Source organism: Sorex fumeus, unplaced genomic scaffold, assembly GCF_029834395.1.
Source record: "Sorex fumeus unplaced genomic scaffold, SorFum_2.1 ptg000073l, whole genome shotgun sequence".
In the NCBI taxonomy this organism is placed as follows: domain Eukaryota; kingdom Metazoa; phylum Chordata; class Mammalia; order Eulipotyphla; family Soricidae; genus Sorex; species Sorex fumeus.
The window spans coordinates 1,527,682-1,816,039 of NW_026606130.1; the positions used below are offsets into that span (position 1 = coordinate 1,527,682).

The window sequence follows — 288,358 nt, forward strand, 5'->3', positions numbered from 1 at the left end:
GAAAGCATTCTATCTATTGTACTATGGTTTTGGTCCTGTAGTCAGTACTTTGGTCCCCTATACAATACTAACTCTTGGAATTCAGTAGTCACTTATAAAAGAAGGGGATTCAGACTGCAAAAGAACAGAAAGCTCAATATCCAACACCCTTGCAACTATCAACTTCAAAACAAGACCATTATTCTAAGACAAGGAAGAGAAATTATTTATTCAATTACATAGAAATAAATATCAAGCACTAAACATAATCAGGAGACAAAGAAATCCATCCTAAGTTATTAAAAGGACAGAACCCTTGAATAATTTCTAATGGAACAGAACAAATTTTAAGACGTCAAAGCAATTCGTTGTAATGTTGTTCATATTAGAACAAAATGATAAATTCAACAAGGAAAGAGAAACCGAATAACAGAAAGATCAAAGCATAGTACAGAGATATAAGAATGAAAAATTTGAAACTAAAACACAATAAAGGAACTCAATAGAAGGGAAAAAATGAAGCTGAAAACTAAAAATATAAGTTACAAAATAGGGCCTTGCAAAACATGCCAAAAGACGAGCAAAAAATTGATAAAGTAAAGATAACATAAGAATTTTATAACTTTCTCATGTGGGATATAGAAGGAGAGAAAAGAGGGGTTGGGTAAGACCCTTATTAAAGAAATAATAGTGGAGGGTGATTGGAGGGAATTTAGGGACGCTGGTGCTGGGTAATGTACGCTGGTGGAGGGATGGGTGTTGGAATACTGTATGACTGAAATCTAATCGTGAACTGATTTGTAAGGGTCTATTTCACAGTGATTCAACTAAAAAGTTTTTAAAAACCTAAGAAAAAGGGAAAAAATGAAAGAATTAATAGTAGAGAAATTCTCCCAAACTGGGAAAGCAAATAGATATTCATACCCACAAATCTCATAGTGTTCTCACCTACCCTGAGAACAACAACAACAAAATAAAAACAAACACACACCAAAACACATTATAGTTAAAATGTTAAAAATCAAACATAAAGAGAGAACCTTGGAGCAATTAGAGAAGATCAAAGATGTTCTTGATAAGTGAATTCTCAGACTATCCATGTACTTCTCAGCAGAAACTCTATAGGTCAAAAGGGAATGACAAGGTATACTGAGACCTGAATGAAAAATGATTTACACTCAAGACTATTGAGATAACCAAAGAAGTTATCTTTCATAGTTGAAATACTAGCAAAGAGTTTTACAAATAAGTTAAAGGAGTTAGTCTCCACTAAACCAAATTTTCAAGGAAACTTGCATGGAACTCTGTAAAATAAAAAGAAACTTCACCTAGGAGCAGCAAGACATAGTAAGAAGTACTGGGTGAGAGCAGTGATGAATAGTCTAAGAATGAGCTTGAGATTCACTTGCTTTCAATTAAAAATAAACTATAAACATAGAACCATATTTGTAAAATTAAAGGTAAAATTAAAGGTAATCTAAGAACAAGAAGTAATATTAAGAAACAAACAAAAGAAAAATAGAAAAACATCACACTATCATTAACTATCAAAGAAGTCACTATTGGGACTAGAGAGTTAGTGTAGTGGTTAAGAACTGACCTTCCGTACCTCATGGTGTTTCACTAATAAAAAAAAAAAAGAACTGACCTTCCATGTGGATGACCTGATTTCAATCTCTTATCCCCCATATGGTCCCCTGAGCCCACCAGAAGTGATTCCTGAGTGCAGAGCAGGATTAAGCCCTGAATACAGCTAGGTGTTTCTCAGAAACAAAACCAAACAAAAATTAATTAAATATCTCTCATACCAAAATGGCAATTAGAAATTTTTTTGTTGTGTCCAGGAAACTGATTTGAAGTCCAAAGGTAAAAAGATTCAAAAGATCAAGTCATGAAATTTACATACAAGTAGTACTACATGGAAAGTATCATGTTAAGCGAAATGACTCAGAAAGAGAGGGATAGACATAGAAAGATTGCATTCATCTAGGGAACATAAAGTAACAAAATAGGAGACTACCAAGAATAGCCGAGATAAGTACCAGGAGGTTCATTCCACGGCTTGGAGGCCAGCCGCACATGCTAGAGGAAAAGGCAGCTCAGATAGAGAAGGAAGCACCAAGAAAAGGGTGTTGGGATGATCCGCCCAGGATGGCAGATTCATGCTGAAAGTAGACTATAGACCAAACATGATTGCCACTCAATGCCTCTTTTGAAAACCACAACACCCAAAAGGAGAAAAACAACGAAGGGTAATGCCCTGCTACAGAGGCAGGGTGGGATGGGGAGGATGGGTGGTGGGAGGGATACTGGGACCTGTGGTGGTGGGAAATGGGCACTGGTGGAGGAATGTATTTGATCATTGTATATTGGAAACCCAAGAACAAAATGTGTAAGTCTACAACTGTACCTCATGGTGTCTCACTAATAAAAATTAAAAAAAAAGATTCAAAGTAAAATGCTTTGAACAATATTAAAAGAAAAATTATATGAGAAGGGTTTATATGAGAAGGGCTGGAGTGATCTCACAGCTGGTTTGCCTTGCACCCTGCTGACCCAGGTTTGATTCCTCTGTCCCTCTCAGAGAACCCAGCAAGCTACCAAGAGTATCCCGCCCGCGTGACAGAGCCTGGCAAGCTCCCTGTGGCATATTCTATATGTCAAAAACAGTAACAGCAAGTCTCACAGTGGAGATGTTACTGGTGCCTGCTCGAGCAAATAGATGAACAATGGGACAACAGTGTGACTTATATGAGAAAAAAATTTTGAAGTTGAAAAAAAGTAATGAGACAGGGATAATTATTTTATAGTGATCAAAATATTGATCCACCAAAAAGACAATAATCATTAATATATGCAACAAATGAAGAGCATCAAATATATCAAGAAATTATTAAGTACTAAAAATAATGATATTCACACAAAATAATGGTAGCGGGATACTTCAAGACAGTTCTACTCAACAGAAAACTAAACTACATAAAATCAACAAGAAACAACATTAAATAAAGAATTAGAACACTGGACTAAGGGTTTCCAGAAACAAAATTTTGAGTGCATCTTCTTCTCAAGCACATATGGAACATTCACAAGAATGGGACATAGATTGGGACACAAAAGAAGTTCAGTAGTTTCACAAAATTTGCAATTTTCCAAGTATCTTTTCTGGTCACAGTTGCAGAAAGCTAGAAACAAACTATCAAATGGAAAAGTCCTAAAATATAAGGAAACTAAACATGCTACTGAAACCTTAACGGGTAAAAAAAGGAAATCAGAAGATTAAAAATTAAGAGAATAAGTGGACAAAGACATGACCTATCAGAATGTAAGATATGCTGCAAAAAGAATCTTAAAAGGAAATTCTTATCAATACAAACCTATATCATTAAACAGAGAGAATAAAACAATTTAACAAATTAATTTTACAATAAATGAAATTGGTAGAAGCAAATGAAGACAAAGTCAAATAGAAGGGAAAATACAGCAAAATAAATATATTAGAAAATTTTTACACTTAAATGAATAAAAACAATAGTTTACTCTTCAAAATCATAAAATCGTAAAACTTTTAACACTGCTCCCTACAGAAAGAACATTGAAATAAATAAAATCAATTTACCTATTATGAGATATGCCAAAAATCATAGGATCGTCAAACAATTATATATAATTTATATAGGCACACATATAGATGCAGACTATATGCCACTAAATTGTAAAATCTTAGAAGCAATAAGCAAATTCTTGAGATCATACAATTTTAGGTTGATTATGCAATCATGCAACAGATCTACTTACAAGCAAGAAAACTGAAACACCAAACAAAAATAGTCAACAACACTGAAAGGCAGAACCTGATGTTTTTATAACAACTTTTCAAAACCTTAAAAACTATATAATACCTATTCCTCTTATACTATTACACATATTGAAGAAGAGGAAATGCTTATAAAAATATATGAGGCCAACATTTTTGTATGAATACAAAAAGCAAGGACCGAAGAGATAGATAGTATAACAGTTAGGGCACTTGCCTTGCATATAAGAGACCAAAATTTGGTTCCCACCATCCCATATGATCTCCCGAGCACTGACAGGAGTAATTCCTGAGTGCAGAGCCAGGAGTAACACCTGATCATCTCTGAATGTGATTCTCCAATAAACAGAAACAAAAAGCAAAGGATTAAAAAGAAACAAAAGAGCAATATCAGTAACTAAATGCAATGATACTCAACCAAATCTTAATACTATTTGAGGTAATAAGATTACAATAATGTTAATATTTATGGTTCACAAAAAAAAATCACAAATCATCCTGTTATTCGTCGATTGCCTCGAGCAGGCCCCAGTAATATCTCCTTCATCCTAGCCCTGAGATTATATTCAAGGCTCTTTAGGAGAATGAGACCCATCATTCATCATTGTTATTGGTATTTGGCATATTGGATACACCACGGGGAGTTTGCCAGACTCTGCCATATGGGCAGGCTACATTCGGTAGCCTGCCAGTTTGTCCAAAGTAGGAATGAGATGTTATAATAAGATGTTGTGCGACCGCGAATGCAGCCGCGCGGTTCCAGGAGCTGATTTTTATAGTCTCTGAGTCTTGGCCGCTGATGGGATTACACGGCGCCAGGGGGCCAGTTGGTGGGTGTGACCCCCGCCTACTGGAATTTGGAGGATCTCGGTGGAGGATGCTCGGACCCAATCTGAGTAGGCTTGGAGATCTCGGCCCTGGAACCCGTGTGGCTTTGTCCCTCTGCCAGTACCTTCAAGTGTGTGGAGAGTGGTCTTAGCATGGTGGTGGCTGGTCCTGGAGGTCTTCGGCTGCCGGAGCCCTGGTCGGGGCAGGGAGGAAAGCTCAATCCGCTCCCCTCCAACCGGCCCCGGCGAGGAGAGCCAGGTGCGGGGGCAGGAGACTGCACTGTTCTCTTCCGGGAGCTGGTTTTTTATGGTTATAGTATAAAATCACTCTCAAAGAGCCTGGCAAGCTACCGAGAGAATCCTACCCGCAAGGCAGAGCCTGGCAGGCTGTCTGTGGCATATTCAATACGCCAAAAACAGTAAATACAATGGGTCTCATTCCACTGATCCTGAAAGTGCCAGGAATACGGAAGCATCAAGAAGGATGAGAAAGTAGAGGCTGATAAAATCTCAAGAACGAACTAGGCTGCCAAACTAAGGATTAAAATGACTATCTGTACTTTCAATGCACATATGCTGGCATCGGATGCATCCATCGAGGACCTGATGGTGCAAACGTGAAAGATGGAGTACAAAATCATTGGTCTGACCCAGACGAGAAGGCAACAACCACATGACGCAATATTCAACACTGGAGAAGAACTGTTTCTTGGAACATGCGAAAAAAGAGACATTGGTGGTATCAGTGTCCTTGTCAACACTAACTTGGTCATGAGCATTGATTCATTTGGATGCCTTAACAACCCGAATTGAACAATTACACTTGAATAGATGTGGCTCACTGCCGGGAATTTCTATCTTTGTTGCCTACTCACCAACATCCAATTATGATGACGAAGAAATTGAGATGTGCAACATGAAGCTGGAGAAGTCCTATAAAGAAAACCACACCTTCTACAAGATTATTGTCAGTGATTTTAATGCCAAGATAGGACCGAGAAGATCAGCCAAAGAACTCCACATTAGGAACCATGGCCTAGAATAGAACAAACAGGGTGAGACATTGTCTGAGTTCATCATGTCGACCAAGACCATCCAGGAAAACTCACAATTCCAGAAGGCCAAATCTAAACTTTGGACATGGGAGTCTCCCAGTGGACGGTTCCACAACAAAATTGACCACATCATATTCAATGGACGGTATTGCCACACCTATGTCGCTATTGTTCCAAAATTCCAAACAGAATGGAACCACCGTATCCTTCATAGAAAGTTCTACTTCATGGAGCAGGGAGAAAGGGCTGCAAAGTTTAAGAAGAGAACTCACAGAATGACCACCAACTGGGAGCTCTTTGGTACTATTGCTGCAACATGGGAAGATGCCGTTGTTGACAACATTGATGAGGAATATGATCCACTGGTTCAGCACCTCCATGATAGTGCAAGGAACAGCAAGAGAGAGATAGCCACAAAAAGACGCCTGTCTTCAAAAACTCTTGAGCTATTCGCCAACATGGTTTGGCGCATGCCTCAGGCAACCACAAGGGAACGTAGGAGCTTGCAAAACACTGCAGAAGAGCGATAAAGGAAGACCTCAAAGAGAGAAGAGCAGAAGTGCTGGCAGATGCAGCAAAAGCTGGGAAAAGCATTTGCAATGCCTGACTGTTCTTCGCCAACTAGAAGACCAAGATGACTGCTCTCCAACATCCTGATGGATCTATCACATCTTCCAGAAGGGCAATGGAGAAGATTATCCATGACTTCCACTCGGATCTCTTCGATAGCCACATCCACCTGCCCACATGCCAAATTCCACAGGATGGATATGTCATTCCCAAGGTTCTCCCTTCCGAAATCCGACAGGCCATTTCATTGGTAAAGAAGCGAACAGCACCCGGCCCAGACAAGGTCAGACCCGAACACCTGAAGAACCCGCTGTGAGTACTCATGAATACACTGGCTCGGCTCTTCACACGCTACCTGTCTGAATGCAAGGTTCCGTCCCAATGGAAAACCAGCAGCACTGTTCTACTGTACAAGAAGGGAAACATCCACGACATTGGCAACTATTGTCTGATCTGCCTGTTGCTATTGTCTACAAGCTGTTCACTCGAGTCGTCCTGAATAGGATTGGCAGAACACTAGATGAAGGACAAACATGCGAGCAAGCGGGGTTCCGCAATGGATTCAGCCTGATCAACCATATCCACACAGTAACCAAGCTCACTGTGGTTTCTCGGGAGTTGAAGATGCCACTCTGTCTAACTTTCATTGATATAAAGAAGGCCTTTGATTCTGTTGAGAATGAAGCAGTCATCAAAGCCCTAGCCAAACAGGGCAATCAAACTCAAAACATCAGGATACTCCATGAGCTGTATTACAGATTCACTGCCAGGATCTCACCATTCTACAAGGAAGTGATCATTGATGTCAAGAGAGGGGTTCAACACAGTGATACCATTTCATCGAAACTCTTCAGTGTCACCCTCGAGAACGTCATGCGATGACTGGAATAAGAATGCATGGGAGTGAAGATAGACAGTCGGCAACTACACCACCTTCGCTTCATTGATGGCATCGTTCTAATACCACCAAATATTAACCAAGCGGCACAAATGCTGGCTGACTTCGACCGTGAGTGTGGAAAGGTCACACTACAGCTGAGTCTCACAAAGACAATTTTTATGAGAAACGGTCTCGTTCCTGATGTTCCATTAACTTTCAATTAAACAAACATCTCAGAATGCTACAGTTATGTGTACCTAGGTCAAGAAGTCAGCATGACGAATAACCTGGCACCTGAGTTGCGCAGGAAGAAGAGAGTGGATTGGAACCCTTCAAGAGCATTGAAGAAATAGCTAAGTGGAAGAAGAACCTCTGGCTCCGGGCACATCTCCTCGATTCCACCGTTCTTGCTGGATTAACATACGTTTCAGAGATCTGGGCCCTATAAAAACAGGATGAGAATGCTATTCGGGTCACCCAAAGTGGAATTGAAAGATCTATGCTTTTGCTAAAAGTAGTCTATAGACCAAACATGATTGCCACTCAATGCCTCTCTGGCAAAACACAGTACCCAAAAGAAGAGAGAGAGAATTAGGGGGAATGCCCTGCCACAGCGGCAGTGTGGGACGGGGGGGATGGGGGGGAGGGATGCTAGGACCCGTGGTGGGGGAGGATGGGCACTGGTGGAGGGATGGGTACTTGATCATTGTATAACTGAAACCCAAGCACAAAAATTTATAAGTCTATAAATGTACCTCATGGTGTTTCACTAATAAAAAATGATTATATAAAAAAAATTAAAAAAAAGAAAGATCTATGCTTGGAGTATCACGCTTCACTCAAGTGAGACAAGGAATCCAGAGTTCCGACCTCCATCAATGATCGAGAATCAGGGATGCTGTCTCGTTTGTCACGGCATCGAAAATCAGATGGGTTGAACACACAATGCGATTTGGAGACAACTGCTGGACTAGAGTCATTACTGATTGGATTCCACAGGACGTCAAAAGATCATGTGGCCACCCACCTACAAGATGGTCAGATTTGTTTGTCAAGACCCTGAACAATCAGTTTGAGGTTCTTCTTTTTCCTGGTGCGAGCAGACAACATTGGGCTACATTAGCGTGCAACAGGGATGAACAGAGAGGTTAATGGCGCCCATTCGAGCAAATAGATGAATAACGAGACGTCAAGTGATCAAGTGATAGAAATGTAGACAGTAACGCAAAGACTAGAAGATACCAGGAAACTGGTTGTATTCTTAAAAACTAAACAAGATTGATAAGTCCTTAGCTAGAATCACGAAAGGGTGGATCTTTCATGCAGCTCAATTAATCAATTAATGTGATACACCATATCAACAAAGGGAAGATAAAATTCAGCTTATCATATAATCAGATGAAGAAAATTTTGGCAAATGCAACACTCACTGTGATTTTATTTTAGTTTTTTCTTTTCTATATTACTTTCTTTTTATTGCATTACCACGATATAAACAAAGTTGTTCATGATTGGGTTTTAATCATGCAATGTTCCAATGTTCCGAAAAGAATTCAGCACCATTGACCATATCCACATGATAAACAAGCTCATTGAGGTTTCTTGGGAGTTCAAGATGCTGCTTTGTCTAACATTCATTGATTTAAAGAAGGCCTTTGATTCTTTTGAGATGGAAGCAGTCATCAAAGCCCTAGCTAATCAGGGCGTTCAATCTCAATACATCAGGATCCTCCATGAGCTGTATTATGGATTCACTATCAGGATCTCACCATTCTACAAAGAAGTGATCATCCATGTCAAGAGAGGGGTTTGGCAGGGTGATACTATTTCACCGAAACTCTTCAGTGCCATCCTCGAGAACATCATGAGACGACTGGAATGGGAAAGAATGGGAGTGAAGATAGATGGTCAGCAACTACACCACCTCTGCTTTGATGATGACATCGTTCTAATAACACCAAACATCAGCCAAGGGGCACAAATGCTGACCGACTTCGACCATGAGTGTGGAAATGTTGGATTACAGCTGAATCTCTCAAAGACAATGTTCATGAGAAACACTCTTGTTCCTGATGTTCCATTCACTCTCAACGGAATGACTATCTCCGAATGCAACAGTTATGTATACCTAGGTTGAGAAGTCAACATGACGAATGACCTGGCACCTGTTGCGTATGGAGTAAGAGAGCAGCTTGGAACGCCTTCAAGAGCGTCGAAGAAATAACTAAGAGGACAAAGAACCTCCAGCTTCGAGCACATCTCTTCGATTCCACTGTTCTTCCTGCATTAACATATGCCTCAGAGACCTGGGCCCTACGCAAACAAGATGAGAATGCTATTTGTGTCTCTTCAAAGAGGAATTGAAAGAGCTATGTTTGGAGTATCATGCTTCACTCAAATGAGAGATAGAATCCGGAGTTCCAATCTCCATCAATGCTCAAGAATCAGTGACGCTGTCTCGTTTGCCAAGGCATCGAAAATAAGATGGGCTGGACATGTAATGAGATTTAGAGACAACCGCTGCACTAGAGCCATTACTGACTGGATTCCACGGGACGTCAAAAAATGGCATGGACGCCTACCTATGAGATGGTCAGACTTCTTCGTCAAGACCCTGAACGATTGGTTTGAAGCTCTTCATGTTCCTAGAATGAACAGATGCCATTGGGCTATGCTAGCATGCAACAGGGATGAATGGAGACGTTACTGGCACCCGCTCGAGCAAATCGATGAGTAATGGGATATCAAGTGATCAAGTGATCCATGTTCCTACAACCATCCCCTCACCAGTGTGCATTTCCCACCATCAATGTTCCAGTTTACCTTCTGCCACCATGAGCTAACCTGTCTCTATGGCACTTTCTGTCTTTTTTTTCTCACTGTCTTTCTCTCTTTTCTTAGGCATTCTGGTTTTCAATACAGATACTGAAAGGTTATGATATATATCACTGTACATCCTTTGAACACTCACTTCTTGTGCAGAGTGAAAATTTCTTACTATGTTATAGTAAGAAATTTCCTGTCTTAACTGCAACCTTCTCCTGCTCCCACTTGTGGCAAGCTTCCAACCATAGACTGGTCCTCCTGATCCTCGTTTCTACTGTCTTTGTTTACTAATCTCATACTTTGTATTTCTTTTATATCCCGCAAATGTGTGCAATCATGTTCTGTCCTGTGCTCTTCATTCGACTTATTTCACTAAGCATGATGTCCATCCATGTATAAACAAATTTCATAACTTCATTTTTACTAACATCTGTATAATATTCTATTGTGTAGATTTACCATACTTTCTTTATCTAGTTATTTGTTCTTGGGCACTTGGGTTGTTTTCAGATTCTGGCTATTGTGAATAGTGCTACACATAAAAGAAATATTTTACAAATATGACACAGCCATTCTACTGCTTGGTACATATCCTAAGTATGTTAAATAATGCTTAATGGTGTGTATAATCTATGTCTATTGCAGCACAATTATAATAGACAAATTTAGAACAACACAATGTTAAATGACAGATGAGTAGACAAAGAAACTGTGGTATACATACACAATGGAATGCCACTCAACTATGGAAAAAAGATGAAACAATCATTTTGTTATGACATGGAGTTAGAAAGGACTATGCTAAAGAAAAATGTCAGAGGGAGAGGAAAAATGCCAGAGTATGTCTTGTATGTAGTATATGGTAAAACAAAGCAATGGAGTTGACAGTACTAATGATAACAATCCTTGGGACTTTTGACTACAGAACTGAATTTACCAAGTGGTGGGGTAAGGAGGTTAACTGTGAGAGAAAGAAGAGGTCAACCGAGTAATATAAGGACAGCACTGTAGGGTCTTTGGCACTTTGTACTGGTGGTCATATCACTTGATCACTTAAACAATTGACATCCCGTTACTCATAGATTTGCTTGAATGGGCTCCAGCAAGGTCTCCATTTGTCCCTGTCGTGTGCTAGTGTAGCTCAAGGGCGTCTGCTCGCTCGTGGAACACGAAGAGCCTCAAACCAATCGTTCAGGGTCTTGATGGATGAACACATCTGATCATCTGGTAGGTGGGCGGCCACGTGATCTTTTGAAGTCCCATGGAATCCAGTCAGTAATGGCTCTAGTCCAGAGGTCGTCTCCAAATCTCATTACGTGCCCAGCCCATCTGATTTTCGATGCCATGACAAATGAGACAGCATCCCTGATTCTCGATCATTGACGGAGGTCAGAACTCCAGATTCCTTCTCTCACTGAGTGAAGCGTGATACTCCAAACATTGCACTTTCGATTCTTCATGGGTGACCCGAATAGCATTCTCATTCTCTTTTTGTATGTCTCTGAGGTGTATCTTAACAGATCTCAGAGGCAAATGTTAATAGGTATATTAATAGGTCTGAGGCGTATGTTAATGCAGGAAGAATGGTGGAATCAAAGAGATGTGCCCGGAGCCAGAGGTTCTTCTTCCACTTAGCTATTTCTTCGATGCTCTTGAAAGTGTACCAAGCCGCTCTCTTCTTTCTGCGCAACTCAGGTGCCAGGTAATTCGTCATGTTGAATTCGCGACCTAGGTACACATAACTGTAGCATTCTGAGATGTTTGTTTAATTGAAAGTTAATGGAACATCAGGAACGGGACCGTTTCTCATAAAAATTGTCTTTGTGAGACTCAGCTGTAGTGTGACCTTTCCACACTCACGGTCGAAGTCAGCCAGCATTTGTGCCGCTTGGTTAATATTTGGTGGTATTAGAACGATGCCATCAATGAAGCGAAGGTGGTGTAGTTGCCGACTGTCTATCTTCACTCCCATGCATTCTTATTCCAGTCATCGCATGACGTTCTCGAGGGTGACACTGAAGAGTTTCGATGAAATGGTATCACTGTGTTGAACCCCTCTCTTGACATCAATGATCACTTCCTTGTAGAATGGTGAGATCCTGGCAGTGAATCTGTAATACAGCTCATGGAGAATCCTGATGTTTTGAGTTTGATTGCCCTGTTTGGCTAGGGCTTTGATGACTGCTTCATTCTCAACAGAATCAAAGGCCTTCTTTATATCAATGAAAGTTAGACAGAGTGGCATCTTCAACTCCCGAGAAACCACAGTGAGCTTGGTTACTGTGTGGATATGGTTGATCAGGCTGAATCCATTGCGGAACCCCGCTTGCTCGCATGTTTGTCCTTCATCTAGTGTTCTGCCAATCCTATTCAGGACGACTCGAGTGAACAGCTTGTAGACAATAGCAACAGGCAGATCAGACAATAGTTGCCAATGTCGTGGATGTTTCCCTTCTTGTACAGTAGAACAGTGCTGCTGGTTTTCCATTGGGACGGAACCTTGCATTCAGACAGGTAGCGTGTGAAGAGCCGAGCCAGTGTATTCATGAGTACTCACAGCGGGTTCTTCAGGTGTTCGGGTCTGACCTTGTCTGGGCCGGGTGCTGTTCGCTTCTTTACCAATGAAATGGCCTGTCGGATTTCGGAAGGGAGAACCTTGGGAATGACATATCCATCCTGTGGAATTTGGCATGTGGGCAGGTGGATGTGGCTATCGAAGAGATCCGAGTGGAAGTCATGGATAATCTTCTCCATTGCCCTTCTGGAAGATGTGATAGATCCATCAGGATGTTGGAGAGCAGTCATCTTGGTCTTCTAGTTGGCGAAGAACAGTCAGGCATTGCAAATGCTTTTCCCAGCTTTTGCTGCATCTGCCAGCACTTCTGCTCTTCTCTCTTTGAGGTCTTCCTTTATCGCTCTTCTGCAGTGTTTTGCAAGCTCCTACGTTCCCTTGTGGTTGCCTGAGGCATGCGCCAAACCATGTTGGCGAATAGCTCAAGAGTTTTTGAAGACAGGCGTCTTTTTGTGGCTATCTCTCTCTTGCTGTTCCTTGCACTATCATGGAGGTGCTGAACCAGTGGATCATATTCCTCATCAATGTTGTCAACAACGGCATCTTCCCATGTTGCAGCAATAGTGCCAAAGAGCTCCCAGTTGGTGGTCGTAGAATTTTGCATGAAGGAGATGGTGGTTCTATCCCATTTGGAATTTTGGGACAACAGCAACATAGGTGTGGCAAAACTGTCGATTGAATATGATGTGGTCCATTTTGTTGTGGAACCGTCCACTGGGAGACTCCCATGTCCATTGTTTAGATTCGGCTTTCTGGAATTGTGAGTTTCCCTGGATGGTCTTGGTCGACATGATGAATTCAGACAATGTCTCACCCTGTTTGTTCCATTCTAGGCCATGGGTCCTGATGTGGTGTTCTTCGGCTGATCTTCTCAGTCCTATCTTGGCATTAAAATCACCGACAGTGATCTTGTGGAAGGTGTGATCTTCATTATAGAACTACTCCAGCTCCATGTAGCACTTCTCAATTTCTTCTTCAACATAATTGAATGTTGGTGCATAGGCAACGAAGATAGAAACTCCCGGCAGTGAGTCACACCTTTTCAAGTGTAATCATCTGATACGGGTTGTTAGGCAATCGAATGAATCAATGCTCATGGTCAAGTTCATGCTGACAAAGACACCATCACCACCGACGCCTCTTTTTTCACATGTTCTGAGGAACAGTTCTTCTCCAGTGTCGAAAATGGGTGATGTTTTTGATGCCTTCTCGTCTTGGTCAGATCTCTCCCCTTATATTTCTATATGACTGATTTATGCTCCTAAATTTATTATTTCATTCTATTTACTCTAGAATTCTGCTTTGTTATTCTTCTGTTTTCTCCAGCTTTGAGGTTAAGTTCCTAATTTGAGATTTTTCTTATTTTCTAATGGAAGACTATAGTGCTATGAACTTCCCTATTAATGCTGTTTTCTGGGTTCATAGATTCTTGTAGTTCATGTTTTTACTCTCATTTTTCTTTGCATTTTAATTTTATTAAATCACCATTAATTACAGTTTTTCATAGTTGGGTTTTTGACTTACAGTGTTCCATCATCAATCCTTCCTTCCTCCAGTGTTAATTTCCCTCACTAGTGTTTCCAGATTCCCTCTCCTACCCACCCACCCCAGCACTAGCCTGCCATCTTGACAGGCATTTTTTAACTTTGGTTATTAAAAGTTTTTCTCATTTTTGAGGAATGTTTTTACTTCCCCGTTGTCTTCCTTTTTGACCTAAAGGGTTTTAAATTATTTGCTTTTCAATTTCATAGCATCTTTTTTGGGAGGGTCACACCTGGTGGTGCACAGGGGTTATTCCTGGTTTTGCACTCAGGAATTATTCCTGGCGGTGCTCATTGGACCATATGGGATGCTGGGAATCGAACCCAGATCGCCCACATCAAGGAAAATGCCCTATCCTCTATGCTATCACTCCAGCCCTCCAAAGCATTAGAGTCTTTCCTGTAAGTTTTTATATAGTTACTTTATATCTTCATGACATTATGGTCTGAAGACTTACCTGACATAGTTTTTATTTTTATGATTTAATGGACACTCAGGTTGTGCCTTGAAATGTTATCTGTTCTGGTTAATGTTCCATGTCCCCTAATAAAGTGTCTATATTAGACTTTTGAGGGTAAAGGCTTTGTCCAGCCTATTATCCCAATTCTTCTAATTCCTCATTTAGCGTTCCTAATATTTCATTGATAATCTCTCTGGTTCACTTGTCCAATAAAGAGAGTTATTGTTAGGGCTGGAGCGATAGCACAGCGGTAGGGCGTTTGCCTTGCACGCAGCCAACATGGCCGACACGAGTTCGATTCCTCTGCCCCTCTCGGAGAGCCCGGCAAGCTACCGAGAGTATCTCGCCCGCATGGCAGAGCCTGGCAAGCTCCCCGTGACGTATTCAATATGCCAGACACAGTAACAACAAAGTCTCCAATGGAGACGTTACTGGGCCCGCTCGAGCAAATCGACGAACAACGGGAGGGCCTTTACCTTTACCTTACTATTGCTTTCGTGTGTACACATATTCTCAGATCTATTAACAGTTGCGTTATAGTTTGCTGTCACTTTTGTGCATTGATGTTGATAAGAGTTAAATCTTATTGACCTATTGATCTTGTTACCAATATGCAATGTCCATCCTTATCTCTTATTACCTTCTTTCGTTTTAATGCTATTTGTTTTGATAAAGTATGGCCAACCTGCCTTTTTTCTGTCTACTATTAGCCTGTTTGATTGTTTTCTGATCTTTTATTCTAAGTCTGAGTTAATCATAAGAATTCAAGTGCACTTGGAAGCAGCTGAAGGTTGGAATTTGTTTCCTCATTCATACAGCCTTTCAGTAGAAGAGTTTAATCCATTGACATTTATGAAAATTTTGTATATGAAGATATTTGTTACTATTATTTAGTGAAGATTTTTGGTGTTTTTGCTACTTGACCTTAGCTTTCTTTAGCTTTTACTTAGTTTTTCTAGTGAAATTTTGATTCTAATCCCTTATGTTATGATCTGCTTCCATTTTTTTATTCTTTACTTTGTGTTTTTGCCTTGAAGTCACTGTGCAACTTACATCTGAAATTCTAACTTTATTTCTGTATTCAAATGTATATTTATAGCTCAGTGTGTGAGTCCCCTTATATAGTCTGCATAGTCCTCTCTTTTATGACTTTTATGAATCTTACAGCTTCTGAACGGAGTTCTCTTTTTTTTTGTACAAAAGACCATTCAGTGTTTTTTGAGATCTGGCTTAGAGGCAATAAATGACCTCGGCTGTTTGTTTATCTGAACTGTTTTTTATCACTCCCTCAAATCTGAGTGATAACCTTGAAGGGTAGATGATTCATATTTAGAGATTTTCTATTTAAATGTATTATTCTACTTTATTTTTCCATGTCAAATTTCATTTGGAAAATTTTATGTGAATATTAAATAGGGTTACTTTATAAGTCTTCTTTGATACTCTATGGAGTCTAATCTTTGGTTCTTGCCATTTTTAGTTAGTATGTCTTGGTGTTCTTCTGTTTGGGTTTATTTTGTTTGGCACCCTTTGGGTCTCCTTGATCAATGCATCAGTCTTCCTTCTCAGATTAAAAGAGTTCTTATCTATTACTGCTTATACCAACATTTCTTCTTCCTTCTCTCTTTCCCTTCTGGAATTACTATGATATTGAGATTGTTCTACTGGTGTTGTCAACAAAGCTCTTAAATTCTCTTTATTTAAATTTTTTTCTGTTACCACTTGTTTGAGCTTGGAGCCTGGAGTCCAAGATCACAAAGTTCCTTTTTTATCCAGGATCTCACCATTCTACAAGGAAATGATCTTCGACGTAAAGAGAGGGGTTCAGCAGGGTGATACAATTTCACCATAACTTTTTCTTCAGACTCGAGAACGTCATACAATGGCTGCAATAAGAAGAAATGGGAGTGAAGATATACGGTCGGCAACTATGTCACCTCCGCTTTGCTGATAACATCGTTCTAATAACACTTATACATCTAATAACATCATTCTAATATCACATCGTTCTAATTACCCACGTGGCACAAATGCTGACTGAGATTCGACCGTGAGTGTGGAAAGGTCAGACTGCAGTTGAATCTCACCAAGACAATGTTCATGAAAAACGAACTAGTCCCTGATATTCCATTTGCTCTCAATGGAACGAACATCTCTGAATGCAGCAGCTATGTGTACCTGGGTCTAGAACTCAATAAAAGGACCGACTCAGCGCCAGAACTGCGTAGGAGGAAGAGAGCGGCTTGGAACACCTTCAAGAGCATTAAAGAAGTTGTTAAGAGTTGTTAACAGCTTCCCTGAGTCTCTTCCTCTTCACCCCCAATGCTGTGCCGGTCTTCTTCCCCTTCCAAGTCAGTTAATCCTCTAGTATTCAAACCCAGGACTTGGCTTTCTCCATGCAAGCACCCCAGACATCCTCTAGGATCCTCGGACAACAGCATCCCTGAGTCTCTTCCTCTTCGTCCCCAATGCTGTGCTGGTCTTCGTCCCCTCCCAGCTAGTACCCCCCCCCCCATGAGGTACCTGTGGGGCTGTGGCCTTTTCAGAAGGGGGTGTGGCTTCTGTAGAAGTAGGAGTGGCCTAATTTTAGGGGGTCCAGCGCTCACCCTGTAGAAAGTAATTTAGTCATACCAAGAAATGTAATGTAAGATCTCAGTCCCCATACTTCCACACCAACATGAACGCAAATCCCTAACATGTGGGGAGGACAAAGAAAAGAGTCCAGAAGCCTCAATAGGTGCTACTCACCTAAAGGACCTCTCTGAGAAAGAATTCAGATATGAAGTAATGAAGATATTCAATGAACTCAATGGAACAGTCAGACAGATATTCAGTAACATGAGAGAAACAATCGAGAAATTACAGGAAGAATGAGAGCAGAAATTGGAAAACTTCGCACAGAAATGTCACGAATATTGGGGTATAGTGCCGCCAGCAGGTTAATCCGTACCTGTGAGGAGAGTGCATCAGCAGTCTGATGGTACCTTCAGACTTCCAGATACCCCAAAATTGCTGCTGTGCCTTTGGCCAGACCCCAAAAACTTGGGGCAAAGTTTAGCAAGAAAGTAAACGGTCAACAGTTAGGTATGTGGGAGACACACCCACAAACCATCTCTGGCTCAGCTATATAATTGGAGGCATGACATCTCTGGTTCTTGATCGAACTACTTAATGGCCATGATCACAGAGACTCAGAAACAAATCTCGAAACCCAAAGGCTTTTGGCAGAAATGCATCCAGTCCCTGCAGTAGGTTACCGGCACTGAGCCAACCCAGGTGGGAATAGGTTTTGTGCCTTGGCCTGTTCCCACAGGCGGTGGCCGCCATCCTCCAGAGGCCACTGGACAGTCAGGTTTGGGCCTGCAGTGACAAGACACATGGGACCTCACGGGATGGGGGTGGAGCCGGCCCTTTCCTCCCCGTCCCAACAAGACCCCGAGTCGCTGCCCACGAACGGCCTCTCTGGCTCCTGATCAAGCTGCTTAACAGCCATGCTTAACAACCATGATCCCAGAAATTCAGAAACAAATCTCAAAACCCAGCGGCTTTTTGCAGAAATGCGTCTGGACCATGCAGTGTGTTACTGTCGTCGGACCACACCCCGGGGGAAAGGGTGCTGCCCTCCGTCTGCTCCCCCTTGGTGGCTTGGTGGCCGCCATCCTCTAGAGGCCATTGGACAGTCAGGTTTGGGCCTGCAGTGACGAGACACATGGGGCCTCACAGGATGGGGGGTGGAGCTGGCCCTTTCCTCCCCTCCCACGAGACCACAAGTCGCTGCTCATGAACAGCCTCTCAGGCTCCTGATTAAGCCATTTAATGTCCATGATCCCAGAGACTAAGAAACAAATCTCGGAACCCAGTGCTTTTGGCAGAAATGTGTCCGATCACTGCAGTAGGTTACTGGCGCTGGGCCACCCAAGTGAAAATAAGTTTCATGCCTTGGCCTATTCCCCCTGGTGGCCCAGTGGCCACCATCCTCCAGAGGCCACTGAACAATTCGGTTTGGGTCCACAGTGACGAGACATGCGGGGTCTCACGGGATGGGGTTAGATCCGGCCCTTCTCTCCCCATCACGAGACCTCGAGTCGCCGCCCATGAACAGCCTCTCTGGCTCCTGATCAAGCTGCTTAATGGCCATGATCCAAGAGATTCAGAAAGAAATCTCAGAACTCAGTGGCTTTTGGCAGAAATGCATCTGGACCCTGCAATAGGTTACTGTCCCCGGGCAACCCCAGATGGGAAAGGGTGCTGTCCCTCCACCTGCTCCCCGTGGCTGCCATCCTCCAGAGGCCACTAGACATTCAGGTTTGGGCCCTCAGTGACAAGAGACATGGGGCTTCACTGGATGGGGGTGGAATCAGCCTTTTCCTCCCCGTCCCAAGGAGACCCCGAGTCGCCACCCATGAACGGCCTTTCTGGCTCCTGATCAAGCTGCTTAACGGCCATGATCCCAGAGACTCTGGAACAAATCTCAGAACTCAACTGGTTTTGGCAGAAATCTCTCCAGATTTAAGTGTTAAAATTCGGAATTTCAAAATTGGGTGGCCACTGCTGCACCCACGCGACATCATATGTTATTCATAAACAGTAATAGAAAACAAATTATCTACTGTTGCCTTTTCAGCAGATCTGAGTGTTGGGGTAAAATCCCAAATAATAATGGTGGGTCTGGTGTCAAAATATTGAATGTAATCAAAGTAGAGATAGAGTAATGTGGAAATCATCTGCCCCACAGGAAGGGGGAGGGTGTGGGATGGGAGTATACTGGGTTTTTTGGTGGTGGCGAATGGACATTGGTGAAGGTATGGGTGTTTCATTGTATGACCGAGATTTAAACTCAAAAGCTTTGTAACTGCTCTCACAATGATTCAATAAATAAAATTATAAAAAAAAAAGTAAGGTGGAGTTCATGCCCAATTCAATTAGCTAATCAGTGGCTGAATAAATTGCAATAGTCCTATATATATAAAAGAAAGAAAGAGAGCTATTCTTGGTGTATCACGCTTCACTCAAGTGAGGAGAAGGAGTCCGGAGTTCCGATATCCGTCGATGATCGAAGATCAGGGACGCTGCCTCATTTGCCAAGGTGTTGAAAATCAGATGAGCCAGACACGTAATGAGATTTAGAGACGACCACTGGACTAGAGCTGTTACTGACTGGATTCCACAGGATGTCAAAGGATGTGTGGCCGCCCACCTACAAGATGGTCAGACTTCTTTGTCAAAACCCTAAACAAATGGTTTGAGGGTCTTTGTGTTCCTGGAGTGAGCAGATGCCATTTGCTACAATAGCACACGACAGGGATGAATGGAGACCTTATTGGTGCCCGCTCGAGAAATTGATGATCAACGGGATGAGAAGTGATACAGGTGATACCTTTTTTAAATTGATTTTGTATATAAAGGTCTGCATAGGCATTGATTTGGTTTTAAGCTTGTTCCATATTGCTTCTGAAAACTGCTATTTTACTAGCTCCTCGATTACTGCTTGAATGTGGTCTCTAATTTTGGGATCTGTCTACTGGTGCTCAGGGATCCTTGGCCTTCTCCCAGAGCTTCTTCCACCAACTAGTGGTTTAATACTCTCTGAGCAAGTAGTGTTGCTGGATGCCTGTAGTGCTGGGGATTACCTGTGCTACCAGGTGGTATCTGAGGGCCTCCAACATTACACTCAGTAGTGTTCGAGTCATCCAGAATTTCATACAGCAATGATCACTAAACCATGCGCATCAAACACTGATAAGCCACATGTAAGGCAAATATCTTAACTTCTGTACTATCTCTCTGACCCCAAGGTCTCTTGTCAATTTGATCAAACTTTCTTCAAACAAGCTGATTCTCTTCAATGATTTACTCAGACCCTTCAATTTCAAGATGATTGATGCTTTGAAATCCTCTTCAGGAAGTTTAGAACAACTTCAAATAGTTGAGGACTTTTCCATAACTGATGCCATCACATTTTCCCCTCATTGTGCCAGTGCTACATGGGAGGTAAGGGTGAAGCTTCAAGTAGCATTTGGCCCAATCTTTTATCTGGTGCTCCCATTCACAAGATCAGACTGGTGCTGTGACTTTCCTCATTTCTGACAGCAAAAGATGCCCTTTCATCAGTTTCTAAGTACCCAGGCAGTAATGGCCAGATACTTAAGATATAGCATATTTGTGGTCAACGTTTATTCAAACTTGAGGCTAGACCTCAGATCACAGATTCTCCACAATGCTTGAGTGATCATATTGGGAAGGCCTGATTGGCTGCTTGGGTCAATCTATCTCTCCAGCTCTGCAGACTGCTATGAGTTTGAATACATGCCAACATTTGTCTGTGCTTCTAACTTCCTTCTCTTTTCAGGTGACCTGTAAACCAGTAGCAGCTGTTTTTCACAGGGGCTCTCTCACTCACTCATTCATGCCCACCTGCTTTCTCAGTCTGTGGAGGAGTTTGTGATCTGCTCTCCCCTAGGGTACCAATTTTCTGTGCACTCGTAGGTGCTTACCTAGTTCTAGCTCACCTGGAAAGCATTTGCTGATTTCTCATTCTAAATGTTTATATAGGGCCTACTTGCCCTACTGCTGGGAAAAGATGAGAGGTGCTTTAGCTGCTTTAGTTATAAAACTTCTGGATGTCATGGTGTGCTTTCTTCCAGGGAAATGCTGCCCCATTCCCTCTGTGCTTTCCAGCTCCCCAGTGGCTCAAGGGAGATGCAAATGCTAGCCTTAGAGTTGTTGTGGGACTTTTTTATTCTTGCCTTACTAACTTGGGAAACATTCTTGTCTAGTTTTTTCTTTCCTCTCTCTCTTTCCCCTTGCTTTTGCTCCCTCCCTCTGGACAGGGGTTGGGGTGGTGAAGGGTGCTTACAGCTGCTCCAATAGTATGCCTCCAGATGCTGTATCACTACTTTTCCAGGTGGAGTGGCTCCTGCACAGAGTCACTGGTCTATCTGATTTTCCATTCCAGTGAAGATCAATCTTATTGTAGGTACTGTGATTTGCAGTACCGTTAATGATACCATTTCATGCATGCAATGTTCCAACACCACATCCTCCACCTGATTTAATTTAATTTTTTTTGCTTTTTAGGTCACACCTGGCAATGCTCAGGGGTTACTCCTGGCTCTGCACTCAGAATTACTCCTGGCGGTGCTCAGGGGACCATATGGGATGCTGGGAATCGAACCCGGGTCAGCTGCATGCAAGGCAAATGCCCTACATGCTGCACTGTTGCACCAGCCCCCCACATCCTCCACCTAATGTCAGCTTGCACCATGGTCTTCATGTCCCTCATGCATACCAACCCTGTGCCATCTCCCTGCCATAGTAAGTTCAATTCTATAGACTAGTGGTCAGATCTGATGTCTCTAGCCATTTGTTATTTCCTTATTATGCTTCTTTACATTCCAACATATGAGAGCGTAATCTGTCTCTCTTTCTGGATGACTTCATTCAGTTCTGGATGACCTCCCAGGTCCATCAATATAGTGGCAAATCACATGGCTTCATAGTGTATATATACTGTACTTTATCCAATAATCTGTTTTTTCGAAATTTGAGTTGTTCCAACTTTGGGGTTTTATGAATAGGGCTTTAATTGACATAGCATCACAAATGTCTTTTCTGAATAGAGATTTGGGGTCCTTATGACAGATGTTGTGTTATATCCCAGTCACGGTCACGGTCACGGTCTTCCCGTTGTTCATTGATTTGCTCGAGCGGGCCCAGTAACGTCTCCATCATGAGATTTGTCATTACTGTGTTTGGCATATCGAATACGTCACGGGTAGCTTGCCAGGCTCTGCCGTGCAGGCGAGATACTTTCGGTAGCTTGCCAGGCTCTCTGAGAGGGGCGGAGAAATCGAACTCGGGTCGGCCACGTTGGCCGCTTGGAAGGCAAACGCCTTTCGGCAGTGCTATCGCTCTAAATCATGTGAAAATTCACTTCTTAGTTTTTGAGAAGTGTCCATATTGTTTTACAAACAGATTAAACCAGATGACATTACCACAGGCAGAGCAGAATGTTTCCTTTTCCCCCACATAAATGCTAACATTGGTTGTTTTTGTTCTTGGGGTTTGCCAGTCTCACTATTGTGAGGTAATTTTTCATTGTTGTTTTCATTTGTATTTCCCTGATGATAAATGGTGCAGATAGTGATAAAATTTTTCATATACCTATTGGCCATTTATCCATCTGTATATCTTTTTAGTTTCGGTTTTTAAGCCACACTGTGCCATGCTCATAGCTTATTCCTGAATCTGCACTCAGGACTCACTCCTGACTGGCTCATGGGAAACAATATGGGATTCCAGGGATCAAACTCGGGTTGTTCAAGTGCAAAGCAAGCACCTTACCCACTGTACTAGCACTCTAGCCACCTTGATATGTCTTCTTATGAGAAATTTTTGTTCATCAATTATCCCAATTTTTAATGGGTTTGAATTTTTTTCTTGCTAAGTTTTTAAGTTATGTGTGTGTGGTGTATGTTTGTGTGCGTGTGTGTGTGTGTGTGTGTGTCTTGGACACTTTGTCAGATGAGTGGTTGGCAAATATTTTCTCCCAGCCTATGGAGTGTCTTTTTATTTTGGATATCTCTTATTTTGTGGTGCAGAGGCTTCTTAATTTGATGTCATATAATTTGTTTATCTTTGTTTCCTTGTTCTTGGCCAATGACACTGAATCATTAAAAATGCTTCTATATTCAATGTCATGAAGGGTTCTGCCTATGTTTTCCTTAATAAAATTTATTAAATCAGGTCTAATATACAGGTATTTAATCCATTTTTAATTTATTATTGTGCATAGTGTGAGATAGGGGTCAGATTTTTATACATATTTTTATATGTGATACTGCTTGTTGGTCTAAATTACTAAATTAATTGGTCTAAATTGCCTGCTAAATTACTGTAAAGATATATTATAACTTTTGGGTTTTCTAAGCATGTCATCTGCAAATAGTAATAATTTGACTTCCTTGCCCAATTGTTATGGCAAGGATTTTCAAAATTATATTGAATAATAGTGGTGAGAGTGGACAACATTGTCTTGTATCTGATCTTAGACGGAAGGCTTTTGGTTTTTTATTGTTGAGAATGACGTTAATTGTAAGTTCACTGTAATGGTTTTAATTATATTGAGTAAAGTTTATTCTATCCTCATTAAAGCGACAATTGGGTTTTTTAAATTTATTTTGGGGTCACACCTGGCAATGCTCAGGATTAACTCTTGGATCTGCACTCTGGGATCACTCTTGGCAATGCTTGGGGGACCCAGGGGATTGAACCCAAGTCAGCTACGTGCAAGAAAAGTGCCTTCCCCTTTGTGCTAGCACAGGAAGAAACAAACACCAGGACCTCTAACCTGTAGGGAAAGATAGGTAGTCAAGCGGTTTCTCCCTCCATCCAAAGATTCAACAGTCCCACTGCCCAGTAAAGGTCTGAGAGGAGGGGCAAGCCCTCGGAGTTGGGTGATCTATGTTTTGTCTTCTGGCACTACCATCACTATTCAGTATAGTATTAGAAACCTAAAAAGCACAAATAAGCAGGTAAATGAAATAAATAGAACTTCCAGCAAAATGGAAGAATGGACATGAACAAAAGTTCTCACTAAATTACAAAGAAAAATAAATTGCATATCACAGCAGAGACCCACTCGGTCTGCTTTTTCTGAGATAAAGTACATCTATATATTTGAAGAACATGATCACAGAGCTAAACAAAATCAGAGCAGCAGTATTGATTAGTAAATATAATCTTAAGCAGCATGGTGCACACCAACCACCATTATTTCAAAAAGATTTGACCCAGAAGAAGAGAGGGCCAGACTCTACATAATGGGTCATCCTTCAGACAGAGGTGAGAGTCTGTGCTGCTTTCAGAAAATAAACTCTGGGTCAAAATAAAACAAAGCAAAAAAAAACTGAGTCCTGGTGTTTTAGTAAGACAATATACCCGCATGAATTGAGTCCCCTTTCTGCTACATAGCAAGGTAGTACAGACATCAAGGCATGGTACAGATACAAGCATGTTATGAATAGCTTTAGTTGGAATATGAGTCAGAAGTGTCTAATCGGGAAGCATGCAGTTTTCATTCTAAGCTGTTCTGAAGTTACAGGGCACTGGCAAAAAGTGATTGATCAACTGAGGTTTCTAGTTTCTTCGTTACTATCAACTTACTGCTCAGACACATAGTCATAGAAACAAAGGAGGATTCTACCACTAAAGTCACAACACAGTTTGCATGAAAACAAAAGAATCAAAGCCAGATGCATAATCAAAAAAATTTTACTGGCAACTGTTGCTAAACTGTGATGGAAATTCTGAAATAAAATGACATGCCTCCATGTCTCCATAGGACAAACATAAAGGCACACTGAATTGGAGGAGGTAATATACAAAGATTTGGGGAGAGTCATTATGACAAAATAAAATAAAGTCAGAGTATTTCAATGGACAAATAAAAACATTTTTAAGGACACAAAATAGCCATAAGAGCACTATAAGTTCTCACCGAAGAGACTGAAGATATTAAAGGGTTATAAACAGCAATGAATAGCATATTGAATGAAATTCAATCTAGCATGAAAAGTATAACAATCTCTAACAGAGGAAAAATATCCAGATTCCAAGATTAAACAGAGATTTAACGATTGAAATAAAAATTTAAAAAGATTTAGGAAAAATGAAAATAGTTTCTATGAGAAATATCAGACCCTATTAAAAGAGTAAATATAAGCAATCATATTCCAGAAAGTGGAGAGAGGTAAGGGAGCAGAGATTTATAACCGCAAAGTTAGAGAAGAGGCAGTAGCTGCTAATTCTTACATCTGATAAGAGTAGATTTAAAGTATAAAAAGTAATTAAGATATATATGGATCAAGGGGTTAACTAATCAAGAAGATGTAATTATCAAATTACCTATCCACCAGACATTGCAGCACCAACCTACACACAAAAATAATTAAAAGACTTAAAAATGACTTTAAAGGATACATTAATAGGAATACAATTTGTAGGAGATCTCAACATAATACAGCAATGGATAGAACACCCAAAGAAAAAAATTAACAAGAAAATAATGGCATTAAATCAAGTGAAAGAATGGATTTAACATATTAAGAAACTTCTTATCCCAAAAGAAATGAATCTACATTCTTACCAAGTGCCTATAGAACGTTCATAAGGATAGACAGTATGTTGGGACACAAAACAAGTAGCAATAAATATGTGAACATAAAAAATTATATAAGCATCTTTTCTGAACATAATTGTTTAAAATGAGAAATCAATTACCAAAAGAAACCAGTAAAAAAGCTAAACAAATGTAGACCAAACAACAGGTTTCCAAATAACTATTTGGGTCAAGGAAGAAATCAGAATCAGAATAAAAATTACTCAGAGACCTATCACTAGGAGTTTCACAATTATGGTGCCCCAATTTTTAAAAATTACTTGGATTAAAAAAAAGAAAAAGAGAGACAACTCTTAGATTTATGGATTATTACAAAGCAGTATTAACATGGAAGTTCACTGCTGTACAGGCCCACCCAAGTAGAGAAGAAAAGTCTCAAGTAAACTAAATTTATACACAAAGGAACAAAGTACAAGGAGGAACAAAATGAAAATTCATCAGAAAAGAGGAAATAATATCAATTAAGGCAGAAGTAAGTGAAATGAGACAAAAAAATATAATGAAAAGATCAGTGAAACTAAGAAGTGACTCTTTGTAAAGTTTAAATAGATTCTTACAAAAGGCCCTTACATGGGGCACGAGCCATAGCTGGCAAGGTGCTTGCTTGCCTTGCACGTGGCTGATTTGGTTTCAATCCTCGGCACCCTGTATGGTTCCTGGAGTACTGCCAGGAGTGATCCCTGAGTGCAGAGCCAGAACTAACACTTGAGTACCACTGGATGTGGCCCCCCAATCAAAACCAAACAAAAAAATGAAATGAGACAACCCTAATAAAAAGAACCAAAAAATGAAAGAGGAAGTTACAATTATTACTGAATATAAAGCAATGGATAATAAGCAATAACCAGGAGTATCTGTATGCAAACAAATTGAACTGCTTAAAATAATGCACAAAGTTTTGAAATCATATGACCTTTCAAGAGTGAACCAGGAAGAAATAGAGCTAAGAGTCGGGGATGTGAACCAATGGAAGTGTGCCAATCTTTCAGTCATGAGTTTACAAATTGATCCTGGAACCATTCTACATACTGTGATCTAGGCCATTGTAACCCTGATGCCACAATAAACTGTCAGTGAGAGCTCCTTTTTCACCACATGCTAACACTGATAATTTCCCATCTTTTTGTTATATGCCATCTAAACTGGTGTGAGACAACATCTCATAGTCATTTTGATTTCATTTCCCTAATAAGTGATGACACATTTAAAAAATATGCCTATTGGTCGTCCATACATTGTTTTCAGTAAAGAGTCTATTAATCTCCTCACCCAATTTTTGATAAAGTTGTCTTCTGTTGGTGAGACTGTGATTTATCTATTTTGGATAGTAGACCTTTAACTGATTTATTGTAGTTTTGTTTTGTTTTGTTTTTGGCCACATTCAGTGGTGCTCAGGGCTTACTCCTAGCTCTGTGCTTAGGAGTTAGTCCTGGCAGGATCAGGGAACAATTTAGGTAGCCCTGGATCGAACTTGAATTGGAGCATGCAAGGTAAGTGCCTTACCTCTGTACTATCATTTTGGGCCCTGTTTGATGTATTGTGTGCAATTACTTTATCCCATTTGGTTGGGTTTGTTTTAGTTTTGATTGTTTCTTTTGCCATGAAAAACTCTTTGATTTTATGTACTCTCGTTTGTTTATCTTAATTTATATTATCTTTGCCAATGGAATCCACAAAGTATTTCATGGATCCTGACCGAATCTTGAGGTATTTATCCCACTTCTGTGTATTAATGTGAATTGACTTTTGTGTATGGTGGGAGATATGGTTCAATTTATTTACATACTTTTTTGTTTTATATGTAGTTACCCAGTTTTTCCAACCATCTGATGAGGAAACTTTCCTCATTCCACTTTATACTATCAGTCTCCTTATCATAGATGTCACTGTCACTGTCACTGTCCTCCTCTTGTTCATCGATTTGCTCTAGTGGACCCAGTAACATCTCCATTGTGACAATTGTTACTGTGTTTGGCATATCGAATATCTCTTGGGTAGCTTGCCAGGCTTTGCCGTGCGGGCGAGATACTCTCAGTAGCTTGCCGGGCTCTCCGAGAGGGGCTGAGGAATCGAACTCGGGTCAGCCATGTGGCCGCTTGCAAGGCAAACGCCCTACCCACTGTGCTATCGCTCCAGCCCATCATAGATGAAATGTCCATAGATTTGAGGATTTTATGTTCTTGGGAGCACTATTTTATTTCATCGGTCTGAGAGCCTATTATTGGAATATCATATCGTTTGATTGCAATAGCAATATAGTTTAAAGTTAGGAAATCTGATACCTCCCACTTTCTTTTTCTCAGAATGGCTATGGTTATTATGAGAGTTTTATGATCCCATACAAATTTTAGATGAGGTTTTTATCTAAGTCTTCAAAGAATGTCATTGGAATGTTGATGGAAATTCTATATGAATCTGCTTTGAGTAGAAATATCATTTGACAATATTAGTTGTTTCAATTCATGACCATGGGTTAATTTTTAATTTCCTGGTGTTTTCTTATAATTCTTTAAATGGTGATTTATAGTTTTCAATTTATAGATGTATAGTGATTATAGTATAATTCTTTCATCTATTTTATTGATGCCTAGTATTTTGATATTATGGGACAACAGCTTAAATGGAATAGTATTTAAATTTATTATCTATTTCATTATTTTCATATACAAATGTGACTATATTTTGGGTATTGATATTTTAGCCTTTTACTTTTTTTTTGCTATTTGGGCCACACCCGGCGATACACAGGGGTCACTACTGGCTCATGCACTCAGGAATTACTCCTGGCAGTGCTCAGGGGACCACATGGGATGGTGGGATTCGAACCAGGTTCAGCCACATGCAAAGCAAACGCCCTGCCCACTGTGCTATTGTTCCAGTTCCATTAGCCTTTTACTTTTGATATATTGGTTTATTGTTTCTAAAAGATTTTAGTGGTGTTTTTAGTGTCTTCTATGTATATTATTGTCACTTGATCACTTGATAACTTGACAAAATGTTACTCATCGATTTACTTGAGTGGGCACCAGAAATGTTTCCATTTATACCTGTCACGTGCTAGTGTAGCCCAATGGCATATGCTCATTCTAGGAACACAAAGTGCCTCAAACTGATTGTTCAGGGTCTTGACGAAGAAGACTGATCATCTTGTAGGTGGGTGGCCACACGATCTATTGACGTCCCGTGGATCCAGTTGGTAATGGCTATATTCCAGCGGTCATCTCCAAATCTCATTATGTGTCTGGCCCATCTGATTTTTGACACCTTGGCAAACCAGACAGTGTCCCTGATTCTTGACTGTCGACCGATGGAGGTCAGAACTCCGGAGTCTTTCTCTCATTTGAGTGAAGCATGATACTAAAAGCATAGCTCTTTCAATTCCTCTTTGGGAGACCCGAATAGCATTCTCATCCTGTTTTCATAGGGCCCAGGTCTCTGAGGCATATGTTAATGCAGGAAGAACAGTGGAATCAAAGAGATGTGCCCAGAGCCGGAGGTCCCTGGTTTTCTTAGCTATTTCTTCGATGCTCTTGAAGGCATTACAAGCCACTCTCTTCCTTCTGCACAACTCAGGTGCCAGGTCATTCATGATGTTGACTTCTTGACCTAGGTACACAAAACTGTAGCATTTGGAGATGATCATTCCATTGAGAGCTAATGGAGCGTCAGGAATGAGACCATTTCTCATAAACATTGTCTTTGTGAGATTCAGCTGTAGTCTGATCTTTCCACACTCATGGTCGAAGTCGGCCAGCATTTGTGTTGCTTGGATAATTTTTGGTGTTATTAGAACGATGCCATCAGTGAAGCGAAGATGGTGTAGTTGTGACTGTCTATCTTCACTCCCATTTCTTCGCATTCCAGTCATCACATGATGTTCTCAAGAATGGCACTGAAGAGTTTTGATGAAATGGTATTACTCTTCCGAACTTCTCTCCTGACATGATGATCACCCTGTTTGGCTAGGGCTTCGATGACTGTTTCAGTCTCAACAGAATCAAAGGCCTAATTTAAATCAATGAATGTTAGACAGAACAGCATCTTGAACTCCCGAGAAACCACAATGAGCTTGGTTACCGTGTGGATATGGTCGATCGTGCTGAATCCTTTGTGGAACCCAGCTTGCTCGCATGGTTGTCCTTCATCTAGCATTCTGCCAAACCTATTAAGGATGACTCGAGTGAACAGCTTAGAGATGACAGACAACAAGCAGATTGGGCGATAGTTGCCAATGTCGTGGATGTCTCCCTTCTTGTACAGTAGTACAGTCCTGCTGGTTTTCCATTGGGACGGAGCCTTGCATTTAGACAAGAAGCGTGTGAAGAGCCGAGCCAGTGTACTGATGAGTACTGATGGCAGGTTCTTCAGGTGTTTGGGTCTGACCTTGTCTGGGCCGGGTAATGTTTGCTTATTTACGGACAAAATAGTGTGTCGGATTTCTAAAGGGAGAACATTGAGAACGACATATCCATCCTGTGGAATTTGGTATGTGGGCAGGTGGACGTGGCTATCGAAGAGTTCTGAGTAGAAGTCATGGATAATCTTCTCCATTGCCCTTCTGGAAGATGTGAAAGATCCATCAGGACATTGGAGGGCAGTCATCTTGGTTTTGTAGTTGGCGAAGAACAGTCGGGCATTGCAAATGCTTTTCCCAGCTTCTGCTGCATCTGCCAGCACTGCTGTTCTCTCTTTAAGGGCTTCCTTTATGGCTTCTCTGCACTGCTTTGTGAGCTCGGACGTTCACTTGTGGTTGCCTGAGGCTTGCGCCAAGCCACGTTGGCGAATAAGTTCAAGAGTTTTCGAAGACAGGTGTCTTTTTGTGGTTATCTCTCTCTCGACTTTCCTCGCACAATCAAGGAGGTGCTGAACCAGTTGGTCGTATTCCTCGTCAATGTTGTCAACGACGGCATCTTCCCATGTTGCAGCAATAGTGCCAAAGAGCTCCCAGTTGGTGGTTGTTCTGGGAGTTCCCTTCTTAAACTTTGCAGCCCTTTCTCCCTGCTCCGTGAAGTAGAATTCTGCATAAAGGAGATGGTGGTCCGATCACATTCGGAATTTTGGGACAACAGTGACCTGTGTCAGGCAAAACCGTCGATTGAATATGATGTGGTCAATTTCATTGTGGAACCATCCACCGGGAGACTCCCATGTTCAATGTTTAGATTTGGCCTTCTGGAATTGTGACTTACCATGGATGGTCTTGATCGATATGATGAACTCAGACAGTCTCTCATCCTTTTCGTTCCATTCAAGGCCATGGGTCCCGATGTGGCTGATCTTCTCGGTCCTATCTTGGCATTAAAATCACTGACAATGATCTTGTAGTAGGTGTGGTCTTCTTTATAGAACTTCTCCAGCTTCATGTAGAACTTCTCAATTTCTCCTTCATCATAATTGGATGTTGGTGCATAGACAATGAAGATAGAAACTGCCAGCGGTGAGCCACATCTATTCAAGTGTAATCGTCCGTTTCGGGTTGTTAGGCATTCAAATGAATGCTCATGGCCTAGTTTGTGTTGACAAGGACAGTGTCACCACGGATGCCTCCTTTGTTACATGTTCTGAGGAACAGTTCTTCTTCAGTGTAGAAATGGCGTTATGTGATTGATGCTTTCTGGTCTCGGTCAGACCAGTGATGTCGTACTTGATCTTTCAGACTTGTACCATCAGGTCCTCGATAGATGCATCTGATGCCAGCATACGTGCATTGAAAGTACAGACAGTATATTATTGTGTCATCTGAAAATAGTGATAGTTTAACTTCTTCCTTTCCAATTTGGATCTTCTGATTTTATTTTCTCACCGAATTTTTATTGCAAGAACTTACAAGACTATAATGAATAACAGTGGGAAAAGGAATCCTTGTCTTGTGCATGATCTCAAACGGAAGGCTTTCAGTTTTTCAACATTATGATTTTAACTATGGATATGTTGTAAATGACTGTTATTATATTGAGAAACATTCCTTTCCTTATTTTTTGAGGATTTTTATGATGAATAAACTTTTTTTCAAAAGTGCTCTTTGCACCAACTGATATAGTTTCATACTTTTAATTTTCTTTTGTTTACATGTCATATAAACTCAGTGTATACTGAAACCATACTTTCCTCCATAAAAATGAATCCTACTTGTTCATGGTGTATTCAGTTAGCTCAAGAATTGTTAAGGATCTTCATCTAATCTTTGATAAGGGAGCAAAAAATGTGAAGTGGAGCAAGGAAAGCCTCTTTAGCAAATTGTGCTGGCAAAACTGAACAGCAACATGGAAAAAATGGCCTCATATCTCTATCTAACACCATGTCCAAAAGTAATATCAAAATGGATTAAAGACCTCAACATCAGACCAGAACCCATAAGGTATGTTAAACACAAGGTTGGCAAAACCCTCCACGAAATTGAAGCTAAGACTATCTTCAAAGATGACACGCCTCTGGCCAAGAAAGTGAAAACAGAGATAAACAAATGGGACTATCTTAAATTAAGAAGCTTCTGCACCTTAAAGGAAACAGTGACCCAAATACTAAGACAGTCTACAGAATGGGAAAGGATATTCACCCAATGTTGATCCAGTAAAGGGTTGATATCAAGGATATACAAAGTACTGCTTGAACTCCACAAGAAGAAAACATCCAACCCCATCAAAAATGGGGTGAGGCGTTCAATCAGTAACTTTTATATCCTTGATATCAAACCCTTGTCGGATGTGTATTTGGCGAATATCCTTTCCCATTCTGTAAACTGTCTTTGTATTTTGGTCACTCTTTCTTTTGAGGTGCAGAAGCTTCTTAGTTTAAGACAGTCCCATTTGTCCATCTCTGTTTTCACTTGCTTGGCCAGTGGCGTGACATCTTTGAAGTTACCATTAGCTTCAATATCATGGAGGGTTTTGCCAACTTTGTCTTCAATGAACTTTATGGATTCCGGTCTCATGTTGAGGTCATAAATCCATTTTGATCTTACTTTTGTGCATGGCATTAGGCAGAGATCTGTGCCCACTTTTTTTGCATGTAGCCGTCCAGTTTTGCCAGCACAATTTATTAAAGAGGCTTTCCCTGCTCCATTTCACTTTTCTTGCCCCCTTATTGAAGATTAGATGATCATATGTTTGGGAGGAGATGTCAGTATATTCAACTCTGTTCCACTGGTCTACAACTCTGCCTTTGTTCCAGTACCATGCTGTTTTAAGTATCAGTGCTTTGTAGTAGAGCTTGAAGTTAGGCAGGTTGATTCCTCCCATTTTCTTTTTCCCAAGAATTGCTTTAGCTATTCGTGGAAGAAGAAAGCACCCAACCCCATCAAAAAATGGGGCGAGGAAATGAACAGAAACTTTCGCAAAGAAGAAATCCGAATGGCAAAAAGGCACATGAGAAAATGCTCTACATCACTAATCATCAGAGAGATGCAGATCAAAACAACAATGATATATCATTTCACACCTCAGAGACTGGCCCACATCCACAAGAACAAAAGCAACCGGTGCTGGCGTGGATGTGGTGAGAAAGGGACCCTCCTTCACTGCTGGTGGGAATGCCGACTGGTCCAACCCTTTTGGAAAACAGTATGGACGAGTCTCAAAAAATTAGAATTTGATCTCCCATTTGACCCAGCAATACCACTCCTGGGAATATATCCCAGAGAGGCAAAAAAGTATAGTCGAAGTGACACCTGCAATTGTTTTTTCATTGCAGCACTCTTTACAATAGCCAGAATCTGGAAAAAACCTGAGTGCCCGAGAACAGATGACTGGTTAAAGAAACTTTGGTACATTTACACAATGGAGTACTATGTAGCTGTTAGAAAAGATGACGTCATGAAATTTACACACAAGTGGTACTACATGGAAAGTATCATGTTAAGCAAAATGAGTCAGAAAGAGCGGGATAGACACAGAAAGATTGCATTCATCTGGGGAACATAAAGCAACAAAATGGGAGACTAACACCCAGGAGTGGCTGAGATTAGTACCAGGAATTTTGCTCCATGACTTGGAGGCCAGCCACACTTGCTAGGGGGAAAGGAAGCTCAGATAGAGAAGAGAGCACCAAATAAAGCATGTTGTGAGGATCCTCCCAGGGTGGGAGAAGCATGCTGAAAGTAGACTATAGACCAAACATGATTGCCACTCAATGCCTCTCTTTCAAAACACAGGACCCAAAAGAAGAGAGAGAGAACAAAAGGGAATGCCCTGCCACAGAGGCAGGGTGGGATGTGGGGGATAGGGGGCAGGAGGGATGCTGGGACCCATGGTGGTGGAGGATGGGTGCTGGTGGAGGGATGGGTACTTGTGCCTTGTATAACTGAAACCCAAGCACAAAAATTTGTAAATCTATAACTGTACCTCATGGTGTTTCACTAATAAATTTTTTTTTTAAAAATGGGGTGAGGAAATGAACAGAGACTTTTTCAAAGAATAAATCTAAATGGTGAAAAGGTACATGAGAAAATGTTCTACATCACTAATCATCAGGGAGATGCAGATCAAAACAACAATGAGATACGATCTCACACCACAGAGACTGGACCACATACAAAAGAGCAAAAGCAACCGGTGTTGGCGCGGATATGGCGAGAAAGGGACCCTTTTCCCCTGCTGGTGGGAATGCCGACTGGTTTAGCCCTTTTGGAAAACAGTATGGACGATTCTCAAATAATTAGAAATTGAGCTCCCATTTGACAAAGCAATACCACTCCTAGGAATATATGCCGAAGAGGAAAAAAGTATAGTCGAAGTGACATCTGCACTTCTATGTTCAGTGCTGCACTGTTCACAATAGCCAAAATTTGGAAAAAACCCGAGCCCAAGAACAGATGACTGGTTAAAGAAACGTTTGTACATCTACACAATGGAGTACTATGTAGCTGTTAGAAAAGATGAAGTGGTGAAATTTACATACAAGTGGGTCTACATGGAAAGTATCATGCTAAGTGACATGAGCCAGAAAGTGATGGATAGACATAGAAAGACTGCACTCATCTGGGGAATATAAAGTAACAGAATGGGTGTTGAATACCCAAGGATAGTTGAGATAAGTACCAGGATGTCTGCTCTAGGGCTTGGAAGCCAGCAGCACATGCTGGGGGAAAAGGCAGCTTAGATAGAGAAGGGAATACCAAGTAAAAGATGTTTGGAGGACTCGCTCGGGATGAGAGATGCATGTTGAAAGTAGACTACAGACCGAACACAATGGCCACTCAATACCTCTACTGCAAACTACAACACCCGAAAGGAATGAGTGAGCAAAAGGGAATTCCCTGCCACAGAGGTGGGGTGGGGTGGCAGGATGGGGTGCGGGTGTGGGAGGGCTACTGGGATAATTGGTGGTGGAGAATGGGCACTGGTGGAGGGATGGGTACTCGACCATTGTACAACTGAAACCCAAGCACAAATGTGTGTAAGTCTACAACTCTACCTCATGGTGTTTCACTAATAAATAATAATAATAATAAGGGGTTACAATTAAAAATAATCGAATTGTTAGGGATCTTTGCATCAATGTTTGTGAGTTATACTCATCATTAATTTTTATTTTATGTAGGAGTACTGCTATTTTTTCAGCCACTGATTAGCTGGTGGAATTGGGCATGAACTCCATCTTACTTTTTTCCCCCATAATTTTATTTGTTTATTATTTTTTTCTTATATTTATTTATTGAATCACTGTGGGAAAAGTTACTAAGCATTCAGGTTTAAGTCTCAGTCACAAAATGATCAAACACCTCTCCCTTCACCAGTACTCATTTTTCACCACCAAGAACCCCAATATACCCCCCACCCCTTCCAATGCCTGTGAGACTGATGATTTCCACTTAACTATTCTCTACATTGATTACAGTCATTATTTCGACAAAAGATGCACCATTATTGTTCAGAATGCCCCCCTCAACAATCAGAATTGCTGAAAAGGCATTGTGAAACACTTTGTTTTCTATATCTGGTTATGAGAATTATATAATCTCGCATGGCTGCAATAGAGGCCTCGCGATTTTGGATTTCTGCAAAGAGCCAGATAATTACAAGATTGGTTTTTGTGCATCTGGTGTTATGGCTGTGCTGGAGAGCTGCTCGTGGGGGGGCTACTCATGACCTCGGTAGGGCACAAAGGACGAGCCGGTACCACCCCATGTCCCATGAGACTGCAGTTGCCCCGTCACTGCCAGCTCATACCTGGCTTTCCAAAAAGCTCTGAGGCGGCGGCCACCTTGCTGCTGGGGTGGGGGGGGAAGGTGGAAGGGAGCAACACCCTTTCCCTCCTGGGGAGGCATAGAGCCATAGTTTAACGCATGGTCCAACACTTTTCTGCCGCAAGCTGCCGGGCTCTGGATTAAGTCCTTTTGCCTCTGGATCCATGTCCGTGCCGCTAGTGGCAGGCAACTCGTGACCTCGATAGGGCGTGAAGGACGAGCCGGTACCACACCCCTTCCTATGAGATTGCAGTTGCCCTGTCACCGCCGGCTCATACCTGGCTTTCCAAGAAACTCTGAAGCGGTGGCCACCTTGTATGCGGTCCAGATGCATTTCTGCCAAAAGCCGCTGGGTTTCGAGGCTTGTTTCTGAGTCTCTGGTATCATGGACATTAATTAGCTTGCTCAGGAGCCAGAGAGGCTGTTTGTAGGTGGTGACTCGGGGTCTCGCTAGGATTGGGAGGAAATGGCTGGTTCCACCCCCATCTGATGAGTCCCTGCATGTCTCATCACTGCAGGCCCAAACCTGACTGTCCAGTGGCCTCTGGAGGATGGTGGTCACCGGGCTGCCAAGGGGAACAGGCCAAGGCATGAAACCTATTCCCACCTGGAGTGGCCCAGCGCCAGTAACCTACTGCAGGAACAGGATGCATTTCTGCCAAAAGCCTTTGGATTCTGAGATTCGTTTCTGAGTCTCTGGGATCATGGCCGTTAAGCAGTTCGATCAGGAACCAGAGAGGCCATGCCTCCAATTATATAGGTGAGCCAGAGGTGGTTTGTGGTTGTGTCTCCCACGTACCTAACTTTTGGCCGTTTACTTTCTTGGTAAAGTTTGCCCAAGTTTCTGGGGTCTGGCCAAAGGCACAGCAGCAATTTTTGGGTATCTGAAAGCCTGATGGTGCCATCAGGCTACTGATGCACTTGCCTCACAGGTACAAATTGAATTGTGGCAGCACCATTAATTTTGTTAGGCTTTGTGTTTTTTACTTCACGTTGTCCCACAAAATTTTATTCCCTGTTTTTAAAAACTTCCATTTTGTTTTTTGAAGTTCCTATTTTTAATTTTTTTGCCTCAACAGAACCAATATTAGTTTATATGTACTATGCTGCTTCATCATGCACACAAGCAGAGTGTGCTACACCATGCCCACTACCAGACTGCCTGTGTTCCTTCATCTTATCCCAGCATCTCCTCATCCAACCTCTTCACAAGGTACCCTTAGTCATCTTTCTATTGACTGTATCTTTGGTTCTTCAGGAATTCTCTGGTTTCTTGTTTTGTTTCCTTTGATTCTTCTGGCCCTCCTGGAGAGCCCAGCAAGCTACCGAGAGTATCTCACCTGCACAGCAAAGCCTGGCAAGCTACCCATGAAGTATTAAATATGCCAAACACGGTAACAACAAGTCTCAAAATGGAGACGTTACTGGGCCCACTCGAGCAAATCGATGAACAACAGGAGGACAGTGGACAGTGGATACTCAGACAATGAAAGTTTAGTGCTATTTAGTTTTCTACTATTAGTGTATTGTATCTCCTCATGACTATTAGTAGCTGTTCTACAGACAGTCTCTTATTGCCTTTGACTTGAGGATTCAAATACACGATTGACATTTACAGAAATTATTGACATAAAAGAATTTATTGGCATTCATTTAGCTTTGAGGATTTTGATGGTTTTTCATTTTTTTATTTATGTTCCTAATTTTTCTTATCTTCTCCACTTATACTTATATATGGGTCTTTTGTGTAATGATCAGATTCCATTTCCTTATTCTTGTTTTATCTTCTTAGTAATTTTGTTTTGAGATCACCATATAATTTACCTCTGACATTCCTTCTTATGTACCTTTTTAAATTCAAACCAAATAAATCACAAGTTCATTCCTGAGTTACTTGTATTTTAACCCCTTTTATGCTTTTTATGTATCCTTTTATTTTTATTTGGGATTTTCTTGCCTATTTAGATCATTTAGTTTTCTTGTCTTATAGAAGGTCATTAAGTACTTCTTTCAGAGTCAGTATCAAAGCAATAAATGTTTTTAGCAATTGCTAGTGTGAAAATTTTATTTTTAATTAATTAATATTTGTGGAGGGCCTTCCAAGCAGTGCTCAGGAGATCCACAGGTCCCTTCCAGGGATTTTCAGCCAAACGGGCCTGAGGTCCAATATGAGGGCAGGAGGATGCTGTGCTTCTTGGGCCTGAAAGTACTGAAGATTATCCAGCTTATCTTGAAGTGCTTAGAAGCCTTCTGGCCACACTCTACATTGCTCAGCTGACTTTGTATTGCCAGGGATTGAATGAAGGTTAGCTGCATGCAGGGCATGGGGTCATAATCCATATACTATGTCTTTGACCAAAGAAAATCTTTTTTGTCAGTCTTTAAAATCTGGCAGGTTAAAGATTCTTGGTTGCAGGTTTTTTTTTTAATTCAGTAGTTTGGATATGTTATATCATTCCATTCTGGATATATAATTTCATTTGAGAAATGTGATTTGACTCTTATGAGGCTTCCTTTATATGTCTTTCTCTTGTGAGCCACTTATACTCCTCTGTGCTTACCCATACCCTTTGTTGCCACCTGCAATCTTACATTGGAACTCCTCCCTTGGGGAATGACAAGGTGAGTGATTTTATTACTGGAACTCAGGCAAGACTATGAATTCTATCAGTCCTTTTGTAGATTTGCCACAGGGGAGTGCTGGATACCCCAACCTCATCATTTGCCATCTGATCCACCCAATTCTGATTTTGATATTATTTTGGTTTGGGGCTCTGGGATAATTATCAAATCCATCCCTTTCCTTCCTCTTGGCCCCAACCTCCAGTTAAAAAACCCTAAGCTTACTTGATAATGCCTTACCTGTGTAACAAGATTCAATGACAATATTTAAACCTAAAAGAAATTATTGGTAGAATATAAGGTTTCTATACAGTGGTGATCTCTAAGAACAGAATAGATGCTGAATAAATATTAAGTAATATATATATAATATAATAATACAACACAAACTTAGTCACGAGCATTGATTCATTTGAATGCCTAACAACCCGAATCGGACGATTACACTTGAATAAATGTGGCTCACTACCGGCAGTTTCTATCTTTGTTGTCTATGCACCAACATCCAGTTATGGTGAAAGAGAAACTGAGAAATTCTACATGGAGCTGGAGAAATTCTATAAAGAAGATCACACCTTCTACAAGATCATTGTCGGTGATTTTAATGCCAAGATAGGACCAAGAAGATCAGTCGATGAACTCCACATCGGAACCCATGGCCTGGAATGGAACGAACAGGGTGACAGACTGTCTGAGTTCATCATGTCAACCAAAACCTTCCATGGTAACTCACAATTCCAAAAGGCTGAATCTAAACGTTGGACATGGGAGTCTCCCGATGGACGGTTCCACAATGAAATAGACCACATCATATTCAATCGGCGGTTTTGCCTAACCGATGTTGCTGTTCTCCCAAAATTCCAAACGGGATCAGACCACCATCTTCTTCGTGCAAAATTCTACCTCACAGAGCGGGGAGAAAGGGCTGCAAAGTTCAAAAAGAGAACTCCCAGAACGACCACCAACTGGGAACTCTTTGGTACTATTGCGGCAACATGGGAAGATGCCATTGTTGACAACATTGACGAGGAATACGATCGACTGGTTCAGCACCTCCATGAATGTGCGAGGAACGCCAAGAGAGAGATAGCCACAAAAAGTCGCCTATCTTCGAAAACTCTTGAGCTAATTCGCCAGCGTGGTTTGGCGCATGCCTCAGGCAACCGCAAGCTAACGTCCGAGCTTGCAAAGCAGTGCAGAGATGCGATCAAGGAAGACCTCAAAGAGAGAAGAGCAGAAGTACTGGTAGATGCGGCAGAAGCCGGGAAAAGTATTCGTAACGCCCGCCTGTCCTTCGCCAACTATAAGACCAAGATGACTGCCCTCCGACGTCCTGATGGATCCATCACATCCTCCAGAACGGCAATGGAGAAGATTATCCATGACTTCTACTCAAATCTCTTCGATAGCCATGTCCACTTGCCGACATACCAAATTCCACAGGATGGGTATGTCGTTCCCAACGTTCTCCCTTCCGAAATCCGACACGCCATTTCGTTAGTAAAGAAGCAAACAGCACCCGGCCCAGACAAGGTCAGACCTGAACACCTGAAGAACCTGCCGTCAGTACTCATCAATACACTGGCTCGGCTCTTCACTCGCTACCTGTCTGAATGCAAGGTTCCATCTCAATGGAAAACCAGCAGGACCGTACTACTGTTCAAGAAGGGAGACATCCATGACATTGGCAACTATCGCCCGATCTGCCTATTGTCTGTCATCTACAAGTTGTTCACTCGAGTCATCCTGAATAGGATTGGCAGAACACTAGATGAAGGACAACCATGTGAGCAAGCAGGGTTCCGCAAAGGATTCAGCACCATCGACCATATCCACACGATAACCAAACTCATTGAGGTTTCTCGGGAGTTCAAGATGCCGCTCTGCTTAACGTTCATTGATTTAAAGAAGGCCTTTGATTCTGTTGAGACGGAAGCGGTCATTGAAGCCCTAGCCAATCAGGGCATTCAAGCCCAATACATCAGGATCCTCCGTGAGCTGTATTGCGGATTCACTACCAGGATCTCACCATTCTACAAAGAAGTGATCGTTGATGTCAAGAGAGGAGTGCGGCAGGGTGATACCATTTCACCAAAACTCTTCAGTGCCACCCTCGAGAACATCATGCGACGACTGGAATGGGAAGGAATGGGAGTGAAGATAGATGGTCGGCAACTACACCACCTCCGCTTTGCTGATGACATTGTTTTAATAACACCAAACATCAGCCAAGCGGCACAAATGCTGGCCGACTTTGACCGTGAGTGTGGAAAGGTAGGACTACAGCTGAATCTTACGAAGACAATGTTTATGAGAAACAGCCTTGTTCCTGACGCCCCATTCGCTCTCAATGGAACGACCATCTCCGAATGCAACAGCTATGTGTACCTAGGTCGAGAGGTCAACATGACAAATGACCTGGCACCCGAGCTGCGCAGGAGGAAGAGAGCGGCTTGGAACGCCTTCAAGAACGTCGAAGAAATAGCTAAGAGGACAAAGAACCTCCGGCTCCGGGCACATCTCTTTGATTCCACTGTTCTTCCTGCATTAACATATGCCTCAGAGACCTGGGCCCTACGCAAACAAGATGAGAACGCCATTCAGGTCTCCCAAAGAAGAATAGAAAGAGCTATGCTTGGAATATCACGTTTCACTCAAATGAGAGAACGAATCCGGAGTTCTGACATCCGTCGACGATCAAGGATCAGGGACGCTGTCTCATTTGCCAAGGTGTCGAAAATCAGATGGGCTGGTCACGTAATGAGATTTAAAGACGACCGTTGGACTAGAGCTGTTACTGATTGGATTCCACGGGATGTCAAAAGACCACGTGGCCGCCCACCTACCAGATGGTCAGACTTCTTTGTCAAGGTCATGAACGATCGGTTTGAGGCCCTCCATGTTCCCGGAGCGAAGAGATGCCATTGGGCTACACTAGCACGCGACAGGGAAAAATGGAGACGTTACTGGCGCCCACTCGAGCAAATCGACGACTAACGGGAAGTTAAGTGATTAAGTGATTTATTTTTTTATAGTTAAATAATTTTTTATTTTTTTCTTTCTTTTTTTATTAATGAAACACCATGAGGTACAGTTATAGACTTACAAATTCTGTGCTTGGGTTTCAGTCACACAATGATCAAGTACCCATCCCTCCACCAGTGCCCATCCTCCACCACCACGGGTCCTAGCATCCCCCTCACCCTTCATCCCCGCCCCCCCATCCCACCCTGCCTCTGTGGCAGGGTATTCCCCCTTGTTCTCTCTCTCTTCTTTTGGGTACTGTGTTTTGTAAGAGGGGCATTGAGTGGCAATCATGTTTGGTCTATAGACTACTTTTAGCATGCTTCTCCCACCCTGGGAGGGTCCTCACAACACCCTTTATTTGGTGCTCTCTTCTCTAAGAAAGACCTTATTTTAAACCTGTTCTTTTACATGGGCTCTTCTACAAACTCTTCAATGATATAGAAACACTGAGGGGGTGTGTTTTCGTCCGGATTCTGATATCCGATATATTTATTGTTTAAATAATTCTTCTCCAGTGTATTCTTCTCTGGAAAACTAGAGTTTAAATATAAATCTCATAATAATGAAAAACCAAATACAAGGGTCAAGTGTATTATTTTACATAGTGCTCTACACAAGGAGTTCATATTTGCCTATTTTGTGTGAAATATTTGAGAATGCAGTAATGCATATAAATTTGCTACCACAACACTGTCTCAATGGTTTCAGACAACATTTTCACTTGGAAATCCATTTTCAAAGATAACATATTTCAGCGCTATTTAGCTTAATAATGATAGTGACAAAAAATAAATGTATCTTTAAACATGAACTGCTGGGGGCTGGAGAGATAGCGCAGCGGGTAAGGCGTCTGCCTTGCATGCGGCAGACCCAGGTTCTATTCCCAGCATCCCATATGGTTCCCCGAGCACCGCCAGGAGTAATTCCTGAGTGAATGAGCCAGGAGTAACCCCTGTGCATTGCCTGGTGTGACCCAAAAAGCAAAAAATAAAAATAAAAAAATAAACATGAACTGCTCAGCCTATTCACTTGACCATCCCTTAGCCAATCCAGTTGTTTTGCAATATTTAGGTGTGCTGCAGAAAACAGAGGGGAAAGGTAAGAGGCAAATTATCAGGGAGAATGTGTGTGTATGTGTGTGTAAAAATGTCTCAAAAGTAACAGCTCAAAGGAAAAATACCCCAAAGTTTACACTGAAGAAAACAAAGAGTCAGATAACACCTCTTACAAAAGGGAGAATCTGAACCTTACAGATGAAGAGCCCCCTTAGGGAAACTAATATCAGTTGTCTAATCTGTCCCAAACATAAGTGCACAAGAGAGAGGATTTAATACTATGTATAGGGGGGCTGGAGCGATAGCACAGTGGGTAGGGTGTTTTCTTTGCACAGCAGCAAATCCGGGTTGGATTCCCAGCATCCCATATGGTTCCCCAAGCACTGCCAGGAGTAATTCCTGAGTGCAGAGCCAGGAGTAACCCCTGTGCATCGCCGGTTGTGACCCCCCCATCCAAAAAAATTTTTAAAAAAAGATTACCTATAGGGGAGTCTGAGAGGTAGTACAACGGGCAGGGTGCTTACCTTGCATACAGTCTACTGGGGTTGACTCCCAGCACCACAATCGGTGCCCCTGATGCACTGCTTGGAGGGATCCCTGAGCATGGAGCTAGGCAGGAGTACACCCTATGCATCGCTGGGCTGGGCTCCCAAAACAAAAACAATAAATAAAAATAAAATGTATAAGGAAAATGCAAAATGAATGGTGGCACTGAGTTGGAGGTGCAAGGGAATAGTGGAGGATGGATAACATAGATTATTTGAGGCATACTTATATTGAAACATTAGTTGCCTATTCACATTTATCTGAAATAGAAATTTACTAGGGATCTTTATTTTATCTGGCAAATCGAGGAAAAGCGGGGAAGGCAATGTGACTCGCTATTCCGGACTGTATAAGAAAAACACCTTGTTAGAAGAACAAAACCAGTAGGGTAAAGCATCCAATTACCACCGAGAGGCTTTTCCTCGGGCCTCAGGTCCAGAGGAACTGAGGGGGAGGGGAAGCATTAAGGTAGCCCTGTTTGGTCCGCCCACATCCCACAATCCTCTGCTCTAGGTTCCTCTTCCCTCGGTCAAAATGGCGCTGCTCGCGATACCTTCGTGGCGCTGGGCAGCCGCGGCGGCTGCTTTCGAAAAGCAGCGGCACAGTGCAATTCTGATGAGGCCAGTCGTTTCGGTCTGTGGCCCGGGGGCTCAGTGGATGTCACGTCAGCTCCGAGTGTTCGGAACCGCTCGAGTATCCCAGGTAAAAAGCCCTTCACTCGGACGAGCGGGGCAGAGGACTAGGGGACTTAAGGGGAAAGGTTGCCTTTATGACCTCAGGGCCGATAGAACGTCAAGAAGAATGGTTGTCAAAGAGAAATTGGAGACGCAGTAGTTAAAGGAAATTCGGACAGTATTTTTAAGCAGAGGCGAAGAAAACCTTTGGACTGTGGCAAATGGGAACATAATCGGCGGTGCTGTGTAGCTGTGTAGAGGACATCTGGAGCTCGGTTGACCCTCACAGAATTTACCATTTTTTCCCTCTGAGGGAAAATGATGGCGAGACATCATTCCCAGACTGTACCTTTCTAAATTCAGGGAAGATTTGGACTGCTGTACCAAGTTAGTAATGGAATTTGGGACCAGTTTGCCAACGTTTTAGATTTTATTCCATCGCAGTAGCATTTAGAGAGGCACAGTACCTAAGAACGAGCGGCAAAGTGAATTGGCGCCAGTCAGGTCCCTTCCTGACAGTTTTTTGATAGGCCCACATTGTAATTATCTTTCTCCCAGCACATAAACCATTCTAACTTCACTTGTAAACACAGTTGTCCTTTAATTAGAATATAGCGCTCTGAGTACAGTGGTCCCTTTGGAATCCAAACGTTATGTAACTTTAATGACTATAGCTGTGGTTGTAGTTCCCCCGTAATATTTATTTTTCCTGAATCTGATAGTTTTTGTTGAACGCAATTTAGTCAGAAAGACATGATGGGAGAGAGAGAGGAATACATCTTCCAAAGAGAACAAGGGCTTCTTCAGAGTGGAAAAAGAAGAGATACATGTGTAAGAGAGAACATCGACTTCAGAGAATAAGGCTTGCCTCTTACCCATTATCTCAAGAACAGTTCAAAAAACATTTGTACTTGGTGTACATCACTATATTGTTATTTTCTATATACTGGCAAAAAAGCTTAATTACCACCACCACTTGTTCATTAGTATCATTAAAGTATTGTCAACACTTTATGGCAAACCTTCTAAATATTTCTTCCACAGAAAGTTTCTGTATACATAGCACTGTGCAGGCTAATGGGGTAACAGGTGAAAAAACTATGCCTTCAAGGATTATTTTAGAAGATTGGAGTTAAGCATTACAGTAATGAAAGCAAAAAACTAAAAACAAGTAGGTTAAATAAAAAAATTAACAATGATGGCTGTAGTCATCCAAAGCAAATATGGATATAGTTAGGGTCTCATTCTGGTGACAGAACTGCGAGAACATTCCTGGGAGTCCACGTTCCTAGGAAATTACCAGGAGGCATGTCTAATATTGAAGGAATTAGATGCATTCTTTCATTCAGTAATTATTGAGTACATTGAAAGCAGTGAACAAAAACAACAGATCCTCTCATTTAAGAGCTTGCAATTTTGTAGGGGAAATAGATGATACAATAGGTGAGACAATCATAATACAGTTGCTAAGTTCTAGGAAAATGTGCTTAAGGGACATCAAATTTAATGTGAGCTAAGTGATCTGAGTCAAGACCTGGAAATGTAGAAGTTAGTTCCACAAAGGGGAAATAGCATGTGTAAGGTCCACAGGTAAGAGAGAGGATGGGCTTTATGTAGAACTGCATGTAATATAGACTAGTAAACTGTTCAGTATAGAACATGGTTTAGAGAAGCATTCTGTTTTATAACATTTGTAAGCATTTTATACTTGAAAGGGGAACACATGATCTCTTGGGTACCAAGAGATTTCGGTGCCCAGAATCTTGTTTTGTAGTTCTCTATTAAGCCAGATGAAGTTAAGATAGAATTTGTTGGACTTGGTTAGACTGGAAGAATGCAGAGGAAAGAAGTCCAAGGGATTTTAGAAGAGATGAATAAATGGCAATAAAAATACAGCTTTTATCTCTTCAGAATCCTGTCCCCACAATGTCCTCTCTCGATGCTGTGTATCCTACTATTTCTGAAATGTGAAAAAAAAAGTGGAAAAGATGTTACCTTTGTTTTGTACCTCTTGAAAGACATGAAACTTTTGCTGCATTATTTAAAAACGAATTTAAGGCGCCAGTAAGATTGCTCAAGTGGCAGAACACATGAGTCCCTGAGTTCCATCCTATGCACCAAATGCCCCGCACCCCCCCACCCCCACCATTGTGTAGGACCCTCATGGTCCCTGAACACCACCTTCCAAGGAATGTTACTGCCTGCCTGGACACCAAGCTGTCAGCTCTTGAAAGTAGGGCAAGCATGAATTGGAGTGTTTGGTTATACATATATACATAGATATATATACATATATATACATATATAGTATGTATTAGCAGGGAGATGCAGGAATCATTGTGGACTTTTAAATTAGAAACTGATAAAACAAGCCTTCAAATTAATTAGTGGCTTGTAACTTAGATTACTAAATGAATATTGAATGCATACCCTTAGGATAGTCTGTATATAGCATAATATTTTAGAGCTGAAAGGAACCTTTGTAGTGTTATGAAATCATGTTAGTGACTTAGATGACTTTTTTAATTGAACTTTAGTAGACTAGATTTACAAATGTTAGTTTTTATAGGGAAGTGTTTTATAGATTTATATATTTTATGTTTTATATTTTGGTATATGTCTGGTACATAATGTATGTATATGGTACATGTATGTATATATATACATAAACATAGAATCCCACATTTGTGTGGTTGCTGGGATGCATTTTAAAATGTACTTTTGAGGTGATAGGGGAGTTGTACTATATTTGGTTGTGCTTATGTGGTTATTCCTGGCAATGTAAGCGTTACCTGTTATACTATCTCTCTAGCACCTATAAATGAACTTTTATATAGGATTATACGTTGTAGTTTCATATGGTAGCCACAGCTTTTCAAGATAAAATTATATTTCCTCATTTTGTCACATTTTAAGGGCTAAAATATGTGGAACATTTCTACTATTGCAGAAAGTTCTGTTTGTTGAACTATACTGCTTTAGAAAATATTATATCCAGCTTTATTGATTTTGCAGTTGAGGAAAATGGTTTCCATTATAGTTAAGTGAGAGCCCCTTAAAGCTACTCAGTCACTTATTTATTAGTTTTAATTTTTGTTTCGAAGAGATACTCAGGGGCTACTCTCAGCTCTGCTTGGGGAATCACTCCCCTCAGTGCTTACGGGACCTTGAGGTGCTCGGGCTTGAACCTGGGCCTTCTGTATAAAGTCCTCAGCCCCATGAGCTCTCTCTCATCTATTTACCTTTTTTTGTGACAGGTACTTATATAATAGTAAATAAAACTGGCATTTTTTACATAGTACATGTTTGTTGTGTTATAGTGATACTTATCTAATTACTTGAGTACTATCAATGGGAGTAAACACTTTAAAATATATTATTCTTAAAATTTATTTAATATAACATTTAAACATTTATGTCGTATACTATTGAGTTTGTACCAATTGGTTAATATTAAAAGGACTTAACAAATTTCAAATGATAGAATTTTGGGTTTAATATTTAAACATTAGAAACCGCTGCATAATACAGTTTATCTGTAGTGCCACTTATATAAATTTAGGGAGTACTTGATTCCATTTTTGTTTATTTTGGGGCTACACTGATGGTTCTTAGTGATTGCTCAGGGACCACTCCTGGCAGTGCTCAAGAGACCATATGTGGTAGAAGGATCTAACTGGGATCAGCCAAATGGAGTGGAAGTGCCATAAACATATAATTTCTCAGACCCAGTCCTCGATTCTTCAAGTATAGCTGTGCCCTACCCATACCTTTTGTGATGTCGTTAGAAAATATGTTGCATTTCCATTTGCTAAAGGCTCAACATATTATTTTATGCAGTTTCTTCTGTATTTTACTTTTTATTTTTGGCCTATACCTGCAGGTGCTCAGGGTTTACTTCTGGCTCTGTGCTGAGGAATCATTCCTGGTAGATGGGTCGGCCACTTGGAAGGCCAGCACCTTACCTGCTATATTATCTCTCTGGCCTCATGCAATTTCTTTTCTTTTTTAAAAAAATTTTTATTAGTGAAACACCATGAGGTACAGTTATAGACTTAAAAATTTTTGTGCTTGGATTTCAATTACACAATGCTCAAATACCCATCCCTCCACCAGTGCCCATTTTCCCCCACCACGGGTCCCAGTATCCCTCCCCCCCCCCCCCCCAATCCCACCCTGCCTCTGTGGCATGCAATTAATTTTTTTAATGAAATAGATTGTTGGTTGTTTTTTTTATATGAAGTTACAAATATATATTGTATATATGTGTGTGTGTGTGTATATATATATATATACACACATACTATCTATTTCCATTTGTCTGTTTTGCTTGTTTGTCTGAGCTTTTGACTTTATACTCAAGAACAATTTGCCAAGTCCAGTATCATGTTTTTCCTTTATTATCATATAGAGATTAAGTTTTTGTATTTTCGGTTAGATCTTTAGTTCATTTTTAATTAATTCTGTGTAAGTAATAGTCTAGCCTAAAGAACTAAAAATCTTACCTTACCTATAATTTTGAGAAACTGTTCTCTTCCAAATCTTGGGACTGTTAAAAGATGATTTTATATAGCAAGGCTTGTATTAATGGACTCTGCTCTTTTCTATTTATATGTATAATGTTATGCCAGTCCCTTACTATTTTTTCTTTAATAACAGAATTTTTAAATTTTTTTCCATTGATAACAGAATTTTTTGTGGCTTTTCAGTAAGCCTCTTACAGGGGAATAAAGCAGAGCTCTGCAGTATGCACATATATTTTTCTTTTTTCTTCATGATTGATTGTTGTGGCTCTTGGTGTCCATCAGGTTTCCATGTGAATTTTAGAATTTTCTTTTTTCTATTTCTACAAAATTGTCATTGAAATTTGAATTGGAATTGCGTTGAATCCTTAGATTGCTATAGGGAATATGGATCTTTGATAATATTAAGTCATTTAATCCATAAATTTGAAATATATTTCCATTTTTGATCTTATTTTATAATTTTCATAGTAGTAGTATTTTACTTCCTCAGTATAAGTATTCCTAATTACTTACTATTTTTGATACTATTATACATGGAATTATTTTTGTAATGTTTATTTTTAGTTTATAGAAATTATTATGTTGGTTTTATATCCTGTAACTTATTGAAACTATTTATTTTTTGAAAACTTTGTTCAAAAAAACCTTTAGGATTTTCTCTACTAAATACTATGTCATATAGGAAGAGATAATTTCACTTCTTCCCTGTACACTTTGGATGCCTTTTAATGTCTTTTCTCCCTAATTATTGCAGGTAGCATATTAAAGAGAAATTTTAAAACTGGAATCCTTGTTTTGTTCTTAACCTTAGAGAAAATCTTTCAGTTTCTCTTATGTATTCTGCTAGCTCTGAATATATGAATTTTATTATATTGAACTTCCCCTTTTCCTAGATTTTTCAGTTTTTATTATAAAAAGTTCAGTTTTGTCAATTTTTTTATTAGTTGATATGTTTATGTGAAATTTTTCCTTTTTGCCATTAGTGTGGAATGTTATATTGATTTTTTACATTTTCAACCAAACTTTCATACTAAGAGTTATTCTTTTCTTGTTTGTTTTTGGGCCACATCTGGCAGTGCTCAGGACTTCCTTACCCACGGATCACCCCTGGAGGTGTTTGGAGGACCATTTGAGGTCCCTGGGATTGAATATAGGTTGGATACAAGCCAGAAAAGTGCCCTACCTGCTGTACTACCACTCCAGCCCCTTTCCCCTTTCTTTTAATTTTGATCACTTTATTTTTGGCTTTTGGGCCTCACCCAGCAATGTTCAAGACTTACTTCTGGCTCTGTACTCAGGGATCCCTCCTGACAGGATAAGGGGACCATATTGGGTACTTGATTGAATCTGGGTTGGCCATGTGCAATGCAAAGGACTTAGCTGCTATACCATCGCTCTCTTAGTCACTTTTTTGTCTTTGGATCTAGTATGTCTCTTGGGGAATAGCAAGTAGTTGCTGTTTATTTAATCTGTTTAATGAATTCTTACCTTTGATTGGGGTGTTTATTTTGTAATTATTTCTGATTAGGAAAGAATTTTGCTTTCATTATTTTCATTATGTTTACTTTTGTCCCTCATATCTCACATTTTCCAGGTTTAGTTATTTTGGTATGACATTATGATATTCTTCTCATTTTGTGCATGTGATTTTTTTTTGTTTTGGAGTCATACCCAGCAGTACTCAGGGCTTACTCTTGACTCTGTGCTCAGGGATCACTCCTGGAAGGGGATGGGGGGCTCGGGACAGAATAAAGTGCTGAGGATCAAACCAAAGTTGGCAAGCACCTTACCTATTGTACTATCTCTCTGGCTCCTTATTTTGTGTATAAATTTTTCAGAATTATAATTAAGGTAAGGTAAAGGTAAAGGCCCTCCCGTTGATCGTCGATTTGCTCGAGCGGGCCCAGTAACGTCTCCATTGGAGACTTTGTTGTTACTGTGTCTGGCATATCGAATACTCTCGGTAGCTTGCCGGGCTCTCCGGGAGGGGCGGAGGAATCGAACTCGGGTCGGCCATGTTGGCCGCTTGTAAGGCAAACGCCCTACCCGCTGTGCTATCGCTCCAGCCCAGAATTATAATTAACATTATAAATTTATAACAGTATAAACAGAATTTAAGTTTTGTTTAAGCATGCAAAAGCAGTCCTGCTATATATGTGCCACCTCTTCTGTTTATTATATTGTTTCTATGTGATTTATCTTTATGCATTGTGTGGCTCTTAAAATAGATTTATAAGTATTTTTATACTCCTGTATTTTTATCATGTGGGAAATAAAAGGTGAAGTTACAGTTCAAAATACAGTAGTGTTAACTGCTGTTTATACTTGTTAACTTTATTGGAGATTTTTATTCATATTTCTTTGAGTTACAGTCTGTTGGTCATTCACATCAGTTTTCCATAGCATTTTAAAAAGCAGGTCTGCTAGCTACAAACTGTCTGATAATGTTGATTTTGATAGTTTCTGCTTGCTTTTTTCACTGGTTCTATGGAGAGATGGGTATTTCAAAAGTTCTTCTCTACCCCATATTTTAGTTTTAATAACCAATTAATTTTATTCATTCTTCTTCTAACCTATTTACTTTTTGATGTTTAAAGTCACCTAAATTAGATATGTGTCATGTCAGTGATTATTAATCCCGGGCTGGAGCGATAGCACAGCAGGTAGTGCGTTTGCCTTGCACGCGGCTGATCCGGGTTCAATTCCTCCTCCCCTCTCGGAGAGCCCGGCAAGCTACTGAGAGTATCTCACCCGCACAGCAAAGCCTGGCAAGCTACCCATGATGTATTTGATATGTCAGACACAGTAACAAGTCTCACAGTTTGTTGTGAGACGTTACTAGTGCCCTCTTGAGCAAATCGATGAACAACGGGAGGATAGTGCTACCCAGACAGTGCTTACATTAACTTTTATGTAATGATAATTTAAGCTGAAAAGATATAGCAAGTAATAACTTTTTATAGAGAAAGTGCAACTTAAAATGTGATTTAAAAGCAATAGGACATAAGGTCTTATAACATTTAATTTCATTATATGGGCAGAAAATGTGTACTATTATGTGATAATAGTTGTTTTGTTATACATTCACTTTAAATTTTGATATTTTGACATTTGAAATTGCAGAGGGTTTCTTGTAATATTTCACTTAAAAACAAAATTTCAGTAATGACAGATTTCAATAAGAGTCATACTTGAAGGCCTAATATATTCAATCTAAATTTTATTTAAGCAAATTTTTTGGGGTGACATTTTAAATAGCTTGTTCGTATTGCCAGTAAAGGCAGTGATTTTTTAAGAGGATGATATGATTACAAATGAGTAATTCATATATATTAGTGTCCAAACAGGCTTTCTAGGCCATTTATTCTATTTCACTAATCTTACAAATGAGAAACTAAAGAATCATGTGCTTGATAGGATGAAGAGAAAATGAATGAAACAAAACCAAGATATCCCAACTTCTAGTTGGGTGTTCTATCATATCATCTTAAAATTGTTTAATTCAGTTCACTTAAGCAAAGTTATTATGTATATTAATCCTAGCTCAACTAACCACCCACCACCCCAAGGACTACTGAGATGGAAATTCAGCAATAAAGTTGTCATTCTGGGTTTTTTTTTCTTATTTTGCCATTTGGGGGCCACACCTGACTATGGTCAGGGATCTCTTCTGGGGGGACTTGGAAGACAATATGGGGTGCTAGAGATGAAACTAGGGTCCACTGTATTGCATGGTAAGCCCTTTACCTGCTGTACTCTTGCTCCAGCCCACAATGGTTATGCTTTTAATGTTTTAATACTATGGTAGAAAAAAAGTGACAAACATTTCTTTCTTTTTATGCTTTGCTTTTATGGTATGCTTTATTTGCTTATGCATTTTACTTTTACCGTTATTATTATGCTATACTTTATTTGCTCATATATGTACTGTTACCAGCTAGCCTTATCCTTTCATATGCTTTTGGTTTACTCTTAAGCATACTTCTGTCGCAGCATGAGGCTTATGTCTTAGTTTTATTTATTTGAAAGCTTTTTTGGTTATTTCTCTTAGCACTCTAATATGAGATCTTTACCTTTATTTATTTATTTTGCTCTTTGGGTCACACCCAGTGATGCTCAGGACTTACTCCTGGCTCTGCACTCAAGAATTACTCCTGGCGGTGCTTGGGGGACCATATGGGATGCCAGGAATTGAACCCAGGTTGGCCGCCTGCAAGGCAAGTGCCTTACATGCTGTGCTATCACTCCGGCCAGGAGTAACCTCTGAGCATTGCCATGTGTGACCCAAAAAGTCAAAATAAATAGTCTTTTACTTAACTGTTGTTACTATTAATACTTTATTCTTACCTTGCTCTTTCAAACTCATGTACTCCTATATCACTTTCTCTCTCTGCTTTCTCTACTCTGGAGAAGACTGTTCTCTCTTGAACACATATTCCTTTCTTTCTCTCCCCTCACATCTAAGTAATTTGTTCAGTAAAAACTATTTTATTTCATTTAAAACAACAACACAAGAGCAAATCAAAATACCCTTTGTTCTTGGGGCTGGAGTGATCATATAGAGGGTTGCATGAGGCCAACGTGGGTTTGATTCGTGGCACCCTGTATACTTCTCTGAACTCTATAAGGATTGAATTCTGAACTCAGAGCCATAAGTGAGCCATGAGAATCGCTGGGTGTGGCCTCCCCCAAATTAAAAAAACAAGGAAACCTTTGTTCTTGATTTTAACTTTTCTGGCTATTAAAACTTAATATTGCTACTTGTTTTAAAGTACTTATTCTCTCACATATTTTTATGTCCAGAATACAGGTATTTTGATTCTGTCTCCTATTTTGCCCTCTCTGTATCCATTGCTGCTGGCATCTGCAACTCATATATGCATATATTAATATGTATTTATATAAATATATTTACTCACAGTAAACAATGCTGCAGGCACTTCAGACCCAGTAATTTTGATGGGCCTAACACAAGTTGAGCTCCTCTGCCATTTGTTTAGGGAGCTACAAGACTGATCAAAATATACAACCCCAATTCTTTTTTAGCAAATTCCATAATTTCTCCCTTTGGTAGAGAAAAAACGTATCAGAAATGAGAGCTGTCAACATGACACACGCCATAACCATGCTGCTGGACCTGCGCCAGGCTTTTTCAATCAGAGATCCCCAGAGGGGTGTGGGTGAGACCCCCTCCCCGTCCCAAGGGACCCATCCCCGGCAGCCGAAAACCTCCAGAACCCAATGCTGTCATGCTCACAGCCGCTCTCCACAGGCTTCGGGTGAGCCTCACCCATGGATGAACTTTTTCCTGAACCGCGTGGCTGCGCATTACTTCATGGGACACACCCTACCCATAGTCCAAGAGTACCGCACCAAATTTGATGGGATTCAAAGTAGGAGGCAACCAAACTTAGAGGGAAATATTATATTATTTCGGTTCTGCTTTGGGGCAGGGATTGGCTTCGGGGTGGAAACACCTGAAATTTGGTGGTATGAAGGTGTAATGGTGGTGGGATTGGTGTTTGAGTATTAAATGTAGTCAAATATTGTGAACTACTTTCACTGTCACTGTCCTCCCATTGTTCATTGATTTGCTCAAGTGGGCCCAGTAACGTCTCCATTTTTTTGAGACTTGTTGTTACTGTGTTTGGCCTATTGAGTATGTCACGGGTAGCGTGAACTACTTTATAAAATAAAAAACAAGAAAAAATAATTTTCTCATCAATAAAATAAGTGCAAAAATAAGGGAAAAAAAGAAATGAGAGCTGTCATCTAAAGTATGGGAGTATGGGAGATTATAGGTAAAAGAAAGTATAAATATTTTTCTGCTCTTTGTTGAAATTTAACATCAACATCATTATCACTGCTTTTTGAAAATTAAATACCAGAGTTCTAAAAATGTTTCTTTGAATTTTGATTGCTTAATCATTGCTTTTCTGGAGGTACAAACTTTTTAAGTTCTTTTCCACTTTTGTGATAATCAATCACCCTTCACTTTTAACATTACAGTTATACTTAAGTTTTAAAAAATGAGTTTTTATAAACTTAAGTTTAACAGACAACACAAACTTTCAAAGTTTTTGATCAGGAAGATGGCTGTTAATAAACTCCTTAAAGTTATTGACATTATTCATCTTGTCAGTGTCAATAATGATAGAAATGTACATCTCTATTCCCCTGCTTGAGCAAGACAAGTTCTCTGAGCTTTAGTATTTGGTTTGCAAAGTAGGAATAATAATAGTAACTAGTAACTAATAATAGTAACTAATTGTGGCAATAATAATAATAATAATAATAATAATAATAGTAAGAATAAAATGAAATAGGTCCGGAGTGATAGTACAGCAGGTAGGGCATTTGCCTTTAATGTGACCGACTCGGGTTCAATCCCTGGCATCATATATGGACCCCGAGCCTACCAGGAGTGACCCCTGAACACAGTGCCAAGAGTAAGCCCTGAGCACTGTCAGGCGTTGCCCAAAAACCAAAAAAAAAAAAACCCACAAAACCAATCTAATGTTTGATAGAAGGGAAGCCAAATAATGAGTGTCTAATGAATCATAATTTCTATTGTTCTTAGTAAAAATATTAATGTAGTTGTTTCTCTTTCATTGCATAATACAGACAGGCCTTTGCAAACCAATATCAAAATGAAATTATGGAAAGTGGACATAACAGTAACTATCCTGGCCTTCAGTGAATCTGTTTTTTTATTGGATTAGGAGACTAAGATCTCCAGGGATGAACTAAAAGGTTTTTTTTTGTTTTGTTTTTTTTTTTCTTTTTTGGTGACTGACAGTGAGAGGTACTCAAAAATATATCTTATCTTTGCATTGTTCTTGCTGTGGTATTTGTGCATTTGTTTTTCCGATTTAGATTAAAAAGTCTTAAATACTCAGTTGGGTGATGTTACAGCCATTAGGGCACGTACTATTGAACGAACCTGGGTTCAGTCCTGGGTACTATATTGTACTCTCTGACCTCCAGCATTGCCAGTGTTCCTTGGATACCCCAGGTGACCCATGCATCCCTAATACTGCAAGGCACTGCACTGGACTGTCCTGTGGGCAGGCCCAGGATTGCCTCTGGGAGCCGGACCTCCTGAGCATTACTTACTTGGAACACCTTTTCCTCCAAAATCAGTGTTGGACAATGCATTTAAAATTCTGTTTTATTTCAGATTTTTTCGTCACACCTAGTGGTGCTTAGGGTTTTTTGTGGCTGATCACTCAGGAATCACTCTTGGCAGTGCTCAGGGGAGCACACAAGGTGCCAGGGAACAAATCTGGGTCTGCTGTATGCCAGGCAAGCCCCCTGTCTGCTGTACTATCTCTCTGGCCCCTTAAAATGTTTACTGTGTACAGTGTCTAAACCCTTCATGTTAGCCTGCCGTTTATTCCTTCAGCCAGCATTTATTGAATATCTAGCACAAGGAAGAAACTTTTTTATCCTCCAGTTTTCAGCTAGGATATATAATTATATTTAAGAAGTCAGTTTACTATTATCTCTCTATCCCCTTTCACCTTTCTTGCTTTCCCCTTCTCAGCTTTTTAGTTAATTTTAGATATTTGGGGAGAAAACCAAGTTTAAATCACATTTACTTCAGATTTACATTATTCTAAAATAGCAAGTTTCTCTCAAAAATGCATTGAGAGTTTACTTGAAATGTTTTAGGATTTATGAAGATTTATATTATTACAGTGTTTTCAAGGGCTGGAGCGATAACACAGCAGGTAGGGCATTTGCCTTGCATGTGGCCCACCTGGGTTCGATTCCTCTGTCCCTCTCCAAGAGCCTGGCAAGCTACCTAGAGTATCCCACCTGCATGGCAGAGCCTGGCAAGCTCCCCATGACATATTCGATATGCCAAAAATAGTCACACCAAGTCTCACAATGGAGACGTTACTGGTGCCCACTCTAGCAAATTGATGAACAGCGGGAGGACTGTGCTACAGTGTTTTCAAACAACCATTTGATACTTTATTGGGGGCAGGGGCACCTCCACCCATGCTCAGGGTTTAATACTGGATCTGTGCTCAAGAATTACTCCTGGTAGTACTTGGAGGAACATATGGGATGCTGGGGATTGAACCTGTACTTTGTGCATGGAAAGCACCCCACCAGCTGTACTCTCTTTCCAGTCCTTATACTTTAAAGTGATAACCTCATGGTTAGTTGCAAACTTAGATTTTTGTTCCCAAAGCTTAAGACGATATATATTTATGAACTCCAAAATCCATATTGTGACAGTTTATATATTATTAACCTTTTTGGTTAATTTTGCAAGTGTCATAAACATTGGATGTAGCTTGTTGAAGTTCACTATTGTAGAAGAAAGAATAAACTGATATCTAAGGAAATTATTTAATAGAATTTTTTAGTGAAGATTAAGTTTTTACATTAAAGGAAGAATGCTGTTAAAATAAGGGGGGTGGAGAGATAGTATTGTCGGTATTGATAGTATGGTGGTATGGATAGCATGGAAGCATGGTCTTATATGTGGCCCACCCAGGTTCTATCCCCGGCATCCCATGTATTCCCCAGAGCCCCACTAGGAGTGATCATTGATCACAGAGCCTGGAGTAGGCTCTGAGCACTCCTGGAATTGTTTTCAGCCCTAGCTTTCTTGCTTTCGTACTGGGTTTCAATGACATAATTCTGTGCTAGATTGATGGTTTTAGTGCTTGGTATTAATTTTATAAATATTCATCGAAAGTCTACATAACAGGAATACATTGTGCCAATACAACTGTCTGTTAAAAATGATTTTAAATAATAGTGCTGTGAATAGTGTTGATCTCAATGAGATTATCTGAAGCCACAAATTAAAAAAATAATACTTTCAATTTTTCCCACCAGAATTTTTTTTTTTGCTTTTTGGGTCATACCCAGTGATGCTCAGGGGTTACTCCTGGCTCTGCACACTCAGGAACTACTTCTGGTGGTGCTTGGGGGGACTATATGGGATGCCGGGGATTGAACCCCGGGTCGGCCTTATGCAAGGCAAGCACCCGACCTGCTGTACTATTACTCTAGCCTTCCAGAATTTCTTTTTTCTTTGGTGAAAGAAACATGATCCTCCAGGATAAATATTTTAACTTTGATAAATGAACTATCACATTGTTGTTTTTCAGTGTGCTGTATTTCTTTGGTATTTGTGTACATTAGCCATATCTATTATCTTACAGTTAATGTATGGTTTATTGCTATGTATGTCTTTTGGAAACTAGATTTTGCAAAAAATAAATTATAGGTAGGAGAGATAGTCGAGTGGAGAGGGCATTTGCCTTGCATGCGCCTGATCTGGGTTTGATTCCTGATGGATGATGCGCCTGACCTGGGTTTGATGCCCTGCCATAAGGGCATAGCTGCCACATAGCTGTCTTAGTGCCCAGCACCCTATATTTTCCCTTGTGCCCAGCCATGAGTGATCTCTGTGTGAAGAACCAGGAGTCAGCCACTGGGTATAGCCCCCAGTCTCCCCCCCCACAATTTATTTGGGTGTGTTTTTATTTTTGTTGTTTTTTTCTCTTTTGTTTGCTTCTGTTGTGTTTATTTGGTTGTGATGCTGACACATTCAGTTGTATTGTTCTCCAGCGGTGTCACTCCTGGCTGCAGATGTAGCACATTCAAAGTTGTGATGTTTGCCAGGGTTGCACACTTTAATTGCAGTACTTACACATACCTGACTGTAGTAGGTCTGAGACCACACACTGTTGTGGCACTGGGGAATCCAAATAGTAGAGCTGCCAAAACCATCCGTGGCTTGAGTGGGTGCACTGGATTTTGAACTTGTGGCCTCACACTTGTAAGTCAGGTGCACTTTCCTCTCAGTTAAGACTTTTAAATAGTCAGTGACAGCAGTCTTTTTATTTTATTCCAGTGAAGCCATGGAATTTCATAATTCAAAGGGAGCTCAGTCAAACCCTTTAAATTTCTAAATTATCGCATAATTGTCTTTTTCTTTTTTGCCTACCTTCACTTTTAAGTGAAAGGTTCAAGGTTTTAGAAGCAGAGGTAAAATTTGTATACTACAAATGCATTGTGCTTCACATTGTGCTTCATATTATGCTTGACATTAGCATAAGAGTTGTGTTTTGGGATTTGACCCCATGCGCAAGGGAAAATAAAAGTAAATCACTGGGACTGCATTAAGCTGGAAGATTTGGTGGGGGTCGGGGGGTGTTGGGCCACTCCAGCTCTGTGTTTAGATATCACACATGGTGTTGACCAGGGGACCATATGAAGTGCCAAGGAGTTAACTGGGGTCCTCTGTGTGCAAGGCAAGTGCCTTACCCCTGTAATGTCTTTCTACCAGTAGGGCATTTGCTTTGTGCGCAACCGGCCCAGCCAAGCCAGGTTTGATTCCTCTGCCCCTCTCGGAGAGCCCAGCAAGCTACCGAGAGTATCTCGCCCACACGGCAAAGCCTGGCAAGCTACCTGTGACATATTCGATATGCCAAACACAGTAATAGAAGTCTCACAATGGAGACGTTACTGGGCCCACTCGAGCAAATCGATGAACAATGGGAGGACAGTGCTACAGTGCTACATTAAAATGAAAAACTTTTTACAGTGAAAGAAAAATACAAACAGAATAAAAAGCCTGCCTAATGTATGGGAGAAGATATTTGCACATCATATATCTGCAAACTTCAAGGTATATAAATAACTTACACAGCTTAATTAAAAACCAAATCAACCCAATTAAAAATCTGGCAGATTTGAAAAGATGCTTCTCAAAAGATGACATACAGATGGTTGATAGGTATATAAAAAACTTTCATCATAGTTGATCACCAGTGAAATGCAGATTAAGACCATAATGAGATAGCACCTCAGATATATGAGAATTGCTTCGATGAAAAGCTGCAATAAAAGCTAGTATTGGACAGATAGTGGTAAAAAGGGAACTCTAATGCATTGTCTTGCATTGTCTGTGGGAGAGAATGTAAAATGGTACAACCACTTTAGAAAATGCTGTGGAGGTTACTTAAGCTGCCATATGGTCCAGAAATCTCACTTTTGGTTGCCTTTATCCAAATAATATGAAAATATGAACCAAAAAATCATATTTATTCCAGTCCAGTATTTATTGCAATAATTCAGATATTGAAGTATTCATCAGTAGATGATTGAATAAGGAAACATACTTTTATACAATAAGGAAATGTACTTTTATGCCATTCAGCTATAAAAAAGATGAAAATTTGTCACTTGCAACAAAATGGAAGTGGCTTGAGGGAATTACACAAAGCAAAAATTAGTTAGAAGGGAAAAAGACAAGTTTTGGATGAGTTGACCTATGTGTGAAAAGTAAGGATATAAAATTGATGAGCAGACAAAAATAGACAAACTGTTGGACACAGATAATAGAATTAAATTTTCATGAAGGAGGGGGTGGGGATAAGATTGGAGTGTGTAAAAATGCAAGGAGCCTAGGAAAAAGATGGGAAAAATTCGGGAGAACATCTGGTGTTTTCTACTTTTTTTAAAAAATAAGGCAGCAAACCTATTGACTCATCATACCTTTCTGAACTCATCCAATCTTGGTCACCTCCTTATAGACCCTAGCTCTAAATACTGTCATACTACGCATTAGGGATCAGTGCAGTGTTTTGTGGGGGAGTTCACAGTAAAAAATGCCCCACCCTCCAATTCAGCTTGGAAATATCTGTAAATCTGTTGTTTAGAACTCACAACATTTTCTCCAGAGGTGTTATTCAAATAGTGGTTGAACTTTGCCTCTTAAGGAGTTAGCCCACAATGTGATTGATATTTTCTCTTTTTCAATGAGAGTTGTTTTATATAATTAGTGCTGATTCTTTCAGGGGAACATGGATGGCATGACATTTAAAAGAGGATCACTGTCACTGTCACTGTCATCCCATTGTTCATCGATTTACTTGAGTGGGTGCCAGTAACGTCTCCATTCATCCCAGCCGTGAGATTTTAGCAGCTTCTCCTTACTTGTCTTTCCCAACGATTGGAGGCTCTTTCAGGGTCAAGTAAATGAGACCTGTTATTGTTACTATTTTTGGCATATTGAATATGCTGTGGGTAGTTTGCCAGGCTATGCCGTATGGGCGGGATTCTCTCAGTAGCTTGCCGAGCTCTCCGAGAGGCACATATATGTGTATGTGTGCATATATATAATATATATATACATATATATATTTCCCTCTGATTTGTTGCCTACTGTCTGAACCCCATTAAATACGGTGTGGTAATTATGGAAAATGGGCAGGGAGTGTCTTATGATATGTCTTGGCCGTATGGTCCAGGAATATGTTAACTTATGTGTGAGGCTCGGCCTGAGCATGTGGTGGTTGGATAGTGGAGGTCGGCTGCCAGGGCTGGGTCCCTTGGAGCGGGGAGGACTCTCACCCATCCCCCCTCTGGGGGCACCCTAAGTGAAAACAGCTTGGTGTGGAGTTTGGTGACATGGTTATGGGGGCCTCATTTTATGCTCCCTTCTGGGAGAAGCAGCCGTGAATTCTGAAGGGTGGCCGATGAGGAGATTATCTGGCGCTGGCAGGGGTTGCTTATGGGTGTGACCCATGAAAGAGGATACTGGGGACTATTTTTCATCTGTCATTTCTTTGGCAGATTTTTAAGTGCGCATTTATTGTTTTCTCAACTTGTATGCCTGAAATAGTTAATAATTTTAACAATGCTCTTTTAGTACTAGTTGAGTTTGAATATGAACATTAAATATTTTTATCTTGAATTCTGATATGTAAGGGGAAATGATTTTATTAGAGAAGGACAAAGAAATTGCTGAACATTCAGAATGGGTTCTGTAGATACTATTAAGGATTTAGATATGAGAAAAAAAGTTTTCATTTTGACTCATTTCAGAATGTATGATTGTGCTCTTAATTACAGTGAATCACCAGTATTCATCTTTTACCTACTTGCCATATATAATATAGTTTTGAGAGTGAGGAGAGAGGGTAAATAGTTATTTACTTGAAATAACAGCAGCTTTTGAAGGGAAAGATTGAATTTTGTATGTGTTTATAAACATGGGTAGCGTCTTGCTTGGTATGCATTTACTTGAATTGGGCATTTATGGGTACCATAGAAATGAGCAGTAAAGCTTGTATGAGACACAGATATGGGAAAGGCAGAGAGGAAAATAGTTGTTATGCAGCAGAAAGACATCATTAACTGTGGATGGATCAGAGTGAGGTTTGAGTGTACATGGATTGGTATAGGATCTTGAGTTCAGCAGAAAGTGTACAAGTTATTGGTAGTTTTGAATTTCTTTTGTTTTTTGGACCACACTCAGTAGTACTTAGTGCTAACCCTTGCTCACAGGGTCACTCCTCTGTTCAGGGGGCCAGTGTGCAATGCCAGGGATTATACTAGGGTTGACCATGTGCAGAACAAATAATGTAAGCACTGTACTATCTCCCTGGCTCCTGTTTTTGAAATTTTTATAATTCATAGAATGGCTTATGTGTTTATAAAGATGTATGGGCAGAAATCAGCTGCTTTTATGTTTTAGTAAACAGCTAAATTTATTTTCTCAATTTGTTTAGCGACGTTCTGTATGGAGATTTTCTTGTTTATTGGGTGTTTGCTATTTGTAGTGTATAGAAACTAACTTTTATATATTCAATAGTCCATTTTTTCTACAGCTCACAGCTTCCATTAGGAGAGGCAAGAAATTTTCAAACTTAAATCAAATTTCTCCTCAGGAAAAGTGTACTTTAGAAGGATGTATATCCATCTCATGGATGTCTACCTGGTATTCAGGCATTAACTCGGGAAGGTCTTTACTCTTTCTTTTTTAGGGTTATACTTGGTGATTCTTAGGGACCCTTGGGAATGCTCCCCATAATGCTAGGAAAGTGGCACCAGGGCAGTACCAGTGATACTAGGGGTGGGGACTTGAGGCACTGGGATTAAAAATGGGGGCCTCACACATGCTAAGCATGTGTTCTACCACATGAGCTATGTCCTGGCCCTATGTTATTTTATTTGTACTTTTGTAACATCATCAAGACAAAAATATTGACTCAAGAAATCTTTCATTGGAGTCTATCAGGAGTATTTGTCAAAACTGATATTGTTAATAATATCTAAATTTAACATTCTGATAAAAAGTGAAAAGGAAACAGATCCTAAGTATCATGTAGTAGAACAGTGATGGAATTAAGTATATTAAATGTTAAATATATTTTCTTAAAGAAGTATTTTGAAAATAAGGACAAAGAAACCTATAGAGAGAGATACAAAAATATAATTTGACATTTTTAATGAGTAGTATACTTTATGCTTTATGACAGGTTTATCATTTTAGACATATTAAAAGTTTTACTATCTTTAACATTGTTTATGATTTTATGTATATATAAGAATAATAAAAGAAATCTTTGAATATTGTGTGATCTTAAATTTCTGTGCTCTTTTTTTTCTTCATCAGCTCCCAGAGACATTAAGATATGCCACATGGCAGAGAATAGGGAATGGCAATTCAAGACAGCTATTAGATGCTGCAAGGGTAAGATTAAGTGGACATTTCTTTGTATTTATCTGGGTAAAACATGCAACTCATAGAATTTCCAATTTGTATTAAATATTTTTTATTTTCCAAATAATTTCCTTTTTGTTTTTTTTCTAAATACTTGCAAGATGACTATGAAGATATGTTCCTGCTACTGGAAATGGAAAAAGAAATCTTGATATGTTTCTACTTGCGGAGAAATTTTTCTGAATCACTTGAATTCAATGCCTACTAGAGTAACATTTTCAGAAAGGTTTTATAAATAAATGACAGCTTGTTGACACTTAAATTTACCCAGGTAATTTGTAACTGATATATTGAATAATATGGTTTTTTTAAGTGAGAAGTTTTTTTTTTACTTTAGAAGTTAATTTGGCAAAATACTTAAGAACTCTAATACTATCAGAACCCCTGAATTAAGTGATGTTGAGTTTACCTGTTGATAAGGGTTATTTTTGCAATATATGTGAAATTCTCAGTGGTTTAAAAAGAGACAGGTAAGTTTCCAAAATACAAAAGAACTGAAACTAAGAATACTGCTTAAATCTTGAATGTTTTCTTTACATCTTTCTGGTTAACCATTGTCTGTCATAAAGGTACAAAGCATTCTGGCTAGAGAAGTTAGATTTTTCATTATTATTAAGTCAAAATTTTAAGCTAAAATGGAGACTGTGCTCAATGTGCTCATGGTTTATGATGAGATTAAATTCTTTTATATATTGCTTTTTGAATGTCACATTTTATGTATTGTTGACCAGAACTTTTGCTGTAATTTGTTGCTCAGTCTTTTACAAGGAAAAGCTGTTATACAGATAATATTGCACTAAAATTTACCTTTTGCTTTTTTCCCCAAAAAGTTCTCTAAGACTGTTAATCCAGAATTAGTAATCCATTTATGGCAATTACATTTTGTGTCTAAAAGGGCACTTGTGTTTTTTGTAATTGTATTTTCATAGCTTGGCTCACAAATGATGCTGTTATGATTCAGTATTAATATATAATTGTGTCTGTTCATCATTGTGACTATTTATTATGATTAAGAATATGAAGAAGCATTATTACATCTATTTACTTTATTATGTTTTTTTCAGCTGAAGTAGCATATGTAAGCTTTAGATGTATAGCATTGTAAATCAATAGCTAAATATATAGTGTTTGCCACCAAAAGTGTAGTTTCCATTGTTCACCATACAGTTGACGCCTTTTACCTGACTTCCCACATCCTGCCCTCTTCTTTTCTAATTTCTACCGTTTTGTTCTTAAAACTTAAGACTTACAGTATTGTTCATTTTTGTTTATGATGCTGGAGATCAGACCCAAAGCTTCACATGTCAATGCTCTACTGCTGAGTTATATCCCTAGCTTTTCCTGTTTCTTTATCTTCTATGTATGAGTGAAATCTTGGTGTGTTTGTTGTTCCCCATCTGGCTTTCACTTAGTATTCTGTAGGTTTATGCATGCTGTAAATGAAAGAATGCCATTTTTTTTAATTAGAAAGATTTTTATTTAATTGAGGTAAAATGGTCACAATGGTGTTAATATTTGTACTTTTATGTACAACTTAACTATACCTCCATCCCCCACCTACACCCAAGTGTCAGAGATCCTCCACCACTTCTAGTCTGTCTCTTCTTTTCTCACGTTCAAACCTCTCCTCCCACTGTTCAGTGAACTCAGTTTTGTTGTCAAAGTCCAAGGGTTTGTTTTCATTAAGCAGTGTCTGTTCCCTTGCTTTGTTTATAAACTAAATGTGAATTAGATCATCTAGTATTTGTCTTTCTCCCTCTCGTTTACTTTTGCTTAACATGAGACTCTTCTAGTTCTATCCAAGTACTAGCAAAGGCAATATTTCATCGTGGAGCTGAGTAGTATTCCAGTGTATGTGTATATATCACAATTTCTTTATCCACATACCTAATGTAGGACATTTAAGTTGTTTCCAGATCTTAATTATTGGAAATAGTGTTTCAAACAACCTAGCTGTGCATCTATCATTTTGAGCTAGTTTTTGTGTTCTTGGATAGAATTCAGGAAATGGAATTGCTGTGTCATTATGGATGTTCTATTTTTAATTCTTGGAGAAATCTCCATACTATAGTTCATTGAGGCTGAACCATATAACTATTCCACTAATAGTGAATGAAGGTTCCTTTTTTACTGTATTCTCCCAAACATTGGTGGTTTCTGAACTTTTTTGATAGTACCCATTCTCATTAGTAGTAGATAACATCTCATTGTTTTGATTTGCTTTTACCTAGTTATAAGTGATGAAGAACACTTTTTTTATATGCCTGCTGGTCATCCAGTTCTTGGGAGTGTCTGTTTCCTCTCCTGACTTTTTGATGTTTTTGTTACTGGGGCTACACCCTGCTGTGCTGAGGTCTAACTCTTGACTTTGAGCTCAGGGACCACTCCTAGAAGGGCTTGTGGTGCTGGGGATGAAACCTAGGTCAAATATGTACAAGGAAAGTGCCCTATCCACTGTACTATTGCTCCGGCCCCTCCCCTTACTTTTTGTTAGGGTGTTTTATTGTTGTTGAGCTTTGTGACTCCTTTATATGTCTTGGCTCCTGATCAGATGTGTAGTGTGCAAATACTGTCTCTATTTAGTAGGGTGTCATATTTTAGCCATAGTTTCTTTTTTTTTTTGCTTTTGGGGTCACACCCAGCGATGCAAAGGGGTTACTCCTCACTCTGCACTCAGGAATTATTCCTGGAGGTTCTTGGGGGACCATATGGGATGCCAGGGATTGACCCCGGGTCATCTGTGTGTAAGGCAAATGCCCTACCTGCTGTACTATCACTCTGGACCCCATAACTTATTTTTTGGAGCAAAAACTTTTTACTTTGATGTAATCTCATTAATTTATTTTTGCTTTTGTTTTCCTAGCCAGTGGTATCAACTCATTGAGGACACCTCTGAGTTAGATCTCCCAGAGAGTATTGCTTATGTTTTCCCCATTGTATTTTTATTTCCACAATGAACTATTTTACCTAATATGAAACTTTAACCCACTTTGGTTGACTTTTGTGCATGGTGTAAGATAGGCATTCACTTTTGTATTTTTATGTGGCTATCAAGTTTTCTCAGCACCATTTATATAAGAGGCTTTCTGTGTTCTTCTTCATGCACCATTTCCTATGTCATGTATTAACTGTACATATAGCTGAGGTTTTACCTCTAGGGGTTTCAGTTTTATTCCTTTGGTGTTAAAATCTACTTTTATTCTAGTGCCACAGTCTTTTGATTACTGTAGCTTACAGGTATGAAGTCAGGATCTTCAGTGCCTCCCATCTTGTTTTCTCAAAATTGCTTTGACTATTAAATCTGCTATTAGTATTTTGATAGAGATTACATTGAATGTGTATAATGCTTTGAGTAGGATGATCATTTTGACAGTGTTAATTCTTTTAATTCATGATGGTGGAAAATTTTTCTATTTCATTTTTTTGTTCTCTTTTTCTTATAGAATGACTTAGTTTCTCCATCCTCTGTCAATTCCTAGATACTTGGTTTTTTGGATGCTATTTTGTTTTACTTTTTTAGTGAAGCAAGATAGTTTTTATTGAATGAAACTTGCTTAGAAAGATGTGACAGGAGAGAAAGAGTTGTAATACATGGTCATTCAAGAAAGAAAATGTGCTTGAAGAGCAAGCCTAGATATTATTTTAAATGGGGTCATTCTTTTGATTTCTTTTTCCTCCAGTTCATTTTTTGCATATAGAAATGTAACAGATTTTTGTTCATGTTAATTTAATGTTAATTTAACTAGTTTTTTGTGTTGAAAGTTTCGGTTTAGAGTCTTTAGGATTTTCTATGTATATTATCATATGATCAGCAAATAATGATAGCTTGGTTTCTTTTCCAACATCTTAAAAGAGTTTCGTTTGGGGTGTGAGAAATAATACAGCAGGTAAATAACTTGCCTTGTATGTAGCAGATCCGGATTTGACCCCCAGCATCTCATTTGGTCCCTCAAGTCTTTGCACCAGGAGTGATTCCTGAGTGCAGAGCTAGGAGTAACCCCTGAGCACTGCAGGGTGTGCCCCCCTAACCTACCCCCTACTACTCCCCTCAAAAAAAGTGTTTGGGTTTCTTCACATCCTTAGCAATACAATCCTTGTTTATCTTTTTGATAATGGGTATTCTAAAAATGAGTGATGATATTTCATGGCTGTTTTGATTTGCATACCCATAATAATAAGAGATGATGAACATACTTTTATATGCTTATTGGCTATATCTTCTTAGGAAAAGTGCTCAGATTCATTATTGTATTGATTTTGGATTGTTTTTGAGTAGTGTGAGTACTTTATATAGTTTGGTTATTAACTCGGTTGAATGTATGCTTTTATTCAAATGCCATGGTATTTTGATTTCTATTAGAGTTTTATATAATAGAGTTTGAAGTCAGGAATACAGTACTTCCATTTTTTCCTTGGGACCTTTTTAACTATTTGAGAATTCTTTTGTTATTCTATTTAAATATTATGATTTTTGTTGTATTTCTGAGAATACTATTGGTAACTTAATGAGGGTTGCATTCAGGCTGCGTTTTTTTAAATTTTTTAAAAATTTTTATTAGTGAGACACCATGAGGTACAGTTATAGACTTACAAATTTTGTGCTTGGGCAATTATACAGTGATCAAATACCCATCCCTCCACCAGTGCCCATTTCTCACCACCACGGATCCCAGTATCCCCCCACCCCCATCCCACCCTGCCTCTGTGGCAGGTCATTCTCTTTTGTTCTCTCTCTTCTTTTGGGTGTTATGGTTTGCAAAAGAGGCATTGAGTGGCAATCATGTTTGGTCTGTAGTCTACTTTCAGCATGCTTCTCCCATCCTGGGAGGATCCTCCCAACACCCTTTATTTGGTGCTCCCTTTCCTATCTGGGCTGCCTTTTCCCCCAGCATGTGTGGCTTGCCTCCAAGCCATGAAGCAAAATTCCTGGTACTAATCTTCGCCATTCTTGGGAGTTAGTCTCCTATTTTGTTACTTTATGTTCCCCAGAAGAATGCGATCTTTCTATGTCTATCCCTCTCTTTCTGACTTATTTCACTTAGCATGATACTTTCCATGTAGTACCACTTGTATGTAAATTTCATGACTTCATCTTTTCTAACAGCTACATAGTTCTCCATTGTGTAAATGTACCAAAGTTTCTTTAACCGGTCATCAGTTCTGGGGCACTCAGGTTTTTTCCAGATTCTGGCTATTATAAAGAGTTCAAGCTGAGTATTTTAAGAATGTTAATTTTTCTGATTTATTTTCTAATGCCAATTGGATTGGCACTTTCGACCTTTGTCTAGCAGAGAATCAGACAAACAATATATGAGACAAACACTTAAGGAGATACATAGAGGCAGTTGAAGCTGTAGGTCTCCTGGGCAGTCTTTTATTCAGTACTATATTGGTCCCCCACCTCCAATGGGCTCCCAGTAGTTGAGACGTTGTTTAAGTTGAAAGAGACGTTAAGGGCAGCTAGTAAGCACAGCAACATTCTGTAGGTACATGAATAGCAGAGGCTGGGTATTTTATATAGCTTTCAGAAGGTTCAATTAAAATAGAGAATTAAGTTCTTCAATCCCCATCTAGTAGGGATGGTTGCAGAGAATAAGACCAACACACAAGGACTATCCAAGGTTTGGGGCCACCCTAGGAGCCATCAGTGAATTCATAGGCTGGCCATTTATTCAATACAGTATTGCTGTGCCCCGTCATTCTCAGCATGTGAGCCATTGTTTAAGTTGACACAAAGTTTTAGGAATGTTTATAAGTATAGGGAAATTCAGTGGGTACATTTAAAGTGGAGGCAGGGAACTTTCACATAGCTAATCTGCTGGTACCTTTAAATCTGAAGTTGTTATGACAATCTTCTGTTTTTTCATGTATTGTCCATTGAGTCTAAAAGATCCTAAACTGTTTTATTATATCCTTTCCTGGGCACACATTTGCTTGCCATCTATTCTATTTCCTAGGCACATGTTTGTGTTTGCTTGCCCTCATCTATTCTCTTCTTTCTTAGTTACTTTTGCTTGCCCTATTATTCTCTAACACCTAAACTGTTTTGCCTAGTGGATTATCTTGACCTTGGTGAAGTTTTCAACTGTTAATCTCTTTCACCCACCTTTCTTTCTCCTTTCTTTCTTTATCTCTATTCCTCTCCTTCTGGAATTTTTATAATTCAGATATTGTTCCTTTTGCTATTGTCCATTAAATCTTAAGTTTTCATCACTTAATTTGTGAAGCAAGGTAGTTTTTATTGAAACTTATTTAGAAAGAAGTGAGGGAAAGGAGTACATGTACAAGAGAAAACACAGACTTCTCTAGAGTGGAAATTAATAAGCGAAGAAATACAGAGACAAGCGAGATATGTGTTTAAGGAAGAACATGGTCTGGAAGAGCAAGACATTTTCATCACTTTTTAAAATATCTCTTTTTGTCCATGTTCTCTCTTGAACAGGAATCAGTCTCTTTCTCTCTCTTGCTCCCTTACAAATCTCTAGATTTCTTTCCATAAAAAGTTATTTTTGCTTCACTAAGAAAATTACTGCCCCGCCCCGGTCTGGAAACCCACAGAAACCCAGGTTCTCTCATGAACATATCTCTTCTCTCATTTTTAAAAATTTCTTTAAAAAAAATTTCTTTCAATAAAAACTATTATGCTTCACTAAAGATCTCTTTTCTTGCCTTTTTATCGGGGTGGGGGCATACATAGTGGAAGGGAATCATATACAGTGCTGGGGATCAAACTGGGGTTGACCATATGCAAGGCTTAACTATCTACTATCTACTATCTCTCTGGCTCATGTTTCTTCTTTGTTGGCAATGTCTTGTACTTGGTCTTCAAGGTCATTGATTCAATTTTTTTACTTACATTTGCTACTGAGACTTGCTACTGCATTCTTTAAATCTTTCATTTCTTGGAACCACATCCAGTGGTGTTCAGGGCCTATTTCTGGATTATATCAGGGATATATATCAGGCTGGAGCGATAGCACAACGGGTAGGACGTCTGCCTTGCATGCAGCCAACATGGCCGACCCGAGTTCGATTCCTTCGCCCCTCTCGGAGAGCCCGGCAAGCTACCGAGAGTATTTGATATACCAGACACAGTAACAACAAAGTCTCCAATGGAGACGTTACTGGGCCCGCTCGAGCAAATCGATGATCAACGGGGGGGCCTTTACTTTACTTTTACTTTATATATCAGGGATATATATATCCTGATAGTGCTCGGGGAATCAAAACCTGGTGCCAGAGACTGAGCCTGGGTCTCTCCAGCCTCTTTATATCTTTGATTTCTATTTGAATGAATTCATTTCGTCCCCCACCAGTCATTCTTTGAATTTATTGAATCTCTTTTCCAGGACTTACTCATTTCATTGAACATCGAGGGAATTGGTATTTTCAAGTTATCCTTGGGCAGTGCTCAAATTCTGATATAATTTATTACCTACCTGGTCTTCTTCCCATCTGTTGAAACAGCTGAATTCCTTTTTTTTAATTACTGTTGGTGCTTTTGGCACCCATCCTCATCGGTCCTGAGGAGAAACTCTGACCTGGACATGGACAGCTTATGGAGGGGTAGGCAAATGATCGGGGGTGGGGGTGGGACTTAGGCTGAATGGGAAAAGTTGGGACAAGGGTCTCTGCCCAGGAGCAAGGTGGGCTGAAACTTAAGTACTTCGGCAGCTTCTGGTTGATTAGGTGAGCAAATTGGAGGGATTTTTCTGATTTTCTTTTCAATTTTCTAGATTTCTTTTAGAGTCTTGCTGGAGTTTTGTCTTGTTTTAATCTTTCCAAAAAACCAGCTCATGCTTTGATTGATCTTTCTGTATTGTCTGTTGGTATGTGTTTTCCCTCGCTGGGACCCCTTGGAGGGAGCGGGTCGAGCTTTCCTCCCCGCCCCGACCGGGGCTCCGGCAGCCGAAGACCTCCAGGACCAGCCACCACCATGCTGAGACCACTCTCCGCAAACATGAAGGTACTGGCAGAGGGACAAAGCCACGCGGGTTCCGGGGCCGAGACCTCCAAGCCTACTCGAATTGGAGTCGAGCATCTTCCACCCAGATCCTCCAAATTCCAGTAGGCGGGGGTCACACCCACCACTTGGCCCCCTGCCGCCGTGTAATCCCATCAGCGGCCAAGACTCAGAGACTATAAAATCCAGATCCCGGAACCGCGCGGCCGCGTTTGCGGCCGCGCGACATCTTATCAAAACTTTTCTTTATGACATCTTATTATCTCATTCCTACTTTGGACAAACTGCAGGCTATCGAATGTAGCCTGCCCACAGGGCAGAGTCTGGCAAACTCCCCGTGGCGTACCAAATATGCCAAATACCAGTAACAATGATGGGTCTCATTCTCCTAAAGAGCCGTGAATATAATCTCAGGGCTAGGATGAAAGAGACGTTACTGGGGCCTGCTCGAGGCAATCGACGATTAACAGGATGATGAAATGAAATGAAATGAAATGTGTTTTACTTAGTTTTGCTCTAGTTTTTATTATTTTCTCCTGACAATTTTGGTTTTATTTTTTCTTTGCTAGTTCTTTAGAAGCTGAGAACACTCCTCTTTAGAAAATGTTCCCTTTACAGAATGTTCCAGGGGAGATTAAGGGCATTAAATGTTCCAGAGGGTTCCAAGGGGTTAGGCAGTTAAGACATGCAAATGGAAAGAGCATTTTGGCCTTACTATGAATTTTCAGATGTCTTTGCTGTAACACTATTTACTTAAGTGTCATTGTTTTGGCATTGAATTTTATTTCAAAGAGAGAAAAAAAATCCCTATATTTTCCTGGTGGTATGAAATCACTCAAAATGGAGTACTTATGTAGTTTTAAAATATTTTATGTTTATCTGAAGACAAAGCATATTCCTTCTATGTACTGTGTGTTAATCCACACAGTATTGAGCTGCCACAGTGAAACTGTAGAGAAAATATATTAAAATTATTAGATTGCACCAAAGTAAGTATTTTACTTCATTCTCTTCTTGTTACAGGGTTTTTGGGCCCAACCTGGCTCTGCTTATGGGCTCCTCTGAACTCAATGTTTGGGGATTATTCCCGGTAGTGACTTAGGGACCATCTAGTGCTTAGAATCAAACTAGGGCTTCACAAAAGCAAGAAATATCTGCTACCACTGAACAACTTGCCCTACCGTTCAGTAGTGTACAATAATAAGGAATTTGAGTGATTTTTCTTCACACTTACGTATGTGTACTCATAAAATTTCCTGTTCCATTGCATTACAAAGACCATACACATTCCTCCCGCCTACAACCTTGCCTTTACCCTCTGGTAACCACCATGACTATCACTGAGATTAGCAGTAAGTTTTGTTTTTTTTTGATAATTTGTTCTTTTGTTTAGTTACACACATACTGCATATGAATAAGTTGCTCTCGTAATACTTTTTACCTTCCTAATTATAGCACTTAACCATAAGCACCTTAAGTTCCATCCATTTTTCCCCCAAAAGTATAATTTTATAGTTTTAAATGCCAAAGCAATATTCTCTTGTATAGTATTCCACATATTCTTTATCCAGTAATTTGTTTATGGACATTCAGGTTGATTACATGGTTCGGTTATTGTGAAGATTGCTGTCATGATTGTTGAGGTGCAAATATTCTACAGATACATTCCTAGGAATTGTATCACTGCATCATATGAAATTCACATTGATATATTTTGCTGTTGTTGTGGTACCTAGCATCATAGCAGTGCTCAGGGATCACACTCCTTAGGACCCAAAGACCTCACATAGAGGTGGTTTACAGTTAAATGCATTCGGGGTTCTCAAGTTTGGGGGTTGCACTCTGTACTGCTCAGGAGATTAAACCAGGTGCCTCTCAGGGATTGTACCCACTGGCATCAGTGGTGGCAGGGATTGAAGCAGGGCATGTGTTTTACTCTGAGCCACATTTCAGCCCCTTCATTGGCAGTTTATTTAAGGTTTCTATCCTGTAAATATTCTTACCAACAATGTACCAAATCTTTTTCTCCACATTTTCATCAACATTTGTTTTCAGACTGTATGAATGACCATTCTCACTGACCTTAGGAGATAATTTCCTTGTGGGTTTGATTTCTATTTCCCTAATGAGCACCTATTTTTCTTTCTCTAAGAATTGTTTTAGTTTGGGGATCTTTCATGATTCTATACAGACTCTAGAGTTACTGTACAGTTTCCCCGAATATCTTTGATATTTTGAAATAGAATCTATTGTTTGCTTTAGGTAAGATAGCCATTTTAATGTTTATTCTTCCAGTTCATGACATGTCTCTTTTTCTATTGTATTTCATTGTGTCTTTTGTTTCCTTGGTATTGTCTTAAAATTTCCAGGGTCTAGATTCTTCACCTCCTTGGTTGATTCCTTTAGAGAATTTTTTGGATGAAATTATAATTAATTGTTCCATATAGAACTGCATCAGATTTGTGTGTTTGATTTGCTAGCCTTCTACTTTACTGAATTCATTTTTTTCCTGGTACCTTTTTTCTATATATATTTTTATACCCTTTGTGGATAATGGTAGTTTTACTTCTTTTCCAATGTGGATTCCTTTTATGTCTTTTTCTTTTTTTAAATTTTTTTATAGTTTTATTTATTGAATCACCGTGAGAGCAGTTACAAAGCTTTCGGGTCTAAGTCTCGGTCATACAATGAAACACCCATACCTTCACCAGTGCCCATTCTCCACCACCTAAAACCCCAGTATACCCCCATCGCACACCCTCCCCCTACCTGTGGGGCAGATGATTTCCACATTACTCTCTCTCTATTTTGATCACATTCAATATTTCGACACCAGACCTACCATTATTATTTGAGATTTTACCCCAACACTCAGATCTGCTGAAAAGGCAACAGTAGATAATTTGTGTTCTATTGCTGGTTATGAATAACATATGATGTTGCGTGGCTGCAGTAGGGCCATGTGATTTTGAAATTCTGAAATTTTAACACTTAAATCTGGAGGGATTTCTGCCAAAAGCCACTGGGTTTCGAGATTTGCTCCTGAGTCTCTGGGATCATGGCCATTGAGCAGCTTGATCAGGAGCCAGAGAGGCCGTTTGTGGGCGATGACTTGGGGTCTCGTTGGGACGGGGAGACCAGGATCGGCTCCACCCCTATCCTGTGAGGCCCAACAAGTTTCGTCACTGCGGGCCCAGACCTGACTGTCCAATGGCCTCTGGAGGATGACAGCCACTGAGCCGCCAAGGGGGAGCAGGCGGAGGGACAACACCCTTTCCCCCCTGGGGTGGTCCGGTGACAGTAACCTACTGCGGGGTCCGAACGCATTTCTGCCAAAAGCCGCTGGGTTTCGAGATTTGTTTCTGAGTCTCTGGGATCATGGCCGTTAAGCAGCTTGATCAGGAGCCAGAGAGGCCGTTAGTGGGCAATGACTTGGGGTCTCGTTGGGGTGGGGAGGACAAGCCCGGATCCACCCCCATCCCGTGAGGCCCAAAATGTCTTGTCACTGCGGGCCCAGACCTGAGTGTCCAATAGCCTCTGGAGGATGAGGGCCACTGAGCAGCCAAGGGGGAGCAGGAGGAGGGACAACACCCTTTCCCTGCTGGGGTGGCACGGCGACAGTAACCTACTGCAAGGTCCGGACACATTTCTGCCAAAAGCCTCTGGGTTTCGAGATTTGTTTCTGAGTCTCTGGGATCAAGGCCATTAAGCAGCTTGATCAGGAGCCAGAAAGGCTGTTCATGGGAGATGACTTGGGGTCTCATTGGGGTGGGGAGGACAGGACCGGCTCCAATCCCATCCTGTGAGGCCCAAAATGTCTCGTCACTGGGGGCCCAAACCTGACTGTCCAGTGGCCTCTGAAGGATGGCAACCACTGGGCCGCTGGGGGGAACAGGCCAAGGCACAAAACCTATTCCCACCTGGGTTGGCCCAGCACCCGTAACCTACTGCAGGGACCGGACGCAATTCTGCCAAAAGCCGCTGGGTTTCATGATTTGTTTCTGAGTCTCTGGGATCATGGCCATTAAGCAGTTCAATCAGGAACCAGAGAGGCCATGCCTCCAATTATATAGCTGAGCTGGAGGTGGTTTGTTGGTGTGTTTCCCACATACCTAACTTTTGGCCGTTTACTTTCTTGGTAAACTTTGCCCTTAGTTTTTGGGTTCTGGCCAAGGGCACAGCAGCAATTTTGGGGTATCTGGAAGTCTGAAGGTGCCATCAGGCTGCTGATGCACTCACTTCACAGGTACAGATTGACCTGCTGGTGGCAACATACCCCCTATGTCTTTTTCTTGCCTTATTACTCTGACTAAAACTTCCAAAAACTATATTGAGTAACAATGTTGAAATGGATATACTTTTCTTTAAGTCTTTAGAGTGAAGTTTTTTAGTTTTTTATAAAATATCCAGTATCCATTGCTATGATCCATAGCTATGATTTTTGTCTTTGTGTTGATGTTGTGTGTCATATTAATTACTTTGCATATGTTGAAACATACTTTAAAATTCTTGTAAGTATCCAATTTGGTCTTGATGAATAATTCTCTCTCTTTGTCTTTCATAGCATTTTATTTTTGAAAGTAAAGTGATCTCTGTCCTAAATAATCCAGGTAGTTTGTCAAACTTCTTCATGAACCTTTGGGAGTGGTGTGAATTTTTTTTAAATCGTTCAGACAATAATTTATTTTATATTGCTTATTACAACTAGGTGGCTAATAGAATTATTTAAAAATACTTAAGTAAAAGAAAATTTTTGAAAATTTGTTATCTCACCATGGGATCATGTCTGAAGGATTATTAAGCTGTTGGTAGTTGAGTCTTGTTATTGTTTTTGTTTACTGAGGTTAGTTGACTTCTGTGTTACTTTCCCATGTAATTTGGTATGCTCCTACTGGGATGTCAGTATTATATATGTCAGCTCCAGAAACTCCAGGATCTGTACAACTAGGCTAATGAGTTTATATAGCAGTGGCTGGTGGCATATGGGGGGCCTGCCTGTCCCCATTGGAGAAGAACCCAGAGTCCTCCCCCTAAAACCAGTGTACCTACAGTTATCAGTTTGGACCATTGACATGATGGGAGCTGTGAGTTGATGTGGCTGCCATGGCAGTCTGAGGACTTGACCTGCCCACTTCTTGAGGATGCTTCAGGGTTGGGAGATGTTTGTACCCACGAATTTTGGTAGCTTGGCTTGCATCTCCTCAGAGATTTAGTTGTGGATCTATAAAGCTGGGACAGTGAATGAATTTATATGTCGGCTATGGTATGTCAATGAATAATTCTTTTAATGTATATTGGATTTATTTGCCTAGATGTGAGGTTTTTCTATGCATCGTCATCAAATATATCAGTCTGGTTTTCTTTTTATGCAGGTTTTTGTGGTTTGTAAATCAGTGTTATAATAAACTTGTGAATATGTTTGGGAATGTTCAACCATCTTTAACTTTTTGGAAGCACTTGAACAAGGTGATTATTATTCTTTGAGAATTTTGTGGAATTTACTAGGGAAGATTTGTCAGAGGCTTTTGATCTTAGGGAAACTTTAAGTGTTGTTTCAATTTCTGTACTTGTGATCTTGTGATTTTTCTCTTCAGGCTTACTATTTCTTTCTAATTCTGACTTGGAAGGTTGTATTATTTCCAGAAATTTTCCATTTCTTCCTGATTATTCAATTTGTATGTAAGTGTTCATAGTCATTTGTTTTATATTTCTGCAATCTTAGTATCTTAATCACATTCATTTATGACATTGTCCAAGGATGCCCAGGCCTTGTTGTGCTGGGGACCACCAGTGTCATGTCATGCAGCAGTTCTGGGGTCCACCAGTTGGTGCTTAGGTGCCTCAGGGCTATATTCAGAGATGCTTGGGGAGCTATGTCAGGGATGAAACTGGGAATGAAGTGCATGCTTAACCCTTGTACTGTCTCCCTGGACCCAGAGTGTTCTTTTTTCTAATTAGTGAGTCTAGTGAGAGGGATTATAAGTTTTAGTTGTCTTTTCAGAGCAGTAACTTTCGGTTTTATTGATGTTTTATAAAATTTCTTGGCTTCTGTTTTATTTCCTTTTTTAATTTTTTTTTATTTTATATTAGTTCACAATCACTTGATCACTTGACATTCAGTTACTCATGGATTTTCTCGAGCCGGTGCCAGTAATGTCTCCATTTGTCCTTGTCACGTGCTAGTGTACCCCAGTGGAGTCTGCTCGTTCTAGGAACACGAACAGCCTCAAACTGATTGTTCAAAGTCTTGATGAAGAAGTTTGACCATCTCACAGGTGGGCGGCCACAGGATCTTTTGACGTCCCATGGAATCCAGTCGGTAATGGCTCTAGTCCAGTGGTTGTCTCCAAATCTAATTATGTGTCCAGTCCATCTGATTTTTGACACCTTGGCAAATGAGAGAGCGTCCCTTATTCTTGATTGTCGATAGAGGTTGGAACTCCAGATTCTTTCACTCATTTGAGTGAAGTGTGATACTCCAAGCATAGCTCTTTCGATTCCTCTTTCGAAGACATGAATAGCGTTCTCATCCTGTTTTCATAGAGGCCAGGACTCTGAGGCATATGTTAATGCAGGAAGGACAGTGGAATTGAAGAGATGTGCCTGGAGCTGGGGGTTCTTCATCCTCTTAGCTATTTCTTTGACCCTCTTGAAGGCATTGCAAGATGCTCTCTTCCTTCTGCGCAACTCAGGTCCAGGTGATTTATCATGTTGACTTCTCAACTTAGGTACGCATAACTGTTGCATTCAGAGATGTTCTTCCCGTTGAGAGTGAATGGAACGTCAGGAATGAGACCGTTTCTCATAAACATTGTCTTTGTGAGATTCAGCTGTAGTCCGACCTTTCCACACTCATGGTTGAAGTCGGCCAGCATTTGTGCCGCTTGGCTGATGTTTGGTGTTATTAGAACGATATCATCAGCAAAGCGGAAGTGGTATAGTTGCTGACTGTCTATCATCACTCCCATTTCTTCCCATTCCAGTCATCGCATGACGTTCTTGAGGGTGGCACTGAGAGTTTCGATGAAATGGTATCACCCTGCCAAACCCCTCTCTTGACGTCAATGATCACCTCCCTGTAGAATGGTGAGATCCTGGTAGGGAATCCATAATACAGCTCACGGAAGATCCTGATGTATTGAGTTCGAACGCCCTGTTTGGCTAGGGCTTTGATGACTGCTTCAGTCTCAACAGAATCAAAGGCCTTCTTTAAATCAATGAACATTAGAGACAGAGCGGCATCTTGAACTCCCGAGAAACCTTAATGAGCTTGGTTACCATGTGGTTATGGTTGACTGTGCTAAATCCTTTTCAGAAACCAACTTGCTCGCATGGTTGTCCTTCATCTAGTGTTCTGCCAATCCTTCTCAGGATGACTCAAGTGAACAGCTTGTAGAGGACAGACAACAGGAAGATTGGACGATAGTTGCCAGTGTCATGGATGTCTCCCTTCTTGTACAGTAGTACAGTCCTGCTGGTTTTCCATTGGGATGGAACCTTGACCTCAGACAGGTAGAGTGTGAAGAGCCGAGCCAGTGTATTGATGAGTACTGATGGCAGGTTCTTCAGGTGTTCGGGTCTGACCTTGTCTGGGCCAGGTGCTGTTCCTTCTTAACCAATGAAATGGCATGTTGGATTTTGGAAGGGAGAACATTGGGTACGAATATCGATCCAGCAGAATTTGTTATGTGGGCAGGTGGATGTGGTTATCGAAGAAATCCAAGTAGAAGTCATGGATAATCTTTTCCATTGCCCTTCTGGAAGATGTGATAGATCCATCGGGATGTCGGAGGGCAGTCATTTTGGTCTTGTAGTTGGCTAAGGACAGGCGGGCATTGCAAATGCTTTTCGCAGCTTCTGCCTCATCTGCCAGCACTGCTGTTCTTCTCTCTTTGAGGGCTTCCTTTGTCGCTTCTCTGCACTGCTTAGTGAGCTCGGATGTTTGCTTGTGTTGCCTGAGGCTTGGAGAATGAACTTGAGGGTTTTCGAAGACAGGCAACTTTTTGTGGCTGTCTCTTGGTGTTCTTCGCACTATCATGGAGGTGCTGAACCAGTTGATCATATTCCTTGTCAATGTTGCCAATGACGGCATCTTCCCACGTTGCCCAAATAGTGCCAAAGAGCTCCCAATTGGTGGTCATTCTGGGAGTTCTCTTCTTAAACTTTGCAGCCCTTTCTTTCTGCTCTGTGAAGTAGAATTTTGCACAAAGGAGATGGTGGTCTGTTCCCGTTTGGAATTTTGGCACAACAGCGACATAGGTCAGGCAAAACCGTCGATTGAACATGATGTGGTCAATTCCGTTGTGGAACCATCCACCAGGAGACTCCCATGTCCAACGTTTAGATTCGGCCTTCTGGAACTTTGAGTTACCATGGATGGTCTTGCTCAAAATGATGAACTCAGTCTCTCACCCTGTTTGTTCCATTCCAGTCCATGGGTCCCGATGTGGAGTTCTTCGGCTGATCTTCTCGGTCCTATCTTGGCATTAAAATCTCCCACAATGATTTTGTAGAAGGTGTGGTCTTCTTTATAGAATGTCTCCAGCTCCATGTAGAACTTCTCAATTTCTCCTTCATCATAATTGGATGTTGGTGCATAGACAACGAAGATAGAAACTGCCGGCAGTGAGCCACATCTATTCAGGTTTAATCGTCCGATTCGGGTTGTTAGGCATTCGAATGAATCAATGCTCATGGCCAAGTTCGTGTTGACAAGGACACCGACACCACTGACGCCTCTTTTGTTGCATGTTCCGAGGAACAGTTCTTCTCCAGTGTCGAAAACAGTGTGATGTGATTGATGCCTTCTTGTCTCAGTCAGACCAATGATGTCGTACTTGATCTTTTGCGCTTGCACCATCAGATCCTCGATAGATGCATCTGATGCCAGTGTATGTGCATTGAAAGTATAGACAGTCATTTTTGTCCTTCTTCATTTTGGCAGCCTATTTCGGCACTGATATTTTATCAGGCTCTTCTTCCTCATCCTTCTGAACACTGCCGTATTGGTGGCTCTTTTAGGGTTAGGCAAATAAGACCCATTGTATGTACTGTTTTTGGCATATTGAATACACCATGGATAGCTTCTCAGGCTCTGCTGTGCGGGCGGGACACGGTAGCTTGCTAGGCTCTCCAAGAGGGATAGAGATTTTTAGGGCGGCCTCTAATCATCCTTGTAGGTGTTCCCATGGTTCAAACGATATTTGAACCCCATCAAATATGGTATGGTAATCTTGTATTAAGTGTTTAATGATGTGTCACATGGCTGCAAAGCAGCCTTTCAGTCCGGAATGCGTCCTGGAGCTTGGTGGCAGCTGGGTAGTTTGTAGTTCACAATATTTGATTGCATTTAATATTCAAAAACCAATCCCACCACCATTGCACCTTCCCACCACCAAATTTGGGATTTTTCCATCCCAAGCCCCTATCCCTGTCCCAAAACACAACCGAAAGAATTTACTTTGTATTGTCTGTTATGAAGAACTGCTGAACATGCTTACAAAAAAGTGTTCACTGAATATATTCACTAAGTCTCTTATAAATTTATTTTGTTCCATTATTTTCTTAGTAATTTTTGTGTGGTTGTTTTCACTTGGGGCACCCAGAGGGGGCCGGGTAAGAACCCTCAACACCCCAAGGAACCCAGCCCAGGCAGCTGACCTCTACAACCCAACAAACTGCCACGCTCGAGACATTCCCCACATGCTCGGGCCAAGGCTCCCGCATAAGTGAACATATTCCTTGACTGAAGCATCATAAGAGACTCCCTACCCATCCTCCATGATTATCACACCATATTTGATAGGGTTCAGGCAGTAGGAGACAAATCAGAGGGAAATGTATATATATGTATATATACATATTTTCAGATATATACCAAAGCTCACATCACCCAAACTTTAACAACATGTTAGTGATATCCTGTAGAATGTCTTAATGGCTCCTGCCAAAATAGAACAATCTTGACACTGTTTCCTATGTGAACACTTTTTTGTAAGCATGTTCAGCAGTTCTTCATAACAGACAATACAAAATATGTTCTTTCAGTTGTGTTTTGGGACAGGGATTGGGGTTGGGATGGAACATCCCGAATTTGGTGGTCAGAGGGTGTAATGGTGGTGGGATTGGTGTTTGAATATTAAATGTAATCAAATATTGTGAACCTAACTTATACAAAATTAATAAAACTTTTTGTGTGTGGATTTCCAGAAGGGGGGGTGGAGAGAGAGGAGAGAGAGAAAGAGAGAGAGATGAAAGCACCTGCCAGGACTGAAGCAGTAGTACAGCAGGTAGGGCGTTTGCTTTGCATGCAGCTGACCCGGGTTCAATTCCCAGCATCCCATATGTCCCCCCGGAGTAATTCCAAAATGCAGAGCCAGGAGTAAGCCCTGAGTATCACCGGGTGTGACCCCCCCCCACAAAAAAAGAAAAGCACCTGCCATTGAGGCAGGTGGGGGGGTTGATAGGGGAGGGAAACTGGGGACATTGGTGCTGCTAAATGTACACTGGTGGAGGGATGGGTGTTGGAATACTCTATGACTGAAATCCAATCATAAACAGTTTTGTAAGGGTATATCACAGTGATTCAATAAAAAAAAGTTAAAAAAATAAAAAATATTTTTGTGTGTGATTGTAAGTGGTGTTTTACATAAAATGGATCCCTTGACATATGTTAGTAATTTTTTATGTTCCCATATTAGGTGCATATACATTGATGACTGTTATAACTTCTTTTGTGGTGGCCCCTTGACCATTAACAAATAATAATTTTGGAGGAATGGAGAGATGATACAGAAGATAAGGCATTTGTCTTGCACATGGCCAACCTGGTATATCCTTGGCACCCCATGTGGTCTCTTGAGCCTTGCCAGAAATAATCCCAGAGTATAGAGCCAGGAATAAGGATCCACGAGCACTGCCAGCTGTGGCTTATAAATAACAATAAAAAGTTATTTTTGTTTCATCATCAGTTTTTTTAGTTGAATGTATTTTTTATCAAATAGGACAGTGGCAGTTCCTGGTCTTTACTCTGTGTAGAAATACCTTTCTCTCCAGCATTTCATCCTCAGCCTATTTTGTCATCTTAACTGATGTGAAACTTTTGTTTGCATAGTATGTATGAGGCTGGAGCGATAGAACAGCGGGTAGGGCGTTCGCCTTACAAGCGGCCAATATGGCCGACCCGAGTTCATTTCCTCCGCCCCTCTCGGAGAGCCCGGCAAGCTACTGAGAGTATTCTATATGCCAGACACAGTAACAACAAAGTCTCCAATGGAGACGTTACTGGGTCCGCTTGAGCAAATCGACGATCAACGGGAGGGCCTTTACCTTTACCTTTACCTTAGTATGTATGAATTCTCTTCATATTAATCTAACCTCTCTGTGTCTTTATATTGATGATACAAGACTTCACATTTAGTGTTATTATTGATATATAGGCTTACTATCACTGTGTCTTGTTTTCTGGTATTTTTATAATTCTGTTGTATTCCTCTCATTTGTTCTCTCTGCCTTTTCCTGTGAATTATTTTTCCTGGTGATTCCATTTATTAATTTTCCTTTCAAATGCCTGCATATTTTTTTGTGGTTATTGTAAGGGTTACTTACTACATGTAAAAATATTTTGTGTGTTTCTGTTGACTTGTCATTATTTTTTAGTGCACTAGTCCCCGCTCACCTTCTCAATTCTTTTTATTGATTTTTATTGAATTTAAATGTTTTTAAAAATTGAATAGCTGTGAGATAGACCATTACAAGACTGTTCATGATTGTGTTTTAGTCATATAATGATCCAACATCCATCAGCCCACCAGTGTACATTTCCCACCAGCAATGTCCCCTGTTTCCCTCCCACCATCCCCCAACCTAGTCCCCCCCCAAGCCTCCCTCTCTGGCTGGCATTTTCTTCTCTCTCCTTTTCTGCAATACACATACTAAGAGGTCTTTCTTTGTTCAGGGCATTAAGTATTTTTATGTGATGTGATTGCCGAGGCGTCTGAAAGTACAGGAACTTGGGGGGAGGTAGTGCATCCTGACCCCAGAAAAGCCTGCAGACTTTAGTCATAAAACCCACATGCCTTAATTTCAGCAGATTATATCTCTGCGAGGTTTCTCCCGAGACTGTGGAGTCTGGCTGGGAACATGACAACAATTTTGGATTGTGGATGCAAGCGGCTGCTGTGGGCTCCATTTGGGTGAGCACCAGGCAAACTCGCCTCTGTCTGATTTACCTCAGTCTGTTCAGCCTTGCGTGGTTGTGGGATTAACTGCTGCTTTTGATCTTTTTCGAGATTTATTTATGGGTCTCTGAAGCAAGGCTTGTAAAAGACCTTACATAGTGAAGCTGGAGTTGGTTCCTGGGGAGGGGGTGACTGCCTGTGTTTCCAGGAGTATGGGGAAGTATGGGGAGAATGGGGAAGTAGCACATCCTGACCCTGAGAATGCCTGGAGATTTTAGTCATAAAATATGCGTACCCAAATTTTCAGCAGATTATATCTTGCTAATGCATTCACATGCTGTCACTCCAGACACGAGTTCCATTCCTTTACGCCTCTCAGAGAGCTCGGCAAGCTACTGAGAGTATCTCGCCTGCATGACAAAGCCTGGAAGCTACCCGTGACATCTTTGACATGCCAAACATAGTAACAAGTGTCACAATGGAGACGTTACTGGGCCTGCTCAAGCAAATCGATAAACAATGGGAGAACAGTGACAGTGACAATGCATTCATGGCCGCGTAACTTTTTATTGTCTAGTTCTCGCTCTCAGAGAACTCAGCAGGCTACCGAGAGTATCCTGCTCTCACAGGAGAGTCTTGACAAGCTCCCCATGGCGTATTCGATATGCCAAAACCCAGTAACAATGATGGGTCTCATTCCCCTGACCCTGAAAGTGCCTCCAAAGTGGCACTTGCTAAAATCTCAGGACTAGGACGAATGGGGGTGTTACTGGTGCCTGCTCGAGGAAATCTGTGAACAATGGAATGACAGTGATACAGTGAATGTCTGTCCTGAGATGGTAGAGTTCTGCCAGGGACATGGCAGCGATTTTGGATTGTGGGGGTAAGTGACTGCCAGGGACTCTGCTTGGGTAGGCACCAGATTGAACCATCTCCCCCCGATTTACCCTGGTCTGTTCTGCCTTAAAGCGGGTCCCAGATTTACTGCAGCTTTTGATCTCTTTCAAGATTTATTTATGGGTATCTGAAGCAAAGCTAGTATAAGAACGTACATAGCGGCGCTGGAGTTGGTTCGTGGGGATGACTGCTGGTACTTTCAGGAGTCTAGGGAAGATGGGGGAGGAGGGGGAGGTAGCCCATCCTAAGTCCGGGAAAGCCTGGAGATTTGTCAAAAAACCCGCCTAAGCAAATTATCAACAAATTAGTATCTTGGTGAGGTCTGTCCTGATATGGTGGAGTCTGGCCAGGGGCATGGAGGCTAATTTGGATTATGGAGCAAGGGGCTGTTGATGCTCTGCTTGGGAGGACACCAGGCTGACCTGCCCCCCTCTGATTTTCTCTGTTCTTTTCAGTCTTGCACAGGTCCGAGATTAACTGTGGTTTTTGGTCTCTTTCAAGATTTATTTATGAGTCTGAAGCAAGGCCAATAAATGAGCTTGTATAGGTGAGCTGGAGGTGGTTTGTGGGCATGGCTCCTACATACCTAACTTTTGGCTGTTCAGTTTCTTGGGAAACTTGATCCCGAATTGTTGGAGTCCAATCAGAGGCACAGTGGCAATTATGGATTATCAGGAAGCCTGAAGGCACCATCAGCTACTGAGACTTTTTGTTACTTCACTGCTGAGTTCTCTGAGAGCGAGAACTAGACAATAAGAAGTTGCGCGGCCATGAATGCATGGCCTGTTGTTCATCGATTTCCTCGAGCAGGCACCAGTAACATCTCTTTCATCCTAGCCCTAAGATTTTAGAAAGTACCACATTTGAGGCTTTTACAGGGTCAGGAGAATGAGACCCATTGTTACTGTTTTGGGCATATTGAGTATGCCACGGGGAGTTTGCCAGACTCTGCCGTGTGGACAGGATACTTTCGGTAACCTGCCAGGTTCTCCAGAGTAAGAAGTAGATAATAAGATGTCGTGTGGCCATGAATGCGGCCGCGTCCTTCCGGGAGCTGGGTTTTATAGTCTCTGGGTCTTGGCCATTGATGGGATTACACGGTGCCGGGAGGCAGTTGTTGTTATTTGTTATAGTTAAATTCTTCCCTTTAATATTTTATTAATTTTAATTTTGATATCATATTTCTGTTTAACTCTGGGATTCTTTGTCTAAAAAGTCTTTATTTTTCCATCATACTTGAATAATAATTTTTAAGGCAGTTTCTATCATATTGTAGCGTAAATATGTCATTCTATTCTCATCTAGCATGGAGAGTTACTACTGAGATGTCTGATGAAAGTTTGATAGGGATTCCTTTTTCTTTTTGTTTGTACTTTTCCCTACCTGTATATTTTCCTAAGGGCAGCGATGTTCTATCTTTCTTGCTGCTTGCATTTGGTGGTCTCCGCTTCCCAAACCCCCGTGAGGCCAATGGTGATAGGTAGGCAAAGGAAGGAGCGAGGGCCAGGCTGGTCTGTATCAGTTTATTCCTATCTCCTCTGATTCCCTTCTTGCTTCTCTCTCTCCCAAGCCCCCTTCATTCTCCTTCTTGATTCCCCCTCATTCTCCTTCTGGACTCCCAGCCCACTCTTACAGCCTTGTTTATATAGCAATTATGCAGGGTGGCGAAACAAAGGTAGGGTTGAACGTTAACAAATCAACAAAGAGAGGTAAGGCCACTCCTCCAGGAGATTAACTCAAGAACACAATCTCATCTAAGGAGATTACTCCAGATTACTAGGAGATCTGCTCAAGGCAGGATTTCAGGGTGTATTGCTTTCTGCTTTCCTCAACTAGTAAATAGCTGTAGTAAATTTACTTCTAATATTTCTAGCAGTGTCATTTTGTATGAGCACAGTAAGAGATATATCAAACTTAAAGTTTGGTTCTTCCTGAGGACATCTCACTATATATTCCAGACCACAGTCCTCAGGCCAGGTTAGTCTTCCTAACCCCAGCAGGGTCCTAATCTCGTTGTTACTTTTGGATCTGACAGCATTTGTCAATTATTATACCCTCAACTTAGAGTAGAGAGTATTGTGGCGCTTTGGCCTGGCCCATTTTGATGCCAGGGTAGCTCACAGCTTGCCCTGGGTCCATTTAGTTCCTTGTCGGGACCCTGCTTTTGGGGTACTAGGAACTAAGGGCAACTGAGTCGAGAAAGCAGAAACCCAGGAGTAAATATTATTTGAGTCAATCAACTCCCAAGTTACAAAAGCATGTTAACTGTCTTCCTGTGTCCATACAGAAAGGACATTGCTTTAAGGTAAACTTTGTAAAAGACATAACTTACAATACAAGTTCAGTGTCCTTAGAAGGATATGATCTTAGAAATTAACAGAATCAGATTAGGGGATAAAGGTGATTAACTGGTTGGGGAGGAGAGCACAAGAGAAGAGTTTACAGATAAACACAGAGGAATGGGAGCACTGTGATGGGTGTAACCTGATAAACCTAAGCTCCCCATGACAAGGGAGAAAGGACAAACCAATATTATCCTGTACCTACTAAATTTCATTAAAATAAAAGAAAAAAGTCAATTTTTATCATTGACTTTTTTCTTTTATTTAGTCATCATGAAATTACAGAGTTATTTATGATTAGAATTGGGTTAAGAAATACAATATTTCAACACCAATCCCTTCAACAATGTCCAGTTCTCTCACCAGTGCCCCCACCTTTTTCCTCCACCCACCAGTTGGCCTCTACAGAGGCATATTTTTAGTAAGATTCTGCATCTTGGTTTACAGTATTGTTACTGATAGGGTTTCACATACAATACTTTGCCACCTTTCAGTACCACCTCCCTCTCCTGATTGAACACTTGCCTCCACGGTAGTCATTGCCTCCTCCCTGTCTTATCTCCTGTGGGTGGGTGGGGGATCATGACTTGCTTCCTGCTGAAGACTAGTTCTCATAGTTTTTGTTTCCATAGTCTTTGGGCATTTGTTATTCCACTATTGTTTATTTATATCCTTTATATGAGAGAATTCTGTGTTGTTCTCTCTCCTTCTGACTGACTTCAGTCAGCAGGTAGCAGAAGTGGACTCTCCACATTCATCCATATAGCCAAAAATTGCTTGATAGTATCTTCTCTTATTGCTGAGCTATTCCCTTGTGTATATGTACTTTAGTTTCTTTATCCATTCATCTATTCTTGGACACTGGGTTGTTTACAGATTTTAGCAATTGTATATTGTGCTGCAAGGAATATAGGGGTGTAAATGTCTTTTCTCCATTTTGCTTTTGGGCTTTTGGGGTATATTTCAAGAAGTGAAATTGCTGGGTCAAATCAAAGCTCAGTTGCTAGTTTTTTTTAGGAATGTCCATATTTTCCAGAAAGACTGGACCAGTAAACATTCTCACCAGAAATGGATGGGAATTCTTTTACACCACATCCACATCAACACTGTTTTTCCTTTCTTTTTTGATATGTGGTAGTCTCTATGGTATGAGGTGATATCTTATTGCTATTTTGATTTTTATCTCCCTGAATATTAGTGATATAGAGCATCTTTTCCTGTGCCTTTTGGCCATTTGTATTTCTTTGAGGAAGTTTCTGTTCTCCCAATTTTTTTATGGGGTTGAATGTTTTTTTCTTGTAAAGTTCTACCAGTGTCCTATATATCTTTGATATTATCAGATGAGTGGTAGCAAAGAATTTCTCCCAGTCTGTGGACTGTCTTTGTATTCTGTCCTTTGTTTCCTTTGACATGTAGAAGCTTCCTAATTTAATGTAGTCCAATTTGTTTATCTTTACATCCACTTTCATGGTCAGTGACATTTCATCCTTAAATATGTCTTTAGTCTCAATGGCAAGGAGAGTTTTGCCTACATTGTCCTCTATGTGTCTTATAGAGTCAGGTATACACACAGTGTTAAATACATTTTGGTTTAACTTTTGTTCATGGCATTAAAAAGAGGTCTTAGTTCATTATTTTGGTTGATTATTTAGTTCATTATTTAGTTTATCATGTAGCTGACCAGTTTTCTCAAGGCCATTTGTTGAAAAACTTTCCTTGCTCCACTTCACAATTTTTGCTTCTTTATCGAAGATTAAAAGGTAAAGGCCCTCCCGTTGATCGTCGATTTGCTCGAGCGGGCCCAGTAACGTCTCCATTGGAGACTTTGTTGTTACTGTGTTTGGCATATCGAATACTCTCGGTAGCTTGCCGGGCTCTCCGAGAGGGGCGGAGGAATCGAACTCGGGTCGGCCATGTTGGCCGCTTGTAAGGCGAACGCCCTACCCGCTGTGCTATCGCTCCAGCCCTAATAGTACACAGATTAACAGATCATATACTTGAGGGTCTGTGTCTGGCATTTTAACTCTATTCCATTGATCTGTGGGTCTGTATTTATTCTAGTACCATGCTGTTTTAAATTGTTTTTGCTATATGGTGTTGTTGTTGTTGTTGTTGTTGGTGGTGGTGGTGGTGGTGGTGTGTTATTGTTCCATATGGATTTCAGGAATTTTTGGTCTGTTTCTTTGAAAAATGTCATGGGTATTTTTATAGGGACTACCTTGAAACTGTATAATGTTTTGGGAAGTATTGCTCTTTTGATGATGTTAATCTTCTCACTCCAAGAGCACGGGATGTGTTTCCATTTCTTTCTTTCCTCTTTTATTTATTGAAGTAGTGTTTTGAGGTTTTATTTGTATAAGTTTTTCAGCTCTTTATTTAAGCTGATTCTTAAGTACTTGATTTTCTGAGGCAGGGTTTTGAATGGGATTGTTTTTTAAATATATCTTTGTTCAATTTTATTATTTGATTATAGGAAAGCCATAGACGTTTGTGTGTTAATTTTGTAGCTTTCTACCTCACTATACAAGTCTATTATTTCTAGGAGTTTCTTTTTGTAGTCTTTAGGATTTTCTAAAATAATTTTTATGTTGTTCCTGTTGAATTCATACCAAAGTTTTCTTATTGTCTGTTCAATTGTTTTAAGGCTCCCCCCCCCCCCCCATCTTCTTCTGTTTTCTGGAGGTTTTCTGCACCTCATCTTGGAGCTCACTGATTCTGTCATCAGTAGTTGTTACTCTGCTGGTGAAGCCTTCCAGTGAGTTTTTTAGTTTTTCACTTCTGTCACTTCTGGTTGTCATTTTCTCATTTCTACTCTCATATCTTGTATTTTATTGGGTGACTGTTTTATTGTTTCTTTGAGCTTGTTAAACATACTATACATTTCCACTCTGAAGTCTTTTGTTTTGGTTTTTATTTTTTTGGTTACACTGGCAATGCTCAGGGGTTACTCCTGACTCTGAACTCAGAAATCACTCCTGGCGGTGCTTGGGGGACCACATGGGATGCTGGGAATCGAACCCGGGTCAGCCACGTGCAAGGCAAACGCCCTACTTGCTGTGCTATCGCTCCAGTGCCCAGAAGTCCTTTTTAGAGAGATTATGTAGGGGTTATAACTGAATCTTCTGGATTACAATCTGTGCCAACTGCCTGCATTGGGTTTTTGCAATACCATGGTTTCTTTTGTAGTCTGTATCTGAGTCTTTCTACTTCACTCTTAGCACTTCCCTCCTCCAACTGCAATCGTGGTCTCTGGGGGTAATTCTGTGTGAGATGGCTCCAGGTTCCATGCATCAGCTCAGGGTTGGTCTGTGGTGGTGGTGGTAGTTTCTTCCCTCCTTCCCTTTTCTCCAGAACCACTGCAGAAAAGCCTATTATTGACTTTTGATCATTTAACACTCATATGATCCACTTATTTTAGCTTTAAAAATGTGGGTGTTCCTTCAGAATCACTTTTGCTCATGCAGGTCTTATTTTATATTTTATATTTAATTCTCTGTGCTTAGCTGAGGTTATCAAATCTTTCAAATTTCCTTATGATGGCTCTTCTCTCGGGCTGGAGTGATAGCACAGTGGGTATGGCGTCTGCCTTGCACGCAGCCAACATGCCGACCCGAATTCGATTCCTCCGCCCCTCTAGGAGAGCCCAGCAAGCTACCTAGAGTATCTTGCATGCACGGCAAAGCCTGGCAAGCTCCCCGTGATGTATCCGTTATGCTAAACACACTAACAACAAAGTCTCACACTGGAGATGTTACTGGGCCTGCTTGAGAAAATCGATGAACAACGGGAGGACAATGACAGTGACAGTGGCTCTTCTCTATTCTTTGTCATCTCCTCCAATTCTGTGACTTAAGTTTGCCTTCTAGAGGCTTGTTATTTTCTCTAAGGATTTCCATCTCTTTTTGGAACTTAATATGGAAATTTTCTGCTTTCATGCCTGGGTTTTACATTACTGTTTTTCCTGCAGATGGTGTTGTGGCTTTGTCATTGGAATTCTCTTTTCTGCCATGATTGGAAGGAAGAAGCTGATGGTGATGTAGAGATTATAAATCTCTATTTACACAGAAACAATAGTGCCAAGGAAAGAGAAAAAAGGAGGGGTGGATTTAATAAAAGAAGGCCTGGAAGTAACAGAGAAGCAAGGGCAAGGGGCCTTGGTCTACTCTGTGGAGAAGTGGTGTGTTATCAGTATATAGTTAAGCCACTAGACCCAACATGACTGAACCCATGGAATTCAAACTTTAGTAATTATACTTAAAAATGTATCTGTTCAGTTGGGGGTGGAAAGGAGCCTAGGGTCATTGGTGGAGGGATGGGGTCATGATGTGGTGAGATTGGAAGTGGTTACATTGGAAATGCCTGAAACTGTATTGTAAACATCTTTGTAAATCATGGTGTCGAAATAAAAATTAATAAAAGATAAAACCTCCACCTCTCATAGTTTTCCAGTTGGGAATAGGAGGCAAAGAGCCCAGAGTGATACCTTCTATCTCCATACCCACTTCTGTTAAAGTTTTATTAAAATACTTTGCCTCTGGATTCAGTGGTTGTGCCTCTTAAAGGTAGATGTGGAGTTAAAGGTCCAGCTACTCTTAGCCTCAATCCCTGGGACTCAATTAATTAGTTTTCTCCCTTCCAGAGTTCACTCTCTGCAGCAGTAATTCTTTCATTTCTTTCTGAAAGTGATGCAGAACACCCGTCACCCCATCCCTCAAGCCTCAGGTCTGCCAGTAAAAAGGCAACAGGTGTGGATTCCATTGCTTATGAATCTCTTCACTGACTGATTCTGCCCCTAAGATTCTTTTCTGCAGTGCAGTCACATACCTTAAGATAGATTGTGTCTCAGGGAAACTAATCTGTGAGAGAATGAACCTTTTTCTGTGATATGTAGTAGAATTCTGGTTATATTTTGGTGGGGTGCTTTTTTTGTTTGTGTCTGTGCCATTTCTGTGGAAACTTGGATTTTTAAAATGCCTTCACTCCCTTTGACGAAGAAATCCTTGTGCACTAGTGCTCCTTTTTGATATCCTGGACTTTCTTCTCTGGCTTAGTTGAGATTCTCTAACTTTAAATTTTATATTATGTTGGCTCTCTTAATGCTTTGTTTACACATTCCTCAAAGTGCTATATCTTTATTTTCACCCTCTGGTGACTACTTTTCTTTCCCTCCCTCACATTTCTGTTATTTCTGATTATAGTTTTCTCCTTTTGGCTTTTATACTTTCTTGTGCTTTGCTGACTACTTGTGCCGCACCATTGTTACTTTGAACTCATTAAAAATCCTCATTATGGTGTCCTTAAAGTCATTCTCTGAGGGTTTTCATAGCGGATTGGACATAGTTGAGTCTTGGTGTTCTTTTTTTTAGGAGTTCTGCTATTTATTCAGCCATTGATTAAGCTGATTGAATTGGGCATGAACTCCACATTACTTTTTAAAATTTCTTTTAATTGAATATCTGTGAGACCATTACAAAACTGTTCATAACTGGGTTTCAGTCATACAGTGATGTAGCACCCAAACCTCCACCAGTATATATTTCCCACCATCAATGTCCCCTATTTCCCTCCCACCATCCTCCAATCCCCTCCCAGCCTCCCTTTATGGGAGACACTTTCCTTTTTATTCTCTCCCTCCTCCTTTTGTGCATTATGGTTTGCAATACAGACTAAGAGGTTATAGTGTTTGTTCAGGGCATTTGGTATTTTTATTGGGATGGTAAGTAAGGCTGGAGTAGCTTTTCAATTGGGTGGCCGCTTTGGGGTGTGGATGTGACTGCTGAGGCTTCTGGAAGTACAGGGAAGTGGAGGGAAGTAGCCCATCATGACCCCGAGAAAACCTGGAGATTTCAGTCACAAAACCCGCATACCAGAATTTTCAACACATTTTATCGTGTTGAGGTCCGTCCTGAGACTGGAGTCAGGTGGGGATATGGCGGCAATTTTAGATTGTGGAAACAATCAGCTGCCAGGGGCTCTGCTTGGGCGGGCATCAGGCTGACCTGTCCCCCTCCAATTTACCCCAATCTGTTTAGCCATGCGCTGGTCTGAGATTAATTGTGGCTTTTGATCTCTTTTGAGATTTATTTATGGGTCTCTGAAATAAGACCAATAAATGAGCTTATATTGCTGAGCCAGAGGTGGTTTGTGGGTGTGGCTCCAACATTCCTAACTTTTGGCTATTTAATTTCTTGATAAACTTGGCCCCAAGTTGTTGGGATTCGGCCAAAGGCACAGTGGTAATTTGGGGGTATCAGAAAGCCTGAAGGCAACATTAGGCTGCTGATACTCTTGCCCCGCAGGCACAAGTTGCTGTTGGCACCATACCTGTGGTATTTGTATTTTTTTTTTGTCCTCATTGAACTTGTGAGCTTCTGTCCATCTTCCCCAAAGAGTTTGCAGTGTTATTGCTGTGCTGAGGCATTAGGCTAGGAGGTGCTCTTTTCTTTCCCTTTCTGTCTTCACCCAGTGACAGGAAGTGCAATTGTGTGTGGTGTGAACTTTGCTGTGTAGACCTTTAGGAGATGGTGGTGAGCTCATTGGTATGATGGAGGAAGGCCATGGAAGCTGGACTGAGCTTTAAGGGAAGGTAATATGCCTCAGGTTCTGAAAAGGGCCTTCAGGTGCCAGCAGTTGGTTTAATCTCACCTAATGGGTATGTATGTGAGCAATGCATAGACATTCACCTAATGGGCTTAATCACCCCATTCAGTGGGGGAAGCAAGCAAAGGATTTACTTTTTATATTCTTGGAGGACTTCCATTTGTTCCATCAATAATGGTAACCTATTGAGTTTTTCTGCTTACACATCTGGGTTAGCTTGTTTTCCTGAAGTTTATTGGAGTTTATTGTTGGAGTTCTTTTTAAGAAATATGAAGTTATATTTACAAGTTCATTTTTTACCAACCCCTTTGTTGTGATGACTTGGGGTCATGCACACTTGGCATAGTGCTCACTTGGGATCACACACTTGATTGCAGTATTTGAATATACTTTTTATTTACAGCACTCATCTGCAGTTGTACACTTTTATTGTAGGGGACCAGAGATTGCCTCTGTGAGTATATGTGTGTGTACATATTTGTGTTGCTAGGGATGATCCATGGCATTGCTGCCAGGATCACACGCAGCATATGGGCTAGGACCAGTGATTTGGCTCTCATGCCTGGGAGGCTGACATTGTACAACTGAGCTATCCCTAGGCCTCCAGAAATCTCCCTCATTTCTATGGGATGGAATCAGATGGGTGGATGGCCACTGAAGAGATTGGAAGCAGCAGTTTACCACAGTGATACTTATGCACAGGTTGGTGGGGGTGTCTCCAGAGGGAGACTCAATGATATTCCTTTGTGCATAACCCCAAGCCAAAAGTGTGGATTACAATTCTTCACCTCTGGACAGTGACCTGATCTCTGCATTTCTTGAAGGGTGTTGGGGAGGGAGACTCAGCAGATTCAGCTGTTGCTAGCTTAAAATACCACAATTGTGTGTTTTATATTTGTTTCTTTTGTCCTAGAGCACGAATTCTGCCAATAGCATACTCTTTCACTGTTGTTCAAAAGGTTTCTGTTCTTTTGGCGGATGGAATAGACACCCATATTTGCTTAGGGCTTACCCCAGGCTCTATGCTGACGTTCCTGACAGTGCTTGTATATATACTCTCCAGGAGCAGCATGATTTAGTTGTGACACACACACATTATGGTTGTAGTGTTCACGGGGGTTCATGCACTGCTCACAAGCATGTGTGTGGCACTTACTGGCCATTTTGCTCACAAGTCTTTTAGTTGTGATGCTCACCAGGGGGTTTACCCCTTTATTGTGGTTTTCACACACACACCTGACACCTGAAAATATCTTGTGACTTGATCACAGAGAGTCAAGATGCCAGGCTCAAACAGCATTGCTGCCAGGATCACGCTCATTGCATGTGGGAGCACCAGGGAATAAACTTTCTAACCATATGCTTACAAGGCAGGAATTTAAGCTTCTGAACTATTTTTCCAGGCCCTTCATCTGTGACTTTTACTTGGTGAGTTCAGATCATTTACATTAAAATGATTGTTACTATTGGTTTACTACTGCCATCTTTTTTGAGCTGTTCTGTATCTCTAGTGTCTATTTTTAGTTGTGTTTCTAATATCTCATTATTTTTTTTTCTTTCTGGGTCACACCTGGCAATACACAGGAATTACTCCTGGCTCGTGCACTCAGGAATTACTCCTGGCGGTTCTCGGGGGACCATATGGGGTGCTGAGAATCGAACTTGGGTCAAATGTGTGGAAGGCAAACGCCCTACTCACTGTGCTATTGCTTCAGCACCATGATATCGTATTTTGATGGGCTTCTGTGATGTTCTTATTTGTTTTCCCTTTGTACTGTTTCTGTTCCATATTTTAATTTTGTAATTACCTTGGGAGTTGTATAGAATGACCCACGTCTTATATAATTCTTTATTTTTATTTTTTATTGAATCACTGTGAGATACAGTTACAAAGCTTTCATGTTTGAGTTTCTGTCATACAATGATCGAACACCCATCCCTCCACCAGTGCACATTTTCCGCTACCAATGTCCCCAGTATCCTCCCCTGGCCTTTATGGCAGACAATTTCCCTCATACTCTCTCTATTTTCGGACATTATGGTTTGCAATACAGATACTGAGAGGTCATCATGTTTGGTCCTTTGTTTTCTTTCAACACACATCTCCCATCCCCAATGATCCCTCTAATCATCATTGACTTAGTGATCCCTTTTCTGTCCAAGCTGTTTTCTCCCCCAGCTCATGAGGCAGGCTTCCAACCATAGAGCAGTCTTCCTAACCCTTGTCTCTACTGTCCTTGGGTGTCAGTCTCATATTATGTTATTTTACATTCCACAAATGAGTGCAGTCATTCCATGTCTTTCCCTCTCTTTCTGACTCATTTCACCTAGCATGATACTCTCCATGACCATCCACTTATCAAAAAGAACAAGAACAACCATTGCCGGAGCGGATGTGGGGAGAAAGGGACTCTCTTTCATTGTTGGTGGGAATGCCTTTTTGGAAAACAATATGGGCATTTCTTAAAAAACTAGAAATTGAGCTTCCATATGACTCTGCAGTACCACTTCTGGAAATACATCCCTAAGTCCAAAAATATCAGTAGAAATGACATCTGTACCTGTATGTTCATTGCAGAACTGTTCATAATAACCAGAAACTGGAACAACCCGAGTGCCCAAAGACAGACTGGTTAAAGAAACCTTGATTCATCTACACAATGGAATACTATGCAGGTGTTAGGAAAGATAAAGCCATGAAATATAATTTTTTATCTGCTGATTTTTCCTCATCTTCATTTGTATATCCAGATTCTGTACATTCATTTGTTCCTTTAATTACGTTTGCCAAAAATGATCCCTTTTTACATTTATAAGCAAATTAAAGTATCAGTAATTTCAGTTTTTTTCTTATTAACCTTTGTTGTATAATTAATACTTTTTTAGCTTACTTATATACTGTTTATCTTTTTTGTTTTCTTTTTACATTTATTGTGACTTTTGTTTTCACTTTGGGCTGGAGCAATAGCAAAGCAGGTAGGGCATTTGCCTTGCACGCAGCCAACATGGCCGACCAGAGTTTGATTCCTCCGCCCCTCTCGGAAAGCCCGGCAAGCTACCGAGAGTATCTTGCCCACATGGCAAAGCCTGGCAAGCTCCGCGTGATGTATCCGTTATGCCAAACACAGTAACAACAAAGTCTCACAATGGAGATGTTATTGGGCCCACTTGATGAACAACAGGAGGACAGTGACAAGTGATATTTGTTTTCACTTTAGGTAGGAAAAGCTATTGTTAGTGTTTCTGGTATAGGAAGTCTTACAAAGGAATCAGGGAACTGCTTCAACATTTTTGTTTTATTTTTGTTTTTTGGGCCATACCCAGCAGTGCTCAGGGATGACTCCAGGAATCACTCTTGGCAGTGCTCATTGACCATATGGAATGCCGGGTATTGAAACCAGGTTGCCTGCATGCAAGGCAAATGTCACACCCACTATACCATCACTTTCCCCCACCCCCACTTCAACTTTTTTTGTTGGGGAAAGTCTTTATTTCTTCTTAATGTATGAAGGTTGTCTTCAGCTGATAATTTCTATCTTTGAATATTTTGGATATGTAAATCCTCTTTCTCCTGGATTATAAGAATTTCTGTTGAGAAGTTTAATGATGACCTAAAGGTTATAGGCATTTTCACCTTGGCAGTCTTTAATGTTCTTTTTAGTTTCATTGATTTTTGACAGTTTTAGTATTTTATGTCTTGGTGCAGGTCTGTGCACTAGATTCATTGCATGTTCTTCTAGCTTCTTGAACATGTATATTAAGTTTCTGTCCTAGGTTTGTAAAATTCATAGCTATCATCTCTTTGAATAAGATCTTTGCTCCCTTTCCAACATACTTATGTTATCTTTACTAAAGGAATCAGTTCTCATAGTGCTGCTGCTGCTGCTGGTGCTTCCTTTTCTTCCTCTTCTACCACCACCACGTCCTCCTCCTCCTCCTCCCGCCCTCCCCCCCTCCTCCTCCTCCATCCACCACCACCTCCACCTCCTCCTCATTTCTTCTTTGTGGTCTTCATTGTCTTCTTAGTCTTCTTTGTCATCTTCTTTGTCTTCTCTGTCTGCCTCCTCTACTTCCCCTCCCCCTCCTTCCCTTCTTCCGTGTCCCTCCCTCTCCTCCCTTCCTCCCTTTCTCCTTTTCTTCCCACTCCTCTCCCCTCCTTCTCCTCCTCTCCTTCTATCTTTTACCTCTTCCTTCTCCTCTTCTCACTCTTCTCCTCCTCCTTCTTCTCCTTCCCTTCTCCTTCTTCTCCTCCTCCCCCTCCCTCTCCTTCCCCTTCTCCCCTTCCTTCCTGCCTCTCTGCCTCCTTTTCTTCTCCCCCTTCTCTTCCCTCCTCCCTTCCCTCATCCTTCTCTTTCTTCTCCTATTCCTTCTCCTTCTCTTCCTCCTCCTGCTGCTCCTCCTCCTCCTTTGAGTTCGCCTTCTCCTCCTCTTCTTCCGCCTCCTCCCTTCCTATTCCATTCTCTGTCCTCCTCTTCCCCCTATCGCTCCCTTCTTCATCCCCCCTCCTTCCTTCCTTCTTCCTTATTTTTTTTGCTTTTGGGGTAGACCCAACAGTGATCAAGGGCTCTTATCAGCTTAGTCCTCAATGGTTACTCCTGGCAGTGCTCAGGAGACAATGAGATCAAACCCAGGACTCCTGCATGGAAAGCTTACACTTAATTTGTTAACTATCTCTCCAGTCCTGTTTCTTCATAGTCTACATCTTATTTTCTCTCTACCCCACCTGAATCACTTAGGTGTTTGGAAGCTCTCTACCCTGTTCACTTTGTTATAATCTATTTCTAGTTCATTTATTTCATGTGCTGAATACATGCTAGATCTCTGCTAGTTTGTAGCATCAATGAAGTATCTTGGTACAGTACTCCTTCCAGTTAAATTTCTTTCTGAATTCAATTAGATTTCTGAGTTTTCTTGTACCTTTTAAGGTTTCTTCATGAGAATTCTTTTGTGTTCTCCATTATATTGCATTTTTCTCTGTCTTTAAGGTTGATGTCTGGAGAATTCCTTTTTAATGCCGTTTCTTAGGACTTCATATTGTTATTAAGTATATGTCTTTTTGTTTTTGAAGTAGACACCTTTTTGCTTTGGTTTTGTCAGCCTTTGCTTTTAACTTTAATTTAGTAGCTTAAGGGACTATGCTTCAGTCTTCCACTACCCCTTGATTGGCACTAAGCCTGTTATGGCTATTGTTGTTTGCATCACCATGTGGAACTCTGGGTTATTAAACATAATCTCTAAATTGTTGAGTATAGTCACTGGATTGAGCATAGTCACTAGTTTGTTGAGCATTGGGTCACTGTGGATGGAGGTGGTGAAGGGTATGTAGAAGTATTTTCTTTAATGAAATCTAGCTGGGTGGAGGGTACATAGAAGTTTATATATATATGTGTGTGTGTGTATATATATATATATATAAATTTTATTTATTGAATCACCGTGAGAGCAGTTACAAAGCTTTCGGGTTTAAGTCTCGGTCATACAGTGAAACACCCATACCTTCACCAGTCCCCATTCTCTACCACCAAAAACCCCAATATACCCCCATCCCACACCCTCCCCCTACCTGTAGGGCAGATGATTTCAAAACCTCTCTCTCCACTTTGATTACATTCAATACTTTGACACAAGATCCACCATTATTATTTGGGATTTTACCCCAACACTCAGATCTGCTGAAAAGGCAATAGTAGGCAATTTGTTTTCTATTTCTGGTTATGAATAACATATGATGTCGTGCGGCTGTAGTAGTGGCTATGCGATTTTGAAATTCTGAAATTTTAACAATTAAATCTGGAGGGATTTCTGCAAAAACCTGCTGGGTTTCAAGATTTGTTCCTGAGTCTCTGGGATCATGGACATTAAACAGCTTGATCAGAAGCCAGAGAGGCCTCTTTGGGACGGGGAGGAAAGGGCCGGCTCTACCCCCGTCCCATGAGGCCCCACATATCTTGTCACTGCGGGCCCAAACCTGACTGTCCAGTGACCTCTGGAAGATGGTGGCCACCGGGTCGCCAGGGGGAACAAGCAAAGGCACGAAACCTATTCCTACTTGGGGTGGCCCAACACTGGTAACCTACTGCAGGGACTGGATGCATTTCTGCAAAAAGCCGCTGGGTCCCAAGATTTGTTTCTGAGTCTCTTGGAACATGGCCATTAAGATGCTTGATCAGGAGCCAGAGAGGCCATTTGTGGGCAGCGATTCTGGATCTCGTTGGGACTGGGAGGAAAGGGCCGGCTCCTCCCCCATCTCGTGAAGCCACATGTGTCTCATCACTGCGGGCCCAAACCTGACTGTCCAATGGCCTCTGGCTGATGGCAGCCATAGAGCCTCCAAGGGGGAGCAAGCAGAGGGACAGCACCCTTTCCCCCCTGGCGTGGCACGGCGACAGTAACCTAATGCGGCGTCCAGATGCATTTCTGCCAAAAGCCACTGGGTTTCAAGATTTTTTTCTGAGTCTCTGGGATCATGGCTGTTACACAGTTCGATGAGGAACCAGAGAGGCCATGCCTCCAATATAGCTGAGCCGGAGGTGGTTTGTGGGTGTATCTCCCACATACCTAACTTTTGGCCGTTTATTTTCTTTGTAAACCTTGCCCCATGTTTTTGGGGTCTGGCCAAAGGCACAGCAGTAATTTTGGGGTATCTGGAAGTCTGAAGGCGCCATCAGGCTGCTGATACACTCGCCTCATAGGTACAGATTGACCTGTTGGCGGCACCATACCCCCTGAAGTTCTTCTTTTTATGAACTTGTCTCATCTCTCGTGCCTCTGCTTCCTACCTTCTTTGGGGTCCTGGGCCTATGACTTGGTTGTCAGAATTCCCTGGAGCATTGGTGTCAGTGAAGGCAGGATGGGAAGAAGATAAACCTCCCGTTTCCGTGCTATCCTTCATACCAGGTTTCTGACATCCTTGGGATTGACTTGGGCCATGGGTGTGACCTCTGTTGTCTCTGTCCTGTCTGCTACTCTCAGAAACTTTGGATCTAGCTGTCAAGTTGATAATTTCTGCTTCTTCCTGCCCCTCCCATAGCCCTGATTTACCCGCCTTGGGATAGAAATGTGACTGCCTCCAGTGTCCTGGAATGACAAACAGTCACTCTGGCTAATAAAGTTGATCAGTTAGGGCCAGAATGTTAGAACAGTGGGTAGAACATTGCATTGCATGTACCCAACCTGGTTTTTCTCCACAGGACACCATATGGTATCCCCAGCCATACCAGGAGTGATCCCTAAGCACAGGGCGAGGAGTAAGCCCTAAGCACCGCTCATTGTGCCCCCCATCAAAAACAAGTAAAGAAATAAAGTTGATCAGTGGGATAAAGAGGAGGAATTGCCACTCAGTGCCTCTCTTGCAAAACACAGTACCCAAAAGAAGAGAGAGAGAACAAGGGGGAATACCCTGCCACAGAGGCAGGATGGGACGGGGGGATGGGGGTTGGGGGGATGCTGGGACCCATGGTGATGGATGACGGGCACTGGTGGAGGGATGGGCACTTGATCATTGTATAACTGAAACCCAAGCATAAAATTTGTAAGTCTATAACTGTACCTCATGGTGTTTCACTAATAAAAAAAGAAAAAAATATCAAAAAAAAGAGGAGGAATTAAGAAATAGCTTACATCTTCATGATATTGAAGTCACTGTCCTCAAGCCTATATTTTAAGCTTAATCTTTGCTGTCTTGTTATGTTTTCTTGATGGTTTAATTTTTCTTTCTTTTCTATTTTTTGAGTTTTGGGTCATACCCAGTGATGCTCAGAGGTTATTTATGGCTCTGAACTCAGGAGTTACTCCTGCTGGTGCTTGGGGTACCATATGGGATGCTGGGAATTGAACCTGGATCAGCCTCGTGCAAGGAAAAGCCCTACCCACATACTATCCCTCCGGCTCCAATGGTTTAATTTTTCAAGAAAATTATGAGTACGCTTTTTTCAGTATACTCATAGTATACTGATATATACTGGTATACTATAATATATCATATACTATATATTACATAATATATAGTATAATACACTATATACTATATAATATTATATACTATATAACATATCGTATATGATATATACTACTTTTATTAGCTTATCAGTAATCTTAACACCCTTAAAAGCATCATAGTGTCAGGGTATCTTATACTTACAGGGATGTTTGGGAGATATGAGGATACATCTGTCTAATAAGCTAGTTCAGCAACCATTTGAAATTTATATTGGCCATATTTAAGATGCTGGAGTACATGCCATGGGATGTGTGTGTGTGTGTGTGTGTGTGTGTGTGTGTGCGCGTGTGTGTGTAAAATTGTTCCTAATCTTTAGAAATTCACCATATAATAGGAAAGATAAAAACTGTAGAAATTGTAGCATAAGATAGACTGTAGAAACACAGTTGTTTCTAAGTATATATATGTAGGCTGGAATTATAAGAAAAAGGATCATTTATATAGAATTATATTAAATTGTAAAGTAAACATACTTACACACGGATAGAAACTGAGATATAATATGTTACTTTTGATTGCTTATAGTAGAGTAACATTAACAGTTCTGTAGTTAATAGATATAGGAAGAAAGCTGCTAAACCATGTAAAAGTTTATAAAAATAAATCTTAATTTCAAAACATGTTTTAGAGAAGTAACTTGATGAATATTTATTATGTCTCATTATTTGTATTTATTGATCTGTAAAGTAATTGGGAAGGTCTTTTACTTTTTTGCTCTGCAGGGCTTAAAGCTGTGACTCTGAACTTATTGGGGTTATTCATTGGAGTAATATTTGAAATTCTATAATAGCTAAAGAACTGCTTGCTTTCATTTTCAACTAGGTTCTTCAGGCATGGCCACTGATAGAGAAGAGGACATGTTGGCATGGTCATGCTGGAGGTGGACTCCACACAGATCCAAAAGAAGGGGTAAGAGCCAATAACATGAAACTGGAAATTCTTGTTGATGTTTGTGCTTACATACAAAAATATATTGGCATATAGATAAGAGACAGATATTCAGGATTATTATATTTCAAAATATTTCAGTTTACTCCTATGTCTGCAGGTTTTCTAATATAAGACCATATGACTTGACCATAGCTTCAGAGATGAGATTTTTCTCAATTGGAAATTATTAGCATCAAATTTTTGTTTTTTTAACATTAAATATCACTGGTTAAAGTCATTGTATAATCTAGCCTTATAACTAATTAGTAAATGAGATTTAATGTAATTTTTGTGTCTTTTGAAGTTAAAACAATATGGACAGTCCTTCAGAAACAAGAAATTTAGCTTCCATATGACCCCACAATACCATTTCTGTGAATATATCTCGAGGATGCAAAAAAGAACAGTAGGAATGACATCTGTACCTATATGTTCACTGCAGTACTGTTCACAATAGCCAAAATCTGGAAATAACCCAAGTACCCTAGAACAGAGATGACTGTTTGGTACATCTACACAATGGAATACTATGCAGCTGTTAGGAGAAATGAAGTCATGAAATTTGCTTATAAGTGGATAGACATGCAGAGTATCAGTCTAAGTCAAATGAGTCAGAAAGAGAAGGACAGATATAGAAGGGCTGCACTCATTTGTGGAATATAAAACAATATAACATTAGGCTGATACCTAAGGATAGTAGATACATGGGACAGGAAGATTGCTCCATAACTGGAAGCCTGCCTCATGAGCAAAGAGGGGAGAAGGCAGCTGGAATAGAGAAGGGATTACTAAGAAAATGATAGCTTGAGGAACTGCTCAGGATGGGAGATGTGTGCTGAAAGTAGATAATGGACCAAACATGATAACCTCTCAGTATCTGCATTGCAAACCTTAATGCCCAAAAGTATAGAGAGAGTATGGGGAATCATGTTTGCCATGGAGGCAGGGGGAGGGTGGGAGAGGGGGGTATACCTGGTGGGGAATGTGAACTGGTAGAGGGATGGGTGTTTGAACATTGTGTGATTGTAACCCAAACATGAAAGCTTGTAACTATCTCACAGTGATTCAATAAAATTTTTTAAAAATGTCCCCTAGCTTTAAGGTAAATCATCAACATATTATATTTGTTTATTCATATTTTTATCACCGTTATTATCACACAGCCAAGCAAGACAGTGGGGCCACTGAAAATGACATGACTTACTTGTACTATACTTTTTCTAAGATAAGAAAATGATTTTGGTATACTGCGATTCATTTCTTTATCTGACCATCTTTCTCTGGCTTTGCTTTGACTCAAACTTGGTATGTGGTATCTCTGGGTAGAAGAGATATTTTCAGGATTAGTGGTTAAGTGAACAAATTTATTACGACACATTTTCTAAATTATAGGGAGAAATACTGTTTATCTTATTGTTAGATGACGGTTGGTAAGAGCATATTTCCAGTATTTCTCTCTGTATTTCGTTGATAAACTTTGTAGCTCCTTCCTTTCACAAAAATAAAAACTTACCACAATTTTATGTTATAACTTATTTTTGTATACCACTGTTCTTCATGACTGTCTTTCAAAAGAGCAAAATAAGATAAAACACACATAAAAACATTAATGTAAAAACAATATAGTGATATTTATTCATCCATGAAATTGTCTGGTATATGTGCCTGCTTTCATGATTATCTGTCACCAGGAGTTCTTAAGTAATGTTGGTAAATGCTGTTCCAAACACAACTAAAAATATGTTCACTAGTAAAGAGAAAGCAGTCATTTCTCTGAGGACCAAACTTCAAAATAGTTTCTTTATTCTCCAGAAAAATAAAAACAATACAAAAATAATTATACTTTATGTGTAAAGTACACTTTCCATATATTTGTTTACCTCTTTATCCTTCTTATCCTGCTATCTTTATGCTAGTGAGGTAAAATGAACCATAGAATAATGGAGCTTGAACTCTACACCAAAAGAAAAAAAATATGGTGTTGTAGTTAAAAAAGCTAATAAACTCTGGAGCCAGACTGCCTGGATTTAATTATTGTCTCTATCACTTTTTGGTAGAATGACCTTTAGCAAGTTATTTAATATCTGATTACATCACTTTTCTCATCTGTAGAAAGAATGGTTATCATGCCAAAGGGGATTCAAATGAGTTGCACCATGTGAAATTCTTAAATAGTGCATGACGCATAATAAGTTTTCAGTGGATATTAGCTGCTGTTTTTATAATGTCTTGTTTTTATAATATCAGTCAGTATATATTTATTTAAACAGTGCATATTGAATGGATGTTTTTCGCCAGTTCTCTGCCAAGTACTATGGATGACAGTTATGAGCTTTATAGTTTAGATGTTCTAACATCTAAATCAAGGACACAAATAATTCAGAACTTAATTTAAGGATAATTTCCCAAACTTTGATGTTTTGGGTGTATGTATTAGAAACACATCATTGATTGAATGCTTTAAAAATTGATAATGGAGCAGTCAGATAGTTTTGGTATAAATCTTGATGAAATTAGAAGTGAATAACAGTTTTGAGTATTAAAAATGGATGATTAGGAAAATCATAGTATGAGTCTGCAGTTATGATAAAATCAGTGGATACACACCAGTGCTCAAGAATGCCTGTATGATATGGAGAAATTGGTTTATTAAATATTTTTAAAATTTTTTTTGTGGTTTTGGATGTTACTCAGGTCTTACTCCTGGCTCTGTGTTCACTGCTTGATTACTCCTTGTCAACTCAGAGGACCATATAGGGTACCAGGGATGGAACCTAGGTCAACACGTGACATGTGCCTCCCTGCCTCCTGTATTATTGCTCCAGCCCCTGGACAGACTGTTTAAAAGTTCTGTTTTCATCTGTCATTAAGTGATCCTTTTTTGGTTTGTTTTTTGAGCCACACCCAGCTGTGCTCATGGCTTACTCCTGCCCTTGAGTTCAGGGATTAATCCTAGTGGTGCTTGGGAGACCATATGGGGTTATCAGGGATTGAACTGGGTTAGACACATGCAAGGCAAGTGCCTTAGTTATTTATTATCTCACTGGCCTCCTATCACGTGATCTTATAATCTTTATTAGATTTATCAAATTAAAGGATAGAGATTTTACTGACTGGCCAATACCGGTCAGTCAGATTGATATTTTTTTCTCAATTATAAGTGATTAAATTGATGGTTAGATATGTCTGTCTCATGTGTAGCATAAACCATTTTTTCTTTGTGCCTTTTCTCTGGTTAGTAAGCTATTCCATTGTGTTTTCAGAGTAATAGAACTTAGAAAATAAACATTGAAGTATAGAAAAAATAACAATAATTGTAAATGTCTTGCAGACAATTACTATATCTTTTTTCTCCCATTCACTAATTCACTATACTTTTATCTCCAATATCTGGGAAATGTTTTCCAAGTTACCTTTTGGATTTTTCTGTTAGACATTTAAGATGTCTTTTGAACCAACTTATCAAGCTGATGTTCTTTCTAACAGTTTTGACTTAGGGATCAAAACTATTTCTTTTTTTGAAGTTAATCGTCTTGGATTAAAGAGAAAATTCTCTGAATCCTTTTTCATTCCTGGAATTGTGGGCATTTCCACATTTTCTGTCAGAATATTTTTAGAAAGACAACATTTAGTTCGTGGTCCATATTTATACAAAACATATAACAGTCTATTTTTTTTGTTTTTTCACTTTGCCCCCAAAGAGTTTCTATACCAATCCCCTATTCTCTGTGTTAGAACTTTTCTGTCTGTAAGAATTTAGGATTTCCTGTAAAACAGAATTTTAGATAAATTCATCAGAGAATAAAATGTGATTTGGGAGTCAGAGAGATAGTACATGACTTAACTACTTTCGTATGGTTAAGTTTACATGTAGTTGACCTCATTTCAATCCCTGGCACCACCACATATGGTCCTCAGAGACCACCAAGAGCGATTTCTGAGCACAGAGTCAGGAGTAAGTCCTGAACACCTTCAGGTTTTGCCTGGACCACATTCCCGCTTTCCCTCACCTCTGCAAATAAAGAAAAGGTGATTTATCATTATCATAATAATATTTTCTTCTTTTGTTACACTTCAGTTCTTACTCTTTCTTATCAAAGCCCAATGGGCTTCCTTCCCTTGAAAGGAATCATCTTCTAGAAAAAATGTCTCAATTTTGTGCTTAACAACCCTTTTTGTTTGATAGGTATAAAGTTATTACCAACCTAACAAATAAATCATGTATTCAATTTATTAATGTATTTAATTACTGAAAAATTTTACAAGCAAACTGTTCTCCATGTACTTTTTAAAAATTTTTTTTTAATTTTTAAATTTTTATTAGTGAAACACAATGAGGTACAGTTGTGCACTTACAAATTTTTGTGCTTGGGTTTCAATTATACAATGATCAAATACCCATCCCTCCACCAGTGCCCATTTTCCACCACCACGGGTCCCAGTATCACTCCCACCCCCCATCCTCCCCATCCCACCCTGCCTCTGTGGCAGGGCATTCCCTTTTGTTCTCTTTCTCCTTTGGGGTGTACTTTTAACTATTTCCTTGTGCTTATCTACACAATTATCAGCTATAGGTTTTGACTTACAGATATTTGTGGCAGTGAGGAACTGCTTCTCTAAGATCACGGTATTGCAGGCTTCCAACCGTTGACTTGGCCCCTGCTATCCTTGGCCTTGGGTATTAGTCTCATACTGATTTCTTTTATATCCCACCAATGAATGTAGTCATTCTGTATTTGTCTCTGTCCTTCTGACTCATTCACTCAGCATGAATGTCCATCCATTTATAAGCAGATTTCATGACTTGCCACAAGTGACTTTGGACAGGAACTGAGTGTTGAAAGTAGGCAAAGGGATATACCTACTGTATCTGTATTGAAAACCATAATACCCAAGCCAGGGGTGAGAGGGGAAGAGGAGAGAAGGAAGGAGGGAGAGGGAGAGAAAGAGAGAGAGAGCCTAGCATTGGGGTGGGAGGGAAACTGGGGACATTGGTGGTGGGAAGTGTACACTGGTAAAGGAATAGGTGTTGGAACATTATATGACTGAAACCCAATCATAAACAAATTTTAACTGTGCATCTTAATGATTCAATTAAATAATGTTTTTAAAAGTAAAATATATATCAAGAAAAGATCGCAGTGTCAAATTGAACACTGCTACATAAAGTATTGCAGTTTGTGACTTTCTACTTACACCTTCTAAGTTAGGTGATTTAAATTTTGTTTTTGACCTACTGTGCTTTGATTTTACTGTTTCAGTTCCCAGAGTGCAGGTAGGTATTTCTCTCACCAGTTGTTTCTTATCTACCCAGCTCATAAAGCTGATAAGGCTATATATTAGTGCCAAATAAGTTAATTTTTAAGAATCTGCCTAATGCTGTGATGACTTAAGTAAATATTACATGTATCACTTTGCTGTTAAAAATGTGTCTTTGTGCATTAAAGATAATTTATTACTTAGTATATCTTTGTAATTAACTGTTATATTTAATAATGGGGCTGGAGCGATAGCACAGTGGTAGGGGATTTGCCTTGCATGCAGCCAACATGGCCGACCCAAGTTCGATTCCTCCGCCCCTCTTGGAGATCCTGGCAAGCTAACCGAGAGTATCTTGCCTGCACGGCAGAGCCTGACAAGCTACCTGTGATGTATTCGATATGCCAAACACAATAACAACAAAGTCTCCAATGGAGACGTTACTGGGCCCGTTCGAGCAAATCGACGAACAACGGGAGGACAGTGACAGATTTAATAATTAAATTTATAAATTTAATTAATCGATATAATATAATTAAACATCTAGTATGGTGGTCCTCCCGTTATTCATCGATTTGCTCGAGCGGGCCCAGTAATGTCTCTATCGTGAGACTTGTTACTGTGTTTGGCATATTGAATATGTCACGGGTAGCTTGCCAGGCTTTGCCGTGTGGACGAGATACTCTTGGTAGCTTGCCAGGCTCTCCTAGAGGGAGGAATCGAACCCGGCTTGGCTGGGCTGGCTGCGCGCAAGGCAAATGTCCTACCGCTGTGCTTTCACTCCAGTCCCAAACATCTAGTATAAAAATAAATATTTATTGAACTTTGTTTCTGGTCTTAGTTAAGTTTCTCTCTCTGGCATCTGCTGTTTTCTTTTGTTTCATCTTCTTTTTATTACCTTTCATCTTCTTTGACAGCTCTCTGATATTTCAAAACTTTTTCTGCCAAACTTAATTTCAAGGGGGAGGTGGAGAGGGCACTTTTTTAACAGTTGAAGATCTTAGTAAGTCAACTTGAATTCCTTCTGTTGTGATCTTTGGGTTTTGTTTCCAAATCTGTTTTCCTTTAATTATGGCTAGCTGACTCCCTTTACATGTAACCAAAAGAATTAAGACTGTTCTAAAAATCTACTTTAGTGCAAGTTTTTAGTATTCATAAGGCTTCAAATGTCAGTTCTCTGTCTTAAGTTTAGACTATTTAGCTACAGGAAGAACACCATATTGTTAATATTGGAGGAAAGTAGTTTCATTCCTTCTTTTACAGTCATTTTATAATTAAAAATTTTTACTAAGGTTACCATGATTTACAAAGTCATTCATAGTTGAGTTTTAGGTATATAAGTTCCTTTCAAAGATACATACTACATAGTTTAGTAGAGCTTTTCTTTTATCATGATATCGTCATCACAGCTATTTTTTAAAAGTAACTTTTAAAAGGCAAAGCACCGTGGGTAGGGCGTTTGCGGTGCATGTGACCTACCTGGGTTTGATTCCTCTGTCCCTCGTGGAGAGCCTGGCAAGCTACCGAAAGTATCCCACCTGCATGGCAGAGCCTGGCAAGCTCCCCATGGCACATTCGTTATGCCAAAAATAGTAACAAGTCTCACAATGGAAACATTACTGGTGCTTGCTCGAGCAAATAGATGAACAATGGGACGATAGTGTATAGTGCTAACTTTTAAAATTTATTTGCTGTAAAAATAGTACAGGTTATAGAACTTTAAATTTTCTCTATATAAGTAATTTTCTTAAAGCAAACTATCATTATTCAACCTTTAGCTCCTTAAGGAATTTGATCCTTGAGAAAACTTCCCTTACTTAAATCATTATACTTTAAATGGGTATATATGCTGCTTGTATTGCTTAGTATGAAAAGGATAATTTGATGTAAAGATTCTGTCTGATTTAGTCTCAAGATTGTAATCATCTCTTTTTAGCTTTAGACAATCTTTTTTTTTTATTGGGATTGCCATTAGGTATGTTTATAAAACTAAAAAACATGGTTTATAAAACTAAACATACCATCTTTCAAAACCATCACAGTTAATTTTCTTCTAAATGTAGTATATTATTTTTTAGGATCTGTAGTAAGGCCTCCAATTCTATTCTGGTGCAGTAAGATTAACAGTAAAAAAAAGTTAATTTTTTTACTGGTTTACAATTTTATGGAATTTGTGTTGTTTAGCTTCATACCTCTAGATGAGTGTAATTATCATCACTCCTATCAGCACTGCAATTCTAGTGCCATCCAACCATTAAAAATGATCCTGTTTTTTATTCTTCCCCTACCTTAGCCCCTTCCTATGGTAAGCATTATAGTTTTCATGAAGACCAGCAATTTGTTTTGTTGTTTCTTGACAGTTCTTTTGTTTTAGTACACAAGTTAATGACACTATCTCTTGTCTTTCATGTCCTTCCAACATAGCTTAATCACCTCAATTTAAATTTTTTAAACCTACCTACCTATTGAAATGCTCTTTAATTTGTTCTTCACTTTTTGGAAACTACAGTTTTCAAACTATAATTTTTCCAAATTATAACTGAAGTCATGTATTTTATAGTTTAATGGACTCATGGATGATTTCACAACTTCAGAACTCATTTTGTTAAATGAAGTGGTAACATTTTATGCATTATTAAGCCAAGTAGAATAATTTCCTTCCTCTTAGCCATAACTTCTATATGTGTTCATATTGAAAAAATTTTATAGTGTGTTGTAGAAGATTTGAGAGGAGTGTTTCTAAAGATAAAAGAAGTGGTCCTTTAGAAAAGTATATTCCGATCAAGAAAATCCAGACAAAATTGGTGAAATGGGAAAGTGATTAAAACATTCCAGTTTGTGTTATGATGCATTAAATTATGTTCATTTAGTAAAAGGTCAGTTGGAAAAGTGAATTTTAAAATAATAACATTATTCCCCCTTTAAAAAATGCCTTATACTTATGTACATGTACACAGACATGTCCTTTTAAAAGATGTCTTGAGTATATGTGTTTATAATACAAAGTATTAAAAACCATATTTTTATCTTTTTTACTTTTGCCATATTTTGTATTTAAAGTGGTTTAGAAAGGAAGTCCTGTTTTTCAGTACAATGCAGATAGTTTTATTTAATAAACTTTTTAAAAGAAATTAGAAAAGTAATTTACTGAACCTTGTGGACAGAATAGCCATAATATAAAACTATCTTGTATTATGTTGAACTAAATTTCTTATATGTTTACAGTTTTCCACATTACTGCTTACAAATATACTTAAAATTGTGTGTCTTTTACCCCTCAAATGCATTATTTTTTTCTTTTATATGTGAACTACACAAGATAAAAGCAAATAAAAAGAAGAGTATAAAATTCATCAATGAGGGGCTGGAGCGATAGTACAGTGGTTAGGGCATCTGCCTCGCACGTCTCTGGCCCATCTATCCATTTTTATGCATGTGTAAACCTTTACCTGTAACATGTATTTGATGAAAAATAAGCTTTTTACTCTTCTTTTTTCACTTACCATTTCTTTCCCTTCCTCCCTCTATCCTCTCTTCTCTTTTACTCTCTCCTTATTGTGTGTGTATTTTTGAATGGCTATATTATATGTATTGCTGGAATTTGTTTGGTCAGTTTCCTATCATTGTTTATTTAGGATGTTTCTGTTTTCTATTAGAATATCATGGGAAGAGACATCTTTATTTAAAAAAAAAATTGGATAGATAGTGCCACATCTGTGCTCAGGAATCACTCCTGGCCATGCTCAGGGAACCAGGTTACTAACAGGGAGCTAACCAGGGTTGATTATGTGTAAGGCAAGCTCTTTCCTCCAGTGCTATCTCTGGCCTGAGAATACACATTTTTGTAGATAAATTTTCATTGAATAGTGAATATAAGCTTTGTACTCTTGGTAAATTTATGTTATCCACTATATAGATTATAATAAAGAGCTCACAACAAAAATTTGCTTACTCATCATGGAATTTAAATTCAGGGAGAGATGTTAATCAAATAATTAAACTGCTTTATATATTTATATGTATATAGTTTATGAGTGAAATGGATACTATGAAAGAAAACAATATTGTTCTGTGAAACAGTATAGTCAAAGATCCTTACTGGATATAACACCTCACTGAGAAAGTACTACTTGAATTGGCAATTAACTAATTAGAACTGATTGAAGGGCCATTGGTATCTCAGAGGCAGAGTGTTTCAGACACAGTGAATGGTATTGTGTAAAGGTTCTGTGGCAGGAGGTATTATGAAATATTTGAGAAAGTTAAAGAATATGTGTATAGTAAAAGCAGCTAATAAGAAGCAGCGGTATAATAAATTGCCAGAGAGATCTAGGCAGGTCAAGCAGAGTCTCATAAGACACATTAGGATTTTTGGTCTTTATTTAAGAGTAATGGAATGCTGTGGAAAAGTTTTAAGTTGAGAGTAAGAACTAATTGCAGGATAAACCAGGTGGACACAAAGCAGCATAGATGGAGTGAAATCAGTTGGGGGGCTTTTCATTGGCTGACATATAGAAATGAAAAAATGATAAAATTATTCTTAGAGTATATTCTTAATTATTGTTTTAAAAACTCCCCAAAGTGAAATTCTTTACCCAAAGAGCCAGTATTTTATTTTGTTTTGTTTTTATTTTACATATATTTTTTGCTTCCCAAGCAGTGCTCAGGGGACCAGGGATCATTACCAGCGATTCTTGGTCAACTGGACTGGTAGTTCAATGCATATACTTGAGGGTGCTGGAGATTACCAGGGTCACTCTGGCAATACTTTGGGGACCATGTGCCAGGGATTGAACCAGGGTCAATTGCATAAGAGGCATGTGCCTTCAGCCCTGTACCTCTGGTCCCCAAAAGGTAGATGTTAAAAGCTTATGGTAGATAGCAGATGGCTTCTTAGAAAGATTTTTTTCAGTGTTCTCTACCAAGAACAGTGTTTTGTAGTGCCCATTTCTATACTGTTTTACCAACAATGAGCACTTCTTTCTCCCCTTCTAACAGCTTATCCAGAAATTAAGTAAATACTTAAGGTTTAAAATTTGTTATTTTAGCAACTTTATTATATATGTATTGATCTTATTTTGACTTTAGAAAGTATGATTTTCTTTCTTTTATTTTTCCACTGAAAACTAAAACTGAATTAGAGGTTTAATGGAAATGTTGCCTTGGGAACATGAGGGAAAATGTAAGATTGATTTAGATAAGACTAAGCAAGCGTGGCTGGAAAATTGGATTTTTATTAAAAATTTTAAGAATTCAACCCCTGTTCTATGTAATGAAACATAAAACTTTTATTTTCCTAAATACTTTATTGAAACTTTGTTCTGTCATAAGTTTGATCTTAGGACTCTAAACTACTTTAAAATCTTTTAGATTTATTTAATAAAGAATTCAAAAGTATATAAATATTTTGGCCACCAATATGGAAATATGGAACTATGTCTGAAATATTTTTGTTTTTATAGATAATAGCTGAGAAATAAACATAAAATGTATTTTAGTTCTGCTGAATAACATTTTGGTAGTATAAGGTTGGCTGTTGCTGAAAGTAATGAATTAAGAGAAATAATTAGTTTTTGAAAAGCTATTGAAATAGTTAATTTTTACCTAAATATTAGATTTAGAATAAAAGTTATATTTATAATTTTTCATCATTTTGCTATTTTTGTGATTCTAAATATTGAACATAGTTATATTTAAAATGCATATTACTCACTGCTGTTTTTTCTTTCTCTCAATAGTTAAAAGATGTTGATACTCGGAAAATCATAAAAGCAATGCTTTCTTACGTATGGCCCAAAGACAGGCCAGATCTGCGTGCTAGAGTTGCCATTTCCCTGGGATTTTTGGGTAGTGCAAAGGTAAGAATAGGAAAATTATGAATTGTTTGTTGCTATAAGTTAAACATGATCTGATGTTTCCTGGTAATGAAACTTAGGGCTAACTAATATAAGCTTCCACTATGTGGGAAGTATTGTCGACTTTTTGAACCCTTACTTTATATATATAATTCTTTTAAGAAAAATGTTATTGACCTAACATTGATTTATTGCCTTTAGACTTCAGTTATGCAGTATTATGATTCAATATCTGAATGTGGCAACATAACACTTCTTTGTAGTCAGCAAAAATCACATGGTAATAATGCCTGATTTGTCTGTGTATCAGACTTTTATCAGCCTCAGCTTAATGGAATTGTTTCCTGAAATCAGAGTAAAATACAAAACCATTAGTTGTAACAACTCACAAAGAACTTTATAAAAAGTTTCAAAGCCATGTTGGCTTTTTTTTTCTTTTTGGGTCATACCCAGTGATGCTCAGGTGTTACTCCTGGCTCTGAGCTCAGGAATTACTCCTGGCGGTTCTTGGGGAACCATGTGGGATTGAACCCGTGTCGGCCTCATGCAAGGCAAACACCCTACCTGTACTATTGCTCCTGCCCCTGTTGGCTTTTATTTAATACATGTTTCTAGTGTGGGTACCATTTAACCATTTAGTATGGGGTATCTATATCTTAGCAGCCTCCTCAACTTGTCACTATACCTGAATCCATTTTAATAATGCAGAGTTGTAATAACTACTTTGAGTTTGCAAGATCCTCTATTTTCAATTTATTTAAATCCTTAAAGTCAGTAAAGTGTTATATATCTTTAGGTACAGTATATAGTCATAGTACATTTTTAATCTCTGGAGTAAGAAAACAGTTTTCTGTACCTTACTAATCTAATAAACTCAGGCAGATTTCTTAGTCCCAGCCTCAGTTTCCCAATTTGCAAAATAGAGTTGTTACAAGGCTGAAGCAAATCAACTATAAAAAGATTAGAGCATTGCCTGACAGTAAAATATGTTTGTTAAAATGAATTAAAATTTCCATTAAAGAATAGTTTTAAATGTATGCTAACGTGTAAATGAGGTTTGACTATAATTTGTTTGAGACTCTTACCTATTAGGGTTAATATATTGTCTTGGAACCCATGTCTTATAGTTTATTCTTATATCATGTATGTTCTCTTTATTCCTATTAAAAATGTATTGAGGACTTGTTATACAGAGTAATGTCCTTGGCTCTGCAGAGCACTCAAATTTAAATAAATCATATTTTTCTCTCAAATTAGATTGGATAAGGCAAATTTTATTTTACTGCCACACTACAAAATAGGTCATGAATGAATTTTTTAAATTTTGAGTTAAGAGTTGTAGCATTTTAAAGACAAGTGTCACAATGGTCGGCAGTCAGGCAAAGTTTCACAGAAAATGTGATGTCTGCAATGGACAGAGATTGATGGGTGGAAATTTAACAGCCTAACAGGACCAAAAACGTAGGAAATGTGTAATATATAAGGAGAAGGGAGTAATCTTGTATGCTTTACTATCTCTATGGCCCTGAAATGTCCATTTTTTTTAACTTGGATAGTTGCTGCACAATATGTAATTTATTAACATTTTATAAATAGGACTTTTTATGGTTGTTTGGGGGTCACATCTGACGATGCTCAGTACTTCTGGCACTTCACTCAAGAATTAACTCCTGGCAGTTAATTGGGAGACCATATGGGATGCCGGGGATTGAACCCGGGCCAGCCATGTGCAAGGCGAGTACCCTATCCACTGTACTATTGCTCCAGTACCAGGATTTTTTTTTTAAACAATGATAGACCAAAGTGGTGAGAAACTGAGAGAGAAGATGGTGGTGGCACAGTTGCAGGTGCGAGAGCTGGCAGAATAGTAGCAGCTCTCAGCACTCTGAAAAGCAGGGCTGATGGGATCATAAAATTTCTGTGAGAATGACTCTAGGTGCTCTTTGAATATTTTCTCTCAGAAAGAGTGGCTTTTCTTGTTATCTATATTGCAAAACCATGTTGTCCAAAAGTAGAGAGAGAGTTTGGGGGACATCCCAGCCTTCCCCCATAGAGGCTGGGATGGTGGGGGGGGGGGATACTGGGGACATTGGTGGTGGAGAATGTTCAATGGTGGAGGGATGTTTGATATTGTTTGACTAAAACTCAAACATGAAAGTTTTGTAACTGTATCTCACAGTGATTCTCTAAAAACAGTGCCTTTATGTGGAACCAAACTGGTGCCTGCAGCAGAGCACTGGCCAGAGTGGGACTCGTGAAGATAGTAGCGGCACTCGTGCAGACTCCAAAACTGATGGACCTGCTGCAGCTCTTAGCCCTACAGGAAGTTGGCCATCATGGTGGCAGAAGTTTAGTGTGAATATGAACAGGGCTCTTCAGCTCCAACTTGGCAGTACTGCGGAGTGTGGGTCCTGAAGTTCAGGGGGCAACCTGGTTCCCACCATGGGAGGCCAACTCAAGCAACTCACCACTGACAAGGCATTGTCGCCACCATTTCTTCCCCAGACCACCCAATACTGCTAGTGCTACCATAGGATATTATAGAGGAAATCCTCCTTGAGTGCCAACCCTGGAGAATGAGGATGGGGGCATGTGCCCCTAGGCAGGTTCTGCAGGATTGCTGGCTATGGCCCACCCAGAGTGCCCAAGCTATGAATGGTAGCAACCCTGGCCTTGGTTGTGGTCCCTCCCAGCATGACTCCTTCTTCGACTGGTGTCAAAGGACACCTCACCACCAGCAGATCAACCTGAACCCAGGTGGGGGGGTTGGTGGGCGAGGCATAAGCAACTTTATGGTACCCTCGGCCTTCCTGATACCACTAAATCGCTGCTTTGCTTCTGGCCAGACTCCCAACAACTCAGGACCAAGTTTTCCAAGAAATTTAACTGCCAAAAGTTACGTATGTGGGAACCACTCCTATAGACACCCTCCGGCTCAGCTATATAAGCTCATTTATCAGATTTGCTCCACTGTATCTCACAGTGATTCAATAAAAAGAGTGGCTTTAAGTGGAACCAAACTGGTGTCTGCAGCAGAGCATTGTCCATAGTGGGACTTGTGAAGATAGCAGCGGCGCCCATGCAGGCTTCAAAGCTAATGGAGGTGCTGTACCTCTCAGCCCTATAGGAAGCTGGCCATCATGGTGGCAGAAGTTTAGTGTGAATGAACAGGGCTAGAGTTAATCTTGGACCTGTACAAGGCTGAACAGATTAGAGTAGATTGGAGGGGGGCAGATTTGCTTGGTGCCTGCCCAAGCAGAGCCCCGCGAGGCAGCTTGCTCCCACAATCCAAATTGCCACCATGTCCTTGGCCAGACTACATCATCTTGGGATGGACCTCACCAAGATAATTAATGTGCTGAAAATTTGGGTATGTAGGTTTTGTAACTGAAATCTCCAGGTTTTCTTGGAGTTGGGATATGCTACCTTCCTCCACTTCCCTATACTCCTGGAAACACCCACAGTCACCCCATGAACCAACTCTAGCACCACCATATAAGCTCTTCTATTGATGTTGCTTCAGAGACCCATAAATAAATCTTGAAAGAGATCAAAAGCTACAGTTAATCTCGGAACTGTGCAAGGCTGAACAGATCAGGGTAGGTAGGAAAGGGGTGGGTTTGCCTGGTGCCCACCCAAACAGAGCCCTGGCAGCTACTTGCTTCGACAATACAAAGTCACCACCCTGTCCCTGGCCAGACTCCACCATCTTGGGATGGACCTCACCAAGATTAATCTCCTGTAAATTTGTGTATGTGGGTTTTGTGCCTGAAATCTCCAGGCTTTCTCCAGGTCAGAATGGGCTTCCTCTCCCACCAACCTGTACTTCCAGAAACCTCAGTAGTCAGGCCCACACTCCAAAGATTCCATCCAGTTTTTAAAAAGCTACTCCAGATGTACTTTCCTGATAAAAATACTGAACACCTAGAACAAAAACGATAATCTCTTAGCACCTGTATTGCAAATCATAATGCACAAAAGGAGAGAAAGAAAGACAAAGGTGACTGCTATAGAGGCAGGTGGGGAGAGGGGGGTTAGAGGCATGGTAGGAGGGAAACTGGGGAAATTGGTTTTGGGAAATGTGCACTAGTGGAGGGATGGGTATTGGAGTGATAGCACAGCGGTAGGGCATTTGCCTTGCACGCAGCCAACATGGCCGACCCGAGTTCGATTCCTCCACCCCTCTCGGAGAGCCCGGCAAGCTACCGAGAGTATCTCGCCCACACGGCAGAGCCTGGCAAGCCACCTGTGATGTATTCGATATGCCAAACACAGTAACAACAAAATCTCCAATGGAGACTTTACTGGGCCCGCTCGAGCAAATCGCTGAACAACGGGAGGGCCTTTACCTTTACCTTTACCTTTTATTCTATGCATTAATTTGGCAAATATTTACATACAAGTTACAAAATGAATGTAATGGTTTGGATGAGAAATGGTAGCAGTTTGTACTGGATTGATAAGAGAAGTGGTAATATAGAGGGACAGGATGCTAGCAGTCTTATAAACATGAGGTAGGGAGGTAGCCTTAATGAGATTTAGCAAGAAAAGTGAGGTACTAGAAATAAAAGAGGGAAATAGTATTCAAAGCTGATGCCAAGAGGAAAAAAACATATACCTTTGAAGAATTGGGTGGTAAGTAAGAAAGGAATTTGGGAAGTATAAAATTTGTTTTGGGGCAAGTTGAGTTCAGTGTGTTAGTGGAACATCAAGATAAGAGATTCTGCTGGGAGTACAAAATATAAGACAAGGTCTCTAAGAGCCCAGGTTTAGCGATATTAGTAAGTGATAGTTGAAGCAAGAAAACTTAGCAAGTTTACCAATGAAAAGGAGAGAAATAAGAGACCAACTGCAGATACAACCTTTGAATAATTGTGTTCCTGTTGGAAACTGAGACAGACAGTAACAGAAATAGGGGAGAAGTAATTGAAGAGGTAGTCTTATTACCTCTCAAGTCATAAATATGTAATTATTACAAAATAAGCTAGCTACATTCCTTTTATTTTTCTCTCCTTTCTCATGTAATAATTTTGTTGAACACTCCCACAATGAAGTGGATCTTTTTCCTGAAAGAGTACTTAAATTGAGATGCTGAGCAATGGACCATAACTTATGCTTTTTTCTATTTGAATAAGTTTTAAGAAAATGCAGTATTGCAAATCTAACTTTGATAACTAAAGATGATTTTTAAAGAAAAATTAGGCATTTAAGGATCGTGATTTACAAAGCTGTTAATAGCAGGGGTTGGAGCGATAGCACAGTGGTAGGGCATTTGCCTTGCACGCAGCCAGCCCGGCCGAGCCGGGTTCGATTCCTCCGCCCCTCTCAGAGAGCCTGGCAAGCTACCGAGAGTATTTTGCCCGCACGGCAAAGCCTGGCAAACTACCTGTGATGTATTCGATATGCCAAATACAGTAACAATAAGTCTCAGAATGGAGACGTTACTGGGCCAGCTCGAGCAAATTGATGAACAACAGGACAGTGACAGTGACAGTTAATAGCAGAGTTTCTGGCATACAGTAGACTATCTCCAGTCCCATCATCAATGTCATAACCCTCCACCAGTGTCTTGTCTTCCTCAAAGAAGTTTCTAGGTTTCTTTCAAGCCTATTTCCTAGCAGACACGTTTTTTTGTAGTTTGTTTCTCATGTTTACAATAGTGTTAGCTCTAGTGGTTTTGATGTATACAGATATCTAACCTCTGTACCACAGGTTCATTACCACTTATCTGTCATTATACGTTTTGGTTGTTTGCAAATTCTAGCTATCGTGGTGCTGCAGTGAACACTGATATACCAGGAGTAGTACACCACATTTGATGGAGTATAATTTAGAAGGCAACTGATCTTGATCCAAATATGTGTGTGTGCATGCATGCATGTATATATTAGCACACAAGACTCAATTTGTAACAACATGTTAGTGATCTGTTATTTAGGGCCTTAATGAGTCCAAGGTGAGATAAAATTTCCATGCACTTTTCTCTAAGAAAACCCTTTTGGATCAGTGTTAGTTGATTATTCATAACAAGCAATACAAAATAAATTATTTATCATCTGCCTTTGGGGCAGGCTTGGGTGGTGGTGGGAAAATTCGAAGTAATGGTTGTGGGGAGGTGTAATGGTGGTGTAAAGGATTGGTGTTGAAATATTGAATGTAATAATTTATTGGGAATTACTTTATAAAAATGCTTGAGCGGGCCCAGTAACGTCTCCATTGGAGACTTTGTTGTTACTGTGTCTGGCATATCGAATACTCTCGGTAGCTTGCCGGGCTCTCCGAGAGGGGCGGAGGAATCGAACTCGGGTCGGCCATGTTGGCCGCTTGTAAGGCGAACGCCCTACCGCTGTGCATGGATTTTACTTATTTTAGGCTGGAGCGATAGCACAGCGGGTAGGGCGTTCGCCTTACAAGCGGCCAACATGGCCGACCCGAGTTCGATTCCTCCGCCCCTCTCGGAGAGCCCGGCAAGCTACCGAGAGTATTCGATATGCCAGACACAGTAACAACAAAGTCTCCAATGGAGACGTTACTGGGCCCGCTCAAGCAAATCGACGATCAACGGGAGGGCCTTTACCTTTACCTTTACTTTATAAAAATAACATTTAAAAAACCGAAAAAATATTTTAAAATTAAAGAGCCATGCTATTCATAGTTCATTTTTAAACATATATTTCAACATTAATGCCACCACCAGTGTAAACTTTCTTCCACCAGTGTTCCCATGCTTCACCCCCCCCCCCCCACTCCCCCACCACTACTCCCAGCTGAGCCCTGTGCCTGCCACCTTGATAGACACATTACAGAGTTCCATGGTTGCAGCTTAGAGCTCTTATTTTCAGTTTTATTGAATGTGTGTTTTGGATTCACACTTGTACTGCTCTTCCATATTACTAGTGTAACCAAAGTCCTGACCCCTGCTCCCCATTATCTCCCTTTCTCCTCTTCCTTCACTACTTGATTTCTTTCCTTCTTTGTCCTACCCAAGCTCTGAGGTCAAGGATGTTCTAGGCATCCCCCCTTTACTACATGACATTTTCTCATCTAGTTATTCCATGTACCAGACAATTGAGATTGTCTTAGGTTTGTCCTTTAAAGAAAATCAATCTTTCCTTCTTTCCTTCTTTCCTTCTTTCCTTCTTTCCTTCTTTCCTTCTTTCCTTCCTTCCTTCCTTCCTTCCTTCCTTCCTTCCTTCCTTCCTTCCTTCCTTTTTCTTTCTTCCTTTCTTCCTTTCTTTCCTTTTTTCTCTCTCTTGCTTGCTTGCTTCTTTCTTGCTTGTTTTCTTTCTTTCCTTTCTTTCTGACAAGATCTAACATTTATTCATGACTACTACCGCTCCAGCATTGGAATCAGATTTTTCCAGAGTCTGTTTTTTATACGCAGCCTTTTAGTAATTCTTACGGGATTGGTTTAGTTTTCTCAAATGCTTCCAGCTCTTTTTCTTGTCTGAAAAGATTCTTATCCTTTCCTCAAGACTTAATGATAGAATTTCAGGATAGTGGATTATATAGTTATATATATAGACTATATAGTCTTGAATTTTTAAAAATCAGTATGTTGAATATGTCATTCCACTCTCTCCAGGCTTTTAAGATATATGGAAGTTCTGTTGTGATTTTTATGTTGTTTCCCTTGTATTTGAGTGATTTTTCTCTTTTGCAGCTTTATGTAGTCTCTTATTTTGATTTTAACATTTTGACTACTATGTATTTTGGCATTATTTTATCTGATTCTATTTTGTTTGGTGCTCTTTGGTCCTCTTAAATCTGTGCAGGTGCCTTTCTCTAGAAATCAGGAAAGTTTTCAGTTATTATTTTTTCCATCAGCCATTCTTCCCTTTCTCTTTTTTCTCTTCTTCTAGTATTTCTATTACTTATAGATTATTTCTCTTGCTGTTATCTTCCATGGGTTTTGCGTCCTCTTACAGTCATTTACTTCTCTTTTCTTTTGTCATTTCATTATCAGTGATCACTAGTATTTTGTCTTCAGTATCACTGATACAGTTCTCTTCATGTTGAATTATTTTGCTGTAGCTTTCTGTTGTATTTTATTACCCCTTCAGTTCCATTTCTAATGACTCTTTGATACCCTGAATCAGTCCATCTCTGAGTTGGTTGAATTTTTCTTCCAGTGATTGCTTGATTTCTGTGGCCATTGCATGGAACATTAAGTTCCTCATTGAGACTTTATTTGTGCTCAAGGATTTGCAGGCACTTGTGTCCCTGTCTACAAGAGCAGATGAGCTCCTTTGTTTCCCTATTGTTCTTAAAGATTTATAGTTGCTGTGATTTAAGCTTGTATTTGAATTTATTTTTAAGGTTAATATTAGTCCATCAAATACACATATCTGGGGCCCAAGTGATCAAATGGCTAGAAAACATGCCTGAAATAAGACAAGACCTCATGGTTGATCCAACAACAGGTGGCGCCATAGGTTCTACTGTGCATAACCCAGTGGTTTCCCCAAGCAAGTACCAGGCCAAAGCATTGAATTGTCCTGCTTGCACGAGTCAGGCTGTCAAGGTGGTACCAATGAGCATAGTTTGGGTGCTCCTTTCCCAAAGTATGAATTTCTGTTGCTTAGTCAATATTGTGTCATAAAAATTCATATGTAAGCTAATTTTCTTAAGGGCTGAAATAATGTTGAAAGTCTAATAGTTGATTATTTTTCAAAGACTGAATAATACCCATAGAATCAAAAGTTCTGTAGTAACCTCTTGTAAGTGAATTACAAGTAGACAGAAATGAATATGTAAAAAGTAGCCCTCAGAAAGCATGGTTGATACCTTTGATACCAGATCAAAGAGAAGTCGCAAGATGTGTTGAGTGTTTTCTCCTTCGAGGCCATATAGAAAAACAGCTTTCTCTTTACTAGCAGGTATTAATCCATAGTATAACTTCACGATGTACAATGTAGTGGTTGTGTTTCTGTCACGTTATTTCCTACTTCTATAATTGTCATAGTTTAAAAGTGATTCCTCTCAAATCTTTAAACGTGGTCATTGTTTATTTTAGGTGATAGTATTTACAGGACTCATTTACAGTTCCTATACAAAAGTGGATTGCTATCCCGATCATCCTTGACTTTTGTTTTTTCCTCAACCTAATCGTATGCTTTGACACATTAACATGTTCGACCAATCTAGGCTCCTTTAAGCCTTAATCTTCCCTATGTTATCTACATACCTATGTGAAATTTAGGGTACTATTCAGGGACCCTCTCAGCTCTACGTGTCAGTCTGCTTTTCTAGCAGCGTGCATTGTTTTCATAATGAATCCTGAGGCATTCGTGATAGACAAAGTAGAAAGAGAAATGTCAAGAGAAAGAAGAAAAAGCATGTAGTGATAGATTTATACCTAACATTTAGGACCATAGCTTCCATCTGCTTGCATATTTCCCTTTTGATGCTTTGATGCTCTTTTGATTTTGGTGTTCTTAAGGTTTGGTCTCAAGCAGAGTTTAAAGATAAACTGTAATATGTAGAGATGCCTTTACCTAGAATAGGTCAAGTGAGTGGGTTGTGTTTTGGTGTTTCTTTTTTCTGGATTGTAGCAATTCTTTTTTAAAATGTTGAAATTCTGTATGAAATATATTTTAGGGATTCTGCTACCAAAATAGAGACAGCTATGACATAGTCAGAGAAAATGCTGTTTGCCTTCATTCCTTAAATTACTAAGACCTATATGTAATGTCTTTCTTTTTATACACACATCATAGAATCAGATTATCATTAATCTTCTAAGAATATGTTAAATTCAGCCTTTCTTTGAGAATATTATGTCAGATTTTAATGAAAATAAAAAACATAATTTAGTAAATTATCTGATGGTATAGTGTTTATTTAAACATTATTAAAAGTTGGCTTGTATTCTCTAGCCATCAACATCTTGGGAACCAATTAGTTCACGTTGAAATAGGGGTTACAATAAGTTAAAGTATAAAGTGCAAAATGATAGTTTCAATAATCCATTAAAATAAAAAAAAACTATATTAAAATTATCATTTCAGGAGAATATGGTTTATTAAAATACAGCAAATCTCCAATTATATACCTGTTAGATAAAAAGTTAGGGATATAATGTATATATAGCAATCTATTTGAGCTGCTATAACAAAATACCATAAAGGGAATGATTCATAGACAGCTGTATTTTCATTGTGACTTCATTTTGTAAGTCGACAAGAAAAATATCTGGAGATGCTTTCATAAGGGTGCTAATTTCATTCATAAGGGCTGTTCCTTATAACTTAATCACGTCCTAAGTCACCACCTCCAAATAATCATCACATTGGGAAATAGAATTCACAGTGGGATGGGTGGAAAGGACACACATTCAGAGTATAGCTCTATGTACTAAGTGGACATTTGTGGGGTGGCTGTTAAGCACAAGGTTCTGTGACGGGCAGCTCAGAATACAAAAATAAATCAAATGCGGCTCTTGCCCCCTCTCTTAGTTGGAGTATGCTGAGGAAAAAATACAGATAGTGATTATATATATATATATATATATATATCAGATCTAAAAAAATTCCATTTATTCCATTTATATATATATACAAACATCCACATGATGGGCCAAAATCGCATTACCGGGGTTAAGGTGCATGTCTTGCATGCTGTCTTCCCTGGCTTGCTCCCTGGACCACATATCATCCACCTCAGATACTGTCAGTAGTGCTCTTGGAGCACAGTATCAGGAACACAGCTCACTCCTGAGCACAGCTGGGTTTGGCCCATAAAACAAAATTTAAAAACATACCAAAAATCATACAAATGATGCTCTGTGTGTGTTCCAACAATTAGGTGTTTAGCAAATGCTTCCTGGGTGAGCTAGAGTTCTGTTGTAGCTACTGCCTCAATGTTTGTAGCTTCAAAAGAATTGTGTACTTTGTACTTAACTCTGATTCTTTAAAATTATTTGAAAACCTTTTTAAGAAATGAAGCAGTGCTACCTTAAGCCTTTAATTATGTAGAGAAGTATAATTTATGCTCTAGAGATTTTTAATTAAAAGGCATTATATTTTAGAGTAGTTTTTGGTTTACAGAAAAATTAAGCTGTATGAGAGTTCATATACATATTCCCCCTCAAACAAAATACCATGTGATTCCTATTACATTTTCTGCATTAGTGTAGTGCATTTGTTACAATTGATGATCCAGTGATTAAAAATGCATTAATTTTATTGCATTTGTTTTATAGTTAGCTGAGTTTAGAGAAATTCATACCATTAAAGCATTGTAGAGAATAGTTCCACCACTTTAAAAATTCCATTTATTCCATTTGTTCATTTTTCTCTCCATCCTCCCAAATTTGACTGTCAGGGAAAATTTTAACGTCTGAGTTTTACAAACTTTTCCAAAATGTCATATAACTGAGATACCATCTTTGTAGTTTTTTTTAGATCAGCTTCTTTCACTTAGCAAATATGCATTTCAAAGTCATTCATGTAATTTCACTAACATTTGTAAATCATTTATTTTTTATTTCTGAAAAGCATTTCAATGTATGGATTAACTATAATGTATTTATTCATTCGATCCTTGGAAGGTGTATTGATTACTTCTAGATTAGGCCATTATAAATAAAGATGTAACACATTTATGTGAAGGATTTTGTGTGAATATAGGTTTTCATTTTGCAAAAATGTTTTATTTGAAGTACTGTAGTTTGCAATACTGTTAATGATCAATTTTCATATAGACAGTGTTGCAATACACACTGCAGGGGGGCCTGCAAAACCACTCTCCAGCTGCGGAGATGGCCCTAGGATCCGTAGGTGCAGGGAAGGACCAACCGAATGAACACAAGACACAAGAGACAGAATGCAGTTTAGAAAGAGAGAGAAAAAGGGACAGACTTTATTGGGGGCAATCAGGGTATATATACATTAGTGAGGCAGCTACACAAAAGGTCGTGCCCATATATGGTTAGGAAGGTTTGTTTTCACATATCACGCATAAAGTTTATGCGTATCTTGTACCAGACACGAAGTGGATACACAAAGGGCCATGTCCATATGATTTACCAGACACGAGGTAGTTACACAAAGGGCCATGTCCATATGATTTACAAAGTTTATACGTATCACGTACCAGACACGAGATAGTTACTTCTTGTTATTACTGACAGCCATGACAGATGTTCTCTCAGGATAACCATACATCAAGATAACCATACATAGCACTGGCTTTGCCTGCCTTGGTGTCACGTAGGTCAAGACGACCATACATAGCACAGGCTGTGCCTGCTGCAGGGTCGTAGGTCAAGATGACCATACCTAGCACAGGCACATAGGCCCTTGGTCAGTTAAAGGGCCAGCTTCCCACAACACACCTTCACCAATCTATCTTTTCTGTCCACCATTGCCTCAGGTTCTATTCCCAACCACTTTGAGTAAATGCTTGGAGGTGCTAGTCCCAGATTATGTTGTAAGAATATGCTTAGACTTTGTTAGTTTTGTAAAAAACTGCTAAACTGCCAAAGGACTCCCAAAGTTGCTGTACCATTCTGAAGTCCATTGAGCTATGATGTAGAATTTCTGTTGCTCTGTGTCCTTGTTGATTTTTGTGGTGCCTTTGTTCTAGATCTTACCCTAGGTGTGTGTAGGATAACATTGGGTTTGTCCTTCAGCCTTGCCACAGGGAACTTATTTTACCTTAAAGCAGTGTCTTTTCTGTATGACACAGGGGTCCTGACAAGGGACTGAATGGACCCAGGGCAAGCTGTGAGCTACCCTGGCATCAAAATGGATCAGGCCAAAGCTCCACAATACTCAACTATAAGTTGAGAGCATGATCATGGACAGATGCTGTCATGATCCAAAAGTAACGACGAGATAAGGACCCTGCTGGGGTTATGAAGACTAACCTGGTCTGGAATATATAGTGAGATGTCCTCTGGAAGAACCAAACTTTAAGTTGATACATTTCTTACTGTGCTCATACAAAATGACATTGATAGAAATATTAGAAGTAAATCTACTACAACTATTTAAGTGGATTACTAGCAGAGGAAAGAAGAAAGCAACAGGCCCTGGATGGGATCCCACCCTTAAGCAGATCTCCTAGTAATCTGGAGTAATTTCTTCAGATGAGATTGTGTCCTTGAGTTAATCTCCTGGAGAAGTGGTTTTACCTCTCTTTGTTGATTTGTTAATGTTCAACGTACCTTTGTATCACCACCCTATGTGATTGCTATATAAACTAATAAGACTATAAGAACAGAAGAGGTCAGGCTCCAGGTGCAGAGTCAGAATCTAGAGTGTCGGGCTCCAGCAGTCAGGGTCAGGATCCAGAGAAGAAGAAGCAGAGAATGGAAGAAGAATCAGAGAATCAGAATCAGAAGTAAGGGAGAAGCAGAAGGGCTCCAGAGAGAGAAGCAGAAGGGTTTCAAGGGCAGAGTCAGAATCCAGAGTGAGAGAGAGAAAAGCAGAAGCGTTCCAGAGAGAGAAGCAGAAGGGCTCCAGAGAGAGAGATCAGAAGAGACCAGAGGAGAGACTACAGAGACAGAGTCAGAAATAGAGAGACAGACAAGAGAGCACAGCGGAGCACAAAGGAGGAGCCATCCCGATCTGGTCCATACACAGTGGCTTGAGAGCACTGAAAATGGGCAGGGAGAGAGAGCCATCCCAAGAGCACCGAATGCGGGTGGGGAGAGAGAGAGCCATCTCGAGAGCACCAAACAGGACCAGCGAGAGATAGCAGTCCAGAGAGCCCACCAACGCACACATACATCATCATCATTCCTTCCTTCCTTGCACGTGCAGTAGATATTTTTTACAGGTGTGTAGCAGTACTGCATTTTTGTTCTAGTTTGAAATTGCCTAATATATGATACTGAGCATCTTTTCAATATGATTATTTGCCATTTGTGCAGTTTCCTTAGTAATACGTCCATCAGATCTTTTACCTGTTTTTAGTTGAGTGATTATACTTACTCATTGTTGAATTTTAAGATTTCTTTTCATATTTTGAATATTGTTCCATTACCAGATAGATATTTTACAAGTATTGTCACTCAAATTGTGGCATGTTTTGTCTTATCCTAACAGATATGTCTTAGCAGATGTATCTGTCACAGACTAGAACTTTTACATTTTAATGTGGTCCAGTTTATCAGCGTTTTATGGGGTCTATCTTTAATATTGCATCTAAAAAGAATTGTCAAACAAGAGGCCACCTAAATTTTGTTTTATTTTCTAGAAATATTTTTTATCTTTGTATTTTATATTTTTGTGTTATATATTGATGTTAAATTTTTGAAAGGTGTAATGTAATATCAGGTGTCTTGACTTTTTTTTGTTCCATGTTCAGTTTCACTACCATTTTATTTCTGTGTGGGACATATCAGTGTCCAAGCAGTAATAGGAATCAAACTTTGGGGGCCTCACACATTACACATGTGCTCTGTACTTGAACCACCTTCCCAGTTTTTTAAGTACATGAACCAAACCCCCAAATTTTTAAGTGCTGTTCCCCTATCATTTTGATAACTTTATTTTAAAATTTATTTATTTTTAATTTCAGTGCAGGAAAACCCAAAGCTGTGCTCAGGGCTTACTCCTGGCTCTTTGTTCAGGAATCAATTCTCGTAGGGTTTTGGGACCAGATGCACTGCTTGGAATCAAATGCAAGTTGGCCCCATGCAAGGCAAGCACGTTACCTACTGTTTTGTCTCTCAGGCCCCTTAACCACTACATAAAGAAGTATTTTTTAGTTGAAGTAACATGATAATGTAACATTTATGCTTTTAGAGCATAAAATTATTGTACCACCACCACCCCAAATTGCTAAAGATACTCACCAGCATCTTTATGTCATTCCTTGTTCAATCCCCCTTTATTTATATGTGTGTGCGCATAAATACATGCATGCACACACACACGCACATATATATCCCAGACTCCCTTCCCCTAGTTGGTAACCGCAGTTCTAAGTTCAGGAGTTTATCATCAGATATTATCCACTCCCTTACTTTGTTATTTCATATGCCAAGCATGAGTGAAATCATCCAGTATTTGTCCTTTCTCTCTCTGGCTTATTTGAATTAATATCGCACCTTTTAAGTACATCCAAATTGTAGTGGAAGGCAGTATTTCCTCTTTTCTTATAATGGAGTAATATTCAATTGTTTGTGTATACATATATATATGTATATATATATATATATCACACTTTTCACTCATCTGCTCTTGAATTTGGGCTGTTTCCAAATCTCGATTATTGTAAATAAAGTTGCAGTAAACATAGATGTGCATATATATTTTCAAGGTAATATTTTTGTATTCTTGGGATAAATGCCATGAAATAGAATCACTGTATCATATGGAAGTATCATTTCCATTTTTTCCTATACTCTTTCCATAAATTCTGAACCAAAATAGACTTATCAATAGTAAGGTTCTCTTTTTCACCTTACCCTGCCAAAACCGGTTGTTTTTAATCTTTTGGATATGAAGTATTCTCATTGTTGTGATACAATATTTGTCATTTTGATTTCATTTCTCTGATAATTAATGATGTTGAATACATTTTAATATACATACTAGGAATCTATATGTTTTCCTTTGAGTGTCTTTATCAGCACTTTTCCCTATTTGTTGATGAAATTGTATTTGAGTTTTATAAATGCTTTTTATTGATGTTTTGTCATTGGTGTATAAATATTCTCTCCCATTTAGTTTGGTGCCTTTTTATTGCAGGCTTAGTTTCTTTTGCAATGCAGAAACTTTTTATTATCGTTTTCCCACTTGTTTATTTTGCTTTTGATTTCTTCACCAATGGAATCAAATCATTGAACACACCTCTAAATTCATTATCATGGAGAGTACTGTCTATGTTTTCCGTCATGTATTTTATGGAATCTAGCCTAAAGTCAAGGTTTTTAATTCATTTGGAATTAACTTTTGTGTTTTGTGTGAGATAGGTGTCCAGTTTCATGTTTTTGCATAGAGCTAAGAAGTAGTCCAACTAGCAACATTACTTGAAGAATGGATGGGAACCCTGAATGGTGGAGGGAAGTGAATAATCTGATGCAGGGCCTGGTATTAGAACATTGTGTGCATAAAACCCTATGATTAACAGTATTGAAAGTTACAGTGCCTTAAAGAAGTTTTTAAAGTGTGTTTCATATCAATAAAATTATATCCTGGGAATATTTGTTTAGATTACATTAAATGTATAAATCAAGTTTGGGAAGAACTGACACTATTATTGAGTTATCCTCTCCATGAATGTGGAATGTTTTTCTGTTCATGTAGTTCTTCAGTTTTAGAGTTTTCTTCCCTACCGCCCTTCTTTTGGGCATTATGGGTTGCAATTCAGGTACTGAGGGGTTATCTTGTTCCTTCCTTTATCTACTTTCACCATGCAGTTCTTTTTTTATGCTAGTTTAAATGATCTTGTTTTAAATTGCAAATTGTATTTTCTTCATTGGTCATATAGAAGAGTTTATTTCCTTCCTATGAGCCCTCCTTTCCTGCTGGATGGCACCAGAATCTGATGCCTCAGTTTCCCATGTACATGATCTTCAGCTGAGGTCCTCTTGGAAATTTCTTGAGGCTCACAGCTGGCCACATGATTTACTCGGCGTTTTTAATCATACAAAGATGTTGGATTTTTGCATCATGAATAGATTTAGAATAGTTTCAACACATGTTAGTGGAGCATAGTCAAGTATTTTTTCTGGTCTATTGATATCGTACATTTCTTTTTTAACCTGATGATGTTATTATATTGATTAATTTTAATATGTGTGGCAATTTTCAGAATACAGAAAAGTATCATTGCTCTAGAAATACTTTGTTCAGCTGTTTGGTTGACCCTATTACCATCTCCAGGCTCCTAATTACTGGACTGCACTGATTTTTCCTCTTTAGTTTTGTTTTGTCCTCTTGAGAATATTATATAAATTGAACCATGTTGTGGGTAAATTTTTTAAAAATTTTTATTAGTGAAACACCATGAGGTACAGTTGTAGACTTACAAATTTTTGTGCTTGGGTTTCAGTTATACAATGATCAAGTACCCATCCCTCCACCAGTGCCCATTTTCCACCACCATCGGTCCCAGTATTCCTCCCACCCCCCATCTCCCCATCCCACCCTGCCTCTCTAGCAGGGCATTCCCTTCTGTTCTCTCTCTATCCTTTTGGGTGTTGTGATTTGCAAAAGAGACATTGAGTGGCAATCATGTTCAGTCTATAGTCTACTTTCAGCATGTTTCTCCCATCCTGGGAGGATCCACCCAACACCCTTTATTTGGTGCTCCCTTCACTGTCTGAGTTCTCTTTTCCCTAGCATTTGTGGCTGGCCTCCAAGACATGGAGCAAAATTCCTGGAACTAATCTGGGCCAATCATGGGTGTTAGTCTCCTATTTGTTACTTTATGTTCCCCAGATGAATGTAATCTTTCTATGTCTATCCATCTCTTTCTGACTCATTTTGCTTAACATGATACTTTCCATGTAGTACCACTTGTATGTAAATTTCATGACTTCATCTTTTCTAACAGCTACATCGAACTCCATTGTATAAATGTACCAAAGTTTCTTTAACAAGTCATCTGTTCTCAGGCACTCAGGTGTTTTGCAGATTCTGGCTATTGTAAAGAGTGCTGCAATGAACAAACAAGTGTAGATGTCACTTCGACTACTTTTTTGCCTTTCTGGGATATATTCCCAGGAGTGGTATTGTTGGGTCAAATGGGAGCTCAATTTCTAGTTTTTTGAGAATCGTCCGTACTGTTTTCCAAAAGGAATGAACCAGTCGGCATTCCCACCAGCAGTGAAGGAGGGTCCCTTTCTCGTCACATCCGCGCCAGCACCTGTTGCTTTTGTTCTTTTGGATGTGGGCCAGTCTCTGTGGTGTAAAATGATATATCATTGTTCTTTTGATCTGCATCTCCCTGATGATTAATGATGTAGAGCATTTTCTCATGTGCTTTTTTGCCATTCGGATTTCTTCTTTGAGAAAGTTTCTGTTCATTTCATTTCCCCATTTTTTGATGGGAACATCTTATTATGACATCTTATTATCTCATTCCTACTTTGGACGAACTAGCCTGCCCACATGGCAGAGTCTGGCAAACTCCCCGTGGCGTACCCAATATGCCAAATACCAGTAACAATGATGGGTCTCATTCTCCTAAAGAACCTTGAATATAATCTCAGGGCTAGGATGAAGGAGACGTTACTGGGGCCTGCTCGAGGCAATCGACGAATAACAGGATGATTTGTGATTTGTGATTTGTGATTGATGGGGTTGGATGTTTTCATCTTGTGGAGTTCAACCAGAACCTTGTATATCCTTGATATCAACCCCTTGTCGGATGTATATTGGGGGAATATCCTTTCCCATTCTGTAGACTGTCTTTGTATTTTGGTCGCTGTTTCTTTTGAGGTGCAGAAGCTTCTTAGTTTAAGATAGTCCCATTTGTCCATCTGTTTTCACTTGCTTGGCCAATGGCATAACATCTATGAAGATACCATTAGCTTCAATATCATGAAGGGTTTTGTCAACTTTGTCTTTAATGTCCCTTATGGATTCCGGTCTGATGTTGAGGTCTTTAATCCATTTTTATCTTACTTTTGTACATGGCGTTAGGCAGATATCTGAGCCCACTTTTTTGCATGTAGCCGTCCAGTTTTGCCAGCACAATGCGTTAAAGAGGCTTTCCTTGTTCCACTTCAATTTTCTTGCCTTGTCAAAGATTAGATGATCATATGCTTGGGGGAAGATGTCAGTATATTCAACTCTATTCCGTTGGTCTACAGCCCTGCCTTTGTTCCAGTACCATACTGTTTTAATTATTTCTGCTTCATAGTAGAGTTTGAAGTTAGTGGGGTTGATTCCTCCCATTTTCTTTTTCCCAAGAATTGCTTTAGCTATTCGTGGGGATTTATTGTTCCAAATAAATTTCAGGAGTGTTTGCTCCATTTCTTTGAGGAGTGTCATGGGGATCGTAATAGGGTTCACATTGAATTTGTACAGTGCTTTGGGAAGTATTGCCATATTAACAATGTTAATTCTCCCCATCCATGAACAAGGGACATTTTACCAATTCCTTGTATCTTCTTTTATTTCCTGAAGTAGCTTTTTGTAGTTTTCTTTGTACAGTTCTTTTACTTCCTTAGTTAATCTGATTCCTAGGTACTTGATTTTCTGGGGCATAATTGTGAACGGGATTGTTTTCTTCATGTCACTTTCTTCTCTTTCACTATTTCTGTATAGGAAAGCCACGGACTTTTGGGTATTGATTTTAAAGCCTGCAACTTTACTATACAAGTCTATTGTTTCTAGGAATTTCTTGGTAAAGGATTTAGGGTTCTCTAAGTATAGTATCATATCATCTGCGAATAGTGAGAGCTTGATTTCTTCCTTTCATACCTGGAGGCCCTTAATATCTTTTTCTTGCCTAATCGCTATAACAAGTACTTCCAGTACTATACTGAACAGTTGTGGAGAGAGTGGGCATCCTTGTCTCGTCCCTGGTCGTAGGGGGATGGCTCTCAGTTTTTCCCCATTGAGGATGATGCTTGCCGTAGGCTTGTGGTGTATGTCTTTAACTATATTGAGGAAAGTACCCTGTATCCCCATTTTGGTGAGTGTTTTCCTCATAAACGGCTGCTCGATCTTGTCAAATGCTTTCTCTGCATCTATTGATATGATAATATGATTTTTTATCTTTCTTTTGTTGATATGATGGATTATGGTGATTGATTTCTGAGTGTTAAACCATCCTCGCATCCCTGGAATGGATCCCACTTGGTCATGGTTTATGATCTTTTTGATGAGTTGTTGAATTCTATTTGCTAGTATTTTGTTGAGAATCTATGTAACCTTTTGAACCTGCTTCTCTCACTTACCATAATTCTTTTGTTGAATTATCTATGTCATTGGTAATTCATTCATTTTCATTGATGAATAGATTTTACAGTTTGGATGTACTAGAATTTGTTTATTCACACCCTGATAGACATTAGCTTTCTTTCCGTCTTTTAGCAACTATAATTTTAGATTTTCTATAATAAACACTCATGCGCAGGTCATTGTGTGAGTCTGAGTTTTTGTTTATCTAGGATAAATACCTAGAACTAAGATTGATGAGCCATATTAAGGTAATTTATTTACAATAAATTACCAATTTTTAGAGTGCTTTTGTTTTATCTCCGAATCAGTAGAATATGAGTTATAGTTGCATCAGTTCTTTTCCAATATTTGGGGTTGCTAGGGTATCTTGTGTTTTAAATATACCTTAATGATGAGTGATAGTGGATATCTTTTTATGTGTTTCTTTGCCATCTGTATGTCAACTTTGATAGTGCCTGTTCAGGTGTTCTGTCTGTTTCCAGTTATCTGTCCTCATAATAGATTTTTGTGAACTATTTTGGTTGTGATATCTTCCTTAGATAGTCTGAAAATATTTTCTATTAAATTCTATCTTGTTTTGTAATTAACTTAATGGTGTCTTAAATAGAAGTTTTAATCTTGATACATTCCAGGTTCTTTTTCTGTTTTATGCATTATGCATTGGTTATGTTTAATATCTGCTTAGCTCAAGTTTCTTAAGATATTCTTCTAAAAGTTCTAAAATATTAAGTTTAGTAAAGATTCAGAATTTTCCCAGATCAAGTCTTTTCTCATTAAATTGTTGTTATCTGTTGCTGCTGTAAAAACTTAACCCTTATTAGCTAAAACAATACTTTTTTTTTTGCTTTTTGGGTCACATCCAGCGATGCACAGGGGTTATTCCTGGTTCTCCACTCAGAAATTACCCCTGGCAGTGCTCAGGGGATCATTGGTATGCTGGGAATCGAACTCATGTGCAAGGCAAACACCCTACCCGCTGTGCTATTACTTCAGCCCCCAATTTTGTTTATATTTTACTTTTAAAATCCAAAGATGCACAATTAGGCCTTACTGGATCAAAGTAAAGGCATTTCGGGGCTGAAGCAATAGCACAGCAGGTAGGGCGTTTGCCTTGCACACGGCCGACCCAGGTTCGATTCCCAGCATCCCATATGGTCGCCTGAGCACTGCCAGGGGTAATTTCTGAGTGCAAAGCCAGGAGTAACCTCTATGCATCACCACGTGTGACCCAAAAAGCACACACACAAAAAAAGTAAAGGCATTTTTCAGGGACATGTTCCTTTCAGAGCTTTTTAGGGAAGGAAGATCCGTGTGTCTTTAACATTTCCAGCTTCTACACTTCACCTGTGTTTCTTAGCTCTTAGTGGCTTTGACCTCTGTCTTCAACATACATCTTTCTGATTAAACATTTTACTTCTGTCGTCATTTCTTTTCTCCTAATTTTGACCTTCTTGCCTCCCATTTATAAGAATTTTCAATTATTGTCAGCCCATCCAGATTAATACAAAGTGTTCTGTACAGTTTATGTTCTTTAGTAACATCTGGAGAGTCCATTTTACCTCATAAGGTATCATTACAGGTTCCAGAGATTAGTACAAAGATTTTAGGGATCTATATATTATCTTCTGTAGTTATTGTATTTGTTATTCATTCAAAATGAATTTTTTAAAAGTTACTCTTTTCTTAGATGGTTTTAGACTAGTTCTACTGAGGACAGAACATTATGGAAAATAAACATTTGCCCACCTCTCTTTCCCAAAATATTTTGAGGCCAATAAACTCACACTTATATAGAAATAATAATGTCTATACAAATTATAACCCTTTATATTTTTATTTAATCACAGTGAGATACATGGTTACAATGTTGTTGATGGTAGAACTTCAGTCATAAATGTTGCAGCACCCATCCCTTCACCAGTGTACATTTCCTGCCCTTCCCCCACATTATGTTTTTTTTAAAAGAATTATTTCTAACAGGAACTTGGTAACCATCAGCAGTTAATAATAGAGTTAGAGCTATGTTCTAGCACTGTGGTGACTATGTGCCAGTAAAAATGTTGGACGTTTGGCATATATTCTTAAAATGATGCTCTTATATTTGACCAAAACCATATTTTTCAGAAAGTAAAACTGCACAAATACCTTTAAACTCGTTTCAATTACCCTTAAATCAAGCTATTCATTTTTAGAATTGCATAGTAGCTGTAATTTTTCCTCACACTCAGGGAAGTTCATTGGCATGTAAGTGAGAGTGTCTCTATTATATAGAAAACCTGGACTCAGCTCATTTTAAAATTATTTAATATATGCTTTTTTTGCTGTAACTGGTTTAAATGGTACATTTAAGAGTACCCATTTTGGCATGTGAAATTAATAAAATAAAGGATTAAGGGATTTCAACCCCAAATATAACAAACCTCGTGGATCCCAAATCCATCAACTAAAGCAATAACACTTCTTTTGTAGAATTGATTATTTAATACACTTCCACCTTTATAAAAAGTACCTAGCACCATACTCTGCTGATAGAGACTGAAAAATGGTCATTTTCATACAGCAGATTGTCAATGAGGTTGAGAAGACAGTACAGACATATACTTGTAGACAGTGTGAATGATAACTATATAATAAAAATGGAAAATGCAGTATAAACCAGTGTTTCTAAACCATTTCCGACTGTGCGTCTGACCTTGTTTTCTTCCTATGCATCCTCCTAACCTCCCACCCTCATGCTTCTGGGAAATCTACTTTTGTGCTTTGATGCCCCTATTTACATGATTTTTCACCTGTTGCCCCTCTGGTATATTCTGGAACCTTACAGGGGACCGTATGTTTCCCAGTTGAGAAATAGTTTTATAAACAATTAAAACGAGGTGTTGGCGGATGGAAAGTGCTAAGAACTGTGCAGCTGAGAAAAAACATTGTAATAGTAGCAAGATTCAAAGTGCGTTTTACCTCTATCAAGAAACTCCTAGAAATAATAGATCTGTATAGTAAAGTTGCAGGCTATAAAATTAATACCCAAAAGTCCATGGCTTTCCTATGTGCTAATAGTGAGAGAGAAGAAAACGACATGAATAAAACAATCCCAATTCACAACTGTGCCCCAGAAATTCAACTACCTAGGAATTAGCTTAACTAAAGAAGTAAAGGACCTGTACAAAGAAAACTACAAAACGCTGCTTTAGGAAATAAAAGAGGACACAAGGAAATGGAAAAATATCGCATGTTCATGGATCGGGAGGATTAACATTGTCAAAATGGCAATACAACCCAAAGCACTGTACAAATTCAACGTGATCCCTATTAGGATACCCATGACATTCTTCAAAGAACTGGAGCAAACACTCCTGAAATTTATATGGAACAATAAGCCCCCACGCATAGCTAAAGCAATTTCTGGGAAAAAGAAAATGGGAGTAATCAACTTCCCTAACTTCAAACTCTACTACAAAGCAGTAATAACTAAAACAGCGTGGTACTGGAACAAAGGCGGAACAGCAGACCAATGGAACAGAGTTGAATATACTGACATCTCTCCCCAAACATATGATCACTTAATCTTTGATAAAGGAACAAAAAATGTGAAGTGGAGTAAGGAAAGTCTTTTTAACAAATGGTGCTGGCAAAACTGCACAGCTACATGCAAAAAAATGGGCTCAGATCTCTACCTAACACCATGTACAAAAGTAAGATCAAAATGGATTAAAGACCTCAACATCAGACCGGAATCCATAAGGTACATTGAAGACAAGTCGGCAAAACCCTCCATGACATTGAAGCTAATGGTGTCTTCAAAGATGTCATGACACTGGCTAAGCAAGTGAAAACAGAGATAGATAAATGGGACTATCTTAAACTAAGAAGCTTCTGCACCTCCAAAGAAACAGTGACCAAAATACAAAGACAGTCCACAGAATGGGAAAGGATATTCGCCAAATACACATCTGACAAGGGGCTGATATCAAGGATATACAAAGTACTGGTTGAACTCCACAAGAAGAAAACACCCAACCCTATCAGAAGATGGGGTGACGAAATGAACAGAAACTTCATCAAAGATGAAATTCAAATGGCTAAAAGACACATGAGAAAATGCTCTATATCATTAATCATCGGGGAGATGCAGATCAAAACAACAATGAGATATCATTTCACACCACAGAGACTGGCCCACATCCAAAAGAACAAAAGCAACCGGTGCTGGTGCAGATGTGGTAAGAAAGGGACCCTCCTTCACTGCTAGTGGGAATGCCGACTGGTTCATCCCTTTTGGAAAACAGTATGGATAATTCTCAAAAAACTAGAAATTGAGCTCCCATTTGACCCAGCAATTCCACTCCTGGGAATATACCCCGGAGAGGCAAAAAAGTATAGTCGAAGTGACATCTGCAGTTGTCTGTTCATTGCACTACTGTTTACAGTAGCTAGAATCTGGAAAAAACCTGAGTGCCTAAGAACAGATGACTTGTTAAAGAAGCTTTGGTACATCTACACAATACAGTACTATGTAGCTGTCAGAAAGGATGAAGTCATGAAATTTACATACAAGTGATACTACATGGAAAGTATCATGCTAAGCGAAATGAGTCAGAAAGAGAGGGATAGACATAGAAAGATTGCATTCATCTGGGGAACATAAAGTAACAAAATAGGAGACTAACACCCAAGAATAGCCAAGAAAAAGGACCAGGAGGATTACTCCATGGCTTTGAGGACAGCCGCACACGCTAGGGGAAAAGGCAGCTCAGATAGAGAAGGGAGCAGCAAATAAAGGTTGTTGGGAGGTTTCTCTCAGAAAGGGAAATGCATGATGAGAGTAGACTAGTCCGAACAAGATTGCCACTCAATGTCTCTTTTGCAAACCACAGCACTCAAAAGGAGAGAGATAACAAAAGGGAATGCTGTGCCACAGTGGTAGAGTGGGATGGGGGGAGGGGGTTGGGAGGGATTCTGGGACTGGTGGTGGTGGAGACTGGGCACTGGTGGAAGGATGGGTATTCAATCATTGTATAACTGAAACCCAAGCACAAAAATTTGTAAGTCTACAACTGTACCTCATGGTGTTTCACTAATAAAAATTTAAGGAAAAAAAAGATTAAAAAAAAGTGGGTTTTAAAGAATGGAGAAATGGAGAGACAGATGGGTCCAGGAGACCACTTTAAGCAGAAGCAAGAGCCTAAGGTTATATGGTTATATGAGATTTGAAATAATGAAATTTAAATTATATGAAATCTTCTGTTTTTATTAGTTTATATCTGAAGTAAAATTTAAATTTTTTAGAATTTATCCCATAGTGGTGCATTCCTGATTATATGCCAGCGTTCACAGTATTTTAAATTACATTTAGTTTTTGGTTTGGGACCATACCCTGTGGTACTTAGGGGCTATTCCTGTTCTCTGCTCAGGAGTGACCCTGGCAGTGCTTGAGGGAACCATATATACTGCTGGGTATTCAAATTGGGTCAGCAGAATGCCAGGCAAAACACCTTACTTCCTGTAGTAACAGGTCCTCCCTGTTACTGCAGGACCTCCTCTGGTCCCTTGCAATATACTTTGATATGATTATTAAATGCCAGCATATTTAATGTTTCCAAGGTATGTCTGTATTTTGTATTATTAATTTGCAGGACTTGCATAACTCCTTTTCAGTTGTAGCTAAACTTAGGCTTGTTGCCAATAAATTCTTTATGTTTAACAAATATGAATTAAATAATGATGGAAATGAACAAGTTTTGGTGTTTCAGCTGTGTTATAGAATTGTTTTCACATCATATTAATGTGTACGAATTTAATTTCTTCAATGAAAAAACTGGCTGTCTAACAAGCTTTCTATTAAATGATAGTTTTTTTATATTACAACTTAGCAGAAAATGTGAAATTTGGCTTACTATTTTTCATATTTTTGGTATATTCTTCTGGTGATTTAGGTTAGCTATTGCAAACTTAATTTGATATTCAGTGGGTTTTTCTTTGTGTGATGTTGGAGAAAAAGAATTTTTGGTGGGGCAAATAGATCTTTCAGTGTTGGGTATTTCCCCCAGTAATTAATCAACCACATATAATGGTAATTTATCTGCTTTGGAGATTCTTTTTGCTGTTTTTAATGCCTAATACATTTTTGGTTTACAAATTATTTTGCATAATTTATTAGATATCTACTGTATACAGTGCATTGTCCTCAATATTGACAAACCAAAAAATGTGATGCAAAACCTCAAGTAGCTAGTCAGAAAGAAAAAATACATACACAAATAGCTCTAAGCAGTTTTCCGTAAATGCCGTGAGCTCTATGGTATTGCCTTAATGGAGAAAGTACTTTTAAATGTATGATCAGGGATGATTTTCTGGAGGCAGGAGCATCTGACTAATGCCCATGAATTATAAATGAATATTAATATTGCAGTCATTGTGAGGTAGGAATCCCGTAATGATGGCTTTCCACATGCCAAATAGTTTTAATTGTGAAATTTTAAATACTGAGAACAATTATTCTAATACTATTCAAAAGATAATATCTAAATATTCCTATAAATAGTAATTTAAGATAAATATTTGTTCTTCTGTGATAAGTATTTTATATATGGTTGATAATTGCTGGTTTTGTTTTTAGGCCTTGAATATTGTGGTTCCTTTCATGTTTAAATATGCTGTAGACAGCCTCAACCAGATGTCGGGAAATATGCTGGATCTGAGTGATGCACCAAATACAGTTGCAACCATGGCAACAGCAGTCCTGATTGGCTGTATGTACGATTCTTTAATCTATCTACAGGTGTTGACTATAGGGTTTAATTATTTTTGAGCAGATGACCTTTTCACCACAAACATGGCTTAGCATTTTGTATATTTATCATTTTATATGAGATTGTTTTTGACATGTGGGCTTTTTAAATAAATGAATCCTATGATATACTTTCCAGATATGATATAAAATTAGTCTCATTTTAAAGTTTTATAAAATAACATGAAATAAGGCATTAAATTGATAACAGCCATATCTAATAGTCTCCTTATATTTTATCATTATGATACCAATTCAGTAATACTAGTTATTTTCATTTTATTGTTGGTAGCTGTTAAATGGGAAATGGCTATATAACAATTTATATGCATTAATGTTTTATTCAGTCATGTTCAGTAGCCATGGCAAAAATCTGTAATTCTTTGTTTTCTTTTTATTTAAAAAATCTGTACATTGTGATGACAAGATTATGATATTTTATGTTCCTGGTAATAGAAAGGTCACTTTATGAGACTCTGGAGCCTTGAATGGGAAAATGCTTTTGTCAAGGTACTTGAATTTTTAGGATCTCAATTTTATCATTTGTTATTTGGGGGAAATTGAATTAGATTTAAAGAACCAACAGTGTGCAGTTATTTACCATAAGGCCATATGGACTACTTTTACAGTATTTAGTTGAAAATAAATCTTTCAACATTTTTGACTTGCGGAGAAACGTAGCACTGAAAAAGATTTATGGTGGTGCAAAAATTGATACTCATCAGGCTAGATGCTTTCTAAATTTTTTTTGCGGGGGGGGGGCAAGCAGTCTGTGATACATTCATTTATTGTACAAAACATTTTTCGACCTCTTTTTTACTTTCTTGTGATTGTAATGTTCTCATATTCCGTTTTAAAACTTGTGTTGTTAGATGGTGTATCAAGAGCTGGAGCTTCCTTTTTTAATGAAGTTCGAAATGCAGTATTTGGCAAGGTAGCCCAAAATTCAATTCGAAGAATAGCCAGAAATGTGTTTCTTCATCTTCACAATCTGGATCTGGCTTTCCACCTGAGCAGACAGACCGGAGCTTTATCGAAGGCTATTGACAGAGGGACAAGGGGTATCAGTTTTGTCCTTAGTGCTTTAGTATTTAATCTTCTTCCCATCATGTTTGAAGTGACTCTTGTCAGTGGTGTTTTGGTAAGTAAAATACTTTTTAATCAAGTTTTTATCTAACATTTCATTAGTAGTATTTAGTACTTAAAACTGTTGCACTGTTACACATCTCTAATTTGAAAGCAAAATTCTTTGGTTGCAGAAATATTATGCAGTTTGCTTAATTATTTTTTATAAGTTTCAGGCAACTGTCCAAAGTTTTATCATTTTATTGTAAAGAGCTCTTTAGTTCTAAACATTTAACTAATGCTTGCACTTTTTGTTAGCATAAATTTTTGTGTTTGACATTGGACTGGTATGCTCAGAGTATCTAGGTTTGTAGCCAAACATCAGAAAATTTTGGGAATTTCATATTTTACAATTAAAATTTACATATATTATTTTTATATCTTATTGCACAAAAGTAGTAGTAGTTGGCAGTAATAGTATTGCTGTCAATGTGATAAGTGGTTAGATTTCTTATTACCTTAAGTAGATTTTCTAAGGTATTAATATTTTACCTATTTATTTATACATTTTGGTACCAACATGTTTTTATTAAAACCTTTTCACTGAGATTTGTTAATGTGTATGTATTTGTAAAGGACAACAAATGCTTTCTCATTTCTTCATTTGCCTTTCCAGTACTACAAATGTGGTGCCCAGTTTGCATTGGTGACTCTTGGGACACTTGGGGCATATACTGCATTTACAGTTGCAGTTACACGGTGGAGGTAAGGCAGTCTCAAAGGCCCTTAAATATTCAGAAGTTAGTTGTGCTTTTACTGCATATATTTCATACCTATACGTATTTTTGTCTTACAGAACAAGGTTTAGAATAGAAATGAACAAAGCAGATAATGATGCAGGTAATGCAGCCATAGATTCACTGCTGAATTATGAAACTGTGAAGGTAATATGTTTAATTATACATTCTTCTACCTTTCATACTGCACTAAGATTTTTTTCTGTCATTTAATTAATTGGTGCTATGAGTTAGAACTTTAGGATAGTCTAGATTTCACACTAGATTCTCTAGGTGTGATGGCATAATAGTATTTCATTTTTATTTTGTTGAGAACTTACCCTTTATATTTGATGGCAGCATCAGAATTTTACTTTATAAACTAATTTATAAGTGGTAAGAGTATTTATGAACACTGAGCTAAACAAAATGGCATGTAAATTCTTAACTCATACCCTCAGAGTGACTAGAATAATGCATTTTATTAATTTATTTGTTATTTTTCCATTTGACAAATATTGACAAACATTTCTATATGTAATATACTATAACAAATGTTATATGTGGTGATGGTAAAGTGAATTGTTAATGTTTATTCTTTTTCCTCCCAGAATTTTAAAATTTAAAAAGTAAAGTTAGTATATGGCATAGGGGGAAATGAAAATTGTTAACTGAATCTCTCAGAGACCAGGGAAATTCTGAAGATGTGCCATTAATGGCTTTTTCTGATTTGATTTTAAATTAACTAGACATTTAGTAAATGCCTACAAGACTAATTTTCTAAACTTTCCAAATAAATGATGCAGGAGTGATTCCAGAGTTTATTCTGGAAAGCTATAAGAATACCATAGTACAAGTCAACTTTAAAGTAAAATATGCAGTACAAACTTTATATATGAAATCTAATATTATACTTCAGTCATAGCTTTAGAGAAAAAAATTCTAACCTTACTTGTTTGTAGTTACTATTTTTGTATATTTTGTAGTATTTTAACAATGAAAACTATGAAGCACAAAGATATGATGGATTTTTGAAGACATATGAGGCTGCTTCACTGAAAAGTACCTCTACTCTGGCCATGCTGAACTTTGGTCAAAGTGCCATTTTCAGTGTTGGTTTAACTGCTATAATGGTACTTGCCAGTCAGGGAATTGTGGCAGGTAATGAATCTGTAATTTTCAGAATTTTAGATCTTTTACTTAACCCTTGTTACTAAAGATTGGTCAAAAGAAATGTATGTATTAGTTTTAAATGTAAAAGCATATTGAATATGGATACTTAAAAATCCTAGAGTACTTTCATTTTTGTATTACAAGTATTCAGTTTAAAATTTTTTCTTGGTTGGTGCTATTTACTTTTTTATTATTTACTTTTTTATTATTCCTTTTTTATTATTATTACACATTTAGCACTAGATTGGCATTACTCTTAATATATTTTGTGGCACTATAACTTGGGTTTCTTCAGGAGTAGCATTTTTTATTTTTGTTTTTTGGGGGAATTCACACCCAGCTGTGCACCAGGACTTACTCCTGGCTTTATGCTCAGGAATCACTCCTGGGCTGTGGTCAGGGGACCATATGCAGTGCCACGGATTGAACTTGGATTCAGCTGCGTGCGAGGCAAGAGCCTTTTCTGATGTACCGTTTCTCTGTCCCTGGGAGTAACATTTTTTTTTTTTTTTGCTTTTTTGGGTCACACCCGGCGATGCACATGGTTTACTCCTGGCTCTGCACTCAGGAGTTACTCCTGGCGGTGCTCAGGGGACCATATGGGATGCTGGGAATCGAACCTGGGTCGGCCGTGTGCGAGGCAAACGCCCTACCCGCTGTGCTATCGGTCCAGCCCTGGGAGTAACATTTTTAAGCACCTAATATTTCTAATTTCTCCAGTGAACTGAAAAAACAATGCAATAACTTAGTGTTTATTTCAAAGGTGTAAAATGCAAGCAGCATTTTAGAAGTGCTGCTAACCTTTTAACCTATTCAATTTTCATTTTCAGAATAGTTCAAAAATAAATAATCTTTATATCTCTTCTGTAACTTGCCCACATAGTTAGGTTCATTCATTCAGTTGTGGCCTTAATGTGTGATTTATCATTCCCTTGCATGATAAACCTTTTTTGTAATTTTCTGTTTTTTTACAAGGAAACTTGCTAATATCTCAAGAAATGATTGCTATTTATCCTTCTCTTTCTAGCCTCTTACACCATTATTTATATACATATGTAATTATTTTATTTAGTATGAGTATACTTTTCCTCTTCCACTTAGTTTTTATCATGTTCCATATATTATTATATCATACGTTAAAATGGTTTGAAATTTTAGTGGGCCTACTAGTTGCTGATTTTGCATGTTTTGAACTGTATTGCAATCAATGATAAATTTCTATTTTGAACTAGAAAGTTTATTTAAAATTTAATTCATTTGAAGTTTATCTAAAATACTTATTTTTCCTTCTGTGAACTGCATATTAAGGTACACTTACTGTTGGAGATCTAGTAATGGTGAATGGACTGCTTTTTCAGCTTTCATTACCTCTTAATTTTCTGGGAACTGTATATAGAGAAACAAGACAAGCGCTCATTGATATGAACACTTTGTTTACTCTACTCAAGGTGGACACTCGAATTAAAGTAAGTATTCCATGTAATACCTGTTCAAAGGCATTTTAACATCTTCTATTATTAGGATTATTTTAGAGGTATTTATAGGACTGTGTTAGCAAAACCATTTTGATGGGCACAAATTGGAACCACTTTCTATATTTTAGAGAATATTAAAGATTTTAATTCTCTGTAGATATAACATTAGTTAAGATTATACCTGGAAGCTAAGGTTTGCTAAATTATTTGTAATTGCACTTGGTTTACTTTTCTAATGAAAGAAAATGTGCAGTAGCCTTTCATCACATCCTTGATCTCTTTACACTTAAGCCATCATCACTGTGTACTCCTTCCCCTACTACTCACACATACATATTGCTCAGAAATGAAAGCATTCAGGGTTTTTGACCTTACTGGTGAGGTGTGAAGAGCAAATCCTTAAAAGCATGCTTCGAAGTAGTCTAATTCCACTTGTAAACCTCTTCCTTACCTGTTATTTTCCTGTTTCTCTTTGTGATTTAGAATATTTTCTGTTTAGTTATATTCTAAGCCAGTGTTTAAAGTGACTTTTTTTTCCTTTTCCTGCTAGGACAAAATGATGGCATGTCCCCTTCAGATCACACCACAGACAGCTACAGTTGCATTTGATAATGTGCATTTTGAATACATTGAGGGACAGAAAGTCCTTAATGGAATATCTTTTGAAGTCCCTGCAGGAAAGAAAGTGGCCATTGTAGGAGGTAGTGGATCAGGGTGGGTAATTCAGATATTTATAAAATTCTGCATCATTGATCTACGTATTCCTGATGTAATGTTTTCTTTTTCATAAAAAAAATCTTCACTGTGGTTTACAACAGGGATTCTATAATACCAGAAGTTTAATAATCTTTCCTTGTCTTCAATTTCAGAAAAAGCACAATAGTGAGGCTTTTATTTCGCTTCTATGAGCCTCATAAAGGGAATATTTACCTTGCTGGTCAAAATATACAAGATGTGAGCCTTGAAAGCCTTCGGAGAGCAGTGGGAGTGGTACCTCAGGTATTTGTCAAAAGGAAAAAAATTTGGGGGTGATTTTTTATCGGGTTTATAAGTCTTTACTATAATGATTTGAGTCTGAATAGTGGATATATGTCAATGAAGTAGGAAATGTTAGACCCTACCAGTCAAATTTTGTTACCAAAAGGTCTAAATAAGCGTGTATGGAGAATCTACAAGATGAAAAGATTTATAAGCTTTAGAAGAATAACAGAGGAAAGAGCACAGACTTAAATGAAATAGAATGGATTCTAAACCAGTCTGTTTGTAATATTTGCAACTTCTGTGGTCTCCCCTGTAAAATAATCTAAATATTTCTCTTAAAAGGTTCAACTATTAAGAGGTAATATTCTGAAGCACTAAGCACATTGTCCATCAAACCGTTGTTCAGTAAATAAAAATATTATTGTCATTTTGAAGTTTTAGTAAATTTATAAAGATTATAAAGCAGTTAAACAACTGCAATTTTATAAACTTTGTTCTCTACTGTCCCCTCCTACCAAACTGAGCCCCTTATTCATCACAAGTATTTAACAAGTATTTTCTGAATGGCTTCAGAGGAGAATAGAAATTCACAATAAGATCTGAGAAGACAAGGAGATAGCTTTCTAGAATATTAGGTTTTCTTTTAATACAAACCTATAGAGAGACATAAGGATTAGTTCTGGCTAATACTTAATATAACATTGATTCCTAGACTCATGAATTCTTGGAGGCAATCAGACCAGGGTGGATAACTCATAAGACGGTCTCTAAGTGCCTGACATACGGCTGTCTGCCTTTTTCTTTCTTTTTTATTTTGTGATTCTTTTGTTTTTGTTTTTCGGCCACACCTGGTGATGTCCAGAGTTACTCTTGGCTCTGCACTCAGGAATATCTCTTGGCTGCACTCCAGGGACTATATGGAATGCCAGGGCTCTAATCCATGTTGGTTGTGTGCAAAGCAAACGCCCTTCCTGCTGTACTATTTCTCTAGTCCCATTATTTTTCCTTTTATTGAGAAAGTCAAATGCTAATGTACAAAAGTTAATCTAAGTAGGGTATTGAAATTTTAAATCTTCAATACACTTTATATCTTAGGATACTATGGGTCCAGAAAACTGCCTGTTTTTTTTTTAAAAATATGCTTTCTGAGTGGTTATGGTAAAGATAACATATAGTTCTAAGTTGAGTAAACTAAACCATATACTTAAGTGAACTGAATTACTTTTGGAAAATCAAAATTTACTCACTAAATTAAAAAAAATGTTCATCTTCATCAGTGGTCTTAGCAGTTAATTAATCCAAAAGTGGAATAACATTTTTCACCAATATGATTAGCTTGGATGTTGAAGTTATTGCTCTCCTGTTTGGGCTAGGCTCTGTAAGGCTAACTCATCTTTTTACTGATGCAAGTACACAGTTTATCTGGAGAGCAAATTGACGTACTAAAGAGTCTGAAAAATATTCATGGTCTATATTCTAGTAATTCTGCCTCTAGAAATTTTTAATAAGGAAATAAATATAAATGTCCATTTTTATATTCAAGTAGATCATCTTACATTTTTTTGTTTACAGAAGTTGGAAATAATGTAAATATCCAACAAAAAATATTTCAAGTGTATCTCAGTATATTTGGTGTTTAATTGCCATATGTGCCAAGGACCTAGTCCTAGCCCTGCCCTCATGGATCACTCCCCATGGGATTGGGGATCTAACCCAGGTTGGCCATGAGCAGGGCAAATGTCCTACCTGCTGACCACAGAACCTGCTTTTAGACATATAAATTATTCCCAAAAGACTGTACCATTAAACAACAAGTAATGATTAGTTTTGGGAAAGAAAATGGGATTGCAGGGTTGAGGGGATAATAAAGAGAGTTATGATATTTTATTTTATATGCTTATATGTTTCTGCATCTAACGTTTTTAATAAGCATACATATTATATATATAGATATATATGTGTATGTATATGAATGGGCTGAAGCGATAGCACAATGGTAGGGCGTTTGCCTTGTGCGCAGCCAGCCCAGCCGAGCCGGGTTCGATTTCTCCACCCCTCTTGGAGAGCCCGGCAAGCTACCGAGAGTATCTCACCCACACGGCAAAGCCTGGCAAGCTACCCGTGATGTATTCAATATGTCAAACACAGTAACAACAAGTCTCACGATGGAGATGTCACTGGGCCCACTCGAGCAAATCGATGAACAACGGGAGGACATTGTGGCAGTGTGTGTATATGAATATATAACACTCTTGTGTGTTTTTATAAATCCAGGATGCTGTCCTTTTCCATAATACCATTTACTACAACCTCTTGTATGGAAATATCTCTGCTTCGGCTGAGGAAGTGTATGCAGTGGCAAAATTAGCTGGACTCCATGATGCAATTCTTCGAATGCCACATGGGTATGACACCCAAGTAGGGGAGCGAGGACTTAAGCTTTCAGGTAATCAAATATTTGAGACCTGCTCCACCCTTACATATTCCCTTCAAAACTTATCAGAACCATACTCTAGAAAATGTAATTCTTCAGGATAAACCTATTGCTCCTCCAGTCATTTGGATGTGGTTCCCAATCTCCTGTCCTTATGTTCTAAACAATTAAGAAACCAAAAAGTAACTCTTCAGGTACAGATTTTTCACCTAAGTCTACAAAGTTAAGCACTTAATATAAATTTTAACTTTAACCATATTAATCCATTAATATAAGTTTTAACTTTAACCATGTTAATCCATTAATAATTGTATTAAAGGAAAGCCAAGATTCACTCCTAGGGAAGCATTAAGGGTAAGATGTATTTCAGAAGTAAATAGTATAGCTCATCCTAGTTTCCTAGATGATTACTGCATGTTTTCAGTACCTGCAAACCTCATTATGCTCGATATACTTAATTACTATGCTTCCCTTATAGCCAAACTTCATTTTCATGTCCTTGTTGGTTTAGTGGGCAAGAAAATTGGGGAGATTGGGTATTTCTCTTTTTTATATGTTTGGGGGTTTGGGGCCACACCCAGTGGTAGTCAAGGGCATGGTGCTTAACGATTACTGCCACAGATGTTTGGGATTATTTACAGTACAAGGGATCAAATTCAGACCTTATGTATGCAGATTATGCACACTAGCCCTTAGAACTATCTTCATAACCCTGGTTTCATTTTTTACAAACAAAGCCCCTCCACACTTTCTAACACCCCTTCACTTTTCCTTTCATCCCTACCCTAGTCCCCTCAGATATCATAGTTCTGTTGTTAGTATATATTAGTTTAATTTTTATTTTGCTTTGTTTATAATAACCTAACTGCACAGCTTGAGAAATTAGAAAAAAAATAAGAAGTGAATTGTAAAGTAAGTTGTAGTAAGGCCATAACGACATAACATCAGAATCAGTGGCAGATAAATCAAGAAAATAATACAAAGGTCAGTAAAACCAGGAGATTGTTTTTTTTTTCAAATGATGTACCAAGAATGACAAACCTTTAGCTAGACTCATGAGTGGAAAATAAAGGATCCCAAATAGGATCAGAAATGAAAAGGAAGCAATAACAATAGCTTCCTCAGAAATACAAAAAATCATAACAGGTTACTGTTGTCAACTTTATACCACTAAGCTGGAGAACCAATATGAATTTTGAGAATCATATAACCTACTAAGACTGAATCACAAGAAAGTGAAAAATCTGAAAAGATTTATCTCAAGGAAGAAAATTGAAATAGCCATTTAAAATGTACTTAGAGCAGAAAGAAGCTTAGATCGATATTGGTTCACTTGTGAATTCTGCCACACATTCAAAGAAGATATAGGCTACCTCCCTAAGTTCTTTGCAGAAAATTGAAGAATCAAGAATTCTTCCTAAAAATTTGTACAAGGCTATTATTACCCTAATATAAAAACAGTATTATTACTCTATCATTATATGATATGTAATATATAATATTATTATAGATAAAATATATATAATATGGTAACAATATTATTACCTAAATACAGTATTACCTAATACTAAAAACAGGCAGAGATACTATTACAACAGAAAATTATACCTTATGAGCACGTGCCAGTTTCAGTATGTACCAAAAAAATCATACAGTACAACTGAGTGCAGTTCATTCCAGGGATATAAGGATGATTCAATAAGTGCAAATCAATTTATGTGATATACTGTGTCAATGAAAGGAAAGATAAAAGTAGTTCATCAACAGATTCAGAGAAAGCTTGTGGCAAGATTCAACACCTATTCCTGATAAAAACTGAGCAAAAGAGGGATTAGAGTGATAGCACAGTGGGTATTTGCCTTGCACGTGGCCGACCTGGGTTTAATTCCCAGCATCCCATATGGTCCCACAAAAACTGCCAGGAGTGATTCCTAACTGCAGAGCCAGGAGTAACCCTTGAACATCAGCGGGTGTGACCCAAAAAGGAAAAAAAAATAGTGGTAGGAAGAACTTATCTTAGGATAGTTAAAATCAAATAAATTTTGAAACCGTATGTCTTTTAAAAACATCTTGATTTTGACAATATTAATTCTCCCGATCCATGAGCATGGGATATCTTTCCATTTTTGTGTCCTCTTTTATTTCCTGAAGTAGCGTTTTGTAGTTTTCTTTGTACAGGTCTTTTACTTTCTTAGATAAGCTGATTCCTAGGTACTTGATTTTCTGGGGCATAATTGTGAACGGGATTGTTTTTTTCATGTCACTTTTTTCTCTCACACTATTTGCATGTAGGAAAGCCATGGACTTCTGGGTATTGATTTTATAGCCTGCAACTTTACTATACAAGTCTATTGTTTCTAGGAATTTCTTGGTAGAGGTTTTAGGGTTCTCTAAGTATAGTATCATATCATCTGCAAATAGTGAGAGCTTGATTTCTTCCTTTCCTATCTGAATGCCCTTAATATCTTTTTCTTGCCAAACCGCTATTGCAAGTACTTTCAGTAGTATGTGGAACAGCAGTGGAGAGATTGGGCATCCTTGTCTCGTCCCTGATCTTAGAGGGAAGGCTTTCAGTTTGTCCCCATTGAGGATGATGCTTGCTGTAGGCTTGTGGTAGATGGCTTTAACTATATTGAGGAAAGTCCCCTCTATCCCCATTTTGGCGAGGGTTTTCATCATAAACGGGTGCTGGATCTTGTCAAATGCTTTCTCTGCATGTACTGATGTGAACATATGGTTTTTATATTTTCTTTTGTTTATGTGATGGATTATGTTGATTGATTTTCAAATGTTAAATTATCCTTGCATCCCTAGGGTGAATCCCACTTGGTCATGGTGTATGATCTTTTTGATGAGTTGTTGAATTCTATTTGCTAGTATTTTGTTGAGAATCTTCGCATCCTTGTTAATCAGGGATATCGGCCTGTAGTTTTCTTTTCTCGTATTGTCTTTGTTTCCTTTTGGTATTAGAGAGATACAGGCTTCAAGGAAACTGATTGGGAGAGTTTATGTTTTTTCAATTTCCTGTAAAAGCTTGAGAAGAACTGGCAGTAGGTCCTCTTTAAATGTTTGGAAAAATTCGCTAGTGAATCCATCTAGACCTGGGCTTTTGGTTTTGGGAAGACTTTTGATTATAGTTTCATTTTCCTTGATGTTAATAGGTCTGTTCAGGTACTCTAGATCTTCTTGATTCAGCCTTGGGAGATTATAGGAATCCAGAAATTTATCCATTTCTTTTAGGTTCTCATTTCATGGCATAGAGACTTTCAAAGTAGTCTCTGGTGAACTTTTGAATTTCTTCGGTGTCTGTTGTGATATCCCCCTTCTCATTTCTGATTCATTTTATTAGGGTTCTGTCTCTTTCTTTGTGAGTCTTACTAGTGGTTTATCTACCTTATTTATTTTCTTGAGGAACCAGCTCTTGGTTTCATTGATCTTTAGGATTGTTTTTCTTTTTGGTTTCCATTCTGTTGATTTCTGCTCTAAGTTTTATAATCTCTTTCCTTCTGCCTGGTTTGGACTCCTGTTGTTGGTACTTTTCTGAGCTCTAGGGCTGTGAAGTCAAGTTGTTTATGTGGGCCCTTTCTTCCTTCCTGAGAAATGCTTGCAGAGCTATAAATTTCTCCTTTAACACGGCTTCAGCTGCATCCCATAGATTCTGGTAGCTCCTGTCTTCATTCTCATTTGTTTCTAGGTATCCTTTGATTTCGTCTTTGACTCCCTTCTGACCCACTTGTTCAACATTGAGTTGTTTAATTTCCAGGTGTTTGATGTGGGTCTCTCCGTGTCTGTGTGTGATTCACTTTATTCTCAGTGCATTGTGGTCTGAAAAGATTGTTAACACTATTTCTATCTTCTTGATTCTGTTGAGGTGTGTTTTGTGGCCTAGCTCGTGGTCTATTTTGGAAAATGTTCTGTGTGCACTGGAGAAGAATGTGTATTCTTTCTTTTTGGGGTGTAAAGCCCTGTATAGGTCTGTAAGCCCTCTCTCTTTATTTCTTCCCTCAAAGTCAGTGTTTCCTTGCTGAGTTTTGTTTTTGTTGATCTATCTAGAGGTGATAAGGCGATGTTGAAGTCTCCAGCTACTATTGTGTTGCTAGTAATGTCCTCCTTAAAATCTGTTAGCAGTTGTTTTAAATATTTAGCTGTTCCCTCTTTAGGTGCGTATACATTTAAGAGTATGATTTCCTCCTGTTGTATGTATCCCTTGATGATTAGAAAATGGCCTTCGCTGTCCCTTCTAATCTTTTTCAACCTATAGTTAATGTTGTTGGATACTAGTATGGCCACCCCAGCTTTTTTGAAGGAGCTGTTTGCTTGCAGGATTGTTTTCCATCCTTTCACTTTGAGTCTGTGTTTGATCTGACTGTTGAGATAAGTTTCTTGTAGGCAGCAGAATATTGGGTTCTGTCTCTGAATCCATTTTGCCACTCTGTGTCTCTTAATTGGTGAATTTAGACCGTTGACGTTGAGAGAGATTATTGTTATGGGGTTTTGTGTCATTTTTCTGTAAGGATATGTTGTGCTTGTAGGGTTTGTCTTGTCTTATCGTAGCCCCTTTAGACCTTTTCTTAGATTTGGTTTTGAGTCTATGAACTTCCTGAATTGCTGTTATTCCACAAAATAGTGTACCATTCCTTTGAGTTTGAGTGAGAGTTTAGCCAGATAGAGTATTCTTGGTGAAGTGTTCATTTCAGTGAGTTTTTTCACTATATCCCACCATTGCCTTCATGCTTGTAAGGTTTCCTCTGATAGGTCTTCTGTGAATCTAAGGGGTGCTCCTTTGTATGTGATTTCCTTCTTTGACCTTGCTGCTTGCAGTATTGTTTCTCTATCTGTGGCATCGATCATTCTAACTATGATATGTCTTGGAGTGTTTTTGTTAGGGTCTATACTAGCTGGCACCCTTCAGGCTGCCTGAATCTGAATGGCTGCATTGTCCAGCTCAGGGAACTTTTCAGCAATGATTTGTTTAACCGTGGCTTTTTCATTGAGATTGTTTCTCTGACCTTCTGGTACTCCAATGATCCTAATGTTGTTCCTCTTGGAATTGTGTCCTAGGACTCTGATTTGTTCTAGAGCTATTTTGAGAGCCTTTGCTATTTTTTGTTGTTGTCTGTAGGCTTGGTGCAGCTAATCTTCCAGCTCACTGATTCTGTCTTAAGCTGTGGCCATTCTACTGTTGAGGGCACAGACTGAATTTTTTAATTCATCTACGAAATCTTTTATTCGTGACATTTCTGTGTGTAGCTTTCCAATTTCTGCTCTCATTTCTTCCTATAATTTCTTGATGTTTCTCTCATGTCCTCTTTTAATTTACTGGGTATCTGTCTCACTCTTTCATCGAGTTCATTGAACATCTTCACTACTTCATATCTGAATTCTTTGTCAGAGAGGCCCCTTAGGTGAGTAGCACTAAATGAGGTTCTGGGCTCTTCATCATCCTCCCCTTGTGGTGGGGATTTGTGTTGTTTCTTCATGTTGGTGTGGAGGTATGGAGACTGAGATGTTACACAATATTGCAGGGTATGGATAAACTACCTGCATCAACGTGAGCAGCTGCCCGCTTAAAATTAGGCCATGCCCACTTCCAAGGAGGCAACGCCCCCTGCAGGCTCTACCTGGTGTTGTTGGGGGATACAACCTGGGGGTGGAAAAAGAACGGGCACAGCATTGAGGACTAACAGGAAGAGGCTCTGGGATGGAGAGTGTCCCAGGCTCCTAGAGGATGCCTGGGGCACATACAGGGGAAAGCCAAGTCCAGGTTTGAGTCACTGCCCTGGGGGTGGAAAAGTCTGGGCACAGTATTGGGGATGAACAGGAAGAAGCTCTGGAATGGAGAGTGTCCCAGGGTCCTAGAGAACACGTGGGGTGCGTTTGCAGGAAAAGCCAAGACCCGGGTTCGAATCACTGACCTCGGTTTTTAAAATTTCTGTTACATTCTTTGCAGACAGGAATGCTGTGTGTTTCTGTATGTTGATTTTTTTTAACTTGCTACTTTATGTGTTTATTGTTTGTAGGAAATTTTTTGCAGTCTTTAGAATTTTTCAAGTATAGTATCTGTGGGCTGGAGCAATAGCATAGTGGGTAGGGCGTTTGCCTTGCACGCAGCCAGCCTGGGTTCAATTCCTCCCCCACTCTTGGAAAGCCGGGCAAGCTACTGAGAGTATTCTACCCGCATGGCAATGCCTGGCAAGCTACCCAGGATGTATTCAATATACCAAAAACAGTAACAAATGTCACAGTGGATACGTTACTGGTGCCCACTCAAGAAAATCCATGAACAATGGGAGGACAGTGCTACAGTATCTTATCTGAAAGTAGTGATAATTTGACATCTTTTTTATGCTGCCCTTGTTGTCTTTTTCTTGCCTTAGTGCTATCACAATTTTCCAAATATATAAAAAATTTAGAGCTCAAAGATACATCTTGAGGTATAGTGCCAGCTAATCTAGGACAATAGAGCAATGAAAACCTCTTCAATAAGTAGATAGCTGGTCAGTCACATGTAAAAATAAATAAATTCTGACCCCTATTTCACACCATGCATAAAAGTCAATTGAAAATGGATTAAAAACCTTGATATTGAATCTGAATCTATAGAAAGCATAGAGTCTGCATGACATTGAATCTAGAGAAAAAAATAAAAACAGGAATGCTTTGCACTCCTGACTACAATTCTCTATTAATCAAAAACATACACTATTCATGTAAAAAAAGCAGACTTTCATACCAATGGAATAGAGTATATATCCCAGAAATAAGCCCCAGATGTAGAGGCAATTAATGACAAAGGAGCTAGGTCTCAAGTGGTAGAAGGAAATCCTCTTCAAGAAATGGTACTGGGAAAACTCAGCCACAATGAAAAATGATACTAAAGCACTGACTTCCACCCTCAAACAAAGATGAACTCAAATGCATTAAAGATTTCAATATTAGACCCAAATGCATAAAATATGTCAAGGAATACATAAGCAGAACTTGCCATATCAACCTCAGAGACATCTTTAGTCACTCAACTTCTCTGGCAATGAAAACAGAAGCAAAAATAAACCATCTGTACTGCATCAAACTAATAAGGTTCTCTACTGGAAAATAAAATACAGCTGAACTAAAAGATACCCTTACTGAATGGGAGAAAACATTTGCATACCATATGTGTGACAGTGGGATGATATTCAACATATATAGAATATTCCCAAAGTTTGGCAGTCAAAACCACAACAGTCCATCCAAAAATGGGGAGAGTTGAGGACTGGAATGATAGTACAGCGAGTAGGGCACTTGCCTTGCATGCAGTTGACCTGGGTTCAATCCCCAGCATCCCATATGGTCCCCCAAGCACCGCCAGGAGTAACCACTGAGCATCGCTAGGTTTGACCCAGAAAAAAAAATGGAGAGAGTTGATGCATAAACACTCCAAGTGAAGATACAGATGGCCAATAGACATGTAAAATGTATCACTATTATCAGGGTAATAGAAATGGCAATGAGATAATCATCTCATGCAAGGAAGAATGGCATGAAAAATTATGTAAAAGACTGGTATTGAAAGGTTTGCAGTGGAAAGGGAACTTTCATTCACTGTTGGTGGGATTGTCATCTGGTTTAGGTGCTGTGAAAAATAATAATCCCTTTTGACCCAGTGATTTCAATCCTTGGCATATTTCCCAGGTATACTGAAACTAACATGAAAAGATGTATGCATACCTTTGTTCGTTCACTGTAGTGCTGTTTACAATAGCCAAAATGTGGAATCCATAGATAAGTGGATTGGGAAATTAAGGTATATGTACACAGTGGAATACTACTCAGTATAAGAAAATAGTATTAGAAAAGATGAAATCATGGCTTTTGCTACAATGTGTCTGGATATATAAGGGATTATGTTAAGCAAAATAAATTAGGGTGGATGACAGGTTATCTCTGATGTGATAAATAAAGAAACAAAGTAAGGGTATGAACATTATCCAGTGGTAACAAAGCTTTGACTTTGACTACAGAACTGACATGACAAGAGCAGTGGTGGCAGGAGGGTTGAACCACAGGGAGGGAAGAGGCAGACTAAAGTGGCATGAGTACAGTGATGGAGGGTCTTTGGCAGTTTTATTTTGGTGGTGGTGGTGGTACAATAACTTTGTATACCACAAACATAGTATTACTATTTACACCACAAAAAATAGTATTACTGCAGTGTTACCTCAAATGCAATAAAAATAATTTTTTAATGATTAAAAACTTGGATACTAGATACCAAACCATAAAGTCCGTAGATGGCAATATAGGTGATACTCTTGATTCAGCATCAGAATGTTTTTGGAGATCCAACTGTTTTGACAGGAGTGACAGGAGAAATAACAACGGGAATAAAATCAAGTCTTCATTAAATTAAAAGGCTTTAACATAGTGAAAATAGCTACCAGAAACATAAAACAACAACATAGTAATTGTAGCTTTCTGATTGTTTATTTTGTTTTTAACATTTCAAGCATATTTCCAGGGTATATCTATTTGGTTTATTTTTGCTTGGAACTTTTTCAGCCTCTTAAGTTTGGAGTTTAGTTCCTTCCCCAAATTAGAAGTTCTTGATATACCTCTTCTCATTGTGAAACTCTTATATTATTTCACACTTTGCTATTTTTTTCAATTTGCTGATCTGTTCAGTTATTCTCTACTGGCATACTTTCCAATTCATTGACTCCATCAGCTATTTCTCTTTGTTTACTGTTAAGACTCTCCCTATTGTGTCATTTATCCCAGCCATTATAATATTAAGCCCATCATTTCTTTTTTGTTTTTTTGTTTTTTCTTTTTGGGTCACACCTGACGATGCACAGGGGTTACTTCTGGCTCTGCACTCATGAATTACCCCTGGCATTGCTCAGGGGACCATATGGGATGCTGGGAATCAAACCCAGGTTGGCTGTGTACAAGGCAAACGCCCTACCCACTGTGCTATCGCTCCAGCCCCCCATCATTTCTTTCCGAAGCTTTTTAGTATCTCTCTGTCCTTGTTATAATCTCAAATTTTGTTTATTTCAATTATTTCATTTAATATTATTATAACTTGTTTCAAATTCTTCAGGCAAGATGCTTAGATCCATTACATTTGAACTTTCCTGTTTTTTGTTTTGTTTTGGTTTGCTCCATTATTTGTTGCAAATTCTTCTGTTCATTTTAAGATCGTATGTTAAGGATCAGAGAAACAGAATATGGGGGTAAGGCATTTGCCTTGCTTGTAGCTGACAAACTGCATGTATCCTTGAGCACTTCCAGGAGTTACCTCTAAGCATTGAGCCAGCCTCTACACCCTTCTGGGTATGTGGCCTAATCCTCCTTTCCCCCAAGATAGTATATTGATTTCTGTGGGTTACATTAAGAAACTGTCTTTTGTTAGCTTGCTGTGTACGCTTTAAATCTAAGACTTGGATACTGTATCAATGAGGAGAGCATGTATCATGAGATATAAAATCGAGAGGCTTGAGCCCTTCCACCTTATAGTCTTCCACCTTCTCACAAGTTACAGTGCTTTACTGATAGATAAAGCCATCTTATGTTAGAGGTTTTACTACCCTCCCTAAAGTCTACAACTCCCTGTCCCTGTTAAAACTTCACCTACTGTGTGGTCTTCCTTTAGCTTGCTGTGTATGCTTGGTCTGTATTTTCCACACTATCATTTAGATGAAAATGCAGGAAGAAGAGAGTTGTGTATCTCTAATTGTCAATTGTCTTTCCAGAATCCTTGGAGACTTCTGTATTTTTATTTCAATGTTTAATCATCAAGACTGGGCATGTAGCTCAGTGGTAGAGCAGTCACCTTCCTTGTTTAACATTATGGGTTTGATTCCTAATGCCCCACTCCCAAGTGTTTAATTATGAAATTTCTGGGTATAATTGTGAATTATCCAATTGTTGAGCCTTTATAAGATATTTATATACCTCAAATGAATTCTGAAAGAGTAGTAATGTCAGAGGCCAGAGAGATTGTGTAGCCAGTAGGGCACTTACCTTGCACATGGCCAACCTGGGTTTCATCTCACCACCTGATGTGGTCCCTTGAGCCTGCCAGGAGTGATCCCTGAGCCAGGAGTAAGCCCTGAGAACTGCCATGTGTGGCTCCAAAGCCAAAAAAATAATAATAAGTAGCTTTCTAATATATGGAAATATCATGGAAATCATACAAGCATACTATAGCTCCTATATTTTTCATACTAGTTTATTTTAGACAGAAAGTTTATAGAGTAGATGGAATAATGCAAAATATAAAAAAGTAAAATATAAAAAATATTTAAAAAGTTGGGCTGGAGCGATAGCACAGTGGTAGGGCGTTTGCTTTGCACGCAGCCAACATGGCAGGCCCGAGTTCGATTCCTCCGCCCCTCTCGGAGAGCCCGGCAAGCTACCGAGAGTATCTCGCCCGCAGGGCAGAGCCTGGCAAGCTGTCCGTGACGTATTCGATATGCCAAACACAGTAACAACAAAGTCTCCAATGGAGACGTTACTGGGCCCGCTCGAGCAAATCGATGATCAATGGGAGGGCCTTTATTTATTTTTTATTATTATAAAAAGTATACTCTGTAGATTTTAATAAGCCCTTATTTCTTATCATTATAAATTGACTTCATTTATTTACAGTATTTTATATGTACATAATATTTGCAGGCTACTGTGCTAAATGATTTTGATGCCAAGTGGGGTCCCCCAGTGACTTACGTAAAGTAGAAAAGAGAGAAGCAGCAGAATTATCCATTTTGGTTAATTCTAGCATTCCTTACATACTGTGGACTAATATCCCTGTGACTTTGCCTGACATAACTGTGTTAAAACCCAATTTTTCTTTTTCTTTGCATTTTTTTAAAATAGGAAAATCAAAGAAAAATGCTCTTGACTAAAATCTATCACCTTCTCAAGATGAGGGATATATTATGTAGTACATATTCTAATAATTATGTACATATTCTAAGAAATAAAAATGAACAAATGTTTATGCTCCATATTCCAAAATTTGGTTGAGTAAAGTTTAAAACTGGATTGGCTTCCTCTGAGTATATACTTCTTATAGGAATGTCATGCTACAGTGTTGCTAGGTGAAATGGTTTTGGCATGGGTATGCCATGATAGCCTTTTGGACCTATGAAATGGGAAATAATGTGTATTGTTGATGGGTCTGGAGCAATAGCACAACTGGTAGGGCATTTGCCTTGCACGCAGCCAACCTGGGTTTGATTCCCAGCATCCCATATGGTCCACTGAGCACTGCCAGGGGTAATTTCTTAGTGCAGAGCCAGGAGTAACCCCTCTACATTGCCAGGTGTGACCCAAAAAGCAAAAAAAAAAATGTGTATTGTTGAATGTAAAGTTAACCACTAATATTGCACTATAACACTGTCCTCCTGTTGTTCATTGATTTGCTCGAGCTGTACCAGTAACGTCTCCATTGTGAGACTTGTTACTGTTTTAGGCATATCAGTTACACTGCGGGTAGCTTGCCAGGCTCTGCTGTGTAGGCGGGATACTCTCACTTGCTTGCCGGACTCTCTGAGAGGGATGGAGGAATTGAACTCGGGTCAGCCTACTGTGCCATCGCTCCAGCCCAAGGTCCAAGTACAAAATAAAATGTAATACATTATTTTCAGATGCCAAAGTTGAAATCTTTTTTGTAAACCACTAATATTAAACATGTAAAATACCTATGTGGAGTTAAATATAGTAATTAATTAATGTCCAGCACCATGGAACTCATTCCAACAAATCTTGCCAATTCTTTGCCAGTACTGGTGCTTCAGGCCCCCAGGTCATGGGGGCCAACCTGTGGGTTCATGGATTCTGCCTTCTCTTTATTGACCTGTAGAGCACCTGGTCCTTCTGGGAGTCTCTGGGTCTGGGAGTCAAGCAAAGGAGAGAACTCAAACATTCTTTATTGGAGCCTTGCACACTTTCTCATCCCTAAACTCTGTGTTTAAGTACATTCCTAATAGAAGTCCTCTTTTTCTTAGTAGTGTCCTTGGGGACTCACTGCTCTGTCATTTCGTTGCAGTTCTGCTACTCAGCTCTTGGATTGGTGGGCAGCCTCTTGCTTTCAGAACTCCCCCTCCCCCCATAGCTCTGTGTTCTCTCAGGGATTATCAGCAACCTCCTCTACCATCCCTGGGCTCTCTGGGCTCATTTCAGTGGTTAGGGGCAGCGTCTAGCTGTGGCAGGTACCCCTTAACTAACTGTCCCACACACAATTGAGAGAATAAGGGGAGCTTATTCTCTCAAGCCTCCCTTGCAGTTCCTTTTCTCTGGAGCCCCTTATCCCAAATCTTGGGAAACTATTTAATGGGGAATAAGATAAAATAAGCTATGTGCCAAAGCCTAGCTCTAGCACACAAGTATTCAAGGTTTTCCTCTGACTCCCATGCCCGAGTTTGTGCTGTTTCAGCTGAATCAATGGCTCATTTGATTCCTAAAACATGTTACATGGCACAGAGCTTCTAAATCTTGTTTACTGTCAGAAAAAGGCATAATACCCCACATGTAACAAATAAAAATAAAATATTTCTTGTAATATATAATTAAGGGTGACAAAACTGGGATCATTGGTATAGGGTAGTAGGCACTGGTGAAGGGATTGGTGTTGAAACAATAGACTCCTGAAACTCAATCATAAATATCTTTGTAACTTTGTAACTCATGGTGATTCAGTTTTAAAAAAGGAAAAATACATTATTTTTCCAAGTAGAGTTTGCTGACTGAAGGGGTTACTGACCCTTAAAAATGCAAATTTTTACTGTTACATTTTTTTGTATGTTTTTGTGGGCTGGAGAGGTAGTACAGTGGATAATGTGCGTGCCTTGCACACCTGACCCCCATTCAATCCTCAGCACCACATATGGTCCTCCAAGCACTGCCAAGAGTGGTCCCTTAGGAAAGAGCCAGGACTGGGTGTGATGCTTGGAACTAACTCCAAGCAAAAAAGTCCAAGTTTTATTAAGACATTGATAGTTGAGTGGTAAACAGATAAAAGAAGCCAGAGAGGATATATTCAGTAAAGGACAATCTTCTATATCTCCAATCATAGTTTTATGTAAACTTTTTCCCTTAGGTCCACTTGGGTTCCAGTGATAAAGACAGATTGCTTTATTTTATGAGTATATATTTAGGGGGAAAAATAAATTTTCGCATTATAGGAATAGCATTGGACTGGGAGTCAGTTGGGTCTTGGTCAGGTACAACTGAAACTTGCTTTAAGGCCTAGATTAAGTCACTTGACCTGGGTCTCCATCTCTTTCTGTCTTAAAGCTTTACAATGTTAGGGCCAGAGAAGTACAGCAAGAAAGTTACTTGCTTTGCATGTGGCTGACCCAGGTTTCATCCCAGCATCACATATGCGAGGGTGATTCCTGATGGCAGAGCTAGGAGTGAGCATGAACACCACCAGGTGTGGCCCAAAAACAATTCTACAAAGCTAACCCATAGCAAAATACTAAGGTGAAATCAGAGGTCTCTAATGTACACCCATATAAAAATGTGAAAATAATGGTTTTCTGACAAAAATCTTGAAAATGATGACTATAAACAGTATTTTTATATTAAAAGATAAATTTAGCTATTTAGTTACATTTCTTCAAGTTTTCAGATACTAAGTTTGGGGAAGTTTGTTGAATCTCTCACACTGAAATTCATCTTCATTGGAAATATTTATAATTAACAAATATAATGAGCATATTTGTGGTGAGAGGAATAATTATGCAATCAAAATTGTTACAACTCCTTCTTGTTCCTTTTCCCTGCCATTAGGCCAAAATCCAGAATTACATTTATACCCCAGGGAATGGGCTGGGGCAATAGCACAGTGAGTAGGGCATTTGCCTTGCATGTGGCTACACGGTCCACCCCAGTTCCATTCCTCTGGCCCTCTTGGAGAGCCCGCAAGCTACCGAGAGTATCTCGCCCACACGGCAAAGCCTGGCAAGCTACCCATGATGTATTAGATATGCCAAACACAGTAATAAGAAGTCTCACAATGTTACTGGGCCTGCTTGAGCAAATCAATGAACAATGGGAGGACGGTGACAGTGACCCCAGGGAATATAGTTTGACAGAGGATAAGCCATATCTGAATTTAGATCTTTACACCTTAGTAAAATTAATAGTGATCAGGAGTAGAGGTAAATGTTGATGTTATAAATTCATAGTTTTGTCAATGGAAAAGTAGAAATATAAAATATGTGTTTATGCTCTGCTTCCTAACACTAAAATTTTTCTTTACCAGGAGGGGAGAAGCAAAGAGTAGCAATTGCAAGAGCTATTTTGAAGGATCCCCCAGTTATTCTCTATGATGAGGCAACTTCGTCACTAGATTCAATTACTGAAGAGGTAAATAATGAGAAAAATACAAAGTTCATCAATTCTGTATTTCACTTTTTTCCTTAGAATTTTTTTTTGTAATGGCTACATTCCTTTGCAGTTTGAATTGACTTATGTAGGAAGTGCAATAAAGTAAATTATGTAGGCCTTTCCCTCAATACAGCAAACTTGGTTTTATGACTGTCAGCTTGAATTAAATGAGCATTGTCTGTTTATAGGCATGCCTTTTGTGGACTATCTAACCACTTATGCTTTTGTATTGTCCTTACATCTTTCAAAGTTGTAGTAAAAATGCATAACCTATTAAATTTTGGTCTTTCTGCCACTGTCACTTTAAATATTTTGAGGGGGTGGTTTGGGCCAAATCCAGTCATGTTCAGGAGTTACTCCTGACTCTGCACTCAGGAATTATTCTGGCAATGCTCAGGGGGCCATATCTGGGGTGCCAGGGATGAACCCAGGTCGGCCGTGCACAAGGCAAACACACTGCTCTATCCGTACCTGACACTGCTACTTTTAATACTCATTAAAATGGGGGGCTGGAGCAATAGTACAGCGGGTAGGGCATTTATTTGCCTTGTATGTGTCCGACCCAGATTCGATCCCAGGTGTCCCATATGACCCTCCAAGCACCGCCAGGAGTAATTCTGAGTGTAGAGCCATAACTAACCCCTGATCAATGCTAGGTGTGACCCAACAATACCCCAAAAAATGGGTTTTGTAAATGACTGTGACACGTACACAGAGAGCTTTTCACTTATCATGGAACAGTTAACCATGCTGCGAACAAGTTAGATATAAAGAGCCTGCTATTGACGTCAGTTTATATTCATTTCAAAAGAAATAATACAAAATAAGATGGGTCACAGATGACACACCATACTGACCTTCATAATGGTATCATCACATTAAATACAAGTCTTAATAATCTAGAAATTAAGATAGCATATGCTATTTGTCAGTTTCCCTCATCCCATTTATGTTTTACTTTAATACATATTAAACCTGTTTTTAAGAATAGACCTAATGTCAGCTATAGAAAATAGTAGTTAGAAAAAAACAGAAATTAGCTATAGAAATTTCAGAATTGGTCCTGTACTTGATTTTCATTCTACCCTACTAAAATATAAGGTCTTCTTAAGTAACCATCTACTCTTGAAAGTTTTATTCCTTTGATATACATATATATATATATATAAAATGATTAGAAATATCTGTAGGAAGCCATTGAGTTCCCTACCCTGCTCTTTCTGTCTAGCTAACTATACTTAGACCCAGATTTTCAAGTACATCTGAATGTATTTATAACTCTCTTGTTCTTTATAAACAATAAGCAAAAATGTATTACTCAGGATGCATTAAAAGTCATTGCATTTGAAAAATACTTAACATACTTTGTAGTCTCACTCTTTCTGACAATTGAATTAAGGTAAAGCAAATGTTACTTTAGTCTTTGTGTCTCCTATATTTCTTTGCATTTTAAAATTTTTTCTTTACATTTTATTTCTCAAGTTCATAATTATTTTGTTATTGTTAACCAGATTAATGTCTGGCTATGTTCTGATAACACTGGAGTAGTCATTGTTTTTTAAGGACAGGGCCAGGGATGGAAAATATTCTAATAATCTGTCAGATTTGTAAGTTAAGAAAACGTTGCTTATGTTAAATATTGTTTTTCCACGGTAGTTTTGTTTTATTTGACTACTTTTTTTTTCTTTTTGGGTCACACCCAATGATTCACAGGAGTTACTCCTGGCTCTGCACTCAGGAATTACCCCGACGGTGCTCGGGACCATATGGGATGCTGGGAATCAACCCAGATCGGCCACATGAAAGGCATATGCCCTACCCACTGTGCTATTGCTCCAGCCCCTTGACTTCTTTTTTGATTGAGTTTCTCCTGTTTTTAGTAGCTTGGTCAAAGTGTTGTACTTGTTTCAAGTTAATGTAATATAAGTAGTAGACATTTTATAAGTTTATTTAGGAAATACATGAAATTTTAATTTACATTTACCTAATCTTTTCCCCTTCCGCTCTTCTTCTTGTCAATTTTTCAGACTATTCTTAGTGCCATGAAGGATGCAGTCAAACACAGAACTTCTATTTTCATTGCACACAGATTGTCAACAGTCATTGATGCAGATGAAATCATTGTCTTAAACCAGGTAAGAGATTTAACTTTAAACTTAATATTTGAGAAACACCAAAATTGTTACAAACAGGGGCCAGTGGATAAGGTGCTTGCCTTGCATGTGGCCAACCCAGGTTCAATCCCCGGCATCCTGTATGGTCCCCTGAGCACAGCCAGGATTGATTCCTGAGTGCAGAGCTAGGAGAAAGTGCTGAGCATCATCAGGTATGGCCCAAAACAAAACAAAACAAAAAAATTGTTATAAAAATAAGTTTATAAGAATTGTTTTAGAAGAAGTGCAAAGAATTTGTGTTCTTTGAATGATACTAAATCTGACTGAATTTTGTTTCACCCACTTTTGATAAAAAAATAATGCATGTCACTTTCTTTTTTTTGGTCAGACATTTTTTAAAAAATTTTATTAAGTTTTTTTGAATCACCATGAGATGTTACAAGCTTTCATGTTCGGGTTACAATCACACAGTGATCAAACTCCCATCCCTCCATCAGTGCACATTTCCCACCACCAATATCCCGGGTATACCCCCCCTTTCACACCCTCCCCCTTCCTCCATGACAGACAATACTCCCCATACTCTCTCTCTACTTTTGGGCATTATTGTTTGCAATGCAGACCCTGAGAGGTTATCATGTTTGATCCTTTATCTACTTTCTTCACACATCTCCCATCCCGACCGATTCCTCCAGCCATCATTTTCTTAGTAATCCCTTCTCTATTCCAGCTGCCTTCTCCACTTTGCTCATGAGGCAGGCTTCCAACTATGGAGCAATCTTCCTGTCCCGTGTATCTGCTATCCTTAGGTGTTAGCCTCATATTATGTTGTTTTGTACTCCACTAATGAGTGCAGTCCTTCTGTGTCTGTCCCTCTCTTTCTGACTCATTTTACTTAGCATGATACTCTCCATGATATCCACTTCTGAGCAAATTTCATGACTTCATCTCTCCTAACAGCTGCATAGTATAGATCCATTCTGTAGATGTACCAAAGTTTCTTTAACCAGTCATCTGTTCTAGGGCACTTGGGTTGTTTCCAGATTTTGACTATTGTGAACAGTGCATGCATGTCACTTTCAAGATGAATAAAGTTTATTAATTCACTTTATTAAAATAATAAAAACAATATTAAAACAGAAAGACATTAACTATATGGCAGATACAGATTTTAAAAGGAATATGTTGTCTTTCTATATTCACTTTTCTGTAGAGAATTTTTGCCCAATACATTTACAGTACTTTATATTTTCACTTTTGTGATATCTCTATCCACTCTTGATTTCTAAAAGAAGATTGTCATAAAATAAAGTGGTCATTGTCAAATATGGGCATTTTTAGTTCACCTTTTCCTTAAGGGAAAAATTAAGTAAGACAAAGCAAGTATAGTCTGCTTTATCTCTTCTGAGGGAATCTCTATTGAAGAATACTAAGTGTTCTAAATAAATCAGAGTACCACAATTATAAGATGTTAAAATTTGTTAGCAAGTTTTCATTCTTCACTACATTATTCAATGAGGTTCATGGTATGTAAGTTATTTTTCCACAGTGTCACTGGTATTTGGGTTATAATTGGAGTTTGTTTGTTTATTTTGGTTTGGGGGCCATACTTGATGGTCCTCAGGGCTTTCTCCTGGCTCTGCTTTCAGGCACTGCTCCTGGTGATGATTGCTAGGAAGCCACATAAAGTACTGGGGACTGAACCCAGTCATCTTTGTGTAAGCCAAGCTCCCTGCCTGCTGTACTTTCTTTCTGGTACCTGGAGCTAGTTTATTAATGATCATAGCACCTTTATCTAAAATTTTATTTATTATATTTGTAATTTGATGTTTCTTTAGTTTCTTAATTACAAAGTGAGGCATTTTTCAGTGAAACTAGAATTCATAGTAAGTCTGCATAAGAAATAATAATTCCCTAGGCTCTTGTTCACCCACTACAGACTGGTTATTATCTCTTCTCAGCTTTGGCAAAAAGCTGAAAGTTTATTTTTCAGGAAATTGATAAATCAATTCCTTGTGTCAGAAGCTTTAAATATAAGTAAATCAGAATAATAGAGAAGAGTGTGAGAAACTAGAAATCAAAATGTACTGAAGGATAAGATTATAGGTCTTTTGCAATCAGCTTCTAGTACCTTGTGAACATGTTGTGAAAAGCTGACAATTAGTAAAAGTTTTCTGAAAACACAACAACCAGAAATTAATTCAGAATCAACCATGTAATTAATTTGAGGTATTTCTGGAGTGCTTGCCCTTTTGGATTTCTTAGGCAAAAGGGGGTTGAGGTAGAAAAAGATAAAATATCTGTGATAGTATAATAAATTATGAAAAAAAGTAAAGAAAATTTGAATGTAATGAATATGTTATTGGTAGAATAACAAATGGAAGTTGTTGGAGTAGCCAATTCAGAGCTATTTTGTATATATATTAATAACTGATCATACGAGTAGATCCATTTGTATTGTTGGGAAGGAAAGGTCTTTCGCAGGAAGAGAATTCAGAAATATGGAAAGGAAAAAGTGGAGGAAGAACATGAGGTTGGTTAACTTGGAACAGAATTATCAGTATGAATTTATAATGGGCAATTTCAGTGATAAGGCTTAGAAGAAACAAAATTTCAGTACAGATGAATATATACGTAGCATCTAGATCTCGTACATAAAATACCATTACTCACCAAAGAAACTATGGCACCTTAGAGAAATGACTTACTGTATATATGGGGCACAATAATGGATGAAGACATATCATCTATGCAAAGGAGCTATTCTGAATGGGTTCCCAATGGCCAAAGGTGGGGGATAATTTGAATGATAATACATTGAATTGAAAACTACTCTGTAAGTTCATGGTGATATATAAAAACGTATAGTGGGAAAAGGAAAAGGTTTTTTCTAGGTATCACTTGCATCATTTGGTGTCCCCTTGTTTGTTGATTTGCTCGAGATGGCGCCAGTAACGTCTCCATTCATCCCTGTCGCTTGCTTGCGTAGCCCAATGGCATATTGGGGGCTCTTTCAGGGTCAGGGGAATGAGGCCCATTATTGTTAACTGTTTTTGGCATATTGAATATGTCATGGGGAGCTTGCCAGGTTCTGCCTTTTTGTAGTGCATTTTTCTTAGTACTTAGTACTACACTTTTCTTTAGTACATTTTGCTTTTATTATTTTTTAGTTTTTATTAAAGAACCATGATTTACAAAGTTATTCATTGTGGGATTCTAGGCATAGAAGGTTGCAGCACCAATCCCACCACAACCTCACCTTCTCTCCACCCTGTGTTCCCAGGTTCCCTCCCATGTCCTCCCCAACCTGCCCTCTTGACAGGCACTTTTTTAAGTTAGGGTTGTTAAAGTTTGGTCTCATGATTTTAGTATTGTTGACTCTATGGTTTAGATATTTAGCGCTGTCATTCCTTAACACCACCAATGTACTTAAATCCCCTTGACTCCTGCCCCGCCTTGTTTCATACCTCTCTCTTTACCCCCTCCCCTCCACTCTATTTTTTCCCTTTTCTCCCCTATACCCTCCTGGGTCTAAGGATGATCCAGGTATCCCTCTTAAAGGAAAGTTTTTTAAGAATGTGAACTAACACATGTAGAAGGAATGAAGAATTTATAATGACAAACTACCAAACCACTGTTGTAATAATTGATTCAACTAAGGATCTTTTTTTTTTCATAAAAATACATAGTGAAAAGTATTGGGAAATAGACTGTATAGTATTTGAAATCACATAGATTAATTATTAATTTTAAATAGAAGCTGTCTTTAAAACATATAGCAGATACAGCCTTTACCAAGTATCATACTTAATACTTAATTGTGAAGCAAATTGACACCATGTGTTCCTGAATATAATACACAGAAGACATTTCACCTATATTATATTTATACCAGAAATGTTTAGCCTGGATCAGGAAGAACTATATAAACACAACTTGAAGGGTATTGTATAAAAACAAATCTGTACTTGTTATAAATGCCAGCAACATATACTAACAGAGTAGGTAGAATTTAGTCTGAGTATTAATCCAGAACATTGCTGCTGATTGATCATAGCTGGAAATATATGTGTGTAAATATTTCTATGTGTAAAGTCATTTATGCACTATAATAATTTTTGTGACTGTAACATAGTTGCATTTCAGTCAGAAGCAAACTATCCTGGTTTTTAGAAAATTAAAGTAATTAGGGGTGAATTGTAATGACATCTACAGTTTAAAGTGATGTAAAATATAATGTAGTGAGAGGATAAATGAGAAAAACAAAAACCATTGTTGAACTAGGAGAAACATTTAAAGTTTTCATTGTTATTTGTGTTAAACTTCAAATTATAGAATGGATGCTTATAAATAGATTAGAAACAAAACAAAATAAAAAACATCATTGTTTAAATAAGTTCCAGAAGTATCAGAAATTAGTAATAGAGGAAATATAAGAAAATGAGAGATTTAATCTAAAGATGGCCAGTGTGTGATTAATCATAGTTTTACATCAAGAACACCAAGGCATGAATTTCCAGAATTGAAAAGGCTTTTCAAAACAGTGGGGGGTGGGGAGGTTTCGAGATACATAATAAGATTTGAGGATAAAGGAAAGAACCAAAAAGACCCAAGAAAAATCTCAGAGGTGGTGGAATAAACATTGCCTAAATCATTGATTATGAGAAAACTGGTGTTCAAGACTTCTATAATTCTAAAATCAATTTTGTAAATTACTAATACTGATGAAAAAAGTGGAGTAAATATTACGGTAAAGTAAGTCCAGGAAACATAAGAAAATGAGAAAATATATATTAAGTCCTAACCTACATAGCTTATCAGGCAAAACTTACATAGTAATTTTAACTTAATATTAACATGATCAACATTTGTGATAAAAAATTTTATATTCATAATAGGAAGTATGTACAGTCATACTCAATATATGTACTTGAGGTTTTTTTCAATATCAAATGTAACTATTGTCACATAGTAACAGATAAATGATGTTATTCTTTCAACTTTGGATCGTTTTCTCTAAGAAAACAGATTTATTGTTATATCTAGAAAATCCTTCCTTCTTCTGATATTACTTTACATTGCATTTCAATGAAACTTTTCCCCGTTTTTATACTTGTAAAGATTTACAAACACATGTTTCATACATGTTCTTTTCACATTAACTATCTATTTTGTCCCAAGTATGTACAATATTTGAGACTGGAGAGCAGTTTTGCTGTCCTTGTTTCAATTTGTAAATAGTTTCCCTGATTTGAATGCCAGGGTGCTCTGTAAATTTAATGTCTAGATAAATCTCCTTCAATATCTTCAGATATGAAGTGTTTCTATAGCATGAATTTTCTCAAGTTCAGTAAGATCTGAGCACAGGTAAAAGGAACTGCCACATTCTTTATATATGTATGGTTTCTCTCCTCTAAGTATCACCTGATATTCACTAAGAATGGATGATTTTCCCCATTCTTTACAGTTCTTAAGTTTCTCTCCAGAATGAATCTCTCATGCTGAGTAAGGTCTGAGTACTATGTAAAGGTCTTCTTCCCACATTCTTTATATAAGTTAGATTTCTCTCCAGAGTGAATCCTGTGATGCCAGATAATGTCTGAGGACTCTAAAAGCAGTTGCATATTCTTTATGTTTGCAAGGTTTCTTGCTAGCATCCTGTTGCTGATACTGCTTAAGACTGAGAGTTGGGTAAAGCTTTCCAATATTTTGTACATTTGTACAGTTTGTCTCCAGAATGAACTTTCAGATGTTGGGTCAGGCTTTCACTTTGGTTGAAAAACTCAGCACATTGTTTACAGGTATATGGATTCTCCCCAGTATGGATTCTAAAAGGCACAGTAAGAGATGAGGACTGGTTAAAGGCTTTGCCACATTCATTGCATTTATAAGGTTTTTCTTCAGAACAAGTTTTCTTATGTTAATAAGGATTGAACTTGAGCTAAAGGATTTTCACACTTTTTACATGCATATGGCTTCTCTCCAGTATATATTCTATAGTGCATAGTCTGTGTGTTTTCAGAAGTCTGGCGGGGCTCTGTCTCTCCCACCGCCTGCGTTCGGTAGTCTCACGTCACTTTCCCCACCCTGGGTAGGTTGATGGCGAGGTAGGCGAAGGAAGTAATGACGGCCAGGCTGGTCGGTATCAATTGTAATTTATTCCAGTTTTCACTCTCATCTCTGACTCTGCCCTCTGGAGCTCGAGCTCCCGAGCCCAAGCCCCAGCCTGAGCCTGAGCCCCAGTCTCTGCTCTCTCAAGCCCAAGCCCCCTCCTAGTTTACAGTCTTAGTTTCTATAACAATCATGTAGGGTGGTGAAACAAAGGTGGGTTGAACATTAACAAATCAGCAAAGAGAGGTAAGACCACTCCTCGAGGAGATAAACTCAAGGATTAACTCAAAGAGATTAACTCAAGGATAAAATTGCATTTATAGAGATTATTCCAGATTACTAGGAGATCTGTTTAAGGGTAGGATCCCAACAAGGGTGTGTTCTTTCCTCAACTAGTAATCTACTTAAATAGTTGTAGTAAATCTACTTCCAATATTTCTAGCAATGTCATTCTGTATGAACACAGTAAGAGATATGAACTTACAGCTTGGTTCTTCCTGAGGACATCTCACCATATATTCCACAGTCCTCAGGCCAGGTTAGTCTTCCTAGCCCCAGCAGGGTCCAAGTCTCATCGTTACTTACTTTTGGATCATGACATCATTTGTCCATGATCATGCCCTCAACTTATAGTTGAGTATCGTGGCACTTTGGCCTGGACCATTTCAATGCCAGGGTAGCTCACAGCTTGCCCTGGGTCCATTCAGTCCCTCGTTGGGACCCTGCTTTTGGGGTGCTAGGAACTAAGGGCAACTGAGTCAAGAAAGCAGATGCCCAGGAGTAAATATTATTTGGAGTCAATCAACTCCCAAGTTACAAAGCATAATATTAACTGTCTTCCTGTATTCATACAGAAAGGACATTGCTTTAAGGCAAACTAAAAGGACATAACTTACTGTACAAGTTCAGTGTCCTTAGAAGGATCTGATCTTACAGCTAACTGAATCTGATTAGGGAGAAAAGGTGATTAACTGGCTGGAGAGGAGAGCACAAAGAAGAGTTTACAGATAAACAGAGGAATGGGAGTGACTCAGGAGCACTGTGATGGGTGTAACCTGATAAACCTAAGTTCCCTGTGGCAAAGGAGAAAGGACAAACTAGTGTTATCTTATATCAGTGGAATATGAGGAATAACTAAAAGATTTACTGCAGACCTTACATTTGTAAGGTTTATCACCAGTATGAAATTGCTGGTTCTGCTTAAGGCTTGAGAACCAGTTACAGGCTTTGCCACATTCTCTACAATTGTAAGGTTTTTCTCCAGAAGGAATTATCTGTTAAGTAGTAAGGCCTGAGGAAGGCTTTGGCACGTTCTTTACATTTGTGAGATATCTCTCCAGAATAAATGATCTGATGCTAACTAAAGTATGATTTTCCAGAGAGTCTTTACTACATTCTTTACAGTTGTGGAATTTCTCTTTGGAATAAATTCTCTGATTTTATTACAGTGAGAGACCTGAATATAGGCTTTGTTACATTGTATACACTTATATGGTTCCACTTCATATGGATTCTCTGATGCACAAAAGCTGTGAGATGTCAATCAAGATTTCATTGCAGTCATCACATTTTAAGATTTATCTCCAATGTTAATTAATTATGCTTAACTAGAAATTAGAGATGACCTGAAGATTCTCCCAGAACCTTAAAGTTTTCTCCCCAGTGAGAATTCTGTGATGTTTACTCATTGCTGAGAACTGATAAAAATTTTTGCCACATTTTTTTTATTAGTGAAGCACCATGAGGTACAGTTGTAGATTTACAAATTTTTGTGCTTGGGTTTCGGTTATACATTTTTATACTTCTTAGGTCTCTCTCCCACACAGATACTCTTGATACAGAGGTCTGAACAGAGATGATAGATTTATCACAGTTATTACTCTCATATTGTCACTGTGGTAACTGTGCTTTCAGTTTTCTGTTTGATGGTTTGAACAATTGTGAAAGTTTTCCCATTTCTTTGTACTTAAGTTTCTTCTTCAACATAAAGGTCTGGTGAAAGTGCATTGTACAGTGTTTTCTTTTAGTCCTCTTCCTTTTCACATGCATGTGTAGTTTTTCATACCTTTTCACATGCATGTGTAGTTTTTCATATGAGTTCTTCATACCCTTAGACTAACTAAGCATTGGTGGACTGTTAGGCTCTCCCTTTGTTGTCAGAATTGAAAAGTTTAGCATCACAAAGATAGTTCTTTTGAATAATAAATCTTTGATGAAGGACTTTTCAAACTGAACATGCTTAGAAATGGTTTCCTCACTATATCTCTATTGTTCAGAAATGTCTAAATAATTGTTTAATCCATTTATTAAAATGACTAAAATTTAAAACCAATTCAAATGATTATTTTTAAACATGAACAGGCTTACTTTTTGCCTTTTCCAAATTTGCTTTCAGAGATGTGCTAAGGACATTTACTTTCAGAAACCCATTATTCTACAGAAGTAACTGCTTTAAAGTGGCCTTCTTTGCTAGATGTGTTCTGTTCTTGATCTCTTTCTTTGGGGGAGGTGCCCACACTCAACAGTGCTCAGGACTTACTCCTGGCTCTGCTCTCAGGGATTACTCCTGACAGCACTGTGGTACTACACATGGTGGGACTCCAAACCCAGATTTTATTTTATTTTATTTTATTTTGGTGGATTTCAGGCCACAACTGGTAGTGCTAAGAACTGACTCCTGGCTGTGTGCTCAGGATCAGTCCTGGTGGGACTCATACCATATGGGGTGCCAGGAATTGAATCCAGTCAGCTGTGTGCAAAGCTTGTACCCTGCCTCCTCTACTATCTCTCTGCTTCCAGCCCCCAACCTGGATCTGTTTTCTTGCAGGATAAACAGCCCACCCTCTGTACTCTCTCTAGCCATGGTCTTGAACTCTTGTATCAGAGAGGTTCTTTCGTTTACTTTTTACTTTCAGTTAGATTGCTGAGTCCTTCATACCATCGAACTTTCACACTCTTGTTTATTTTCCCTATATCCTGAGGCATCTGTCCAGAATCATATTTTGTACTGAACTTTCTATGAGCTGCATTTTCAAAATTTGTGTCATGGGGTGAAAGCAATCAAAATGTACTGTGGGGGACCAGAGAGTATAAGGTGTAAGGTGCTTGCCTTACATGTGGCCTACCTTGGTTTGATCCAAGCACAATCTATGGTCTTTGGACCACCACTAGGAATGGCCTGTGGACAATAAATCAGAAGCACTTGCATATGAGTTACTCAAATGCAAGTTTATATACCACAAAGGTGAAGAAAGCAAAAACTTTATGATAAGCTGTGAAATCTTGACTTTATAGATTTGCTCATTTTTTACATACAAATAATAATATAAAGTGTACTTTTATCAAATAATTAGTGGATTTATTCCATTGCTATTTTCCACATAAATAATTCTTTTCTGATAGCATTTAAAAATAATTATATGGTTTGTTCTTTAAGACCTTGTTCTTCCTTGAACACGTATTTTGCTTACTTGTCTCTGTTGTATCTTTGCTTATACCGCTCTGAAGCCCATGTTCTCTCTTGAACATGTACTTCCTGTCTTTTTGTCCCCTCATGTCTAAGTACTAATAGAAACTATCTTGCTTCATTAAAAATATAAATAAAAATTAAAGAATAATTTTTATATGGAGAGGTAGTACAAGAGCTAAAGTGCTTTGCCTTGCATGCAGCTGGCCTATTTCTATCTCTAGCACTGAAGATATTCCCCCAAGCATCACCAGGAGTGGTCCCTAATGACAGAGCCAGTATTAATCCCCAAGAACTACCATATTTAGCCACGAAACAAAACAAAATAAGTAATTATTATTATTATTGAGGTATTGTGGTTGCAAATTATTATTATTATTGAGGTATTGTGGTTGCAGTAGTATTTGGTGTGCAAAATTATTATACCTTCACCAACACCAAAGTGATGTAGACCCTCTGCTACTGTCCTTATGTCATTTCTAATCCATCCATTCCCTTCCTAAACCATAGATCTTCTTGTCAGAGTCCAGGTTTTGTTTTCACCATTTCCTCACTTCGTTTATATACCACAGTTGAGAGCATCTATCATTTTTCCTTCTCCCTTTTACTTATTTCTTTTAACATGATACCCTCTAGTTCCAAACAAGTTTCCAAACATCTTTTCTTATAACTGAGTAGTAGTGTATTTTGTATAAACACCACAAATTGTTTATCCACTCATCTGTCGTTAGACATCTGGGTTTCCAGATCTTAGCTATTTTATTTAGTGCTGTAGTAAACATTGGTATGCATGTATCTTGCATAGGATCAGTGCTAAAGAGTAAAGTAACTGGTCAGAATGGAGTTCTATTTTTATTATTTTTTTTTGAGAAGTCTTCATATTGTTCTGTATAGAGGTTGAATTAAACAATGCTATCCAAAAGTGAATATGGATTGCATTTTTAGTGTATCTCCCCAAATTCTGGTTGCTTATGGTCTTTTTGATATGGCCCTTTCTCACTGACACGGCGTGATATGTCACTGATTTTATTTTGCATTTAATGAAATCTTATTTGAGGAAGTGTCTGTTCACCTCTCCCCATTTGTTGATGGAATTTTTTTGAGTGTTGTTAGTGCTCTCAGTATCTTGAATACTAGCCTTTTATCAGGTGTATGGTGTGCAAATATTTCCTCTTATTCTATCCGGTGTCTATTGGAACAAAATGCTCTTCTTTATAGTGCAGAAACTTTAGATGATATAGTCCAGTTGGATTATTTTTGCTGTTGTTTTCTTTGCCAGTGTAGTTAAATCATTGAAAACAATTCTGAACTCAATATCATGGAGAATTCTGCCTTTGCTTTTCTCACTGTTTTAGTGGGTTTTTTTTTATGAATTTTAACTTTTTTCCAATTTAATTTCATTTTATTGTCTGATTACTATGAATAGAATTTCCAATATTATGTTGATAATAGAGGTGAGGGAACGACTGTTCGAGGAAGTAAAGGCAGACTCTTAAAAATCTTGTCTTCTGCCTAATGTTAAAGGGAAGGCTACCAATTTTTTGACATTGAACATGGTATGTTAGCTGTGGGTTTGTTGCTTATGGCCTCCAGATTCTGGCTATTGTAAACAGTGCTGCAGTGAACAAACTAGTGCAGATGTCACTTCAACTATACTTTTTTGCCTCTCTGGGATATATTCCCAGGAGTTATATTGCTGGGTCAAATAGGAGCTCAATTTCTAATTTTTTGAGAATCGTCTATACTGTTTTCCAAAAGGGCTGAACCAGTTGGTATTCCCACCAGCCTCTTCCTCTTCATCCCCAACGCTGTGCCTGCCTTCTTCCCCTCCCAGCTAGTACCCCCCACACACACCAGGTACACATGGGCCTTTTCAGAAGTGGGCGTGGCCTAATTTTAGGCAGGCCAGTGCTCACGCGACCGCAGGTAGTTTAATCATACCAAGAAATCTAGTGTAACATCTCAGTCCCCATACTTCCACACAAACATGAAGAAACAACGCAAATCCCCACCACATGGGAGGGCGATGAAAAGAGTCTAGTTTCTATTTCTTTACTCATTATTGGGTTGTTAAAGTTTTCTTCCTTCTGATTCTGTGTTTGAGATTGAGCAACATTAATCTTTTTTTAAAATTTTTCTAGGTTCTCCAGTTTAGTGGCATAAAGTTGTTCCCAGTAGCTTCCTATGATATTTTATATTTTTGAGTTGTCTTATAATTTCTCCCCTTTCATATATTTTTTTATTATAGTACTTTCTCATGAGTTAAGCTAAGGGGTTGTCAGTATTGCTAGTCTTTTTGAAAACAGCTCCTAGTTTTATTGACACATTATATTATTATCTTGATTGATATCTACTCTTATTTTTATTTTCTTCCTTCTGCTTTGGGGTTTACTTAATAATATTTTCCTAGTTTCTCAAGATGTGGGATTAGGTTATTCAGCTTTTTCTTGTTTCTTGGCTTAAGCCAAGTATAGTATTGCTCAGTATAGCTTTTTTTTTATTAGTGAGACATCATGAGGTACAGTTGTAGACTTACAAATTTTTGTGCTTGGGTCAGTATAGCTTTTTATGTGCACCATATGTCTTGATATCCAGTGTCTTCATCTCATTTGTTTCTAGGGTTCTTTTCTTTCACCTTTGATTTTTCTCTTTAACTCTTTTGTTGCTAAAAATTATGTTGTTTAGTTTCCAGATGTTTGAGCCCTTTCTGGATTTCTTTTTGGTTAATTTCTATCCTCTTAGCACTGTGATCTGAAAGAGATTTAATATAAATTCTTCATATTTTTATGGGCACTTGTTTGGTTTCCCAACATGTGGATTATCCTGGATTATATTTCATGTGCACTAGTGAAGACTATGAATTCAGTTTTTGTGGTTATATCCCTTTACATGTTTTGTTTGTACAGCTCTTTATGATCCTCATTTAGGGTTCTGGTTTCTTTATTAATTTTTTGTCTGTTTTATCTGTATAGTATAGTTTATTTCTGCTATATTGTTTATATTGATAGTTCTCCTTGAACCTGTTAGTAGTTCCTTTCTGATCTTTGCTGCTTCATTTGGTTGCATATATGTTGATAAGAGTTAGAAAGAGTTAGCAGCTTTAAGAAATTAATCCCTTAATTCTTTGATAGTGTATACTGTCCATTCTTATCACTTAGAACCTTCTTTAGTTTAAATTGTATTTTTTTCTGATACACTGATAAAGGTATGGCCATTCCTCCTTTCTTAAGCTCTTTTGCTTATAGTTTCCCAGTATAAGCAACAGCAGGATTTACTTTGTTTCCTTATTCATTCAGCTATGCTCTCTTTTTAGTGGGGAGTTCCAACCACTGACATTAGAGAAATAATTAGCATAAAGGCTTTTATTGCCACTTGTACATGAGGATGTTTAGTGTTTTTTCAGTTAACTTTGTTTCTTTGACTTCCCCTTATTTTCTCCACTTGCTTTTTGATACTAGCCTTTAAGTAATTATCTGCTTCAATTTGCCTCTTATTGCAGTTTCTTCTAAGTATTTTTGCTTTGAGGTTACCATGTAGATTACATTTGAAATTCTAAGGTTATTTTTTGAGTTCCCTTAATTTCAGTCTTTTCCCCATTTTGTCTTTTATATTTTCTACTGGGGTTTCTTTTCTCTTTATGGAAGAACATTAGATATTTTAGCAGAGCTTGTTTAAAGCTGTTGTTTGTTCGAAAAAGTTTTTTTTCACTCCTTTAGGTCATTCATTCATTCATTCATTCATCATCCTGTTATTCGTCGATTGCCTCGAGCAGGCCCCAGTAACGTCTCTTTCATCCTAGCCCTGAGATTATATTCAAGGCTCTTTAGGAGAATGAGACCCATCATTGTTACTGGTATTTGGCATATTTGGTACGCCACGGGGAGTTTGCCAGACTCTGCCCTGTGGGCAGGCTACATTCGATAGCCTGCAAGTTTGTCCAAAGTAGGAATGAGATAATAATATTATCTCATTCCTTTAGGTCTGAGTCATAAAATTACTAGAGTGGCTCAATTTCTGCCCCCTGTCATAGATCTCTTGAGTTTGAGCAGATTTTGATGCACTAGTGAGTTTGAGCAAGTCTTGGCTTCCTAATGTACCAGTATATGGCAGCTATAGGACCGTTGGCCGTTTTTGAAAGACCTGGGTGGCACTGATGAGATAATTCAGGTTTGTGCAAGGCCATTGATGCTTGAAAGCCCCTGTTTTTTCACACTTAAGGGGCTAGTGTAGAGGAGCCATTTAGATAAAAAGTGGCCCAACATAGCTGACCACCTAGAGAGTCACAGTTGACAGCTAAGTGGCTCTGTATCACCACAAATTGGTACATTGATATCTGCCTCACTGTGCTTCACAGGTCTTCGTACAAGTCCCTTGCTGGCTGACAATGCTTCCAAGGTCTAATCTTTCTGGTATCTTGCCCTATTAAATTGGAACAGGCTGAAATAGGCTAAACAGCTGTCACTCTCGAGATCTTGCCCAGCTGCAGGCAGACCTAATGGGCAGTTCTCAAGTCCAGTGTGGCAGCTTCCAACAGTACCACCATAAAGAACAAAAAAACTGCATGCATTGGTTCCCACTAGATTCCAGTCATTTACTATATTCTATATAGCCGATATATGAGGGAGATGCTCTGTATCTACCCTTATTCTAACAATAGCCAAAATCTGGAAACAACCTGTGTCCAGAAGCAGATGACTGGATAAAGAAACTATGGTACATATACATAATGGAATACTACTCGGCTATAAAATAAGATGAAATCATTCAATTTTCCACTAGTAAGGAAAAGCCTGCTCAAAGACAACAGACTTGGTCTTTAATAGGACGCTTACCATGGAAGGGGAGGTAAGGGATAGGATAGGAAACACAGGGATAATGATAGAGGGAAGCAGATACTCTGGTGGAGAGTGTGGTGCTAGAATATCTTATGCATACTTAGAGAACCCAATAACTTCCACCAAAAAACTCCTAGAAACAATAGACTCGTATAGTAAAGTTGCAGGTTATAAAATCAATACCCAAAAGTCCATGGCTTTCCTATACGCAAACAGTGAGAGAGAAGAAAGCAACATGAAAAAAACAATCCCATTCACAATTGTGCCCCAGAAAATCAAGTACCTAGGAATCAGCTTAACTAAGGAAGTAAAGGACCTGTACAAAGAAAACTACAAAACGCTACTTCAGGAAATAAAAGAGGACATGAGGAAATGGAAAGATATCCCCTGCTCATGGGTCGGGAGACTTAACATTGTCAAAATGGCAATACTACCGAAAGCATTGTATAAATTCAATGCAATCCCTATAAGGATACCCATGACATTCTTCAAAGAAATGGAGCAAACACTCTTGAAATTTATATGGAACAATAAGCCCCCACGAATAGCTAAAGCAATTCTTGGGAAAAAGAAAATGGGAGGAATCAACCTCCCGAACTTCAAACTGTACTACAAAGCAGTAATAATTAAAACAGCATGGTACTGGAACAAAGGCAGAACTGCAGACCAATGGAACAGGGTTGAATACACTGACATCTCTCCTCAATCATATGCTCATCTAATCTTTGATAAAGGTGCAAGTAATGTGAAGTGGAGTAAGGAAAGCCTCTTTAATAAATTGTGTTGGTATCACTGGACGGCTACATGCAAAAAAATAGGCTCAGAACTCTGCCTAACACCATGTACAAAAGTAAGATCAAAATGGATTAAAGACCTCAACATCAGACCAGAAACCATAAGGTACATTGAAGATAAAGTTGGCAAAACCCTCCATGACATTGAAGCTAATGGTATCTTCAAAGATGCCATGCCACTGGCCGAGCAAGTGAAAACAGAGATAGATAAATGGGACTATCTTAAACTAAGAAGCTTCTGCACCTCCAAAGAAACAGTGACCAAAATACAAAGACAGTCTACAGAATGGGAAAGGATATTCACCGAATACACATCTGACAAGGGGTTGATATCCAGGATATACAAAATACTGGTTAAACTCCACAAGAAGAAAACATCCAACCCCATCCAAAAATGGGGCAATGAAATGAACAGAAACTTTCTCAAAGAAGAAATCCGAATGGCAAAAAAGCACATGAGAAAATGCTCTACATCATTAATCATCAGGGAGATGCAGATCAAAACTACAATGAGATACCATCTCACACCTCAGAGACTGGCCCACATTCAAAAGAACAAAAGCAACCGATGCTGGCGTGGATGTGGCGAGAAAGGGACACTCCTTCACTGTTGGTGGGAATGTCCACTGGTTCAGCCCTTCTGGAAAACAGTATGGACAATTCTCAAAAAATTAGAAATTGAGCTCCCATTTGACCCAGCAATACCACTCCTGGGAATATATCCCAGAGAGGCAAAAATGTATAGTCGAAGTGACATCTGCACTTGTTTGTTCATTGCAGCACTCTTTACAATAGCCAGAAACTGGAAGAAACCTGAATGCCCAAGAACAGATGACTGGTTAAAGAAACTTTGGTACATCTACACAATGGAGTACTATGTAGCTCTTAGAAAAGATGAAGTCATGAAATTTACATACAAGTGGTACAATATGGAAAGTATCATGCTAAGCGAAATGAGTCAGAAAGAGAGGGATAGACATAGAAAGATTGCATTCATCTGGGGGATATAAAGTAACAAAGTATGAGATTAATACCCAAGAATAGCTGAGATCAGCACCAGGAGGATTACTCCATAACTTAAAGGCCAGCCGGGTATCCTAGAGGAAAGGGCTGTTCAGATAGAGAAGGGAGCACCAAATAAAGGATGTTTGGAGGATCCTCCCAGGAGGGGAGATGCATGTCGAAAGTAGACTATGGACTGAACATGTTTGCCACTCAATGCCTCTTTTGCAGACCACAACACCCAAAAGGAGAGAGAGAACACAGGGGATTTCCCTGCCACAGAGACAGGGGGGATGGGGGGATGGGGGTGGGAGGGATATTATCCATGGTGGTGGAAAATGGGCACTGGTGGAGGGATGGGTATCTGATCATTGTATAATTGAAACCAAAGCACAAAAAATTGTAAATCTACAACTTTAAAAAAAATAAAATAAAATAAAGGGAAAAAAATGGAAAAAGAAAATCTTAAAAAAAAAAAAAAAAAGGGCGCTGGTGGAGGGATGGGTACTTGATCATTGTATAACTGAAATCCAAGCACAAATTTTGTAAGTCTGTAACTGTACCTCATGGTGTTTCACTAATAAAAAAAAAAAAAAAAAAGAATATCTTATGCATAAAACTCCACCATTTTATAATATTGTAAATCACGGTGCCTAAAATAAAATATTTTTAAATAGATGATATAGATTAGTGGAGCAGAACAGGGGGCCCATAAATAAAACTACAATAAATGGATAATTAATTTTCAGCAAAGGAGCCAAGCATTTAAAATGGAGCACTAAGATTCTCTTCAGCAAACAGTGTTGAAAAAACTGGATAGTAACCCATAAAAGAAGAAAACTTAGACTCTGTTGAACACTATACACAAAATTTCATTCAAGACTTGAATGTAAGATCTGAAACCGTAAAATATATTAAGGAACATATACACTCCATGACAATCTTAAAGATGTGTTTGGGAGAATTGACTACAGTTAAAAGGGAAACAACATTGAAAACAAATGTTTCACTTTATAAATCAAGAATTTATACACAGCAAAACAGATTTGTGTAAATCAAAAGGCATCCAGATAGTACATATATCTGACAGTGGTTAATATACAAAATATACAAACAACTCACAAAAAAACAATTATAAAGTGGACAGAGTACCTGATTACACTAAGAAAGACATACATACGTATGGCCAGTAGGCACATGAAAAGATGCCCAGCCTCTTTTACTGTTAAGAAGATTCAACCTTATATCTTTGCGACTAGTGATTATACAGAGACAAGAGGCATCTTTTGTTGGAGAGGATACACATGAAAGAGAACCTATAGATACTATTGGTGGGAATATAAATCAGTGTAGCCTTTATGGAAAGCAGTACAGAAATTTTTTTAAAAATTTAAATTAGATACTCTTTATTCAGTTATTCCACTTCTGGTTATTTACCAAAAAATACAAAATCATTGAGAATTTGAAATTGTTTGTACTCCCGTGTTAAATGCAGTATTAATTAAATTTACCAATATCTGCAAAACTAAATTTCCCCATACTGAAAAATCAACAGGATTTGGAGTATGATTCACCTGTGAAAAAAGATGAAAGCCGCACTTTACCTAGATCTATGCTCATGGATTGGAAGAATCAGTATTATTAAGATGACTATCCTACCTTTGTATGCCTGTGACATATATTTGTATACCCAAGATCATATAACAATTTCTCAAAAAAGGGATCATTAGTGGGAAAGAGTTTTAAGAAACCCTGACCTAGAGGATATCACGCTTAGTCAAATAAGCCAGACAGAAAAGGACCTTATTTCACTCATTCAGGGTATATAAAGAATGAATAAAAGAATGAGAAGATGAATAAAACAAAAGAAAAGTTTTTGGTCTATCATTCCAGTTAGTGTTTACTAGAAGGCATGGAGAAAACAGTGTATGTAAATTGGGAAAAGGGTAACAAGTGTGTGGTAAAGGGTAGAAATGACTTTTAGCAATGAACATAATGTAGCATATATACATGTTCATTTTCAGTGATGCACATTTGAAACATACTAAATGTCATTTGACCAATTAAAATTAAATTTTAAATATTATAGAAAAAGCCACATTTTTTGTTTTTTCCACCTTCAAGTGAAAAATAAACATTAAAATTTAATGTCCTGTAAGTAGTACATAGAATTACACTGGTTTAATAAGACAGATAGACTTAAGGTAATGGAAGCTTTACTACCTTGATTTCCCTCAATTTTCTTTTGGATTAGACATTGGAAGAGATAATTTTAGTGAATTCAGAAAGTGAATTTAGAATCCTTAGAAAGTATTGTATATTTTCAGTTGTTATTTATATGACCTTTCTTTTATATTTCTCATTTTTGTTTTTAGGGGAAGGTAGCTGAACGTGGTACCCATCTTGATTTGCTTGCTAACCCTAGTGGTATCTATTCAGAAATGTGGCATACACAGAGCAGCCGTATGCAACACCATGATAACCCCAAATGGAATTCAAAGGAAAACCAGATGTCAAAAGAGGAAGAAAGGAAAAAGCTACAAGAAGAAATTATCAACAGTGTGAAAGGCTGTGGAAACTGTTCCTGCTAAGTTACACGAGGCATTTTATTGTTTTGATTATACATTGCACTGAAGGAGAATTGTTTTATTAAAAAGAAATTATACATTATTATTTTCCATATTTCTTCTTTCTTTTAAGATTTATTCGAACAGGGTCTTTAATTTTACATTTCTTAGTCTACTGTGGTATTTATATTTATTCCCAAATTGTTGTCCTGTACTGCCTTTATTGGATTCAGCATAATCTTGTTACCATCTTATTTGAAGCCTGATAGCTATTGTGTAGTCAAGTGAATCTATTTGGTTTTCAACTTGTACTGGTTTTAAAAATCTTACAATGCTGCTACTTTCAGTGGAAAGTATGTTTAAATTGCTTTTTCAAAAAGAAAAAAGAGACCATAGAGATGGTACAGGAATTAAGACCCTTGGATCATACTCAGCAATACTCAGGGCTTATTCCTTGCTAAGATGACCATATGGGGTGCAGGGGATGAAACAGCCAGCCATGTGCAAGGCAAGTGCCCTACCCACTGCATGCAACTAACCCCATTTCTATCCCCAGCACCAGTATATGGTCCTCTGAGCATCACCAGGAGTGATCCCTGAGCAGAGAGCTAGGAGTAATAAGCCCTGAGCACAGAACCAGGAATAAGCCCTGAAAACCTTCGGGGATGGCCCAAAAACCAAAACTAAAAAAATAATTTAGAGAACAGCATAAGTTATTATTTTTCCCTATTGACTACTAAAGTACTCTGATACGCAAACAAATTTGCAAACGCATTAAAGTTAGAAATATGCATTTGTAATTCAGGTGCTGTATTTGCCAAATACATATGTTTTCCTTTTAAAAATGTATTTTTGAATTTATCTTTTGGAGAAGAAACCATCATTATTAATTTTTAGTATGAGAATATTTTTCTGTTGTTGTTACAGCTACCTAATGATGGGAACTTTCTTTTTTTACCAAAATGAGTGGGTGATTTTGTTTTGGACCACAATTTACATGTATTTGTTTTAAAGATTTATAAAACCTGCCTAAGAGTTTCCATACTGGGAGTGATCTTAAATGCACTTCGTTTGAAATTTGAAGCTATAAAAAGTAACTACTAAATTAAGTGTGTTTACACACATATATGTAGACTGATAGCTACCTAAAAATAATTAAAGACTTTGGGACTGGAGCAATAGTACAGTGGGTGGGGTACTTGCCTTGCACATGGCTGGCTGTTTCATCCCCTGCACCCCATATGGTCATCTTAGCAAGGAATAAGCCCTGAGTATTGCTGAGTATGATCCAAAAACCAATAAAAGTAAAAAATGATTAAAGACTTTTCAGTAAATAAGAGAGGAACATGTACATGTACTCTTTGGTTATCTGTTGACACTTCAGAATCATCTTATTACAAAGCCTTCTCTTTTTCAGTATTTTAATGACTGCCTTCAAACTTGATATCACATGGAGCCAAAAAATATAACCCAAGTTTTACCTGACAGAAGTAATTAATAAGATGTTGGATTTACTTAAAAAGCTCTTCTCTTTTCCAATTTAAATTTGCTTTCATTTATTTGATAGTAATCATTTAAATAGATTCATGAATACCCAGATAACTACATGTAATGAAGTACTATTTCTCTAAAAAATTCAGAATAATTATGTCACTGGTTTCTGGTGTTAATATGCTTTAATAATTTTGTATGAATGAGACTAACACCTTTTTTTGTTTTATCATTGGTTTGCAGCTTATCTGAACTTAACTTGGGTACCCAATTTTGTTATATAAAAGCAATTTGATAAGTAGCTTGCAGTCAGTATTTAATAATCATCCACACAAGAATAAGTGATGTATGGCCTTGTTTTTGAAGTTGCAGTTAATGTTGAAATTTATAATCTACTGCAGAATTGTGTTTTTGGACATTGCTTACTCTGAAGTCATAGACAGTGCTATTTTGAGCAGGCAGAGGGGGGTGTGATGGAAAGTACATCCTTCGAATAAATTAGCAGCATTACTAGAAGTATGGTTAGCCTAGGCTTAAAAAATTGCTTCTATTATGTTCTTTCATGTATATTCATCGATGCTGATAGAAAGATTTCATTTATTTGTATACATTAAGATTAAAGTCTTCTGCCCCCATGTCTGGCTGTCCTCACCAGTGCCCCTTGGAGGGGGGAGGGTTGAGTTTCTCTCCCCGTCCCCCCACAACCCCGAGCAGAGCCCCAGCAGCTGAGGACCTCCGGAGCCAGCCAGGCCATGCTGGGACCACTCTCCATGCGTCCGGACGGGCCTCATGCATGAAAGAACTGGCAGAGGAACCCAGGCATGCGGGTCCCGGGGCTGAGGTCTCCAAGCCTACTCGGATTGGACTGGGCCTTCTCCACTCAGACCCCCCATCTTCCAGTAGGTAGGCGTCACACGCACCAGTTGCCGCCAGCGCCAGGTTGGTCCCATCAATGGCCAAGACGCAGAGACTATAAAACCCAGTTCCTGGAAGCACACGGCTGCAAATGCGGCCACGCGACATCTTATTATCTTTCCTTTGGAGAACCTGGCAGGCTACAAAAAGTATTCTGCCAGCACGGCAGAGTCTGGTAAACTTCCTGTGTCGTACTCAATATGCCAAATACCAGTAACAATGATGATTCTCATCCTCCTAATCCTGAAAGAGCATTGAAATGGCTCTTTTAAAATCTCAGGGCTAGGTAGAAGGGGACGTTACTGGTGCCTGACGAATTGACGAACAACAGGATGATTGTGATCGTGAAGATTAAAGTAACCACTAGCTATATTCATTTCAAGTGTGATTAGTGGTTCAGAGTAAATGATTCCATTACATGGAGAACATTTTTGTCAGAGAATGATAGAAATGTTTTTTGAGTGTGAAAAATTTCCCCACTAACAGACTTGAATCTATTTTGTTTTCATCTGATTAGAGGTGATCTCTATTTCATTCCTATCAGTGTTTTCAGCTTATAAAACTTAAATTATCTCAGAAACAATCATGGTAGGGAGCAGAGCTAAATCTTACAATGTTTTCTCTTTTTTGAGGGAAAGGTGGGCAAGGAAGAGGTTTGGGTCACACCTGGCAGTATTCAAGTGTTATTACTGGCACTGCTCAACTGCTCAGAGGACCTTATGCTGTACCAGGGATTGAACCAAGGTCACAGGGATGCAAGTTAAGCACCTTAATCCCTGTACTACCTCTCCTGCCCCAAAATGCTTTTTCCTTAATCAGACTTGTAACATTATATTTATGTCAGTATATATTAAAATATAATTATATATTCACCTATATAATATATATGAACTACTCTTTAGAAATACAGGCTCTGAGAAGGGATTGAGATGATAGTTTTCTTATATTCCTTTATTTTAAAGCCTATTGAACATTTTAAAGCCAAAAATATTGAATGATCTTACTCATATTTACACTATAAAAAGCAAAACAAGGAAACAGACAATATCAAATGAAAACAAACTTGTGTCCTCAGATCATAGAACTGAGATATTAGTACGTTAGTGGCATTATGATATGCTAGCATGCTACCATTGTACCTCTTAAAGCATAATACAGTTGTGTAAACTAATATTACCTCAGTTTTTAAGATTTTTATTGGTTTGGGTCCATACCTGATAGTGTTCAGGGCTTTCTCCCATCTCTGTAATCTCTGTAATCAGGGTTCACTCCTAGCGGGGTGTGGGGATCAAACTAGGCTGGCTGAGTGCAAGGCACGTGTCCTGCCTGCTTGCACTATCTCTCCAACCCCGACCTCAGTTTTTTTAAAAGATAAAAGCACAGTGGGAAAAAATATTTTTACTTTATTTGTCCACAAAAATTAAATTAAAACCAATGTTAAAAGACCTTCCTGGCGGTTTTTAATATTAAAATGTCTTGGTGGAATAATTTGAAAAATTTGAACAGTTCTTATCTGAAGGCCACTTACACAAATCAGAAAGAGGCCTTAGCATTTGGACAAATTCAGAATACGAATTTACTTTTCCACCAGAGTGTTTGAACCCTTTGATATAACACAAAAGTGTTTTTCCCCTTTCCCTTAGATGCTGACAAAGCTCAGTTTGTGGAAATAGCTGGTTTAAACATAAGTTGATTTTGGAAGGCAATATATATAAATATAAGATTCCTAACGTTTTGTTAATCTTAGCGTACTGCCAACTTGCTCTTATTCTTCATATGAATATGTCAGTGATTTGCAACTTTTGCTAATATATATTTTCTTACCTTGTGCCTTTTGTTTATCATTGGATATTCTGTTGAAGATAAGTATTTGAAAACATTTAAGTATTTGCATTGGCTGCGTTTTTAAATTATATGAAAGGCCCCTTATCCCTTATTTCAGTGTACATAGATTTTGAATATAAAATAAATTGAATAAACTAGTTAAAACTAACAAGATAAAACTCTGTTAAAGGATTTCCTTTACCATGGTTTTATTGTTAGAGCAAAGAGTAATTTGCAGATAAACATTACTACATAAACAATGTCTTTGCAACATAGAAGCAACTCTTATGCAGTGCATAGAGAAAACTGCTCTTGTCATATCACACACTCATGTCAGTACAGATAAGTACTAGACATTCTCATACTGTATAGGCTTTACAGACTTACACAGAGTTGAAAATTTGGTATTGTCATATATTTTTTAATTTTTTATTAGTGAAACACCATGAGGTACAGTTGTAGACTTACAACTTTTTGTGCTTGGGTTTCAGTTATACAATGATCAAGTACCCATCCCTCCATATTGTCATATTTTGATGATCAATCAGTAATAGACAGTTGTCCCCAATTTCTAAGTTCTAATGATAAGCAAAACTTTGGAGTCCTAATTATCTTAGCTGCAAACAGCATGTTAAACTCACATTTGCTTATTTTGGTAAGTTAGAAATGAATTGCATGTTCAATTAAAAAAAAGGTTGGATCATTTTTGATTAAAAACAATGACAGTGGGTTGTTTCCACATTTCCCATTCCCACATAGTTAAAATAGAATAGAATATTCTTTTTCTGATGACTTTCAGTTCTACTTCTGTTACACAAAATCGTATAATTTTAGAGTTGTAAGAGATAACAAAGGTCATTTAATACAATTTTCTCATTATCCAAACAAGGGAATGAAAGACTAGAAGTCAATAAGCTTGCTAGAGGCCAAATTGAAATGAAAACCCTGGCTTCTAATTCAAATTTGTTTCTTTTTTTGCTGCACCACAGCTTACTCAAAAGTTACGGTCAAAAATATATTGAAAAGTAAGACTTCCAGAATGATGAATAAGGAGCTAAATATAACCTCTCCAGAAAAACAACGATGAGTATGATTACCTTTACATTTTTTAAAAAATCATTTAAAATCCTAATTTAATTGTCGTAAGAGCATTTAGCAAATGGAGTAAAATTCATTTGAGAAAATTTATTAAATATCTGTAAGAACAGCAAGAGTGTGTGGCACTTGAGGAATGACTTGTATATTCTCCACCTAATCAGGTTTTGTTCTAGAATCTATAATTTAGATGCTCTATTCTTGATAGGTAGAATGTCAGGGTTCCTTCAGCTTGCAATTTGGATCTGTGCTTTGTGCTGACAGAGGCAGTTGTCTATGTTTGTCATCTCTCAATCTTGTTTTGCAGAAACTATTTCAGTCACGCAAAGCTAGGAATGTTAGAGATCCTTATACCAACCCGGCCTTCACTCCACAGTTAAGATTGAAGTACTTACACCATATTGCAAGCTGAGAATACAGGGGTTCCCACCTTTCTACCAGTTTCTCAAAGATTGGAGAGTTCACTTGTGATTGGAGAGTTCACTTTGTGACCTGGAAAATGAGATACTAAGGACTGCCATCATTCCTCAGTGCCCAGTCAGAATAGTGGGTTTCTCAGCTTCAGGCTCCCCCTTCCAGTTCAGTGCTGCACCAAGGAGAAAGACATAAAGACAGAGATTTCCACAGTTCTGCCTAAGGAAGCTGGGCTTCATTAAAGTATTGTCAAAAATAAGGACGGTGTTGGTGTAGAGTAATTTAGAGGAGATGGTGCAAGCAAAGCAGCCAAGAGTTTAATAGAAACCATGAGGGAGTATGGAAGAATCCTGGAAGCAGAGTCAACTCAGGATTTTTGAAGTCTGTCCATATGTTGGGTTACACCAACTGAGGACAATCAGAAGAATGTGAAACATTCTTAAAAGTATTTCCCAATCTATTGGTTAGATAGGTGTATGACCTATCAATACCAGAGTAAATGATAGACTTGCTCTGACGCAGGGCTGAGTCTTAGGAAACCAGGGATAAGGATAAAAACCCTATCATTCCTAGGAAATTATATGTAAGTCTACATCTGTGCCGTCTCAGAACAAAGAAGGCAAATCAAAACTTTTGAAATAAGAAAATAATAAAACAGAAAAGTGACGTTATAGATGAGGAAACTTTGATATGATATTTGATCAGGAATGGTGAAAATTAGAATACGTGAATATTCATACTGTTGAGTTAAATAGCTATCAAGAATATTATATTCATAAAAAAACATTTAAAAATGAAAATGAACACAATTGAATTGGAAGGGTTGAGAGGGAGAGGTGTTGTGTTCTTTGGGAGAAAGAGGTGGGTACACTGATGATGGTTGTGGTGCTGCGATTATGGATATGAGAAACCATAATTAACAGTATTGTAAATCACATAATCTCAAAAAATAACAAAAACACTGGTAAAAAATTAAAATGCAGATGAAACAAGATCTCCTAGACAAAAAATCTTGCTAGTAGACCGTGTATAACAAGAAATACCAAAAAAAAATTCTTTAGCAAGTGACACTGGACAATAATTCAAATACATACAAAGCAACACAGTACCAATATAGACACTCCTGTAGATATTTGCAAAAACAGTATACTTGCATGTTTCCTAAGAGACTTGAAAGCAAGGGAATTTAAAAATCAACTGCATGAAACAATGCATTATTCTTTGTTGGAGGTAGAAACAAAGCTCTCTTGTATTAAGCAATGGTAGCAGGTAACTCAAATCTACAAGTACAAATAAAGAACTGGAAATGGAAAATAGTCATAAAATGCTAAGAAAAGCATCATTACGTGATTTCATTGTTGTGCAACGCAAGTTGGTATTTTGCTACTGGCTGGAATGCCTACAGACACAGCAACCTCTGCATTTTGGACATCTGTTGTTCTCCCTCTTCTGCTGTGTACTTATTCTCCCGTCTACACTATCCTTACTGTACTTTGTATAACTCTATCCCAATCTCTGAACACAATTATAGTGACCTGGATTTATCTATATATAATTGTACACAAAAACATACACAGTGTTGTATTCTGTCTCTCAGCTCCTTGCTTATTTCTGTTGTCTGATTGATTGCCCACCAACATCGTCGTGTATGCCCAATCAGTTGTGTATGGACTAACTGAAATTTCCAGCTACTATTACTTTCAATGGATGAGATCGTCATCCATTAGTTATTTCTGCTACTTGATTGGTTTATGGGACCAGCCAGTTTGATCACAATGAGGAATTAGCTGAAGACTTGGACTATCCAGCCCCTCCCATCTTCTTTCTTCTATTTGCCCCTCCCTCTATGTTTCCTCCTTATGCCGTCCCTCCTTTGTGTCTTCCTGCTGATCTGGCCACTCCCTGCTCATTTCCTCTCTTATAGTTTCATGTTTCTTGAAACGTGTGTCATTCTGGTTTTGGGGATTAAAGTGATACTGGCCTCATAGAATGTGACTGTCCCTTGCACCCCAACCATACTTTTAAATTTTTGAAGTTTGAGAGGATGGGTATTAGTTATTTGAAAGTTTTGAAAAATTTACTAGCAAAGCATCTGGTTCTAGCCTTTTGTTTGTCCTTAGAAAATTATTCATTATTCTTTTGAAAAGAATTTTTCAAAATGCTTTTGATATCTTTATTTGTGAATGATCTATTTAAGCTGTTTCTTCCAGATTTAATCTTGGTAGTTTGTATTTCATTCATTTCATTTCATTTCATCATCCTGTTATTCGTCGATTGCCTCGAGCAGGCCCCAGTAACGTCTCTTTCTTCCTAACCCTGAGACTATATTCAAGGCTCTTTAGGAGAATGAGACCCATCATTGTTACTGGTATTTGGCATATTTGGTATGCCACGGGGAGTTTGCCAGACTCTGCCCTGTGGGCAGGCTACATTCGATAGCCTGCAAGTTTGTCCAAAGTAGGAATGAGATGATAAGATGTCATAAAAGATGTCCTGATAAGATGTTGCGCGGCCGCATTCGCGTGGTTCCAGGAGGCTGGGAGATCTCGGCCCCAGAACCCGTGTGGATTTGTCCCTCTGCTAGTACCTTCAGGTGTGCAGAGAGTGGTCTCAGCATGGTGGTGGCTGGTCCGGGAGGTCTTCGGCTGCCGGAGCCCTGGTCGGGGCAGGGAGGAAAGCTCAACCCGCTCCCCTCCAACGGGCCCCGGCGAGGGACAGCCAGGCGCGGGGGCAGACTGCACTGTTCTCATCCGGGAGCTGGATTTTAGTCTCTGAGTCTTGGCCATTGATGGATTACACGGCGCCAGGGGGCCAGGTGGTGGGTGTGACCCCCGCCTACTGGAATTTGGAGGATCTGGGTGGAGGATGCTCGACTCCAGTCCGAGTAGGCTGGGAGATCTCGGCCCCGGAACCCGCGTGGATTTGTTCCTCTGCTAGTCCTTCAGGTGTGCGGAGAGTGGTCTCAGCATGGTGGTGGCTGGTCCTGGAGGTCTTCGGCTGCCGGAGCCCTGGTCTGGGCAGGGAGGAAAGCTCAACCCGCTCCCCTCCAACGGGCCCCGGCGAGGGACAGCCAGGCGCGGGGACAGACTGCACTATTCTCATCCGGGAGCTGGATTTTATAGTCTCTGAGTCTTGGTCGTTGATGGGATTACATGGCGCCAGGGGACCAGGTGGTGGGTGTGACCCCCATCTACTGGAATTTGGAGGATCTGGGTGGAGGATGCCCGACTCCAGTCCGAGTAGGCTGGGAGATCTCGGCCCCGGAACCCGCGTGGATTTGTGGAGGTCTTCGGCTGCCGGAGCCCTGGTCGGGGGTAGGGAGGAAAGCTCAACCCTCTCCCCCTCCAACGGGCCCCAGCGAGGGACAGCCAGGCGCGGGGGCAGACTGCGAGGTAGTTTGTATTATTCGAAAATATTCCCCTTTTCTTCAAGTTGTCTAGTATATTTTGCATATAGGCATTCGTGGTGGTCTCCTAATAAGTGACTCTTATTTTTCTGTAGTTTCTATTGTAGTTTTGACTCTTACTCTTTTATCACAGTTTTTGCTGTGTCATGGTGAGCATAATCAGAAATTAATTTTTTTTATCCTTTCAGAAAACCAGCTCTTGGATTCATTGCTCTTTTGCAGCATCTTTTTGCTTTCTATTTCATTTGTTTCCATTCTGATATACAGTATTTCCTTACACTTCCTGATTTTGTTCCTACTTTTGTAATCCCTTCAAGGTGTAAGGTTAGTTTGTATGAGGTGTTTCTTGTTTATTGACATCAGAATGTTTTGTGCTAAACTTTCAGTTCTGCTTTTGCTATCTGCAATAGAATAACTGCAATAGAATAACTCTTCTATTTGATTTTGTTGTCCTATAGGTAATTTTTGTATCCCTTTCATTGATGCAAAAGTATTCAGAGTCATATTATTTAGTAATTACATTTAACATTTTTTCATTTTCTCTTTAATTTCTGCTCTCATACCATTACTGGTTGGTGGAGGATTCTTTTATTTTTAATTTTTATTAGTGAAACACCTTCAGGTACAGTTGTAGACTTACAAATTTTTGTGCTTGGATTTCAGTTATACAGTGATCTAGTACGCATCCCTAGGTGGAGGATTCTTAATCCAGGTTCTTAGTATCTCGAAGTAATAATTGGTGTGCTACTGCTGTTTTATCAGTGTTGTAGAGTTTGAGATGTTGTGTGGCTGCAAATGCAGCCACGTGCTCCAGGAAGTCTGGAATTTTTAACGGGGTGCTACAGCTGGAGTTAAATTTTTAACTGGGTGGCATGGCTTTGGGGTGTGTGTGTTACTGCCAGGGCTTCGGGAAGTACAGGAAGATGAGGTGAGGTAGCCTATCCTGACTCCCAACAGACATATAGCACATTCTGTCTGTTGGTGGTAAACTCTATTAGCTTTCCTTTGTCTAAAAAGCCCTTTATTTTTGCCATAATATTTTTTTCAGCTTTTTGGGTCATACCTGGCGATGCTCAGGCGTTACTCCTGGCTTTGCACGCAGGATTACTTCTGGCTGTTCTCTGGGGACCATATGGGATGCTGGGAATTGAACCTGAGTTGGCCACGTGCAAGGCAAATGCCCTACCCACTGTACTATTGCTCCAGCCCCTTTTGCCATCATATTTGAATGATGATTCTGCAAGATCATGTATTCTTGGCTGACAGTTTTAATCTTTTAGTAATGCTTCTATGATATTCCATTCTCTTCTAACCTATAGGATTTCTGCTGGGAAGTCTGATGAAAGCCTGATAAAAGTTCCTTTGCATGTTCTTTTCCCCAGAAATATTCAATATTTTTTCTTTGTTCTTAACTTTGTATATTTCAACAATAATAGGTATTGTGGTCAGTATTTTGCACTAGAGGAATATGGGTGTTTTCCTTTTGCTGGATATCTTTAGTTCTTTCTTTTGCTTTTAGAAGTTCTCAGCTATCATTTCTTTGAATGTGTTATCTGCTACCTTCTCACTCCATTTGCCTTCTAGAATATACATTAGTCTGATATTTACCTTGCAAATTGAGTCTGGTCTTCCTCAAAGTATCTTCATTTTTCTTGCATTTTTCTTTCTTCTGTCCCATTTCAGTCATTACTGTTATTTTATCTTCGTTTCAAAATACTCTTCTGTAAGAAAAAGCCTACTTATAATTCCAGTGTCAGGTTGAATTTCATTTAATATCATCTTCATTTCCAACACCTATTTTGGGAATTTTTTAATAACTTCAATCTCTTTGGTGAAGAACTCCTTGTGATTTTGTTCTTCTTTTGACTATATTGAACTTGCTTTGCTATGTTTCTCTAACTTAATTTAAAAAATTTTTATGATAGCTATTCTCAACTTTTTCTCCATTATCACCTCCAATTCTGTGTCTTTAAGTTTCGTTCCTCAAGTCTTTTGGTCTACTTGAGGATATTTTGAGAAAATGATACATACACATAGAGTTATAAAATGTCATCCTTCTGTCACTAAAAGAACCTATGGCACAATGTCACAATCAGAATATTAAAACTGATACTGTGTCAGAATGCAAAGTTCTAGTGTCAAAATTTAAATCTTTCATATACCTTTTTATAACCACATCAATTTCCCTGAAGTGGTGGGATGGACTTCCACCAATCCAACTACTGCTAACCCAAAACACCAGGACGCTTTTTGTTCCTTGCCCCAGAGTTCCTTTGCTGCCAGCAGTACAGTCTTTCACTCTCATCCAGAAGGTGACATATATTTTGGAGAATTGTATGCCATACCACATCACAGTATGGGGGTTTTCACCAGTTCATCTCCACACTCTATGATCATTAATTTTCAGATATATGCAATTCTTAGGCAAACCAAGTTGTAAATTGATGAGCTTTTTCCTTGATACCAAATTAATTTCTGGCTATACTGTAACAGATTTGTGAGCATCTATTTTCCATTTCCACAAGTCCTTTAATATTTTTATTTATTGTTGACTTTTGATGGTGTTAGATATTTCCTGGACTTCTGTTGTTCTTAATTTTGTGAAATCTCAGTTATTTATTTACCTAAGCACTCTGTTCCCTTCTCTTATTTCACCTACTGGTATATATACATATATACCAGTTATCCCGATATTCCCTCATCTAATATATGGTTTTACAAAATTGTATTTATTTCTTCTCTTTTCATCATTACTGGAATTTTTGTTAGAAATTTCTTTATTGTCATTTATTAAGCACCAAATGCAGAAAATTTTAAATCACCCTGACAATCTTGTTTATTCCCCCATCCCATCTCTGATTAAAGAGATTTTCAAGTAAAGACATGCTCTCTTCTGTATAAAACTTTATGAAATAAAGTCAAAGAGCAGTGTATGTACACCTTGCTTAAAATGCTGTCCAAGTCTGTGGAAAAGTGATAGCCCAGGTTCCCTTTACTGACCAGGTCCTGAAAGATCCTTATTCGGGAGTTGTTTGTCCACCACTTACTGGGTTTATCATTCTGAGTGTCAAAAACTTTTAGAGTCTCAGGCCTGTCTCTTGCCTTAGCTACCCTAGGTAGGCCCTAATCACTTAATCTTGTCCGTCAGCTCATTTGGCAGAAATTGCATTCAGTGGGAAACTGGGCTTTCCGGGAATGGGAGAATCAGTGATTTCCAGGGTATACATTTCTTTCTCACCTTGGTTTTTGGAATTGCACTTCTGGAGTTTCTTCAGACACTCAAAAATGTAGAGAGTAATATAGATCAAGGTTCTATCAGCTTCATTCTTAATTTCATAGTTTTTGAAGAAGTCATTGGCCTTAAATGTCTTCATCTTTTGTCTCTCATGAACTGGCTTCTGATGGGCAGTAGAGCCATGTTCCCAATAAACTTTGTGTCAGGGTCCATGAGAGGAGAGTGGTATGCCAGCATCTTGTCTACAACTGTCTTTCATCTCCTGGAATTATTCTTTTTATTTTATTTGTCCTTTTCTTTATGTGATTCGTCCTGTTGTATTTTCCATAGAGTAGTTTTGATTTCATTTATTATGTTTTTCTGATCTCTGTTTGGAATTATTTTATGACTTCAATGTTCTTTGTGAAAACTTCTTCTGCTTCTGTATTTTCTTCTCAGTACACAATGTTTCATTTTTTGATAATGTGCACTTTATGTATTTCAAAATAAATTTTCTTCATAACTGTTTTAATAATCATTGTTAGACTCACCATTTCCACAATATTTGAATTGATTTCTAGGGCTGGAGCGATAGCACAGCGGGTAGGGCGTTTGCCTTACAAGCGGCCAACATGGCCGACCCGAGTTCGATTCCTCCGCCCCTCTCGGAGAGCCCGGCAAGCTACCGAGAGTATTCGATATGCCAGACACAGTAACAACAAAGTCTCCAATGGAGACGTTACTGGGCCCGCTCGAGCAAATCGACGATCAACGGGAGGGCCTTTACCTTTTTTTTCTAGGATACTAATTTCTCATTCATTCTATAACTGGATTTAGCCTTTTTCACATTTACTTTTCTTTCCACTAGGAAGTGCTATGACTCTTGGTTTGAAGGTCTACTTTTTTTATCAGGACCTCATATGTGTGGGAGAGATGGGTCCATCAGTTAGGATTTTGCTTTAATCACCACCCTAAGTGGGTAGGGCCAGTCTGGTTATAAAAATCCCTCACTAATCCCTGCTCTTGTAAATCAGCCCTGTTCTCTGTCTCAGATATATAGACCCTTCCTCCAGGTTTTTGCCACAAATGTCTGTGATCATAGTAGTGTACTCTGGAAATAGACTTGCCCACCTTCCTATTGGAAGGGAGGGATCTCAGCCTTCCAAACTTGCCAGTTCTCCCTCTGAAAGATTTAGGTTATAGGGAATATTTTTTTGAAGCCTAAGGTTTTGAATGTTGCAGATGCTTCTCAAGTGGTGGCCTAAGGGTTGGAGATTCCCCCATGCCATGCTATATTTGATAAAATGACCAGAATTTTCTACTAGCTACCTATCCCTAACTTAGCACATTTATGATTACTTTTCTCTATGAAGGAAACTGTCAGTGTCCCAGAGACCTGTTTATTGCCTAGTGTCCACTCATATTCCCTTCTTGGATGGCAGTACACACACCCATAATTCCCCTTTTCCTGGACTGAAAATATAACCAGAAGCTCTGACATGGAGGTTTAGCACTGATGGGATTATGGGTTGATACTCTACCTGAAATACTATGGCTGCCAAAAGGCTGTAGTTCAGATATCAGCTTCTGATGATGAATGAATAATTCTCTTCTCATAATATCACTGGGGTCCTGGAGCATCAAGTATGCCCAGAGTCCTGTCACTCCCCCTTCTTGAGTGGGTACTTTGACCTCTTTGTCTAGACAGCACCAGGAACTCTGACTTTCCAAATCTTATTGTGCCAACACCAAAACTATTAGCACCTCCCTCCAATGTTAAAAAATATGCAGGCCCTTGCATCAAAAGTCCTAAGCTGATAAACTGATGCAAATTGTTTGAAATACATAATTTGGTTTTAAGGGAATCTTTCTCTGCTATATTTCAATTTCTCTGTGTTCTATGAGCATTTGTTTACCCATTTTATAACCTCACTTTAGCTCACTCATTTTGGAGACACAGCAAAATGGCCAATGATCTAAAATCCTAAGAGAAAAGATCGATTTTGCATGGATAATCTGAGGATAAAATTTCCAGCTATGAAATAATTAAAAATTGACTATGTGAACCCGCAATGGTCCAGTTAGTCTTCCTGTTGAGTTCCGTTAAAGTCTGGTAATAAAGAATTTTAAGCAGAACACTGAAAATGAAATGGTTTTGTATTTTTGTTACTGAATGTTCTTTCAAAAATGGATTTTTCAGTGCAGTAGTTTGACTTCTCTAGGGTTTTGCCATTTCTTGTGTTCTTTCTGTGTTTAGAATAAAAGACAAAATGAAAGTATAATCATGTGATCAAGTGGAGGTTTCATGTAATTTTCAAAAAAACTGCCTTCTCTAAAGTCTCAGAGGTATTAAGAGCCCTTGCATATTTTAATAGCATATGAAATGAATTAACGTATCATTTAACTTCTAGCTCATATTAAACTTGTTTGCACAGTCTCTGTGAACATTTGAAAATCAGTGATAGCCATTCTAACTTAATATTTGAAATTGAGATTAATGTTCTAAGAAAGTAATGATCAATATAACCAACTCTTAAAAAGATACAAATGTGTCACAAACTTTCTGGTTAACACATATGTTGTTCCAGGCCCCTCTAGTAACTAATGTAATATCACTCACTCAAATACTAACGGTATGGAGGAATGCAGGCATATGAGAACTGATACAGGGAGAAGACAGGCTTCTAATCACAGAGTCACAGACTAGAATGATGGTACCTATAAGCCAAGTAATGCCTGTGGCTACCAGAAGCTGAAAGACATATATATTGTTGATGATGGTTTCCTTTGCTCTGCCTAATCCCACTTGTTTTTGCAATTGTTGCCTGAGCATTCAGTTACATCTAAAATTAATAACTGGAATACCAATGTCAAGGAACTTTTACTTTGTTTCCATCTAAGTTTTATGCTTGCATGTCTTACATTTAAGTTTTTAATCCACTTGGATTTAATTACTGTATGTTACATAAGATTTTTCCACAGCAAAATGAATGATCAACAAAATGAAGATGCAGTCTACTCTATGGGAGAAAATGTTTGCGAACTCTATGTCTTCTGAGGGACTAATATCCAGAATATTTAAAGAGCTCATGCAAATCAATAGCAAAACCCACAGATAATTCAATTAGAACACAGGCAAAGGGCCCAAATAGGCATTTTTTAAAAGAAGACATAAAAAGCCAAAGTACATGAATAGGTACCCAGTATCACTAATGTCATTACAATTTAATCAAAAATGAGATACCACTTCATAACTGTCAGTATCACTTAATCACTTAATCACTTCCTGTTAATCGTCAATTTGCTCAAGCATGTGCCAGTAACGTCTCCATTTGTCCCTGTTGCATGCTAGTGTGGCCCAATGGCGTCTGTTCACTCTAGGAATATGAAGAGCCTCAAACTGATCGTTCATGATCTTGATGAAGAAGTCTGACCATCTGGTCGGCCACACGGTCTTTTGACATCCCATGGAATCTAGTCGGTAACAGCTCTAGTCCAGCGGTCGTCTTTAAATCTCATTACGTGACCAGCCCATCTGATCTTTGACACCTTGGCGAACGAGACAGCTTCCCTGATTCTTGATCATTGACGGAGGTCGGAACTCCGGATTTTTTCTCTCATTTGAGTGAAACATGATATTCCAAGCATAGCTCTTTCAATTCCTCTTTGGGAGACCCAAATAGTGTTCTCATCCTGTTTGCATAGGGCCCAGGTCTCTGAGACACATGTTAATGCAGGAAGAACAGTGGAATCAAAGAGATGTGCCCGGAGCCGGAGGTTCTTCATCCTCTTACCTATTTCTTCGATGCTCTTGAAGGCATTCCAAGCCACTCTTTTCCTCCTGCGCAACTTCGGTGCCAGGTCATTTGTCATGTTGACTTCTCGACCTAGGTACACATAGCTGTTGCATTCGGAGATGGTCATTCCGTTGAGAGTGAATGGGGCAACAGAAACGAGGCTATTTGTCATAAACATTGTCTTCGTAAGATTCAGCTGTAGTTCGACATTTCCACATTCACGGTCGAAGTCGGCCAGCATTTGTGCCACTTGGCTGATGTTTGGTGTTATTAAAACAATGTCATCAGCAAAGTGGAGGTGGTGTAATTGCCGACCATATATCTTGACTCCCATTCCTTCCCATTCCAGTCTTCGCATGATGTTCTTGAGGGTGGCACTGAAGAGTTTCAGTGAAATGGTATCACCCAGCTGAACCCCTCTCTTGACATCAATGATTACTTCTTTGTAGAATGGTGAGATCCCAATAGTGAATCTGCAATACAGCTCACGGAGGATCTTGATGTATTGGGCTTGAATTCCCTGATTGGCTAGGGCTTCAATGCCGCTTCCGTCTCAACAGAATCAAAGGCCTTCTTTAAATCAATGAACGTTAAACAGAGCGGCATTTTGAACTCCCGAGAAACCTCACTGAGCTTGGTTTACGTGTGGATATGGTCAATGGTGCTGAATCCTTTGCGGAAACCGGCTTGCTCGCATGGTTGTCCTTCATCTAGTGTTCTGCCAATTCTATTTAGGATAACTCGAGTGAACAACTTGTAGATGTGAAACAATAGGCAGATCGGGCGATAATTGCCAATGTCCTGGATGTCTCCCTTCTTGAACAGTAGTACGGTCCTGCTGGTTTTCCATTGGGACGGAACCTTGCATTCAGACAGGTAGCGTGTGAAGAGCCGAGCTAGCGTATTGATGAGTACTGACGGCAGGTTCTTCAGGTGTTCAGGTCTGACCTTGTCTGGGCCTGGTGCTGTTCGTTTCTTTACTGACAGAATGACGTGTTGGATTTTGGAAGGGAGAACATTGGGAACGACATATCCATACTGTGGAATTTGGTATGTCGGCAAGTGGACATGACTATCAAAGAGATTTTAGTAGAAGTCACGGATAATCTTCTCCATTGCCGTTCTGGAAGATGTGATAGATCCATCAGGACGTCGGAGGGCAGTCATCTTGGTCTTGTAGTTGGTGAAGGACAGGCGGGCATTACGAATACTTTTCCTGGCTTCTGCCGCATCTACCAGCACTTCTGCTCTTCTCTCTTTGAGGTCTTCCTTGATCGCCTCTCTGCACTGGTTTGCGAGCTCAGACGTTCGCTTGTGGTTGCCTGAGGCATGTACCAAACCACGTTGACAAATAAGCTCAAGAGTTTTCAAAGACAGGCATTTTTTTTGTGGCTATCTCACTCTTGGCGTTCCTCGCACAATCATGGAGGTGCTGAACCAGTCGATCGTATTCCTCATCAATGTTGTCAACAATGGCATCTTCCCATGTTGCCGCAATAGTGCCAAAGAGCTCCCAGTTGGTGGTCGTTCTGGGAGTTCTCTTTTTAAACTTTGCAGCCCTTTTCCCCCACTCTGTGAAGTAGAATTTTGCACGAAGGAGACTGTGGTCCGGTCCCATTTGGAATTTGGGGACAACAGCGACATCGGTCAGGCAAAACTGTCGATTGAATATGATGTGGTCTATTTCATTGTGGAATCGTCCACCGGGAGACTCCCATGTCCAACGTTTAGATTCGGCCTTCTGGAATTTTGAGTTACCATGGATGGTCTTGGTCAACATGATGAACTCAGACAGTCTCTCACCCTGTTCGTTCCATTCTAGGCCATGGGTTCCGATGTGAAGTTCTTCGGCTAATCTTCTCGGTCCTATCTTGGCATTAAAATCACCCACAATGATCTTGTAGAAGGTGTGGTCTTCTTTATAGAACTTCTCCAGCTCCATGTAGAACTTCTCAATTTCTCTTTCATCATAATGAGATGTTGGTGCGTAGACAACGAAGATAGAAACTGCCGGCAGTGAGCCACATCTATTCAAATGTAAACGTCCGATTCAGGTTGTTAGGCATTTGAATGAATCAATGCTCATGGCCAAATTTGTGTTGATAAGGACACCGATGCCTCCGACACCTCTTTTATTGCATGTTCCGAGGAACAATTCTTCTCCAGTGTCGAAAACGGCATGATGAGATTGGTGTCTTCTTGTCTCGATCAGATCAATGATGTCGTACTTGATCTTTTGTGCTTGTACCATCAGGTCCTCAATGGATGCATCTGATGCTAGCATACGTGCATTGAAAGTACAGACGATCATTTTTGTCTTCCTTTGTTTTGGCAGCCTAGTTCGGCCTTGAGATTTTACCAGCCTCTCCTTTCTCATCCTTCTTATTGTTGCCATATTGGTGAAGCCTTCAGGGTCAGGGGAATGAGACCATTGTAGTTACTGGTTTTGGCATATCGAATACACAACAGATAGCTTGCGAGGCTCTGCCGTGCGGGCGGAATACTCTCGGTAGCTTGCCAGGCTTTCCGAGGGATAGAGGCTTTTGGGGTGACCTCTAATCACCCTTTCAGGTTTTACCATATTTGAATCCTATCAAATATGGTACGGCATTTCCGGAAGATGGGTATTTATTGTCTTATAATGTGTCGCGCAGCTGCTTTGTAGCCGCGCAGGTCCAGAAAGCGTCCTGTAGTGTGGCGGTGGCTGGGTAGTGGAGGTAGTGTCAGTAGTGTCCGATCAGATACATAGCATTCAATATAAAAAATGTTAATTCAATATTGCAAATTTACAAAATCCTTTAGCAGGACAGGAGTAAACAACCTTTCTTAATCTAATTGAAGCCTAAATTTTTCATTTTTATTATGTTTTCGAGCCAGAGCGATAGCACAGCATGCAGGATATTTGCCTTGCATGCAGCTGACCCAGGTTCAATTCCTCCACCCCTCTCGGAGAGCCGGGTAAGCTACCGAGAGTATCTTGCCTACACAGCCAAGTCTGGCAAGCTACCCGTGATGTATTTGATATGCCAAAAATAGTAACAAGAAGTCTCACAATGGAGATGTTACTGGTGCTGCTCAGCAAATCGATGAACAATGGGAGTACAGTCCTACAGTGCAGTATGTTTCCACTTCATACAAGTCTTAAAATAGATTAGCACAGAATTACTCAATATTAATTTTAAAATTATATACTTACATATGGGCTGGAGCAATAGCATAGCGGGTAGGACATTTGCCTTGCAAGCGGCCAACATGGCCGACCCGAGTTTGATTCCTCCGTCCCTCTCGGAGAGCCCGGCAAGCTACCGAGAGTATCTCAACCGCACAACAAAGCCTGGCAAGCTACCCGTGACGTATTCAATATGCCAAACACAGTAACAGTTGTCACAATGCAGACGTTACTGGGCCTGCTCGACCAAATCGATGAACAGCAGAAGGACAGTGGCAGTGACAATGATACCTATATATAAAAAGATTTTGGAAAATTATTTTCTTGTGTCAATTTATTATTGATCTACAATTTTGTGGAATTCCAGGAGATTACCTTCATTCACCTGTGTGTATAGGTGTTACCAACTCTGCAATTAAGGAAAGTAAAAGAGAGAGAGATACCAAATATGAGATTTCCAAAAAAGACATTATAAGCGAAACAAGAAATGGTCAAAGTCATCAGATCCGAAGATTTTGTCTAAAGAACAAAAGTAACATTTATATTGAATGCTATATATATGATCATTTGTTTTATTTTACATCCATAGAGATTCTATTACAACCCTTTCCATATTAATGAAGAAACTTACATAGAAGGGAAGTGGAACAGGTCCTTGAGTCACAGGTGGAGGGAGGGAAGCAGGATGTCCTGTGGTGAATGTGGTATTGGAATGATGTATCCATAAAGAGTATGGTTAGCATATCATAAATTCTTGTACCTGAAAAAAAAGTGGTTTTTAAAAACATAACCACCAAAAATAAAAATAACTCAGAATAAAAAGAGGGACTTTGTAGATAACTCAAGTGGTAGAACAAATGCCTCATATGTGTATGTGCCTGAGTTCTATCATTGGTACCACATAACCCATGAAGAACTACTGGATATGGTAGCCCGCAAGCATTGCTGGATGGCCCTGGTTTCCTCCAGCACTGCTAGGCCCAGGCAGTACCACAATATTGAACCCCAAGTACCAAAGTGGCAATTTCATACATACAGACCAAGCTGGGAATGGCCCCTTGACTACTCCCTGACCACCTGAAGGCCACTAGGGTGATGCCCCTAAATAAATATTAAGACCCAAGATTTCTTTCTTAGATAAGAAAATTCAGACTCAAGAAGGGAGAAAAAGGTCACACAATAATGTTGATCATTGTGTCCCCAATATTGAGTACTGGTAGGCATCATGTATATTTATGCATATCTGAAGGAGTGAATGAATATATGATAAAGCTTATAAAGACAGGAATCACTCATTCTTAATGAGTGATTAATTTCTTCCCCATGGGAAATACCACGAAGTGCTGGGGGTTAGAGGTTGCTCCCAGTGGTGCTTCATGAACCGTGAAGTGCTAGAGGTCAAATTTGGGTTATGCATACAATAAGCATGTGTTCCAGCCCTTTGACTATCTTCTCAACCCCTTCATTATTCCATTTTTAAAAGTGGTGAGGAATATTTCATATGTTGATATTGATATTTCATATGTTCATATGGGAAGAAATTAATCATTCATTTTCTTACTCTTGCAACTTCCATCTTATTTTACAGAACCGGAGCAAATATAGCAGGAAAAGTTTAAGTTAATCATAGCTTTTTAGCCATTTAAGGCTTATCCAAATCTTGATTTGGTATCAACATATGAAATATTCCTCACCACTTTTAAAAATGGAAGAAACACAAACACAAATGATAACATTCCATAAACCATTCTTAAAGTTTAGTCAAAAGAAAAGGGGAAGTTTGATATTCCATTTCTAAATTCCCAGTTTTTCTTACAGGTATCATATACCAGTTATAAAAATTTTTAGCTTATGTCTTGTTCAGATTAATAGCAACACATACAGGAGTTCACATTGTTCTTTGAATGCCTAATCTTACAGGAACATGACTGACAAAGACATGTGTTAAGTCCACATATCAAAATGGACTCCAATTTTTAAGGGAAATCATCGTAAGGTTAGCATTTTCCCTTTCCTTTTGCAAAGTCACAGGCAATGACACACAAAGCAGATTCTTAAAGGTCCCTAATAATGGTGATGCTTATTGGGGATTTCGTCTATAAACACTGCCAAGTCTGCCTATACATAACCCATACCTAATAAATCCCAATGCGATACTTTCTTAAATTTTTTATTTTATTTTATTTTATTTTTTGCTTTTTGGGTCACGCCCAGCGATGCTCAGGACTTACTCCTGGCTCTGCACTCAGGAATTACTCCTGGCAGTGCTCGGGGGACCATATGGGATGCTGGGAATCAAACCTGGGTCAGCTGCGTGCAAAGCAAACGCCCTACCCTCTGTGCTATTGCTCCAGCCCTTCTTAATTTTTTTTAAGAACTGTGATTTGTAATGAAGGGAAGTGTCACAAACAAATTATAGCTGACAGTGTCTGATTAAGATAATTTTACTGAATTTTGTTTAACTATTATCTTGGGAAAGAGTGGAGCCTCAAGTAGGTGAAATTAGGGTGGGGAATTGGGAAACTCATTTCAATTCTGGTTCAGCTATCTGCTGAATGACTCTGAAGAAATAACTCCAGTGCTTAATGTCTGTCTACCTGGAACACGCCGGAATGGTGTAAAACAATGTCAAATTATGGGGCTGGAGCTATAGCGCAGCGGGTAGGGTGTTTGCCTTGCACACGGCCGACCCGGGTTCGATCCCCGGCATCCCATATGGTCCCCTGAGCATTGCCAGAAGTAATTCCTGAGTGCAAAGCTAGGAGTAACCCCTGAGAATTGCTGGGTGTGACCTAAAAAGAAAAAAAACAATGTCAATTTATATGATAATATTTTAACTTTTGTGTATATACGTAGTTGGAATCCACCAGTGGAATTAAGAATGAAATTATCTTTTGTTCTCCAATTCAGAACTTCCTGTCTCCACTCCATGTTTTGAGTGATGTTAAAGTCAACATGTTTAAAACATTTAACAAAACATAGACACTGACCAAAAGAATCAGATGGTTCAAATGTGGGTGGTGTTTGTGTTGTTGTTCTGGTGGTTTTTTTAAAATTTTTATTAGTGAAACACCATGAGGTACAGTTGTAGAGTTACAAATTTTTGTGCTTGGATTTCAGTTATACAATGATCAAGTACCCATCCCTTCACCAGTGCCCATTTTTTGTGTGATTTTGGTTTTGGTCCTTATTTCAATAAAGGAACTGGCAACTTTAGTAGTTACATGGAGTTATACTCAGTTTTCTTTATCTAATCTACATCACTTTACATATTTGAAACTTTTATTGAATCCCTATAAGATACAAAGTTACAAAGATGTTCATTATTGAGTTTCACTTCATGATTGAGTTTCACTTGAACTTATGGAGAACAAAGATTTATTTTGTCCATGTTCATAATTCCCACAGCACTTCAAAGTTTTTATGGCCCAGTAAATGTGTGGTAAATGAAATAAATTTCAAGTATACATTGGTTATAGAACTTTACACCTTTTAGTTCTCATAATTGCATTTTTAGAACTCTCCCTACCAACAGTGAAGTAATAAGGCTTTGAATTATTTTCCATGCTTATAATTTTGTTTACTGCTTGTTCTGCTTATTTTGTGGCAAATTTTAGAGGTCATCAGACTTTTATTACTACAATTTTAAAAAATTTCAGAAATGTTTTGCCTTTGTATGAAAAATTTCTCTGTGTTCAATTGTACAATGAAATTTTAGTTCTGACAGTTTTTGTCAATAGGTATTTATGATGTTGTTTGCTATTATATATTTGAGGTTTTTCAAGTTTCACTTTTTTTATTAATTTCTAGCTTTATACCATTCTGATTTAAAATGTTAATTGATACAGTTTGAGTCTTCATGAATTTTTCTGTGTACCATATTTGTGCTTTATCTTTCAGGATTTCCCTTGTTTACTTAGAGAATGTCTCTTCAGCTTTTAGTTGGGTGGAGTGCCTTGTAAATATCTATTAAGTCCATCTGGTCTTATTCCACATTTAAAACTGGTTAATCTGTTTACTGATGTATGTGGGAGCTGAATATTATTTTGTTACTTTCACTGTTTCTCTTAAGTATGTTCTTTTCATATTTTGATTATCTTTCATTTGTTGCATATAATATATTCAGTATATTTCATGTATTTATAATAGGCTGATTGATTAATAATTATATAATTTCTATCCCTGACTCTTCGTACATTTAGCTGGATGTCTATTCCATTTGTATGAGAATGCTTATCTTTACTTTTTATAAGGCTACCTTTTTGTGAATGGGACACTTCAGAAGGCTGGGGATCCCACAAGTAATTTTTGGCCAATCAAACTGAGAGTTTAATGCAAGTGCCCTTGTATACAATGCTATTCTGGACCTGTGGTGCTGAAGATTACCTGGACTACCCCAGCAGTACCTAAGGTCTCCAGGGCTACACCCTGAGATGCTCAGGGAATCATGGTGTATTGGGAATAGAATCAGAATAGGCATGTACCCAAACCACCAAGCCCCTAAGGTTCTGCTTGTAGAATTGTTTTTTAAACGTTTTACTTTGAGCCTATGTTTATCTTTAGTGTTCAAATAATTTTTATGTAGGAAACATAAATTTGGGGTTTGTTTGTTAATAGATCCAGCCACTCTGTTTCCTTTGATTGGTCATTTATAAAGAAATTGTCAACCAGGACATTGAGAAGGAAATTATTGACATATAATCATTTATAGTCATTTTCTTTGTTTTATGTGTATTTTTCCAGTTTTTCTCATTCTGGTTTTCTTATTCTCTTCCCTTTGGATATTGCTTATTTGCATAATGTTTGGATTCTATTTTTTTAAATTCACTTTAATGTAGATAAAATCCACAAATGTTGACACAATTCTAGAGTTTGAAATTGAGTAGATAACAAAGCTCTAGTATTAAAGTTGATAAGTATAATTTTCTCAAAAAAATAAAATTTATGTGAAACTTTTTATATCTCATCATGAAGCTAAGTCCTTGTCTAAGAATTTATTAAGTCGAGATTCCTGCCTGAAGCCCAGTGGGGAAAGTGCCCGTCCATCTCCAGGGGACCGACCACAAGTCCGTAGGCTCCTCCCCCCCAGTTGGGTCGGGGGCGTCCAGCCGGGAAGTGCTCCTGCCCCCCCAGCCGCGCCTCAGATTCCCGCCTGAAGCCCAGTGGGGAAAGTGCCCGTCCATCTCCGGGGGACCACCACCAGTCCGTCGGCTCCTCCCCTCCAGTCCGTCGGCTCCTCCCCACCAGGTGGGTCGGGGGCGTCCAGCCGGGAAGTGCTCCTGCCCCCCCAGCCGCGCCTCAGATTCCCGCCTGAAGCCCAGTGGGGAAAGTGCCCGTCCATCTCCGGGGGACCACCACCAGTCCGTCGGCTCCTCCCCCATCCCGTCGGCTCCTCCCCTCCAGGTGGGTCGGGGGCGTCCAGCCGGGAAGTGCTCCTGCCCCCCCAGCCGCGCCTCAGATTCCCGCCTGAAGCCCAGTGGGGAAAGTGCCCGTCCATCTCCGGGGGACCACCACCAGTCCGTCGGCTCCTCCCCCATCCCGTCGGCTCCTCCCCTCCAGGTGGGTCGGGGGCGTCCAGCCGGGAAGTGCTCCTGCCCCCCCAGCCGCGCCTCAGATTCCCGCCTGAAGCCCAGTGGGGAAAGTGCCCGTCCATCTCCGGGAGACCACCACCAGTCCGTTGGCTCCTCCCCTCCAGTCCGTCGGCTCCTCCCCCCCAGGTGGTCGGGGGCGTCCAGCCGGGAAGTGCTCCTGCCCCCCAGCCGCGCCTCAGATTCCCGCCTGAAGCCCAGTGGGGAAAGTGCCCGTCCATCTCCGGGGGACCACCACCAGTCCGTTGGCTCCTCCCCTCCAGTCTGTCGGCTCCTCCCCTCCAGGTGGGTCGGGGGCGTCCAGCCGGGAAGTGCTCCTGCCCCCCCAGCCGCGCCTCAGATTCCCGCCTGAAGCCCAGTGGGGAGACTGTAGACCACCCTTCCTCCATTCCAGGATCCTGGGTGGGTGTCGCCTGGGACAGGCTCGGGGCGTGGCCACCAGGAAAGGGGCGTGGCCTCTTAAAGTGGGCGTGGCCTTCTCCTTGGCAGTTATATCACTCACATCAAGCACTGAGGACTCCCGTCCCACAACTTGCTGCCTGATACCAACCAAAAATTTCCCACCTCTTCTGCTGCAATCCAACAACAACCGACTCGCCTACTCAAGTTCCAACAAAGACCTGTTTGAAAACAGCTGTATAAGTTCATTTCCAAATAGCACCTCCTCCAAAAGTTTCACTCAATGTCTGTTATAAAACAAAGAATAACGCCTGACTGAGAAGAACGTCAAACTCAGAAATGTAGAAGGGTGCCTACCATGGACAAAAACTTATCCATAATCCCTTCCCAATATAAGAGGGAATAGTATAATCTGTGCTGGACGGAACCGAGGCCCATTGTTTGGCAACAAAACTGAACAGCTCCTGGCAGTATCTCCTCATTCAACCAGGTACAGCCTGCCCCACGGCTTGAGACTCCCCCAGGGAATGCGCAGCTAGCTTGATCCCCTAGAATTGCCGGTTTTCTCCCTTGACCTGCGCAGGACGGGATCTGAGGCAACATCAGATCCCGTGGCAACAAAGCTGAAGGGATCTGGGAACTCTCCCCTCACTCAACCAGAATAGTAACAGTGAAGGTGAAGGACTAAAGCACACTGGTCACAATGGTAAAGCAACGCAAAAGCCCACCAAACTTTCTTATTGAAGAGGCTAGCCCAGAAGACAATAACAGTATTGTAGTATTAGACAACCTCTCTGACAAGGAATTCAGAAGGGAGCTACTTAGGATGCTTAGGAAACTAAAAGAAACAATGGAAAGAAATGCCAATAAAAGACAAGAGGATTTGAAGGCAGAAATGAGAAAAATGCAATGGGAAATGTCGTACCTGAACACCCTGGAAGGCGAATTGAAAACCTCAGTGGAAGGCCTCAGAAGCAGAGTAACAGCTGCTGAGAACAGAATCAGTGAGCTTGAAGATGAAGTTCAGAGACTCGCCAGAAAAGAGCAGAAAATGGAAAAGAGACTCACAGTTCGGGAACAGATGGCAAGAGAAGATCGTGATGAAGCCAAGAGGGGTAACATAAGAATTATTGGAGTCCCAGAGGGACAGGAAGAAAACCCTGATGAAGAAGAAACTGTCAAAGACATCATTGTTACAACATTTCCAGAGCTGAAGAAAACTTGTGACCACATTCAGGAGGCCCGAAGGGTACCAGCTAGAAGAAATCCGAACAAAAATACCCCAAGACACATCCTGATCAAAATGACCAAAACTTTAGACAGAGACAAAATTCTGAAAGCAGCAAGATCGAAGAAAGAAATCTCTTACAAAGGAGCATCCTTAAAATTCACAGCTGATTTTTCTGATGAAACCCTCAGGGCCCGAAAACAGTGGTGGGACATAGTGAAAAAACTCAATGAAATAAATGCCTCTCCAAAAATACTTTACCCAGCGAGACTCTCATTCATAATAGAAGGAACAACAAACAGTTTCACATACAAACAACAGCTCAGGAACTTCATAGACTCAAGACCATGGTTACAAGTACAACTAAATGGGCTACTTTAAGACAGGACAGGCCCCTCAAATACACCTAATTTAAACAGAACAATGGGACAAAATCCCATAACAATAATCTCTCTCAATGTCAATGGGCTAAACTCTCCAATTAAAAGACACAGAGTGGCAGGATGGATTAGAAAATTGAACCCAACATTCTGCTGCCTGCAAGAAACACACCTTAATAGTCAAAGCAAACACAGACTCAGAGTCAAAGGCTGGAAAACAATCCTACAGGCAAACAGCTCCCATAAAAAAGCTGGGGTAGCCACCTTAATATCAGACCAATTCTTTTTCAGAGTGAAGAAGTTCATAAGAGACAGTGAAGGCCATTTCTTAGTGATCAAAGGATCTGTACAACAGGAAGAACTTACAATAATAAATGTATATGCACCTAATGAGAGACCAGCAAAATACTTAAAACAACTACTCATAGATTTGGAAAAAGACCTCAATAGCAACACAATGCTACTGGGAGACTTTAACACCGCTTTGTCACCTCTGGATAGATCAACCAGACTCAAACTTAGCAAGGACATACTTAATCTGAGGGAAACAATGGAAGAAAGGGACTTAGTAGATATATACAGGACACTTGATCCTCAAAAGGCTGAATACACATTCTTCTCAAGCATACATGGAACATTCTCCAAGATAGACCACATGCTGAGCAACAAAACATACCTCCATAAAATTAAGAAGATAGAGATTGTATCAACAATTTTCTCAGACCACAAGGCGCTTAAATTAGAAGTAAATCACACACAAAAACAGAAAACTAAATCAAACACCTGGAAATTAAACAGTGCGCTATTGAACAACAAGTGGCTTAGAATGGAAATCAAAGAGGAAATCAAAAGATTCCTAGAAACGAATGAAAATGAGGACACGAGTTACCAAAACTTATGGGACACAGCAAAAGCTGTCTTACGAGGAAAGTTTATAGCTCTACAAGCATTCCTCAGAAAGGAGGAGCGAGCCCACATAAATAAACTAACCTCACAGCTTAAGAGCTTGGAGAAGGACCAACAAAAGGAGCACAACCCGAACAGGAGGAAGGAAATAATAAAACTCAGAGCAGAGATTAACGAGATGGAAACCCAAAAAACAATCCGAAAGATCAATGAAACCAAGAGCTGGTTCTTTGAGAAAATTAACAAGATCAATAAGCCTCTAGCAAAACTCACAAAGAAGGCGAGAGAGAAAACCCTAATAAACCGAATCAGAAATGAAAAGGGGGTCATCACAACAGAAACTACAGAAATTCAAAGGATCCTCAGGGAGTACTTTGAGAAGCTTTATGCCACGGAACATCAAAACCTCGAGGAAATGGATAAATTCCTAGACTCCTACAGACTCCCAAGGCTGAACCAAGAAGACCTGGAATATCTGAACAAACCTCTCACCATCAAGGAAATTGAAATGGTAATAAAAAGTCTCCCCAAGCACAAAAGCCTTGGCCCGGATGGATTCACTAGTGAATTCTTCCAAATCTTTAAAGAAGACTTACTCCCAATCCTCTTTAAGCTTTTCCACAAAATTGAAATATCAAAAACACTTCTGAATAGTTTCTACGAAGCGAATATCACACTGATACCAAAAGCAGACAGAGATACCACAAAGAAAGAGAATTACAGGCCGATATCCCTGATGAACACAGATGCAAAGATCCTCAACAAACTACTAGCAAATAGAATCCAACTACTCATCAAAAAGATCATACACCATGACCAAGTAGGATTCATCCCAGGGATGCAAGCATGGTTTAACACTCGGAAATCAATCAACATAATCCACCATATCAACAAAAGAAAAGATAGGAAGCATATGATCATATCAATAGATGCAGAGAAAGCATTTGACAAGGTCCAGCACCCCTTTATGATGAAAACCCTAGCCAAAATTGGTATAGAGGGGACTTTCCTCAACATAGTTAAAGCCATCTACCACAAGCCTACAGCAGGCATCATCCTCAATGGGGAAAACCAGAGAGCCTTCCCTCTAAGATCAGGGACGAGACAAGGATGCCCACTCTCTCCACTGCTGTTCAATATAGTACTGGAAGTACTTGCAATAGCGATTAGGCAAGAAAAAGATATTAAGGGCATTCAGGTAGGAAAGGAAGAAATCAAGCTCTCACTATTCGCAGATGATATGTTACTATACTTAGAGAACCCAATAATCTCCACCAAAAAACTCCTAGAAACAATAGACTCGTATAGTAAAGTTGCAGGCTATAAAATCATTGCCCAAAAGTCCATGGCTTTCCTATACTCAAACAGTGAGAGAGAAGAAAGCAACATGAAAAAAACAATCCCGTTCACAATTGTGCCCCAGAAAATCAAGTACCTAGGAATCAGCTTAACTAAGGAAGTAAAGGACCTGTACAAAGAAAATTACAAAACGCTACTTCAGGAAATAAAAGAAGACATGAGGAAATGGAAAGATATCCCCTGCTCATGGGTCGGGAGACTTAACATTGTCAAAATGGCAATAATACCGAAAGCATTGTATAAATTCAATGCAATCCGTATAAGGATACCCATGACATTCTTCAAAGAAATGGAGCAAACACTCCTGAAATTTATATGGAACAATAAGCCCCCACGAATAGCTAAAGCAATTCTTGGGAAAAAGAAAATGGGAGGAATCAACCTCCCTAACTTCAAACTCTACTACAAAGCAGTAATAATTAAAACAGCATGGTACTGGAACAAAGGCAGAACTGCAGACCAATGGAACAGGGTTGAATACACTGACATCTCCCCTCAATCATATGATCATCTAATCTTTGATAAAAGTGCAAGAAATGTGAAGTGGAGTAAGGAAAGCCTCTTTTACAAATTGTGCTGGCATCACTGGATGGCTACATGCAAAAAAATGGGCTCAGAACTCTGCCTAACACCATGTACAAAAATAAGATCAAAATGGATTAAAGACCTCAACATCAGACCAGACACCATAAGGTACATTGAAGACAAAGTTGGCAAAACCCTCCATGACATTGAGGCTAATGGTACTTTCAAATATGCTACGCCACTGGCCGAGCAAGTGAAAACAGAGATAGATAAATGGGACTATCTTAAACTAAGAAGCTTCTGCACCTCCAAAGAAACAGTGACCAAAATACAAAGACAGTCTACAGAATGGGAAAGGATATTCACCGAATACACATCTGACAAGGGGTTGATAACAAGGATATACAAAATGCTGGTGGAACTCCTCAGGAAGAAAACATCCAACCCCATCAAAATATGGGGCAATGAAATGAACAGAAACTTTCTCAAAGAAGAAATCCGAATGGCAAAAAAGCACATGAGAAAATGCTCTACATCATTAATCATCAGGGAGATGCAGATCAAAACCACAATGAGATACCATCTCACACCTCAGAGACTGGCCCACGTTCAAAAGAACAAAAGCAACCGATGCTGGCGTGGATGTGGTGAGAAAGGGACACTCCTTCACTGTTGGTGGGAATGGCGACTAGTTCAGCCCTTTTGGAAAACAGTATGGACGTTTCTCAAAAAATTAGAAATTGAGCTCCCATTTGACCCAGCGATACCACTCCTGGGAATATACCCCAGAGAGGCAAAAATGTGTAGTCGAAGTGACATCTGCACTTGTTTGTTCATTGCAGCACTCTTTACAATAGCCAGAAACTGGAAGAAACCTGAGTGCCCAAGAACAGATGACTGGTTAAAGAAACTTTGGTACATCTACACAATGGAGTACTATGTAGCTGTTAGAAAAGATGAAGTCATGAAATTTACATACAAGTGGTACAATATGGAAAGTATCATGCTAAGCGAAATGAGTCAGAAAGAGAGGGATAGACATAGAAAAATTGCATTCATCTGGGGGATATAAAGCAACAAAATATGAGATCAATACCTAAAAATAGCTGAGGTCAACACCAGGAGGATTACTCCATAGCTTAGAGGCCAGCCGGGTATTCTAGGGGAAAGGGCAGTTCAGATAGAGAAGGGAACACCAAATAAAGGGTGTTTGGAGGATCCTCCCAGGAGGGGAAATGCATGTTGAAAGTAGTCTATGGACTGAACATGATTGCCGCTCAATGCCTCTTTTGCAGACCACAACACCCAAAAGGAGAGAGAGAACACAGGAGAATGCCCTGCCACAGAGGCAGGGTGGGAGGGGGGGTGGGGGGAAATGGGCCCTGGTGGAGGGATGGGTATTTGATCATTGTATGACCGAAACCCAAGCACAAAGATTTGTAAATCTACAACTGTACCTCATGGTGCTTCACTAATAAAAAAAAATTAAAAAAAAAAGAATTTCTTAAGTCATTTGTTGCTATTCTCCCTTCTGTGTTATTGTTTAGTTTTTTGAGTTTAGCTGGCTTCTGTGTTACTTTCCCACCTAATTTGTTGTCCTCCTACTGGAATTTCAGTATTGAGAAATTAGGAGATATATACACATACATGGTCCTGAGACTTCAGGATCTATGGTCTGGGCCAATGAGTTGACAAGCTAGCAGCTAAGGGAAGTGGGCGTGGCTGCCGAGGCTTTCAGAAATATGGGGGTCAGGGGGGCTGTCTGTCCCCACTCCAAGAAGACCCCAGAGTTCTCAGCCTGTCCACCGGGATACATGAAATTATTCACAGTTAGGTGTCTCTGAAAAGAATATCAGTGAAGCTGTGGTGTTGGGCCTGGCTGCTACTGTAGAGTGTGGGTCAAGCTGCTGGCTGGGTACTTTGCCTGCTGGCTTTCTGAGGGTGCCCAAGAGATTTCAACCATGGGAACCAGTGTGTCCAAGAATTTTAGCTGCTTAGCTTGCATCTTCTCAGAGATTTATTTAGTTGTGAATCAGTAGAGCAGGTCTGTGAATGAGTCGACATAGTGGCGACTCTGGGAAGTGGGCCTCTATTTTTCTTTCTTTTTTAAATTTTTTTAATGTAGGAGTACTGCTATTTATTCAGCCACTGATTAGCTGATTGAATTGGGCATGAACTCCACCTTAATTTTTTTTCATTTTTCATAATTTTATTTGTTGAACACCGTGAGAGCAGTTACAAACCTTTTGGGTTTTAGTCTCGGTCACACAATGAAACACCTGTATCTTCTCCAGTGCCCATTCTCCACCACCAAAAATCCCAGTAGACCCCCATCCCACACCCTCCCCCTACCTGTGGGGCAGATGATTTCCACATTACTCTCTCTCTACTTTGATTACATTCAATAGTTTGACACCAGACCCACAATTGTTATTTGGGATTTTACCCCAACACTGAGATCTGCTGAAAAGGCAACAGTAGACAATTTTTTCTGTTGCTGGTTATGAATATGATGTTGCATGGGTGCAGTAGTGGCCATGCGATTTTGAAATTCTGAAATTTTAACACTTAAATCTGGAGGACACTACCTCCACTACCCAGCCGCCGCCACACTCCAGGACGCTTTTTGGACCCACGCGGCCGCAAAGCGGCAGCGCGACACATCATAAGACACTAAATACCCATCTTCCGGGATTGTCGTAACATATTTGATAGGGTTCAAATATGGTAACACCTACGAGGGCGATTAGAGGTCGCCCCAAAAGCCTCTATCACTCTTGGAAAGACTGGCAAGCTACCGAGAGTATTCCGCCCGCACGGAAGACCCTGGCAAGCTATCCGTTGTGTATCCAATATGCCAAAACCAGTAACTACAACTGGTCTCATTCACCTGACCCTGAAGGCTTCACCGACATGGCAGCACTGAGAAGGATGAGAAAGGAGAGGCTGATAAAATCTCAAGGCCGAACTAGGCTGCCACAACGAAGGAATACAAAAATGTTCATCTGTACTTTCAACGCACGTACTCTAGCATCAGATGCATCCATCAAGGACCTGATGGTACAAGCACGAATGATCAAGTACAACATCATTGGTTTGACCGAGACAAGAAGGCACGAATCTCACCATGCCGTTTTCGACACTGGAGAAGAATTGTTCCTCGGAACATGCGATAAAAGAGGTGTCGAAGGCATCGGTGTCCTTGTCAACACAAACTTGGCCATGAGCATTGATTCATTCAAATGCCTAACAACCTGAATCGGACGTTTACATTTGAATAGATGTGGCTCACTGCCGGCAGTTTCTATCTTCGTTGTCTACACACCAACATCTCATTATGATGAAAGAGAAATTGATAAGTTCTACATGGAGATAGAGAAGTTCTATAAAGAAGACCACACCTTCTACAAGATCATTGTGGGTGATTTTAATGCCAAGATAGGACCGAGAAGATCAGCTGAAGAACTTCACATCGGGACCCATGGCCTAGAATGGAACGAACAGGGTGAGAGACTGTCTGAGTTCATCTTGTCGACCAAGACCATCCATGGTAACTCACAGTTCCAGAAGGCAGAATCTAAACGTAGGACATGGGAGTCTCCCGGTGGACGATTCCACAACGAAATAGACCACATCATATTCAATCGACGGTTTTGCCTGACTGATGTAGCTGTTGTCCCAAAATTCCGAACGGGATCGGACCACAGTCTCCTTCGTGCAAAATTCTACTTCACAGAGTGGGGAGAAAGGGCTGCAAAGTTTAAAAAGAGAACTCCCAGAATGACCACCAACTGGGAACTCTTTGGCACTATTGCGGCAACATGGGAAGATGCCATTGTTGACAACATTGACGAGGAATACGATGGACTGGTACAGCACCTCCATGAATATGCAAGGACAGCCAAGAGAGAGATAGCCACAAATAAACGCCTGTCTTCGAAAACTCTTGAGTTTATTCGCCAGCGTGGTTTGGCGAATGCCTCAGGCAACCGCAAGCTAACGTCTGAGCTCGCAAAGCAGTGCAGAGATGTGATCAAGGAAGACCTCAAAGAGAGAAGAGCAGAAGTGCTGGTAGATGCGGCAGAAGCCGGGAAAAGTATTCGTAACGCCCGCCTGTCCTTCACCAACTACAAGACCAAGATGACTGCCCTCCGACGTCCTGATGGATCCATCACATCCTCCAGAAAGGCAATGGAGAAGATTATCCACAACTTTTACTAAAATCTCGTCGATAGCCATGTCCACTTGCCGACATACCAAATTCCACAGGATGGATATGTCGTTCCCAACGTTCTCCCTTCCGAAATCCAACACGCCATTTCGTCGGTAAAGAAATGAACAGCACCCGGCCCAGACAAGGTCAGACCTGAACCCCTGAAGAACCTGCCATCAGTACTCATCAATACACTGGCTCGGCTCTTCACACGCTACCTGTCTGAATTCCGTCCCAATGGAAAACCAGCAGGACCGTACTACTGTTCAAGAAGGGAGACATCCAGGACATTGGCAACTATCGCCCGATCTGCCTATTGTCTGTCATCTACAAGTTGTTCACTCGAGTCAACCTAAATAGGATTGGCAGAACACTAGATGAAGGACAACCATGCGAGCAAGCAGGGTTCCGCAAAGGATTCAGCACCATCGACCATATCCACACAATAACCAAGCTCATTGAGGTTTCTCGGGAGTTCAAGATGCCGCTCTGTTTAACGTTCATTGATTTAAAGAAGGCCTTTGATTCTGTTGAGACGGAAGCGGTCATTGAAGCCCTAGCCAATCAGGGCATTCAAGCCCAATACATCAGGATCCTCCGTGAGCTGTATTGCGGATTCAGTACAGGGATCTCACCATTCTACAAAGAAGTAATCATTGATGTCAAGAGAGGGGTTCGGCAGGGTGATACTATTTCACCGAAACTCTTCAGTGCCACCCTCAAGAACATCATGCGACGACTGGAATGGGAAGGAATGGGAGTGAAGATAGATGGTCAGCAACTACACCATCTCCACTTTGCTGATGACATTGTTTTAATAACACCAAACATCGGCCAAGTGGCACAAATCTGGCCGACTTTGACCGTGAGTGTGGAAAGGTAGGACTACAGCTGAATCTTACGAAGACAATGTTTACGAGAAACAGCCTTGTTCCTGATGCCCCATTAGCTCTCCAACGGAATGACCATCTCCAAATGCAACAGCTATGTGTAACTAGGTCGAGAAGTCAACATGACAAATGACCTGGCATCCGAGCTGTGCAGGAGGAAGAGAGCTGCTTGGAACGCCTTCAAGAACTTCGAAGAAATAGCTAAGAGGACGAAGAACCTCCGGCTCTGGGCACATCTCTTTGATTCCACTGTTCTTCCTGCATTAACATATGCCTCAGAGACCTGGGCCCTATGCAAACAGGATGAGAACACTATTCGGGTCTCCCAAAGAGGAATTGAAAGAGCTATGCTTGGAATATCACGTTTCACTCAAATGAGAGAAAGAATCCGGAATTCCGACCTCTGTCAATGATCAAGAATCAGGGACGCTGTCTCATTTACCAAGGTGTCAAAAATCAGATGGGCTGGTCATGTAATAAGATTTAAAGACGACCGCTGGACTAGAGCTGTTACCAACTGGATTCCACGGGATGTCAAAAGACCGTGTGGCCACCCACCTACCAGATGGTCAGACTTCTTCATAGAGATCATGAACGATCGGTTTGAGGCTCTTCATGTTCCCAGAGCGAACAGATGCCATTGGGCTACACTAGCATGCGACGGGGACAAATGGAGGCGTTACTGGTTCCCACTTGAGCAAATCGACGACTAACGGGAAGTTAAGTGATTAAGTGATTAAATCTGGAGGCATTTCTGCCAAAACCTGCTGAATTCTGAGATTTGTTCCTGAATCTCTGGGATCATGGCCGTTAAGCAGCTTGATCAGGAGCCAGAAAGGCTGTTCATGGGCGGCAACTCGGGGTCTTGTTGGGATGGGGAGGAAAGGGCCGGCTCCACCCCCATCCTGTGTGGGCCTCTATTTTTCATCTTTTAATTTGTGTCTTCTAAGTATTTTCCTTTTGAGATTGCCATGAGATTTACATAATAGGATTATTGGCTTATAACCTATTTTAAATTGAAAGCAATTTCATCTTGAGTTAACAGTCCCCATATTTACTCTTCTCTTTTTTTCATAATTTTATAATTTTTCTGTTTTTCTGCTTATAATTAATAGGGTTTCTCTTAATTTTAAAGATGTTTCCTTAGTATTTCTTGCAAGAATAGTTTGGTGGAGATTCTTTCCTCAGCTATTTGGTAAAACTCTTTGCACACCTTTAATTATGAATGATAACCTAGTTGGGTAGAGTATAATTAGCTGTCTTTTATTTACAACACTTTGTATATGTCATGTCATTCACTTCTAGACTGCAAAGTTTCTCTGAGAAATATTATAGCCTTATGAGTTCCAATGCATATGATTCACTGTTTTTTCTCTAGCTGCTTTTACAATTTTCTTTTCTTTTTTCTATTTTTATTGTAATGTGTGTTGGCAAGCATCTGTTTGGTTTTATTTTGTTTAAGTTCTGAATTTCCTGGATCTGGATCCCTGCTTCCCTATTTCTTTCTCCAGTTTGGGGGCCAGGAGGGATCAGCTATTATTTCTTCAAATTAGATCTCTGTTTGTCTGTCTCTCTGTCTGTGTCTCTCTATCTCTGTCTCTGTCTCTCTCTCTTTCTCTCCTCACCTGCCTCCTCCCTCTCTTTTCCTTCTGGAATCCCTGTGATATAAATGTTGTTCCTCTTGCTCTTATCCCATAATTTTAATGTTATCTTCATTTAAAATTTTTCTGTTTTTGCTTATCTTTTTGTATGCTTTCTGCTGCCCTATCCTTCAGCTTTTAATCTCATCATGTCTATGTTGAGCCCCTCAATTGTATTTTAAAATACAATAGTTCAGATATTGTTTTATTTAACTCCATGATTTCTTCTTGTAACTTTTTCATATTTTTCCTAACCTCATTACAGTTTTATTTTTGTTCATTTTTCTAATTTCAGTATGCATTATTAAAAGTGTTTCTTTCATTCTACTGGTAGTTTCTTAGTTCTGTTGCATTAGGAATTTCCCCAGGGTTTTGTCTTTTGATTGAATTCCTCCATCTCCTCATTTATGTTTTAGTGCCCTTTATATATTTCTATTAATTAGGCTAAATACCTTTCATAGTCTTAAATTGGAATTGTAGGTTGCAGAGTATTAGTTAAGGATGTTATCTTTGGATGTTAGACTGAAGTATCTATCACCAATCAATATGACTGGAGCTTAAGAGCTAGTGTGAGGTGGTAGCTCAGTTATCTCATCTACAGGGTAAGGGTAGGGGATATGGAAGGCAAGGGGATTGCTGTTATAGAGTGTCAGGAACACAGGCTTCTCTGAATGCTGTAGCTACTTAAGTTGAGGAAGAAATCTGTAGTCACTGTCAACTCAAGTTTGATTCTACCTGAAGATATGTTCTAGAAACTTCAGGCTGAAGTTGCCCAACTTACTGAAGCCAAGAAATCTCACACATTTTGCAGAGTTTCTCCTCTGAGGCAAAGGAAGAAAGTATAGTGGTTGGTGCTGTGGACTTCGTCAGGAAACAAGTAATATAGATGATTATAGTTTTTAAGGCTTATAGTATACTGCCAATGCCAGACTGAAGAGAGGTAGTTACTGAATTGGTACTTGGTCCTGGCTGAAAGTAACTGGGTTAAGAGGAGGGATTGTTACTTCTACTACCCCTGAAAAGTTACACAGAGGTTAATAAGAAACCCCTGCTCTTATAGCTGTTGTAAGTGAATGAATACTGGCAGTCTCCACCCACCCACCAAGACAGGAAAAGAGTAGGTTTTTCTCAGTTATTCAAGAGCTGGGTAAAGTGAACTCTGGTTGAGGTTATGACCATCACCACTCTCAACGAAATTCCACAGTTTTCACCTGGATATGGCATGTACCTGTAGCTGTTGTCGATGAATGAGAACAGGGTAGCCTGAGGAGCATGGATGGGAGAGTGTCTGTGTTGCTTGGGTTGCAGGCTCTGCAAAAGTCCCTGAAGGCAAAAGTTTGGGTTTTTTGCCATTTAACCCTGGGTCCTTATTTAATTGCAATCAGTGTGATGTCTCCCTTTGTTAGCATTACACAGCCTAGAGTAGGCATCTTTCCACATCACCTTTCTTTTTCTTTCTCTTTTTTGGGGGGCCACACCCTGTGATTCTCAGTGGTTATTCCTGGCTCTGCACTTTTGGCCATGTTCAAGTCAAATACCCTACCCACTATACTATTAAAGTCGGTGGCCCTCATGTGTGACTTATGTGAAGTGGAGAGGAGAGAGATAGCCACTATCTCACAATTTTATTTCTGCCACTCCAGGACAGACTGGGAAGGCTAGAACTGATAAAGTAGCCAGTACTAGGCCTTACCCAGGCATTCCAAGTACTTGTCTTTCTCACAGAAAAGAATTTCAGGAGGTTACAAGCAGTGAAGTAAAAACTGATTTTATTTGGAGGGTTTTTAGGAAGAAGAAGAAAGGAAAGAAAGAGAGTAACACACTCAAGAGAGAATGCAGGCTTTTACAAAGGCAGAGAGAGTACCAGTATACATCAGAAGAGGGGATATGTGGGTGACACATGTGCTTAGGCACCAAATGCACTTAGCTACATGGACACAAGCAGCAAACAGGATCTGGCAGTATATGCATGTGCTTCCTTTGTTTATCGTGGCTTCTATAGATTTTTTCCCAGTCTACCCCACGTGGGGATTCTAGCTAGGTAAGAGTCCATTGCTAGGGTGCTTGCATGGGGGTAGAGTTGGGAGTGGTTGATGTTCTTTGAAATTCCTTTCCTTGGCCATTTTTCCAGTTAGAGCTTCTCTTGGTGTAGGGGGTTCAGTCTTCTCTGGGTCTGTTTGTGTCATATGAAGTCTTATCAGGCCTTAGTTCCTGTGTTCACAAGGTAGGCTTTTTGCAGCCCTGGGGCTGTTGTTTTTGTTACTTCCCAAGAAATTCCATTGCCATGGGGGCCCTTTTCTATATACCTGTTTACATCACTATCACTCCAAACCCTCCATATCACCTTTCACTGAGATACTGTTCCTCTTCTTGCTCTCTCAATGGGTTTTAAGTTTGAGCAAATACACACTATTCAGTTAGATTTATGCTCTTCACTAATTTTTGTTTCCTAGATTTCTATTTTTGGCTAAAAGAATTTATTTTCTGCACATAAATGAGTGAGTGCACTCTCACTCAGGTTCAGTTTCCAGGTGTTGAGACATTCAAACACATTATTCATTTATTCCTTTATGCCTTTATTCCCTAGGGAGGAATCACCATGCCCCTCCCTGAAGTTCCTCCCAATCTTGGATCTCAGTGCCCAAATATCCTTCCCTATAAGATCTATATATCCTTCCCTGTAAGATAAAAATCTCCGGCTTTTCTTTCCTATACTTTTCCCCAATTTCTGCCACATTTTCTTGTGGACACTCACTCTATAATTCTCTTTTTTTTTCCACAATAGATGCAGGTAGAATGTGCCCGTGGGGGGGGGGGGAGGGCAAAAATGACCCCAGGATTCTTCTAACTTTAGATATTGCCTGAAACTTTGCTATCCTTATCAAATTCCATCTTATTGCATCTTCTTTTATATTTCTGTATCTTTCCCACAAAACTACAAGCTTTGAAGGCAAAATAAATGCTGTATCTGGAATGTATGAGAAGATGCGCTGAAATTTACATAGATTTTACAGCACAATGTTGCATACTTTAAGTTCTCAGTACTTATCAACTAAATGATATTCCAAACCAACTTTGATTTATGTGAAATAGGTCTAATAAAAGTTGTTTTCAATCCTCTCCTTGTAAATTGTTGTGACTTGATCAGATAGACTAGATCAGACACTGAATTTAATATCAACAGACATTTAAGCATTCTTGGTTATTATGTTGGTGCCCCCCGCCCTGCCTATGATTTATGTAAGGTGGAGACAAGAAGACAGCCACTTTTTTTCGGGATCCACCTTTGCCACCACAAAACTGTCTGGGAAGACTAGGACTGATAAAGTCTGCCATGAACCCCTTCATGGCATGTGAGTCCTGCCAGCCCCACTAGGTAGCTGTCAAGCCACATCTGACATCCACTTGTTTTGCCTAGCAAGGGAGTTAATCCCCACCACCTGATTTCCCGAGGAATTGTGGACTAGGGCTGGAGCAAGGAATTGCTCTTTGCAGGAAAGGAAATCCAGTACTAGGCCTTACCCAAGCCTTTTGTGTCCTTGTCCTTCTCACTGAAAAGAACTCTAGGAGATGAGCAGTGAAATAAAAACAGATTTTATTTGGAGGTTTTTTAAGGAAAGGGGAGGAGGGAGAGAAAGGGAGAGAGAATAATGCATCTAAGAGAGAATGCATGCTTCTATACTGGAGAGAGATCCAGAACACCACAATATTAATCTCTTAATCAGTTGATATCCCATTACTCATCGAGTTGCTCGAACGGGCGCCAGTAACATCTCCATTTGTCCCTGACACATGCTAATGTAGCCCAATGGCGTCTGCTCGTTACAGGAACACGAAGAGCCTCAAACCGTTTGTTCAGGGTCTTGATGAAGAAGTCTGATCATCTAGTAGGTGGGCGACCATGCATTCTTTTCACATCATGTGGAATCTAGTTGGTAACAGCTCTAGTCCAGCGGTTGTCTTCAAATCGCATTACATGTCCAGCCCATCTGATTTTCGACGCATCGGCAAACAAGACAACGTCCCTGATTCTTGATCATCCATGTGGGTTAGAACTCCGGATTTCTTTTCTCACTTGAGTGAAGCATGATACTCCAAGCATCACTTGATCACTTGATCACTTGACATCCTGTTACTCATTGATTTGCTCAAGCAGGCGCCAGTAACGTCTCCATTCGTCTCTGTTAGGTGCTAGTGTAGCCCAAAGGCATCTGCTCGTTTTAGGAACATGAAGAGCCTCAAACCTATTATCCAGGGTCTTGACAAAGAAGTCTGACCATCTTGTAGGTGGGCACCCAGTCTTTTGTCATCCCATGGAATCCAGTCGGTAATGGCTCTAGTCCAGCGGTTGTCTCCAAATCTCATTACGTGTCCAGCCCATCTGATTTTTGATGCCTTGGCAAACAAGACAGCATCCCTGATTCTTGATCATCGACAGAGATCAGAACTCCGGATTCTTTCTCTCATTTGAGTGAAGCGTGATACTCCAAGCATAGCTCTTTTGATTCCTCTTTGGGAGACCTGAATAGCGTTCCCATCCTGTTTTCATAGGGCCCAGGTCACTGAGTCGTATGTTAATGAAGGAAGAACAGTAGCATCGAAGATGTGCCTGGAGCCAGAGGTTCTTCGTCCTCTTAGCTATTTCTTCGACTTCTTGAAGGCATTCCAAGCCACTCTCTTCCTCCTGTGCAACTCAGGTGCCAGGTCATTCGTCATGTTGACTTCTTGACCTAGGTACACATAACTGTTGCATTCGGAGATGGTCGTTCCGTTGAGAGCGAATGGAACATCAGGAATGAGACTGTTTCTCATAAACATTGTCTTAGTGAGATTCAGCTATAGTCCGACCTTTCCACACTCACGGTCAATGTCGGCCAGCATTTGTGCCGCTTGGCTAATGTTTGGTGTTGTTAGAACGATGTCATCAGCAAAATGGAGGTGGTGTAGTTGCCAACCTTCTATCTTCACTTGCATTTCTTCCCATTCCAGTTGTCTCATGACGTCTGGAGGTTGGCACTGAAGAGTTTCGGTGAAATGGTATCACCCTGCCAAACCCCTCTCTTGACATCGATGACTACTTCCTTGTAGAATGGTGAGATCCTGGTAGTGAATGCATAATACAGCTCAAGGAGGATCCTGATGTATTGAGTTTGAATGTCCTGATTGGCTAGGGCTTTGATGACCGCTTCTGTTTCAACAGAATCAAAGGCCTTTTTTAAATGAACATTAGGCAAAGCAGCATCTTGAACTCCGGAGAAACCTCAATGAGCTTGGTTATCGTGTGGATATGGTCGATCATGCTGAATCCTTTTTGGAACCTGGCTTGCTTGCATGATTGTCCTTCATCTAGTGTTCTGCCAATCTTATTCAGGATGACTCGAGTGAACAGCTTGTAGATGGCAGACAACAGACAGATCGGGCGATAGTTGCCAATGTCGTGGATGTCTCCCTTCTTGTACTCCAAGCATAGCTCTTTTGATTCCTCTTTGGGTGACCCGAATAGCTTTCTCATCCTGTTTTCGTAGGGCCCAGGTCTCTGAGGTGTATGTTAGTGCAGGGAGAATGGTGGAGTCGAAGAGATGTGCCCGGAGCCATAGGTTCTTCATCCTGTAGCTATTTCTCTGATGCTCTTGAAGGCGTTCCACACTGCTCTCTTCCTCCTGCGCAGCTTAGGTGCCAGGTCCTTCGTCATGTTGAATTCTTGACCAAGGTACATGTAACTGCTGCATTCGGAGATATTCATTCCTTTGAGAGCAAATGGAACCCCAATATTAAATATGGAAATATGAAAGTACACATCTCAAGAGGGAAGATGTGGGCAACACATGTGCTCAAGTACCACATGCGTTTGGCCATGACACATGGTCACAAGCAGCACTTCGGCCTGGGCAACATATGAGCACATTTCCTTTGTTCAAGTTGGCTTTTATAGGTTTCTTCCAAACTTTCTAGCTAGATAAGAATCCACTACTAGGGTGTTTGCCAAGGGGGTAGAATTGGGATTGGTAGATGGTCTTTTTAGAAATTCCTTTCCTTGGCCTTTGTTTCTGCTGGACCTTCTCTCAGAGGAGGGTCCAGCTTTCTCTGTCTGTTGGCTTATCAGGCCTTAGTTCCTGTGTTGTCAAGGTGGGCTTTTTACAGCCTTGAACCAATAGTGGTTTTATTATTTCCCAAGAAATTCCATTGCCATGAGGGCCCTTCCTGTCTCCCTGCCTGCCTCAGTTATATATTTTCATGCAGGAATGGTATGGAGAGGTATAATTCAAGCTTGCTCAGAAAGTAGAACTTTTTTTTTTTTGCTTTTTGGGTCACACCCGGCGTTACACAGGAGTTAAGAGGTTACTCCTGGCTCATGCACTCAGGAATTACCCCTGGTGGTGCTCCAGGGACCATATGGGATGCTGGGAATTGAACCCAGGTTGGCCGCGTGCATGGCAAACACCCTACCCGTTGTGGTATTGCTCCAGCCCCGTAGAACTTTTTCTGAAGTAGTATTGCATTAAAGCTGAAAAGGGGGAAACAGATGCTTAAAATAATACATTTTTACAATCCTAACCTTTTACTGGCCCCCATTTTTACCATCCAAACAGAATTCAGGAGGGAGCATTTAAAAAGTTTTGCATATTTGGTAATTGACTGCCTCCCTAAGCACCAGTTTGTGGGTGTGTTAGCTTCCAAATTCACCACTTTCACCTACCCACTAGCTAACCTAGCTAATAGGTCAAATTTATAAGGTCTAGAAGTCAAGTTCCCTACATCATTATGTTAACTGACAGTTAATCACACTGTATCTGTGGGTCTTTTTTTCACTCTCTCTGCAAATCTCTATCGATATCTTTAGAAATATTTTGCCAGGTTTTCATTCCAAATAAGAGGAATTATAGCACAACGGGTAGGGCATTTGCCTTGCATGCAGCTGACCCAGGATCGATTCCTCCATCCCTCTCCGAGAGCCCGGCAAGCTACCAAGAGTATCCCACCTGCCCAGCAGAGCCTGGCAAACTCCCAGTGGCGTATTCAATATGCCATAAATGGTAACAACAACAACAACAACAACAACAACAACAGACGTTACTGGTGCCCGCTCAAGCAAATCGATGAACAACAGGAGGACAGTGACAGTGACAGTAATCTTTCCAAATAAAGTTTATTTTATGCCCAAAGAGATAGTACAGCAGATAGGGTGCATGCCTTGCACATGGCCGACCTGAGTTCTTTCCCCAACACCACATAGGGTTAGCAACATCAGAAGTGATACTTGAGCATAACGCCAGATGTAAGCACAAAGCAGTCAGTTGTAGTGCAAAACACAGAGTTTATTTTATATATATTTAAAGTAGTTACTGATGAGGAAAGACTTATTTTAGTCATTCTGGGTTTTCTCCTGCGTCTTTGTGTCTTATACCTTTCAAACCCCTGCCCTCAATTTCAACATTAGCATCCTCTGTGTTTTTTGTCTATTGTGTTATCTTAGTTTTTTCTCTTTTCTTTTGCTGGATTTTAACTATTATCTTAATGGTTCCCCTGAGTATTACCATCATGCCTTAAGTTTATAACAATCTAGTTTGGATTTATAACAACTATGCTCCAGTCCTATACAAAATCTCCTATATCAAACCTTTATCTTCCCCACATATTATTATTGCCACCAATTGCATTGCTTATGAATTTCATGTGGCCATTAACACATATTTATAATTATTTATTTGTGTCACTGACACTGTCACTGTCATCCCGTTGTTCATGGATTTACTTGAGCGGGCACCAGTAACGTCTCCATTTGTCCCAGCCCTGAGATTTTAGCAGCCTCTCCTTACTCATCTTTCCCAACACTGCCATATTGTAGGTCAGGGGAATGAGACCAGTTATTGTTACTGTTTTTGGCATATCGAATATACTACAGGTAGCTTGCCAGGCTCTGCCGTGCAGGCTGGATACTCTTGGTAGCTTGCCAGGCTCTCTGATATATATATATATATATATATATATATATATATATATTTCCCTCTATGATTTGTTGCCTACTGTCTGAACCCCATTAAGTATGGTGTGGTAATTATGGAAAATGGGTAGGGAGTATCTTATGATGTGTCCAGGAATATGTTCACTCATATGTGAGGCTTGGCCCCAGCATGTGGAAAGCAGTCTGGAGCATAGTGGTGTGTGGGTAGTGGAGATTGGCTTCAGGGGCTGGGTCCCTTGGGGCGTGAAGGGCTCTCACCCGCCCCTCTCTGGAGTGCCCTAGTGAAAACAATCTGGTGCGGAGTTCAGTGGCATGGTTATGGGAGCCTCATTTAATGCTCTCTTCCGGAGAAACGGCCATGAGTTATGAAGGGTGGCCGATGAGATTTATTTTTTAATCAGATAAGTAAAGTTCCATTTTAACAGCATCCCACAAATCTTGTGTAGCTTGTCTGTATTATTATAGTTGCTTGATTATTCATGTGTTGTGAGATATCACAGTGAACGCCTAGAATAGAGAATCATCAAATATTCCTTAGCACATTCATATTGATCTCAAGAGCTTGTTTAGATTTTGAAAAAGTCCTGCATTTATTTTCTTGGTAATTTTCACATCGAGTAGATGTAGAAAATTGTAATATTTGTACAACTTCTTGTAGTATGTAACCAAAGGCATCTCACAATTTGAGTTCACTGAGCTCATTGAGGCTCATTGAGGTTCGGTCTCATCTTCCTAAAGGTGAAAAGAATCAATATTTGGTCTTGCTTGTTACTGCTTCATAGCACAATAAAGAAGCTGTACTTTGGGATTGGAGCAATATTACAGCAGGCAAGGTGCTTTCCTTGCACACAGTTGACCCAGGTTCTGTCCCTAGCATCCCATATGGTTACCTGAGTCCACCAGGAGTGATCCTTGAGTGCTGAGTCTGGAGTAAACCCTGAGCTGCTACAGGTGTGAATCAAAAACTAAAAATAGAATATTGGGGCCACAGAGATAAAGGTAAAGGTAAAGGCCCTCCCGTTGATCGTCGATTTGCTTGAGCGGGCCCAGTGACATCTCCATTGGAGACTTTGTTGTTACTGTGTTTGGCATATCGAATACTCTCAGTAGCTTGCCGGGCTCTCCGAGAGGGGTGGAGGAATCGAACTCGGGTCGGCCATGTTGGCCGCTTGTAAGGCGAACGCTCTACCCGCTGTGCTATCGCTCCAGCCCAGGGCCACAGAGATAGTACAATGAATAAGGTGCTTGCTTTGCGTGTGAACAACCTGGATTCTATCTATAGCATTCCATGTGGTCCGCCTGAGCACTGCCGAGAGTGATTCCTGAGTGTAGAGACAGGAGTTATCCTTGAGCATTGCCAGGTGTGGCACCAGGAAAGAAAAAAAGTTGTATTTTAATTTCTTCAGCTTTTGTTTCATTTTGATAGAGAATAAGCCACTCAAGAGAGATTAAAAACAAAACAGTGCCAGGGTAATAGTACAGTGGGTAGGGCATTTACCTTGCATGTTGCCAATTGGGATTCATATCTGGAATCTCATATGATCCCCCAAGCACTGCTAGGAAAAATTCCTGATTGCAGAGCCAGGAGTAACCCCTGAACATCGCTTGGTTTTACCCCCAAAGCCAAAAGTTAAATAAAATAATAAAATAAAAAATATATAACAAGTGTTCTCTTTCCCTTGTGGGAATGCTATGAGTAATCCTCAGAACCGTGAAGGTTATGCATTTTTATAGTTGTGATTAGGTTATGTCCTATAGAACATTTGATCTTAAGTTATAGTAGATAGTAGAGATTATGTAATGAACCTGGCTTAATTACATAAGCTCCTTTCAGGGTCAGAGAGAGAAAGAGAGTGCAGAGCTTAAGTTACTTGCCTTGCTTGCTGTCAATCCCCGTTCAATACTCAGCACCACATATGGTCTTCCAAGCACCACCAGGAATGATGCCTGAGCACAGTACTAGGATTATACCTGAGCACAGTAAGGTATGGCCTAAATCTTCTTCCCAAATTAAAGTAGAATTTTCTCTGAAGAGGAACGCTAAGAGATTAGTTGATGGCCTGAATAGAGGCCTGAAATAAAGCAAACACCCTTTTGGTGAACTGCTATAGGAGAACAACAGCCTCAAGTAGTGAAGAAAGAGCATTCCATAGATAACACCTAGCAGGAATTCAGGAATTGCTGTCTGACAAATTCAAGGAAAGTAATTCTCTAACAACCCAGACATGAGTCTTCACTGGAAATTCAAGAAAAGAATAAGCCTATCAATACCGTAAATTCAACCTTTTGAGATTATAGCAGTGAAGACTTCTACACTGTGCCTAATATCTGTAAAATTGTGAGATAACAAATGAACATTTTTAACATTTAAATTTGAAGGATTTTCTTCCATAGAAAGAAGAAACCATAGAACATTGCAACCATAGAAAACTCACACAGACCTTTTCATGATTATTTCAAATCTATGGGGAAGACCCTCTTAGTCACAAATGTGTGATTCTTAGTGATGTTGTGGTTACTTTCAGAGAGACTGTCAGTATACAATAACACAGATTTATATCATAACTAGATTATTTCTGCCAGGGTTTCATCTGATGGATGAGAATATTAGCTATGTTAATCACCAATTAGTTGTGAAGAAGATGTTGGTTGAGAAACTAACCTGAGTGGATGGTCATAAAGTATCGAAGGTGTAGGTTCATGGTCAAAGTAAAGAAAGAATTAATAATTTTATAAGTATACACTGACTTGTCACATAGATATTTGAAGTGTGAGCAAGCTGCCAAGGTATCTGGAAATTGCACTGGGAAGTATTTAGGGACTAAAACGAAACTATCTATAGAAACCTACTAAGTCATTAGGAGGTGGCTTAAATATCTTGTAAGCAAGTTGGCTAGTGCAAAATTTAAAATATGTTATTTGATATTGTGTACTATTTTATCATATGTTATTCATTCATATTTCAAGAAAAATTCAGTAAAAATAGCACCTTATAGTTGTGGGAAGAGAAATAAAAATAAGAAATTTATACACACGTGTGCCAGAAATTTAGTGAGAGAAATAGTGTTCCACTAGCAGCCAGGGGTGGAGATTTGAGCTGAAAAGGTTTCAGGTGAGTTTTTCATAACAAAGACCACTTCAGAGACATGAAAATGTAGCTGAACTTAAGTACTCCCAGTATGACTCATTATAAAGGGGAACTTGTTTGTGGTAATAGAACATTTTTGTATACTCAAATTGCTGCATATAAAATTGGCCATATTAAATATGATTTATGGTTTATTTAATAACACGTACCAATGTGAAATGCCTAGTTTGAACAGTTTCTCTGGTTATATAAGATGTTCTGATTTGGGATAGCTGGAAGTTTGTGTGAAAGAACATGGGAATTCCAGTGGTTTTTTTTAAAACTTTTTATGAGACACAGTATTTCAAAATTTACAATGTTTGCTTGAAAAAAAATACTCAACTTTTTCTTCAAGTCCGTGTTCTCTCTTGAACACACAACTTGCTTGCTTGTCTCAGTGTTTCTTTGCTTGCCTTTTTCCATTCTAGAGAAGCCTGTGTTCTCTCTTGAACATGTCCTTCTCTGTTTCTCTCCCTAACGTCTTTCTAAACAAGTTTCCATAAAACCTAATTTGCTTTACCAAAATAAACCACTCATATTTATGACACTACACCGAAAATTCTTCCTGAAGTTGTTAGCCTGATACACACATAAATAAAGTGAAAAGTTCTTTTACAAATTTGCAACACACACAAGACATAAGCTAAACCAGAGTTTTATGACAAAACATGTGGATATCAGAGGTTCTGCATCAGGTTGACATAAATATGAAATTCATGTAGTCATATCAATAGGTGAATAATAATCATTTGACAATATTTAACCTATGTTATTGATTTTTGATGAGCAAAATGGGGATGTAAAATATATCATATTCAATATATCTATAAATGTGAAAAATGGAAAGCTTTTTCCCTAATATTGACATGAAACAAGGATGTTCACTCTTGTCACTATTATTAATCTTAGTACTTAAACTCATACCCACAGCATGAAAAAGAGAAATTTAAAAAATTCATATCTAAAAAGAATTTGAACTCTCACTATTTTCAAATGACATAATATACGTAGAAAATCCTGATGATTCAACTAAAATCTATTGGTAATGAAAGGTAACACAGTAAAATTGTTGATTAAAATTGATATGCAAGAATATTTGCCTCTTTCCACTTCTATTTGACATAGTATTAGAAATCCTGGGTACATCAATCTGGAAAGAAAAACAAATGAAAGGAAACCAAATTAGAAAAGAAGAACTCAAACTGCCACTATTTGCAGATGGCATGATGATCTACATCGAAGGCCCTTGAAGAGTCCACCAAAAAGCTCCTAGAAACAATAAACCAATACAATAAGGTAGTCAGCTACAAAGTTAATACACAAAAATCAGTAGCATTCTTATATACAAAGAATGAATCAGAGGAGAAAGCAAAAAAGGAGGGCATAATGAAATTTTGTAAATGAATACTAGCTATGGGAAATACTAGGCTCTATTATAAGTATAAAAATAAGAATAATATGTTTCAGAAAATGGAAAGAGAAAAGGGAGCAAAGATTTTATTTGAAGAAATAATAAATGAGAACTTCCCAATCTGAGGAAAGAAATATTCCATAAGTATTTTGGAATTCCAACTATCACCTAAATTTGGAATCCAAAATAACTAACCCAGAAAAGAGCAGAAAATGGAAAAGAGACTTACAATTCGGGAACAGATGGCAAGAGAAGACCATGATGAAGCCAAGAGGGGTAACATAAGAATTATTGGAGTCCCAGAGGGACGGGAAGAAAACCTTGATGAAGAAGAAACTGTCAAAGACATCATTGCTACAACGTTTCCAGAGCTGAAGAAAACCTGTGGCCACATTCAGGAGGCCCAATGGGTACCAGCTAGAAGAAATCTGAATAAAAATACCCCAAGACACATTTATATCAAAATGACCAAAACCTTAGACAGAGACAAAATTCTGAAAGCAGCAAGATCGAAGAAAGAAATCTCTTACAAAGGAGCATCCTTAAAATTCACAGCTGATTTTTCTGATGAAACCCTCAGGGCCCGAAAACAGTGGTGGGACATAGTGAAAAAACTCAATGAAATAAATGCCTCTCCAAAAATACTTTACCCAGCGAGACTCTCATTCATAATAGAAGGAACAACACACAGTTTCACAGACAAACAACAGCTCAGGAACTTCATAGACTCAAAACCATGGTTACAAGAACAACTAAATGGGCTACTTTAAGGCAAGACAGGACCCTCAAATACACCCAATTTCAACAGAACAATGGGACAAAATCCCATAACAATAATCTCTCTCAATGTCAATGGGCTAAAGACACAGAGTGGCAGGATGGATTAGAAAATTGAACCCAACATTCTGCTGCCTGCAAGAAACACACCTTAATAGTCAAAGCAAACACAGACTCAGAGTGAAAGGCTGGAAAACAAACCTACAGGCAAACAGCTCCCATAAAAAAGCTGGGGTAGCCATCCTACTATCAGACCACATCGATTTCAGAGTGAAGAAGGTCATAAGAGACAGTATTGATCAAAGGATCTGTACAACAGGAAGAAATTACAATAATAAATGTATATGCACCTAATGAGAGACCAGTAAAGTACTTAAAACAACTACTCATAGATTTGGAAAAAGACATCAATAGCAACACACTACTAGTGGGAGACTTCAACACCGCTTTGTCACCTCTTCATAGATCAACCAGACTCAAGCTTAGCAAGGACATACTTCACCTGAGGGAAACAATGAAAGAAAGGGACTTAGTAGATATATACAGGACACTTCATCCTCAAAATACTGAATACACATTCTTCTCAAGCGTCCATGGAACATTCTCCAAGATAGACCACATGCTGAGCCACAAAACATACCTCCATAAAATTAAGAAGACAGAGATTGTACCAACAATCTTCTCAGACCAAAATGCACTGAAATTAGAAGTAAATCACACACAAAAACAGAAAACTAAATCAAACACCTGGAAATTAAACAGTGCGCTATTGAACAACAAGTGGCTTAGAATGGAAATCAAAGAGGAAATCAAAAGATTCCTAGAAACGAATGAAAATGAGGACACGAGTTACCAAAACTTATGGGACACAGCAAAAGCTGTCTTAAGAGGAAAGTTTATAGGTCTACAAGCATTCCTCAGGAAGGAGGAGCGAGCACACATAAATAACCTAACCTCACAGCTTAAGAGCTTGGAGAAGGACCAACAAAAGGAGCACAACCCGAACAGGAGAAAGGAAATAATAAAACTCAGAGCAGAGATTAACGAGATGGAAACCCAAAAAACAATTCGAAAGATCAATGAAACCAAGAGCTGGTTCTTCGAGAAAATTAACAAGATCAATAAGCCTCTAGCAAAATTCACAAAGAAAGGGAGAGAGAAAACCCTAATAAACCGAATCAGAAATGAAAAGGTGGTCATTACAACAGAAACCCTAGAAATTCAAAGGATCCTCAGGGAGTACTTTGAGAAGCTTTATGCCACGGAACATCAAAACCTCGAGGAAATGGATAAATTCCTAGACTCCTACAGACTCCCAAGGCTGAACCAAGAAGACCTGGAATACCTGAACAGACCTCTCACCATCAAGGAAATTGAAATGGTAATAAAAAGTCTCCCCAAGCACAAAAGTCCTGGCCCAGATGGATTCACTAGTGAATTCTTCCAAAACTTTAAAGAAGACTTACTCCCAATCCTCTTGAAGCTTTTCCACGAAATTAAAATATCAAAAACACTTCCGAACAGTTTCTACAAAGCAAATATCACACTGATATCAAAGGCAGACAGAGATACCACAAAGAAAGAGAATTACAGGCCGATATCCCTGATGAATACAGATGCAAAGATCCTCAACAAACTACTAGCAAATAGAATCCAACTACTCATCAAAAAGATCATACACCATGACCAAGTAGGATTCATCCCAGGGATGCAAGCATGGTTTAACACTCGGAAATCAATCAACATAATCCACCATATCAACAAAAGAAAAGATAGAAAGCATGTGATCATATCAATAGATGTAGAGAAAGCATTTGACAAGATCTAGCACCGCTTTATCATGAAAACCCTAGCCAAAATGGGTATAGAGGGGACTTTCCTCAACATAGTTAAAGCCATATACCACAAGCCTACAGCAAGCATCATCCTCAATGGGGAAAACCTGAGAGCCTTCCCTCTAAAATCAGGGACGAGACAAGGATGCCCACTCTCCCCACTGCTGTTCAATATAGTACTGGATGTACTTGCAATAGCGATTAGGTAAGAAAAAGATATTAAGGGCATTCAGGTAGGAAAGGAAGAAATCAAGCTCTCACTACTCGCAGATGATATGATACTCTACTTAGAGAACCCAATAACCGCCACCAAAAAATTCCTAGAAACAACAGACTTGTATAGTAAAGTTGCAGGCTATAAAATCAATACCCAAAAGTCCATGGCTTTCCTATACACAAACAGTGAGAGAGAAGAAAGCAACATGAAAAAACAATCCCCTTCACAATTGTGCCCCAGAAAATCAAGTACCTAGGAATAAGCTTTACTAGGGAAGTAAAGGACCTGTACAAAGAAAATTACAAAACGCTACTTCGGGAAATAAAAGAGGACATGAGGAAATGGAAAGATATCCCCTGCTCATGGGTCGGGAGACTTAACATTGTCAAAATGGCAACACTACCGAAAGCATTGTATAAATTCAATGCAATCCCTATAAGGATACCCATGACATTCTTCAAAGAAATGGAGCAAACACTCCTGAAATTTATATGGAACAATAAGCCCCCATGAATAGCTAAAGCAATTCTTGGGAAAAAGAAAATGGGAGGAATCAACCTCCTTAACTTCAAGCTCTTCTACAAAGCAGTAATAATTAAAACAGCATGGTACTGGAACAAAGGCAGAACTGCATTCCAATGGAACAGGGTTGAATACACTGACATCTCCCCTCAATCATATGATCATCTAATCTTTGATAAAGGTGAAAAAATGTGAAGTGGAGTAAGGAAAGCCTCTTTAACAAATTGTGCTGGCATCACTGGACGGCTACATGCAAAAAAATGGGCTCAGAACTCTGCCTAACACCATGTACAAAAGTAAGATCAAAATGTATTAAAGACCTCAACATCAGACCAGAAACCATAAGGTACATTGAAGACAAAGTCGGCAAAACCCTCCATGACATTGAAGCTAATGGTATCTTCAGAGATGTCACGCCACTGGCCAAGCAAGTGAAAACAGAGATAGATAAATGGGACTATCTTAAACTAAGAAGCTTCTGCACCTCAAAAGAAACAATGACCAAAATACAAAGACAGTCTAGAGAATCGGAAAGGATATTCGCCGAATACACATCTGACAAGGGGTTGATATCAAAGATATACAAATTACTGGTTAAACTCCACTAGAAGAAAACATCCAACCCCATCCAAAAATGGGGCAATGAAATGAACAGAAACTTTCTCAAAGAACAAATCCGAATGGCAAAAAAGCACATGAGAAAATGCTCTACATCATTAATCATCAGGGAGATGCAGATCAAAACCACAATGAGATACCATCTCACACCTCAGAGACTGGCCCACATTCAAAAGAACAAAAGCAACCGATGCTGGCGCAGGTGTGGCGAGAAAGGAACACTCCTTCACTGTTGGTGGGAATGCCGACTGGTTCAGCCCTTCTGGAAAACAGTATGGACGTTTCTCAAAAAATTAGAAATTGAGCTCCCATTTGACCCAGCAATAGCACTCCTGGGAATATATCCCAGAGAGTCTAAAATGTATAGTCGAAGTGACATCTACACTTGTTTGTTCATTGCAGCACTCTTTTCAATAGTCAGAAACTGGAAGAAACCTGAATGCCCAAGAACATATGACTGGTTAAAGAAACTTTGGTACATCTACACAATGGAGTACTATGTAGCTGTTAGAAAAGATGAAGTCATAAAATTTACATACCAGTGGTACAACATGGAAAGTATCATGCTAAGCGAAATGAGTCAGAAAGAGAGGGATAGACATAGAAAGATTGCATTCATCTGGGGGATATAAAGTAACAAAATATGAGATTAATACCCAAGAATAGCTGAGATCAGCACCAGGAGGATTACTTCATAGCTTAGAGGCCAGCCGGGCATACTAGGGGAAAGGGCATCTCAGATAGAGAAGGGAGCACCAAATAAAGGGTGTTTGGAGGATCCTCCCAGGAGGGGAGATGCATGTTGAAAGTAGACTATGGACTGAAATGTTTGCCACTCAATGCCTCTTTTGCAGACCACAACACCCAAAAGGAGAGAGAGAACAAAAGGGAATGCCCTGCCACAGAGGCAGGGTTGGACGGTGTTGGCGGGGGTGGGAGGGATATTATCCATGGTGGTGGAAAGTGGGCACTGATGGAGGGATGGGTATTTGATCATTGTATAATAGAAACCCAAGCACAAAAAATTGTAAATCTACAACTGTACTTCATGGTGTTTCACTAATAAAAAAAGCTTGACCTCAGTAAAATTGTGTGAAATGTACTCTAGTTGAGTTTAAAGAAATTAAACCAAATTCCAATCTTGTCAGGTTTAGAAAGAACATGTGTTGGGTCTCTCTGCCTTCTTGAGAGACAAGAAGCAGCAGGAGTTACAAGAGTAAGCCCAGCAAGCTTTTGGAGAAGAACTTATGTTGCCATCTACGTCAGTACATAGACGCCAATATTCCACATTAGAAACACTAGAACAACATAGGAATGCATAATGAGTTTGGAAGAGATCTTCTTAAGCCTTAATACTATGAAATGGTCTAGTCCTTCAATTTGTTGTCATTCTCTTAAACTACTCCAGATAGTATACAGTAACCTTCAAGACTGGACTAATACATGACAGATAGCAGCTGTTTCCTTCACTGGATATCATAGCTCTAACAAACAATCATGTAAATGATCTTGAACCTGATAATTCATTGGCCAGAGTGTTTCCAAATCTGCTGTCCACCAGCCTCTACAACAGGCTGACCTACAGAACATCTGACAAACTAAATTCATTTTTCAAACTTAAAGAAGTGAGTTTATTAGGATTTTAATTCTGCAGACATATACTACAAAAAGTGAAGAAAATTAGGAATTGCCAGGTCACAATCAATTTCCAAACTTAATAGCAGTGTTATTGCAAATGAATAGGGGGATGATTCTGAAATATAAAAGATATATCATTATGTGGTTGTTTCACAGGAAAATGTGCCTTTCACAGATCACAAATCAACCAAAAATATAGGAGTTGTGTCCTATGGCAGAAGTATACCTAAGACAAGGAGAAATAAGCAATCATTCATCTAGGTCAAACAGTTCAGAATTAAACAAAAATTTAAAAACTCAAGTGAAGCATGCTTCCCTACTATTCTGAACAAGAAACACCTCATGGCCAATAGAAAATAAAGTACTGGACAAAAAAACGTCACCTAGGGCAGAAGAATACTGAACACAAAGGACCTACAGAACATCAGTTTTATACCAACTCTTGTTAGAGTTGAAATTAGACAGGACTTGTTAAGTCCAACACAGGGGTCTGCTGCTCCCAGCATGAACAGGGAGCAGTCAGTCCCAGGGTTAGACATAGCCATTGGGATTATCATTTTAGCTACAATATGACAGTCTTGCTACTTGAGCAAAAAGAGTCCTGACCCACCATACAGGATCTCACTGAAGTGCTAAGAATAGGTTTTTCACCGAGCCCAGTTTTATACCGGAACTCATGAGTCATAGAGTCATGGGACTTGTTAAAACCAACAAAAGATGTGACTACACTTGGCCCTGACTGGTGAATACTTCCCAACAGTCTACACTATGCCCAGCAGTGGTTGCAATTATTGTCCTGTCCAAAAAAGCTCACTGTCTTGGCCCTGCCTTGAGAGGCTCATAGCTCTCGCTGCACCCTTCATACATTCTGATAGGTTGGGAACCACAGCCAGTTCAGCCCAAAGAAAGTGGGTATATAAGACTTAAATTTCCCAGAAAGTGGGCATATAATACTTAAATTTCAATGTAAGAGAAGATCAAATTGCAAAGAATCCAAAAAGGTTAATTTGTCATTGTACCCATCACATACAAAAGAGACTGGTAACTGGAAGAACTCAGCATAGACAGGGTGCAATTGTCTTTGAGTCACAGCATGGGGCAGCTTTTCCTGAGAAAACAAATGGTAACTACTATCCAAAAGTCTACAGCAGCTAGCAGTCACCCCAGTGGTGACGTCTACGCAACAGACTCTGGTTTGGAGCGGCAGCTCACAATGTTGTACTGGCAAATAAAAACGTTCCTCTGTAGCTATGAAGATAAACTTGTTGAACAACTATTATTGATTAAAACACAATCTCTAGTGATTAAGTTAAGTGGACTGCAACTCAGTGGCAAAACACCAGCAACTGTGAATACTGGGTCACAAACCAGGACAGCTAGACATTGGTACTACAGCAAAAAAAAAAAGAAAAAAGAAAAAGAAACTATTGCCTCAATCCCCTGCTGTCCTATAAGTACAGCAAATTAGGCCTACAGGCACATGATTTATCTGGAAATCATTTAAGCAATCCATACACCTTAAAGTATATAATCAGTTAATCTTCAATAAAGGAGCAAGAAATATGGAGCTAGAAAAGCCTGTTCAACAAGTGGTGCTGGGAAAACTGGTTGGCCACATGCGAAAAAAAATGAACTTAAACCTCTTCCTGATGTCATGCATGAAAGTCAAACGAAAATGGATTAAAGACCTTGGTATCACCCTTTCCGTAGCCCAAGCTGAGCTAGTCTATTCTCCCCACACAGGTCAGTTTTTCCGCCGCTTCTCCAACCTGGGAATTGAATTTCACCCTGCAAGCCCGCAGGTGTCCCCAGGACACCGGGAGACAAAGATCTGAGCCTCTGTGCCTCTCCATTTCCGTCGTCCAAGCTGAGTTGGTCTCTTCTCCCCACCCAGTCGTTAACCCCCCCCCACACAAGGTATCCATGGGGGTGTGGTCACGTTAGAAGTGGGTGTGGCTTTTAAGACGTGGGCGTGGCCTATTTTGGGGCGGGCCGACACTAACGTGGCCGCAAGTACTTTACTCATACCAAGAAATCTAAACCTTACACCTACACACCAACATGAAGAAGCAACACAAATCCCCGCCACAGGGAAAGGACGAGGAAACAAATCTAGAAGCCTCAGTAGGTGCTAGCCACCTAAGGGACCTCTCTGACAAAGAATTCAGATATGAAGTCATCAAGATGTTCAATCAACTCAATGAAACAGTCAGACAGATATCCTGTAAGTTGAAAGAGGACATGAAAGAAACATTCTATTGCACAATCGACAAAATCCAGTAAGAAATGAGAGCGGAAATTGGAAAGCTTCGCACAGAAATGGCACGGATCAAAGATTCCATAGATAAAATGAAAAACTCAGTCTGTGCCCTCAAAAATAGAATGACCACAGCTGAGGAAAGAATCAGTGAGCTGTAAGATCAGCTGCACCAAGCCAACACGCAACAACAAACAGTGGCAAAGGACCTGAAAATAACTCTACAGAGAATCAGAGTCCTAGGAGACGATTCCAAAAGAAACAACATTAGAATCATTGGACTACCAGAAGCTCAGGGAACCAATCCCAATGAAAACGCCATGGTTAAACAAATCATCGCCGAAAAATTCCCAGAGCTCCACAATGCAGACATTCAGATTCAAGAAGCCCAAAGAGTGCCAGCTAAAAGAGACCCGAACAAAAACACTCCAAGACATATCATAGTTAGAATGATGGATGCTGCCGATAGAGACACAATACTGCAAGCAGCAAGGGCAAAGAAGGAAACCCCATACAAAGGAGCACCCCTTAGATTCACAGCAGATCTATAAGAGAAAACCCTCCAAGCCCTAAGGCAGTGGCGAGATATAGTGAAAAAACTCACTGAAATGAATGCTTCGCCAAGAATACTCTATCCGGCTAAACTCTCACTCAAACTCAAAGGAACAGTACACTACTTTCTAGATAAACAGCAGCTCGGGAACTTCATAGACTTGAAACCAAACCTAAAACAAGGCCCAAAGGGGCTACTATAAGAAAAGACAAACCCTACAACCACAAAACACCCTGACAGAAAGATGACACAAAACCCCATAACAATAATCTCTCTCAATGTCAACGGTCTAAATTCACCATTTAAGAGACACAGAGTGGCAAAATGGATACAGAGACAGAAACCAACATTGTGCTGCCTACAAGAAACTCATCTCAGCAGTCAGAGCAAACACAGACTCAAAGTCAAAGGATGGAAAGCAATCCTGCAAGCAAACAGCTCCTTCAAAAAAGCTGGGGTGGCCATACTAGTATCCGACAACATTAATTTCACCTTGAAAAAGATTAGAAGGGACAGTGAAGGCTATTTTCTCTTCATCAAGAGATACGTACAACAGGAAGAAATCACACTCTTAAATGTATACGCACCTAATGAGGGAACAGCTAAATATTTAAAACAACTGCTAACAGATTTTAAGGAGGCCATTGCTAGCAACACAATAGTACTTGGAGACTTCAACATTGCCTTATCACCTCTGAATAGATCAAGAAGAACAAAACTCAGCAAGGAATCATTGGCTTTGAAAGATGAAATAGAAGAGAAAGGGCTTATAGACCTATATAGGATTTTACACCCCCAAAAGAAAAAATACACATTCTTCTCCAGTGCACACGGAACATTTTCCAAAAGAGACCATGTCCTAGGACACAAAACATACCTTGACAGAATCAGGAAGATAGAAATAGTATCAAACATCTTTCCAGACCATGATGCACTGATAGAAGTGAATCACACAAAGACACAGACAACCAAATCAAACACCTGGAAATTAAACAACTCAGTGCTGAACAATGAGTGAGTCAAGAACGAAGTCAAGGACGAAATCAAAAGATACCTGGAAACAAATGAGAATGGAGACACGAGCTACCAGAACCTATGGAATGCAGCGAAAGCCATATTAAGGGGAAGATTTATAGCTCTGCAAGCATATCTTAGGTCTGTAGAAAGGATGCACATAAACAACTTGACCTCACAGCTCAAGACCTTAGAAAAGGATCAACAGAAAGAGCCCAAATCAGGCAGAAGGAAAGAGATCATAAAACTTAGAGCAGAAATCAATGACATGGAAACCAAAGAAACAATCCGAAAGATCAATGAAACCAAGAGCTGGTTCTTTGAGAAAATAAACAAGATAGATAAACCACCAGCAACACTCACAAAGAAACAGAGAGAGAGAACCCTAATAAACTGAATCAGAGATGAGAAGGGGGATATCACAACAGAAATGAAAGAAATTCAAAAGATCATCAGAGACTACTTTGAAAGTGTGTATGCCACAAAAAAAGAGAACCTAGAAGAAATGGTTAAATTCCTGGATTCCTATCATCTTCCAAAGCTGAATCAAGAAGAACTAGAGTACCAGAATAGAATATTAACATCAAGGAAATTGAAACTGTAATCAAAAGTCTTCACAAAAACAAAAGCCAAGGTCCAGATGGATTCACTAGCGAATTTTTCCAAACATTTAAAGAGGACCTACTGCCAGTTCTTCTCAAGCTTTTACAGGAAATTGAAAAAACAGAAATTCTCCCAAATAGTTTCTATGAAGCCCATATCTCTCTACTACCAAAAGGAAACAAAGACACCACAAGAAAAGAAAACTACAATCCGATATCCCTGATGAACACAGATGCGAAGACTCTCAACAAAATACTAGCAAATAGAATTCAGCTACTCATCAAAAAGATCATACACCATGACCAAATGGGATTCATCCCTGGGATGCAAGGCTGGTTTAACACTTGGAAATTAATCAACATAATTTATCATATCAACAAAAAAATAAAAATCATAAAATCATATCAATAGATGCAGAGAAAGCATCTGACAAGATCCAGCACCAGTTTATGATGAAATCCCTCGCCAAATTGGGGATAGAGGGGACTTTCCTCAATATAGTTAAAGCAATCTACCACAAGCCTACAGCAAGCATTATCCTCAATGGGGAAAAACTGAGAGCCTTCCCTCTAAGATCAGGGGTGAGACAAGGATGTACACTCTCTCCACTGCTGTTCAATATAGTACTGGACGTACTTGCAATAGCGATTAGGCAAGAAAAAGATATTAAGGGCATCCAGGTAGGAAAGAAAGACTTCAAGCTCTCACTATTCGCAGATTATATGATACTATACTTAGAGAATCCTAAAACCTCTACCAAGAAGCTCCTAGAAACAATAGGCTTGTATAGTAAAGTTGCAGGCTATAAAATCAATACCCAAAAGTCCATGGTTTTCCTATATACTGATAGTGAAAGAGAAGAAAGTGACATAAAGAAAACAATCCCGTTTACAATTGTGCCCCACAAAATCAAATACCTAGGAATCACCTTAACTAAGGAAGTAAAGGGCCTGTACAAAGAAAACTACAAAACGCTACTTCAGGAAATAAAAGAGGATACGAGGAAATGGAAAAATATCCCATATTCATGGTTAGAGAGAATTAACATTGTCAAAATGGCAATACTTCCCTAAGCACTGTATAAATTCAAAGTGATCCCTATTAGAATACCCATGACATTCTTCAAAGAAATGGAGCAAACACTCCTGCAATTTATATGGAACAATAATTCCTCACGAATAGCTAAAGCAATTCTTGGGGGAAAAATGGGAGGAATCAACCTCCCTAACTTCAAACTCTACTACAAAGCAGTAATAATTAAAACAGCATGGTACTGGAACAAAGGCAGAGCTGTAGACCAATGGAAAACGGTTAAATATGTTGACATATCTCCCCAAGCATACGAGCATGTAATCTTCAATAAGGGGGCAAGAAAAGTGAATTGGAGCAGGGAAAGCCTCTTTAACAAATTTCCTGGCAAAACTCGATGGCTACATGCAAAAAAGTGGCCTCAGATCTCTGCTTAACTCCATGTACAAAAGTAAGATCAAAGTGGATTGAAGACCTTAACATCAGACTGGAATCCATAAGGTACATTGAGGAAAAAGTTGGCAAAACCCTCCATGACATAGAAGCTAATGGTGTCTTCAAAGATGTCACAACACTGGCCAAGCAAGTGAAAACAGAGATAGATAAATGGGACTATCTTAATCTAAGAAGCTTCTGCACCTCAAAAGAAACAGTGACCAAAATACAATGACAGTCTACAGAATGGGAAAGGATATTCTCCAAATACACATCCGATAAGGGGTTGATATCAAGGATATACAAAGTACTGGTTGAACTCCACAAGACGAAAACATCCAACCCCATCAAAAAATGGGGAGATGAAATGAACAGAAACTTCCACAAAGAAGAAATCCGAATGGCTAAAAGGCACCTGAGAAAATGCTCCACATCATTAATCATCAGGGAGATGCAGATCAAAACCACAATGAGATATCATTTTACACCACAGAGACTGGCCCATATCCACAAGAACAAAAGCAACCAGTGCTGGCTCGGATGTGGCGAGAAAGGGACCCTCCTTCACTGTTGGTGGGAATGCCGACTGGTTCAGCCCTTTTGGAAAACAGTATGGATGATTCTCAAAAAATTAGAAATTGAGCTCCCATTTGACCCAGGAATACCACTTCTGGAAATTTATCCCAGAGAGGCAAAAAAGTATAGTCGAAGTGACATCTGCACTTGTTTGTTCATTGCAGCACTCTTTACAATAGCCAGAATCTGGAAAAAACCTGAGTGCCCGAGAACAGATGACTGGTTAAAGAAACTTTGGTACATTTACACAATGGAGTACTATATAGCTGTTAGAAAAAACGAAGTGATGAAATTTACATACAAGTGGTACTACATGGAAAGTATCATGTTAAGCAAAATGACTCAGAAAGAAGGGGATAGACATAGAAATATTGCATTCATCTAGGGAACATAAAGTAACAAAATAGGAGACTAACACCCAAGAATGGCCGATATTAGTACCAGGAATTTTAATCCATGGCTTGGAGTCCAACCACACATGCTAGGGGAAAAGGGAGCTCAGATAGAGAAGGGAGCACCAAATAAATGTGTTGGGAGGATCCCCCCAGGATGGGAGAAGCATGCTGAAAATAGACTATAGACCAAACATGATTGTCACCCATTGCCTCTCTTGCAAACCAGAACGCCCAATAAGAGAGAGAGAACAAAAGGGAATGCCCTGCCACAGAGGCAGGGTGGGATGGGGGATATGAGGGGTGAGAGGGATACTGGGATTCGTTGGTGGCATGAAATGGGCACTGGTGGAGGGATGGGTATTTGATCATTGTATAATTGAAACCCAAGCACAAAACTGTGTAAGTCTGCAACTCTACCTCATGATTTCTCACTATTAAAAATTAAAATAAATAAATTAAGAAAGAAAGAAAGACTTTGATATCAGACCTTCATACATAAGTTACATTAAGGAAAACATAGCCGGTTCTCTCCATGAAACTAGATGAATCTTTAAAAATAAAATGCCACTGACCAATTAAATGGAAAAATGGAACTACATTGAATTTTTAAAATTCTGCATCTCAAAGAAAATGAAGACTAGGGGCTAGAGAGTTAGTACAGCTGGTAGGGTGTTCGCCTTGTACGCAGATGACACGCGTTCAATCTCCAGCGTCCCGTATGTTCCCCCGAGCAGAACCAGGAGTTCATTTCTGAGTGCATAGCCAGGAGTAACCCTTGAGCATTGCTGAGTGTGACTGAAAATCTCCCACACCTCAAAAAAAGGGAAAAGAAAACCAGAATACAAAGATAGCCCAAAGACCGGGAAAATTTATTTGCACATCACTCTTCTGATAAAGGGTTAATATTAAAAATCTATAAAGCACTGGTAGAACTTTACAAGAAAACACTGAACCTCATCAAAAATAGGAAGATGAAATGAATAGAAACTTCCTCAAAGAAGAAATTCAAGTGGCCAAAGACTCATGAACAAATGTTGTATATCACTAATCATCAGGGAAATTCACATCAAAACTCCTTGTAATATACGCAAGAGCCCAAAAACACAATGCAGAAAAGATATCTGCAGTCTTATGTTCTTTTCATCACTATTCACAACAACTCAAATATGGAAAAAATCAGAGTGCAATGTGTTTTGTAATATTGTTATTGATAAGGTATCAATCATGATACCCTAGGGAAAATTGATAGGGGAAAATCACTGATAGAGTAAAAGTCAAAAGAAAAAAAGAAAAGACTGCAAAGACAGTACAGCGGGTAGGGCATTTGCCTTGCACACGGCCGACCCAGGTTTGATTTCCAGCATCTCATAATGGTCCCCAGAGCACCAGCAGGAATAATTCCTGAGTGCAGAGTCAAGAGTAATCCCTGTGCATTGCCGGGTGTGACCCAAAAAGAAAAAAATAGAGAGAAAAAATGTGCCTGTCATAGATGCAGGTCGGGGAGTTGGGAAGGAAGCTGAGAACATTGGTGGAGGTAAGTGAACACTGGTGAAGTTATTGGTGTTAGAACATTGTGTGCCTGAAACTCAATCAAGAATAACTTTGTAATCCATGGTGATTCAAAGAAAAATAAAAAGGGGAAGTGTTGTAAAACCTCATAATTCATACAGGAAAATGTTAACAAATTTAATTATATCAATAATTTCTCATACATCACAAAACCCAATCTTCTGCTGCTTCTAGGAAGCGCAGCTGAACTAAAACAATAAAAATAGGTTCAAATTAAAGTATTGGAACATGTGCATATAGGCAAATGGTAGCTTACAAGCATATGTATGACTATACTTTTTAAAAATTTAATTTAACTTAAAAATTTTTTATTAAATCACCGTGAGATACAGTTACAAAGCTTTCATGTTTGAGTTTTAGTCATACAATGATCTAACACCCATACCTCCACCAGTGCACATTTTCCAACACCAATGTCCCCAATTTTCCTACCCTCATATCCCACCCCTCCCCATGCAGGCACTTTTCTTCTTCTCTGTCTTTTCTTCTCTCTCTCTCTCTCTCTCTCTCTCTCTCTCTCTTTCTCTCTGTGTCTTTACTTCTATCTCTCTCATTCCTTTTGGGCATTATGGTTTGCAATACTGAGAGGTTACCATGTTTGTTTTTTTACCTACTTTAAGCACACAGTTATTTTTTAAAAAAATTTATTAGTGAAACACCATGAGGTACAGTTGTAGACTTACAAATTTTTGTGCTTGGATTTCAGTTATACAATGATCCAGTACCCACCCCTCCACCAGTGCCCATTCTCCATCATTTACATTATTTTTAATTTTTATTAGTGAAACACCATGAGATACAGTTGTAGATTTACAAATTTTTGTGCTTGGGTTTCAATTGCACAATGATCAAACACCCATCCCTCCACCAGTGCCCATTTTCCACCACCACGGGTCCCAGTATCCCTCCCACCCCCCATCCCCTTGTCCCACCCTGCCTCTTTGGCAGGACATTCCCTTTTGTTCTCTCTCTCCTTTTGGGTGTTGTGGTTTACAAAAGAGGCATTGAGTGGCAATCATGTTTGGTCTGTAATCTACTTTCGGCATGCTTCTCCCATCCTGGGGGGATCCTCCCAACACCCTTTATTTGGTGCTCCTTTCTCTATCTGAGCTCCCTTTTCCCCTAGAGTGTGTGGCTGGCCTCCAAGCCATGGAGCAAAACTCCTGATACTAATCTCAGCCACTCTTGGGTGTTAGTCTACTATTTTGTCACTTTATGTTCCCCAGATGAATGCAATCTTTCTATGTCTATCCCTCTCTTTCTGACTCATTTCGCTTAACATAATACTTTCCATGTAGTACCACTTGTATGTAAATTTCATGACTTCATCATTTCTAACAGCTACATAGTACTCCATTGTGTAGATGTACCAAAGTTTCTTTAACCAGTCATCTGTTCTCGGGCACTCAGGTTTTTTCCAGATTCTGGCTATTGTAAAGAGAAGCACACAGTTTTTATCCAGAGTGATCATTTTGAACTATTATTGTCATAGTGGTTCCTTATCTGTCCCAACTGCCTTCTCCCCAGCACTTGAGGAGGCTTCCAACTATGAAACAATTCTTCTAGCCTGTATTTCTACTATTCTCAAGTATTAGACTCATACTACATTGTTTTTTATATCCCACAAATGAGTGCAATCATTCTATGTCTGTCACTCTCCTTCAGATTCATTTACTTAGCAGGATACTCTCCCTGTCTATCCATTTATAAACTAATTTCATGACTTAATTTTTCCTAAAAGCTACATAGTATTCCATTGTGTAGATGTACCATAACTTATATCAGAAAAAATCTTTTAAACTAAGAACATCATAAGAGTCAGGATAGAGATTATCTACTCATAATATAATTAATACATTAAGACAAATTAGTATGCACCAAATTAGTGTATTTGTGCATGTATGCAACAAATTAAGGTACATAAAATTTATAAAGAATCTACGAATTGGTCCGAAGAAATATATTGATAGCTGTATAGTAATAGTCAAAGACTGACGTCTAACTCTAACCATTAGGTAGAGCATCTGGACAGAAAATAAATCAGGAAACAACAGCTTTAAATGAGAAGTTGGAAAAGCTTGGATTTAACATACATTTAAGGGTCATCCACCCCGCTGGAGGTGACATATAGGCATGGGTGTATAGGTGGGGGTTTGGGGAATTTTGGTGTTGGGGTGATATAACTGTGTACTCTAAGACCATAAATGTCATCACCACTGTATAATATTACCCCGACTATAATAAATTAAAGAATAACCTAGCTTAAGAAAACACTCATAAATTTTAATGAAGAATGGAAAGAGAGGAAAAAAAGGCCTCTATCTTCAAAAGTCTTAATACACATTCTTCATAAGTGTGACTGACTATTCTCCAGGATAAATTAAATGAGAGGACTCCATGACAAACAAAATTCCTGTAAGAAAATGAGAATGAAAATACAAACTATTATAACATATTTGACAGAATAAAAACAGTATTAAGAGGAAAGTTAATAGTAATACAGACCTATATCAGAAAATAATGCTCAATAGTTCAGCCTCACAGCTGAAGAAACTAGGAAAAACAAAAAATGAAGCTCAAAATAGGTCAGTGATGGAAATAATAAAAATAGGATGTGAAATAAATAAAATTAGAATATAAAATATCAATGAAACCAAGATGTGGTTCTGTGAAAAAATTAAACTAAATTGGCAAACCCTCAGCTAGATTCCAAAAGAAAAAAGAGAGAAAAATCTAATAAACGGGATAAGAATTTAAAGGGACAGAAGTTACATTACAGACCACAGAAATACAAATAATTATAAGAGTTCAAACATGTATTTCTTTTAGGTTCTCTAATTTTGTGGTTTAGGTATTCCCATAGTTATCCCTGGTAATCTTTTGAAATTATGTGGTATTTGTTATGACATCTCTCTTTCTTTGTGAGTCTGACTAGTGTTTTTACAATCTTATTTATTCTTTCAAATATTCTTTCATTGATCTTATGATTTTGTATTTAGATTACATTTCATTGATTTCTGCTGTGTTTTAAGCATCAATTTTTTAATTCTTGTTTTGACTTACCTTTGTTGATCTTGTCCTAGATTTTTAAACTGTGCTGTTAGATTTTTATTTGGGCCCTTTATTCCTTCCTAATGAGCACTTGGATTGCTATGAACCTCCAACTTAACACCATTCTTGTTGGGTCCCATAAATTCTGTTAATTCATGGTTTTATTCTCATTTCTTTTTTTATACTGTAGGCATATTGCTATTTATTCAGCCATTGAATAAGCTGATAGAATTGGGCATGAACTCCACATTACTTTTACTTTTTTGATTCAGAATGTTAATTTTATTTTATTATTTTATTATTATTTTCTCCCATCCCTTTCTTTTGATTTACAGTGAGATTCTGTTACAAAGATTTTTGTTTGAGCTTTGGTCATACAATCATCAAATACCCATCTCTTCACCAGTGCACATTTTCCACCACCAAAATTTCCAGTATTCTCCCCCCCCTTTCCAACACTTACCCTGCCTGTGTGGCAGACAATTTCCCCCACACTCTCTCTCTGTTTTGGTTACATTTGATATTTCGACACCAGTCTCACCACCACTCAAACCTGCTGAAAATGCAATGCTAGACGATTTTTTTGTATTGTTTGTTATGGATAGAATATAATGTCCAGGAAATTCTGTGTCATTGTCTTCCGGGAGCTTTAGTTTATAGACTCTGTGTCTTGGCCATTGATGAGATTACATGGTGAAGTGGGGGATGGTTGTGCGTGTGACTGCCAAGCTACTGAAAAAATGGGAACCTGTGGGGAGATGGTCCAGTCCCGATCCGAGTGGACTTGGAGATCTCAGTCACGGGTTCCCACGTACCTGGGCTTTCTGGTTGGTCTGCTCTCCAGTGAGGTTCATTCTGTCTTGAGTGGGACTCGTCCCCTCTTGGGAGAGGTCATTCAAGCATGTGGAGAGTGGCCTTGTGCATGGTAGCGTTGGGTTCTGCAGGTTTTTGGCTGCCGGAGTTCTGTTTGGGGCAGGTAAGGAAACTCAAGCTGCCCCCTCAGAGGTGCCCTGGTGAAGACAGCCTAACTCAGGGTCAGGAGATTCTGTGGGACTCTCTTCCGGGAGCTTTAGTTTATATTTTCTGGGTGTTGGCCATTGATGAGATTGCATGGTGCCAGGGGCAGTCTGAGGGTATGACTGCCAAGCTACTGGAAAACTGGGGACCTGGGGGCGAGGAGGTCCAGTCCTGATCCAAGTGGGACTGGAGATCTCAGTCACGGGTTCCCGCCTATCTCTATGCTACAGGACCTAACTGTGTCTTTTGATATCTTCTGAGATTTATGCGTCTCTGAAAATAAGGCCAGTAAGTGAGCTTATATAGCTGAGCCGGAGGTGGTTTGTGGGTGTGGCTCCCAAATACCTAACTTTTGGCCTTTTAATTTCTTGGTAAACTTGGCCCCAAGTTATTGGGTTCTGGCCAAAGGCACAGCAGCAATTTTGGGGTATCTGGAAGTCTAAGGCACCCTGAGGCTTCTGATGCACTTACCCCACAGGTACAGGTTTACCTGCTGGCTGCACCATACCCCCTTTATTCTCATTTCTTCCCAGGATGCATTTTCTTTTCCAATTTAATCTTTGACCAACTAATTAAGTTGTTTAATTTCTAGATGTTTGAGTCCCCTTTACTGATTATAATAGATTTCTGTTATAAAAAGCATCATGTTTTGAGAAGATAGTCAAAACTATTTTTGTATCTTCGATTTTATGGATATATGTTTTGTGACCTAGCATTATGGAGAATGTCTCATGTGCACATGGCATCAAATGTGTTTTCCACTTTTCATGCACGAAGAACCATATCTATGTTAGTCAGGCCCACTTCTTCCTTCAATACTAGTGTTTTCTTGTTGAAGTTTTGCCAATTTGTTCTATCCAGTAGTGATAGCAGGGTGCTAAAACTTCAACTATTATTGTGTTGCTATCAATACATTCCTTCAGGTCTATTAGTTGTTTAAGATATTTTAATGGTTCATCATTAAATGCATGGGCTGGAGCGATAGCACAGTGGTAGGGCGTTTGCCTTGCACACAGCCAGCCCGACCGAGTCGAGTTCGATTCCTCCGCCCCTCTTGGAGAGCCTGGCAAGCTACCAAGATTATCTAACCCGCACGGCAAAGCCTGGCAAGCTACCCGTGACGTATTCAATATGCCAAACACAGTAACAACAAGTCTCATGGTGGAGATGTTACTGGGCCCGCTCAAGCAAATCGATGAACAACGGGAGGACAGTGCAGTGCAGTGCATTAAGTGCACTTATGTTTAGGAGTGTAAATTTTTCTTAATGTATCAATTCCTTGATCATCAAGAAATGACCATCCCTGATCTTTATTGACTTTTAAAATTTGAATTCTGTGTTGTTTAATACAAGTCTGACCACCTCTGCCTTTTGAAGGAAATTGTCTATAAGATTGTTTTCTGGTCTTTGATTTTGAACTTGGATTTATCCTAGCTGTTTAGATATTTATCTTGTAGGCAGCAGAAAATCGCATTACCTTTGTTGGTCTCTTTCTCATCCATCCTATCACTCTGTGTTTCTTTATTGGTGGGTTTAGGTCATTAACATAGAATGAGACTACTGAATTAAATTATTTATCGTGATTATTTTGTGGGGGCTGGAGTGATAGCACAGCGGTAGGGCGTTCGCCTTACAAGTGGCCAACATGGCCGACCTGAGTTCGATTCTTCCGCCCCTCTCGGAGACCCCGGCAAGCTACCGAGAGTATTTGGTATGCCAAACACAGTAACAACAAAGTCTCCAATGGAGACGTTACTGGGCCCGCTCGAGCAAATCGACGATCAACGGGAGGGCCTTTACCTTTTACCTTTATCGTGATTATTTTGTAGTAATTGTGCAAATATGTGAAGTTTATCTTATCTTTCTTTCCTCCTGTCTTAATTTAATTTTTATTTCATTTAAGCACGTGATTTACAACCTTGTTCAAAATACAATCTCTGCCATAAAGGATATGTTTAAATTCAATGTTCTAATAACAGTCCCACCACCAGTGTGATCTTCCCTCACAATTCTCTCCAGCTCCCTATCCTCCCCCAAAACTGACCCCATAGCTTACACAAAATAATTTATTTTATATTACATGTTACAATAAAATGGCTAATGGAATTATAAAAAAATAGTTCCATAAAAGAAAATTTGTGAAAATTGTTATATCTCAATATGGGGTCATTAAGTCCTTGTCTGTGGCTTTGTTAAGTTGCTAGTTGAGTCTTGAGTGTTATTGTTTTTGTTTATTGAGCTTACTTGGCTTCTCTGTTACTTTCCCATCTAATTTGGTGTGTTCCTACAGGGATGTCAGTATTATGGAATAAGCACTCCAGAAACTCCAGGGTCTGTAGACCTGGGCTGGTAAATGTACATTGCTATGGCTAGGGTGTTACTGTTGGAGCTTCCAGAATTACAGGGGCTGGGAGGAGGTTGCCTAGCCCCACTCTGAGAAGAACCCAGAGTTTTCAGCCTGACAACCAGTGTACCTGAAATTTTCATTAGTTTGATGTTTCTAGAGTGATTAGTTGTAAAGCAGTGGAGTTAGGCTTTGGCAAGGTGGCAGCTTTGGATATGGGTATGGCTGCTGAGGCTTCAACTGGGCAGGGACTGGGCCTACCTCCCTTCTGAGGGTGCCTCAGAATTCTCAGCCGTAATACCAGTGTATCCATGAATTTTAGGGGCTTGGGTTTAATTTATTCTGAGATTAGTCATGAATCCTTAAAACTAGGCTCTTGAGTTTACATGGTGGTGACTGTGGGATGTGGGTATGGCTGCTGGGGCTTCAAGAAGTACAGTGTATGGTGTTTATCTTTAATGAAGCCCCTTAAATGCTTGTAAAACTGGTTTCATGGCTATGGTGATCCTTAGCTGTTGCTTGCTCACAAAACTTTGTATCATTCATTCAAATCTGAATGACTTTATAGCAGGTAAAGTATTCTGGTTAGGTATCCATTCATTGATTTAAAAAATACTCCCATTTTTTTCTGGTCTCACTTCTGTTGTGAGTCTTATGTGATTTCATTTGTTTGTAAATTCCTTCTTTGATCCTGCTGCTTTCAATTCTGTCTCTGTCTTTGGCTTTTCTCATTCTAATTATAATGTGTATTGGAGTAGTTTCATTTGGGTCCATTTTGATTGGGAATCTTCAGACCTCTTGTAACTGGGTTGTGCAGTAATCAATCTGCCAGAATCTTCTTTATGACATCTTTGTGTAGTGGTCCTTCATCAAATTCCTGCTCCTCAAAGATTCTGATGATTCTTATATCTTATTTCTCTTTGATTCAGTCCATAGTTGTCTGGTTTGCTATTCATTTATTTCTAGACCTTTCCCCACTCTCCTGTTGTTTTCTGGAGAATTCCTGCATCCCATCCTTAGCTCTGTCACTTCTGACAGCATTTTTCGCATTTATGTTCTTATACTTTCTTATGCTTTATTGGCTAATTGTAAAACTGCTTCTTTGAGCTCATTAAATATCCTCATCATGGTGCCTCCAAAGTCATTATCTGAGAAGTTATAGAAATGGTTGGTACTGATAGAGCCTTCTGAGCTTTTATCTTCACTCATTAACCTTGGTGAGTTTCTTTGAGGCTTTGACATTGTGCCTTCTGTTGTCTGGCAGGGTGGAGGTGTGAGTATTTCTACTTTGCTCCCGTCCTGCTGAGGAAGCAGGATGTCATATAAATTTTTTCTTTTCCTTCCATGTTGAGCCTAACCCAGAAAATTTTTGCTATTTCTGCTTTGTTGTTTTGAATTCTTGGTATAGGTTTCAGAGTTACTTTGAATGTCAATGGTCTTGCCTATGGCTTTAACTAGGGTCACTCTGATGCTTACTACCACCACATTTTGCTTTTTTTCTCCACATGAAATTGGTAAAAAACTATAGCTAGAAATAAGTTACCAGTAAAACTATGTCTCCGGGGGGCATCTAGGCATATATCTATGCTTGTGGGTTTATGGAAAGAAGTTTGCATATATGTCCTGTAAGGTGTGAAGTAGAGATCTATAATGCAGTTGGTCATGTGGCTCTTGTGACTCAAGAAATGATTCAACCTGCAGGCAATGATGTGCAGTTGACCTGGCTTATGGCCATTTATGGGATAAGGTCGCTCAGAATCCAAAGGTCCAGCTACCCCAGGAGATGTATGGAGAGAGCAGACACAGCAACACCAAGAAGTAACAATGGGGAATGGGGCTTTTGACCTGGTGAAGTAACAGCGGTTGGGGAGGGTTCTTGGACTTGCAGCAAAGATGCACGATCCAATCAACTGATGCCCACGTATGTTCTAGTTAGTCAATTCCCACACAAGATCAAAGAGCACAGCTTCTGAAGGAGGTTGAATAGGAGGAAGTAGGATTGAACAATGCAAAGAAGAGGTGGTGGGTTCCATGATTTAAAGGGCAGGCTGAGTCTGCAATGAGTCTCTGTAGCTTTCCAGCATGTGTTTGATGATGTGAGGTGGTGGGAAAAGAGAATGTTCGGGAAGGAAAAGTGAGTGTTCCAAAATGGATCTGAGACAAGGATGTTTAGGTCCTTGGGTGATGTAGTACTAAGGTAGAGGTAGAGGGTTCCCAGAAATGACAGCTCCTGATGATTCTTTTATTGTTCCTCTTTAGCTCATTTTATAGTTTTTTGTATTGTTCAATCATTTTTCAACTTTTCTCTATCTTATGCTGTTTTCTAGAGGTTTTGTGCATCTTATACTAGAGTTTATTATTTTTGCTCCTTCTGCACTTATTATGTACCAACTGATGAGTTCTACTGAGGTTTTCATTTCACTATCATATTTTTCAGTTCTTTCCTTTCTGATTGTTGTTTCTCATTTCTGTTTTCAAACTTTTATTTACCTGTACCATTGTTTCTTTGAGTTACTAAACCTCCTTTCCATGATGTCTTTTGTCATTTTTGACAAAAATAACAAATAAGAGGTTATGGGACTGCTTGGTGTTTCAGCTATTACCTTCATTATTTGACCTTGGAGGACTTCTAAGCTGCTTTCTCTTGTATCTGCTGTGTTCTGAGGGTGAATATTTGTAGTTGGCCCCCATGACAGCTTTTTTTTTAACAGATTAGGCTTAGTGTTTTTCTTTGCCTCCAATGTTAATACATTCCAAGTAACTATGCTTTCTCTAATTTGTGATATGGGCTTTTTGCTTCTCTGGTTTGTGTTGTGGGCTACTTTCAAAGTTATTTTGACAATGCCTCTCCTGTGACTGAAATTTCAGGTTCTATAATTTCTTACCATCACCACTTCCTTATGAGTGCTATACTCTGGGATAAGTTGATGGAGGTAAGACTAAGGTGCTAGTCACACAAAGTCTCTGGCAGCAACTAGAGCTACCCCTAAGTTTATGGGTTTACCACAGGGGTAATAAGTATGTTTAGTATGAAGTGTGATGAATAGAATTATCAAGTGGCTATTTATACTGCAGTGAATATCAGGGTTTAATGGACACAGGGTTGAGATACAAAAGAATGAAATGGGCAGAGAAATAAAGGGTGGTTTAAGGCTATGAGCTGAGGGTGCAGAGACTAGATTCTAGGTGAAGGAAGTCTCCTTCTGGGTCTGAGCAATTCAGAGTATAATGAGCTGAATGGGTCCTCTTCAAATCTATAAGATGGTGACAACCCAGGCTAAAAAATGGTGGCATGAGAAGACTGAGGTGGTATGGGGCCTGAAATGTGAGGGGAGACCTTCCAAGCTGCGGGAGAGGCTGGACCACTGGAGATGCTGGGGATTGGAGATTGGAGTCTCTATAGTGGTATTTTTTTAAACAACAATGAATATTTTTATAAAATGCTAGGTTTTTAATTGGTGCTAGTTTTTAGCAATGCAATCTAATCACATATATAATGTGCTAGTACATTTTGATCTAGCAAATCTAGTTTTTGTAATTTACTCTAAGTAAACCAAAAGAATTAGGTACTAAGCTACTAACCACTGTGCTGTTTCCAAAATTCAGACTCGATTTGCTCTAGCGGGCCCAGTAACGTCTCGATTGGAGACTTTGTTGTTACTGTGTCTGGCATATCGAATACTCTCGGTAGCTTGCCGGGCTCTCCGAGAGGGGCGGAGGAATCGAACTCGGGTCGGCCATGTTGGCCGCTTGTAAGGCGAACGCCCTACCCGCTGTGCTATCGCTCCAACTACAGTCAGATAATATCTATTTAATGGGAAAATTTTAGACCGATTTTCCTGATGAAGATCAATACAAAATCACTTAATCACTTAACTTCCCGTTAGTCGTCGATTTGCTCGAGCGGGCGCCAGTAACGTCTCCATTTGTCCCTGTCGCGTGCTAGTGTAGCCCAATGGTATCTGTTCGCTCCGGGAACATGAAGGGCCTCAAACCGATCGTTCATGATCTTGACGAAGAAGTCTGACCATCTGGAAGGTGGGCGGCCACGCGGTCTTTTGACATCCCGTGGAATCCAGTCGGTAACAGCTTTAGTCCAGCGGTCATCTTTAAATCTCATTACATGACCAGCCCATCTGATTTTCGACACCTTAGCAAATGAGACAGCATCCCTGATTCTTGATCGTCGACGGATGTCAGAACTCCGGATTCTTTCTCTCATTTGAGTGAAACGTGATATTCCAAGCATAGCTCTTTCTATTCTTCTTTGGGAGACCTGAATAGCGTTCTCATCTTGTTTGCGTAGGGCCCAGGTCTCTGAGGCATATGTTAATGCAGGAAGAACAGTGGAATCAAAGAGATGTGCCCGGAGCCGGAGGTTCTTCGTCCTCTTAGCTATTTCTTCGACGTTCTTGAAGGCGTTCCAAGCTGCTATCTTCCTCCTGTGCACCTCGGGTGCCAGGTCATTTGTCATGTTGACCTCTCGACCTAGGTACACATAGCTGTTGCACTCGGAGATGGTCGTTCCATTGAGAGCGAATGGGGCGTCAGGAACAAGGCTGTTTCTCATAAACATTGTCTTCGTAAGATTCAGCTGTAGTCCTACCTTTCCACACTCGCGGTCAAAGTCGGCCAGCATTTGTGCCGCTTGGCTGATGTTTGGTGTTATTAAAACAATGTCATCAGCAAAGTGGAGATGGTGTAGTTGCCGACCATCTATCTTCACTCCCATTCCTTCCCATTCCAGTCGTCGCATGATGTTCTCGAGGGTGGCACTGAAGAGTTTCGGTGAAATGGTATCACCCTGACGCACCCCTCTCTTGACATCAACGATCACTTCTTTGTAGAATGGTGAGATCCTGGTAGTGAATCCGCAATACAGCTCACGGAGGATCCTGATGTATTGGGCTTGAATGCCCTGATTGGCTAGGGCTTCAATGACCGCTTCCGTCTCAACAGAATCAAAGACCTTCTTTAAATCAATGAACGTTAAACAGAGCGGCATCTTGAACTCCCGAGAAACCTCAATGAGCTTGGTTATTGTGTGGATATGGTCGATGGTGCTCAATCCTTTGCGGAACCCTGCTTGCTCGCATGGTTGTCCTTCATCTAGTGTTCTGCCAATCCTATTTAGGTTGACTCGAGTGAACAACTTGTAGATGACAGACAATAGGCAGATCGGGCGATAGTTGCCAATGTCCTGGATGTCTCCCTTCTTGAACAGTAGTACGGTCCTGCTGGTTTTCCATTGGGATGGAACCTTGCATTCAGACAGGTAGCGAGTGAAGAGCTGAGCCAGTGTATTGATGAGTACTGACGGCAGGTTCTTCAGGTGTTCAGGTCTGACCTTGTCTGGGCCGGGTGCTGTTTGTTTCTTTACCGATGAAATGGCATGTCGGATTTCGGAAAAGAGAACATTGGGAACGACATATCCATCCTGTGGAATTTGGTATGTCGGCAAGTGGACATGGCTATCAAAGAGATTTTAGTAGAAGTCATGGATAATCTTCTCCTTTGCCATTCTGGAGGATGTGATGGATCCATCAGGACGTCGGAGGGCAGTCATCTTGGTCTTGTAGTTGGCGAAGGACAGGCGGGCCTTACGAATACTTTTCCCGGCTTCTGCCGCATCTACAAGAACTTCTGCTCTTCTCTCTTTGAGGTCTTCCTTGATCGCATCTCTGCACTGCTTTGCGAGCTCGGACGTTAGCTTGCGGTTGCCTGAGGCATGCGCCAAACCACGCTGGCGAATTAGCTCAAGAGTTTTCGAAGATAGGCGATTTTTTGTGGCTATCTCTCTCTTGGCATTCTTCGCACATTCATGCAGGTGCTGAACCAGTCGATCGTATTCCTCGTCAATGTTGTCAACAATGGCATCTTCCCATGTTGCCGCAATAGTACCAAAGAGTTCCCAGTTGATGGTCATTCTGGGAGTTCTCTTTTTGAACTTTGCAGCCCTTTCTCCCCGCTCTGTGAAGTAGAATTTTGCACGAAGGAGACGGTGGTCCGATCCCGTTCGAAATTTTGGGACAACAGCGACATCAGTCAGGCAAAACCGTCGATTGAATATGATGTGGTCTATTTCGTTGTGGAATCGTCCACCGGGAGACTCCCATGTCCTACGTTTAGATTCTGCCTTCTGGAACTGTGAGTTACCATGGATGGTCTTGGTCGACATGATGAACTCAGACAGTCTCTCTCCCTGTTTGTTCCATTCTAGGCCATGGGTCCCGATGTGAAGTTCTTCAGCTGATCTTCTCGGTCCTATCTTGGCATTAAAATCACCCACAATGATATTGTAGAAGGTGTGGTCTTCTTTATAGAACTTCTCTAGCTCCATGTAGAACTTCTCGATTTCTCTTTCATCATAATGAGTTGTTGGTGCGTAGACAACGAAGATAGAAACTGCAGGTAGTGAGCCACATCTATTCGAATGTAAACGTCCGATTCGGGTTGTTAGGCATTCGAATGAATCAATGCTCTTGGCCAAATTTGTGTTGCCAAGGACACCGATGCCTCCAACACCTCTTTTATCGCATGTTCCGAGGAACAGTTCTTCTCCAGTGTCGAAAATGGCATGGTGAGATTCGTGCCTTCTTGTCTCGGTCAGACCAATGATGTCTTACTTGATCATTTGCGCTTGTACCATCAGGTCCTCAATGGATGCATCTGATGCTAGTGTACGTGCATTGAAAGTAGTGGACACTACTTCCACTACACCAGCCGTCGCCACACTCCAGGACGCTTTCTGGACCCGCGTGGCAGCTCCGGCCGAGACCCATGCACGACTGAAGACCCACAGAACAAGATAAGCGGAACTCTCTGAGACCTTGGACTCCAGGCTCGGCGGACCCAGGGATAGAGCTTCTCTGCTTGCTCCCACCACCACAGCCGTCGCCACACTCCAGGACGCTTTCCGGACCCGCGTGACAGCTCCGGCCGAGACCCATGCACGACTGAAGACCCACTGAAGAACAAGATAAGCGGAACTCTCTGAGACCTTGGACTCCAGGCTCGGCGGACCCAGGGATAGAGCTTCTCTGCTTGCTCCCACCACCACAGGTGACAAAGGGATTCTAATCAGGAGCCCCACCCTACCCTGCCCTGTCTGCTTCCATCAACCACCCAGGGATCGAATTGCGCACAGGAGACCACCCTACCCAGATAAATACCCCACTGGCAGACTTCCACTCTCGACACTACTTCCACTACCCAGCCGTTGCCACACTCCAGGACGCTTTCCAGACCCGCGCGGCCTTAAGACACTAAACACCCATCTTCCGGAATTGTCGTACCATATTTGATAGGGTTCAAATATGGTAACACCTACAAGGGTGATTAGAGGTCGCCCCAAAAGCCTCTATCCCTCTCGGAAAGACTGGCAAGCTACCGAGAGTATTCCGCCCGCACAGAAGAGCCTGGCAAGCTATCCGCTGTGTATTCGATATGCCAAAACCAGTAACTACAACTGGTCTCATTCACCTGACCCTGAAGGCTTCACCGACATGGCAGCACTGAGAAGGATGAGAAAGGAGAGGCCGACAAAATCTCAAGGCCGACCTAGGCTGCCACAACGAAGGAAGACAAAAATGATCGTCTGTACTTTCAATACAAAAATCAGCTAAAAAAACTTAGGAAACTGAATCTAACAACACATTAATAATCCATACACACTAATAAACTGGGATTCAATCCAGGAATGCAAAGATGGTTCAACATATATAACTCAGTTAGCATAACACACCACATAAATAAAAGAAAAGATAAAAATCATATGATCATGTCACTTGATGCAGAGAATGCTTTAGACAAGATCCAACATCCATTCATGATGAAAACTCTCAAAAATTGATGAAATTTTGTTCAAGATAGTGATGGACATCTAAAACAAACCCACAACCACTATCATTTTCAATGGTTAAAAATCAAAAGCTTTACCTGTGAGATCAGGTATAAGGCAAGTTTGGCCACTGTTTTCACTATTATTAAATACAGTATTAGAAGTACTAGCAACAGAAAACAGGCAAGAAAAATAAATCAAAGATATTCAAATTGGGAAAGAGAATGTTGTTATCACTATTTGCAGATGATGGGAAATATACAAAAAAATCTTGAAGCACACATTAAAGCTCCCACAAATAGTAAATCAGTACAGCAAAGTGGCCAGCTAGAAAGTCAATACACAAAAATTTGTTGCATTCCTATATACAAATAAGGATAAAGAAGAGAAAACAATCAATGACTCTGTTCCATTCAAAATTAGTGTCTAGAGTCATGAAGTACCTAGGAACAAACTCAATAAAGGAGGTGAGATATCTATACCATGATACCTTTAGGCCACTTAGATAGAAGGCCTTAGGAAATGGGAAAAATATTCCATGTTTATACATTGTAAAATCTATCTAAATTGCTGCACAGATTCAAAGGAATTCTCATGCAAATTCAGATGACATTATTCAAGGAGTTAGAATGGCAAATAATAAAGTTTATATGGAATCATGAAACACCACAAATAGCCAAAGGGATACTGAGAAATAAATAAGTGTAATTTATAACTATATTATAAAGCTATAGTGATCAAAATAGCATGATACTGGAATAAGCACATGTAAAAATGTGTCCATATCTCACACTTTATACAAAAATCAATTCAAAGTATATCAAAGACCTTGAAAGTAGACCAAAATCCATAAAATATATTTAAGAAAATATAGGCAGAATGCTTTACGACTTGGACCTCAAAGGTGTTTTTAATGATTCCATTGGCAAAGACTGTAGCACTGTAGCACTGTGGCACTGTTCTCCCGTTGTTCATCAATTTGTTCGAGTGGGCACCAGTAGCATCTCACAACAGATTGTGAGACTTGTTGTTACTGTTTTTGGCATATCAAATATGTCACGGGTAGCTTGCTAGGCTTTGCTGTGTGGGTGAGATACTCTCGGTAGCTTGCCGGGCTCTTGGAGAGAGACGGAGGAATCGAACCTGGGTCGGATGCATGCAAGGCAACCGCCCTACCTGCTGTGCTATCGCCCCAGTCAACATAATAAAAATAAACAAATGGGGGCCAGAGAAATAGTACATTGGTTTGGGCACTTGCCTTGCGTGCAGTCGACCTGTGGTTGATTCCCAGCATTACATATGGTCCCCTGATCGCTGCTGCATATAGTCTCAAGCCACCCAAAATAAAGAAACAAGTAAACAAATGGGACTGTATCAAATCAAAGAGTTTCTTCACGGCAAAATAAACACTGGCTAACACTAATAGCATGGGTTGAATGGGAGAAAAAAATTATACTCAACACATCAGATAAAGGGTTGATATCCAATATATATAAACTACCCACAAAGCTCAACAATTTGAAAAATCCCAAAGTCTCACCAAAAATGGGGAGAGGAAATTAGCAGAAACTTCTCTGAAGAAGATAGATGGATGGCCAATATAAATATGAAAAAGTGCTTATCATCACTTATAAGAAAATTCAAGTTAAGGTGAAAAATACATATTATCGCACACCAGTTATATTGGCACATATCAAAAATACTGAGAACAATCTATGTTGGGTGGAATGTAGCTGAAAAGGAACTCTCATCTATCCCTGGTGAGAATGTTGCCAGTTCAACCCTTATGGAAAACAGTATGGAGGTATCTCAGAAAAGTAAGAATTGAGTTGTCATAAGACCCAGCCATCCCCTAGTATCTAGGTATCTACCCCCAGTATGCAAAACATTCATTCAAAAGGACATATGCACACCATTGTTCATTGCAGCACTTAGCACCATACCTAAGCTATTGATTCAATCAAGGTGTCTAATAACAGATGAGTAGATGGTGAATATCTGTTATATATACAAAACAGAATACTACACAACAAATATATATAACAAAGTCATGCAATTTTCTGCAACTTGTTTGGAACTGGAGAATACCATGTTAACTGAACTAAGTCAGAAGAAGGACAAACAGGATGATCTCACTTATCTGTGGTATATAGAATAACGGGCTGAGGGAAGACAAGGTATTAAAGGGGAGAATAACTAGATCACCATTGACCCTAGAGTATAAGGAGGGACCAGGGGCATAATGTGGTGGATAGGGTGCTTGCCTTACGTGTAGCATACCCGAGTTCAATTCTGGCACAATATGTAGTCCTCCAAGTCCTTCCAGGAGTGGTCTCTGATCACAGAGCCAGAAGTAAGCCTAGAGCCCAGTTGTGTATAGCCCCCAAACAAAAAACAAAACAAAACAAAACAAAATACAGTATAGGAAAGGAGAAAGACAAAGAAGAAATGAAATATAGGGGAAATTAAAAAGAGGTGGATGGTAAGTAACAGAGACAAGGGGCAGGGGTCTCAGGTACATTGATGTTGTATAGGTATAGGTATATATGTATATATCTAAACCACAGAGCCAATAATACTGAAAGCATGAGGCACAAACTACAACAACCAAACTTAAAAATGTGCCTCTCAAGGAGGCAGACTGAGGGGTGGGAAAGAAGCTGGGTACACTGGTGGAGGGAAATTTACAATTGAGGTGGGATTCATCCTGAAACACTGCATACCTGAAACTTAACTATTAATGGCTTTGTAAATCATAATGTTTATTCTACATACTCATTTCCTCTTCCATCTTCCAGGGAACTATTCACTTGTCTTCTAGTAACTTCTAGCTTAATTTCTGATTTGTCTTGAGCTCTCATTGGTCTTTTTTGACCCCGTGGGTTTTGATACATCATATGACTGAGGCTGATTATTTCTTGGTTCCTGTGCCCTCCTCCTTCCTGGCAGTATAAGCACCAAATACTGCCTTAGGTAATTGTGTACTGGGAGATTAAGGAGCTAATGAGAGAGAGCTTGTTTTGAATCATAAATTTAAAATAAATTTGCAGTATACCTATTATTTAAAAAATATCCTCAGTCATTTCTGCCTGCTTGTGTTTCTTCATTTTATCATACAGTTCAATCGTCCCCATATTCATCTAATCTATCCTCTTCTTTCTGTTCTCTTCTACCTCAAATTAGGATTCTTATTTTTTCCATTGTCACATTAACTATGCCTTTGTTATTTTCTTTCAGCCTATTTCCCCAGGGACACATGCTCCATAACAATAGGCTAATCAAGATGTTTTTCAAACTAAAGACAATTGATAAAACACTAACTTCTTATCCTGCTACATTTACAACAGTTTTTATATTGAAAAACATTCAAGCCATTCAACAAATGTTTTTCAGGTACCTTCTATAAATTAGGTGTAGTTATTTAATTTTTATAGATTAACATGGATTACAGCGGCTTATATATTATTTTATGCTTTCAATGCCAGTTCACCATCACCATCACCATGAATATCTATCCACCACTGATTTCCACCACCTCCCTTTGCAGCCTCAGTTCTCTGTTCTATTGGAAATGTCTTAGGGCTGGTTTCCAAAAGAGTCTGTCTTATCCCTTGCTTTGTTTCTTTATACTACAAAATTATAAGATCATCTCAGTAAAATAATCTGGTATTTATCTTTTTTCTGTCTGACTCACCTCACTTAGCACGACTCCCACCAATTCCATCCAGGTTGCAGCAAACTACATGTTTTTGTTTCATTTCATAGTGGAGTAGTATTCCATTGCATATATTATATATGCATATTATATATATGTACATATATATACAGGTACATAAGTATGTATGTTTTCCTGTGTATTGATAATTAAGCAGATTTCCAAGTCAGGAATCATGGGTCATATATAAATTTTAATTTTTCTTACATTTTTTGATGCGAGGGTTCACCTGACTTGCATTATACACTCAGGGATTATTCCTGGGAGACGATATGTGGTCTGAGGCTCAAACTTTGGTCAGTCTGTGCAAGGCAAGTGCCCTACCCACTGTACTATCGCTAGCCATAGAGGATCTATTTCTAACTTAATTTTTTGTTTCTGAAACCACCTGGCAGTGCTCAAGAATTACTGATGATTCTGTGCTTAGGGATAACTCCTGTCAATGTTTGGGGGGAAAACATGGTGCACTGGATCAAACCAAAGTCAGGAATGCAAGGCAAGTAACCCTGCACTACAACTCTGGCTCCAAATTTTGATTTTCTCTAGAGTCCCTATACAGTTTTCCTAAAACGCTGAACCAGACAAGAGTCTCACCATAACGAGAGTCTCTTTTTCATTGCATCACTGCCAACACTAGTTGATTCCATTACTTTTGAGGTAGACCATTCTCACTGATATGAGATAACATCTCATGGCAACTTGATTTGCATAATCAATAATAGCATATATCTATTGGTCATCTGTATGTCTTTGAAGAAATTTCTGTTCAATACCTCTTCCCATTTCTTAATTTTTTTTGTTTTTAAATTTTGTAAAAATCTTTTATAGCTTGGAATTAGCCCTGTGATATATAGCTGCAAATATTCTCTCCCATTGAGTAGGGCATCATTTTATTTTGAACCCTGTTTATTTCACCAAGCAGAAGATTTTAGGTTCAGCCAACATATTTACATTCGTTTATCTTTTGCATTCTATATTAAAGGGTTCATTTTGTTGAAGATGCCTCTGAGATCAGTATTGAGAAGAGGAAAAGTTATGATTAATTTTCTTCAATAAATTTACTGGATACTCGTATGTTACTGAGCCTTCTAATACATTTTGAATAAAACTTTGTGTATGGTGCAGGATAGAAGCTTAGTTTCTTTCTTTCTTTCTTTCTTTCTTTCTTTCTTTCTCTCTCTCTCTCTCTTTCTTTCTTTCCTTTTTTAATGTAGGAGTACTGCTATTTATTCAGTCACTGATTATCTGATTGAATTGGGCAGGAACTCCACCTTACTTTTTTTCCATAATTTTATTTTTTTTCTTATATTTATTTATTGAATCACTGTGGGGAAAGTTACTAAGCTTTCAGGTTTAAGTCTCGGTTATACAATGATCAAACACCTCTCCCTTCACCAGTACTCATTTTTCACCACCAAGAACCCCAATTTACCCTCCTCACACCCCTCCCAATGCCTGTGAGGTAGATGATTTCTACTTAACTCTTCTCTACATTGATTACATTCATTATTTCGACAAAAGATGCACCATTATTGTTTAGAATTCCCCCCTCCTCCAACAATCAGAATTGCTGAAAAGGCATTGTGAAATACTTATTTTATATAGCTGGTTATGAGAATCATGTAATGCAACGCAGCCACGATTTTGGATTTCTGCAAAGAGCCAGATAATTATGAGATTGGTTTCTGTGCGTCTGGTGTTATGACTGTGCTGGAGAGCCGCTCGTGGGGGGGCAACTCGTGACCTCGGTAGGGCGTGAAGGACGAGCCAGCACCACCCCCTTTCCCATGAGACTGCAGTTGCCCTGTCACCACCAGCTTATACCTGGCTTTCCTATAAGCTCTGAGGCAGTGGCCATCTTGCTGCTGGGGGGCGGGGAGACGGAAGGAAGCAGCACCCTTTCCCTCCCAGGGAGGCATGGCGCCGTATTTTAACGCATGGACCATTCACTTTTCTGCCGCAAGCTGCTGGGCTCTGGATTAAGTCCTTTTGCCTCTGGATCCATGGCCATGCCAGAGAGCCGCTCGTGGGGGGCAACTCGTGACCTCAGTAGGGTGTGAAGGACAAGCTGGTACCATCCCCCTTCCCATGAGACTGCAGTTACCTCGTCACCGCTGGCTCATACCTGGCTTTCCAATAAGCTCTGAGGTGGCGGCCACCTTGCTGCTGGGGGTGGGGGGAAGGTGGAAGGGAGCAACATCCTTTCCCTCCCAGAGAGGCATGGCGCCGTAGTTTAACACGTGGACCATTCCTTTTCTGCCACAAGCTGCTGGGCTCTGGATTAAGTCTTTTTGCCTCTGGAGCCATGGCCGTGCCAGAGAGCTGCTTGTGGGGGCAACTCGTGACCTCGGTAGGGCGTGAAGGATGAGCCGGTACTATCCCCCTTCCCATGAGACTGCAGTTGCCCCATCACCGCTGGCTCATACCTGGCTTTCCAATAAGCTCTGAGGCGGCGGCCACCTTATATGCTGTCCAGATGTATTTCTGACAAAAGCTGCTGAGTTTCGACATTTGTTTCTGAGTCTCTGGGATCATGGCCGTTAATCAGCTTGATCAGGAGCGAGAGAGGCCGTTTTTAGGCAGCAACTCGGGGTCTTGTTGGGATGGGGAGAAAAGGGCCGGTTCCACCCTCATCTGGTGAGGCCCCGTGTGTATCATCATTGCAGGCCCAAACCTGATTGTCCAGTGGCCTCTGTAAGATTGTGGTCACTGGGCCGCCAGGAGGAACAGGCCAAGTCATGAAACCTATTCCCACCTGGAGTGGCCCAGTGCCAGTAACCTACTGCAGGAACAGGACACATTTCTGCCAAAAGCCTTTGGGTTCCGAGATTCGTTTCTGAGTCTCTGGGATCATGGCCGTTAAGCAGTTCAATCAGGAACCAGAGAGGCCATGCCTCTAATTATATAGCTGAGCCAGAGGTGGTTTGTGGGTGTGTCTCCCACATACCTAACTTTTAGCCGTTTACTTTCTTGTTAAATTTTGCCCCAAGTTTTTGGGGTCTTGCCAAAGGCATAGCAGCAATTTTCGGGTATGTGAAAGTCTGAAAGTGCCATCAGGCTGCTGATGCACTCACCTCACAGATACAGATTGACCTGCTGGCCGCACGATTCCCCCATGGTTTCTTTCTTTCTTGATTTCTTGCTTTCTTTCTTGGCCACACCCAGTGATGCACAGGGTGACTCATACACTCAGGAATTACTCCTGGAGGTGCTTGGGGGACCATATAGGATACTGGGAATCGAACTGGGGTTTGTCACTTGCAAGGTAAGTACTCTACCTGCTGTGCTATCGCTCGAACTCCTGGGAGCTTAGTTTTTCTTCCTTCCTTCCTTCCTTCCTTCCTTCCTTCCTTCCTTCCTTCCTTCCTTCCTTCCTTCCTTTCTTCCTACCTTCTCTCCTCCCTTCTTCTCCTTCTCCTCCTCTTCCTCCTTCTCCTCCTCCTACATCTCCTCCTCCCACTTCTCCTTCTACTCCTCCTCTTCTTCCTTCTCCTCTTCCTCCTCCTTACTCGAGTGCCGTTTTGTTGCATAGCAGTAATTTTCATCATGCGATGCACTTATTCCCTTTGTTGTAGATTGACTGTCAATACATCTCATTGTTTACCTCTGAGCTTTCAATTTTATTTCATAAATTGAAATATCTATCTTTATTTCAGTAAAATGAATTTTTATTACTCTAACTTTGGAGTATTAAAGTTAGGTTAAAGTCAGGGAATGCAATGTCTCCCATCTTTAATTTTCCCCTCTGGCTGAGATCTCCAAGCCTACTCGGATCGGAGCTGAGCATCCTCCACCCAGATCCTCCAAATTCCAGTAGGCGGGGGTCACACCCACCAACTGGCCCCCTGGCGCTGTGTAATCCCATCAATGGCCAAGACTCAGAGACTATAAAAACCAGCTCCTAGAAGAGAACAGTGCAGTCTCCTGCCCCCGCGCCTGGCTGTCCTCACCGGGGCCCCTTGGAGGGGAGCGGGTTGAGCTTTCCTCCCTGCCCCGACCAGGGCTCCAGCAGCCGAAGACCTCCAGGACCAGCCACCACCATGCTGAGACCATTCTCCGCACACCTGCAGGTACGGGCAGAGGAACAAAGGCAAGCGGACCCCGGGGCTGAGATCTCCAAGCCTACTCAGGATTGGGGCTGAGCATCCTCCACCCAGATCCTCCAAATTCCAGTAGGCGGGGGTCACACCCACCAACTGGCTCCCTGGCGCTGTGTAATTCCATCAACAGCCAAGACCCAGAGACTATAAAAACCAGCTCCCGGAACCGCGCGACCGTGACATCTTATTATGACATCTTATTATCTCATTTCTACTTTGGACAAACTGGCAGGCTACCGAATGTAACCTGCCCACACGGCAGAGTCTGACAAACTCCCCGTGGCGTACCCAATATGCCAAATACCAGTAACAATGATGGGTCTCATTCTTCTAAAGAGCCTTGAATATAGCACTTTCTTAAAAAATCTCAGGGCTAGGATGAAGGAGAAGTTACTGGGGCCTGCTCGAGGAAATCGACAAATAACAGGATGGTCGTGATTTGTGATTCGTGATTGTTTTGACTATTTTGGGGTATTTTTCCTATGTCCACGAATAATACCATGGGAATTTTGATGATGACAGCTTTAAATTTGTAAACTGCTTTCTGTAAATTTGACAGTGAAAATAAAATTAATTGCTTATACTTTTCATAGCATGAGTGAACCTGAAGGCATTACCTGTATGGAAAATAGCAGTTACAAAGTCTGCATATAGTTTATTTTTTTTATTTTGGAGTCACACCTGACTATGCTCAGGACTTGCTCCTGGTTCTGCAGGAATCCCTCCCAGTGGGTTTGGGGGACTATATCAGATGCCAGGGATCAAACCTGGTTTGGATGCTTGCAGGGCAAATGCCTTACTCTCTATATGATTCCTCTGGCCCCAAAGTCTGCATATTGTAAGACTTATTTTGATAAATGTACAGAATCAGCATGCCTGTAGTGACAGAAAACGTATTATTGGTTTTTCAGAAGTGGGGAGTGACAGAAATGAGTAGAGTTAATTTACTGGAATGAAGGTGTTCTGAAGTTGATGGAGGTTAATGGAGGTTAATCTAGGAATTGTGTGTCAATAATCCTGTTAAAAATTTTTTTAAAAGAGAGTTTTCTTCTATGATCAGGTATGGTGCATGAATGTCCACTCTCATCTTATTCAACATAGTATTGAAAGTGTTAACTAGAGCAAATAATCAAGAAAATTAAATAAAGAGGATTAAAATTGGAAAAGAAGTAAATTTAGTACTATTTACAGATGACATAACAGTATTCATAGAAGATCCTAAAGATTCCAACACAAAAAGCTATTTGAAACAATTAAGCCCATTTAGTAAAGTAGTAGACTACAGAATAAATTTACAAAACCTGAGTGTTTATATCTGAAATCAATGGATAAAAATTTAGAAATTAATTCCATCTATAATTTTATTCCTTCCCCACATAATATGAGCACCTAGAAACCAACTTACCAAAAGATGTGGAAGATATATATTGACTACTGAATATCACTGATAAAAAATAAAAGAAGAAACAATGATATGGAAATATATAACTCTTTATGCGTTGGATAAACTGGCATCATTAAAATAATGTCCTACCCAAAACATTATGCAGTTTCAATACAATCCCTGTCAACTCAATTGTATTCTTCTAGTGCAAAGAACAAGTACTATTAAAGTGTGTATGAAAGTACTACCCCCACCACCAAATAACCAAAATAAATCTAGGGGAAAAAAGATAAGAGGCATCATATTTGCCAAATTAACTTGTACTCTAAAGCTTAGATACTAATCAAAACTGTAGAATTTGGAATAAAGAGAGACACCCAGAACAACGGAATAGAATTGAGAATTTAAAATTAAATCTTCAAGTATATGAACAGTTAATTCATGATAAAGAAGCCACGAGCATAAAATGGATAAAGGAATGCATGTCAACAAGTGTACTGGATAAACAGTCTAGTTATATTCAAAAGAATGAAACTGGAAAACTATTACATAATGAATAAAAATTTACTCAAAATATAGTGAAGATTTAAATGCTAGCCCACATTAATAAAATCCACTGAAAAAGAAACTCTCCATGAGGGGAAACTCTCCATGAGATTTGACTTTAGCATTATTTTTAGTGACCCTCTCCACTGGCAATATAAAATAGCATAAATAAATAGGATTATATGTAGCAACTGAGAATCTTAGGCAAAGTGAAAGAAAATATCACCAAAACAAAAAACTCCATACTGAATTAAGAAACTATTTATACACTGTATACATGGCTGGAGCAATAGCACAGCAATAGCACAGCAGGTAGGATGTTTGCCTTACGCTGCCGACAGGGCTGACCCGGTTTCGATTCCTCCGCCCCACTTGGAGATCCCAGCAAGCTACCAAGAATATCTCGCCTGCACAGCAAAGCCAAACACAGTAACAACAAGTCTCACAATGGAGACGTTACTTGGGCCCACTCAAGCAAATCAATGAACAACAGGAGGACAGGACAGTGCAGTGCTACATACATGGCTGACAAATGGTTAATAGAATACACTAATATAAAAAAAACACAAAAAATCAGCAAGAAAAATGTTAGCAATCCAATAAAAATGAGAGGGAAAACTGAGTAGGTATTTCTTGAGAGAGGACATACAGATATAAAGGCACATGAAAGGTGCTCATCACCAATCATTATCAGGGAAGATATTATCTAATGAAGAGATAGAAACTTACACCTGTAAGTGTTACTTCACTGTTTCACTGTCATCCTGTTGGTGATTGATTACCTCTAGCAGGCCCCAGTAACGTCTCCTTCGTTCTAGCCCTGAGATTTTAAAAAGTGCCACATTCGAGGCTCTTTCAGGGTCAGGAGAATGAGACCCATCATTGTTACTGGTTTTTGGCATATTGAATACGCCACGGGGAGTTTGCCAGACTCTGCTGTGTGGGCAGGATACTTCTGGTAGCCTGCCAGGTTCTCCAGAGTAAGACCTAGAAAATAAGATGTTGCACGGCTGCGAATGCATGTCACTACTCATTTCTGCTACTCCGCATTTCCAAAAAACCAATAATATATTTTCTGTCACTACAAGCATGCTGATTCTGTACATTTATCAATGTGGTTCCTCTGCCGGTTCCTTCATGCGTGAGGCTCGTCCAAACGTGTGGAGAGTGGTCTTAAGCATGGCTGTGACTGGAACCGGAGGTCTTCAGCTGCCGGGGCTCTGCTCGGGGTGGGGAGGGAAACTCAACCCTAAATGTGACTTAGATAAAAAAAAAATCCCAGACACAGTGCTATGAAGGATATGGATAAAAATAAAAATAAACAATCACTGTGGTGGTAATAGAAACTGACACAGCTTCTATGAAAACTTGTATATGGTCTTAGATGTTTTGGGCATGGAGTGGTTAGGTAACTCTGTATATCAAAACCGTAAACGTTAACACTATTGTGAATATGTGACTAAAGCTATAATAATTGCATAAAAGGTAAGTTTTCTAAGGATGCAGGGGGTGTGGGTGGGAGGAGACCTTGTGGCACTGGTAGAGAGATACTGACACTGGTGGTGGGTGTGGAGGTGGAACATTATATGGCTGAAATTGTATTATTAAAAATATTGTCAATCAGGGTGCTTAAACTCACTTTTATCAGGTCTTCTTCCCTCCCAGGTCAGTCAAGCTGCCAGTACTTGAACCCGGGAATTGGCGTTCTTTGTGCAAGTGCCCCAGGTGTCCTCTAGGACCCTGGGTAGCCCACGAGCCCTGAGCCTCTTCCTGTTCGTCCAAAACACTGTGCCGGTCTTCTTCCCCTCCGAGCTGGTACCCCCGCCCCCCATGCACACACTAGGTACTTGTGGGGGGATGGCCTCTATAGAAGTGGGCATGGCCTCTTCAGCAGTGGGCGTGGCCTAATTCCAGGCGTATGGCCGCTCACACAGCTGCAGATAGTTTATTCATACCAAGAAATCTAGTGTAACATCTCAGTCCCAATACCTCCACACCACCATGAAGAAACAACGCAAATCCCCACACCATGGGGAGGATGATGAAAAGATTTCAGAAGGCTCAGTAGGTGCTACTCACCTAAAAGACCTCTCTGAGAAAGAATTCAGATATGCAGTAATGAAGATGTTTAATGAACTCAATGAAACAGTCAGACAGATATCCACTAACATGAGAGAAACAATCGAGAAATTACGGGAAGAAATGAGAGCAGAAATTGGAAAGCTACACACAGAAATGTCACGAATAAAAGATTCCGTAGATGAAATAAAAAACTCAGTCTGGGGGGTATGGTGCGGCCAGCAGGTCAATCTGTACCTGTGAGGCGAGTGCATCAGCAGCCTGATGTCGTCTTCAGACTTCCAGATACCCCAAAATTGCTGCTGTGCCTCTCTGGCCATGATCCCAGAGACTCAGAAACAAATCTCAAAACCCAGTGGCTTTTGGCAGAAATGCGTCCAGACCCCACAGTACGTTACTGTCGCCGGGCCACCCCAGGGAGGAAAGGGTGTTGTCACTCCACCTGCTCCCTCTTGGTGGCTCGGTGGCCGTCATCCTCCAGAGGCTATTGGACTGTCAGGCTTGGGCCCGCAGTGACGAAACTTGTTGGGTCTCATGGTATGGGGGGGGAGGCGGGCCTGTCCTCCCCACCCCAATGAGACCCCAAGTCATCGCTCACGAATGGCCTCTCTGGCTCCTGATCAAGCTTCTTAACGGCCTTGATCCCAGAGACTCCGAAACAAATCTCGAAACCCAGCGGTTTTTGGCAGAAATGTGTCCAGACTCTGCAGTAGGTTACTGTCACCGGGCCACCCCAGGGGGGAAAGGGTGCTGTCCCTCCGCCTATTTCCCCCTAGTGGCTCGGTGGCCACCATCCTCCAGAGGACATTGGATAGTCAAGCTTGGGCCCGCAGTGACAAAACTTGTTGGGCTTCACGGGATGGGGTGGGGCCGGGCCTGTCCTCCCCACCCCAATGAGACCACAAGTCATCGCCCACGAACGGCCTCTCTGGCTCCTGATCAAGCAGTTCAAAAGGCATGATCCCAGAGACTCAGGAGCAAATTTCAAAACCCAGTGGCTTTTGGCAGAAATCCCTCCAGATTTAAGTGTTAAAATTTCGGAATTTCAAAATCACATGGCCCTACTGGAGTCACGCGACATCATATGTTATTCATAACCAGCAATAGAACACAAATTGTCTATTGTTGCCTTTTCAGAAGATCTGAGTGTTGGGGTAAAATCTCAAATAATAATCGTGGGTCTGGTGTTGAAATATTGAATGTGATCAAAGTAGAGAGAGAGTAATGTGGAAAGCATCTGCCCCACAGGTAGGAGGAGGGTGTGGTATTGGGGTATACTAGGGTTTTTGGTGGTGGAGCACTGGTGAAGGTATGGGTGTTTCATTGTATGACCGAGACTTAGACACAAAAGCTTTGAAACTGCTCTCACGGTGATTCAATAAATAAAATTATAAAAAATGAAAAAAAGTAAGGTGGACTTCATGCACAATTCAATCAGCTAATCAGTGGCTGAATAAATAGCAGTACTCCTACCAAAAAAACTCAGTCTGTGCCCTCAACAGTAGAATGGCTACAGCTGAATACAGAATCAGTGAGCTGGAAGATCAGCTGCACCAAGCCAACAGGCAACAACAAACAACGGCGAGAGACCTCAAAATATCTCTAGAGAGAATCAGAGTCCTAGGAGATGATCCCAAGAGGAACAACATTAGAATCATTGGAGTACCAGAAGCTCAAGGAAACAATACCAATGAAAAAGCCACAGTTAAACAAATCATTGCTGGAAAATTCCCAGAGCTGGACAATGCAGCCATTTAGAGTCAAGGAGCCCGAAGGGTACCAGCTAAAAGAGACCCTAACAAAAACACTCCAAGACATATAGTTAGAATGATCGATGCTCCAGATAGACACAATACTGCAAGCAGCAAGGTCAAAAAAGGAAATCACATAAAAGGAGCACCCCTAAGATTCATGGCAGACTATCAGAGGAAATACTCCAAGCCCAAACGAAATGGTGGGATATAGTGAAAAAATCACTGAAATGAATGCTTCACCAAGACTTCTCTATCAGCTAAACTCTTACTCAAACTCGAAGGAACGGTACACTATTTTCTAGATAAACAGCAGCTCAGGAACTTCATAGACTCAAAACCAAACCTAAAACAAGGGCTAAAGGGGCTACTATAAGACAAGACAAACCTACAGGCACAACAGACCCTTACAGAAAGAGAAAACCCCATAATAACAATCTCTTTCAACGTTAACGGTCTGAATTCACCAATTAAGAGACACAGAGTCGCAAAATGGATTCAGAGACAGAACCCAACATTTTGCTGCTTACAAAAAACTAATCTGAACAGTCAGAGCAAACACAGACTCAAAATTATAGGATGGAAAAGAATCCTGCAAGCAAACAGCTCCCTCAAAAAAGCTGGGGTGGCCACACTAGTATCTGACAACATAAATTTCAGGTTGAAAAAGATTAGAAGGGACAGCGAAGGCCATTTTCTATTCGTCAAGGGATAAGTACACCAGAAGGAAATCACACCCTTAAATTATATGCACCTAATGAGAGAACAGCTAAATATTTAAAACAACTGCTAACAGATTTTAAGGAGGACGTTGCTAGCAACACAATAGTAGCCGGAGACTTCAACATCACCTTATTACTCTGGATAGATCAACAAGAACAAAACTCAGCAAGTAAAGATTGGCTTTGAAGGAAGAAATAAAGAGAGAGGGCTTATACACCTAGACAGGGCTTTACACCCCAAAAAGAAAGAATAAACATTCTTCTCCAGTGCACACGGATCATTTTCAAAAATAGGCCATGTGCTCGGACACAAAACATACCTCAGTAGAATCAGGAAAATAGAAATAGTATCAATAATCTTTTCAGACCACGATGCACTGAGAATAGAAGTGAATCACACACAGACACGGAGAACCACATCAAACACCTGGAAATTAAACAACTCAATGTTGAACAATGAGTGGGTCAGGAAGGAAGTCAAGGACGATATCAAAAGATACCTGGAAGCAAGGGCTGGAGCAATAGCACAGTGGTAGGGCATTTGCCTTGCATGAAGCTGGCCTATCCGAGCTGGGTTAGGTTCCTCTGTCCCTCTCAGAGAGCCTGGCAAGCTACCGAGAGTATCTAACCTGCACGGCAATACCTGGCATGCTACCCATGACGTATTCAATATGCCAAACACAGTAACAAGTCTCACGATGGAGACATTACTGGGCCTCCTCGAGCAAATTGACGAACACCGGAAGGACCGTAACCTTGAAGCAAATGAGAATGAAGACACGAGCTACCAGAACCTATGGAATGCAGCTAAAGCCGTGTTGCGGGGAAAATTTATAGCTCTGCAAGCATTTCTCAAGAAGGAAGAAAGGGCCCACATAAACAACTTGACTTCACAGCTTAAGAGCTTAGAAAAGAATCAACAAAAGGAGCCAAATCAGGCAGAAGGAACACTGCACTGTAGCACTGTCCTCCCATTGTTCATTGATTTGCCCGAGCGGGCACCAGTAACATCTCACAACAAATTGTGAGACTTGTTGTTACTGTTTTTGGAATATCAAATACGTCACGGGTAGCTTGCCAGGATTTGCTGTGCGGGCGAGAGGCAGAAGGAAAGAGATCATAAAACTTAGAGCAGAAATCAGCGACACAAAACCCAAAAAATCAATCCGAAAGCTCAATTAAACAAAGAGCTAGTTCTTTGAGAAAATAAACAAGATAGATAAACTACTAGCAAGACTCACAAAGAAAGAGAGAGAACTCTAATAAACCGAATCCGATATGAGAAGGAAGATATCACAACAGAAACCAAAGAATTTCAAAAGATCATCAGAGACTACTTTGAAAGTCTGTATGCCACGAAACAAGAGAACCTAGAAGAAATGGATAAGTTCCTGGATTACTGTAATCTCTCAAGGCTGAATCAAGAAGATGAAACAATAAACCCCCAAGAATAGCTAAAGCAATTCTTGGGAAAAAGATAATGGGAGGAATCTACCTCCCTAACTTCAAACTCTACTACAAAGCAGTAATAATTAAAACAGCATGGTACTGGAATAAAGGCAGGGCTGCAGACCAATTGAACAGTGTTGAATATACTGACATATCCCCCCAAACATATCATCATCTAATCTTTGATAAGGTTGCAAGAAATGTGAAGTGAAGCAAGGAACGCCTCTTTAACAAATTGTGCTGGCAAAACCGGACAGCTACATGCAAAAAAAATGGGCTCAGATCTCTGCCTAATGCCATGTACAAAAGTAAGATCAAAATAGATTAAAGACCTCAATATCAGACCAGAATCCATAAGGTACATTGAAGACAAAGTTGGAAAAACCCTCCATGACATTGACACTAATGGTATTTTCAAAGATGTCACGCCACTGGTCTAGCAAGTGAAAACAGAGATAGACAAATGGGAATATCTTAAACAAAGAAGTTTCTGCACCTAAAAAAAACAGTGACCAAAATACAAAGACAGTCTATAGAATGAGACAGTTTACAGTCTTCCTGAGTTCAAGATGCATGAAGATTAATATTGGGAAACAGACCTGTGTAGATACATTGCAATAAGATAATGGAAGGTTTTGGATGTGACAATTAAAAGTTTGATTTATTTTCTTTTTTTTTTCAATTCAATTAAAAATTTTAATTGTATAATATAAAAAGTATGGATTGGAATGGAAAAGATGCCCAAGAATTCAATTAAATGCTTAAATTGTCTGTCTACTCCAGATGGAATCCTGGTGACCAAGAGCTTCCACAAGCAAGGTCTAGATATGCAGGTTCCAGGACTGAATCTCCAGGCCACATGGCAGCATAGGACCTGGGATGTCCCTCCCCAGGTCCCCGCCCACCCTTCAGACTGGCTGTCTCACCCACAATTTGCCTCCGGGCACCATCTTAGTGTACCAACAACATTGGTTCAGAGTCACAGCAGCAAATCCTGGAAGACACCACAGTGCTGGAGATCTCTGCAGGCCCCATCATACTGGGCCAATTTCACGGGGGCACTCCAGATGGAGCATGTGCTGTCTCCCCATCTTCTCCACATGGAATTCCAGTGACCAAGAGCTTCCACGAGGAAACCCCCTCTCCCCCCCCACTCTTGTGGTATGTATGTTCCAGGACCCAGCAACTCTAACCCAGAGAGTGCCAACTGAATCCCAAAGTGGATTAGTGTCAAACAGAGATGTCTCTGGAACCTAACCATTTACAATCTAGAAATTTACATTTACATTCACAGCCATGCGAGTCCGCATGATATTCAAAATGAGCAATGGAAAATGAATTATCTAGCATCTATTCCTGGCAGGTAGGCTTGAATGGTGTTGGGAAACTTTGAGCAAAACATCATGCCTAAAATTAGAGAGAGAGAGTATTGGAGAAATTGTCTGCCGTAGAGACAGGTTGAGGACTGGGATGTGAGTAGTGGAAGGTGTGCACTGGAGGAGGGGTGGGTGTTCCATCACTGTATGGGTGAGCGAAGGAAATCACATACAAAGGAGCACCACTTAGATTCACAGCAGATCTATCAGAGAAAACCCTCCAAGCCCGAAGGCAGTGGCGAGATCTAGTGAAAAATCTCACTGAAATGAATGCTTCACCAAGAATACTCTATCCGGCTAAACTCTCACTCAAACTCGAAGGAACGGTACACTATTATCTAGATAAACAGCAGTTCAGGAACTTCATAGACTCGAAATCAAACCTAAAACAAGGGCTAAAGGGGTTACTATAAGACAAGACAAACTCTACAACAACAGCAGACCCTTATGAAAAGATGACACAAAGCCCCATAACAGTAATCAATCTCAATGTCAACGGTCTAAATTCACCATTTAAGAGACACAGAGTGGCAAAATGGATACAGAGACAGAACCCAACATTCTGCTGCCTACAAGAAACTCATCTCAACAGCCAGAGCAAACACAGACTCAAAGTCAAAGGATGGAAAGCAATCCTGCAAGCAAACAGCTCCTTCAAAAAAGCTGGGGTGGCCATACTAGTATCCGAAAACATTAATTTCACCTTGAAAAAGATTAGAAGGGAAGTGAAGGCTATTTTCTCTTCATCAAGGGATACGTATAACAGGAAGAAATCACACTCTTAAATGTATATGCACCTAATGAGGGAACAGCTAAATATTTAAAACAACTGCTAACAGATTTTAAGGAGGCCATTGCTAGCAACACAATAGTACTTGGAGACTTCAACATCGCCTTATCACCTCTAGATATATCAACAAGAACAAAACCTAGCAAGGAATCATTGGCTTTGAAAGAAGAAATAGAAGAGAAAGGGCTTATAGACCTGTAAAGGGCTTTACACCCCAAAAAGAGATAATGCACATTCTTCTCCAGTGTGCCCGGAACATTTTCCAAAATCGACCATGTGCTAGGCCCCAAAACATACCTGAATAGAATCAGGAAGATATAAATAGTATCAACCATCTTTTCAGACCACAATGCACTGAGGATAGAAGTGAATCACACACAGACACAGAGAACCAAATCAAACACCTGGAAATTAAACAACTCAATGTTGAACAGTGAGTGGATCAGGAAGGAAGTCAAGGATGAAATCAAAAGATACCTGGAAACAAATGAGAATGAATACACGAGCTACCAGAACTTATGGGATGCAGCGAAAGCCATATAAAGAGGAAAATTTATAGCTCTGCAAACATTTCTCAAGACGGAAGAAAGGGTGCACATAAACAACTTGACGTCACAGCTCAAGACCTTAGAAAAGGATAAACAGAAAAAGCCCAAATCAGGAGAAGGAAAGAGATCGTAAAAACTAGAGCAGAAATCAACGACATGGAAACCAAAGAAACAATCTGAAAGATCAATGAAACCAAGAGCTGGTTCTTCGTGAAAATAAACAAGATAGATAAGCCACTAGCAACATTCACAAAGAAACAGAGAGAGATAACCCTAATAAACCGAATCAGAGATGAGAAGGGAGATATCACAACAGAAACGAAAGAAATTCAAAAGACATCAGAGACTACTTTGAAAATCTGTATGCCACAAAACAAGAGAACCTAGAAGAAATGGTTAAATTCCTCGATTTCTATCATCTTCCAAAGCTGAATCAAGAAGATCTAGAGTACCTGAATAGAATATTAACATCAAGGAAATTGAAACTGTAATCAAAAGTTTTCACAAAAACAAAAGCCCATGTCCAGATGGATTCACTAGCGAATTTTTCCAAACATTTAAAGAGGACCTACTGCCAGTTCTTCTCAAGCTTTTACAGGAAATTGAAAAAACAGAAACTCTCCCAAATAGTTTCTATGAAGCCCATATCTCTCTACTACCAAAAGGAAACAAAGACATCACAAGAAAAGAAAACTACAAGCTGATATCCCTGATGAACACAGATGTGAAGACTCAACAAAATACTAGCAAATAGAATTCAGCTACTCATCAAAAAGATCATACACCATGACCAAATGGGATTCATCCCGGGGATGCAAGGCTGGTTTAACACTCGGAAATCAATCAACATAATCCATAATATCAACAAAAAAGATAAAAATCATAAGATCATATCAATAGATGCAGAGAAAGCATCTGACAAGATCCAGCACCCGTTTATGATGAAAACCCTCGCCAAAATGGGGATAGAGGGGACTTTCCTCAATATAGTTAAAGCAATCTACCACAAGCCTACAGCAAGCATCATCCTAAGTGTGGAAAAACTGAGAGCCTTCCCCCTAAGATCAGGAACGATACAAGGATGTCCACTCTCTCCACTGCTATTCAATATAGTACCTGAAGTACTTGCAATAGCGATTAGGCAAGAAAAAGATACTAAGGGCATCCAGGTGCAAAGGAAGAAATCAAGCTCTCACTATTCGCAGATGATATGATACTATATTAGAGAACCATAAAACCTCTACCAAGAAACTCCTAGAAACAATAGACTTGTGTAATAAAGTTGCAGGCTATAAAATCAATACCCAAAAGTTCATGGCTTTCCTATACGCAAATAATGAGAGAGAAATAAGTGACATGAAGAAAACAACACCGTTCACAGTTGTGCCCCAGAAAATCAAATACCTAGGAATCAGCTTAACTAAGGACGTAAAGGACGTGTATAAAGAAAACTACAAAACGCTACTTCAGGAAATAAAAGAGGACATGAGTAAATGGAAAGATATCCCCTGCTCATGGGTCGGGAGACTTAACATTGTCAAAATGGCAATACTACCGAAAGCATTGTATAAATTCAATGCAATCCCTATAAGGATACCCATGACATTCTTCAAAGAAATGGAGCAAACACTCCTGAAATTTATATGGAACAATAAGCCCCCACGCATAGCTAAAGCAATTCTTGGGAAAAAGAAAATGGGAGGAATCAACCTCCCTAACTTCAAACTCTACTACAAAGCAGTAATAATTAAAACAGCATGGTACTGGAACAAAGGCACAGCTGTAGACCAGTGGAACAGGGTTGAATATACTGACATCTTCCCCCAAGCATATGATCATCAAATCTTTGATAAGGGGACAAGAAAAGTGAAGTGGAGCAAGGAAAGCCTCTTTAAGAAGTTGTGTTCGCAAACTGGACAGCTACATGCAAAAAACTGGGCTCAGCTCTCTGCCTAACGCCATGTACAAAAGTAAGATCAAAGTGGAATAAATACCTCGACATCAGACTGGAATCTATAAGGTACATTGAAGGAAAAGTTGGCAAAACCCTCCATGATATTGAAGCTAATGGTATCTTCAAAGATGTCAAGCCACTGGCCAAGCTAGTGAAAACAGAGATAGACAAATGGGACTATATTAAACAAAGAAGCTTCTGCACCTCAAAAGAAACAGTGACCTAAATACAAAGACAGTCTACAGAATGGGAAAGGATATTCGCTGAATACACATCCAATAAGGGGTTGATATCAAGGATATACAAAGTACTGGTTGAACTCCACAGGAAGAAAACCTCAAACCCATCAAAAAATGGGGCGATGAAATGAACAGAAACTTTTGCAATGAAGAAATACGTATGGCTAAAAGGCACATGAGAAAATTCTCTACATCATTAATCATCAGGAAAATGGATATCAAAAGCACAATGAGATATCATCTCACACCACAGAGATTGGCCCACATCCAAAAAAACAAAAGTAACCAGTGTTGGCGCAGATGTGGCAAGAAAGGGACCCTCCTTCACTGATGGTGGGAATGCCGACTGGTTCATCCCATTTGGAAAACAATATGGACGATTCTCAAAAAATTAGAAACTAAGCTCCCATTTCACCCAGCAATACCACTCCTGGGAATATATCCCAGAGAGGCTAAAAAGTAAAGTCAAAGTGACATCTACACTTATCTGTTCATTGCAGCACTCTTTACAATAGCCAGAATCTGGAAAAAACCCGAGTTTCCGAGAACAGATGACTGGTTAAAGAAACTTTGGTACATCTATACAATGGAGTACTATGTCGCTGTTAGAAAAGATAAAGTTATGAAATTTACATACAAGTGGTACTACATGGAAAGTATCATGTTATGCGAAATGAGTCAGAAAGAGAGGGATAGACATAGAAAGATTGCATTCATCTGGGGAACAAAAAGTTACAAAATAGGAGACTAACACCCAAGAATGGCTGAGATTTGTACCAGGAATTTTGCTCCATGGCTTGGAGGCCAGCCACACACTCTAGGGGAAAAGGCAGCCCAGATAGAGAAGGCAGCACCAAATAAAGGATGTTGGGAGGATCCTCCTAGGATGGCAGAAGCATGCTGAAAGTAGACTATAGACCAAACATGATTGTCACTCAATGCCTCTTTTGCAAACCACAGCACCCAAAAGGAGAGAGAGAACAAAAACGGAATGCCCTGCCACAGAGGCACCATAGGATGGGGGGAATGGGGGCATGGGAGTGATACTGGGATCCGTGGTGGTGGGAAATGGGCACTGGTGGAGTGATGGGTATTTGATCACTGTATAATTGAAACCCAAGCAAAAAATTTTAAGTCTACAACTGTACCTCATGGTTTCTCACTAATAAAAATTTTTTAAAAAAATGTTTGAAAAGATAAAAAAAAGCTTTCAGGTTAAATTCTCCGTCATTCAATGAACCAACACCTTTCCCTTCACCGGTACTCATTTTTTTTACCACCAACAACCCCAATATACCCCCCTCCCACCCTTTCCAATGCCTGTGACTCACATGATTTCTACTTAACTCTTCTGTACATTGATTACATTCATTATTTAGACAATAAATGCACCATTATTGTTTAGAATTCCCCCCAACAATCAGAATTGCCTAAAAGGCATTGTGAAATACTTTGTTTTCTATAGCTGGTTATGAGGATCATATAATGTTGCATGGCCACAATAGCAGCTGCGCAATTTTGGATTTCTGCAAAGAGTCAGATAATTATGAGATTGGTTTCTGTGCATCTGGTGTTATGGCTGTGCCGGAGAACCACTCGTGGGGGGCAACAAGTGACCTCGGTAGGTCGTGAAGTACGAGCCGGTACCGCCCCCCTTCCCATGAGACTGCAGTTGACCCATCACCGCAGGCTCATACCTGGCTTTCCAATAAACTCTGAGCCGGCGGCCATCTTGTATGCAGTCCAGATGCATTTCTGCCAAAAGCCGCTGGGTTTCGAGATTTGTTTCTGAGTCCCTGGGATTATGGCCATTAAGCAGCTTGATCAGGAGCCAGAGAGACCGTTTGTAGGTGGCGACTTGGGGTCTCATTGGGATGGGGAAGAAAGGGTCAGTTCCACCCTCATTCGGTGAGGCCCATCGTGTCTCATCATTGCAGACCCAAACCTGACTGTCCAAGTGGTCTTTAGGGGATGGCAATCACCAGGCCACCAGGGGCAACAGGCCAAGGCACGAAATCTATTCCCACCTGCGTTGGCTAAGCGCCAGTAACCTACTACTAGAACAGGACACATTTCTGCCAAAAGCCTTTTGGTTCCGAGATTCGTTTCTGAGTTTCTGGGATCATGGCCGTTAAGCAGTTCAATCAGGAACCAGAGGCCATGTTTCCAATTATATAGCTGAGCTGTAGCTGTTTTGTGGGTGTGCCTCCCACATACCTAACTTTTGTCCGTTTACTTTCTTGGTAGACTTTGCCCATGTTTTTGGGGTCTGGCCAAAGGCACAGAAGCAATTTTGGGGTATCTGGAAGTCTGACAGTGCCATCAGGCTGCTGTTGCACTCGCCTCACAGGTACAGATTGACCTGCTTGCAGCACCATACCCACTCTTTGTTTTAAATTTTTATTGATTCACCATAAAATAGACCATTACAAAACTGTTCATGATTAGGTTTCAGTCACAGAGTGATCCAACACCCATCTCTCCAGCAGTGTACATTTATAACCACCAATACCCACAGTTTTCCCTGCACCATCCTCCCACCACCTTCATCTTCAATCTGCCTCTCTGACAGGCAGTTTTCTTCTTTGTCTTTATCTCTTCTTTTTTGCATTATTGTTTGCAATTCAGGTACCAAGAGGTCATCATGTTTGTTCATGGATTTCAGTATTTTTATTGGAAGGTACAGCTGGAATAGTTTTTTTTAATTGGGTGGCAGCTTTGGTGTGTGCACCTGACTGCCAGGGCTTCCAGAAGTACAGGTAGCTTGGGGAAGGAAGCACATCCAAACTCTGAGAAAAGCCTCAATTTCAGTTACAAAACATAGATATCAGAATTTTTATTTAATTAATATCTCTATGAGGTCAGTCAGAGACAGTGTAGTCCAGCCAGGGATTTTGGATTATGGGAGCAAGCAGCTGCTTAGGTCTATGTTTGGTACTGTGTTGTTTTAGGTCCCGCATATGAGAGAGATCATTCTGTGTCTGCTCTCCCTTCTGTCTAATTTCATTCAGCATGTTACTCTCCAGATCCATACATGTAGCAATAAACTTAAATATTTCATCTTTTCTTTTCTCCCCCCGCTCCTTTTCTTGGTGTTTTTGAGTCACACTTGGTAGTACTCAGGGCTTATTCCTGACTCTGCCCTCAGGGATCACTCCTGGTGTTTGTCTGGGTACATATGAGAGCCATAGATCAAACCCAGATGGGCAGAATGAAAGGCAAGTGTCCGTCCCCTTCATATTTTTTACAGTAGTGTTGCACAGTCATCTGTGATTGGAAATGTGTTGTTTTCATGTTTTGGCTATTGTGAATGTACTTTCTGAATAAGATATTTTATACATCTAATTAATGTGCAAGTGATTAGCTGAGAACTTGAAATCTTCCTTTAGTATAACAATAATCCCAAATTCTCTAAAGATCATTCTTCATTTCTATTTGCAGCAAATTTCATGGATTCGATACTTCTTGTGGCTGTATAACATTTCCTTGTGCATATATACTGCAACTTCATTATCTACTCTTCTGTTTTTCAAGCAATCAGTATAGGATATAGGAATCTGGGGCATATTGGAGTTAGGAACATTGCAAATCTGAAAATCCATTGTGTACAATTCTGTAATCTAGATTATCTAGATAATTTTTAAGAATAATGAATAAAATCAGATTAGATGAGAACTCTCAATAATTGATTAATTCCCCAAACTGTTAGAAAACCAGCTTGCTTAAAATATGCAGTTTTCCACAGAGATAGTACAATGTGTAAAGTGCTTGACTTACAAGTGGCTTTTGGGGTTTGATCCCAGCACCACAAAAGGTCCAGATCATTGCCAGAAATGATTCCTAAGGGCAGATCTAGTATAATACCTGAGCACCACTTCATGTGGCTCCAAAACAAAAGAAAACAAAAAATACACAATGCAACTTCCCCAATCCACGTGCACATCAATTGTGGATATTATGAGTCATTTTCACATTTAAGTCTAACACAAGCACTAATATTATTTATCGTTGTTTGTTTTGAGCCATATGCAGTGGTGGCGCTCAGAGCTTACTTGTGGCTCTGCACTCATAGATCACTTCTGGAACACTCAAGGGACGAGATAGGGTGCTAGGATTGAACTGGGTTGACTGTGCACAAGGCAAGTGCCTCAGTGACTGTACTATCGCTCTGGTCCCAAACACTGCAATTAATACTGCTATCTCCATTATAGATAGGAGATAAATGAATAAAAATTTGTGTGAACAAAAGGGAATGCCCTGCTACAGAGGCAGGGTGGGGTGGGGGGTTGTGGGGGAGAGATACTGGGACCCGTGGTGATGGAAAATGGGCACTGGTGGAGGGATGGGTATTTGATAATTGTATAATTGAAACCCAAACACAAAAATTTGTAAGTCTACAACTGTACCTCATGGTGTTTCACTAATAAAAATTAAAAAAAATAAATTAGTGTGAAAGGCAGTCCTCAAACCTAAATACCTGGTATTATGCTAGTATTTACTACCACAGTTTATCATCTATCTATATTACATCAGTTTGAGTTCTAACAGTCTTTCATTTTGTCCACTTTAATTCAGAGAGTTATATTGAACCTGCTACAGAAATAAATCAAACTTCATTTGGCTCTCTGCAGATATACTAAGGCCAAAAGTAATAACAAAACTGTATAAAACCTTTAGCAAAAAAATGATTTCTTGCTTATGTGAGAAATCTGTCCTTCCTTATTTGCATAGTAAACTAAATTTTTTGGACTTATACAAAAAAGACATGAGATAAATGACTTGTTTAATGAACCAACCAGATATTTTGTTTGTACAACTAGAGTTAATGATTATTATTCTGTTTTCTATTTTTCTGTATTGAAATGAGAAGACCAGCTTGTGTTCTCACATAGGAAAAAATCATAGTGAAATTAAGTATGCAAATCTTAAGAGAGTAGTTAAAATCTCCAGCAAACTTCATTGGTTGACACTTGTGTTCTTTGGAAGTTCCTGCACTAAAAAAATAAATATCACTTTTTGTAAGGAAAATAAAATAACATTATATGGAAAGGCTAAAAATAATTACATGGTAAAGGTAAAGGTAAAGGCCCTCCCGTTGATCGTCGATTTGCTCGAGCGGGCCCAGTAATGTCTCCATTGGAGACTTTGTTGTTACTGTGTTTGGCATATCGAATACTCTCGGTAGCTTGCCGGGCTCTCCGAGAGGGGCGGAGGAATTGAACTCGGGTCGGCCATGTTGGCCGCTTGTAAGGCGAACACCCTACCGCTGTGCTATCGCTCTGGCCGCTGCGATATCTGTCACCCCATTGATCGCCAGGGTTGATTCGGCTGATCTGGCTGGCTAGGCGGGTGTCCCCTTCCTCCCTCACCGCTCCATGTGCGTCCCTCCCGAAGCTGCACGCTCGGTCGAAGAGGACAGCCTTCCCCGATAGAGACGGACCGGTCTTCGGTCGAGGGTATACGAGTAGCTGCGCTCCCCTGATAGAACCTCCAATTACATGAGATGGCTAAAAATGTTTTACTTTTTATTGGCATACAATATTATCAAATTTTAAGGGGTCACTTGACACCTTTACATTTGTGTAATTCTCATTACTCCACCATATTACAATGCTTTGGTGCCCTCTTACAACCAAAATAACCCCTTTATCCATTCCTTCAAACACTTGACTTCTCTTCTCTTAACTACCGTGGTAACTACCACAGTTTTTACAGCATTTAAGATTTAGTGTTTGTTAATTTTCGCCAGTTTGTTTGCTTTAGATAGCTCCACAAATGAGCACAATCAACTGATTATGTCTTTCATTTCTTACTTGATTTTATTTAGCATAATCACCTTAAATCCATCCATTTTGTCCCAAAAGGTAACAATTTTATCTCTTAAAATGGAAAGCCATCATTTTTAATCCAGTCTTCTTCCAATAGGCATTTAGGTTGGTTTTGTGTATTGGTTATTGTGAATAGTGTTGCTATGACTATAGGAGTGCCTATATCCTTCCAATGAAGAATTTTGTTTTGTTTTAGGGCCACATCCAGCAGTTCTTGGGAACTACTTCAGGGGACAATGAGGTGCCAGGATCAAAGCTAGGTCTCTTTTATGCAAAGCATATACTCAGCCCATTAAGTTGTCTTCCCAATGTCTAATATATATATATATATATATATATATATATATATGTAGGATTACTGCTATTTATTCAGCCACTGATTAGCTGATTGAATTGGGCATGAACTCCACCTTAATTTTTTTATTTAGTTTTTTTCTTTTTATATTTATTTATTGAATCATTGTGGAAAAAGTGACTAAGCTTTCAGGTTTAAGTCTCGGTCATACAATGATCAAACACTTTCCCTTCACCAGTACTCATTTTTTACCACCAAGAACCCTAGTATACCCCCCCTCCCACCTCTCCAAATGCCTGTGAGGCAGATGATTTCTACTTCTCTTCTCTACATTGATTACATTCATAATTTCGACAAAAGATGCGCCATTATTGTTTAGAATTTTCCCCCAAACAATCAGAATTGCTGAAAAGGCATTGTGGAACATTTTGTTTTCTATAGCTGGTTATGAGAATCATATAATGTCACGCGGCCATGATTTTGGATTTCTGCAAAGAGCCAGATAATTACGAGATTGGTTTCTGTGTGTCTGGTGTTATGGCCATGAGGGAGAGCCGCTCATGGGGGGTAACTCGTGACCTCTGTGGGGCGTGAAGGACAAGCCGGTTCTGTCCCCCTTCCCATGAGACTGCAGTTGCCTCGTCACTGCCAGCTCGTACCTGGCTTTCCTATAAGCTCCGAGGTGGCGGCCACCTTGCTGCCAAGGGGGAAAAAGGCAGAAGGGAGCAGCACCCTTTCCCTCCCGGAGAGGCACGGCGCCGTAGTTTAATGCATGGTCCATTCGTTTTTCTTCTGCAAGCTGCTGGGCTCTGGACTAAGTCCTTTTGCCTCTGGAGCCATGGCTGTGCCAGAGAGCCACTTGTGGGGGGTAACTCATGATCTCGGTAGGGCGTGAAGGACGAGCCAGTACCGTCCTCCTTCCCATGAGACTGCCGTTGCCCCTTCACCGCTGGCTCATACCTGGCTTTCCAATAAGCTCTGAGGTGGCGGCTACCTTGCTGCCAGGGGGGAAAAGGCAGAAGGGAGCAACACCCTTTCCCTCCTGGGGAGGCATGGTGCCATAGTTTAACGCATGGTTCATTCACTTTTCTGCCGCAAGCTTCCGGGCTCTGGATTAAGTCCTTTAGCCTCTGGAACCATAACCATGCCAGAGAGCCGCTTATGGGGGGCAGCTCGTGACCTCGGTAGGGTGTGAAGAATGAGCCGGTAGCGCCCCCCTTCCCATGAGACTGCAGTTGCCCTGTCACTGCTGGCTCATACCTGGCTCTCCAATAAGCTCTGAGCCAGCGGCCACCTTGTATGCAGTCCAGATGCATTTCTGCCAAAAGCCGCTGGGTTTCAAGATTTGTTTCTGAGTCTCTGGTATCATGGCTATTAATCAGCTTGATCAGGAGCCAGAGAGGTCGTTTGTAGGCAGCGACTCGGGGTCTCGTTGGGATGGGGAGAAAGAGTCGGCTCCACCCCCATGTGGTGATGCCCCGTGTGTCTTGTCACTGCAGGCACAAACCTGACTGTTCAGTGGCCTCTGAAGGATGGTGGTCACTAGGCTGCCAGGGGGAACAGGCCAAGGCACAAAACCTATTTCACCTGGAGTGGCCC

General features: G+C 39.7%; 1 protein-coding gene and 1 pseudogene across 1 annotated transcript; one reads left to right on the top strand and one right to left on the bottom strand.

Moving 5' to 3' along the window:
* The first annotated feature begins 43,674 nt into the window (after positions 1-43,674).
* On the top strand, positions 43,675-182,842 carry ABCB7 (ATP binding cassette subfamily B member 7). The gene is made up of 16 exons (XM_056130139.1): positions 43,675-43,842; positions 62,775-62,852; positions 101,685-101,771; positions 112,790-112,909; positions 139,394-139,526; positions 140,437-140,705; positions 141,306-141,394; positions 141,486-141,573; positions 142,392-142,566; positions 143,887-144,044; positions 144,604-144,767; positions 144,923-145,052; positions 147,309-147,480; positions 161,726-161,829; positions 163,878-163,985; positions 182,548-182,842. The coding sequence occupies exons 1-16, from the start codon at positions 43,675-43,677 to the stop codon at positions 182,761-182,763; spliced, it is 2,259 nt and encodes a 752-aa protein (XP_055986114.1). The 3' UTR covers positions 182,764-182,842.
* Positions 182,843-194,876: 12,034 nt separating this feature from the next.
* On the bottom strand, positions 194,877-195,356 carry LOC130038222 (actin-related protein 2/3 complex subunit 3-like; annotated as a pseudogene).
* Between the last annotated feature and the right edge of the window lie 93,002 nt (positions 195,357-288,358).

What these genes read in the sequence shown, in the direction of transcription:
- ABCB7 (XM_056130139.1), top strand. Translation starts at nt 43,675, where the DNA reads ATGGCGCTGCTCGCGATACCTTCGTGGCGCTGGGCAGCCGCGGCGGCT. An exon ending in CAGTCAGGGAATTGTGGCAG is followed by an intron (nt 142,567 to 143,886) that starts GTAATGAATCTG and finishes CTGCATATTAAG; the next exon opens with GTACACTTACTGTTGGAGAT. An exon ending in GTAGGAGGTAGTGGATCAGG is followed by an intron (nt 144,768 to 144,922) that starts GTGGGTAATTCA and finishes CTTCAATTTCAG; the next exon opens with AAAAAGCACAATAGTGAGGC.